At 41.6% G+C, this 288,358-nt stretch overlaps 2 protein-coding genes, 1 non-coding gene and 1 pseudogene across 5 annotated transcripts in view; 3 read left to right on the top strand and 1 right to left on the bottom strand.

The window, feature by feature from the left end:
- OSBPL10 (oxysterol binding protein like 10) overlaps positions 1–82,859 on the top strand; it is a 306,044-nt gene extending 223,185 nt beyond the window's left edge. Inside the window, exons 5-12 of the mRNA XM_042998798.1 lie at positions 3,374–3,584; positions 16,509–16,663; positions 48,311–48,460; positions 62,938–63,415; positions 75,435–75,621; positions 77,358–77,540; positions 80,239–80,392; positions 82,735–82,859. Coding sequence (XP_042854732.1) covers positions 3,374–3,584; positions 16,509–16,663; positions 48,311–48,460; positions 62,938–63,415; positions 75,435–75,621; positions 77,358–77,540; positions 80,239–80,392; positions 82,735–82,779 — 1,563 coding nt within the window. The 3' untranslated portion in view covers positions 82,780–82,859. The remainder of the gene's footprint in view (positions 1–3,373; positions 3,585–16,508; positions 16,664–48,310; positions 48,461–62,937; positions 63,416–75,434; positions 75,622–77,357; positions 77,541–80,238; positions 80,393–82,734) is intronic.
- Positions 82,860–103,804: 20,945 nt separating this feature from the next.
- Positions 103,805–209,655, bottom strand: STT3B (STT3 oligosaccharyltransferase complex catalytic subunit B). 3 transcript variants are annotated; one of them, XM_042956939.1, is made up of 16 exons: positions 208,844–209,655; positions 162,334–162,442; positions 158,215–158,502; positions 139,309–139,374; positions 137,497–137,596; positions 122,444–122,542; positions 120,526–120,672; positions 119,649–119,697; positions 118,123–118,277; positions 115,522–115,733; positions 113,838–114,025; positions 113,253–113,424; positions 112,211–112,384; positions 110,212–110,325; positions 107,749–107,961; positions 103,805–105,434 (listed from the first exon to the last, which is right to left on the bottom strand). In XM_042956939.1, the coding sequence occupies exons 1-16, from the start codon at positions 209,155–209,157 to the stop codon at positions 105,354–105,356; spliced, it is 2,481 nt and encodes an 826-aa protein (XP_042812873.1). In that variant the 5' UTR covers positions 209,158–209,655; the 3' UTR covers positions 103,805–105,353. The 3 variants fall into 3 exon arrangements, with proteins under 3 accessions (XP_042812873.1, XP_042812875.1, XP_042812874.1); XM_042956941.1 differs by lacking the exon at positions 208,844–209,655 and adding an exon at positions 208,630–208,721; XM_042956940.1 differs by lacking the exon at positions 208,844–209,655 and adding an exon at positions 205,130–206,112.
- LOC122230815 lies at positions 114,822–114,926 on the top strand. Its single transcript, XR_006207900.1, has one exon. It is a non-coding gene; the product is annotated as a U6 spliceosomal RNA (small nuclear RNA).
- On the top strand, positions 165,424–166,522 carry LOC102958978 (annotated as a pseudogene).
- Positions 209,656–288,358: the final 78,703 nt, after the last annotated feature.

Raw genomic sequence — 288,358 nt, 5'->3', positions numbered from 1 at the left:
CTCATGTTGGTGTGCTCCAGAAAGAGCGTTAAGGGCTCTGGTTTGAGACTTGCGTGATTAAGGTAAGCGGTTCAAAGGCTGGTGGCAGTAGGTGAGCCTACTCGTAGGTGCTTGTGCCTTGTTCTTCCGTCGATGAGCCTGTAGGAACCTTGAAGGAGAGAGGGAGCGCTTTGAAGAACTTGCTGTTGGTATTGTTGCGTCCAGCTTTTTGGTGCCATGTACATCCATCTTCTCATAGGTGCCCTTAATTAAAAGTAGATGTGGAAAAAGCTGAAACTTGTTCTTCTGAAGTCTGATGAAACCTCTTCGTCAGTGCCTGTTGGTCTTAGAAATGTTGGAGCCACAGTAACTGTGATATACCGTTAAATCACAAGACTTGGAATCCCGCCTTTCTTTGTGGCTCCACTCAATTTCTTTTGGAGCCTGATGAAACTCATGTGAGGGTGACATCAGTTGTGTCATTAAACAGTAGTTCTGTTTTGCATCACATGGAAAGGGGGGCAAAAATGAATCTTGAGGAAATGTCCACAATGTGTGTCAAGCACTGTGCTAGGCTTAGTTTGAATATTTTCAGAGAGCAGATTCCATTTCTGGGCATGTGTCTCTGTTGTAATGGAGTAGAAGATTCTAGAAGTCAGTTCTGTGTTTTTATTACCTGAGATTTACCTCACATTTTATTCAATACTATATACAATTGGGATACATTTCTTTTTATTGATTAAAAACAAATGTATCCCATCTCGTTAATGGCTTGATTTTACTCACCTTTTCTCTTGAACGTTATGGTATCATCCATAATAGTCAAGAACATAATTTATTATGTTTCTTCGTTACATTTTCTTCCCTTTTAACACATCAATTTTCTAAGACAAGATTTTATGGTAGGAATTTGCGGAAATGTTGACTACGACAAATAGCTCAAAATCTACTGCTGTTAGTTCTATATATAGAACTGTCAGAGAATACATAAACACTTTATCTACTGCAAACTTAAATTTAGCCAGTTGGTAATATTTCTTGGTGAACCTAAACTTATAATGAAGGTATTATTCTTTACTAAATCTTCAGCCGTTTGTTGTTAATCGCATAGAATGATTTCTGTAGACTTTGTGTCAAAAGTCAGTTCTTTTGTACCTCTGAGAAGCGCGTGACTAGGGATTCATTTATTCATTCCGCAGATATTTTACTCTACTTGGAATATACCCTTGAACAGCACAGATACGATGGTCCCTACTTTCATACTAGCACAAATGAACACAATAAATAAGTAAATTTTAAGTCAGGTTGGAAGGTGGTAAGTGCTATGGAGAATAATTAGTAATGAGGATAGGGGATGCCAAGGGCTGGGCTGGAGATGCGGATTTTTTTTTTTTAAGATTTTATTTTTAAGTAATCGCTACACCCAATGTGGGGCTCAAACTCACAACCCTGAGATCAAGAATCATATACTCCACCGACCAAGCCAGCCAGCTGCCCCTGGAGATACAGTTTTAAATCATGTAGTTCAAGGGCACCTGGGTGGCTCAGTCATTAAACATCTGACTTCAGCTCAGGTCATGATCTCATGGTTTGTGAGTTCAAGTCCCATATCAGGTGAGCTCAAGCCCCACCCCCCCCCACCCCACTTTGGGTGAGCTCAAGCCCCGCTTTGGGTGAACCCTGCTTCTGTCTCTCTTTCTCTTTCTCTCTGCCCCTCACTCACTTGCACTCTCTCTCTCTCTCTCTCTAATAATAATAATAATAATAATAATAATAATGTGGTTCAAGAAGCCTTGTTGAGGAGGAGGTGGCTTTTAAGCAAAGACCTGAAGGCAGAAATAAATACTTATTGAACCCCTGTTGTGCCCCAGGTACTTTTTTTTATAGGAGCCAGAATGGCCAGATGTGACCTCTGTTATCTGCCAAAAAAAAAAAAAAATAATAATAGTTTGCATGGCCCAAGGATTGGCGTGCACACTGAGGTGACAACTCCAAGCCATGTCTGTGCAATAGCCTTAACAGTGATTTAGAAAAAAACCATCTTTTCAAGTAATGACGCCTATTTTGGTAAGTAGAATTGCAATGGATGAGGTTTTTGTTTTTTGCTTTTTTTAAAATTTTTTTTATTTCAGCAGATCACTACACAGACACAGCAGGTATCTGTTTTCAAAAAGAAATAGAAAAATAAGGCGTAGCACAGAATGAGTTTTGTGTCCAAGTCCAGCGGCCTTTAAGAGAATTATTGCTTCTCCCCACCTGATACCATCATGATGATAAAGCAAGGATCCTCCAGGGAAGACAGTGACAGAGCGAGTTATGGCTTCAAATTAAGGATGGCTGTTGTTGGGTGGGGGTGGGGTGGGGCTGAAAGAACAATGGCCCAGAGTCTAGAAGCCAGCAGTTGGCTGTAGCCTGTGCTGTTGAGCAGCCCCCGGGACCTTGGGCGGGTTGCTCTGCCTCCCCCACTCCTTAGAGTGACTGCTTATTTGCTAGATGCGTGCTCGATGCACGTCATCTTGTTTGGAAAGTTGTGGAACGTGAGGGCCATGAACCTCACAAGCGAACCCATCAAGTTTCTTTTCTAGCTCTTGACTTCCTTTCTCCTTGATGTGTCAGTTCGAAGATGCAGTTAGCCTCTGGCTTATCTGCCGCTTCTGAATTGAATCCAGGGCACAAAATGCGGTTCTTTACGGTTGTCCTAGCTTTGGCTCTGACGGAGGGCTGGCCCTAGAGTTCCTGGGTTTTCTTTCCTCCTGGTGTCTCACACGGTGTTAGGAGAGAAAGTCTCATCCGACTTAGCATTTTTGGGGTGGTGTGGTTCAGTGCTGGCTTGACTGTGATCTCACTCCTACCCATGCCAGCCTGAAATTTCACTTCCGTTTCTTGAACTTCAAAAAGACTGCCAAGGACATGGGTGCTGGAGCTGGGAAGAAAAGCAAAGACTCAGCCTAGCTCTGAGGCAAAGCTGTGCCTCATCCACTGTCTCAGATAACCTTTCACATTTCAAGAGCCTTACCGGTGGCTCCAAGGACTTCTCCCTTTGTTGTATTTATTGTTCACTTGCCTGCAGGGGACGAGTAAAATGATACATGCAGATGGCCCTGATGGGCCCTTTCAGCTGGACAGTTCTAAAATGCTCCTGCGATCAGAGCCGCTGCTGTGTGCCTTTGGCTACATTCACATAGATGTCACCTGGCCCGCCTCGTCCGAGGACTGCTGTGTACTGAACACCCTCCGAGCTGACTCCCATGTCACTTGCGGTCTGGGGGCGCCCGTTCCTCTCCCCGCTCCCCTCTGTTGTGCCGTCCTCTGGTTTAATGAAGAGCTGCTCCCCAGCCTGTCGAAAGGCGGACCGTTCACTCTCCCCTCCGTGCCGTCTCTTCCCGTTTTGTAGATGATGAACCAGGTGGAAGGACAGCAGAAGAACCTCGTGCACGCCATCGAGTCTCTGCCCGGGTCTGGCCCCCTCACCGCCTTGGACCAGGATCTGCTGCTCCTGAAAGCTACCTCCGCCGCTACCCTCAGCTGCCTGGGGGAGTGCCTCCACTTGCTACAGCAGAGTGTGCACCGGGCGGGCCAGCCCGGCCACAAGCCGGGGGCCTCAGGTAAGACCTTCCAGCGGGCCCTGCTGTGTCTGCGACTGAGTCCTGTGTGTGCGCGTGTGTGTGCGTCTGCCCCCGTGGCCTTCCTCCTCTAAGTCCTCCATCTATCCACCTTCCATCTGCCGATCCTTTTTTTTTTTTTAAATGCTTTTATTTATTTATGTTTCGAGAGACAAAGCACAAGAGCGTGAGCGGAGGAGGGGCGGAGAGAGAGGGAGACAGAGGGTCTGAAGCAGGCTCTGTGCTGGCAGCACAGAGCCCGATGCGGGGCTCGAACCCACCAACCTTAAGATCGTGACCTGAGCCGAAGTCAGATGCGTAACCGACTGAGCCACCCAGGCGCCCGCCTCTGTCCGCCCTTTTATTCCTTCTGTTTCCGCATTTGTCCCTCCCTCCTTCTCTACCCAGATTTGGGATGTGTTTCTCTTTGACCAGTTAGAACTCTCACATCCCATGAAACATTTAACCAACACGTTGACACGAATACAGCGGAACTCCTTTTAGACTTGCTGCTGTCATGTTCTGTATCTCATTCCATTTGTGACTTTGCACGCAGCGCTGCATTTTTGAGACACATTGCCATACGGTCCATTTTTCTGACCGCGCCTGCGATGTGCGTCCACCGTGATTCGCGCCACACTCTGCCGAAGGACACCCGCACTGCTTCCTGCGTTCTGCCCGGCTCGCCTCGCTCAGCGCCTACCTACCTGCGTGTCCCCTCGTGGACCTGCACGAGCGTTTCTCTGAAGCACACACTGGAAACACTTCTAATTCTTGATCAAGGACCTGGAGATGATGAGGCATTCCCTTAAGATGCCCAATCCTTTTGGAGGAGTGTTTAATCAATAAGCAGATAGGAAGGTATTAGTGAGGATTAAATTCAGTGATAAAGGTGAACATAGCCGAGGCTGGTCATGTCGTGTGTAATTATAAAGCATTAGAATGAAGAGACCCAACAGACGCCTCTTTGAGCTTTGTTGCCGGGGACTCACTTAATGAGGAAACGAGGCAACTTAGGTGATTAAAGAGAAGCTAGGGTCTGAGCGACAGTCTGTAATTCATGCTGTTCTCAGGTCTTCTTTGCCCTCCGTTTCACTGAGGTTAAGAGGGATGTTGGTTTTCCAGAGAAGTTTCTTGGTGTCGTACCCAGCATCATTTACTGAGCTCCGATCCTGCTAGTATTTGGCCTCTGATACCCGTTTTTTGAAATCGTCACAGACTAGATGCATCATGCCCCTCGTTCGCATGAGATGCTGAGGCTCATAGCAGGAAAATGACTGGCCCATGGCCACTCATCTAAGTAGCAGAGCTGAGGTGAGAGACGGGCACTCCCCATTGGGCCTTTGTTCAGTTCAGAACACACCACCGGTGGCCTCTGGGTACCTGAAACGGGGGCCGGCGACACTGTCTTGCTCACGTCACAATTTTCTCACAGACGGGTATTTTGTTTTCTTTACTTTTCTCTTTATTTGGGGGAGGAGCAGAGAGAGAGAGAGAGAGAGAGAGAGAAAGACCTAGAATCCAAAGCAGACTCCAGGCTCTGAGCTGTCAGCATAGAGCCCACCGTGGGGCTTGAACTCACGAACCGTGAGATCGTGACCTGAACTGAAGTCGGACGCTTAACCGACTGAGCCACCCAGGCGCCCCTCTTTACTTTTCTCTTTAATAATTTCAGACTTTTCAGAACATTACAAGAATAGTATGAAAAAATTCTCTTACATCCACCTCCAAATTGCCCAAACAGTAACATTTTATGACATTTGCTTCATCACCTTCCCTCTCTCTCTCTATAGCATATTATAATTGTCTAACCACTTCAGAGTAAGTTGCAGAAATGATATCTTCATTCTCATGCTTTAATGTATTTCCTTTAAAAAAAAAGACTATATCATGTCCTTGATATAATGTCTCCTATACAATGACAGTACAGTAAATTAGCATGGATGCATCCTATTCCCCAGTCTGTAGACCTTACTAAATTTTGCCAGTTACTCTGTGAATGTCCTTCATAACAAAAGAAAACGTTTCTGGTGCAGGATCCAGCCTAGGAGACGATGTGTGTATATTCAGGCACAGAGTAAAGATGCCGAAACCTGCTTTTCTTTCTTCTTTCTTCTCTACTTGAAAAATGGAACTTTAATGCTGAAGTCCCCATGAGACTCCTTGACATTTTCTGACCTGGATGGAGTCTCAGTGGCCCTGTTGGGGCTTGGGCAGATTCTGAGTTATACTGGAGGCTATTCAAGGTGTCCGTGATCTCTCCTGTAGTATATCATAACTTCTGGCCTTTGGAACCTAATGGGCACATTGAAGGATCTTTCACCGGTAAATGTAAACTCGGACCATATTGTTACTCCTGAAATGAAGCCCTTACATCTTCCTTCAGGGTTAGTTTCTAGCAGATTTCCAAATTTTTTTTTCCTGATTTAGGGGGTTGGAGGGACAAGGCTCAAGGTGGAATTTCAGAGGTAATGAGAGGTTGAAATGGAAATGATCTGGGAGGACCAAGCAGTGTCTCTGAAATTGTGTCTTGTACAGCGTCACCTCCTTGCATCTTCCTTGCCCGTTCCCGTGCCCCTGCCCCTGCCCCATTTGACTTTCCATCTTCTCTTATTTCCAGCCACTTTTTTTTTTGTTGTCGCTATATTTATTATATTCACGCTAAAAGCATATTCATCCAATGATAGTCCGCAGACTTACTGGTCACTAACGTTCTCCCGTTCTTCCTTTCCTCATTTTTATTTTTAATTGAGCATAGTTGACCTACTGCCCTAGAATAAATTAGTTTCAGGTGTACAACATAGTGATTCAGCGATTGTATACACATTACAATTACAATGACAATATATATACATTACAAAATGCTCACCACCGTGAGTGTGTATTACAGTGTGATTGACTCTATTCCCTATGTTGGACTTTTCATCTCTGTGACTTATTTTATGACTGGGAGTTTCTACCTCTTCTTCATCCCCTTCACCCACTTCACCCATCCCCCCTCCCCTCCCCTCCCCTTCCCTCCCCTCCCCTCCCCTCCCCTCCCCTCCTTTTAACCATTTTTTTAAGTTCATTTATTTATTTTGAGAGAGAGAGACAGCATGAGTTGGGGAGAGTTGGAGAGGGAGGGAGGGAGAGAGAGGGAGAGAATTCTAAGCAGGCTCCACACTGCCAGTGCAGAGCCCAGGGTGGGGCTCGAACCCACAGAGCCATGGGGTCATGACCTGAGCCGAAACCAAAAGTCGGATGCTCAATGGACTGAGCCACCCAGGGTCCCCCTGACCATTGTCACCAAGGGATTTGGCTGAAGGTTGAAGAATAGAGGGAGCATGAGGCATCACGGTGGTTATTTTGTTTTCTTGTCATCTTTTCGGCTTTTAAAAATGTTTATTTATTTATTTTGAGAGAGAGAGGGAGACAGGGAGACAGGGAGAGGCAGAGAGAGAGAATCCCAAGCAGGCTCTGAGCTAACAGTGCAGAGCACGATGTGGGTCTCGATCCCATGACCATGAGATCATGACCTGAGCCAAAACGAAGAGTCGGGTGCTCAACCGGCCGAACCACCCAGGCGCCCCTCTTTTTCACTTTTAACCCTTTTAAAAATTACATTTCCTGTAACAGCCCCTACGTTTTGAAACATTCTGCGCGTGTCTTTCCAATCTGTTGACAACATTGGGGGAAGAATTGAATTCCTTCCTTCATCCAAAGCATCATGCTTGCCTGCCGTAAAATGGAGTTCCAGAATCTCAAACTAGCGGAATAAGAGAATGTGGCAACCTGGGGAGCGTCACCACAAAATACCTCTGTTGAGAATCTCAGGGCTCTTGAGGTTGATAGTAGTTACAGCAGCCTGACTCCCCCTGATAAAAACATAATGGTTGTATCTAAGGAAGTGCCAGCCTGGGTTGACACAAATCAAAATTCCATTAAAGCGAAACTCTGTCAGGGTTTCCTTTAAATGTTCGATGGGCAGGGAGGCACAGGTTACCCACAGCATACTAAATGGACACCTTGTTCTTCAAGCCACTTTGCTTTCTGCCCCCCACACTATTTCTTCCGCCCCTTTTCTGAATCAAAAATTAATTTGTGGTCTTCCAGCGTTTCATCTTCCGTACTATTTCCTTGTATCTTTTGGGCAACATGTTGGCTTTGGAGCCTTTGTCTGCAAATGTTCCTCCTTAATACTCCTTTTATCTAAAGCATGCGAGCCACCGACTGAAATCCAGAAAGACTTCAGTATTTGTCTGCCTGCCACCTCTGGGTTGTGGACTCTTAGACTTGTCTCTGATATCGTCTCTAAGATGCAGTGGCCTGAAATGTCTCATTTAACTTCCGTTTATGGGGAAGTTTCTAATTCAGATTAATAAGGGGACTTGCCTTTTCGGCCAAGGCTTCTGCAGTTCTGTTCCTGGTGACCACGAAATCTCCTTGAAGAGCTTGATGGAGACAAATGATTGATGGGGGCGGGGCAGGTGGGCATCTGTTCTCCCGGGTCTAGATGCGTGCCTCCCGGAAAGGTGGACAGGACTCCACCCGCAGCTGGAGAAGGCTGAGCCCCTTGGGGGTCTGGGCTTTAGGTGGGTGGCCAGTGCGGGAGAGAAACGAGACCCTGGAAGTGTTTCGGGGTGTGGAGTACTCTGCTGGCAGTGCTTCTGGTCACTTCCTTGCTTGCAGGTCCTGGTCCAGGGAGCATGGTTCAAAGGCAGAGCAGACTCGTAACCAGACAGGCACATTTGAGTGCCAGGCAAGAGCTGGGTGCTGAGAGAATGAGCGGTGCAAGGCATGTTGGGAGAAAGCTCTGGAATGAGAGCTGCCACAGCAGGTGACCGCAGAGCCTTGGGGAATTGCAGTGGGTGCCCTGCGTGCCCTTGGACATAAATCAGGACGAGAGATCAAGAGACGCGTAACTGAAGAGGAGAACCAGAGCCGAGTTGCATGTGCTTTCCCTAACTTGTCTTTCCAGTAACTTTTTCTTCTCTTTCAAGATCCGTGGGGCTTGTCGGTCAGGAAGCCAGTTGCGTTGGTCTTTCCATTTTGGGGTTTGGCAAAAAGGGTCCAAGAGGTGAGACTGTCATAAAGCCTTCTTGGGCTCTCTGGCCCGTGGCCTTCCTTCCGCTCTGCTTTTTTCTTTTCGTTTCTGGTTCTTTCCTTTTTTTTTCCTTCCAGAGATGCCTTCAGACTCCTGGTGTTCCTCTCTCTCCACCTTGTCTCTGTCTCTTACACCTTCTTTCCTGATAACCTACTGCTTCTGGTGAAAGTGTGCCCCACATAAGTCACCTTCCTTTGTGTTGTGGTTAAAAGCCGAGATGGAAACGTGCTGAGTCCTCCAGCAGATAGCGTATTGGGGGGAAAAGAAGAAAAACTAACTTTGTAGAATATTTCAGGTGGGCGGACTTCTTTCGTGGTTGTTACAACTGTCCAAACAGAGCTTTTGGGTGGCAGATTCTCCCTAACGAAAGCAGTTAGACACGAACATCCTCGCTTTCCGTTTTAAACGTGCCTTATGTTGTCTCCAAGTTTGTAAATATTAAGCTTACTCTATTTTGGGAAACCCTCGTAGGTTTACTGAGTGTAGGAGGCATGGATTCACTGTGTTGCAGGAAGAGGGACAGGTGCTGTCATCTGTCACCGGCCTCTGGATAGAGTGGCCTCCCAGCCCCGGCATGGGGACCGCAGCTCTCAGCACTCCAGGCAAGGCTTAACCCAGGGCCAAGGACGGATTAGAAGAGTTTCACGGTCAGACCTTAAAGCCCACGGTTAAATCCTCTGTTGCTTTCTTTCTGCCTCTCGTTGGTCTAAAACACGTATAGCTGCTTTCTCTCTTTCCCGTGTGCTTCTGTCTACCTCGGTGTGTCGTGTAAGGAGCGGAGGCATGTGTCAGAGCCTGTTTCGAGGACCGGAGATGCCATTTGGTGGACCACCCTCCGCCTTCCTGTTCTCTTCTGTTGTATCACCTTTGAAGATCTCCGGCTACTTGGCTTGACGGTCTGTCAGCAGGTGCCTGATAATATTTGTTCCCAGTTGTCATTTCACTTAGATGTCCTGGTCTGTTCTCGACCATCTATCCTAGAGCTTTCTTGACTCACTTGCTGTAGGTGTGCCCTGTTTCCTCACCCGTCAAACACCATCGATAGCAAAACACACCATTATCCTCCGTGCTGCTGAGAAGGAAGAGCTGCCGATGAAATCTGACACACCACTGAGCGGGGGACAGACCGGTGTCCGAGACGTGGCGGTGCGGAACAGGAGTTGATGAAGTATGGTTTAGACTTGCATCTTGTTTTAGGACACGATCGTGAGAGTCTGTCTTTCAGTAGAGTAACGTGGTCGACTTCTTTCTTTCTTTCAACTGGTGTTTTTCTGTTGGTGTCCTTCATGCTTTTCGTTTTTCTGCTTCCGTGTCGCCTTCTTGTTTTCTCTCTCTTTTGCTACATAGTCTGCTTCCTTGACTCATCGCCTTCGGCATTTTGGGAAAAGTACGTATATAAATCCTAGTAGCGGTTACAGTACATTTTTCAGGAGCATTCTTTAACCTATATTTTTTTTCTCCCTTTTTCCTTTGCTCATTTGTTTCTTCACTTCAACATAGGAGTGGCATCATATGGTATTTGTCTTCCTCTGACTGACTCATTTCGCTTAGCAGAATGCATTCCAGCCCCATCCGTGTCATCGCAAATGACAAGATTCCATTCTTTTTTATGGATGAATAACACACACACACACCACACCTTCTTTATCCATTTATCAGTTGGTGGACACTTAGGCTGTTTCCATAATTTGGCTACTCGAGACAATGCTGCTATAAACATAGGCTTAGCCTATACTTTTCTAATCCTCAGAGTCAAGAATGACACCTCTTTTTGACTCTCGTTTAGTTGTAAGCCACCTACTTCCAATTTCCTGTTTCTCTGCTATACTCTTCCCAATTTTTGATAATATAACGTGGTGAGAGGTGTTGTTAATATTTTAATACTAATTCAGTACTTCATGTGATAACGGTCAAATCTTTTAAAAAAATAATTTTGACTCAACATTCCGTTATGTAACCATGTTTAGAAAAATTACTTCAGTTTACTTCCAGGGCTGGGACTAGGGTGAGCTGAGTGAGGTACTCAGCTTGAGCACACACTGAAAGGGTGCGGATGTAATTAAGATAAATGATGTTGTTTCCTTGAAAAAATTTTTTAACGTTTATTTATTTTTGAGAGACGGAGCGAGAAAGCATGAGCAGCGGGGAGGGGCAGAAAGAGAGAGAGAGAGAGAGAGAGAGACAGAGAATCCGAAGCGGGCTCCAGGCTCCGAGCTGTCAGCGCAGAGCCCGACGCGGGGCTCGAACCCACGAACCGTGAGATCATGACCTGGGCCAAAGTGGACGCTCAACTGACTGAGCCACCCAGGTGCCCTGATAAATGGCGTTTTAATGAAATGTTTTTAAACCAAAATTAATGCAAAAATAATGAAGGATGAGCAAAATATCAAAATTTTAAATTAAAGACAGGATTCAGCACAGTGAGGCAAGGGAGACGGAGTCTTATGAGACTTTTCTTTCTTTTCATTTACTTTGGTTCAAAAATACTGTGTGAAAATGTCATTTATCTTGATTACTGAGTGTCTTGGTGCCACTTTAAAATTTACACCCCGGGGGGGGGGTGTCCTTTTTACCTCCCCTCATGCCAGTTCTGCTCAGCTGTGTGTTTAACTGGGCTCATTGCACACTACCAGTCCAAAAGGACTTTTCTAGTCTCCAGCTCCTAATTGTGCTTCTGTTCATCACATACTGGTACATGTCCGCAGGTCGTTTTGAACCCCCAAAAGGTGGAAACTTTTGAGTCTCTCTAGTGCTATGGGAAAACCTGCACTGTATAGAGTTTAAGAGTCTGGGCTCTAGAGCCAGGCTGTCTGGGTTGTAATCTTGACTTTACCACCCACTGGCTATTTGCACCTCTGTTTCTTAATCTGTCAAATGGGCATAATAGTAAGACTTACTACCTCATGGGTCGTTTTTAGGATTAGATGAGTTAACACATATAAGGTGTATACACTAGTCCTTGGCACTTTGCAAGAGCTCAGTAAATGTTGACTTTTTTTAGCAGAGGGAAGGTAAGTTAGCTCCAGACAGCATGGTCCCCTGGCCCCTGACCCCCCCCCCCCCCAAATCTGTAGACTTTTATTTGCATCTTCTGACAGTTAGTATTGTAGCAAAATTCATAATTCTTTTGTTTTCCTTTAAGGCAAGTCCAACTTTTCTGCCTTAAATGATTGGAAAAATATTCCCTTGATGTTTGTTATTCAAAAATATTGCCGAGTTTCACGAGCTAGGCATTCATTATACTCTACTTTCCTATGAGTTGGACATTTCAGCGACGAAAAGCCTAAAAAAAGATTGCCGGGCTGTGCCTACATGTGTCTTTTCCCGTTGACTTTGATGGAATGTGGTAGACTGTATCGTCAGCACCCACGGCTCTGTCTTCAGCTCAGGCTGTTTCTTTTCCTTTCTTTCTTTTTTTTACATTTATTTATTTTTGAGAGACCGAGTGTGAGCGGGGGAGGGACAGAGAGAGAGGGAGACACAGAATCCGAAGCAGGCTCCAGGCTCTGGGCTGTCAGCACACAGCCCGACGTGGGGGCTCGAACCCGTGAACCGTGAGATCGTGACCTGAGCCGAAGTCGGACGCTCAACCGACTGAGCCACCCAGGCGCCCCAGCTCGGGCTGTTTCTTTTGTGCTGTCGTCACTTGCTGTTTCCGTTCCATTGACCGGCCCTCTGTCCATCAGGATCTCTTGGATCTCTGTTGTGCATCTTTGGGATTCTCTTCTGTCTCACTGTTGCCTTGCTGCTCTTTGCAGCTGTACCTGGGGGAGCTTCCTTGTCTCCACATATTACCTATTTGACTTTCTATGGTGTTGATTCTTCTTCCCAGTTTCAGTGTTAATTTTAACTCTACTAATGCTGATTCACTTTCCTCATAATTCCTTAGTGCATCTATCTCCTTTTTCACCTCAGTCTGTTTTCTCCTCCAGCTTTCTGGTCTTGTTTCATAGAGGCTCCTTTGTTCTGTGTCGTACTGATGAGATGCCTTTCCCGATGTTTTCTCTGATGCCTTACGTTAGGAATTTCAGAGAGGTGCTTCCTTCCTCTAAGCCTTCCGAGGATACCGTTTCTTTTCCCCAGCTCGGTACAATCCTTTTGATTTATTCTGTGTTAGAATTTTCCTCCTTCGTCCTGAAATGAAGCAGGCCTATCCAGACTCCTAAACTAAGTGATCATTTATTGGAGCACCCGGGTTAGTACTGACTCACTGGTTCTTTGTGCTGAATCCATAGAGTATACAAAAAACTACTTTCCCCAGCATGCATTGCTACCTTTGTTCTTCCAGTCCTGGCCTTTGTCTATCCCGGGATGCAGTGTGTCACTGCCTGTGAGACTCTGCTTCCCTCCCCATTATCTCCTGGGTTATCACCTCTGAATGATGGTGATAGGGAGGTGAGGGAGGGACAGAGTTGAGGTGTGGGAAAATGAAGGGAGCATTGTCTTGATTGCCTTTTTAAGATTTCCTAATTATTCTTGATGAAATTTACTACTTGTATAATTTTTTTTAATTTATTATTTATTTATTTATTTTAAAAATTTTAATCTTTATTTTTGAGAGAGAGAGAGAGAGAGAGAGAGAGAAAGAGAGAGAGAGAGAGAGGGAGGGAGGGGTAGAGAAAGAGGGAGACACAGAATCCGAAGCAGGCTCCAGGCTCCGAGCTGTCAGCACAGAGCTCGACGCGGGGCTTGAACTCACAACCTGCAAGATCATGACCTGAGCTGAAGTTGGATGCTCGACCGACTGCGCCACCCAGGAGCCCCTAACTTTTTTTTTTTAAAGCACTCCTGTATTTATGAGCTAGTTGCCCAGTTTTTAAGATCTGAATCCAGCTCTCAGTCCCTGAGAAGTAGTTGGTTGGCAAGACAGGAGTAAGAAGTCTCTTTCCTCCTTTCTCATGGCAGATTCTAGTGTCTTGAACTTTGGGTTGGTTTTCTTAGCCCAGCCCCATGTATCCCCATCCATCTTATTATTTATGGGGGCTCCTCCCAAGTCTGGAGTTTTTTGGGGGTTTTTTTTAGTTTATTTATTTTGAGAGAGAGAGAGACAGTGAGAGAGAAGGCAAGAGAGCGGTAGGGACAGAGAGAGAGAAGGAGAGAGAAATCCAAGCAGTTTCCATACTGTCCGTGCAGAGCCTGACGTGGGGCTTGAACTCCCAAACCATGAGATCATGACCTGAGCTGAAATCAAGAGTTGGATGCTTGACTGAGCCACCCAAGTGCCCCTAAAAATTTATTTTTTAAGTAATCTCTACACCCACCATGGGAATCATAGGTAAAAACCCAAGATCAAGAGTCACATGCTCCACTGACTGAGCCAGCCGGGCGCTCCTCACCTTTTTTCAAATGGCCTCAAGAACTGATATACAGATGCCATTTTGCCATTAAAAAATGTGGAAAACCCACATACTAAAAAATTTACCAATTTTAACTCTTTTTAAGTATCTAGCTCAGTACAGTGTTGAATACTTTCACATTGTTGTGTAACCAACCTCTAGAAAACGCTCCATCTTGTGAAACAAACTCCATACCCATTAAACACTAATTCCCCTTCCCCTTGAGACCACCGTCCATTTTACTTTCCCTCTCTCTTTTTGCCATTTCTCATTTTTTTTTTTTTAACTTTTAGGAGGTTGTGAAACTCACATTCCTTTTGAAATTTACTGTCTCTGAAAGTCTTAATAGTCATTCATTCATTTGGCATGTATTTATTGACCGCATGTTGTGTGTCAGACCATATTCTAGGTTTTGGGGACACAGCCACGAGCAGGGGCAATATTGTCTCTGCTTTCAGGTGCTGACATTTTGGGAAGGAGAGAAACACAGTAGACAAACAAATGAGCAGGGTGAGCTTAGATAGGGAGTTTAGATACGTGCTGTGAGGACAGTAAACTGACGGGACCGGGCGTGCTTTGGGGATGGTGCTTTGGCTGGGGAGGTCCCAGGGGGCTTCTCTGAGCAAGTGATGTTTGAGTCAACCCCTGGATTTACGCAGGAGAGCTCTCCCCCAGGTAGAACTGGGGGGGGGGGGGGCGTGTTCTGAATGGGAGGAACGCCAGGCGCGAAGGCTCTTGACCGTAATGAACTTGGCTCGCTTGAGGAATGGAAAAACTACCAGCCTGACTTGAGCCCAGTAAGCAATGAGGAGAAAATGAAATGAGACTGGGCAGTCTTGCAAACCAAACAGCTAGATTATGTTCCAGTTGCCACGAGGAGCCACTTGAGGCTTTTAAGCCACAGCTATGTGATCGAACACCTGACAGTTAGAAAAAAAAAATTCTGCATAAAACTATGCTTGTGTAGGATAATCCCGTACACAGCGACAGGCACGCTGCACATATCCAGCTCTTTGATCTGCCTCTGTTACTTTGTTTCCATCAGCCAGAGTCTCCCCAGTGTTAAAAGCCTGGGATGCTTGCAGGTTTTTCTTTGACTAACTGTAATGAAAAGGTTGATGGGTATGATTACTTTACAGGTGGAACTCCTGAGACCCTGAGAGGTCGAGTTCTAGTGCCCATAAGGCAGGATCCACTTCAGCCCACCTTTTCTTCATCCCTTATACCTGCTCTTAGACCAAGAACATAGCCTCCAGAGGGAGGGTCAGCTGAGTTTGAGATCTTTTCTTATTCGGATGGTGGAATTGCTATTCTCAAGAGGAAAAGGAATTCCCTGCCATCACTCCTGTCCCCATTAGTAAGCATATATAGATAGTCTGTAATAATACCTGACTCGGAAATAAACATATGAGAGCTAAAAAAAAAAAAAAAAAAAAAAAAAAAAAAAAAAGTTTTTGTTTTTCCCCCAAGGATTGAGGGAAGATTAGAAAAATGCTTTTGTTTTACGAGACTGGTGTTTGTAAAACGTTTCTTGCTCGAGTGGAATGAACATGTGTCCTTAGGGGCTTCCTGACATTGGCAGAGGCGGGGGCACGTGATGCAGGCACCTTTTCAGAGCCGTGGTCATGATGTCAGTTGGCATTTGTTTTTTAATGTTTGCTTATTTTGAGAGAGAGAGAGAGCTCACTCAAGAGAGAGCATGAGTCGGGGAGGGGCAGAGAGTGGGAGGGGAGAGAATCCCAAGCAGGCTCCACACTGTCAGTGTGGAGCCCAATGAGGGGCTCGAACTCCGCGACTGTGTGATCGCGACCTGAACCGAAACGGGGAGTTGGACGCTTAACCAAGTGAGCCACCCAGGTGCCCCATCAGTTGGCATCTACGCCACAATGTGAGCAGCCCATTTCTGATCAAATTTGACTTGTTTTTCACTATAAATATATATTTTTAATTTTTTAAATGAAAAAAAAATTTTTTTTAATTTTTGTTTTGACACAGAGAACATGAGCAGGGGAGAGACAGAAAGAGAGGGAGACGCAGAATCCGAAGCAGGCTCCGGGCTCCGAGCTGTCGGCACAGAGTCCGAGGCGGGGCTCGAACTCACAGACCGTGAGACCATGACCTGAGCGGAAGTCAGACACTTAGCTGACTGAGCCACCCAGGCACCCCTTTTTATAAATATTTTTTGAAGATTAAAAAAATTAAGAAGAACACCTTTAAGAAAATCTGGCTTTGGTGAATGCACTTTTTTTCCCCCCCAAAAGACGGGGAAAGAGCCAGCCTGTGGTGAATCTGGCATTGCCATTGTACAGATTCCAGTTTATAAATAGATCCAGATCTGCACGGCCCTTGGTACCTCATCCAAAACAGGCCCACTGACATTTGCCACAGGCCACTTCCTGGGCCCCTTTCGGGTCAGCCTCCTTATACAGTGGGGCACGGGTCTCTCTTGAGCCGTAAATGCTTGCCTTGGAAAATCCCAGGCATCATCCCGGGTCTTTCTTTCAGAGAACGTCCTGGGATGGCACGGGCCCGAGTCACATTCCACGGAGCAGCTGAGAAACGGGACGCTTGGCTCTTTGCCCGCAGCCAGCGCCAACGTAACCTGGGCGATTTTACCAAACTCCGCCGAAGACGAGCAAAGCCCGCAGCCAGAGCCAGAGGTAAGCGAGCCGTGCGTTCTCTCTCGGCACCTGCGTGGCTTGTGTTCTCGCTTGTCCCGAAACGTAGCAATCGTATTTGTAACTTGCTCGTCTCTTTGTTTCAAGAGGAGCCAAATCATAAAACGGAAGCGTTGCCTGGAGAGGGAAAAGCGGGTCGGCGTGCGCCTGGCACGTCTGTTCTCGTGTCTGGCAGCTGCTGTGGGTGCGATGCGATCCGACCCACGAGGAATCTCCTGTTTGCATTGAAATGGGAGTCGTTTTAACTCCAAGTGGGAGAAACTCAAACGATGCCCGTTGACGCGATGGGAGCAGTTACAATATATCATGTCGCTCCCCTGAATAATGGCTTCTTCACGTGGTCTGTGCTAACCTAAGCGCCTGCCTCACACGCTCGAGCCCTGCATGCTCCAGAACCAGGCCAGGGTCCCCCCGGGGCGGTGGCTGGCACTCCCGGGCATTGCGCTGCAGCCGGGTCCCCGCTGCAGGGGACAGCTGTCCTGCCTGGGCCGGGAGGGGCAGTCCCCGCAGATCCTCGCGACCGGCCGGGCTCTGGCAGGCTTCGTGGACTGTCACCTGCCCGCAGGACTCTCCCGACTGACCGTACCCCTGAGCGGCGGCCGGAAGGAAGCCAGATGCAGCATTTCCTTTTGTTAATTTTACTTTGCGTCGCGAGGGAACTTTGTTGTTTGTGGCTTTGGATGCGCCCGTCCTATTGACGTGACCCTGTGACCTAGGCGGAGCCGTGCTTGAACCGGGTGTGAGGGGTTGTTCTTCCTTCCAGACGAAAACACCGTAGCCTGAAAACTGTAGGGCATTCATAAAATCTGCTTTGGGAGGTTGAAAGCCCCAAGGCAGCTTCTTGGATCAAACGGTCTTGGTGGTCGACGGAGCATGTTTTCTGGGGCACCTGGGTGGCTCAGTCGGTTAGGGTCCGACTTCGGCTCAGGTCATGATCTCACGGTTGGTGAGTTCGAGCCCCGCGTCGGGCTCTGTGCTGTCGGCTCGGAGCCTGGCGCCTGCTTCGGATTCTGTGTCTCCTCTTTTTCTGCCCCTCATCCACTCACTCATGCTCGCGTGCGCTCTCTCTCTCTCTCTCTCAAAAATAAACATTAAAGAAGAAAATACCGTTTAGAAATGTTGTCCAAGCTTCACATGATTATATTCTGTGACAGGGACTTGGTAGCTTAGCTCTCCCAGAGGCAGGATGAGCCTGCCCACAGATATTTCATTAGCATCTATCAGGTGCCTTCACAGGGCGTGAAATGAACAGGGGGCGTGAGATTCTTGAAAGCACTTGCCTCTCCCTGTACGATGAGATTCCGGTGGATCAACTTGCAGCTGATGTGAAGGTGACTCAGAAGGTAAGTTGGTGGCAGCTGAGTAAATGGTAGGAGCCCTGCTGCCCTATTGTTCTTCTGAGAGCCTTGGGTGGGGTCGCATGGGAGGGTTGAAAACTGCAGTATGCTTCATTTCCTTCTCAACAAACCTTGGGGGGGAGTCGCATCATAATAAATATATTTATATTTAAGGTCTTGCTCTAGGGAAAAATGCAAAGAGTAGGCGAGTAAGTTATTGGATATTTAGTAATAATTCTTTAGGTTCTCACTCCCAGCAGCATTCTTGGGCAAAGCCTAACAGAAGCCATCACCTAATAAGCGTACTTACCAGGGCTGGTGACCTTGCCCGTCCTGTGAATCCATCGTTGTGCCTTCTGCTCTTCCCTGACAGTGCTCCCTCTAACCCTGATTCTTGAGAGGCCAGATCTGTCCTTTTTACCTAAAATGGTTGTCCGCTTTGCTGTACCGATCACTAGCCCCGGCAGAAGAGTGTGTTGCTGTCCACGAGAAATAACCAGCTTCCCAATTCAACTTGTTAAAAATACTTTGAGGGAGAAGAAGTAGGGAGAACTTTTTCCCCCTTAAGTTAGGAACGTCTTTAATTTCTGGTTGTCGTATTCCGTTTACTCCAGTCCGAGCAGCGTAAGGTGTTGTTGGGCATGTCCCTACAGCAGCGAGGACTTATGGCGGGGGGAGGGGGGGGTGATGGCAGCATGATGGTGTTTTGATGGTTTTCTGAGATGGGATCGGTTAGAGACTCCTCTCACTCCCCGCCCCCCCTCCCCGAGCGACAGCTCTGGTAGATGAGTCTCACAGCCCCAAAACGGTCGGTTTCTATTTTTATTTTGTCCTCTGTCACTTTTTTTTTTGTCTTAAGAATCGAAGAAGCTAGCAATATCCACCCAATAGTTTTCCTGTCAGAAAAAAGGAAAATGTTTCCGTCGCCTCCCTTTTGTACAATTTGGAGAACTAACCCAAGAAGAAATGAAGTGAAATTCCTTATGAGAAGCTTCCTTAGCCCTTTGATACAGAGAGTAGAGTTACTATGTGAGTCCCTGCCGGGGAACTCAGGATTGTAATTATGGTGGCACTTGAATTAAGTAAACTGTTTTCTTCTGGTGTGTTGCTTTGGTCACGCGTTAAGTGTTTAGAAGGGGTAATTAGGGTGTAAAAGGTATGCCTCCCTCTGCTACGTGGGTGCTTGTTTGCTACCACTAAGCAATTAACTCAGTCCAGTTCCCACTGGGCACAGACTGGGTGTCCTACCATTCAGTTCGACTCTTGACATTATCCACCTGGGCGGAGTGTCAGATCCCACAGGTTAAGGGCTCAGCCCCCCAGGACTCTCCCATCCCCCCTCCCCCCACCGCTCCAGCCGATGACAAGTCCAGGCCACCCGTGCTTCTGCCCAACCGGCTATAGGTCAGAAGTTCCCACAAACCCCAGCGTGAGTTTGGACCATTTGCTAGAACAGCTCACAGAACTCAGAGAACTGTTTACCAGTTTATTATATACAAGTTTGTAATTCGGGACCAGGTGGAAGAGGTGCATGGGGAAGGCTCACGAGTTTCCATGCCCTCCCCAGCCACCTCCGTGTGTTCACCAACCTGGAAGCTTCTGAACCCTATTCTTTTGGGGTTTTATGGAAGCTTTATTACGTAGGGATTGATTAAATCGTTCGTGACTGAACTCAACCTCCGGCCCCTCTCCCTTCCCTGGATGTCAGGGGGTGGGACTGAAAGTTCTGCCCCTCGAATCAATTTTACTTCCCCCAGGAAACTGCGTCCTTCCTTGGGTTACCTAGGGGCTTCTAAATGTCATTCATTAGCATAACAAAAGACACCTTTCTTTCTCACCCCACTCTCCTCACCCCTTCATCCCTTAGGGAATTATCAGAGTTTTAAGAGCTCTGTGCCCAGAATGGGGACAGACACTCTTTCTTACTATGAAAGTGTTATTATACTCCCCTCCCCTATTCTGGCTTTCCTGTAAAACAACTTATAGATACCTGGAAAATTAATGCGTTTTCAAGCTTAGTCTGTTCAATTCCCAGCAGAATAAAACTGAAAGACCAGTGTGTATTTAATATATGAGTTAGAGTAGAACTGTGGTTCTACTCTACTAAAATTTTATTCTGCTGGGGCTAGAACTAACTGCATGTGAAAATGAAATATTCGTCCATAATGAAATGAGTTAGGATCTTGGTTTTACCCATTAGCAGACGACTTTTCAACTCCCTTCGCACCGTTTGAAATTGAAATTTAGAAAAAGGTTTTTGTTGTGCTGTCTTGGGAAAGAATACCTTGTAGTAGGGTAAGGGAGAACAGTGATGGGGAGATATCGGGATTGACCCTCTCGGCCCTCCTGATGGGAAATCTAACAACGGCATGTCCCGGAATTTTGTACGGCTAGGTGTCGGAATGCATGATCGGCTTCATAAATGAACTTGTGTGAGACTTGGAAGCCTGAGAGGAAACCAAGAAACCAAGTACCTTGTGCTGGTGCTGCTGGTGGGCAAGTCATGGGGGTGTGTGTGTCCCAAGGCAGTTGCGGGGGCCAGACGCATTGTCCGAGGGCCTCAGGTCCACCTGCTTGGGCTAGAGAGGCTGTTGGGGTGGCAGCCGCGGCCGCTTCCCACCATCAGGACCTTGGCTACCTACCGCCTACCATGGTGTGTCCTTGAAATAAAAGTTGAAGGGGTCTTTGCTCTTCCACTCCTCTCAGAGATTCTGTAAGCACCTAATTCCCATATCTAATCCCTTTCTGATTGAAATACCTGGTGTGGTTTCTGTTTCCTGCTGCAGATCAAGACTAGTCAGTTGCACCTGGGGATCAGAAAGCAGAGGGTGACATGGAGACAGTCGTGTGTGTGACCCTGTGGACCTACCTTTCTGGAGGGACAGAACCTTCATTTTTAAAAAAAAAATTTTTTTTTAACGTTTATTTATTTTTGAGACAGAGACAGAGCATGAACGGGGGAGGGGCAGAGAGAGAGGGAGACACAGAATCGGAAGCAGGCTCCAGGCTCTGAGCCATCAGCCCAGAGCCCGACGCGGGGCTCGAACTCACGGACTGCGAGATGGTGACCTGAGCTGAAGTCGGATGCTTAACCGACTGAGCCACCCAGGCGCCCCAGAACCTTCATTTTTTTAAAAGTTAGTTTTATTGAGGCGTAATTCATAAATAGTAAAACCCACCCCTTTTTGAAATAGTTTTGAGAGAGCGAGCGTGCGAGCAGCGGAGGGGCAGAGAGAGAGGGAGACAGAGGATCAGAAGTGGGTTCTGTGCCAACAGCAGACAGCCGGACACAGGGCTTGAACCTATGAACCGTGAGATCATGACCTGAGCCGAAGTCGGATGCTTAATGACTGAGCCACCCTGGGGCCCCATAGCCGCCCTTTTAAAATGCGGTTTTGTCACTTTTAAAGAATTAAAACACAGAGTAGCTCTGTCACTTGACAAAATTCCCTTGTGTTCCTTCATAGTTAGCCCCTCCCCCTAGCCCTGGACAGTCCTCATCTGTTTTCTGTCCAGGTAGCTTTGCCTTTTCCGGAAATCCACAGAAATGAAATCATACGGTGTGTGTCCCCTTTTGAGTCTGGCTTCTTTTGTTTCGCATAATGCATTTGAGAGCCGTGCACGTTGGCGTGTTAATCAGGGCTTCCCGCCTTCTTCCTGCTGACTTGTATCCATTGGATTCAGAGTTGGTTTCCCCACTCACCAATCGAAGAACATTTGGTAAACTTAACTTAAATCCCCCACGGATAAACTAGAAACAGGGAAGCATGTGTTAATCATTTAAGGCAGATATTTGGTGTCTGGATACCTACCCTTGGCCAGGAGGGAGGAGGTGGAGAATCGGTACTACTAATCTCTTTCTCGGAGACCCTGAGCAGAGGTATTTAAGCTAGTGCCTCGAGAGCCCGCTGTCCGTTGCTGTGCACCCCTGCGTTGACTGTTCCTTTACAGACATTGCCTGGTTAATTGTCTGAACTTCAGGGCAACAAAGCTGTCAAGAGACCGCACACCGTACATCCCCCCAAATCTAGCAGGTTCAATAAGACTTCTTTTTCTTTCTTTCTCACATTTATTTTTGAGAGAGAGAGAGAGAGAGAGAGAGAGACAGAGAGAGAGAGAGAGAGAAAGAGACAGAGCGTGAGTGGGGGAGGGGGAGAGAGAGAGAGAGAGGGAGACACAGAATCCAAAGCAGGCTCCAGGCTCCGAGCCGTCAGCCCAGAGCCCGACGTGGGGCTCGAACCGGTGAACTGCAGGAACTGCAAGATCGTGACCTGAGCCGAAGTCGGATGCTTAACTGATTGAGCCACCAGGTGCCCCCCGCCTTTTTTTTTTTTTTTTTTAACAGAAAGACTTCTTATAATGTCCCTAAGTACTGAGCATTTAGCCAAATGGGCTTTGGTTAGAAAATTGCAAAATTGAATTTTTAAGTAAGCACATCATAATCTCTCCCCCACTTCCCCAAGGGAGGGGAGGAAATTGTTTTACAAATGAAGGAAGGAGACAGATATAAAAGACTTAGCTGAATTTTGCCTCAAGAAGAATTTCCATGCCCTTGGTGGATTCGTCATTTTAGCACTGAACTTTTGAACCACCTAACAACACAGAATGCTGTCAATTTGAAATCGTCTGACGTTCAAGTTGAAGCCTGGCCAGTATAATCCCCTCAACCCAGTTTTATCATCTGATTCTTCACCTCCACGATACATAAATGTATAGGTATTGATGACTAAGGGTATGTATCAGGCACAGGATGGTGATGGATTTTGGAAGATAAGGTAATAGATTGTTTTGATCCTTTGGATAATTAACACAAGTGTTCAGTCTTACGTGTTTGTTCAAAATATGTGACACCCATTTATTTGGTTCCAACCATTTAATGAAGGAGTGAGACATTTATCACTGACTTCTGGCAATTGAAAATCACTTTATTGAATTCTGAATTTAATTTCAAATGGTCGCTACACGGGAAATATTGTTGATCACATTTGTTAGAATTTGTTACAAGGAAGTTCATGGGGAAAACGATCCCCTCCCCACCCCACTCCCCATCCTGTCACCAGTTTGATCGCATCTCCTTCCCAGATCCTGTAGAACACCTCTTTTTTTTAAATCTTTTCTTTGAATCACTAAATCTTAGAGTAGTCATTAGGGGTCAGATGGCTGCTCTCCAAAATGGAGTGACTAACTGGCCAAAAGTCCACAAAACTGGCCCATGGGAGACGAGATTTGTATCTGGACTTCCTCTCTCCCAAGCCAATACCTTTCCTCCACACCAGACCATCTCCTGTATCTGGTAGGATTCTTTCAGTTACAATAGCAGAGACTCGAACAACTAGTGGCTCAAGCAATAAATAAAATCTTCTCGCAGAATAAGAATTCTGCCAATCAATACTTCCAGGTTTGATGGCCTCAAAGGCACAGGCTTCTGTAAAAACAGTATGGAGGTTCCTGAAAAAATTAAAGCTAGAACTACTGTATGATTCAGTCATCTCACTTTTGTGTATTTATCTAAGAGAATCTCTCAAAGAGATGATTATTGTAATTCAGAACAGCCAACAGGTAGAAATGACCCTAAATGATCATCTGTGGATGAATGAGTACAGAAAACGTGGTTACACAATGGATTTGCATTTAGCCTTTAAAAAGAGTGAAATCTTGTCATTGGCTGCGACATGGGTGAACCTTGAGCGCATGATGTTGAGTGAAGTTAACTGGTCATGATTCCATTTACATGAGGTATCTAAGTATTCAAAGTCAAACAGAAAGTAGACTGTTGGTTGCCAGGGTCAGGGAGGTGGTAGAGAGGGAGAATTGAGGCGATGCTGTTCAAAGAGTTTAAAGCTTCAGTCATGCAAGGTGAAAATGTTCTAGAGATCCGTGCAACAGTGTGCATGTAGCTAATACCATACACCTAAAAATTTATCAAGTGGGTACATTTCAGGTGTTTTTATCATGTAAAAACTGATTATTTCTGTTTAAAAGGGTGTGTGTGTGCGTGTGTGTATGGATGGATTTCTTCTCTTCTTCTTACTATTGGCTTTTTATCCTTAGGCGTGTCACTTCCTGATTGCTGCATGACAACTACAGTCCCCAGCATTACATCCTCACAACAGTATCCTTTAGAATGTAGGAAGAGATGGGGGGGCTCTTCTAAAGACTCTTACTCTTTTCCAAGACTCTTGATGTGGGAAGGGCAGCCCCCCGCCGCTGGTCCCCATACACTCTTTCTGTTATATGGTAGCCAGAACTGGATCACGTGCCCACGCCAAGACCTAGAACACATTGTCGGTAACTGGATTTCTAGAACTACTTCAAAGCAATCATGAGTCTGCCTCTGTGGCTGTGGAAGAGTGTGCCTTCCCTGAGTCAAAGGATCTCGAGTCCTAGAGATCTCAAAATTGGATTCGTTAAGCAAGGTTGGAAGAGGAATATGCCTTTGGGCAGTAACCGATGGCGTCTGCTGGATCCCTAAATGTGCCCCGAGCAGCTTTTCTTCATGCAGAAATCATCTTCAGCTTCCCTAGGACTTTTCTAACCCGGCCATGTCATCTTGGAGACCAGATTCTTTGAAGGTAGACCCCACCTCTGGTGCCTCTTTGAAGATTCCAAAGCAGTTAGGAAAGTACTGTGCACATAGTAGACCTTTTATAAATATTTGCCGAAGGAATGTGAATGATAAGGTCCGTTTGTACTGTTCATAACTAAAGGGCATGCTTCTCCCTTGTTCTCAGTTCTAGGCCTCGCTCTTCTTGGTGGTTCTGGAAGCCCCGGTAGAAGTAAGTTTAACTTATTGAGTGGCATATGAGTTACATAGGCTGCTGTGACAAAAGATTCATTATTGGCCCGTGCCCTGGACCTTTCCAGGCAGAAGGCTCTCCTCGTTGGTCCGTTTCTAGCCATTGGCGTTGACCACCTATGCAAAAGGTACTAGATGGTGGTAGTTATATGTGGGACCCTTGTTATAGCCACTGAAGACAGTTTTAGGTCCTGACATGAGGAGTGCACAGTGGCTTGATCATCTGGGTGTTTTTTCTTCTGCTCTTCTGGCTGCTGGTCTGAAAGGAAAGTAGTCCATCCATCGGGCAAATGTAGAAGATTGCTATCTGACCCTCAGGACATTAAAAAATCAGAAGGATTCAGGTTGTTACTTACCTTTGCAGACACACTTCTCCCAAGTTTGCTCTGTGTCTGAATATACTAAGACAGTAACTATTCATGTACTCAGTTATTTGTTTATTCATCAAACATGGAGTTACTATGTGTTGGACATTGAACAGAGAACTCCTTAGTTCAGAAGATTTTTATAACCTAGTACTATAAACTGAATTGTGCCTACCTCCCCTTGCAAGCTCATATGTTGAAGCCCCAGCCCCCACGTGACATATCAGGGAGATAGTGTCTTTGGGAGGCAGCTAAAGTTAGGTGAGGTCATAAGGGTGGGGCTCTAATCCAGCACCCTAATCCAATAGGACTGTAGTCTTGTAAGAAAAGGAAGAGAAGGAGACCCCTTTCTCTGCCCTGTGAAGACAGAGTGAGAAGGCGGCTTTCTGCAAACCAGGAAGAGCCCTCTCACCAGAACCCAACCATGTTGTATCCTGATCTCAGTCGTCCAGCCTCCAGAACTACGAGGAAAATAAATTCTCAGGCACCTGGGTGGCTCCATTGGTCAAGCGTCTGACTCTTGGTTTCGACTCAGATCATGATCTCACGGTTCGAGAGTTCAAGCCTTGCATCAGGCTCTGTGCTGACAGCACAGAACCTGCTTGGGATTCTCTCTCCCTCTCTGTGCCCCTCCCACTCTCTCTCCCCCGCTTCTCTCAAAATAACTAAATAAACTTCTGGAAAAAAATTCTCTTGTCTAAACCGTCTTGTTCATGGCATTTTGTTATGGCAACCTGAGCTAAGATACTCAGCTTCTTAACAACTTGCATAATTCACAATACTTATGATTTGTTTTATATTTTGAGATTAGAAGCAGAAGAGATGGTGTTTAGGCAAGTGATGTTTCCAGGAAGTGATATTTCCAGGTTAGTATGCCAAGACTATGTAGGTCCTGGGGTATGTGGCCACAAATCTACCTGTGGCTCGTAGCAGTCAAAATGACGATCTCTGAGGGGCGCCTGGGTGGCTCGGTCGGTGGAGCGTCCGGCTTCGGCTCGGGTCAGGATCTCGCAGTTTGTGAGTTCGAACCCCGCGTCAGGCTCTGGAGCCTGTTTCAGATTCTGTGTCTCCCTCTCTCTGCCCCTTCCCCGCTCATGCTCTGTCTCACTCTGTCTCTCAAAAATGAATAAGCGTTAAAAAAAAAAGTTGACGATCTCTGAGATGCCATGAAAGACGAATACGTGTTTCTGTGATATTCTAGTACGTTGTTCCTTCCGTGGCTGAGAGTGCCTTTTTTCTTGCCAAAAAAAAAAACCTCACATTTTTTTTGCCCTTTTTTATTCTTTTAACAAACCAACAACTATAACCATCACGCACTGACCTGAGCCCCGTGTGCATTTTTCAAGGTCTCCTCGAGCTTGGTTTCCGGTGGCATTAATGAGCTCTCCTACTACAAGGCATGATGGTGTAATTTCCTCCGCAGCTTTGGGGGATTCATTTCAGTGTATGCTACTTTTTCAAGGACGTTTTCATCCTTCCATCCTACTTCTTCCTCTTCCTCTCTCCCTTTTTGTGGGTGATACTAAAGTTTTGTTTTCTTGACTGGGTGTTGCTTTTGTAAGGGAGGGGTGGAATATAGTGGAAGGTCTCAAGTCTACCTTCTTGGGGGCCTGTAGGGTATGTCTCAGGACTTTCATTGGGTTTCAACACTGGAATCAACAGGTCTTTGGGGGTAGCCTTAGGAGTGGTCACCATGTTACCTCCCTTCTCTCCCCTCCCCCCCTCCCCAGCCAGTGTGGCTTTGTGACATAAACACAAAGGGAGGTAGCCGCCTTGGATTTGACAATTGTGAGCTGGAGATATGAAGAAAATCAGCGCCAAGTGGTATAATCTGTTCTACCCCGCAGCAGTACTCAAAGGATCCAGGGCTTTGAACCTGGTGAATGAATGGTTTTAAAACACTGCAGTGTTTAGTATGGATTTTCCCGCCTCTTCCTCCTCCTCTCTCTGCCTCCCTCTCATTGCTCTTGCCACGAAGGGAGGAAGTCAGATCTGAACCAGAGGTGAAGAGTTGAAGAGTTTGTAATGATGTGGTAGGATATTTTTTTTAGTATTCTGGTTTGGGGGGTATTTTTTTCTCTGCTTATGAACGTGGCCCCACGTTTCACAACCCCTTGCCAGCCTCCGCCCATGAAATTATACCAGGAGAAACGAGCTTTTCACCATCTGCCTGGCTTACATTTTTATTTGCCCACAATGAATAACTATTCTCGAGGTGATTTATATGCTGCCCTGGGATGACGTTCACTTTCCTGAGATGGAAAGTCGGCGCTCAGAGATTTATGATCTTGGGGAAAGAATGTTATGGAAGAAAAGAGTACAGTCTTTTCTCACATGTGCTCTGGGCTCTGCCCACATTCATCAATGAGGTCTGTATCCCTTTTGCAATTTGAATTGAGTTTTGTGGCTGGCTCGTGGGCCTGTGCGGCGCAGGGGCATACTGGGTGCTAAATCAAGATTGTGGATTCTCAAATTTGGGGTGAGGAAGATAGGCATGAGCAACTTAGGCAGGTGGAACGTCGATCGCGTGTGCACCAGTAAGAGAGCTGAAGCACCAAGTCCCCGTAGCGACTTTCAGACTCTGTGGATACAGGAACACCGCTTCTCTAACACTTGAGTATACTTCACCAGTGGCTAGGTGGCTGCCCGTCTTGTCTCCAGTCACCTCAGGACCGTAGCTGTCCTTGGCCCCTGAAGATACTGAAGCAACAACGGCCACAAGGTGGCTCCTGTGGGGTGACAACTGCGGTCAGGTGTCATGTGACGCCCCGACACCACCATCTTCTTTCTCGTCTTCCAGGGCACCCCCATCCCTGCCCTTTTCTCTGTCGTTCCCCCCACCCGCTCTGCACCCAGCTAAGCGGACGCTGGACTGTCCTCATGCCACATGTGGCTGTCTCCGTTGGCCACGATAATCCCAGCAGGTGACCTCGTTGTGAATAAGTAAAGGAAGCGTGGCGGAAATACGGGCACATGGAAGGAAAGGGAACTGTAACTTTTTTGGAAATGGAATTCACCATACTGGAGAACCGTGTAGCCTTAATAGGCGCTCTTCAGCGGGTCCCACGTCAACTGTTCACGTTTTTTTCCGATCTCCTCAGGGTTTCTTTCCTTTCAAAAGAATTGAGAGTGTATGTAACTTTGTTTCTTAGAGTTATTTTATTTTATTTTTTTTAATGTTTATTTTTTGAAGGAGAGAGAGAGAGACAGACAGAGTGTGAGTAAGGGAGGGGCAGAGAGAGAGTGAGACACAGAATCCGAAGCAGGATCCAGACTCTGAGCTGTCAGCACAGAGCCCGACGCGGGGCTCGAACTCATGGACTGCGAGATCATGACCTGAGCCGAAGTCGGACGCTCAACCGACTGAGCCACTCAGACGCCCCTCTTAGAGTTGTTTCAAAATTTGTAGTGCAAAAGTATTAAATCTCCACTCGTTCTAGTGAATGAATGTAGAGTACTTAAGCCACATTACGAGTTTCAAGGAGCTTTGTGGGTCACTCCAGAATTCCAGGCCCTTACTCCACGAATGACGGTATGTTTTGGAAAATGTGTTTCAGATTCCAAATATTTCTTTTCAATGGCCTGTGTACTAAAATGCAGGGCCAGCTTGTAGTTCTGACTTAAAAAAGAAACGTATTATGCAATTCAGGGAGGAAAGGACTCCTTTGGGGATTTGTGAAGTTTTCTCACAACAGACGGATACCAATTTCATGTTCTGGGTTGAGAAAAGAAATGGAGACAGGGGAAGGGACCACTTTTATGTTTACATGCCTTTTTGTGTTCTACTAGGATGCATTGTTAGAGCTAAAAACATTTAGTTAGTTCGTTCGTTAGTTTATTTGAGAGAGAGGGAGAAGAGAGAATCTCAAGTAGGCTCAGTGCAGTCAGGGCAGAGCCCGATGTGGGGCTCGAATTCATGAACCATGAGATAGACCATGACCTGAACTGGAATCAAGAGTCAGATGCTTAACCGACTGGACCAACCAGACGCCCCTGAAAACTTTATTTAGAATCAGCTTTTATATAGAAATCTAGAGATTCCCATAATGGGAAAATACCCACCCATTTTAGGTGTTGCTCTGTGACATCAGTGGTCCTCACCTAGGTGAGTGGAGACTCCCGTGCCCTGCAGATGTGAGGGACAGGTGTCACAATGGTTGCTTCCCTAGCCCTAGCAGAAAGCCTTTATAAACATCAGAGTGACTGCCCCACAAAAGCAAGTTTTTTGTTTATATCCGTTTAGAACACAGATTCCTTGAAGAGGCAGTCAGTAGAATATAAAGTACAAAAATCATAATAAAGGCCACGAGGGGCGCCTGGCCGGCTCGGTGGAGCATGTGACTTTTGATCTCAGGGTCTTCGGTTCAAGCCCCACTTTGGGCATGGAGATTACTTAAAATTTTTTTTTTTATATAAAATAATAAAGACAGTGAGGGATCCTGTTTTAGATAATTTGGCTGTTGAGAGGAGTAAAAAGTTTGGGAGAGTCCCAAGGGTGTTTGGGGGAAGTAAGGTTAATGATTACATTTCTAGGATAACAGGAGTAAAGCTAAAATTTCCTCCTTCCCTTGAGCATGTTGGCATAGAGTAGATGTCACTTTAAGCTCCTGTCTTTTTTTTTTTAAGTTTTGTTTGTTTGTTTGTTTATATTTGAGAGACAGAGTGCAAGTGGGGGAGGGGCAGGGAGAGAGAGAGAGCACGGGAGACACAGAATCCGAAGCAGGCTCCAGCCTCTGAGCTGTCAGCACAGAGCCTGACGTGGGACTTGAACTCACGAACCGCGAGATCATGACCTGAGCCAAAGTCAGGTGCTTAATGGACTGAGCCACCCAGGTGCCACTAAGCTGCTGTCCTTGATGAGGGGTGGCAGGATGCCTCTCTAGAATGTGGCAGGGCAGTCTGAAATCCATCCCCTTCACCGGCTGCCATGGGGGGATGTGGGCAGTGTTAGTAGTATGATTGGAGTCATTTCCTGCTGAAAATGTCAGAATCAGATGAGATCACATATTTTCAGTGTTCAGCCTAATGCCTAGCACACAGTAGGTGCTCAGTGGTAAGTCAGCCCTTACTCCCATTGTTCTTTGGCAGTCCCTGTCCCTGGGTATAAATGTCTTGAGAAACCCCCAAGAATGTGTTGCTCTGACATCCTGGGTTCCTCAAGAGACACTCATTTCTCCTTTGTTAGTCTTTCGAAAGAGTAGCCTCGGTCTAAATGAGTGTAAATATATCTGTATGGTGAGGCTTGATTTACAAAGGACTTTCATGAACGATTTCTTCAAATACAGCTGCTTCTGATGCAACTAATTTAATAATCATCAAGGCAGTCGTGTTACTGGTATCTTGTCTGGGTTCTCTTGGAATAAGTCCTAAAACCAGCCAGCCAGTTGGCCGTGTGGGCCCAGGTCACTGGGCATCTGTGAGGTGCGGATGCCCAGGTGGGCTGATTTTCACAGCATACCCCAGGCATGCCCACCAGAGGAAGTTTGGGGTGTCGAGAAGTAAAGGAAATCTCAGTGGGTTGTTTTAGTTTCCTGTTGCTGCTGTAACAAATCGCCATAAATTTAGCAGCTGAAATGACACAAATTTGTAATCTTACAGTTCCGTAGGTTGGAAGTCTAAAATTAAGATGTTGGCAGGACTTCATTCCTTTCTGGAGGCTCTAGGCGAGAGTCCATTTCCTTGGCTTTTCCAAAGCTTCTAGAGTCTGCCCTCTTTGGGTCATGGTCCCTATCTCTCTCTTATGGGCCAAGAACATTGCTTCTCCTTGACTTTCCATAGTCATGTCTACCTCTGGCTTCCTCTTCTGTGTCCCTCTTCCACTTTTAAAGACCCTTCTGGTTATATTGGGCCCACCCAGATAACCCAAGATAAATCTCCCTACTTTAAGCTCAGCTGACTAGCAACCTCAATACCCTTACTGCCATATAACCTAAAATCACCATCCTGGGGATCAGGACTTGGCTGTCTTTGGGCCATTCATCATCCTACCGCAGCAAGTAAGTTGGTAGGCACTCACCGAGTACATTAGATATATCATGGACATCAACCTGAGCTCCCATCGCTGGCTTGAAATAGAGCAAATCGTTCAATTGCTCCCTTTGAGGAAACCAGTCAGCTCAGCTGGCTGTGCTATTAGGAGAAGAGTCCTTGGCTCTGCTTTTTGTACACAGTGAAACCTTTTCAGCCTTGCTTCCGGCCGGTCTGCCACTGCCCCTCACCCCTTCACCGACTCCTACTGCCTTCCAGGGGCCTCAGAATTACACCAGACGTGAAACGGTGAAGCCACCTCTGACAGTTTTTATACAGTTCTTAGCCAGGCAGTGGAAGGAGGACGACTTTAAAAAAAATGACTGTGACCCCACTTCATTGTTGCATAAAAAATATAGCCGAGGCCCTGTAGGAAGTCAGCAGTAAAAGTCCCCCACTTCAACTCCTCCTTCCGAGGCCGCCTCCTGCAGGGGGCTGCTGTCTCTCTTCTGTGGAGTTTGTTTGCACAGCAAACCTACGTATATGTTCTTTCTTTTAGAAATTTTTACGACGGCGAAATGGCCCTGTAGATAACGTATACAGGTAAAGTGGCTTTTTAATTGAACAGTACATCTTCAATATGTTCCCATGTCACTGCGTAGATGGTTTGCATTCCTTTCAACAGCTACAGAGGAGTCAACTCTAGGATTGTATCACGATTTGCGGGGACCCTGAGCCTTATTTAACCAGACCTTAGGAGAGACATTTAGTTGTCTGGTTTTTCTTTTACAGGTAGTGTTCTGATCATATTTTGCACACTTATGCAACTATGTCTCATGTAGGGGAAGTGTCTAGCAGTGGAATTTAAGTGGAATTCAGTCAACAAATGTGGGAATTAAACATTTTGCTAAGTATTACCAAATTGCCCCCTAAGACGGAGCCAAATTTATAATCCCACAGCAGCATGTGAGGGCTGCTATTTTCCTGTCTTTTTGCCATTAGAAATGAATACCAAGTGCCTTTTTTCTCGCCAGTTTTTATTTTCATTTAAATTTTATTTTTGATATTTATCTTTAAGTAAGCTGTATGCCCAGCGTGGGGCTCGAACTCACACCCAATGGATCAAGAGTCACATGCTCCGTTGACTGAGCCGGCCAGGTGTTCCTCCAGTTTTTAATTTTGGGAGAAAAATGGTGTCTTGTTTTATTTCTGTTTTTATAATTTTGGATGAAATTGAGGATGTTTCACGGATCAGCCATCGGTGTTTCTCTTGTTTTAAGTGTCTCGTTTATAGCATTTGCGCATTTTTCAATTCATGTGGACTTTTTAATGAATATTTTCCAAGCATTCCTTTTATATAAAGCCAATTCTTCATAATGTGGGGCAAGTATTTTGTCCACATCTTGGGTGCACTTCAGCGATAAGAAGAAATAGCAATTATGATTAGAGTCACCACTATAGAATCTTTTCCCATGAAGGATTCCTTCTCTTGAATCAGCTTGAGAGTCAGACTCTCATCCTTTTGTAAGTTAGCATCAGTGTCAAACGAAGCCCCAGAATTGTATGTGTTGCTGTCCAGGAACACCGCCGGGATGAGCCAGTATGTTGCTCTGGGTTTGTGTTGGCTGATTTATAGGGAGGTACAGCAACTATGGGAATATCCATGAGCCAAGATAGATGCTTGTCCTTCTTGAAAACGTCTTCTGGCAAGAACCAGGCGGTCCTCTCACGGAGAGCATTAGCTACACGGAGCCCTTGTTAGCCCTCCCCTCCCCTTCCCTTCTCCCTGGTCCTACCTCTTGCTCTGAAGCAAATGGCTAAATGTGTAAGGACTCATTTGACAGTGGTTCTGATTGGGACCCTCCGTTTTCACCCAGGGTCTGATGTTGCCGGTTTTTAAGGCAGTTTTATGCGGAATACTTCTCAAGTTGGAAAAGGCATTTCTCAAAAAGAAATGTCAGAAGTTAATTTTTTTTCCTAAAGATCTTAGATTATGGATGACATGATAAAATAAAGTTACCAGTTAAATGTCAATTTCAAGCAAAATCTCACATACCATGGGTTATTTTTATTTTACTGTTTTTTTTTGAAGTTTATTCATTTGAGAGAGGGGGAGCGTGTGTGAGCAGGGAAGGGGCAGAGAGAGAGAGAGAGAGAGAGAGAGAGAGAGAGAGAGAATGAATCTCAAGCAGGGTCCACACTGTCAGTGCTGAGCCCACCATGGGCTCGATCCCATGAACCATGAGATCATGACCTGAGCCAAAGTCAAGAGTAGGATGCTTAACTGACTGAGCCACGCAGGCGCCCCACGGTGGGTTATTTTTTTTTTTTTTTTAATTTTTTTTTTTTAACGTTTATTTATTTTTGAGACAGAGAGAGACAGAGCATGAACAGGGGAGGGGCAGAGAGAGAGGGAGACACAGAATCCGAAACAGGCTCCAGGCTCTGTGCTGTCAGCACAGAGCCCGACGTGGGGCTCGAACTCACGGACAGTGAGATCATGACCTGAGCCGAAGTCGGATGCTCAACCGACCAAGCCACCCAGGCGCCCCCACGGTGGGTTATTTTTAAACTTGCATGAAGGGTGTTTGTTTCGTGATCATGCCGTACGAATGGGGTGAAGACTTAACTGTACAAGGGTAGAATATTTGTCAAAACATTTACCCAAGTGACAAAACCTAGCTTCGAGAACCCTCATAGGGTTATGTTGTGCTGGAGAGATGGAAACTCTGTGCATCAGGGTGATCTTAAAAAAAAGAAAAAAAAAACGAAAACAGGAACTGAGTACTGAGAAGCCTGTAGGTCCTTCCTCCCTGAGTACGTTTACACCTTAAAATTCACTGTCTTCTTTTTGTGCTAATTATGATAACCCACAGTTCTGATCGTTAATGGTGCTCACCACGTGTGTTCATGGTCCCCCTACATGTGTTCATGGTCCCCCAGGAAGACTACAGCTGTCTCACAAATTTCCCCTTGAAGTTTCCACCGAACGAAGCATTTGAAAATGGGGCACAGCAGAGTCTGATAATGTGACAATTTTTAAAGTAGGAGACATAGTAAGCCTCATTTTGATTTTATGGCAGTGGAATAATAGGGGAAAAAAAAAGAACCGTTAACGATTACCCTCTTAGATCCTAAGTATCAATTCACATTTGAATGCAAGCACAGAGAAACCTCCTTTGAATATCCTCTGCCACAGTGGCTAAGAGAAACGGACATACACAGTGCAAATTAAAAAGCAGAGAAAACGCCTGCTATTTGAGCCCAAAGGTATTGAGTGGAATTTTAGAGATCGTAGCTTTAACAGCGCCTTATTGGTGCTTCCTCATCGTAGAATTAAGAGCCGTGGTGGTTTTGCTTTGTTTTGTTTTTTCCTACAAAACATTAGAGCCTGTTTCTCCGAGATGCTTTTCTGTCCGTTACTATTTACAAAAACCGGGATATAGTGGAAATATATCAGAACTCTTCTTAAGCAGGGTAAAAAGTCTCAAGTTGCCCGAGCTTTGTGTTGTTTCTAAAATTCCTGGCTCATCGGCTCCTTTGAGAGCCAGGTAATAATAATCCAGAAATTACCTTTTGAAGTGAAAGGGCATAGATCTGCTGGGTTTTAGATCCTCGAAGCCTGGGATGTAACCGTGTACTCCCGGCACGCAGGAAATCCTCGGCGAGTGTGCGTTCTGTGTGGCCCGGAGAGAGCATTATCTGTGGCGGAGTCCTTAATGCACTTAGCGTCTTTCCATTATTCATGACACGGTCCCTTTTTGCCTGCAAAGAACAGTAGATGCCTCTTGCTTTTAATGACTTGTAAATCAAGACTATTCTGTGGTTGGCTGTGCCGCTGGCTCTTTCCAGTGTTTTTTGTGTTACCGTAGCCTTCCAAAATTGCCGCTGGAAAGAGTCAGTCGGGAATTTCTCAACGAGAGGCATCAATGCTTCAAATGGACAGACGAAGTGGAAAGTCACAACGAAAGGACCGCCCTCTTCCAATCCGAGTTTATGGCTTTCCATTTCCATTTTAGGGCTGTCACGTGAAATGTCCCGAACCTGGTCTCCTGTTGAGAAACACACTTTGTTTCTTCAGCTTGCGCCTACACGAGTGTTTGAGAACAGGTGTCCACTTGTCCGTGTTTGGATCGCCTGGCGTCTAAGCCGGTGCGGTGTCCACACTAGGCGCTCGGGATCCGGTGTGGAGGGTCGAGGGGCCGGGGGGGCGGGCAGGAGTACGTCTTCTACCAGGCTTCGCGTGCCTGCTGCCTTTCTCTGGTGCTCCTCTCGACCCCCGTGGCCTTCAGTGGTTAGAGCCGCGCTTCTCAAATGCTAGAGCGCATCAGAAGCGCCTGGAGGGCTGGGCAGAACACAGGTTCTGTGGCGGGTGTGGGGGAGGAACTGGGAGGTCATTCAGTGGGCATAGGGGTTCGGTTTGGGAGGATGAGAAAGTTCTAGAAAGCTGTTGGACAACAGTGTGAATGCGGTTGACAGCCTTGTACGCTTAAAAAAAAAGTTAAGACGGCGAGGGTAGAAAGTGATATATTTGTCATAACTCGTGGAATTATACACTGAGGTCTCTATGTTGCACCATGTATAAATTCTATTTCAACTAAAAAATGAAAGCAAAAAAGCCCCAACATACACAGATCTGGGCTGCTTGTCCCCGGAGTTTGAGTCCATAAGTCTGGGATGGGTCCCTAGACTTGGTTACCTTTTTTTTTTTTTTTTTTTTTTTTGCATTTCTTTTTTTTTCTTTTTTTTTAAATATGAAATTTATTGTCAATAGTCTTTGCCGTCAAGCTCACAGTGACGCTGAGCCTGCAGGTCTGGGGACACACCTTACGTAGGCCTGACGCAGGGCTCCTCCCGCGGTGGCTCTGCATACCCTCGGTGCTTTGCATCTTTTTTTTTTTTTTTTTCTGTCCCCATCAGGAGTTCCGGCCCATAACCGGGCATAACTTGTGGCATAAGCAAGGCCGTCCTAGCAATTAGCGGCGTCAGGTGGAGACTCTGAAAGCATCACTAACGTGGTGCCATCGACCTGAGTTTCATTGTGTTTACTTTCTGAATAAAGGTATCTACCGTCTGCAGAAGCAGAAGAGATCCATCACCCAGCACAAAGCGTAAATCAATAATAATTTAAACCGTGGATATAGAAAGTCAGAATTCTTGATGTGCATCCATGGTTACGACAGAAACAGATCATAGGTAGTAGAATTCCTTTCTTTGAGTTTTTAGGTACAGAGTAATTTTATTGCTATTGGTTACCCCCAATGCATCATTCCTTCAACATTTTATTTCTCAGGTGACAGCGTTTGTAAGATTGTTCTTTTGTGCTTCCTTAGGAATTTTGGATTTTCTTTTTTTTTTTTTTAATTTTTTTTTTAATGTTTATTTATTTTTGAGACAGAGCATGAACAGGGGAGGGTCAGAGAGAGAGGGAGACACAGAATCGGAAGCAGGCTGCAGGCTCTGAGCCATCAGCCCAGAGCCCGACGCGGGGCTCGAACTCACGGAGTGTGAGATCGTGACCTGGGCTGAAGTCGGACGCTTAACCGACTGAGCCACCCAGGCGCCCCGTGGAATTTTGGATTTTCAAAATGACCTCTTCTCACTGAGCTTTAGATTGCCAGGAAGTTAAGGAAAGATAGGGCTGGCAGCGGCCCGTGGGTGACCTTGGCAAAACTTACCCATGGGGTTTGAGAGGAGGGAGGGATTGTTCCTGACCCAGGGTCATGGGAGCCTGTGTCCTGGCATGGGGCTATTTTTGCAGAGAAGTAACAAATGGTAGAGGAAAACGAACTGGGAGAGTATTAAAGGTGGAGAGCAGTACTGTCTACTACAACATGCAGTGATGTATGCACGTTTGTATGCTGACCAATAAGGTAACCACTAGCCACATGTGGCCAGTGGGAACCTAAAGTGTGGCTAGTGCCTTTAGGGAACTGAATTTAAAATTTTTATTTATCTATCTGTCATCTGTCTATCTATTTTTTAATGCTTATTTGTTTTTGAGAGAGAGACAGAGACCGAGCATGGACAGGGGAGCGGCAGAGAGAGAGGGAGACCCAGAATCGGAAGCAGGCTCCAGGCTTGAGCTGTCGGCACAGAGCCTGACGCGGGGCTCGAACTCACGAACCGTGAGATCATGGACCTGAGCTGACGTCAGACGCTCAACCGACGGAGCCACCCAGGCACCCCTAAATTTTATGTATTTATTTTTAATTGATTTACACAGCTGCGCGTGGCTGGTGGCTCCCACGCTGGGCGTGTAAGTCTAGAGGACGGAGTGAGGGTGCTGTCAGCTATAGGCTGGAGAGAGTTCAGGGTGGGGAGCGGGAGGGGAAGGGAGAAAGGGGGCAGGTTGAGGAGAGCCTTAAACGTTGGGCTGACTGGATAGTTCCTCTGGGCAGTGGGACAGCTCTGAAGACTTGTGAGCAGAGAAGGTATTTGGGGAAGAACGTGCCAGTGGCTCAATACAAGGCGAAGCATAAGAGGAGGAGTCTGGAACAGAAGGAGAATCTGCAGAGTGTCAGGATCCTACGGTTACGTGCCTAGGGCCTCGAGTGTGATGGCAGAGTGAGGACAGGAGGGATGTGTAGCCCAGGGGGCCGTCTGGGTGGTGGGGCGCTGGGAGGTGTCTGTGCACCTGCAGGCCTCCCGTCTGGATGGGCAAGGAGGACGGTGAGCCAAACGGAGTCAGGATGCTGGCGGGGCCCTTGTGAGGTGTCTGTCGGATCTGAGAGGAGGGAAGGTAAGATGATAAAAGCTTTCTCCCCCTCGAATGCTACCTGCCCGAATGAGCCTCCTTAGCTGGTTTATGTTGCCCATGGCTTACTAAAAGAATTCCATCTGCAGGCACTTCTGGCCAGTCACGTTTTGCTTCTGGTTCCACCTGCTCCCTTCGGTGCTCACTTGCTTACCTGCCTGCCACCATCGTTCTGCTTCCCCTGGGATTCCCGGGCCCCTGCGATAGCTCACTGTTGGATCCCACAAATGGGAACCCCAAAGCGAACCACTGTCTGCCCAGCAAGGCCGCAGCTTCCAAGAGGACTAAGCCCGTTTCTGTGTTCCTCTACCGTGCCTCGCGGAGAGCCTGACACGCCTGTTTACGGAACGAAGGACGCGGACGTTTGCGGAACGAAGGAGGGACCCTTCCTGGAGGCTGTAGGAGAGATCCATTTCCTTGCCTTTTCTGGCTTCTAGAGGCTGCCTGCTTTCTTTGGCTTGTGGCCCGTTCCTCTGTCTTCAAAGCTAGCAGCTGCTCTCTCCCTGACCACACTTCCCTAGGCACGCCTCCTTCTGACCACAGCCAGGGAAGAGTCTCCAGCTTTCGGGATTCCTGTCATTTTACTGGATCCATTTGGATAATGCAGGACTCTCTTGTCTCAAGGACCTCAATCACCTCTACATAGGCCCATTTTTTGTCACAGCAGGTGACAAAATTCACAGGTCCCAGGACTAGGATTTGGACCTCTCGGGGACACTGTTTTTCTACCACAGACAGCTCAGGGAGAGACGGTGAGCAGGCAGGAGTTCAGGGCGAAGGCTGAGCTTGAGACAGACATTTAGAGGCCATCAGTGAATAAATGGTTGAAAGGCGTGGCGTCAGGTGGGCTCTTCGAGGGAATGAGTCTAGCGATAAGTCCAAAGCCATCTGCCACCTGGCCTCGGCCAGACTGCCCCGGCCAGCATGCCGCTCCTTCTGGTGGAATGTCCCCTCCTTTCTCGGCTGCCCCAAGCGTTGCTCTTTGGTGACGCTCATCTCAGAGTCTGCCTTTCTGGTCACCCAGGCCACGGCCTTCCTTCTGCCCTCGTCGTGTCTGACTTTACATGATGCGTCCTTTTATTTATATGTTTGTTCTAATTTTTTAGGTAACAGCTTTATGAGATATAATCGACATGCCATGCCATTCACTCATTTAAAATGTTCCATTCCATGGGTTTGGGGTTTTTTTTTTTTCCAGATAAGTCCATGTTAGAACATTTTCATCACCCCGAAAAGAAACCCCATACTCTTTAGCTGTCACCCTTATTCTACCCCTCCTTCTAGTCCCTTCCAACCACTAACCTGCTTTCTGTCTCCATACATCCGCCTGTTCCTATAAGTGGAACCATGTAATATGGGATCTTCTGTGACTGGCTGCCCTTTTCATTTTGTTATTATTTTTCAAGTTCATTTATTTGGAGAGAGAGAGAATCCCAAGCAGGCTCCACTCTGCCAGTGCAGATCCTGACATGAAGCTCGATCCCACGACCTGTGAGATCGTGACCTGAGCTGAAATCAAGGGTCCGACACTTAACCCACGGAGCCACTCGGGCACACCTGTCCTTTTTATTTTAAATCTGGATTTTGTCCTTGCACGCTCAAGTTGTCCCCGTTTTTCTTGTTTTGTTCATTCATTAAAAAAATTTTTTTTTTTTTATTGAGCACCTTTTATAAAAACCAGCCCTTGTTTTGAGACTCTAGAAACGAAAGGCCGAAGGAGACAGGAGTTCTAACGGCAGACTGTCGTGAAGGAGTTTCGATGAGGCTAAGCTGACGAGCACAGGGCCACTCCGTCCCACCCCTCAGTTCCTAGCTGATGTTACTGATTGATCACGGCGTTCTTTCTCCCGGACCCTAGAGGTGGCTTCTAGGTCCACATCAACCTGGAGCTCTAAGTAGCCGGTCCAGATAATCCGTGTTCCTCTACTGAAAGAGATTGGACTTCCCAGTTCCAGCGGGAAAGCAGACGCGCAGTCGCATAAACCCAGTCGGCGCGTGCCAAATCGGGTGCCTCCAGGGTGCCGAGGAGCTCCTCGTTAGGACGGAGGGGGCCACGTCTGCCCCTGTGAAGTGTGGCTGAACTGAGTTTCAGAGGATGAGATGGAACTTAGAGGTTCCACCAGGGCCAGGGGAGAAAAAGATCCATAACCTCCTCCAGCGGGTCACCAGCTGGTCAGATGCAGAGACCAGGTCTTCAGCGTCCTGTATCTTTAGTAGCCGACGCGGGCGTTGGAGGCAGTTCGGGGGATGGTAACTCTTGCAGCCCTCGTGCCTGTTCGCCCTTCAGCCCGCCTAGAGGAGGCCTTCTGTGTCTTAAACCGTTGCTTTTCCTCACGCCAGAGCCTAGAGATGCTAGAGTGGCTCTCGGAGGGGTTTTGTCCCTCCCTTTCCTGGGCCTTCTAGAGAACTTGGGTGGCTCCTGCGTGTGCCGCGCTGTGACCCTTGCCGCTTTGTATTTGTCTCCCGTGGCTCCCGGACCCGCATGTGATTTGTTCCGGAATTTCTATGAATCCCTTACTGGTGCAGCCCTAGATCCCGGAAGTAATGCTCCCTCGCGGCCAGGGCCGTGGACCGTGTGGGGGACCCAGACCTTGACGGCCCCGGAGCCCTCCGTGTCCTCGTTGTTGGGGGGTGCTGACCTACCACGGGAGCCCGTCCAGCATCACACAGCTTCTGAGGGATGGCGAGGGGGACGCGGGTGCCGTGGCAGTGGCTTCTAGATCAGCACTAGGCTCAGTGCTGGGCTCAGCACTCTGGGCTCAGCACTTTCTGTGCTTTGTCTTCTGTAGGCCCCTGGGCAGTCGCCTGAGGTGTGGGGAGTTCCGCCTCCATCTCAGAGATGAGCTGGAGCCTGACAGGCGGAAGGTAGCGGATTCAGGATTCACATCCAGGCCATCGCTCCGGCTTCGCTGCGGCGATTACGTCCTCTGTTTTCGTGCCCTCCCTCTTCTCCTCCTTGAGACTTTGACCCCAGTGCTCACAAGCCTCCTGCGAACTTGAGAGTGTGGCGTGTGCTGCTCGCGGGCCTAGGGCCATGGTGATCGGTGCCCCGCAACCTGGCATAGCTTCGTTTTTAGGGAGTCTTGGCGAGCTCTCGGCTGGGCCGCCGATCCCGTGCCGGGTTGGCTTGCGCAGCGCTCGGCTTTTGCCGATCGACGTAGTGTCATAACGCACGGGACGCAGCGCTTGGCTCTTGGGCCTTCTCGTCACGTATGTGCCCTTCCCTCTGTTCCTGGTGGCCGTGGATGCTGGAGGGGCTGAGGCGTGGATTGTGGCCTCCGGGCGCCTGCTTTGACATTGGCACGCTTGCTTCCCAGGTCCCCGGCTGCAAGATCGTCGCCTCCCCCTTCGCTGCCGCTGCCGCTTCCTTCCCTGCCTTGGACTCAAGGTTTTCTTTGCTCCTTCTCAGTTCCTTTCTTTCTTGCTTTCGTTGAAAAACGGTTTCTGAGCAGCTCTGTGGAATGAGAAAAGGCCTGATGTTATTTGCCGTGAACGCCTCTCGCAGATATTTTTTGAAAGAACACCTGTCGCATCCTCTTGGCGTAACCGTGCCCGACTTTCTTGGCTGATGACGAATGCCCCCTACTCCCTCCCCTCCCCGGAAGTGACTTCCTTCTACCTTCCAGGGTGTCTTTTCTTTAAAATGAACCTTTCTGCAGGTTGGCCCCTTTGCTCAGGAAGAGCGTCTGTCCTTCCAGTCTGTGCGAGCCAAGTGTGGTAAATGTGTGTGTATGTGTGGTTAGAGCAAGAAAGCCAGCGCATCCACTGGGAGGCAGCAGAAGGATTGTGATGTCAGTGGCAACCAACTCAGCGTCTCCAAAATGGCAGCGGGGACAAGCCCGCTGTGTGGACATGCTCGTGCTTGAAGCTGTCAAGGATTAGAGCCAACTCCTCCACTGGGTTGCCCCCCGCATAGTGGCCTCATTGTACCTACCTCCAAATGGCAAGATAAGGTCCCCCAGATACGGTGGCGGCCTGCGAGGCACAGCTTGTCACCCAGCTTTGGACGTGGCTCCACAAAGAAGGCAGTACACGCGAGGAGGCTTCAGTGGCCGCCCTGCGTCAGGGCCACGGGGCGTCAGCTGCACAAGACATCGCCTGAAGACATGTGTCTGACGTCACGCCGTTTGGTATGACTTCTGACAGAGGAGAGCATCTTTCCGTTCACCCGGGAGACCCTCCGCTCAGCGAGGATGGCCTACTTTGGGGGACTCGGAAACAGGCACAAGAGAGACTCTTCTGGGGAAGAAATCCCACCTGTGCTAAGCGCGGGAAGGACAGTAGGTCATCAGGAAGAGCCGTTTTACATTTCTCTGACACAACTTTATGTCTGTGTGTGTCCTCAGGGGAAATAGTTTTTCCAAGCGTGTGATACAGTGAGTGCCTTGCACTTGAGAGTCATGTGATAGAAATGTCTTACTGGGGAATGAGGGAGAAAAACGCCAAGTGAAATTTGCTGGACTGCTGGCCATCTTTGTATGCCCCATGCTATGCTAATGCTATTCTATTGACTTGTGTGGGAAGTTGGACCGGGTCTTCAGAAACAGCTGTGCCGGTGTTCATGACCTTGGCTATTAGATGGGGCTCCTTGGGCTGTAAAATTTTTATGAATGTGAAGGTAAACAACGAGGATCAAGTAATGATTGTGATAATTTGGTTAAATATGCTATAAATATTGGGGTGAAAAAAATGACTAGAGATAAAAGGGACTTAATACTTGGTTTTATGGATTCCATACAGGTCGTCAACAACGGTAACACCGTTATCATCAGAACAAAAAAATTGTTTCAGTAGTTGGTCCTGGGCGCTTGTACCTCTTAGACACTCCGAACTCCTTGCTTGTCTTTTAATATTCGCTGTGTTTGTCGCCTTTCTCTGTCTTCCATTGACCTCTTCTTCCAATCTCTCTGAACCCCCCTCAACCTCTATCCATGTTTCAACTTGACATTTCCTATTTTTTTCTAGAACCTCTCATTTTCTAGCAAACCAATGTCTATTGACTCCTATCTGTAAAGTAAGCAAATGTGTGTTTGTCCTGGTAGCCATTATTGCATGTTACTGCATGTTCTGTGTAGTAGCAGAAGCAAGAAATAAGTCATGTAGGGGGACACCTTGTTGCCCGGTTGCTCCTTTGTGCTGCTGCTGCTGTATATCATAAGGTTTCTCTCGTTTGAGGGTGGATATCTGAGGGTGGTGCTTTGGGTCTTCTCCCCCACCGTCCAGCTTTCTGTGACCCTCAGACTATCAGATGTTCTTTTTGACACGGCTGGGTTTCCCCATTTTCGCCATAAAGACGATATCTGGACAATGTTTGGTTCTTACCATTCAATACCAAGGTTCTTGGGTCTGACTCAGTTTACCCTGTGCCTAGGTAACAGTGTGGGGGGAGAGATGCCAGCCTCTCAAAATGTTGGGCTGCAGCATGCTTGCCGATGGAATAGAATTTGACGTCGTTGTCTAGCTGCCTGTATTTTCTGTCCTTGGTCGGGTAGACTTTTAGGAGAGCTGCAGATCACTTGAACTCAGTGGGTATGTTTTCTGATGAAGATATTCTTTACTTAAGAATACCTGTTCTAGGGCACTCATATGGGCGACAGATGGCAGCAGGTGCCCATCTCAATCTTTGTCACAGTGGAGCCCACCTACCTGCATGTCGGCGATCTAAGGGCTGTAGCGTGGCCTTGATCCACGTTCGAGAGTGAACAGTCATCTTTAAAGGTCGAATAATGTAGCCACCTAGGCTTCTCTCATAATGCCTCAAATCTAAGGATTCAGCCCTTTGCATTAAGACACTAGGTTATTAGACATTTACAAATAAAGAGAATGTTAGTAGATCAAACTACTCAAGTTGGCCTCAGCTCTCTGAGAGCCAGTTAAGCAAGGAGGAGAGATTGCCGTGAAGAAGGAGGGCTGGGTTGCATGCACTTTGTCTGAGGAAGGGGAGCAGGTGCAGGTGTGGGGGTGGAGTGAGACCCGTGGCAGGGAAATGAATGGACCTCGAACATAAATGTCTGTTTCGTGGTTTTTCCTGGCACTGGCTCAAAATGTGGTTCAGTTACATATGTGTATTGAATAAAATAGTTTGGAATTTCCGTCTTGCTTGGAACTTGCATTTGTATTGCAGAATTAAGAGTTTGGGTAAGAAGGAGAGGCGGAAGCAGAGTTCAGTGTTCCCTTCTGCACTGGTGTCCCCCTGGAGGAGGCTTGTTCAACCCACGTCAACCTAACCCAAGTCACGATTTTGCTTCTGGCTTTGGCCCTTGGCCGCCGCCTCACAGATGTGTTGCCCGTTGCCAGATGAGAAGCGGAGGTCTGTGGTGACATGGCTGCAGATCCTGTGACTGTCTCTGACTGGAACGCGTCCCATCCTGAGAGTCCATCTCTCTTACGGGGTCTGAGGCCCCTCGTTCCTTGAGAGGCCTGAGGTCAGCCCAGGGGCAGATCCTCTCCCGAGAATCCAAGGAGAACGTGGGCCGTCTCTCTCGAGAAAATGTCCAGATACACAATTTTTGTATCAAATATCAAAGGTAGCGGTAGATATTTTTAGGAATGTCCAAAATGCCCAGATTAAGAACCTTGGCTCTGGGGCACAAGTCCCTTTGGAGCCACCGAGGAGTGTCCCCGAACCCCAGCCTGCTGCCAGGAAGCTTTTTCCTGTCTGTCACATTTACTCGTCCTTCCCTCTATTTGCTAAGAGATACGAGTCACTTCATTTTTGTAGCATCATATGCCCTGAAGTGCTCATGTGGTAGAAATATTGACTCATTATTTTTGTTTTTATTGAAAGCCTCATTTTTCCAAAGCCTGCTTCTCCTTAAGACATATTCTGATTCCATTTTGTCTTCAGGTTGGCATACGTTTTTATGGCTGGGCTGGCTCATTTGCAAAGATCTCTGGGGGATGGCGAGATGTGACGATTGTTCTTGCTCAGTCTTAGGAACTTTCTCAGCATTTATAAAACCACGGCCCGGGTCAGTTGTCCTTCTGAGATTGAGAAACACTGGATCTCACAGCAGACAGAATTGACAAACTCTTGACCCCAAAGGGGAAGAAGTCTTTTAGCCTTTAAAATGCCAGTGAAGCCTTGTTCTTCAAATTCTGCCTTTCTTGGTGGTGCCCGTTGACAGTGGCTGCTTTGTGGATGCTGGCAGATTTGTATGTACGTTGCCAGCCGACCTCTTTCTAACAGGGTTGACCAGTCGGATACTCCTACCTTCTCTCCTCGTGCCTCCATTTTGGACCCAGCAGAGGGTGGTCTCCCCTTTCTGCAAAACACTGCGTTCCATTGTGGGTAGAATCGGGGCCTTCTTTCCTCTAAGATGTTCATTAACAACATGATAAATGTTGGTGGTAAAAAAAAAACACCTTTTTTTGTTGTTGTTGAAAATTTTTTTTGATGTTTATTTATTTTTAAGAGAGAGACAGAATGTGAGTGGGTTGGGGCAGAGAGAGAGAGGGAGGCACAGAATCTGAAGCAGGCTGCAGGCTCCGAGCTGCCAGCACAGAACCTGACCCGGGGCTTGAACTCACAAGCTGTGAGATCATGACCTGAGCCGAAGTCAGACGCTCAACCGACGGAGCCACCCAGGAGCCTCCTTTTTTTTTTTTTTTTCTTAAACCCTGATTATTCACTTGAGTTTGAGTGGGAGAGGGTTTTGCAAATCCTACCGTAAGAAAACAGGCATATTCCCAGGAGTTCTGGGAGAGAAAACTATGGCTGGATCCTCGGCTAAGCTTAGGCAGTTGGCTGAGGATCCAAGCCAATGATGTGTGTCAGACTCCTCATGGCTTCTCTCCCCTTGGCAGGACTTGAGGGCCCCCACGAGCTCTGGCCTCCATTCCCCCTGGAGTGAGTCCGCTTCTGGGGCGCCTGCACCAGCCTTAATTCTCTCTCCCGTAGCCAGTGTCTCTGTGAGAGGCACCACCAGCCACAGAGGAAATGTCCTGTGGATTGAAGTAGGAGGAGCTGGAGAGGTTTGTGCGCACACTGATGCATGTACCCAGTATCTCCTGGCAGGATCTCGTAGAAAGATTTCCTGGCTGCCGGAAGTCGGGGACAAGCTGGGTCTAATTTCCGAGCATGGCAGGCAGCAGGAGGGCGTGTGGTCCCGGGTCGTCTCTGAACGCGGTGCACCGGGTGCGGCGCATCGCGTGGGGAGGATGGAGCTTTCCCTGTGTGCTGGTGTGTGCACAAATGGGAAATCACACTTTGGGAGGAAGGGATCATCCTTTGCCTCATCAAGCTTCTGGCAGCCTCACCTGAGCAAATGATTTGTGCGGACTGCGTTCAGTACCGCGTTCAATTCCAAGCAGGAGCGATCGCACTCGAGATGCAGCTACCTCTCCTGTTGAGACGTTTAAGGGCTTTGCATGCCGCCGTCCCCGCTTCCCCCAGAGGGTGCATGCTGGTAGCTCGATTTGGTTTTGATTGTCCTTTTTCCTCCCAAATCAAGATGCCCGGGGCGCTGTCCTCTCCTCCTCCAGGCGCCCCTGCATTGAGGGGAAATCTGCTCATAACTTACCACTGCCCACCAGGTCACCACGAAGGAAGTAGCGACCGCAGCACCTTTGCCATGGGGAGGGATGGCGTCTGGGCTTTCTGACTTCAGTGGCGTCTGATTGGAACCGTAGACTCCCAGCGCAATGAGACAGGCCTCCGTTTCAAAACTGAAATCCAGAGGAGGGGGAACGAAGAGTCAGGAGGGGCAGGCTGGTGGGAGGGTGGCCCTGCTTTTCCTGGCCTTTCAGCCATTCTGGCTCAGCGGCCTTGGCAGCGGCCGGCACGGAGGCACAGCAGATGGGTGTCCAGGAGGTGAAGCTAGAGGAGAAGCGGGGTGGCCTCCGGAGCCCCTCCTTCTCCGACTTCCCAGCGTTAGAATCAGGGCAGCCCAGTCCCCGCCGACTGCATCTGGCTAGTCCTTTCTGGAGCAGGATGGGGGGCGGGGCCCCCAGTTATTTCAGCATGTTCCCAGCAAAACAATTTTCCAGGGACGGCAAACAACACGCATTGCGATGAGACTGGAGATCAAGGCGCACGGTGGAGGAAAACGCACCTCTTCTTGGCGGGGGGAGAGCCTACCGCCGTGGGCTTCATTCAGGTCTCCCCAGTGGTCTCTCCAGAATTGGGGGTGTTCAGAGGTGACTGAGAATAACTTGAGAAGTATGTCTGTAGAAAAATGTCTCTTTCAATGGGAAAATGTTCAAATGCCTACCCCAGGGGAGAAGAGCACCGTGTTTTCTCCGTGGAGTGTCGGTAAGGAATGGCCAGCACATGTAGGTCAGGCGGGTCAGTTACAGCCACCTCGATCACTATAAGATAACCTTTGGGTGTTGGAAGTGCCTTTAGATAGAAGGAGAGGGGCCTAATGGAGTTGATAAATCATTACTTTTTGCAGAGACGTATGGGCAAGTCTGTGTCTATTTATATTAAATACCTTGAGCTGCTGCGTTTGTGTCTACTAAGTGTATTGGCCTGACCGGTCATCGGTAATTAGAAACAATTGTGTAATGTGTTTGCAGAGTGCATCGGCTTACGTATGGACAAGCGGCGTAAGAACACAGGTAAATGTGGAAAGGGGAATTAAGCTTGCCTCTTTCAGTAGAATTCCAAGGACAACTATCCATTATAGCCAGAGTTCTTGATGTCTGGGACTTGGAAAACGTGGTGCTCAGCCCTCTTGCACATTCCGCTTGCCACTTGCCTGTTTCCTACGCAATTTGAAAAATCAGAATCCAGCAACGGAATGAATGAACTTGCATTGAGGAAAAGCAGGGTCTGTTGGAGAGCACACATGTGAGCATTGTAAAATTTTGGTGTTTCTCCTTAAATTTTTATTCTTGTCACCCTTCCTGAATTAATGCCAGCTCTGAGACTTTTTTCTTTTTTTTTTTTTTCCACACTTGCCGCAGCGATATTAAGTGATGTGAGTAGAAACAGTCTCAGAGTAAATTTTCTCGTCACTAAGGTAATTTCAGTCAATCCCAGGAGCATCTGCCTTTCGTTTATGAAACAGAAAAGTTTACATTAGGTATAAGGTGTTCTGCGTTGTGCAAGTTAATAGAATATCGTATGGGAATAGTCCAGGTAAGGGAGCTCAGACCCATGTAGCTTCTTGAGCAGAAAACTTTTGTTGTTGTCGTTGGGTAAGGTCCTTAGGTCGGAAAGTTTACGGATAGGGCGCATGGTGGGGAAAATGAACGGGCGTGCGGTGGGTGGCCTCGCCCGAAGGGCCCGCGCCCCCGGAAAGGGTCCCTCTGTCGCCCCATATGGCTAATAGCACTGGTCACAGAGAAACTCTTTCTGGGGCAGGGTTGAGCTCCTGTGGTTGCTGAGCCTGCGGGTCCCTGTGCTGTGCTTCTGACTTCTGCTGGACCAGCTGGTGATTTGTATCGATGATCTTGTTTTAGCCAAACTCGGGCCCTGAACTGGTTTTGTCCGAAGATGAGGACAGTGACACTGAAGACAAAGAAGAGACAGAATTGGGTGCCATGGAGGATCAGCGTAGTATAATTCTTCATCTCATTTCACAGCTCAAACTGGGAATGGATCTGACCAAGGTAGGTTGGCGCGTCCCACTGGGTCTGCGGCCAGTGGCTTGGGTTCTGTCTTCCCTCACCCCGCCCCCCCCCCCCCCCCCCCCCCCCCGCCAAAGCCTTCCCTGCTCTCATTCTCTTCGCCGTGGTGAGATTGGGAAAACAGAGCGGGGAAAAGGCCAGAAAGGCGCAGGTATCCCGGTTATGATGCGAAAGGATGTGTTGTTTTACGTCAGTACTCATCTCAGAGTGTGAGCCTGGCATTTGACTCCCTGGAGACGCTGCTGCTTTAGCAGGGCAGGGAGAGCACGAGAGGAAGCACAGGAGTTGGTAGGGAAAATTCAACGCAGGACTTCTTGGTTTCCTGCTGTGTTCCAGAAAAAATTAAAGGTGTAGAGACAGATGCGGCCTGTTGGCCACAGACAGAACGGCAGGGGGAAGGAAAATGGAGGACCCAGGAGTGAGGCCACTGTGCGCCTGGCCGCAGCCTGCCGCCAGCTGGCGTTAGCTTTGACGGCTAGTCCCCAACGGCAACCTTGTTGGGGATTCAGATCCCACGATCCACCTGCAGAGAAACAGACCTGCTGTTTGGCAGAAGGGCAGCTGACTCTCCCTGGTGCTGTGCTCGGCCAGGATTCTTCCTGAGGGACGGAGTCAGGAGAACCCAGTGTCCTGATTACTGATGGTTGAGTTGATGGGCCCATAGAGATCCTCCCTCGCCCTGAGCGGGAGCTTCCTTCTGGAGGCAAGCAGGGAAAGCGATGTTGTACGTGGCTGAAGGGTTGTGCGGTGGCATAGGGCCGGGGTGCCCAGGTGGTTGCATTTCTAGCCAGATACTGAATCCTGTTGCCTCCCTGGAAGCGTGTGGTGAGATGAGAGGGAGTGAGCAGGGCTGTAGAGGGACAGCTACGGGGAAGAGACCCGTGGTGGGCTGGGGAATGGAGGTTCTAGAACCTGAAGGCCAGCCAGACGAATGTGGACGTACTGGAGAGGGTCAACACCATTGAAGGCATTGCCCAGGGAAGGCGCCTTGAGGGTAGTTGGTTTGTTTGGCTGTCACGAATGGTCTGGATTCCAGAGAACAGCGGGGGGGGGGGGGGGGGGGGGGGGGTGGGGGTGGGAGATTCTTTGAAGAGGAAGATGACAAGATGGTGACTCACCACTTAGGGGAGACAGAGGAGTTGGGAGCTTCAAAGATGACAGAAAAGCCTTTTCTGCACAGTGTTTTTCTGTGTTTGAATGTGAGTGTGTCTGATATTCTGGGGAAAAGTGGCACTTTAAACAAAACAGTGGCTTCACACTGGGGAGGCCTGACCTCAGAAGGTTCCCTGCCTTGGCCGCTCTCCGCCCTCTTCTTCGATCTGCCCGTCAAGCTGTGAAGACCTGTTCTGCATTATCCTGCCCGATTCCCTACATTTCAGCCTTGTAGCTCTAGAATGCTCCTGTCCTTTTTACTAGAGGGATCATTTAAATGCTTGCCTTTTAAAAAGCTACTGCTTTTATTCTTGTGGATTCATAGACACTTGAGTAGAGCTTGAGTTGAGATCTGGTGGAAGGAATGTGGGTAATTACACCGGTATGATCTAAAACCACATTTCCAAACTGTGGGTCGTGGCCCATTTAGTCGGTTATAAAACCAACGTAGAGGGTCAGATGATCACTTCTAAAAAATGAAATCAAATACGACGGAAAATCTCAGAGCGCGCCGCACATGAACTTTTTATCTTGGTTCGGTTGACACGTGTAGTGGGTCACGACGTAAAACATATTCTCCTTGTGGATCATACTAAAAAAAATATTTGTAAAACAGTGATGTAGAATCATGGAGGGTATAGGAAAGAGAACGTCAGAGTCGCTGAAGTTGTCCAGGTCCGATGTGGAATAATACAATAAAAGGCCGAAGGGACTGACTTACAGCAGGTTGAGGGTCTGAGAGATATCACATTACGGCTGTTTTATTTAAAAATAAATCCTAGGAACTGTGCATCTTCTGTTATTATTTTGTTAGGATATAATTGCTGTGCGTTTCTGGAGCCATGGTTCGTTCCTAAAAGAGCAAATGTTATGTTTATCCACTACTCAGCGGGCGCTTTGAGAGAAAAGCTTTTCTGGCCCATAGCTCGTTCACTTTTTTGCTGGGGAGAAGCTATTATTCAAAAAGCAAGGGAGGGTTTGATGAGCTGGAATACTTGTGAGAGGAAGAGGTACGCCTCCCACCCCATCAGAGAAAGGTTGACGAAAGGCCCTCTCTCCTTATTGTCGCCTTTTCTCTTCTTGACGTTTGCCCGTGCCATGAAGTTAAGCTCGTGCTAACTTGGCAATGGAAGCACTTAGCCTGAATGGAGCCTCCGATGAGCAGGCAGATTAAATCTTCTTTGGCTCCAGGGTGGAGCTCTGGTCCCTCTCCATGAAACAACTGTATCGCTCCGTCTTTCAGGAAGCGGGAAGTATCGACACGTCCACAAGTCACCGACACGCGTGGGCATCTGGTGCCGCATTTTGCCTTAGTTAATGAACTGTGGCCACCAGACAGGGCCGGTTTCGTGGACGTGTGACCGGTGGAGTCCCACCGCCCCCCATGCCCAGAGGCATCCCATGCCGGATTGAAGGTTCTGCTGTTGCCCTCTTGAAATTCTTAAGAATTATGAAGAAGGGGGCTTCCATTTTCATTTTTCACTTTGCCCCACAAAACATGCAGCTGGTCCTGCCTCTGGAAGCACTCCTGTGCGCCCCCCTTCCTCGGCCGGCCTCCCATAACCCCGGGTTGCCGGTGAGTACCTCCGCTGTGTCACCTGCCGCATGTCCACAAATCGCGGGTAGCCTGGAAAGGAGACGGAGAAAGGAGGACCCGCAGAAAGATGGTGGGCCACAGGAGGGCTCTTTGAGTTAGGGACATTTAGGTTGAGCCTGAAGGATGAGTGGGCATTTGTGGAAGGAGTGAGAGGAAGGGCGTTCCTGGTGGAGGGAACAGCATGGGCAAAGCTGCAGAGCATCAGGCGGTGTGGCCAGAGTGCAGCATGTGCTGGTGAGTGGCACCGTTGAACCTGGAGTGGGTCAGATCCTGCGGGGACTTGTGGGTCACGTGGAGCTGGGTGAACCCGATCCTGAGGGCAACGGGAAAGCTTTGGAGGGTGTGAGGCTGGTGAGACACGCCACGTCGTGTTCAGGAGCTGCTCTGCTCCAACCCGGGCTCCAGGGAGCGGGGCCCCGGGATACAGTTTGGAGCTTGGCAGTATCCGACCTTTTCAACCTAGTTTTCGGGAACGTGAAAGACAACATTTAGTAGCGCCTGTGCTCGCATATTCGTTGAGCAGCCTACCTGCCAGGTAGTGTTCTAGACGCCGAGAATGCGGCAGTGAACAAAACGTTCCGATTCCACACCCTCCTAGAGCTCGGGTGATAACGGAAGGAGGCAGGCGGCAAACGAGAGAAGAGAAAAGAGTACAGAGGTGGGAAGAGCAGCGCAGAGAAGCAGAGCCCGGCAGTGGAGGCGGGGACAGGCCCCCCTAGAGACGCTGCTCAGGGTGGATTCTCCCAGGTGACACCGGAGTAGAGACGAGATTCGGGTGAGGAGGTCCGCAGGAGATGGCGTATGGCAGTCTGTTCTGGCCAGAGGGGACAGCGGGTGAAGAAGGCCCGTGATGGCCCTTGTCTGGCACGTTGAGGGTAAGCAGGGACGCCAGTGTGATCGAATCAGAATGCCCCAGTTGGCGGGAAAGGAAGTTGGCAAGACAGGAGGGCTGGGGCCGGGGTGGGGGTGGGTGCTTCCTAGGACGCTGTAAGGACTTGGGATGTTTCTCCGAGTGGCGTGGTGGCCGCTGGAGAGTTTTGAGCAAAGGAATGCATGGCCTTTCTTGTACTTTTAAAAGATGATTTTGACTCTTGGGTTGGAAGGTAAACTGGGGCAGGGCGAGGAGTGGGGTGCGGGCAGCAGGGGAAAGAGTAGAAACGGGGAGGAGGTGCGAGATGATGGCGGAGTGGCCGATGTCCCAATAGGGTATGGATGTGCCGATTGGATGTGGATTGGATGTGGAGTGTGAGGGAAAGAGGAATAAGGAATGACTCTTCAGGTTGCGATCTGAGCAGCCGGGATAAGAAAAGCTAGAGCTGCCCTTTGTTTCGGTTACCCACTGCTGAGGGATTAACCACCTCAAATGTAGTGGCTGAAAATCACCATTTTGTTTGTTCACAGTCGCACCATCTGAGTTGGGCTCGGCTGGGCAGTTCTGCTGTCGGTCTTGCCAAAGGCCGCTCGTGTGTCTCTCGTCAGTTGGCCGGTTGGTTGTGGGCTGGACTTGGCTGGGACAGCTGGGCTTCTCTCTCTCCACGAAGTCTTAGGATCTCTCTGTTTTTCTCTCTCTCTCTCTCCTTGTATCCCTCTCACATGGTCTGTCTAGCTGGGAAGCCAGACATCTTACACGGTGGCTCAAAGTTCCCGTGAGGACAAGAGCGAAGCTGATAAGCCTTTTTAAAACTTAGACTCCTGGGGGCGCCTGGGTGGCTCAGTCGGTTGAGCGTCCGACTCTTGATTTCGGCTCAGGTCACGATCTCGTGGTTCGTAAGTTCGAGCCCTACTTCGGGCTCAGCACTGACAATGCAGAGCCTGCTTGGGATTCTCTCTCTCTCTCCCTCTCTGCCTCTGCCCCTCCCTCTCTCTCTCAGAATAAATAAGCAATAAAACCCAAGCCTCCGAAGTGGCACAGTGTCACTTCCCCTGTACCGATCAAAGCAAGTGTGCATTCCAGGAGCTGGAGCTGTGGTTCATTGGGGGCCACCAGGGCCTCTCATGACCACCACCCTTTACGGAGAAGGGGAAGACCATGGGAAGATGTTGGGGGACATCACAAATTTATCGTGGCTCTCTCAGGTCTGAGATGTCCATTCATTAGGCTTCCAAGGAGAGAGGATGTGTAGGCAGTTGGTATAGAAGTCTGGGGCTTATGGGTGAGGTTCAGGTACAAGTTTGAGAACAAATAAGGAACCGAATGCGTTTGAGGCCAGGAGTCGGGAATGGGTTCCTCTAGGAAGTGAGTAGAGATGCAGGGATGAGTCGTGTGACGCCCCAATATATAGAGATTGGAGACACGAGAAGGATCCAGGAGAGGAGGTTGAGAAGGGTGAGCCCGTGAGCTAGGACAGAAACCAGAGGAGCGTGATGTCATGGAAGCTACGGGAAGAGGGTCCTTCCAGGAGAAAGGAGCCATGGGCTGTGTGGATCTGCTGTGGAGGCGTCGAGAAGGGTCAGGCCTGGGGAGGGACCATCGTTTGTTTCTGTCAGGGTCTGATGGGGTGGGTTCGAGGGAGAATAGGAGGAACAGGGCCAGCCGGGAGTAAAGACGCTGTTCCAAGAGCTTTTGTATAGTAAAAGGGGAGCAGAAGGTTGGGTGCAGGCTGGAGGCAGACCTGGAATTGGGAGGCTTGGTTTCTGAAGATGTCTGCGTGCTAGTGGGAGTGGAGAGGAGCGGGAGGGGGAGGGGCGGGGTGGCCGCAGGGACCTGAGGAGCCAGAGGGCGTGGGGCCCAGAGCGTGGGCAGAGGATCACCCTCTGACGGGAGGGTACAGAACCCCGGGGCACAGACACCGGGAAAGGGGCGGGAGAGCCAGGGTTAACCAGGTGGGTTGGCTGCGCCCTAGCCGAGTTCCCTAACCTGGCTGCCTCAGTTTCTCTCCTGCGAGCTAGGGGCAGCTGTGCCTTCCACGGGGCTGCTCCTGTGCACGTGCAGCCGGTGTGCGAGGGCTTCCGAGCAGGGCCTGGTGCACAGTAGGTGCTGCGGCGATCGTGTGCAGCTCTCCGTGGACGGCTTCGCTTCTCCCGGTGACAAAAGCAGCAAGGGAGACGCGAGGAAAAGGGAGGCTTGAGAGGGATTGGAAGTCGGGTGGGGGACAGCAGTAAAAGGGTGTTCATTTCAGGGAGATCTAGAAGGTTAGGAGGGTGGCCACGTGCTACCACGGGGCACTTAAGGTTGCTCGGTCACGGATGGAAAGAGAGACCAGTCAGCGTGTTGTCTCCTTCCCTCCAGGAAGCTGTGGCCGGAAGGGAGGCTGCGAGAGAGTGGTGGACAGAAGAGGGTCAACAGGCTGTCAGTCTTGGAGGGGCCGGGATGAGAGAGTGAGGTGGGACCTCAGGGGTAACGGGTGGAGAGAGGAATGCTTCAAACCGAGATATGGAGGACGGTGGTAGTTACGGATAGCAACGAGGTCTAGGGTGTGCCGATTTGTGACCTACGGGGATTCCTCTGGGAAGGAGGGTGGTTAGTCTAAACTCCAGTTTTACAGGATCAGGCGGGAGGGAGATCATCTCCAACAGCGGATTTTGAAACTTTCCTGATGGCACAGCTGATTCCATAGAGTAGGTGGCAGTTTTGAGGGTACCGACTGTGGTTAAAATAGTGCAAGGTAGGGGTGCCTGGGTGGCTCAGTCGGTTAAGCGTCCGACTCTTGGTTTTGGCTCAGGTCATCATCAGATCTCGCGGTTTGTGGGTTCAAGCCCTACATCGGACTCCACGCTGACAGTGCAGAATCTGCTGGGGATTCTCTCTCTCTCCACCTCTCCCCTGCTCGTGCGTGTGCACGCGCTCCTCTCTACATAAAAATAAATTTAAAAAACCTAAAAAGTGCAAGACAGAGAGGGAGGATTGGGCTCTCCTCAGGCGATGAGGTCCCTGACCCTGAAGATACACGATGCATATCCCATTGTTACCTGAAACTGGGCTCACCTCTCCGTGGGTGTCGAGCCAGAAGACAGCCAAGCCAAAGACAAGGAAGAAGAAGGATTTTACTTGCAACAGATAAAAGAGAACACCAGGGATCTTTCCCAAAGCAGTGTCTCCCTAAACAACAAAATGAGGGAAGTTTAAAGCTAAGGGTGAGACGTATTCACGAAGGGACTTGCACAGTGGGGAATACAGCGTGGAATTGGGGCAGAAGTCATCTTAAGGTGACAGAGTTCAGGTCAAGGTCAGGGGGGCCGGCAAGGGTCAGCATCCCTAGGTCTCGGACTCCACTCGGTCTGGCAGAGGAAAGCTGACTCAAGAATGTGCATCAAGTCCATCTTCTGAACCAGCACTGGGAGACTTACCACTGACTTATTGTCTCTGATAAGACTGTCTCTTCTTCGCCCGATAGCAGCTGTAGGTTCTTACCTCCTTTCACAAGGTGGCGGGTGGGGGCGCCTAAAACGACTGTTTTTATGTCAGGAAAGCTACGTCTCCTTTTTATTTTTCCAGGGACCCCTAACTTCCTGCTCACACCAGCAATTATGGTGGACAGGGTTCCCCCTTTGAGAGACAAGCTTGCCTGCACAGTTCTTAGACTTCGGTGAATTCTCCAAGAATCGCTTGAATTGTTCCAGTAGAACTATTTATAAAACCAGGTGGTGATTAACGCACCGGTGTAGTCCGTTGCCCCTGCGTGTGACAGACCCCCTACAGCAAACAGCCGTGTGCTCACCGGCACGTGGGAGGAAGCGAACGCCGTCATCAGCCGTGTCGTCCACGACGGCTGCCTGACCTTCCGCCAAGTTGCTACATTGTCAGGGCCCAACTCAACTGGTGTGACTGGTCACATGTCTCTCGGCGGCTTCTGGATCCTGTAATGACATGGTAGACATTTTCGAATGTACAGGTTTTCTCCTTTTTGTTTTGTTTGTTTTTTGGGGTTTTTTGAGAGCGCACACATGCGAGTGGGGGAGGGGTGGTGGGCGAGCGGGAGAGGGAGGGAGCGAGGATGAGAATCCCAAGCAGGCTCCACGCCCAGCACAGAGCCCGACGGGGGGGCTCGAGCTCATGAACCACGAGACCGTGATCTGAGCTGAAGTCAAGAGTCGGACGCTCAACCGACTGAGCCACCCAGGCGCCCTCGGGTTTTCTCCCGGCTACGTTGCCAGGTTCAGTCATGTTTGCAAAAAGATGAGTGTTGCTGTGCTTGAGCTCCTCCTTCAGAGGGGGCGACTTTTGTGAGAAGGGTCCGAAGGGCCTGGGTTCACCCTGGAGCTGAACCCAGCACAGCTGTGGGTACTCGGTGTTCTCTTCCCGCCAAGTGTTGCGTCCACTTCCCGATGCCTTTGGCTCTTCTCTCCGAATCTTGTTTTTAATACGCTGTCAAGTAAAGCCCACTTCCTGTCCTGAGATGCTTGCCTTTCCGTAGAAAACCCAGCAGTAACCTGGCTTCCTGTCGGTGTGAATCTGTGTCTGGAGGGAGGCGGCATGTGTCCTGCCCACACTTCCTGCCTATGTTATTGGCAGGAGCTCGTCGGCCCTGCTTTTCTAGGAAGACTTCCAGTGAGTGAGGGCGAGCCTTCTGGCCTCCTGGGGGCAGTGAGGGATCCAGCACAGGCCTTGACCCAGCAGAACTGGTTCTCATTCCGACTCCCTACTTGTTTGGCCTTTCTGGGCTGGAGTTTTCTCATCTGTAAAATGGAATTGTCATACCTGCTCACAGTTATTCAGGAGATCAAACAAGATCACGTGAAGCCCAAAGCACGGTGCCTGGCTTGAGTTCCACATACGGCTTAAGTTGGAAACATTCATACGTTCTTACCACACTTTCCCTGCTTTACACAGTTATTTCTCCTTTTGCTCCGATAATTCAGTGTTTGCAGAAGCATCAGAGGCGGTCCCAAGGGTTGCTCTGGTCATTGAGACTTTGGCTTCAGCTTTGTCACTGAAACGTTTTGTGACAAGTTTTTGTCTGATCCACACTGTTCTTAGCTTCCCCGGGCCTCTAGGTGAAGTAGACGATCGCTGTTTACAACAGCCACCAGCAGAATGAGCCTGTACTGTGTGCTCGGTGGGCACTGGGCTGACTTTGCACTGTCATGTGATCCTCACAAAAACCTGGAAGGTTGGTATTCTTCTGTCTCCCATTTTACAGCAGAGGAATTGAGTCTTGGAGAGATGACCTTGCCCAGGTAGACATGACTGTAGCCGCCCGGAGATGAGCGTCAGCTCACGGCTTCCGATTCCCTAACACAAGCCAACATCTGGGACTCGGAGGGAACACAGGAGTTGATTTTCGCAGATGCTTCTCCCTCTATGTAGTAAATATCTTCTTGGAAAAAGGAAAATTTTATTTCAAACTCTTCCCATCCGGTCGAAGTTTTAACGAATGCCTTTCCCGATGTCCCAAGCACCGTGAGATCATGTGAAGGGAGCCGGCACTTTAAGGAAAGCCAGGGGAGCATCCCGTTGGCTAAGTAAAGAAATCTTTGCCAGTGTGAATTATGTAGGCTTTACTTTGTAAGCTTGGATTTTTGTGTACATCCCCTTAAAGGAGTACATAGATCAATCTCGGTGGGTAGTTTCAGCCTCTCTGTGCCTGCTTGTTTGCACCGGGTGGGTCTGCCAGTCTACGGACAGAGTGTTTTGTAGATGATTCTCAAGGTTATTAAGTTAACTGATGTTTCTTTGGAGAAAATTGCACCTGCCCTTGGCCTTGCTTTGCAGAAACCTTCTGCGTTCCTGTATTAGGGGGAAGGGACGGACTCTCACTCTTTCTGGGGGCCCTCTTTCTCGATGGGCGATCAATTATTTCAAAGTTCTAAGAGCCCAACCTGAAGATTAGTTACTTACTTCTAGATTGATGCAACTTTAAACGTAATTAATTGTTTTCCGAGTCCCGAATGCAGATCTTTGCCTTTTTTTTTTTTTCTTTCCCCAGAGTCGTTCATTGTCTTAATTATGTTAATGGAAGAAAAGGCAGCCCTTATTGATGGCTCGATAAATCTGCAGTAGGGATTTCAGCCATTTGGATGCTGTCGGTCTGAACAGCTGGGCCATCACTCACGTCTCCACTGGAGGCAGACAGCCCAATTAGCACTCACCGCTTCTTGGCTCTGTACCTCCAGTGTCCATTGCCCAAGGAACAGATGATTAAGCGACTTATTTGCAAAGGCACGCACACAAGGCAGGGAGATCGTATGAGAGATAGAAATCGGCTTTAACGAAAAGTATGTTACCCTGCCCAAAACGTTCAGGATGCTGGTTTTGAAAGCCATTGACCTGATATTCTGTGCAAAGCACCAAAAAGACCAGTAGGCGACGGAAGAAGAAATGGTCATTCCACCCCCAGTCCATTCTCTTCCATCTTTCCAGGTATTCTGCTTTTTCCAGATCTGACAAAGCAGCAGCATCATTTCCAAGTGGAGAATATATACCTAGTGGGTTGGATTTGCTGTTGCCTGGGAGACCACATTTCCTGAGTCTGCAGTTCTGGGAGGGTTGTCTCTGAAAATTGATAAGTTCTGGGGCACCTGAGTGGCTCAGCTGGTTGAGCATCCGACTCTTGATTTCTCAGCCGACTCTTGATTTCAGCTCAGGTCAGGATCCCAGGGTCGTGGGATGGAGCCCCGCGTCCGGATCCACTCTGAGCATGGATCCTGCTTAAGCTTCTCTCTCTCCCCCTGCCCCTCTCCCCCATTCATGCTCTCTCTCTTTCAGATTAAAAACAAAATCTTTTTGGATCAGTTGTCAGATCCTGCATCCCCAGTAGAGCCTTTTCTCTTTTCCCTCCGCCTTTTTGCCTCTTTTCTGGTCTATGAGAGCGCTACAAATAGTACAGGTGACTTCAGGTAACCTTTGCCTCTGTTCGCTGGTTGTTAACATTTTGCTGCTTTGCCTTTCTTCTTCCTTCTCTCCTCTCTCCCACTCTCTCGACTTCTGTCTTCCTCTTCTCTCGCTGTGCAGCCCCATATACCCACCTGCGTGTATGAGCGTATGTCTGTTTTCAGAGTATGTTGGCAGATGTGACGGTTCTGTCCCCGAGTATCCCCCGAGGGCGAGGACATTCTCCCACACGTCGCACTTGGCACACCCGGGAAGTGGAACATTGATGCAATACTATTTCGTGTATGCCCACGGGACAAACTTCCCAGATCGTCCCAGGAATGCTCTTCATCCCAAGGAGCATTGGCGACGCCGTGAGGGAGACATGTGGGGGTGCGGTGAGCGTGTGAAGGAGGGGTTGTTGGTTTAGCCTCGGGAGCAGAGGCTGTCAGAAACAGCTCCGCAGAGGAGGTCACCCTTGAGCGGAGTTCCAGTCTGTCACTTAGACAAGGCAGGAGGAGGGCAGAAAAGGGAAAGAGGACTGAGTGTGCGGGGTGGGGAGGGGGGAACGGGTACTTGTAAGGGGAGGGCTGGGGGCAGAAAGTGAGGGATGATGTCCCACTAGAGGGATGCGAGGGCCAGGCTGGACTTCATTTATCTCTTGTAGAGATTCAAGAGATGGGTCTGGTGATGGTGTGGAGAAGAAATCCAGGTGGGCCTGACAGAAAGTTGGAAGGCCAGTTAGGAAGTCGTAGCTGCACTCTTCCAGGCGGGGGCGCTCTGCTTGCGTTTCTTAACTGCCGATGGTCTCCCTCCTGGTGGTAATTAACACTCACGATAGTTTTTGGATGGGTGGATTGCCCAGTCATTCCGGGAAGAGTAGAATGGACTAGGGAGTGGGGCCCATGTGCCACTTCCTGCCCCCCGCTTATGACAGTAGATGAGGTGGCTTGGGGTCTCAGTTTGTCCAGTGAACTCTAACCCCCCTAGTCCACTGAGGGAGAGAAAATGCTCCTGTGGGCCCGAAGCAGATAATCGTGACGTGTCGGGTAATGGGCAGAACTTTGGGTGGCAGTTGGGAGCTCAAGGTTCCTGCGTGGTGCCTTCTCTCCCCACTGCCCGTCTCTGTCCCCTCACCTGTGAGACCATGGCATTAGACTCCATCACCCTGAGGGTCCCTTTCAGTTCTGATGTTAAGTGATCTGGAGTGATGAGTGGAGTTCTTTTTCCTATTGATTTGTTTTAATCCCTTAGCCCCCAGAGTTCAGAAATGCTAAGTTGGGGGAATTGCCTTACATTCTCGCCCTTTTCAGAAGTATATACCGAGAGAGCAACCACTGTGGGCAGTTCTCTCCTTGTAATTGCTTTTTTTTTTTTTTTAATGTTTATTTATTTTTGAGAGAGACAGCATGAGCAGGGGACGGGCAGAGAGAGAGGGAAACACAGAATCCATAGCAGGTTCCAGGCTCCGAGCTGTCAGCACAGGGCCTGACACGGACCTTGAACCCAAGGACTGCGAGATCATGACCTCCGCCGAAGTTGGACGCTCAACCTTCTGAGCCAGCCAGGCGCCCTTCTTTCCTTGTAATTTCAATCTCGGCTACAAACTCGAGAATTCTCCTTGTCGAGAGCTGAAATTGTGGCCAGAGAAGCCCCAGTCCACAGGTGCAGAGAAAGGTGCAAGTCAGGGACGCGGAGTCCCCTTCATGGGAGTTGTGTCTGTCAGGGCTGACCCCCCCTCCTGGTAATTCTGCCCTTTCCCTCCTCGGTTCCCTCATGATCACAGCGTCCTGCCAGGGAAGGGAGCGGGCAGGAAATGGAGCCGTTTGGGGAAGGCCTGGAGGTGCAGACGTTTGTGGCTTCTTTTCCTTTTTAGTTGGTTTGGCCTCATCGGGCGTCTTTCCAGGGCTGCGTAAATCCGTAGTCCCTGCACAGGCTGTCTGGCGGAGCTCCCGGGGGAGACTTTGGGCAGCTCTGGGGGCAGGAGAGGGAGCGACGATGAGTGTTTGGGGCAGCTTCTGCCTCCCCTTTACTCTGCCATTGGTCACCTGCCTGGAGGGAGGCCACGGGGAGAGTGCGGCTGCCTGGTCCCCCGAGAGCCCCACTGGAAGAGCAGACGGAGGACCTGTCCCCACAAAAGACACAGGAAGTAATACCGGTGGCATCTGAGCCAGAATGGACTTTCGTATGGCCCAGCTCAGGTCCTCCAGCAGCCAGATTCTCCATTTCATCAAGTTTTGGCTGAAAGAAAACGAGAACATCGCCATTAATTTGCATAGCTATCTCTTAAATAATGTTTTTTTTCTTCCAGTATATTGTAAGAGCAAAGCAGAAAGATACTGAGGAAAGAATGTAAAAATCACTCCGTTCTGACCCCAAGAAATACATGGTACCATTTGGGGTCTTTTTATGGCACGGAGATTGTGTAACGTGTCGAACTTTCCAGCTGGCTGCTTTTTACCTAACGCGTGTACATAAACTTCCCTCTGGCATAGTGTGGAAGGAAAGAACAGCGTTAATACAGATGCCAGTGTCACTTCCTCAGTGGGCTGGGCTTTCTCCAGTTGCCACTGAAATTTCTGTGCTTTGATCTCCTGTCTGCCCGTCTGTCTCTTCCTCTCGGGACATCTCGCTTCCATTGTATCTCCTTCTTTTGCTGGGAAGCATCTGAGCCAACTGAGGCGGGGGCAGGGTGGCAGATCTGTAAGCCTTCTGCTGTTTGTGGTCAGTGAATGTTTTCTCAGCTGGGTACTATGTGAAGGAAAGACAGACGCAGTCACGCAGTCCCGTAAGGAGGGAGCGTAAGCCCGCCCTGTGGCCTTGAACCGGTGTGGCTCCCCACCCCCGTCTCTCTCGGAGTCAGGGAGGAGCCATGGCCAGCCCTCTGGCTTCAAAATCCTGTGACTCCCTACCAGGAGGAGAACGTGAGATCGTCCGGGCTGTGCCTGGCCGCCTCGTGGGTAGAATATGGATACCCTTCTAACCAAGTCACGTCAAGTTCACCTTAGAGCACGAGAGACAGGCTTGCTCTGTTCCGCATGTCAGCGATAGTAACGAGTGATCTGCTTTCCAGACCGGTTTCAGAATGTCCTTCATTTGCTTTGACCGACTTCCTCCCTGGGGCTGTATGGGCACCTGAGTGACCGCCTGGATCCATTTTGGATCAAGGAGGAGTCTCTTTGTCTCGTCCCATCCAGATCTCTCCTCCTCTTTAGTAGTGGTGCTGAAAACAGACCCAGGAGTGGCCGCCGTGCCGGTCCATTTACCAGAAGATTCCGTAGTAAGTGCCAGCCCACTTCTTTGTAACTTCCACTTATTCTGCTGGCCCAGCCTTGCACGGCAGCCTCCATAAATGGCCCCTCTGCTCCACGACAGCTCTCGGGACATTTGCTTGCTAATCGGCCTTGCCTCCCAGAGACCTGCTCTGCCTTGATCGTGTCGGGATTTATACGCTACTCTTTCAACCAAGGTCTCCAGAAGCCACTCTTAGGGATGCTATGTGCTGGTCTACTTGGACCCCCTTTGATGAGGTGCCAACAAGCGCCCAGTATCCATGTTTGTGGGGAGGCACTGAGCACCCCCCTTAGTTGTGCCCGATGTCGGGAAGCAAAGAAAAAACCCCTTCCGAGCTCTCTTCCTCACGGGTCTAAGTAACGAGGAGTAAAAGAGGGTTGTGTGTGGCCGTGGTGGAGAGGGAGGCAGAGACCGCTGTTCAGGTCCAGAGGAGCAGAGAGGAAAGCCTGTCAGAACCGTCTTGTCCGCGACGGTGGGTGCGCGATGTGCCGTCACCGCGGCCACGTCTCATTTCTCTGACGTCGTTTCCCCTGGCTTGTCGTTTGTACGCGAATCAAAAGAAACCGTTCCCTGGCTTAGGCCGTGATGGCTTTGCGGATGGCGGCTGCAGCCTCTCTCATGCAGTCACAGGGACTCCTGTCTGACTTTGTCCCCTTCCGCATGTAGGTGGTGCTTCCCACGTTCATCCTGGAGAAGCGATCCTTGCTGGAGATGTATGCCGACTTCATGGCGCACCCAGACCTGCTGCTGGCCATCACTGCCGGAGCCACGCCAGAGGAGAGAGTCATTTGCTTTGTGGAGTATTACCTCACAGCCTTCCATGAGGGCCGCAAGGGGGCCTTGGCCAAGAAGCCCTATAACCCCATCATCGGCGAGACGTTTCACTGCTCCTGGGAAGTCCCCAAGGACAGGGTCAAGCCAAAGAGGACTGCCCCCCACTCTCCCGCTAGCCACGAACACCCGATGGCCGAGGACCCTTCCAAAAGCTACAAACTCAGGTTTGTGGCTGAGCAGGTGTCCCATCACCCGCCCATCTCCTGCTTCTACTGTGAGTGCAAGGAGAAGAGACTGTGCGTCAACACTCACATATGGACCAAAAGCAAGTTCATGGGCATGTCCGTGGGGGTCTCCATGATAGGGGAAGGTAAGCCACGTCGTACATTTGATGGAGCTCGGCTCTTCTGTGGGGACGTCTGTATACTTGAGGATGATTCTGTGTGCGGACCTGTTTTTAGTTTGTTTTGCAGTTGAGGGTGAGTGGGAGCTTGGGTGGTAAAGAGGGATAGGTTTTGTTATTTTGGGACCAGGGCCTGGTAATTTCCCAGTGGGGCCAAGGTCACGGGCTAGATGGGACACACCTGGATCTTTACACGTGATGCGTGGGGGGAGGGGGGGCGCCTTACGTATATTTTTATTTTCAGCTTTGAGTGAATATTAGAGTTGGCTCCAAACCTGTGAAAACACATTTTTGTTCGTTCTCCCCTGTGTTTTGGCTCACAGACAGTAGGGATAATAGTGCTGCCTCTTCCAAATACCGCTCCTAAACATTCCCAAGGCAAATCTCTGGATTCTGCTAGGGATTCTGAAGCAAGAAGAGTGTAACCACGCCACTTGTGGATCGCACGTTCCTGTTTTAGCAAATGAGCTGTGCATGAAGTTCTTCATTGTTTGAAGAAACCTGTAATGATGCTTGTTAAATTGAAATGTCTGTGCCCCTGGTCCTTCGACTTCTTTCAGCCCCAAATTCCTTTGAGACTCTGAGGCTAGAGACTCTCTTCTCAGGGAAAGAAAAAATCCAGCACGAAATTTAGTCTTCAGGCGGCACATGGCTCCTAAGAAGCCCTTCCGAACCCCATGAGATAAGAATACGTTTCATTCACTGAGGACATTTTTATTGAGCACCTGCTATGCCAGACATTGCGTTAAGAGCTGGGGATACTTGTCGGAACAAAACAGACACACACAAAACATCTCTGTCTTTGTCAAGCTTCCTTCCACTCTACCTACTTCTATTCTACTTGGAAAATAAAATTACGTAGGCCGTGTTGGGAGGTGTTACCTACTATGGAGAAGTACAAAGCAGGGGAGGGACCCGGGAGCAGTGGTGAGAGGGCAGTGGAGCCTTAGGAGGGGATGGGATGGCGACTGGGATGGTCTCACGGACAAGGTGACATTTGAACAAAGCTCCGGAGCCGGTGGCGAAGGACGAGCCTCGCTGATGATCTGGCCACGGGGGGAGGGGTGTGCGCTGCGGGAAGAACAAGACAGAGGCCCAGAGGCAAGGTGGACCCTGGCATGTGGAAGACAGGCAGCTTATGGGGCTGGAGCAGGCAGGGAACAGGGGTGAGGTCAGAGTGGTGACTGAGGCCAGATCACGCAGGGCCTCAGCGGCCCTCGCGGGGAGTGTTGGCTCCTGCACTAAGTGAACTGCAGAGCCGTTAAGGGTTTCGACAGAAGAATACCAGGATCTGACGCATCATTTAGCAAGGTTGTCCCAGCTGCCTGTTGAAAATAGATCATAAGAGGAGTAAAGGTGGAAGCAAGGAGACCAGTTAGGAGATGATGATAATAACCCAGGCCCGAGACGATGGTGGCCTGGACCAGGGCGGAAATGGTGGAGGAGGTAAGACGTGGTGAAGGTGTGGATGTATTCTTTTTTTTTTTTAAATATGATGTTTATTTTTGAAAGAGAGAAGGCACTAGTGGGGAGGGGCAGAGAGAGAGGGAGACACAGAATCTGAAGCAGGCTCCAGGCTCCGAGCTGTCAGCACAGAGCCCGACGCGGGGCTCAAACCCACAAATCACGAGATCGTGACCTGAGCCAAAGTCAGATGCTCAACTGACTGAGCCACCCAGGTGCCCCAAAAGTCTGGATGTATTCTGAGGGAGAGAGAGCCAGAAGGATTTGCCTCGGGTTGGAAGTGGGGTCTGAGAGGTGACACCAAGGCTTTCAAGGCGAGCACCTGGAAGGACCGACTAGCTGTTTGCTGAGCTGGGGAGGCCGGGAGTGGAGTCGCTGGGAGGAAAACTAATTTGGAGGAAGAGTTCAGGAGCTCAGCGAGGTCACGTTATGGTTCGGACATGCAAGTGACTGCCCGAGTGGACAGGTGTGGACACGGGCTGGAGTTCTGAGGAGAGGGGCCAGCAGACGTCGAAACTTGTGATTGAAGTCCTGGCACCTGACGAGATTATGGAGGGAGCCTGATCCCCACAGTCCTGCGGCACTAAGAGGCCCAAAAGGTGAGGAGCACTGGTCAGGGGGACTGAAGAAGAGGGGCTTGAGAAGGAGGTAGGACGGGGATTTGTTTCCTGCAGGCTGGGTGAAGAAAGGGTTCCCGGGAGGAGACAGAGTGGTCAGCTGAGGCAGACGGTGCCGATTCATTCTGGGAAGGTGAGAACCGAGGACGGGCCACTGGATGGTGGCCTGTGATGGTCATTTGGTGACCTTAACAAGGGCTGTCCGTGGAATGGTTCTCGTGAAAATCTGATCGGAATAGATTCGAGAGAGGGTGGGAGGACCCGAAGCAGAGACACTAAGTACAAACAACACTTCCTTATTTATCGTGTGAGGGCCCAAACCACTCTTGGGTTCCGTCTCTCTGTCCTGTCTCTGGGCTGTAGGCTCACCCTTTGAACTGCTTATCCTCCATGCGTAGATGAGACAGCAACTCCAGGACCCCCACAGAGGAGCCCAGGACCCATGTCGGGCCTTCGTGGGGGTCCTCGCTGCACACGGGCTCAATATTCAGCCACCTGCACTGTGCTGCTGGGACCCTCCTCTCGAGGATCAGTTAGGGTCAAGAAATTCACTAAAGGGAGAATCAATCTGTGAAGGAGGCCAGGGACTCACCTGTCACCAGGATGACCCTAGGCCACCTAGTTCCTCCAAGATTCAGATGGGGTTGGGCTGTATATGTTGAGGGGAAGGACTTTGAATAAGTCACACCAATGATAAATGGTTTTTCTTTTTTAATGGTTATTTTTGAGAAAGGCAGAGCGTGAGCAGGGGCGGGGCAGAGAGAGAGGGAGACACAGAATCTGAAGCAGGCTCCCGGCTCTGCTCTGTTAGCAAAGAGCCCGATGCGGAGCCTGAATCCACGAACCACAGGATCATGACCTGAGCCGAAGTCGGACGCTTAACCCACTGAGGCACCAGGCGACCCGCTGATGATGAATGTTCTTCTCCCCGTGACGTGCTCTTTTGTGGGAGTGCAGCATTGCAGCCATTTTCCAATCAGGACAATCCCTATAGGAGATTAGTTTGTCTAGCTTTGATGGCTGCCATAAGAGAGGGAGTGGTGTCGGAAGTGGTCTTCTTTCTTAAGAAGGAATTGTTCCCGACGATGACAGGACCACAGAAGCTTAGGGCTTAACAGATGATTCGTCCATCTTGCAAACCCCCGCATTCCCAGCGCTATGGCAGGGGACCCCGGGGCGGAGATGGGTGAAGGGAGTGAGCGTGGGGCTTCTGCTTCCTTCCAGCTGTGCCTCACTTTACAGAAGAGGAGCCTAGAGAAGCCACTTGCCCGGGGGCACATGTGTGCCACCCACAGTAGACACCCTCTGTCACCACGAGCTGGTGAGGGGGGTTGCAGGAGGGTGCCGGCATCTCTGTGAGGCAGGGACCTTCTGTCAGTGACTCACCTCTGATCTGTGGACCAGAAGTCAGAATCGGGGGGGGGGGCGGTCTGGGAGTCACAGGAGGCCACCAGCCCAGAAACAGAGGGGGTGGAGTGGGCAGCAGATGGAGCTGTGGCAGAAGGGTGCCTCCAGGGGCATAGCCGGGGCCCTGGAGGCCTGTCTCCCTGAAGCTGAGGAGACAGACTTGACTCAGATGTGCTTCCGGAGGCCGAGGGGTAGGGGAACGAGATCCAGTGTTCCCTCACAGGCCTTTCTTGGGATCGCAGCGATCACTGTCGCTCTCAACTCTCATCTCTCCCCATGGCCTGCGACAGGGAGCTGCCCCCGCGTAGGACTGTTTGGGTTAAGGCCACGTGGCAGGTCCCAGCAGGTGCGTTGGCCCCCCGGGCCGTGGGCTCCCCAAGCGCCGTGAGCAGAGGGCTTGGGGCCCAGCCCACGGGGGAGCCCCTGCTGCTGAGAGCAGGGAGCCCAGTGCAGGCTTGCGGGGGACCCCGCGTGGGAGGCCTGTGTTTGCACGGATTGCACACTTGGGCGTGCAGTGAGAAATGGGAGTGGCGTCGACCTTGGTGACCTTGGTTTTGACTTCTCGGGGGCTCTGTATTTCCACAGGTTGCCAGAGTCCCCCCCAGCGCCCCAAGGTTGGTACTGGCGAAGTCTTCCCTTTTATTTAGAAGCCAAAATCAGTGTTCAGGAGGTTCATTTCGTCCTGTTTAATTTCCTTATCCTGAATTTCCCACGTAACGAATTATTCAAGGATGAAACACGTTTGTTTAGAGAAGGTGGGGTGTGGAGGAGGTTCACGCCTTCAGTGCACACTTCCTGCCCGCGTGTGTAGACCACCTGTCTCAAGCGGGTTTACTTGCTTATCTTTACGGGGACGGTTCAGAGAGGCCGTGGTCTGTTCATTCATTGATCCGTTCATCCATCCATTTGTGAAAAGTGGTGCCGGACACGCGGCCGCGACGGGGACAGGACAGAGGCCCCTGCCCTCAGCCGCCGTCCGTGCACGCGTCACAGAAAACGAGGCACGTGCGGGAAATGTGCAGTGTGACCGCTCACTGGCACCGAGGAGACAGAGCAGGACAGGGTGAGAGGGTGCGGGGTGCCTGGTGGGGGGGGTGCTGCTGTTTTCGACAGGACAGACCCCAACAAGGTGCGGCCTTCGAGGAAGGGCTTGAAGGAGGTGAGCGAGGAGCCACGGGGATGGCTGGAGGAAGGGTGCTCCAGGCAGAGACAGCAGAAGGCTCGGACGCCCGGGGCGGGAGCGGGAGCGTGAAGCCGGGGTCTTCTAGAAATCTCGTGGAGGCTCTGTGGCTGGGGCACAGGGGACAGGTCAGGGAGGAGGGGCCCGATCACGGGGGCGCTGTGCGGGGGGCGTGGGAGGGCTCGGGCTTTTACCTGAGTGAGGTGGGGGTCCTTGGAGGGTGGACGTGGCTTTGGCAGCCTCCCCAGGGCCGCCATGAGGACAGACGGGGCGGGAGTGGCGAGGGCATGGGGCAAAGCTAGGGGGGAGACAGACGGGTTGTCGCTTTTCTCTTCCTCCCTCCTACACACACGTACGTCGAGTCTGTGATTAGCCAGCGTAAGTGCTCAGTGACGATGGTATCTTCGGATGAGCATATTTTCGGGTACAGAAAGTCTGTTCGGGTTCCTTTCTGGGGACTCCCCTGCACTCCGCAGAAATGCCTGCTGCCGTGTGTCGAGGCAACGGAAAACCACAGATGCTTAAATAATAGTACAGGGCAGGGGGCCCCCCAGTCTCTGGGCCCCTAAGCAGGGATTCTTGACATTGGACGAAGATCTGGAAATTTTGCGTAAACGTGGAGGTTTGCAAATCTAGTGATTGAGGAATTCTTTGGTCCGTGAAGCTCCATGTCTTGCCAGCCATCCACCTGAGGGGTGGGCCGTGGTGAGGACGGGGGTGTAGAGCCGTGTGGCCGTCCCACTCCCTCCCGGCACATCCTGCTCCCCTCCCCGCTGCGTTCTCTGTTACCCCCGCTCTGTCCTGTGCTGCTGGGGCTCCTCGCTTCACCCAGCAGAATACGTGGCCTCCGTTCATCTCTTCTCGAACTTCACTTGAGAACGGTGGGTCCTTCTACCCCCGCGATGCCCCCCACCCTCCCCCCTGAGGTGAACAGACATCTTCACTTGCTTCTACTGTTGGTGGCTGTTGAGTGTCAGTGTGTCAAAGGATAGGCCTCTGGTGTCTCAGGGGGTTCACTCCCCTGTTCCCCACAGGTGGCCGATGGGGTCTGGGGCCTCTAATTCACTTGGCACAGCCGTGGGTGCACTGGACAAGGCTCTTCGTGGGCGGGAAATCCTAACGCCCTCGCCATCCCTGAAGCGGAAATAGAATGTGCTGCTCCCACGTCTCCTTGCTTGGAAAGTCTACGTAGAGCTTCTCAGTGGAGTGCTGAAATCAGAAAGATGTAGAGAGAGGCTCTACAAGGGCCCTCCCTGGATATAGTCCTTCCTGGTCACCCAGTGTATTCCTGCTGTGGATGGACCTGGGAAGGGTCCGGGGACCATTGGCTCAGTCTTGTGAGGCCTTAAGTTTCCCTAAATCCTTTCAAGCAGCTACATCCATCCCCCTTTTGTATTAATGAAATGTGCACTCCATAACACCCACGATCCTCGTTTTTCCCAGAAAATACTTCTGAGAATCTCCACATTTCGGAGCAGAAGGTTGTAGTTCCTATACTCAGAGCCCCTTTGTTGGGGGTGGGTGTGGAGAGTCAGAATGTTTTACTTTTCCTCACTTATTCGTTTTTTTAATAGAGAGAGAGCCAGAGCTCACAAGCAGGGGAGGGGCAGAGAGAGAATCCCAAGCAGGCTCCACACCACCAGCACAGATCCCAGTGTGGGGCTCGAGCTCATGAACCATGAGATCGTGATCTAAGCCGAACGCTGGTGCCCCTCCTCACGTGTTCTTTATACTGATCTAGCATGTTCCATAAACTTGTTGATTGGGCTTGAAGTAACAGTTTTTTCATCTCCCTCATTTTATTTTATTTTTAAGTATTTATTTTTGAGAGAACACAAGCAGAGGAAGGTCAGAGAGGCGGGGGGACGGAGGATCCGAAGCCGGATCTGCACTGAGGGCAGCAAGCCCAGTGTGGGGCTTGAACTCACAAACCAAGATCGTGACCTGAGCCAAAGTTAGAAGCTCAACTGACCGAGCCATCTAGGTGCCCTAGTATTTTTTTAATGTTTATTTTGAGAGAGAGAGGGGAGGGGGGGAGAGAGAGAGAGAGAGAGAATGAGAGTGCAATGAGCACTGGGGAAGGGCAGAGAGAGAGGGAGAAAGAGAATCCCAAGCAGCTTCCACACTGTCAACACAGAGCCCAATGTGGGGCTCAGTCCCATGAACTGTGAAATCATGACCTGAACCAAAACCAAGGGTGCAAATGCTTAACTGACTGAGCCACCCAGGTGCCCTTCCATTCCCTTATTTTAAAAATGAGGGGCACCTGGGCGGCTCAGTCAGTCGAGCCTCTGACTTTGGCTCAGGTCATGATCTCACAGTTGGTGAGTTCCAGCCCCACGTCGGGCTCTACTCTCAGCAAGGAGCCCACTTCGGATCCTCTGTCTCCCTCTCTCTGTGCCCCTTCCCCCTGCTCGCTCTCTCTCTCTCTCTCTCTCTCTCTCTCTCTCAAAGATAAATAAACATTAAAAAAATTTTTTTTTCAATAAAAATGAGATCTCAGGTGGGTCCACTGGAAGTGTTATATGTAAGTAAACACACGGGCTTGTCTTTTAAAGTATTGCCTTTAGGCCGTGCCCTATTTGGCTACAATAAAATGCCATCATGCAGTGCTTTATTACTACTTGAATTCACTTAGGCTGCAGCTCAGAGACTGCCTCCCCCCCTCAGGTCCCTCAGCTGTGGCTCTCGGAGCCCCTAGCGGAGACACTGCTCAGTCAGCCCTGCGGCTCTGTCCCTGGGGAAGCATGGCCCCTGTGCCCATCGCCCCCCTGTGCCCATCGCCCCCCTGTGCCCATCGCCCCCCTCTGCCCATCACCCTGCTGGCGCTGTGGGGGAGGGAGCCGAGGTGCATTCAGCTGCTCTCGCGGCCGCTGCCCCCCAAACTCCAGAGCTGGAGCCCAGTAACGTGGCACAGCTTCTTGAATGAGTCTGTAGGGAAAGGCAGTTCTAGCGACAGAGGCGACACGTTGGCTCGGTGCTTGTGAGCGCCGACATGATCGGGCCTGCCGACCAGCTCCCCAGAGTGACTTTCTTTGATTCGGTGCTTCCCAGAAGCGGCATCCTACTGGAATATTTTGGTTCCTCAGATTGAGACCGGGTGTGAAATTAGTTTAAATGTATCAGTTGGAAAATCTTGCCTTATGTTTCTAGGTAAATCAATTTGTGGGATTTAAAATGAACATCTTGCAGCTTGAAGACGAACCACGGCGTGGAAGTATTGGTTATTTGGCATTTTTTGGCTTCTCTCAGCCCTTAGGCTCATCAGTGAAAGTTCTTTAATTAGCCTATCTGTAAGTCTAGTGTTAATATAGTCTTTTCTCTATAATAAGGACAGGCTTTTTGTTTTTGTTTTTGTTTTTTTTAAGTTTATCTATTTTGAGAGAGAAAAAGAGCATGAGCAAGGGAGGGGCAGAGAGAGAGAGAGAGAGGGAGGGAGGGAGAGAATCTCAAGCAGGTTGTACACTGTCAGGCTGGAGCCAGATGCGGGGCTTGATCCCAGGAGCCCTGAGATCGTGACCTGAGCCGTAAACCAAGAGTCAGATGCTAAACCAACTGAGCTACCCGGGTTCCCCAGGACAGGGTTATTTTGTTTGTTTTTTGTTTCTATTCAGCCCTGAAAAAAGAGTTAGCTTAATGAGAAGGCATAATTGCAGGTGATTTAATGGCAACACACACATTTATGGATATTCAGAGAAGAGCTAAGGAGTGCGGTCTCCCCCCGCCCCCCAGTGCTTTCGTACCCGCTCAGCGTGGGGCTCACTGATTTCTGTGAACCTCAGGTTTGCAGGAGCGTTTTCTAAAGAAGAGGAGGAAGAGGATGCCTCCCACCTATCTCTTCGTCCCCCGTGTGCCATAACCCGCTGCCACTTTGTGATTCGCTGTTTATTCCCAAATGGAATAAATGGAACTCCGAGGTCACCAAGCAAGAGAGTGGCTCTGAAGAGTGAGGAGTAACTAGGATATGAAGCTTCTGGGATTCTGGCTGTGTGTCAGGCTGATGCTTTTAGTGGGCTTCTAGAGTCGCCTTCTCCTCACCACAGCTTTGTGAGGTATGCATACCATCATCCCTGTGTCACGGATGAGGAAACTGAGGCACAGAGAGCTTCAGGTTGCCAGGCTGCTGAGTGGGGACTTGGAAGGACCCTCTGAGATCTCACGCAGGTCTTTAAGGAAGAACATGGCATATTCCCCATGTAAGTGTATGGTAAAGAAGATATGAGCTGTATGGTCCTACATCACAAAGTTTATATTTGTGAATGGGGCCAGGAGGAGGCAGCAGGAGGAACTCATGGATGTGTGTGGTCCTTGTCGGAAGAGAGGCTGATGGCAAGATGTGTAACTGGGCGAGAGCCTCCAGGACACTCTCGACTATGGACTGGAAGAGCTCACCACTCGGGGACACTAGAGCCATCGGAGGTACGGTGGTGCTGTTGGGCACACTGGCCACCTTGGAAGGGTTTGACTACCGAGCAGCCCATTAGCACAGAGAGCAGGGATGGGGGCTCGAGGAGCCTTCTTCTCTGGGTCCTGGGAGGCAGGCTGGCTGGGGACTGGCAGCCTCTTCTGCAGGGTCCCAGGGTCCTCTCCAGCTGCCACAGGCTCTGAGGCCATGAGAATGGCTGGCCCTGGAGGAACCAGAAACTTGCGGGTAGAACTGGGCCAGGGAGGGAAATCCGAGGTGACCTGTCTCTTCCCGACTTTCACTCCAGGTCCTTCTTGCGTGTTGGTGTCCTACCTGTGTCTGGTATTAGCTGCGATTTTCTACCTGCCCCAGGCTGTCTTCTCAAGCAACCTAATCTGAGGAAGTCAGGCACAAAGTAGGCTCTGAAACGAAAACTCTTATCAGTTCTGGCCATTTTCCTCCAAGGGTTTGAATCAGAAGAGGACGGACATAGCAAAGTGTACTTCTCTTGCCAGACACAGTGTCCCTCCCTATGTGTGCACAGGGCAGGGCCCTGAGGGACATCTGGAGCAGTCTGCTCTCTGCCAGGTAGGGGGAGGGACAAGGGTCCACATGAGAGCATTAGATGGCCTGCCGCTTTACTTTTAGGGAGATGCATTAATTCAGTTACGAGAGCTAAGGCCAGTTGGAGAAGCGGGGAGAAGGTGGTCCCTTGTGATGTTCAGTGTATCTGGTATAGTGGAGCCATGCTATTTGTGTGTTTATGTTACATACGATCAGTTATACTCCTGGCAAGAGATTTAAATGCTCTGTGACATCTGTCCTTCAGTCCTGTCCACGGGATTATGAGTGACCCACAAATCTGTTTTTCCCTGATGGTCTGAGCTCGTGCAGTTGCCCACGTTCTTGAGCATCCAGACTCTACTCTGGGAGTGATCAAGACCCCTAAACACGTGTGGGCGTGTCACCCCGGATTTACAGACCAGGTCTCTGTTTCTGTGGATTGGCAGAACTGACTTTGCTGGAGTTAATGGAGAGTGAAGCTGCTGGTTCCAGGAATTTTCTTTCTTTTTTAAAATTTTTTTAATGTTTACTTATTTTTGAGAGACACGGAGAGAGAGAGACAGAGACAGAGCATGAACAGGGGAGGGACGCAGGAGAGGGACACACAGAATCTGAAGCAGGCTCCAGGCTCTGAGCTATCAGTGCAGAGACCGATGTGGGGCTCGAACCCACAAACCGTGAGATCATGACCTGAGCCAAAGTCACATGCTCATCTGGCTGAGCCACCCAGGCACCCCCAATTAAAGGAATTTTCAAGGGCAAGTTGAATTATACTTGTATGCATCTCCACATTGACTTTAGAAGCTCCGCATGCATGACTGCTCTCTACGTTCAAGTCCCATCTCTCCTCAGACCCCCTGACAAGCTGGTCAATACTGAGAGAAACACATGTCTCAGTGGACAGATTTTAGCTCTAGTTGATATAGACACTTGTCTAGCCTAAGAGGGAAGTACTGACCAGCCACATCACTTACCCTGAGTTTCCATTTCCTCTTCCTTATTTGAAAATGATAATTATTGCCAAATGGAGTCGTTGGGAGGCCCCCAGGAATGCAGCCAGAAAGTGCCAACACACACGAGCACCACTGACACCACTCCTCACTCTTTCCAGTGGAGGAACAGGGGGCCCAGGGAGGGGACATCACTGACCATGTGTGGCCAAAGGGCAGCACCTTCCTTCCTTAGATGCACAGCGCACCTGATAATTGCCAGACTGGGAATGAGCTGGGACAGAGTGGTGAGGACGTGTACAGGTCGCCGAGCCCCAGGGCTGGAGTGTGGGATGCTGAGAAGGTACCTTACACAGAACAGATCTTGGCCTGGAGCCTGGTTCTTGGGGCCTCTGCCGGCCTGTACAGGCCTCGGAGTAAAGTGAGATGCTGCACCTCCACTGTGGGCACCTGGCCAGCCAGGCCAAAGCAAAGGCTGGATTTCAACCCTTGGTGGCCACTTTGTGCAGCACGTAAACTATGCAACAGCCCTGGGAGTTATGCATTGATAGGATGGTCATGTCAGCCTTTGGGGACTTGATGAACACTGTGGCCCCTTTCCCTAGAAAATAGGGAAACCCACACAGTTTTTCATTGTTCCAGTGGACTGAGACCTTTCTACCCCTAATGCATGGAACCCCCGATTTAGAGGCGGGTTGCTCATGTGGCTAGTGTCTGCCTCAGGTTGAGAGCAGTGTACGGTCTGAGTTCTCTAATTTCATGTGAACCACGAAGGTCTCTTGCTCTCAGGAAAAGGTAAAACTCATTTACATGCTATTTCAAAGTTGAAAAGAAGGTCTGCTGAGTCGGCCAGTCTGCACACCTGCACCTATTCCCTTTCTTTCTGCACATGGGCCCTTCCCTCAGCCCTTTCCTGCTCACCCGGCTCCTTCCCACCACAGCACTTTTGCACAGCCCTCTTCCCTCTGCCTGGAATATTTCCTTCCTCTCTTTACCTTCTCAACTCTTCCCCGGCCCAAACGTCCCTTCCTTAGGGAGAATTCTACTTCCAGGTCAACCCCTGCCGAAGGTCTCCATGGCACCGGGCACTTCTCTCTCCTGCCTTCATTATAGTTAGTTTTGTGCTGGATTGGCAGTTAATGTCCACCTTTTTGTTCTCCTTGAAGGAAGAAAGTGGGTCTATTCACGGTTGTGTTTTCAGCACCTTGGACAGCGTCTGCCCCCCCCCCCCCCCCCCTAGGGTTATGAGATAAATAAGTGGCCAGGGAGTGGCTTACCTTTGCAGAAGTGGGAGACAAGATGTTTGTTGCAGGAAGCTGTTTGGTTTCTCATCTTTATGTCTTTTGATCCCTAACTGCCCTTTTCTTGTGTGTCTGACTGTCCTCCTCTCTCCCTGGAGGTGTGCTGAGGCTCCTGGAACACGGGGAGGAGTACGTGTTCACCCTGCCCAGTGCCTATGCTCGGTCTATTCTCACCATCCCATGGGTGGAGCTTGGAGGCAAAGTCAGCATCAGCTGTGCCAAGACTGGGTACTCAGCGACAGTGATATTCCACACAAAGCCTTTTTACGGAGGGAAAGTCCACAGGTAGGAGGCTCCAGGAAGCCTTTGTCTTTGCCTTATCACAATACCCTTTCTTTCCTCCGTTAGAAGCTTGGGTTCCAGCCATGGGATGAGGTAGAAATCAAGATAAAGCTAAAAGACCTTTTTTAAAAGAGGTACTCTTCTTTTCACCCCTCAACACGGTGGTTTTTTGAGCCCTTCCCACTCTACACTTACAGTGAAAGCCTTCGGCGATATATTCACAACACACACCAGCAGAATAGGAAGTGCTTCCATTTGTAATAATAACCTTTCCCTTCCCGGGCCACAGTCTGTTTCTCTGCTCTGAAGCAGTTCCATCTGTGAGCTTAGACACTGCCTGAGAGCTCATTTCATGTTCAGTTGGATCCATTAAATAATCCTGAATCCTGTATCATCTCAGATCAGGGCTACTTCTTTTAGTAGCTGGGGAAGCCTGATCCAAGGAAATTGAAGGAAAAGTCTGCTGTTTGAGGGAAGCATTAAGATGTTTTTATTGCCACAGTCCTAGAGCATCATATAAGCAAGCTCCAATCTTTGCCCTTTTTCTTGGAAAGTGTTCTGTGTGGTTCATGTGAGGATGCCAGGGTGTCACCTGGGAAAGTGGATGCCTTTGGTGGCTGTTTTGGAGCCACACGCGCTGGCTTGCAAGAGCTGATGGTATGTGCTTCTCCACAGTCCCACAGACCATGTCTGTAGCCTGAGATCAGCTGTGGTGGGCACCACAGAACATGGCAAATGCTACAGATCAGGTCTCTTTCCCTTTAGAGAGCCAGTTGTTAAAACATTGCCAGTGCACCCCTCATACCCTTCTAGAACATACCAGAAGATTTCCAATGCCACCCACAAGCCTTTGCCTCAGCATCTAGCAGCCATGGTGTTACTCAGACTCAGGGAGGAGGCTTCCAAGCCCATGTTGAAAATTCTAAGTTCAACTGAGCTGGGCCATTAGAAGGAAAGAAGCTTAGCTCCTTCTCACACTTGGCTGCTTTGGAGCAGGCTTTCCCATTTCTACTGCATTACTCTATGCAACAAGCTTGAAGGTGGTGAGGGAGGTGGGGGTATTCTTTCTCCCAGAGTTGGAGGCCTAGAGCTCCCTCAGACCAGGCAGGCGAAGCGAGGAGGGCACAGATCCCACAAAGGCCCCTTGTAAAAAGTGGTCCCTCGAAGCCACTGCTGTGAGTAAGATGCTGTTCACTCAATGCCAAGGGTCCAGGTTTTGCTCAGCCTTCGTTCAGGGGAATGTGCAGATGCCAGGGTGAACGTTTCCCCCTTTTTTCAACGTGATCTTAGGCGGATTGTGGTCAGTCCTGTTTGACCCACAGTTCTTAGTACACACTCAGGACCTGTTGGTGGTTCAAATGTAGCACTATTAGATGCTATTTTGGGGAGGAGAAGTATATACTTTATTTTTCTTGAATTGCTTGATTTCCACCCCAATAATAACATGTACCTTTTGTGTGTTTATCAAAATTAAGAAATTAACATTGCTGCATTGCTATTAACTAATGTACAGATTTCATTCAGATCTCACCTGTTTTTCTACCAATGCTTTCTTTTTCTGATCAAGAATATTAGGTCACAGTTTTAAGAGCTAGTCATTAAGCAAAATGGCAAAAAGCAATCCCTCCTCCTTGCCAACTCATAAAAAAAAATCTGTAAATGTGAGTACACCTTTGGAAGCAAGTCTCTGTTTTGTTAATCTTGCAAAACATGTTCCTTTGACTCATTCGTGAATTCAGGGTCACAGCAGAAGTGAAGCACAACCCAACCAACACCATTGTTTGTAAAGCCCATGGAGAATGGAATGGTACCCTAGAGTTCACTTACAACAACGGAGAAACCAGAGTCATTGATACGACCACACTGCCAGTGTACCCCAAGAAGATCAGACCTCTGGAGAAGCAGGGGCCCATGGAGTCCAGGTGGGAGTCAGGTTGGGTTGTTTCTTTCCAGCTTAGCGGTCCTTAGCACTTGACCCGAGAAACAGAGAAGAAGCCTCTGAAAGCCCAGCGAATGGAAATGGGCCAGGAATAGTGTTCTTCTCACTTGTTGGGGTGCTTGAATTTTCCACTGTGTGTGTCTTAGGGGTAGACCCTTTGGAGCTTTCAGTTTAGTTATTATGTTAAGTGTGGGGTGGGTTTTGAGGATAGCCTTTAAAAAAACTTTTTAAGTTTATTTATTTACTTTGAGAGAGAGAGAGCACAGGCTGGGGAGGGACAGAGAGAAGGAGAGACAGAATCCCAAGCAGGCCCTGCGCCATGAGTGTAAACTGTGAGATCATGACCGGATCCGAGATCAGGAATTGGACGCTTACCCAACTGGTCCACCCAGGTGCCCGCTGACAGTAGACTTCTAATGCCTGTCCTAAAAGAGTTTGTCAACTCAACTGGTCTGTTGCTTGATTGCAGAGTTAAGTTGCTAGTCATCAAAGAACTGTGCATAGAAGCTGTGGGATATTTATTTTATTTTTATTGCCAGATTAGCGACATTATTAAAAAAAAGTCAGCAATGGCAAGGACGTGATAAAATGGACACCCTGGGTCATATGCTCATAGTAAGAATGTGTGCAGGGTAGCTGCATGGATCAGTGGCTTCAAATGAATTCACTTTAATTTTGTATTCTGTCTTTGGGAATCTATTCTGAAGGAAAATTCTGAAGTTCAAAAAAGGTTTTAAATATAAAATAGGGCATTTAAAAATTTTACTTGTTTAAAATTTATTTGAGAGAGAGAGAGAGGGAGAGAGAATGCGAGCAGGCGAGGGGCAGAGAGAGAGAATCCCAAGCAGACTCCACACTGTCAGTGCAGAGCCAGACACGGGGTTTGATCACACAGTCTGTGAGATCATGCCCAGAGTCAGATGCTTAACCGACTGAGCCACCCAGGTGCCTCTAAATTGGGTATTAAAACCTGTAAACGTAAAAAAAAAACCCCAAAAAACACCTAACTGTCCAACAAAGGAAAATGGTTAAATTATGGAGTATCCACCCAATTAGTATGTCTCCTCCATGGTATGAATACATATAGTATTCATATAGCCACTTAAAGCGATGTTTCTGCACGGATCTTCAGAAGAAGCAGGATCTTCTTAGAATATACCATTTTTATTTTTTAGTCCAGGAGGTTAGCAAACTGTGGCCCATGGGCCACGTCCAGGCCGTGGCTGATTTTTTGAAAGTTTTATGGGACCACAGCCATGATCATTAATTTACCTACTGTTTATGGCTGCCTTTGTATAGCATTTAAGCAGTTGTGATCAAGACCATATGGTCTGCAAAGCCTACAATGTTTACTGCCTGGCCCTTTATAGAAAATGTTTGCTGACCTCTTTAGAGGTCTCTCCCCTCTAAATTTGGGACCACCAGCTTCTGATGTGACTCTTCATGGGAGGTCCTGCCCTTGAGAGCACCCCCACCTGGGATGTCCTTGTGCCCAGCTTCTCCCAGAAGTTTCTCCTGCTGTAAAATTGGAGTGAGAGCATTATTCTCCTTGGGGCTCTGTACGGTGGGGCTCAGGGCAGGTCCGGTGGGCAGGCTGAGTGTCCAGCAGGAGCTTAACCCTTGTCAGTTGCCTAATTTTGGTCCCCCTCAGAAGGGGCTGCTCATTGTCCCCACTTTGCTGACAGCCCTGTGTGGCCTTTCTCAGCTTAATCATCTGACACTCCAGGCTTCCTGCTATTCGAGGCCCTCTCATGGACAGGTCAGGGCTACCCACTGTGGGAGCATTCTCTGGCCCTGGATCTAATTACAGAGTGTCTGCTTACTCCTGGCTACAGAGGCGTCATTAGCCCCACTCAGGGAGGGAATCCTCGCTGCTGAGAATTCTGATAGTTCCTTTTATGCACAATCCCAAGTGGCCCTGATGCATTTACGTGAGGAAGTGCACGGGTGATGGTGTCTCGCTTTGCCTCAGTCCCTTTCCTCACCCTCTAGAATGGAGTATGAATCAGGGATGGTCCTGGGACATTCCTGAGGGTGCGGAAAGCTGTACATCAGGAGCCAATCTAGGCTGCCTTCTGCAGTGAATGAATGAGTGAGTGAGGCAGAGAAGTAATTTTCTGTGTAGACATGGGGGAGATGATGGATCCTACCACATAAACGCACACTCCCACGTGGCCCCGTCTGTAACTCCTAACGGTCGAATCCCCTGTGAATAAGCAGCCATCGCTCGTATTTGCCAGTTGGCTGACTTATATGGATCTTGTCTTTCTCGTTAAAATGGAGATGGGAATATAGCATCCATACCATTGGGTTGTTATGATTAAATGAGCATTTACATATGTAAAATGTTAGAAATACGGTAAATGCAACGGAAGTGTCTGCTATTATTATTGTTGTTTGTGACAGCAGTAGTATTAACACTGGTTCCTCCTCCTGTTACTAGATTCAGTTCCTAGACACTCAGCCCTGAGAAAGTCATGCTGCTCAGGATACTTGGGGCCTGTTGGCCCTGGGTTCAAATCCTGGCTCTAGAGGTCGTTGAGGCACTGGAATGAACTAGCCCTAACAGATGGCCCGTCCAGATGCCCTCCCCGCCGCAGCTCTGGCCCCCTTGCTGAGAACTGTCATTGCCAAATGAGCTGTCCCTGTCTGACCACCTCCTCTCCTCCATGCGTCTCCAGGAACCTCTGGCAGGAGGTGACCAGATACCTGCGGCTGGGGGACATTGATGCTGCCACTGAGCAGAAGCGGCTCCTGGAGGAGAAGCAGCGGGTAGAGGAGCGGAAGCGGGAGAACCTGCACACACCATGGCGGCCCAAGTATTTTATCCAGGAGGTAACTCGGCCACCTGTCTTTGGGGACTTGTCCCAGGTGAGGGGCGGATGGGTCGGTCTTGCTGATGCAGCAGTTTGTATGAATGAGGATGGTCCTGGGAAGGTTTGGGGCAGCTTGGCTCTGGCTTTGGGCCAGGCTGTCCTGTGACACTTCCCTCTGACATCTTCCATCAGAATAGCCTGTCAGCCCGACAGGGGGGCAAGGAATGAATGGGATTGCAGATCTGGATACTGTCCTATTAAAAAAAACAGAAACAAAACAAAAAACAGCCCCTGCTACTTTATCATCAGTGACAAATTAGCCGTGAAGCATCTCACAGCCTGTCTGCACAGCTGGGGGACTGGAACCTTCATGACTGAGAACAAGCGCCCTCTCGGAGCCCTGCCTCCCGTGGGCCAAGTGGGACGGGTGTGCTCAGAAAGGCTGGTGTGAACTGCCACTGTCACCCGGAGAAGTGACACCGCAAGGCAGTCATCTCCACCAGTCTGCCCACCCACTGGGCAAGAGGGCAAGGCACCATGTGCCCGGTTGAGGCTCTTATGCTTTTAAAGTTGTTTGTGGAGCAGTTGAGGAGCATTCTGAGAACAGAGTTGCAAACGATGGAAATGTAAGGAGCCACAGCTTTTAACGCAGGCCCTCCGGAGCCTGGCAGCATCGTTGAGGGACACCCCCGTGAGGACTGGCGCAGACACAAGAGTCTGTGAAGGGACCGGATACCATTTAACCTCCAGGTGGTCATCGACGGTCTAATTCTTCACAGGAAGCCACAAATCTGAATTTTTATGACAAATCTGATATTCACATGATATCAAGGAATCTTCAGTTTAAACACAGAGCCAGTAGAGATATGTCTAAGCTTTCTTTGGCCCCAGGACTGCTACTGTCCGACTTGTGCTGCAAGGAAGGGTTATCTTATGTAGCAGGAGGGCTGATGGGGGTGTTCATGACTTTGAGGTGCCCTTACGCTCAGGAGCAGAAGCAGCTGCTGCTCTCCCCCAGGCAGCAACTGGGGCTGTGGGTGAACAGAGACTTCGAGGTTGGCTTCCGATTCAGACAGGAAGCCTGCTTGAGCAGACTGCCTTTATGAGACTCTGAGTGGGAACCATGTCTGGAAGCCCTGCCTCGGTGAGGTGACTCTGTTCTCCAGAGAAACAACAGAGCTGAATGAAGACCCTGGGAAAGCCAGTGGGTATAATTCAGTCCCAGCCCAAAGGCCTGGGAACCCAGGAGGGGAGCCAGTGGTGTAAATGCGGGTGCAAAGGCAGAAGAGATGAGCAATCCCAACTAAAGAAGGGAGGCAGAACAGAAAGAGGAGGGTCAGTCCCTCCTGCCTCTACCTTGTTTGTTTTCAGGCCCTCAAAGGCTTGCATAATGCTTATCCACTGTAGGGAGGGAAATCAACTTTACTGAGTGCTTATCTCGTCTGGAAACCTTCATGGATACACTCAGAATGTTTCATCTGGGCACCACGGTGAATCAGGTTAACACATAAAATTAACCATTACAAAATCCTTCAAGGACCCTTCTGTGTGGTGGATCTAGTTTGCCTGGCTTCTGTGAAAAGTTGGCCGTAAAACAAAAACAAAAACACACACAAAAAAACCCTAAAAGGCAACAACAACAAAAGCACAGCTCTTCTTCCTGGGTTTAAGGAAAACCAGTATGTTGGTAACAGAAAACTTGAGGATATGTAAAGAATAAAAATCATCCCAATACCAGAATTGTTACTATTTGGCACATTCCCTTCTAGTCAAGCCCCAGATTGTGTACAACATTTTGACTCTCGCCTTTTTCTGATGGTTGGCGTCATTACTCACGTGTGCGGATTCCTGGCCACCTCCTGCTGCAGGGAGCCGTGGTTGGGCACTTCCCTCCAGGCCGGTGGGCTGTACATCACTGATCAGGAAAAATTCCTCAGAGGCAGGCCTTGCCTTTCCTCTCGTGTCCGTTCATTGGACCACCCTCTTTTTCTTTCCTGTCCCACTGTTTCAAAGGTGTTTTTTTGGCCAACTAATCTTATATGATGTAACCTGACAAAGCCCCCCTTCTTTGGTTAATTTTAGTTATTTTTTGGGTTTTCCTCCTGACATGCCAAAATGTGAAGATCTTGTCTCACAGAGCAGCCGGGCTGAGGAGGGGTGGCGAGACCACCGGCGTGGTGTGGTGGTGAGCTCCCAGAACAAGACGCACACACGTTTTAGTGGCAGTCCCGAACAGATGCTAACGAGCACTGCTCTGTGTGGGACTTGGCTTGTAACATAGCAAAGGCTGCAAGCTACCTCTGATTCTCCCCTTGCCCAGCAGAGAGGTCTTCATAAAATGTCTCCTTCTTTCTCTTACAGGGTGACGGCTGGGTATACTTCAATCCTCTTTGGAAGGCACACTGATGGGGTGGAGGTGCAGCTTTCAGAAATAGCCCTGTTTTTTGTAGGAATTAAAGTGGTTCAGTACCAAGGTTCTGCTGGTATTCACGGAGACCTCTTGTTATCATTCAAGAAATGGTACCTGAGAGAGAACTTATATACTGTGAAAAATGCACCACCAAACTACTAGTGGATTGGATTTATTCGAGAGCCATTTGGGGCATGTGTGTATACACAGTTTGTGTGTGAGCTCCCAGTACACTGTAGGTTCACATACACACATGCACTATATGCACATGTCTGCTGGGTATCGTTACACATGTAAATACTGCACTTAACCAAGATTTAAGTGGGTAATTATGAGCTCCTTTTTATCAACGAGGTTTGAAGTTTTCTATTTTTCACTTTGCCAAAAATGTTTTGCACTCACAAAAATACTCTCGGGTAGTCAACTCCTGTCAAAACAAAGGTGAGTTGGCATGGCCCAGTTGATGTCCATATGGTAGAAAGTGGCTCATTCCTGGTGGAAGTGTAGGTGGCTGTCACTTCACAATTCTTGTTGTGATTCCCACCTCCCTGTCCACTTCAGCATTTCGTTTGTCCTTAAGAAAGAAAAACTGCTATTTCCTGCTGAATGGTGAGTGGGCAAGAAGCTGTTAAAGGTTTACGCCAGAGCCTTCCAAGATGGAGCACCTTTGGGAGGACCGAGCCCACCTTGGAATATTCCTCCTATCTACTTGCCCCAAAATCTGACAATTTCTCATGCTCAAAGTATTAAGTTACACATTTTCCAGAAGCTGCTTCTTTTACAGTAGAAACCAAGTCATACAGAGACTTCACTACTTTTGTGATGAAAAAGGGCTTTAGAAGTTAAATACACGCATCCATATCCAGAACTGCACAACCACAGCCTCAATTTTGTATTTAGTTTGGGGAAAGAGAAAAGAATGTCCTGTGGATTTTTTAAGTGCGCCTCTCTTGTTTGACCCAAACTCTGCAGGAAAACCACTGTGATTAAATAACACACACAGAAAGACTATGTAAGTGTTCCATGGTTTCAGCTGAATTTCAGTCCTCTGCCTTTACAAATGAGGTCAAGACATGACGAGAATATACAGCAAGGAAAATGAAGTATTTGATTATTGCTCAGTGCTTAATTTATTTTTTACTGTGCCACTCAGAATATTTATAAAACCCAGTAGCATGAATGCTTCTCTGTAGTAATACTAATTTTGTGCCTTTTTGTCTGCTTTCTTAAGACCAATTGTTCACTTTGTAGATATTAGACAAATATATTTCGATTAAGTACTGTACCTGCCTGTGTGTGTGCATCTTATTTTTAGGGATCCAAAATGTCAGTTGGAATTGGTGGCTCCAACTGAGCTCAAATTTTATTGGTTGGATATTGCCAATTTGGTGTGAACAGCAATCGTATTTCTATCAAAACAGTGTTTTAAATACATTTTTAAAATCTACCAGATAAACATTATTTATGGAAATGTTCTGAAAGTTCATAAGAACATTTAACTCCTATCTAGTGAATGTTATATTTTGTGAGCAGTTAGTACCAGCCGAAGTCCTAATGACAGGCCTGTTCAGGTTCAGAGTCTTAAATCTGGAACCACTTTACTTGTGAGAAGGAAAGCAGAATAGATGGTATTTTAAGGGGAAAAAAATCCTCAATGAGAAGACTGAAAAATAATCACTGTGGTGTGTTTTAGATTTTTCCAGTCTTCCATTACACCAAAGTATAAACCATCTGGGAAGTAAATACGGACAAAGTTCACTTTTCTGGTTTTGGTGGGAGAGGGTTCAGTTTGCAGGGGTTTTTTTGTTAGTTTTTAATTTTTTTAAAGTTCATTTATTTTGAGAGAGACAGACACAGTGCAAGTTGGGGAGGCACAGAAAGAGCAAGAGAATACCAAGCAGTTCCCATGCTGCAAGCACAGAGCCTGATGCAGGGCTTGAACTCACAAAACTGCAAGATCGTGACCTGATCTGGAACTAAGAATTGGACGCTTAACCAACTGAGCGACCTAGATGCCCCTCGGTTTGCAGTTTTAAAAATTTTGAAATATAGGGGCACCTGGGTCGCTCAGTCGGTTAAGTATCTTTCTTTGACTCAGGTCATGATCTCACAACCTGTGAGTTTGATCCCTGCATTGGTCTCTGTGCTAACAGTGCAGAGCCTAGAGCCTGCTTTGTATTCTGTGGCTCCCTCTTTCTCTTCCCCTTCCCCACTCACACTCTATCTCAAAAATAAATAAACATTAAAAAAATTTTAAATAAAAATATAAAATATTGTGAGATATATACAGAAGATTTATATAAAGTGTGTTAGAGTTCCAAGAATAAACACTCATATACCTACTGCTTACCTTAAATGACACATTTCGTGTCCCTAAAAAATTGTATCCCCCTCCTTGACCATAGAGGCAATAGCACTGTCCTGATTCTTGGAGTAATTGTGGTTTTTATTATTATTATCATCGATATGTTTGTGCATTTTTTAAACCACCACACATTCTATGTGTAGTTATAAAGAGCACGCTTGGTTTTGTCTATTTGAGCTAACATTTCGTTTATGGGCCAATCTATGTTACGAGTTGCTCTATTTGTTCACTTTCCTATTCTTTTTTTGCTGAATTTACACTTTATATTAATTCTTTTATTGTGGTAAATATATATGTAACAAAATTTACCATTTTAGTAGTTTTTAAGTATGCAGTTCGATGGCATTAAATACATTCACATTATTGTGTAACTAGCACGGCCATCTATCTCCAGTTTCCATCTTCCCAAATTGAAACTCTGTATGTATTAAACAATGACTCTGCACTCCTACCCTCCATCTCTGCAACCCCTAGCAACTAACCATTCTATTTTGTTTTTATGAATTTGACTACTCTAAGCACCTCATATGAGTGGAATCATTATATACATGTCCTCGTGTCTAGCTTATTTTACTTGGCATAATGTGTTCCAAGTTCATCAGAATTTCCTTTCTTTTTAAGGCCGAATAATATTCCATTGTATGTATATATACCATACTTTGTTAATCTGTTTACCTATCCATGAACATTTGGGCTGTTTACATCTTTTGGCTGTTGTGAATAATGCTACTATGAACATGGGGGTGCAGGTATCTGAGAACCTGCTTTTCTTTTGGGGATATACACACCCAGAAGTAGAAGTACTGTATCATATGAAAATTCCATGTTTAATTTTTGAGTACCTGCCATACTGCTTGCCACAGTGACTGCACCGTTTTGGAATCCTACCAGCAATGCGTAAGGGTTTGAATTTCCCCACATCCTCCCCAACACTTTTTTTCTGTTTTATAATCATCATCATAATGGGTGTAAAGTGCCATCTCCTTGTGGTTTTGATTTGCAGTTCCCTAATGATTAGTGATGTTTTTGAGCATCTTCCCGTGTATATCGGCCATTTGTATATCTTCTTTGGAGAAATGTCTTTTCAAGTCCTTTGCCCATTTTCTAATTGGGTTTTACGTGTTGAGTTGTAGGAGTTTCTTAATATATTCTGGATATTATCAGATATATGCTCCTCCCATTCTGTAGGTTGCCTTTTCACCCTGTCAGCAGGGTCCATGATGTATAAAAGTACTTAATTTTGATGAAGTCAATTTATCTTTTTCTTTTGTAGCTTATACTTTTATTGTCCTATGCAAGAAATCATTGACAACTCTATTCATAGAGCTTTTCCTCTAAGCTTTTTTTCCCCTAACAATTTTATAGTTTTAGCTGTTCTGTTTAGGGTTTTGATCCATTTTAAGTTAATTTTTGTATACAGTGTTAAGTAAGGGTCCACCTTCATTATTTAGCATATGGATATCCTATTTTTCTAGGACCATTCATTAGACTCTCCTTTTTCCATCGAGTGGTATTAGTACCCTTTTTTTATTTTAAATTTACACCCAAGTTAGCATACAGTGCAATAATGATTTCAGGAATAGAATCCAGTGATTGATTCATCCCCTACATGTAACACCCAGTGCTCATCCCAACAAGTGTCCCCCCCTCCCCCCAGTGTCCCTTGCCTATTTAGCCCATCCCCCTTCCACAACCTCTCCAGCAACCCTCAGTTCTCTATATTTGAGAGTCTCTCATGTTTTATCCTCCTGCCTATTTTTATATTATTTTTGCTTCCCTTCTCTTCTGTTCATTTGTTTTGTATCTTAAATTCCACATGAGTGAAGTCACATACTTGTCTTCCTCTTACTAATTTCACTTAGCATAATACACTCTAGTTCCATCCATGTTATTGCAAATGGCAGGATTTCATTCTTTTTGACCGCCCAGTAATACTCCATTGTATGTATATACCACATCTTCTTTATCCATTCATCTGTCAATGAACATTTGGGCTCTTTCCATACTTTGGATATTGTCAATAGTCCTGCTATAAACATTGGGGTTCATGTGCCCATTTGAAACAGCACACCCGTATCCTTTGGAAAAATACCTCGTAGGGCAATTGCCGAATTGTAGGGTAGTTCTGTTTTTGTTTGAGGAAACTCCACACTGTTTTCCAGAGTGGCTGCACCAGTTTGCATTCCCACCAGCAGTGCAAAAGGGTTCCTCTTTCTCCACATCTTCGCCAGCATCTGTTGCTGCCTGAGTTGTTAATTATAGCCGTCCTGACAGGTGTGAGGTGGTATCTCATTGTGGTTTTGATTTCTATTTCTCTGATGATGAGTGATATTGAGGATTTTTTCATGTGTCTGTTAGTCATCTGGGTGTCTTCGTTAGAAAAGTGTCTATTCATATCTTTTGGCCATTTCTTCATTGGATTGTCTTTTGGGTGTAGAGTTCGGTAACTTCTTTATAGATTTGGGATACTAGCCCTTTATCTGATACATCATTTGCAAATATCTTCTCCCATTCCATCAGTTGCCTTTAGTTTTGCTGAATGTCCCTCTGCTGTGCAGAAGCTTTTTATTTTGATGAGATCCCAACAGTTCATTTTTGCTTTTGTTTCCCTTAACTCTGGAGATATGTTGAGTAAAAAGTTGCTGCAGCCGAGGTCAAAGAGGTTTTTGTCTGCTTTCTCCTCGATGATTTTGATGGCTTACTGTCTTACATTTAGGTCGTTCATCCATTTTGAGTTTATGGCATAAGAAAGTGATCCAGGTTCATTCTTCTGCATATTGGTGTCCAGTTTTCCCAACACCATTTGGTGAAGACACTTTATTCCATTGGACATTCCTTCCTGCTTTGTCAAAGATTAGTTGGCCATATGCTTGTGGGTCCATTTCTGTTCTATTGATCTAAGTGTCTGTTTTTGTGCCAGTACCATACTGTCTTCATAATTACAGGTTTGTAGTACATCTTGAAGTACGGAATTGTGATGCCTCCAGCTTTGGTTTTCTTTTTCAGGATTGCTTTGGCTATTTGGGGTCTTTTCTGGTTTTAGGATTGTTTGTTCTAGCTCTGTGAAGAATGCTGGTGTTATTTTGATAGGAATTGCATTGAATATATAGATTGCTTTGGGTAGTATCAACATTTTAACAATATTCCAATCCATAAGCATGAAATATTTTCCCATTTTTTTGTGTCTTCAGTTTCTTTCATAAGCTTTCTATAGTTTTCAGTGTGAAAGTTTTTTACCTCCTTGGTTAGGTATATTCCTAGGTATTTATGGGTTTTGGTGCAATTGTAAATGGGGTTGATTCCTTGATTTCTCTTCCTGCTGCTTCATTATTGGTATATAGAAATGCAACCAATTTCTGGGCATTGACTTTATATCCTGGGACTTTGCTGAATTCATGAATCAGTTCTAGCAGTTTTTTGATGGAATCTTTTGGATTTTCCATATAGAGTATCCTGTCGTCTGTGAAGAGTGAAAGTTTTACTTTCTCCTGGCCGATTTGGATGCCTTTTCTTTGTGTTGTCTGATTTCTGAGGCTAGGACTTCTAGTACTATGTTGAATAACCGTGGGGAGAGTAGTGTCCTGTTCCTGACCTTAGGGTGAAAGCTCTCAGTTTTCTCCCACTGAGGATGGTACTAGCGGTGGGTCTTCCGTATATATTCGAAACATTAAGAACATTTCCTCCTAAAGCAGAATACGCATTCTTCTCGAGTACACATGCAACATTCTCTAGAACAGATCACATACTGGGTCACAAATTAGCCCTCAACAAGTTCAAAAAGAACTTGTTTTATGATCTTGAGGTATGATCTTTCTATCCCTACTTTCTTGAGGGTTTTATCAAGAAACGATACTGTATTTTGTCAAATGCTTTCTCTGTGTCTGAGAAGATCATATGGTTCTTGTCCTTTATTAATGTGATGTATCACACTAATTTACAAATATTGAACTAGCCCTGCATCCTAGGTATAAATCCCACTTGGTCATGGTAATTCTTTTAATGCACTGTTGGATCCTGTTGGCTAGTGTCTTGTTGAGAATTTTTGCTTCCATGTTTATCAGGGATATTGGTCTATAGTTCTTTTTTAGTGGGGTCTTTGGTTTTGGGATCAAGGTAATGCTGGCCTCACAGAATGAGATTGGAAGTTTTCATTTCTATTTTTTGAACAGCTTCAAAAGAATAGGAGTTAACTCTTTAAATGTTTGGTAGAATTCCCTTGGAAAGCCATCAGCCATGGACTCTTGTTTTTTGGGAGGCTTTAGATTATTGATTCTATTTCTTTACTGGTTACGGGTCTGTCCAAATTCTCTATTTCTTCCTGTTTCAGTTTTGAGCTCTTCATTCTGTTACCTTAGTCTACATCTGCATTTATACCAGTATCACACCGTTTTGAAGTAGTGTATCTTTGTAGTATCTTTGTATTATCTTTGTAGTAAATTTGGAAGGAAGTAAATTTTGCAAACAGGAAGTGAGACTTTCAATATTTTTCTTTTTCTAGATTATTTTGGCTACTTGGGGTCCCTTGAGATTCCATAGGAAGTTTCCTATATACGTTAATTTATAGATTAACAGCTATATATGTTAACTTATAGATGGAATTTCCTATATTTGTTAAAAGCATCACTGGAATTTTGATAGGCATTGCATTGACTCTGTAGATTACTTTGCATAGTATTGACAAATCTTGTTTTTCAATCCATTTAACCCTGTTGATCTATTTACTTATTTCATCTTCCATTTCTTTCAGAGATATTTTGTAGTTTTCAGTTTTTATTTTATTGCATTTAGCTTTATTGTGCTTTACAGGTACAGTATTTTTTATAGCTGAAGGTTTATGGCAGACTTGCTTAAGGTAGGGTTTTCAGCACTAGTTTTCCAATAGCATTTGCTCACTTTGTGTCTCTGTATCACATTTTGGTAATTCTTGGCAATGTTTTAATTTTTCATTATTATACTTATGATCTGTAATCAAAGATCTTTGATCTTACTATTGTAACTGTTTGGGGGCGCCATGAACTGCACCCAGTAAGGTGACAATCTTAATGGATAAATGTTGGGTGTGTTTTGATTGCTACACCAACCATCTGTGTCCCCACCTCCCATCTCCTTCTCTCTCGTTGGACCTCCTTATTCTGAGACAGAACAGTGTTGAAATTAATAACCTCACAATGGCCTCTGAGCGTTCAAGTGGAAGGAAGAGTCACACATCTCTCACTTTAAGTCAGAAGCTAGAAACGATTAAGCTTAGTGAGGAAGGCATATTGAAAACCAAGATAGGCCAAAAAGCTAGGCCTTTGGTGCCAGTTAGCCAAATTACGAATGCAAAGGAAAGTTCTTGAAGGAAATTAACAGTGCTACTCCAGAGAAAAATGATAATAAATCCTTGTTGCTGATGTGGAGAAAGTGTTAGTGGTCTGGGCAGAAGATCAAATCAGCCACAATGTCCCTTAAGCCTAATCCAGAGAAAGACCCTAACTCTCCTCAATTCTAGGAAGGCTGAGAGAGGTGAGGAAGCTATAGAAGAAAAGCTTGAAGCTAGCAAAGAGTGGTTCATGAGGTTGAAAGAAACAAACCAAGGCCACAATGTAAAAGTGCAAGGTGAAGCAGCAAGTGCTGATGTAGAAGCTGCAGCAAATTATCCAGAAGACTAAGACAATGAAGGTGCCTACATTAAACAAAAGATTTCAATGTAGATGAAACAGACTTCTCTATTGGAAGAAGATGCCATCTAGGACTTTGAAAGCTAGAGGAGAGAAGTCAGTGCCTGGCTTCAAAGCTTCAAAGGACAGGATGAAACCCTTGCTAGGGGCTAATGTAGCTGGTGACCTAAGTTGATGCTAATGCTTATTTACCATTCTAAAAATCCTAGGGCCATTAAGAATTATGCTAAATCTACTCTGCCTGTTCTCTAGAAATGGAACAACAAAGCCTAGATGACAACACATCTGTTTACAGTATGGTTTACTGAATATTTCTAACCCATTACTGAGAACTGCTCAAAAAAAAGATTCCTTCCAAAATATTACTGCTCATTGACAATACACCTGTTATCCAAGAGCTCTGATGGAGATGTACAAGATGTTTTCATGCCTACTAACAAAACATCTGTTCTGCAGCCCATAGATCAAGAGTAATGTTAATTTTGAAGTCTTATTATTTGAGAAATACATTTTGTAAGGCTGTAGCTGCTACAGATAGCAATTCCTCTGATGGATCTGGGCAAAGTACATTGAAAACCTTCTTGAAAAGGATTCACCATTCTAGACGTCATTAAGAACATCCATGATTCATAGGAAGAGGTCAAAATATCAACACCAACAGCAGTTTGAAAGTTGATTCCAATCCTAATGGATGATATTGAGGGGTTCAAGACTTCAGTAGAAGTAACTGCAGATGTGGTGAAGTAGCAAGAGAACTAGAATTAGAAGTGAGGCCTGAATATGTGACTGGATTGCTGCAATCTCATGAAAAAAATTTAATGGATGAAAAGCTGCTTCTTACAGATGAGCAAACAATTGTGTGGATGGTTTCATGAGGTAGAATCTACTTCTAGTGCAGACGCTGTGAAAATTGTTGAAATGACAAAGGATTTAGAATATCGCATAAACTTAGATGATAAAGCAATGGAAAGGTTTAAGAAGATTGACTCCCAATTATGAAGTGTTCTATGGGCAAAATCAAACAGCAGTAAATGCTACAGAGAAATTGTTCATGAACGAATCAATGCAGCCAACTTCACTGTCTTAAATTGCCACAGCCACTCCAATCTTCAAGACCTTCTGCCAGCAAAATAAATTAGTACTTTCTGAAAGCTCAGATGGTTAGCATTTCCTTAGCAAGAAGTATTTTCTAGTTAAGGTATGTGGCTTGTTTTTTAGACACAACGCTATTTTACACTTGGTAAAACTACAGCATAGTGTAACTTTCGTCTGTACTGAGAAACCAGGATGTTCATTTGATTTGCTTTATTGAGCTATTTGCTTTGTTGCGGTGGTTTGGAGCTAAAACTGTAGCATCCTAGACAAGACTTTAATGTGTTGATTTTGCATCCTGCAGTTTTGCTGTATTTATTCTAACAATTTTGTGCAGAACCTATTTAGAATTTTCCAGATATAAAATGTTTTTTTGTGAACAATTTTACTACTTCCTTTCCAGTTTGGATGACTTTTATTTTTTCTTGCCTAATAGCTCTGGACAGAACTCCCAATACATAAATGGAAGTGGCAAAGCTGGTATCCTGAAATTTAAGAGGAAAATTTTCCAACCGTTCATTGTAATGTTTGCTGTGGTTTCATATATGGCCTTTACTATGTTGAGATAGCTTCCTTCTATTCCTAGTTGAGTGTTTTTATCATGAAAGGTTTGTTGAATTTTGTCAAATGGTCTTTCTGCGTCTTACTGAGATGTGTTTTCCCCCTTTGTTCTGTTAATGTGTGGTTTACTATATTGATTTCATATTTTGAACCATCCTTGCATTCGAAGGATCCCACCACTTTGTCATGATATGTAGTCTTTTTAATATGTTACTGAATTTGCAATTACTGAGGATTTTTTGCATCAATATTCATAAGGGACATTCTATAACTTTTTTGTTGTAGTACCCTTTTCTAGCTTAGGTATCAGGATGCTAGCCTCCTATAATGAGTTAGAAAGTGTTCCCTCTTCAGTTTTCTGGAAGTTTGAGGATTGGTGCTAATTCTTTAAATGTTTGGTAGAATTCACCAGTGAAGTCATATGGTCCTGGGCTTTTCACAAGAGGTTTTTAATTTCTGATCCAGTCTCTCTGGACATAGGTCGTCTTCATATTTTGTTTCTTTGTGATTCAGTCTTGGGTAGGTAATGTTTCTAGGAATTTGTCCAATTTATTGATGTATAATTCATCTAGGTTAGACAATTTATTGATGTACAGTTGCTCATAGTATTCTCTTATAATCCTTTTACTTCTACAAAATTGGTTGTAATGGCCCCACTTTCGATTTTTTTCTTACTCTTGTTAATGGTTCTTCAATTTTGTTGATCTTCTCAAAGAATCAATTTATTTCATTTTTCTGTTCTTATTTTTGCTCTAATCTTTTAATACTTCCTGCTAGTCGTGGATTTAGTAGTTTTATTATTTTGTTAGTTCCTTAAGTCTCAAAGTTGGGTTGTTGGTATTTGATCTTTACAAATGTGTGTACAGTTTATATATTTCCTTTTAGCACTGTTTTCACAGCATCCCATTTTGGTGTTTTTATTTCCATGTCTTGAGACATGAAATTTCTAATTTCTCTTGTGATTTCTTCTTTGACCCACTATTTAAGAGTTACCCAGTTTTCCTTCTGATTTCTAGTTTCATTGCATTGTGACTGGAAAAGATACTTTGTATGGCTCGTCTTAAAATTTATTGACTTGTTTTAGGAGCTTGCACATGGTCTGTCTTGGAGAATGTTCCATGCACATTTGAGAAGAATGAATTTTCTGCTCTTATTGTGTAGAACGATCTGTATGCTAGGTCCAGTTGGCCTAACAGTGTTGCTCAAGACTTTATTTCTTTACTGATCTGGCATAGTTGTTTTATTATTAATAGTGGGGTACTGAAGTCTCTTATTGTAGGACTATTTCTACCTTCAACACTGTAAATGTTTGCTTCATATATTTTGGAACTCTCATATTTGGTGCTTGCATGTTTTGTAAGTTATATCTTATTAGCAAATTAATTTTATCAATTTTTGATATCCTTGTGTCTCGCAAATTTTTGACTTAGTTTGTCAGATATTATAGCCAATCCTGTTGTTTGCATGAACTGTTTTTCCCATCCTTTCACGCTGAATGCATATGTCCATAGATCTAAAGTGAGTCTCCTGCAGACAGCATATAGTTGGATCCTGTTTTAAAAATTCATTCTGCCAGCATTTGCCTTTGATTGGGAATGTCATCTATTTAAAGTAATCATAGATAAGGACTTACTTTGCCATTTTGTTATGTTTTCTGTATCTTAACAGCTTCACTGTTTCTCATTTATCTTCCTTTGTATTTAATTTTTTGTACTGCTACATTTTTCTTCTCATTTTCTTTTATTTTTGTTCCCTAGTTTTCTTTGTTATAATTTTAAGATGTTCTCTGTAATCTCTCTGGTAACCACAATCTATTTTAAATTAGTACCAACTTAACTTCTGTCACATAAAAAATTCTATTTTACAGTTTTACCCTTCTGTTACTAATTTCACAAATTACATATTATATGTATATCCATTAACATGGATTTATAATTATTTTTATGCATTTTAAATCCTTTAGAAGAGAACCAAAATTGTAATACTGGTTTTCATAGTGTTTACCTGTGTATTTTGGTATATGTTTGAGTTATTAAAGCCTTCTGTCTCTACTTAAAAGACTTCATTTCTTGGAGGGCAAATGTAGTGGTAATGGAGTCCATCAGCTTTTGTTATGTGGAAATCTTGTAATTTCTTCATTTTTGAAGGACAGTGTTGACAGTGTTTCTTGGTTTACTTTCATTCAGCACTGCTGCTTCTGACCTCCTAAGCTTCTGCTAAAAATCCACTGTTAATCCAGTCGCTTTTATGTTACAAATCACTGTTCTCTTGCTACTTTCAAAATGCTCTTTTTGCTTTCAACAGTTTGATTATAATGTGTCTTTTGGTGTGGTCTGTGGGTTCCTTTGGGTTAACATACTTGGGAGTTCACTGAGCTGCTTGAATTTGTACCTTCATCTCTCTCCTCAAATTTGGGACGTTTTCTGCCATTATTTCTTAAATCTTGGTGCAGCTCTCTTTTGCTTCTGGGGTTCCCACGAGGGAAGCTTCATCCTTTTAATGGCGGCCCATACGCGCTTTTCAGATTTCCAAAATATTTTGTTCTCCTGAGACCAAATAACTTGAGTTGACTGGTTTTCCTGATTCTTCTCTTGAAGTATTGTTAAGCCCGAGGCAACGTTTCATTTTTCAGCCACAGAATTTGATTTTTTCTAAAAAGATAATTCCTTAGTTGATACTAATTTTGTTCATGTTTTCAGTTTAGTATTTTAGCATATTGATGACAGTTTGAAGTGTTTAATACGTCTAATGCCCGTTTGTTAAATAAAGGAGGTTTCTTGCCACATTATTTTCTTCCTTTGAATAGGTAGGCCATGTTTTTCTCTTTCTTTATATGCTTTGTGATCTTTTTCTGAAAATGAGGCATCTGGAAAAATAACCATCTCTTCCAGCCTTTCCATGCTGGCCCTGTGCCAGGGAGACCTTCACTAACTTGCAGTGTCCCAGCTCTCAAGTCTTCTCTGGGCACGTCTCCCCCGCGGCTGTGTACGGTTTTTTATCCCCACTTCAGACGCGACTTTTTTATGTCTTAGTTTTCTAGTTTTCTCCCTGCTTCTCAGGACCTTACATGTTCTCATTCCTGTATCCATAATTTCTTGCCCCATCATCATCGGGTCTGTGGCATCCCTGCAGCTTTTATGAGCAGTGCCTTCCTCTTTCTGCAGCTTTCCCCAGCCTTTGATCTACATTATACCACTTTTCCCTGAGCCAAGTTAGAAGAAAAGGAGACCGGTTCTTTAGGCAGCTGTAGACACATTGGAATGTTGCAAATAAGCTCTGCCCTGTTCCCTATTTGAGAAGGATCACTGGGAGCTGGAAGCTTTCTCCTCACCATGCCACACTGTGGAGGGGTTCGAGAAAGGGTGAATAAAAACATCAGGAAACTTTGAAAGTGACCTTGTCTTGACTGGGCATTTGTTCAGTTGCTGTACCAGTGCCTATTTTCTGGAAGCCCTATCAAGTTTTTTGTTTCCATGTAGGAATGAGGGCTTGGAGCTTCCTAGTCTGCAACCTTGTTCTCATTTTCTTTGTACATGGTATGTAACACAATCACCATGCAAAAATCAAATGTATGGTGTAATGAATTATTTTAAAGCAGTCGGGCTTAATCCAATGCAAGAAACAGAACATGATCATCACTCCAGAACCACTCTACTTACCCATCTGTAATCAAAGCACCCATATTGTCCCCCACCACTTCCACAAAGGTGACCATTCCAACTTTGTGGGTAATCACATCCTGCATTGCCTTTGAGCTTTAACACTATACGTTCCTAAATACTATGTATTAGTTTTAACTGTGTATAAATGAAATATTATGTAATCCTTTTAAAGAATAAAGTCTTCTGGGGTGCCTGGGTGGCTAAGTAGGTTGTATCTGACTTCAGCTAAGGTCATGATCTCACGGTTCACCCACATCGAGCTTTGCACTCACAGTGCAGAGTTGCTTCAGGTTCTTTGGTCTCTCAATCTCTGCCCCTCCCCTGCTCACATGCTCTCTTGAACATTAAAAAAATTTCAAGACTAAAGTCTTTTAAAATCATTGTTTTTAAGATACTATTCTTTATAAATGTAGTTCACTCTTTTCCGTTGTATACTATTCCATTACATGAACATACCACTATTGATTTAAACTGTTTTTGACAGAGTTAGGAGAATTACTGGGACTTGGGGAATGTGTATCTTCAGAGTGGTTTTTAACAGTTTTAAATAGGACACTGTTTTTATACATCCTAACAGTGATTTTACACATTTTAGCTAACCTGATAGTACATTCCTTTTCATATATTGCCATTTGGATTTCTTCTAGTCTTGAGAATTAGTCAAATTCTTTTGTTACTTACATATTCTAGCTATGTCCACTGCAGGTTAGGTGATGAAACAGAACTCATTTGCCCCAAATACCCAGTATGTTCTTGTGGTCCCAGGGTAAATAAATAAAGCCCACTGAAGTGTAGGACTCACATTACCTGATTTCAAGACTTACTGAAAAGTTACTCAAGACAGTGTGGTACTGCTGTGAGGCTAAACACAAATCAACAGGACAGAATAAAGAATTCAGAAGTAGACTGACACATTTTTGGTCAGTTTTCTACAAAAGTGCCAAATAACTGGGAGAAATAAGTCTTTTGTAAAACAAATGGTGTAGACTCAAGTGAATAAAAAAAAGAACTCCTACCTCAGGTCATATGCAAAATGTAACAGATGACAGACCTAAAAGTTAATTCTATCTAGCTGAAAGATAAGAAATGGAAGGTAGGCTTGCCTTCTACAATGTTTGCTAGTGTAGTTATTTTGTCAATAGGGCCATAAGAACATCTTAAAAATATGCATTTCCTTCTGTAGGATACAGACCTGAGCTCTGACCCATGCTAATCTAATTCTGTCAAAGAACAGATGATGTTTTATCTGTCCAGCTTGTTTGAATGATTAAGGTAGTGTGCTGAGGTTATAAGAGAATGCACTGTTATCATAGTCACTCTGGTTCCAATTGATCTCCAGCTTTCACTGAAGCCAATTTCAAAGAAGCAGACACTTGATAGTCTAATCAACATTCCTCCAGGTTCTTCTTAAGATTTAAAAATAGTTTTCCAAGAAAATTCCCTAATTTTCTAAGTAAATAAAATATTTCTGCTTGTCACAGTGGTGGATTAGAAGTTTGAGCCAATTCCCCGGGTAAGGCCAAGTAGAAAAACTAGACAAGAAATAACACCTACTTTAAGACTTCATAGAACCAAGATGGTATCATCAGCTCTAGAAGATGGAAATCCTGAGCGAGAATCTTGGTATTTAGGGCATTTTCACCTGGAAATTTGGAGACCAAACAGCAATTTCAGTAAGTTTGTAGAACTAGGAGGATAAATGTGGATATTGAATCTGCATGGGTGGAATCCTTGAAGAGTTTCAGTCTAGGAATAATGAGCTGGCCCTACCCAGGGGTAGCAGGCTAGCTTTGTGTATCATCCCTTAAATTGGATCAAGGTGATTCTGGCTTGCTAGTTTCCTAGGCAGCTAGAAGAAACAAAATCCTCTACAGAAAGGAAAAGTTCCTATGCCTGAACTTCCTCATACGATTTCTTACATATGTCTAGAACACATAACCCCTGCACATTAGGAAATTAAGATCACATGAACAACTGGCAGGGAAAAAATCCCATACACAAGAGAAACAAGACCCACAGAGCTCATAGACAGTGGATTTATTAGTGATAGCTGAAAAGAACTATGGCACTACAGGAGTTTGAAAATGTCAATGGGTCAGCTGTAAACCATAAAAAGAAATATAACAGATGGGATAAATTCTAGAATTGAAAAATTAAGTGAAATGAAATCAATGAACGAGTTTAGCATCAGATTATAGCCATAAGTGAGGAGAGAATGTAAGGAGAAAATACACAGAATGGAGAAGCAAGAGGAGAGTGTGAGCCACATAAAGAGGGTTTGAGTCTCAGAAGGTGAATAAAGAGAATGGAGGAGAAGCAATATTTAAAGAGGTGACTGAGAACTTAAATATTTTTGTGAGAGAGAGACGGCACATAAGTGGGGGAGGGGCAGAGAGAGATGGAGACAGAATCTGAAGCAGGCTCCAGGCTCTGAGCTGCCAGAGGGGCTCGAACTCACAAGCTGTGAGCTCATGACCTGAGGTGAAGTCAGAGGCTCAATTGACTGGGCCAGTCAAGCACCCCACAGAACTTTAAAAGTAGCTGCTGAAAACCAACAAGGTCAGCCAATCCAAACTAGGATACATTAGGATGAAAAAGACACATGATGCAAACATCTTAAGAAAGCTGATACAACACTATTATTAATCAGACAAAATAGGCTTTTAACAAGAAGTGTTACTGGAAATGTGATCTTTGCAAAAAACTGAAGGTTCAATATACCAGTAAAAGTTCCAGTTGTATTTAACATCTAGTAATATGGGTTCAAAACAAAAAATTGACAGTTCGATGACTATTAGGCAAATCTGTTAGTAGCCTACAATTTAAAAAAATGTTTTCACTTATTTAAGGGGGGGGGGGGGAGCGGGGCAGAGAGAGAGGGAGACAGAATCCCAATCAGGATCTGCACTGTTGGGGCAGAGCTCAATGTGGGGCTTGAACCCATGGACTGGGAGATCATGACCTGAGCTGAAACCAAGGAGTCGGACGCTTAGCCAACTGAGCCACCCAGGCACCCCAAAAGCCTACAATTTTAACACGTCATCCTCAGCAAATAAGTTTCAGATATATGTACACACACACACACACACACACACACACACACACACGTTGACCATATGTTGGACTACAGAGCAAATTTCAACCACTTTCAAAGGGTTAAAGTCAGAGTATCTGACTACAATGTAATTAAGGTAGAAACTGATAATAAAAGGATAATAGCAAATTACATTTGAACATCAAGAAATGTATATCTAACCCATTGTTCAAAGAAAGTGCAACGGAAATTATACATTAAACTGAATGACAGTTCAAATCAAAACTTGTGAGAATGGAACTTGAGCTATATTTGGAGTAAATGTATCCCTATATTAGGAATTAAATTTCTATATTAGGAAAAGAAATCAACACATTAAAAGAACACCTCCTGTCCAAGGAAAGAGAAAAAAAAAATGACACAAATTAATGAAATAAACATACTGTAGAAAATGTCAGCAAAGCCATAAATCAGTCTCTTTGAATGGGGGAAAAAAAAAAGTTAACAAAATTGACTGAAAACTGCTGAAGAAAATGAGCAAGGTAATGAGGGAGAGAAGAGACAGACACCCATTAAGGATACAAGACAAAAAAAGAAAATCAATGTTAGGAACATTAAAAAAAAAGTGATATGAGCAACAGTTTTACATTAATCTATTTGAAATTTTTTTTTTTAATTTTTTTAATGTTTATTTATTTCTGAGACAGAGCATGAGTGGGGGAGGGGCAGAGAGAGAGGGGGACACAGAATCCGAAGCAGGCTCCAGGCTCTGAGCTGTCAGCACAGAGCCCGACGCGGGGCTCGAACTCACAGACTGTGAGATCATGACCTGAGCCGAAGCGAGACGCTCAACCGACTGAGCCACCCAAGCGCCCCAATCTATTTGAAAATTTAGATGAAATGGGCAAATTCCTTGTGAACCACAACTGGACAAAACGGACTTAAGGAAGTATAACACCAAATATTGCTAGGTCCGTAAAATAAATCCGTAATTAAAAACCTTTGCACAAAGCAAAGTCTAGGCCCAAACGGTTTTACCAGCAAATTCCATCAAACACTGTTCATTATTTCAAGCATGTAAATCTAGTTTAACACTGAGCAAAAAGTCTCTAATTCACTATATTAAAAGAACAAAGGAGAAAAATCAGAATCATCACAGTAAATGAAGAAAAAAAAATCCACTTGATAAAATTCATTCATGGTAAAAACTCAGCAAGCATGTGGAGAGGAGTATCAATAACTTCCCATGTGAGACTGGGGGAAAGACACCAATGTTACCTTTTCTATGCAGTACTGTACTGGATATCCTAACCAGTGCAGAATAAGAAAATATGTAACCACCAGAAAGGGAGAGAGAAAACTGCCATTATTCCTCAACTATGACAGCACATTTATAATAATACATTTAACAGGTTGTTGAGTATAGTTTCAACATAAAAAACCAAATTTTTTATATGCTGACAACTGAAAAAGTTTTCTGACATCAAAAATATACATTGTAATAAACTTACAAAATATACAAGGCCTTGTATTTAAAACTTATGTAAAACAGAAATTAAAGATGACCCAGACCTAAATAAATAGCCCATGTTCATAGAACAATGCAGTATTTTAAAGGTGTCTATTTTCTCCAAATTATTCTACAGTTTCAATGCCCAATCAAAAGCCTGACAAGGTTTCTTTTTCTTTCCTTTCCTTCCTTCCTTCCCTTCCCCTCCCTCCCTCCCTTCCTTCATTTATTTTTTGTTTTTGATGTTACTTAACAACCTGGTTCCAAAATTTATATAAAAAAGCAAAAGGCCATAAACAGCTAAGAGAAGATTAAAGAACAAGGTTGAGAAGGGAGGGGGACTTGCTTTACTGTGTATCTTAATGATCTTAAGGCTACATTAAGACAACAAACAAAGAAAGGTTAAGAACTCTAATATAACGTAGAGTCCGGAAACAGACTCAAATGGACACCTGACTTACTGCACAGGAGTACTGCAGAGGTGTAGGAAAAGGATGTTTTCCCCCAATAAATGGTAGAAAACTAGGTGTACGTATGCAAAACAAAAAGCATCTCAAAACAATCCACACTGTACGTGACAAATGAATTCCAGACAGACTACAAAGCTAAATATAAAACAAACTTTCTGGAAAAGAACACAAGAGACTATCTCAGAAGATTTTGTAAACAGGGCATAGAAAGCTACAGGCACCCAAAAGACTGAAAAATAAGACTACGTTAAAATAATGAATTCCTAGGTGGTCTGCAACACAAATGAAGGGTCTATATACAAGATATATAAAGAACTACTACTAATACTACATTAGAAGAAAAACCAAGAGAAAAATGGACTAGAACCAAAACGTACATAAAAAGATTTCCAAATGGCCAACCTCCTCCTACAAAGGCAAATTAAAATGAGAAACCGTTATTCATCCACCAGAAAGGGATAATTAAAAAGACTGACGGATTAGGATGTAAGAATTACAAGAATTTTCATATCCTCTTTAGCAATTCTACTTCATTAGGTAAATACTCACCAAATATGTATGTATGGAAGGTCTAAGAAAGATGTAAAAGGATATTCCTATAGCATTTTTTGTAATCTCCTTAAATTGGAAACAACATAAATACCCACCAATAAGATGTGAGGTGGTGTGAAGGTAAAGGAACGGACACACACACACAATACTATTTTGTCAATGAAAGCAATGCAGTTGCATGCATGCAACATTCTGGATAAATTTCATACCAACTGAGGAAAAGACGAATATATAAAAAAAAAAAAAATGATTCCATCTACATTGTTCAAACTGTAGGTGCAGTTTGAGAAATACTTAAGTATTAGAACCAGAAATCAGTAATTACCGTGAAAGCTAGGAGAGTGTTTACCTTTTGGAGGCTAAGTGGGACAGGCCAGTGTCTGGCTAAGGGCATGAGGAAACTTCTGCTCTGGAGTTCTGGCATCGTTCTGTTCTCTTGACCTGGGTTGTAGTTACAGAGTTGCTTGTTCTGTGGTAATTCACTAAAGGATACAGTTTCGTGTTCTTCTCTGTTACATTTCACCATTACAAAAAAATTTACAAGAAACTTTGACGATTTCTTTAGGGACGCTCTGTCTCCGTTTCCTACCATGTCAATTGCAGGCTACTGTTGAGCTCTCCATTTATCCACTACTCCACCTACCTTAATTGAGGATTACACACCGCAAGGTGGATGTCTGACAAAACCCACATCAAGAAGCAGCAGTTCCAGCAAGATGAAGACAATTCTGGAGAGTGGTTGCACAACAACGTACTCAAAGTACTGAACTGTACATTTAAAAATGTACAGATGTAAGATGGTAAATTTAGTTAAGTTTTTTTTTGCCACAAATAAACAAAAAAAGGCATCTTTCATCTTATGGTCCTGTAAGATGAGAAAGCACTAATGCTCTGGAAGATGCTTTTATACTCTCTGGTCCTCTGGCCTCTGGCTCATGGCTTAGGGACTCAAATGAAGTAAAACTACAAATGCACACTTGGGTAGGTAATAATGTTATGTCTGAAAACTGAATTTTTATCTTTGGATTTGCTGCCCCACTGCCTTATTTATAACCAAAAGCACTCAGCTTTGTTCGATTCTAAAATGTGGAACAAACACTGTTTTATGGCCTAAAACTTCAAGGCTATGATCTTTAATACCTCCCTCTGTGATATCTGGTGTTAGTGATCACACATGAATTCAGAGATCTAAAGACTGTTTTGAGCCAATTATCGAATATTCCAATGTATTTAAACTACTATAATTTCACTTAGTGCTGTAATAAAACCACAAATGGGGTTACAATATGGTGTTTTACTGAACCACTGAGCCAAAATGGTGTTCCCTAAAAGTGAGACGGGTAGAAGATCATCATTCTTGCTCTTACTGAGAAAATTCTACAACGAAGACTGTGTAAGTAAGATCTAGACTCCTTTAAATGGAGATGAAGTTCCTACTTGGCTAGGTATGTTCCCCCCTTCACTCGTAAAAAGTCAAAATCTGATTTGAATTCTGAAGCAGAAAGAAGGAAAAATAAAATAGTAGGTCTAGACCCAACTAATCTAGGACTTTTTTTTCTACAACGCCCTCCCCCCGCCATCTGTGGGGGAATACGTTCCAAGACCCCCCAGTGGATGCCTAACCATGCGGACAGTACCCGACCCTCCAGAATTATTTTCTCCTACACATACATACCTATAATGAAGTTTCGTTTACAAATTAGGCACAGCGACTATCAATAAAATTATAAATTACGTAATAAAAATTTATGTGAATGTGGTCTCTCTCTCTCTCTCCCCCTCTCAAAACATCTTATTGTACCGTACTCACCCTTCTTGTGCTGATGTGAGAGAATAAAATACCTACGTGAGATGAAGTGAGGTGAATGACGCAGGTATTGTGAGGCATGTTAGGCTACTAGTGACCTTCTGAAGACGCATCATAAGGAGGATCATCTGCTTCTGGATCACAGTTGGCCTCGGGACACAAACTGAGGAAAGCAAAACCACAAACAAGGAGGGAGGACTACTGTACGCATATTCTCTGAAACCTTTGTAAAAGTGAACAAGGAAGGAATTATATGTTCGGAACTCCGTAACTCCTTTCAAAAAGAAAATTTTTGTAAAAGACAACACTTAACACAAAATTTGAATTAACTTTATTTCCCCTACAGTCAACAACTTCTCTGCATTGAATTTTAAAGCAACAAAGTAAAATAAAATCCCCCAAATGACAAGGTATCAGAAATCCAGATTTAGTTACACTTTGTGAAAATGTTCAGCCATTTTATTGGTCTGTAAAAGAACCATCATCTGGGTCAAAAATGAATTCTATAAATCAAAGTATATTCTACACTTTGGAAAAGAAAATCAGCAGTAACATTCTCACTGAATATTGTAAATTACACTTTTCTTCATAAAAGGTACATACTATTCTGCACTTTTCCACCAAAAGCAGTGGTAAGTTATGCTTGTTTATATAAAAAAAAGTTATATCCTGTGGCAGGAAAAACCCTTTCTCTTTCACTTTTACTAAACAACTGGAGAAAATTTTCAAGTCTATATAAAGTTGCCTATAAGCTGGAAAATGAACATATTCAATCTCCATTTATACTTTAGTGCATTTTTTGACAATTGTCACATTTTTAATAAAAGTAAGAAAATGCATATAGCACTAAAGAGTGTTTCATCAAACGCTTCAGGAATTAAAAAAAAAAAAACATGGAGCAGAAGATAAAATCATTGTGAAAGGTGAAACTATTAGAAAATAAGAGAAATACAGGCAAAGTTTACAAATCCTTTGTCATTTTGAAGAGTCACAGAAAAGGAACTCTGGATACCTGTCCACTTTAAGGGTTTTTTTCCCCCTTAATCTTTTGCATGTAAACATAATGCTCATCTCAGTGATACCAAACCCGATCCAGGTAGGAAACCTCCTGTGCGGTTGCCATGCCTTCCGAAGGATATAAATCTAGCCCTTGAATGAACAATGCATGAGATCTGCTCTGTAAGTACCTGGTGAAAACAACTGCTAACAGCAGCAATAATGTGTCAACATAAAAAACTATTTGCATCAATTAGTTACTCAGAGGTCCATCTTTGAAACAGCAGCTTCTTAGAGCAAATAGTAAGCAACAGAAAATGTACATTTGATGAAACATTCTTTGCACTGGAGAAACATGAAAATAAATATAGCTCAAGGAAGTATAATTACTTTTCTAATACCTCTTTCTCAGACCTGTACTAGTTTACTGGTTCAAGAGAATCACATCACATTTTGTCATTTGTATTTTACATATTGCTATTTGGGTAATTCAGAGAAAATGTAGGTCTCGTAAAAAATAAAAACATTGACAAGTATGCATGTGCCAGGGACCAAATTAGAGGGTTCTTTGGTGCAATTAGTCCAAATTCTCAGATTTGAAGGATAATATGTACCAATAAAAAAAACCTGCTGTTAGACATTTACAGCAGTGCTCTGTCTTGCTTCACATTACAAATAGAAAATAGCTGTTCTCAATAAGCCAATTTTAGTTTTTAAATCAGGCATCGCCAGAAAATTTTGTACATTAATCTGGACCAGTGATGGTTCTGTACCCTCTGTTGTGAAACATGACATGAGCTAAAGGCAAAGACCGGTTCTCACAAGGACAACTGCTTCAAGTTAGGAACCCGAACAGTGCATTTAAACAGTCTTCTTAGATAGTTTCTTGCCTTTCTTAAAAACTAGTTTATTTTTAATGTAGCCACGCTTCCTTTTCGTAGTCTAAAAAAGAAAAGAGAACATGTGGTATTAGTGCAGGTTTCTCCCAGAATAATATATACACACATGGTTGACAGCACTGTGACAAAGACTGTCTTAATAAGCCCTTAAGAGTTCTTCTCTTGGCTGCCTCCTTGAACAATCGATGAACACTAATAACAGTTCTATGCTAAGGATGCAGAGAGATCCAAGATAAGTTGGACTAGGTTCCTAGCTTTCAGATGAAAGCACCACCCAGAACATTCCTCAAATGCACAGCATACATTCCTCACCACCAGGTAAATGAGCCCCTCCCTCTCCTCTCAACACACCAAATGCCTAGCTGTAAGAATTACTCACATTTCCAGGCATGACAGAATATAACACTAGACTAAGGCATCAGGAAATGTTAATGCTACTTCTGGTGTAGCCTGCAAGAATTAGCTGTGTGTCAGAAATCAAATTAACTTAGTTTTGGTATGTGTAAAATGAGAGTGATTGTACCCATCTACAAAGATGAAAGAGAAATAGAATTACTTGGCACATCCTCCCAATTCAGGCGGAAAAATAATTTAAAAAGTGAAAACCAAACACCAAGGGGAAAAAAAAGCTCTAACACTCCTTGAGTTTCACAGATCTTTAAAAAATAACGTTTTTCTAAACACCTCAGGATCCCACTAAAATACTTTCAGCAGATGTTTTCTGGTGTAAGAAACAAATCGTTACACAAATGTGGTGGTAGAACTTATTGCAAAAAATTTAGAAGATAAATCATGAAGACACATGGGTCTCCACTCTGACATATCCACTGATACTGAAAAAAAGTGCTAATTTTTTCAAACAGGTAATTTAAAGCACTGGGTTAGAAGAGGCTGGAGACTTAAGAGAGGAAAGCAAATATTCCTCTAGCGCAGTATAAAACAGAACATAAAGCCATGGCAACCCAAAATTCAAAATCCATGTTGTTGGCTACTAGAATGTATGTTTTGGGCACACAAGGCAGACAATTTTTATTGATCCATTCATTTGCTGATTTGGGGGAAATGATGGGAAGAGAAGGAAGGTCAGATTCAGAAAACCCACTATCATCAGCTAAACAGCAATTTCAGTGGCCTTGTTTCTCAGAAAGGGTAGGCCTTCACTGGGCTTAGAGGTCTCGGGAGTAACTGCCTTGAGACGAGCACCATTTGCTTTGACTTCTGCACTGATGTGACTCACCAGTTTCTCCTGCCACATGACTATAAAAATCCAGATCATTTGTCATGTGATGTACAAAAAGACTGTTGAGTGAATGTGGTATGACTAACACATTGCATGTCAGCTCCACATTTAAATATATCAGTCTAGATATAGTTACCTATATCTGACAGAAAGTACTAATTTAAAAAGCTCTTATTTATATATCATACAGCTAATATTCAGCACTTTCATAGCACACACTGAAATAATCGACTCTGAATACATTTTAAGTAATGCAAAGGGAAAGACAACTGTTTTAATGATTTAAAAAAAATTCTGAACAATGTAAACTGAACCTAAGCATCTTTCAAGACTTACGACTGAAATGGGTCCAATCATTACTATTATAAGCGTAGTCCCTTAAAATGCGACCTTAATATTTTACTTGACCGGCTCATTATTTCCCATCTCCCATAGAGAGCTACCTATGTAAATAGTCATTTTTAGTGCCTTTTAGAGCTAAGATTAGATCTATTTGGCTTAAGTGAGCAATAATGACCTTCAATAAAATACTTCATATCTTACTAAATATTGCTTACAAAGGGACTATAATAGTCTCATCATCATAATTCCGGTCTACAATTTTGCCATGATCATTACATTTAAAAATAATTGTCTTAAGAGAAATGATTTTTTCAAAAATTCAGCACTTGACCAATTCAAACTTAGTTTTTAGTCAATGAACAACAACGTATGAAGAATGGAACATGAAAATGCAATATAAATTAGCTTTGACCAAAAGATAAACCAATTGCAACTGTACTTGGGTATTTGGCATTTTTACTTTCATAAAAGCTTAGAAAGTGATGGCCACAGACCTATCTTACTTTCAAATAAGTCTTACTAACTGGAATCACCCAAACTAAAAGCCAGAATGCCTCTGGAAAACCTCACCTCAGTTTACTAATAACCACTATGCTATCCAAAAGAGGCTGCTGCTTGAGATATCTCAAGTGCTCAGTTTGAAAGGAACGGCCTTAGAAGGCTAGCTTGATACTTACTTTGTAGATAAGCCATAGTCTACAGAGATCTAGCAAATTAAACTTTACCAGGAATTTTTAGTAATTGTTTTTCAGTAATGACTTCCCTCGGCACCCACCTTCTTTGACAAATACTTCTGTTTTGGGAAAATGTTGGTGACTCGAGGTTTGTGGTCTAGTGTCTCCCTGTTATCAGGTGCTTTCACTTTATATATCCTCACAAGCCAGTGTTCTGATGTAAAGGCTTCCTCCAAATGTTTGAATTTAATGTCCTTGTTTCCAATCTCAGCATTACGTGTTCGATCAAAACCTGGGGGTGTACGAAAATCCAGCTGCAAAAGTGACATTAGTATGGGATGTTAACCATATTAGAAAACATTCAGATGTAAATGTTCTAATGAGTGAAACTCTCTCCCTTTAAACTAGGAAACCAGAATCAGAGTAGTATCTTGTAACATTTCTCATATGTTGCTAACTAGATAGGAAGAACTCAGGAAGAGAGAAATTAAGTACAGCAGAATTAGAATTGCACTGCACCCTTAGAGTAGATGAGCAGCCTGCGGGCATTAAAAAACCCAAAACAGCCAAATGAGATCCGTCAAAGCCCTTTTTATAGGTTTACAGAGAAACACACAGAATGAACTTCTTTTGTTTCAGGGCCTTGCACGAGTCGATTCTCTCAGCCTGCAAGTTCTTCATTCAGCTCTTCCGCTAGGCTGATTCCTGTCTATCATTTGGTCTCAGCCCAACACCATCTATTCAGGGAAATATTTTCTTGAAATTGGTGGCTGAGAAGTCTCCTCCATTATTTCCTTATCTTTTACTCTACTAGCATTCACTGCTAAAATGTTTGATTTATTTTTAAAGTTACCTGTATCCTCCACCAGGATGTAAGCTGCATGAGGACTTTATCTTATTCAGAGGGTGGCTTTATCTCCCCAGTGTTATTTGTTAAATAAATGCACAAGTAAGCAGCGATACTACATCCAGAAAGTGGGAACTATAAAGGAAGTTAGAAAAGCCAAACCACGGGAGGATTTATGAGGAATGAAAAGAGGAAAAAATGGGGGGAGGGGAGAAGATTTTAAGAAATTCTCAGACTAAGTTTATGTTCACACAGAGCATGCGCAAATTCAACTTTAAAACAAAACAAACTCTAATAAGGGAATAACTTGTTCTTGCAGATCTACACGATAGAAAAGTTATCCTCCTATCTTAAGCACTTACTCTTCTTGACTATGGAACGCATCAGAACGAGTACATGGTAGAAACATGGCTTAAAACTGCTAATAATTTAAAGGATAGCCCCCAAAAACGAAAGAAAAGTCCTTTAGTGCTATCCTTAATGACCAGAGAAACTAATCTTTGACCCATTTTCTAAAGGAGCCAGTTATCATGACTTAAGTGGTTCGTTCTTATGTGAGTGTAGAGACCAAGCAGTTGCCTTCAATAAAAAAAAATCAAAACATAAACAAAGCCCTAAATCCAGTAGTAAAACTGTCTATTTTCTCAAAGCCACCTACAGAATATAGAGAATATCCTCACTGGTGCTGTGTAATAGCCCTGTATGCAGATGGCAGCTACACTGGTGGGTGTAACAACTAAACTTGTGGAATCACTACGTTGTACCCCTGAAACGAACGTTAACACTGTGTTGCCAACTGTACTTCAAAAACAGAAAAACAACCAGGAGAATGGAAAAACAAAAGCCACCTATAGAATAATTCTAATAATTCTAATAATTATCTTGACTCCTGGTATTTGGATAAAGTTCGACAAGCAATTTTTCCTCTGCCTTCTAGCATCAGCTTATCAGAAAGCAATATGAAATTGGGCAGTATTCACTGAAATCTCAGTATGAAGATGTAACTTGGCATTGCAGTCATGCAATCTAAGAGCTAGAAAAGACCTCAGAAATCAAGTCATCAGTCCAACTCCCATTATACAGACGAGGAAAAAAATGAGTCCAGGGAATGTGACTTGTCCAGCCAGAGCAGAATCTGAAACTGAGGTACTATGGCAGGAGGTCCAGTGTTTTCTTTTTGCCACCATGTTTCTTTGCACATTCACTCATTTTATGGACCCTTAAGCTTTTGTACCCACATCATTCTAATATCCTAGGAAACTCTCACCCAGATAGTCCCAACTAGCTATGATAACAGAACAGGGATAGAACTAGTATCTGAAGTGACTATGTAACTAAACTCTTTAATTTCAGGCTATTCCCCACCCAGCAGCAAAGTAACCTACTCAAGATCACACTGTTTCCTACCTAGAAGACTTCTCTGTAGAACAACATCTTCCAAAGGCACGAGGTCAAAAGGTGAGATGGCAAGCAAAGGTGGGATCTGAGCCTAGTGTTAATATGTTGGAAAGAAATCTTTGTTCTAAAAAATTCTCTCCCTAACTTTTCATAGTTTCAGAAATCTAAATTTAAGGGGTGGGGAGACGGAATCTATAGATAAGCACATTTTTCTTCACAGCACAATTGTAACATTCATTATCCTGTTTTCTAGAGACAAACAAGACTACTTTAAAACTATTCCTTTGAAGAAGATTATGTAAGAACTGATATAACCAACCTGCATTTCTCCAAATCTGTAGTACGACATTTTATACATAAGACAATTCAACAACGTGGGGGATCCTGCTTTGTCTACACGGAATTCTCCTTGTGGGGTAAAATAGTCACTTTCCTAGAAGAAAGAAATTAAATTTCTGTCAGTTCAGTATAACAGATTCAAAGCTACCAGTTTCCCCCTTTATTTCCCCTTATAGAGGCAGCTTTTGAAATATCTTCAAAAAGCTGTATTTAGTTACATCTGAAAAAAACATGGTATTAGAAGATTAATTTATAAATTTAACATAACCTGGAAAAAACCTAAATGTCCACCAGTAGGGAAAAGGTTAAAGGAATCATGGTGCGCACACACAACAAAGCACACTGTGCAAATATGCAATAAAGGAATGGAGAAGGCTCTCCATATTCTAATATGGGAAGATCTCCAAGATACACTATGAAGTGAAAAAAGCAAAAACAAGATATGTATTTTGGTACTGCTTACCTGCTTGAATAAGAATCACAAGAAAATAATAAGTGATCACCATGGACTTTTGCTTTTCTTGGAGGAGGGGTTAAGTTTTTACTGTGTATCTCTTTATATTTTATTTTTTGAACAATGTGAATGTATTAACTATTCTCAAATTTCAAAAACACTAAATTTAAAAAGCATGGAAACTGGAGCTATCATATGTCACAATTTTAACACTGTTAAAAAGCAAATCCACATATGAAAATCATGTACCGGGAAAATTAAGATTAATACAATGAAGTAATGTTTTAAAATCATATTGAAGGGAAAACATCATAGCATTTACATTTGAACAGAAAATCGAACACTTTACTTTGTCCCTGTCATTTGACACACATACATACATTTTCCCAAAAGGTTCTTTTATTCTGGGTCACTGGTGAATCTTACTCTCATCTTTTGTCCCTTCATCATGTAAACCACAATGATGGGTGCCAATCCTCTATGAGCTCACAACTGAGAGGGAGATACAGCTTAAATCTACTAAAAGAACAGGCTGCATGTGATTTGATGATGAATAAATACCCAGATGCACCAGAGAAGGGCTTCTGGAAAGTGGACACAAATGTGGTGGGGAAAGTATTCAAGAAAGAGTATATAAGTACAGGTATAACATAAGTCAAAGAAAGAAACCACAAGGCAAATTTCATGGGCTAGAGTAGATTGAGAGATGGAAAAAAGTCGGCAGAGGGATAAGAGGCCAGCACAGGAAACTGAAGTATTAAGGGGTTTACATTCCCAGCTAAGGAGTTTGGATCTTATACCACTGCTTCATTACAGAGATTATTTCATACCAACCACTAGGCTGAGCTTCATCCACGTTACCACAAAATTTTCTTAAGGGCACCACAAATTAACTATTCCCGGTCTCCCCATCAGTGATAATCTTAGGCTACCTTAATCAGCATTATAACACCAGAACCGAGAATGAGACCTAGCGCTTCAAGCATGTAATGCTGACTGGCCAAAAATAAGCTGTCTATAGCACCAAGCTGACAGTGCAGGGTTTTCGTTGCAACTCATGTCTCTCTGATTTCAAGGCCCTTAATCTACTGAAGGCTTTTAAGCTGGAAAGTGACATGATCAATGTCATGTTAGATAGGGAGACGAAGCAAGATTAAGGCAAAGACAGCAATTTCAAGGTTACCATCCTATTTCAGGTTTACAATCATAAGGGTTAGTATCAGAGTGGAAGCAATGGAAGTGGAAAAAAGGGGCAGAAGTGAGAGGCTGTGACAGAGTAAAAAGCAAGAGTTTTAAGAAAGGACTGTTTTGTAGGGGAGAATAGAAGTACCAGGGGTGAATTTCAAAAGTTTTAAACCTGGAAAAATGCTCATAGTACATTTTTAATAAATAGTAAAGTAAGAGTGAGGGACGAATTTGGGGCATAAGATGACAAAAACAAATATTATACAATTAGCATGATAAGAAAATTACTTGGGACACTGGAAGCTGTCTTTCACACATATGCAATGATCTAGTTTCTTACCCGAATGTCTTTTGGATGTTCCCCTTCAGCTATCCTAACCATCCAGAGAAACTTGTTGATGTCATCACCAGAATAGCCAATAACTCCTCCAAAAATAACCAAAACATAATCTACATCCAGACTCCTCATGATTTTGTAGGCTGCTGTTTCGTTTGAAGACATAGCTTTTCCTACCTATAGAATAAAAAATGAGAATGTATATATTTAGTCCCACAATACACTTAAAAATAAAAATGTACATTGGATGGAATGTACATTGATTTACATGGAATTCTTTTTAAAGAAATGATCTGCTATGAATTCAACAAATTTACCAAGATTTATAAGCACCTCACTTAACCAATTACAGCAGGAATGTCAAAATCTGAATACATGTTCTAATAGTTAAGTTTCATGAAATTAATATTTTAATATAAAAGCAGGCAAGCTTAATAGAAATACAGTTTCTCAGAAGTGCGAGGCCAGGGAGGACCAGAGATCTAGCTGGTACAAATATATCTTTCTCAGTCTACCGGATGTCCAATGATTAGCTACAATGCTAATACAAATAGAACTCATTTGGTTAACATCCATTATCTATTTAAAATCTTTAGAGAACCGAGAGGGGATTACCTTAATTTATGCAAATTACCTATTTGAATGGACATAACTTACATGCCCATAAAATGCAGTACCTTTGGCTTTACATCCTTGCAAATAATTCAGCCTACAATTCTGAATGAAACTTAGATAAATACCATTTCGTTTTCATTTTTTAAAAAATTTTTAAGTAGGCTCCATGCCCAGCATGGGGCTTGACCTCATGACCCTGAGATCAAGAGTCGCTTGCTCTATAGACTGAGGCAGCCAGGCACCCCAAGTAAATACCATTCTTAAAAACAAAATATATAAGCATACCTGGAATTCGCTTTGTTCAATAAATGTGAGAAGAGTTATTTTGAGAATTCAGGAAAGAATACTTTTACCCACATTCTCTACTTAATCACAAGTGAAGCCTGACTGCTAAGGATTTGGAATTTTTGATCTTTTATCAAATTCTTACCAGTGCTATGTGGCTGTTATTCCAGGTGTTGTTATCCACCAAAGTAGTTCTATTAGCCATTCCAGCTATCTGATAGCCATAATCCCACCAAGACATCACTCGGGCATGTTCATCTGTATTTTGCCTTAGCCAAAAATAAGCTTCTCTAAAATCATCTAAGATATTCCTCGTGCTGAAAAGAATCACAATATTCTTGTAAATAAGATCTTAAATGCGAAGAGGGTAATCTAAAATCTTGAGGCGCTGAACCATTAAACAATCTCATATTTTAAAAGCCTCAACAAGAGGACGGGAAATGGCCATGAAGAGCTAGATATGCACACAAATCACCTGGCTATCTTAAAAAAAAAGAGCAGATTCTGGTTTAGTAGGGGCCTGGTACTCTGTAAGTCTAAGTACCCAAGTGAAGCAGAAGCTGGGGTGGAAGGGTGTACGGGGCTGCAGGGGGGGCAGGGGTGGGGTTTGAAAGAAAAACGTGGTAGATTCAAATGCAGAGCCTCACAAACATCATTCTATCTTTTGAGACAGAAAAAAAAAAAAAAAGAGTAGGTGTAAAATCCTTTTGTAGCCAAGTTACTTTCTTACCCATCATGATTATAAGAGGCAAGGACCACACTGGGACTGGAGTAGGCATTGCTTGTGACCCAAGTACAGTGGACTGCAAACATCATCAATAGCATCAGCATCAACATGGTGACAATGCTTTTTATATTAGGACCTAATCCCTCTTCAGTTTTTTCTTGTTCAGTTACATGTTTCCTCACTTTACCTGCCTGAAGATAGAAAATACTGGTTAGATTAGTTCATCATTTGCCTTGCTTCATTAAAACAGGGAAAATGTTGGGAGAATGTTAAACCAATTTAATTCTTTGAGAACGAAAATGTACAATCCTCAGGTATTCTTGTGTGGGTGATGCAAGGTTTTCTAAAAATTATCAAGGTAAATTCTAAAGTTAAATGTGAATGAGAAGGCTACCCATTCCTGGAGCTGATTACAGGGCAAAATATCTCCAGTAAGAAGCTTTCAAATCCAGGTGCCCTTCTGTTTTACTTAAATACAAATGAAACGAAACGAAACGAAACGAAACAAAACAAAACAAAACAAAACAAAACAAAACAAAAGAGATAACCAAAAGGCCTCATTCTGGCAACCTTTTCTTAGAAAATGTGAATTTCTTGCCCTGAAAATGACAATGTCCACTTACAATTCAGATCTACAGGACTTCAGTATAAGACAAGCCTGCATTATCAGAATCCATCTTCTAATTACCAAAACCCCAAAATAACAGACTTATGAAGATTACATTTTTGAAAACAACCAAAAAATCCCACCCAAAACTGAAAGAACAGACTCATACGTTCTCAATTGCAAGGCTAGTTAAAAAAACACAAAACCACCACCACAAAAGAATGTGCTTTATTAACACAAATCTGTATGAGTTATAATTGGACTTATAATAATGAAAAGAAGACTTTTAAAGTTAATATTTACACGAGGAAGTTTCACTGGTTATTGGTATTTAAAAACCTAGTTAATATTCAAACAGTCAAGTTTAATATGTCATCCAAGTGCTTGCTTCGGCAGCACATGTACTAAAACTGGAACAACACGGAGAAGATTAGTATAACTCCTGTGCGAATGACACGCATATTCCTGAAGCATTCCGTATTTTTTCATGAAAGGTTCTTTCCCTCCACCCTCGTGAAAATAAGTAACAACTTGGGATAAAAAACAAAAAAAAACCAAAAACAGTCATCCAAAGCAAGTGCTCTAATTCTTACAAGTCTTTTCTATTTCTGAACCAAATATACTCCTGCTGTTATGTGAGAGGTTAAAAGTGAATTACATCATATTGGCCAACCGCTTGTTGCTAACAAACTAGAGGCTTTCTTCCCTTTATTTTACTTTTCAATCAACCAAATATTTGTAAGTTTACACTGAATAAGGATCTGAAGGAGAAGCACTTGTGCACATAGTTTCAGAAATGCAAAATTTTATGTAACTAAATAGAGCACAAGGTTTTTCCTCTTAAAAGTGGAGGAGTTTTAGAGAAAACCTGACAATAAGAACTGAGAATTCCTTCTGTGATTGCATCATATATTCTTCAAGCTAAAAGACCAAACAGGATTCAAATTCTGAGGCAAACAGTCAAGACCAACTAGAAATGTCACAGGCTGTCTAAATCCTTTTTCTTAATATGTATAGTTTTTACCATGGTAGAAAATATAAAATACTTAAAAATTTTAAAGGCCTTACTTAGATTCCCACCTTATCATACAAATTTCCTGGGTTTCTTTTATCATCCTCATCACTGCTGTCTTCCACAGGTGGGTTTTCCCTTTTCATGTCATCCCCCAAATAGTGCTCAAAAACATTTGAGAAGGCAATTGCAGATAGCATACAGACGACCGGAGTCAAAGTCAACATCAGCCGCACCATCACTCCAGCAAAATAGACAGCACTGATTGCATACAGAGCAACTGCAAAGACAAGTTCTCTTAGGACACTTCAGAAGATGCTCACAGGAAACTCAACTCAATATTTAATGCTACCAAAGCTAAAAATAAGCCAAAGTTAAAAAGAGACAAACATCTCATAAAAGAGCTAATTGTTTTTTAAACTGATTAATACTGACTGTTTCAATAGTCATATTTAGAAATTGTAAATCAAATGGACTAAACATTACATATCAACAGTTTTAGGCAAATGTATCATGATTTAAATTTAATTATGGGAAAGAAGACAATTCATTATTCGTCAATAGCATCACATATTAGGAAATCCACAGCTGACAGATGAAAACATATTGGGTGAATTATATTATTAGGCTCAATAAGTTTACAGAAGCAAATAGTCAATGAAAAGCCAGTACAAGTATCTGGTATACAGCCTGCTTTAAAGTAAGAATAGGATGAGGGGCCTGGGTGGCTCAGTTGGTTAAGCATCTGACTTCAGCCCAGGTCATGATCCTGTTGTGATCTCAAGCCCTGCTTCAGGTGAGCTCTGCTTCTCTCTCTTTCTCTCTCTCTCTCCCCCTCATGGGATCTCTTTGCCCCTCTCATTTTTGGCCTCTCACACACACACACACACACACACACACACACACACACACACACACACACACAAAAAAAAAAAAAAAGAATGGGATGAGAATATAACTTATTAACCAAAGGAGGAACTTGTAAAGTTACCGTCAAGAGATTTAAGAACTCGTATCTCATTTGAAACTAATTTTTTGACTAAAAAATAGATTCATTATACCATATCCTTAAATGTATAGCTCAATGAATTTTTACATACCCACACATCTATGTAATTACCACCAATACCAAAATATAGGACTCCTGTATATATCTCCCTCAGAAGGAACCCTCATGCCTCTTCCCACTTCATAGCTGCTATCGCACCTCCCCCCCACCCCAAAAAGGGTAATCACTATTTGGATTTGGACTTCTAAAACATCAATTCAGATTTTATTCTTAAAAACTTCTTAAAAATGAAATTATATAAAAAAAGTTCTCTTCTGTATTGTTTATTTACCCACGCTATTCTTTTGTTTTTGTTTTGAGAGAAAGAGAGTGCGCACGAAGGTGGGGGGATGGAAGGGGGGAGAGGGAGAGAAAGAGAGGAAAAGAGAGAGAGAGAATGAACTGAATGAATCTTAAGCAGGCTCTACGCCCAGCGCAAAGCCCAATGGGGGACTGGATCCCATGACCTTGGGATCATGACCTGAGCCGAAATCAAGAGTTGGTTGTTCAACTGATTGAACTGCCCATCAGGTGTCTCTACCCATGCTATTCTTTGATTAATTGCGTGTTATACTACATTGTACAAACAAGTAAGAATTTATTAATCTATTCTACTGCTGATAATCTTTGGAATGTTTCTAATTAGGGGCTACTATGGATAAAGTTGCTATGTACATTCTTAAACATGTCCTTTGTTGGCCATAGCACTCACTCCTCTTGGGTATGTATATACCTGGGATTGGGATTGCTGAGTAATGAGGTGGGCAAATGTTTAAGCTAAATCCTTCTTAATGACGGGATATTAATACGGCCTTATCCAGAGTCCACTGATCTATATAAACAGGGCAAGAAGGAATACCATCCTTCGTTATATAACTTGCACAAGTGCTATTTTTCTCTCCTGACTTTACTCTGGAAGAGTAACTTGAGTGTCACTCATGGTTCATGTATCATACTTGTACAGGTTCAAGTCCTGGTACTACAAGTTATTTGCTTGTGTGACCCTGTGCATGTTAAAAACCTTTTTAAAGTTTCACGTTTTAACATGTGCAAAACAGCCACAATATACTTCTTGCGATGACTGAATCCTGTAAAGGTCTCTGGTATCTGCTTATTTTCCCTACTTATATTTCAAATGTCATTAAAATAGTTTGTATTACTGTCTTTTTTAGTTAGAAATATATACAAATCTATCAGTGAAGAGGCTGTTTATTAAAGATGAAATTTTACATCTTTTTACACTGAAATTCGAGCAATGGATGCCCCTGCAAACTTCTTCCTATGTAATCAGATCTAATATAGAAAATAAAGACTATATTGTCAACAAAGTTATAACTTCCAATTCTCAGCCATGGTCTATAAATAACATTACTCTCTCAGAAAACATCATCAACTGAATGAAAAATTTATATACTAGTTCTCAATTAACACAGTTAATGAGTATATACATAATGCAAATTCACAGAATTTTTCTTGGCTAAACACTTACACAAGATAAGAGAAGAAATTTATCTAGAATATGCATAGCCCCAGCAAAGAGAAATAAAACTTTAAAGTGATAATCTCAATAAAGAAAAGAAACAATTGTTCCAAATCAAAGTATTGATTAAAAATCTCTTACCAAATACTCTTTCATCGTTGATATTTTTAATGCAGAACCATAGGCCTGCTGGGAAGGTACACACAAGAATATGTAGATCAAAGAAGAAAGACACCCAAGTCGTAGGTTGATGTTCAGACACTGATGCAATAATTGGAATGTGTATTTTTGCATACCTGGTATTTAAAAAGTTAATATTGTTTAAAATTAAAATAGGAAGGAGTTCCTTTTAGATGAAGAAATTTCCTTTGACTGTAAATATGGTTCCTATTCCCCACCCGTTCTTGCTTAAAAGTATGTTCCAATGTAACCTGCTAACTGGAAATAAATCTAGTCTACATGGGTAAAACTAAAAACCAATATGCCACCCCTAATACTGGAAGAGTTCTCTAAAACCAGTTATAAAAGTGTTGGTTCTGACTTTTAATACAAAAATCTTTGCTCAAATAGGAATTTCCTGCAGTTTCGCCTACCATCTCCTACGTTTGTACCAGCAAGTTTCATTCTTTTGGACTTATTACTAGCAGAAATACCTTATCCATTAAGGTACCATATTGCCATAATATGTTTCCTAACAAAATGATGCAAATGTAGGTGAGGGAAACGAAGAGGACAAATTACTCCTGAAATACCCTGAGATCCCAAAATAGTCAAATAAATTACTTACAAAAATTTGACCTTGTAATTTGACCGATTCAGAGTAACTGTCTACAACCAGGGATTTCCCCCAAACTTTCTGGTGATCCACGATCTCTTGAAATATGTGTCTAAATGTCAGCTTCAGTCATTTATAAGTAATTTGCTTACACTTTTAATTAGACCTGGGCATGAACCCTTTTGGTATCACATCAAAGGGCAGGCCCAGTCAATAAATTTTTTATTAATAGATTTATTAGGCCACATAGGGAATAACAAAGAAGACAGAAAAGTGGAAAGAGGAAACAAAGATAAATTACCATCAGCAGCGTATACTCTTATCCTTAGGAAAACATTTGAGAGACAGGTTTTATTGAACTAGATGTCTAACTTAAAACCAAAATTTTTATTAATTCATTTTATAATAGCACTCTTCAAAAATGCAAAAAGTATCCTCAAGTGTATTCGATAGATTAAAACTATCAAGGAATTTAGGATAACGTGGTATTAGGAAAAACTTAAATTCTTCCTTTGTATCTATGGCATATAGCCTTATAACATAGCACTTTAAGAGTTAAAAATTAAATATTATTAGAAGATGGAAACAATATAATGGTTAAAAACAAAAATCAATCATTAAAAGGGCACAAATGTTACCCTAAATGTTCTGACAAACAAAACTAAAATAAGGAGTTGACTCTGTAGAAAAGAAATGCATGACTTACATGTATCATACTAAAGGTGTATTCTAAACAGGAATTTCAAACAAAGATAAATTACGAGGGAGTCAACATTTACTGAACTAGTATATGTTAGGTACACTTAAGAAACGCTGCCCAAGTACTGACATGTAACAGAGGAAAAAAGGTATTTTAAAGTAGTATGAGGGCAAATAACTTATCTGCACTTACCCAGTGTCCCATAATGAGTAAAACCTGCCACTCCATGGTGCAATGTAACCTTGGAAGGAAAAAATGTAGAGGAAATCAATCTGCCTTTTAATTGTTTATGTTTATTGATTGCTATGGGTTAAATTAATATTAAAAGAATTTCAGTTTTCTTTTATAGGTGACAACATATTTCATACAGCTGGCAGTCAGGCAAAATAAGGTTAGTAATCATATAAAAACAAATATCCATGGCGATCACATTTCCAGAGATATACAAAAAGTCAACAGATAAAACTGTATAATGTTTTCCCATTCTCCTTTAAACTTCTAGTTGACTAGTAAATAAAGCTAAGACATTAAGATAGCATTTGATAACTTAAAAAGGGGGAAGATGTCTAAATTATTTAATGCAGTGTGCCAAATTTAGGTAAAGTTCAAAGAGGATTTTAAACATTCTTGCCTTTACTCTTGTCAATTAATCCTTCTTGGTTTTGAGCTATGCCAGGAACAGATGGAAACTGATTTGGTTGAGTGTTTAAAAGTTGGAAAGAGACAGAAAGAGTGTAATACACACAAGAAAGGGCAAGTTTGCAGTAAGTAACACTGGAAACTTTGAATTTTATACAGTTTGGGCCTGTTCATCTATCAAGATAAGGGTGTTTGGAAGTATATTTATCAGAGCCTGAAGCACCAAAATTAGGTACAGTTAAAAAAAACACAAAATTTATAGTGCTATTCAGATTTTAGAACCTTTGACTATTATTTTCATATTGTTTGTAAATACAACCACAGTATTTGAATTACTAGGATAAATGAAAAGTGCACAAAATTTGTAGAAGAATTACCTTTTCGAATAATCTAGAGACAAGATTTGCAGTCTATAGGTTATGACACCTACCTGTATAAGTCAAATAGATGACACTAAGGAACACAGCACCTGCAGCTAGTGATACACCCAAAAAGAAAAGGGTCTGGAACTCTTGTTTTGTTAATCGGTCTCTCAGATACTGCAAGAAAGCATAAGCTTGCAGCAATGCAAAGACACCTGATTAAAGAAAAGGGTGATATAAATAATCAACAAAGCACTTTCCCAAAGGTATTTTAAGATGTTAATTTGATGAGCTTCTTAGAATACCCTGTACTTTACATATCAAAGACTAGTCATTTCATCTAACCAACATTTCCTTTGTCAAAAGACAGTTAACCAATTAAAAAAAATTATATATATATATTTTTTACATGATCAGACTCCCCATACACAAACCAGGTAAGAAAAATCTCACTTCAATAACTAGAGCCTATTTATCACATTAAACTCCTCTCTTGTCCCATATTTTAGTGACATGTTTTCTAGGGAGAAAAAAATAGAGAATTGCCATTAAAAAATAGCTCTAAGATTTACTGAAGGATACAAACGACTTGGATCAGAAGAATCCTAATAGTCACTGCTTATAGCTGAGTGACAGGACGTGACCTCAATTACACACTTATGTAAGATTCTAAATTACTAAACATAAGGGCGAGTGCTAAGATAAAACTAAAGTAGGAATAGCAAAAAGTATTTCATTGTCAAAATGGACAAAACATAATACAAAAGCACTAGGTGTAAAACTAAAAGACACAAAAACTCTAAAAATCCAACATGGCATATTGACTTTTCTTCTAAAAAATTTAGTAATGAAAGTTATTTCTCACAATTTTAACCATTTTAGAATGGTTAGGTAAGGTATAATCAAAGACTCAGATTTTAGGAAATAATAACCCAAATACATAAAAAGTGAGATAACTGCTATAAATGATATATACTCAAAACTGGATATGCATTTCTCTATCAAACTAGTTGGTAATTTCCTAATATCAAATTAGAAATGTAAGTAGGGTGCCTAGGTGGCTCAGCTGGCTAATCGTCCAACTCTTGATTCTGGCTCAGGTCATGATCTCATGGTTCATAGGTTCAAGCCCAGTGACAGGCTCTGTGCTGACAGAGCGGATCCTGCTTGGGATTCTAACTCTCTGCCCCTTACCCCACTCGCTCCCTCTCAAAAATAAATAAATATATTTTAAAAATTAGAAATGTAAGTAAAAGTATTCATAAAGTGCTATGTAACAGTAAGGTGTGGGTTCTTAACCTATTTGGAGGGGATGGGTTTCAAGATTCTAACTTAGAATCTGATAAAAGCTATGGAACATCCCCTCAGAGAGTTAAACATTCTGATACTTATAAAATGTTGCAAATAAAATAACTACCCACAGACTTCCTATGGGTGTCATGGACCTTGTGTTGAGAATCTGTTGAAGTTTTATTCAAAGACCTCCCATTATCTTGTTAATTGTAACCTAGATTAATAATGGCAAAGTAGTCTGTTTATATGGAGGAATATTGTATTAAAGCCATTAATTTCAGTTAGTGGATAAAATATTTTAGGGAGATGTAAGGGACATAAACATTTATACCATGTTCTTTCTAAATGTGCTAAAATGCAAACCCAGTGGTACAGTAAACTCGGTGTACAGATATGCTACTTAATATCTGTTTAAACAAAACATGTTATTTAGTGTCTGCAAATAACATGGATTATGCAAAAAGGGATAGTCTCCCTTTTCAAAACAACAGTAGTTAGGAAAATAGGCACATTTGGGAACATAGTATCAGAATAGTCTCAAGAACAGACATTCACATTTTATAGTGGCAATGTTTCAGAACCAGTATGATGAAAATTAAAAACAACAAACACCAAAAAAACTTCATTCCCTTGAAGACTGGTCAGTCATGCATTCATGTATTCAGAAAAGGGAAAATAAATATTTTTGCATACCAGCAGCGGCCATGTGTTCACTTGTCCTGATTGGCTGGAATCCCACAAAGGGTATCTGCATGGATAATATTAAACCCACAATGTAGAAAGTGCTATATGCTATAAAGACAAAATAGGAAATAAGGATAATTTACTACTACCATTAAGTACTTCAAACATAACTCATATATTTTTAACAAACTTTAACTTTATTTTAAGAACAGAATCTTGAAATGACTGCTCTATTCGATAGATATTTGATGGTTAATCACATAAATCATGAGAATTCTTTCTGCCAATCTTTAAAAAAATGTTAAGTACTTAATTTTGCAAAATATCATTTAGAACAGTTTAGGAGACTGGTGCTGCTTTCCTTTTCCATTTTAAAATGGAATCAAGTTTTCAATATATCATTAATAACTGACATGACCCAGAAGCTAAGTAATACATAAATAAGTAAACACTATTCCTACTGGCATTACTCTGAAGCATGACCTAAAGATAAAGAATACTTATCCTCGTCATACATGAATAGCTGCTATTGTCTCAAAAGCTCTCAAGTATTCCACATCCTTTTTATAGTCTAACATTCTAACAGTACATCTAAGAAACCAAAAACAAAAAACCCTGTCCACGAAGTTTTCTGTCATAAAAGAAAAGGACTAAGTATACAGAAGTTAAGCCATAAAATAGACTAGTTAATGAATTTTTTAGGGTCTAATAAAGGAAAATTATTTGCTTTTGGCACTGAGTACATTATAGTATTCTTGGCTTACATATCAACATAAATGTATAGGGAAATGGGGGAGGGGTTAGAATTTGTGTAACAGACTTGTTTTGCATTTAGATGTTCACAGGTCATTATTAAATTAAGTTCATTACAGAGAAAGTTAGAATTTAGAATCACTGTAATTGAAAATTATTTAGAAATGAAGATAAACCCATCTGAAGTAAGTTAATACGAAAACTTCCGTTTATAAAGCTTATTCGCAACATTTTATGAAGCATAGTCAACAGTTGTTGGCAAATAAAGTATTCGATTAGGAAAAGACTGGGGTGTATTTAGGAAGGGAACTGTTAGAAGAATATATATCCATATTCTACACTGTATGTAGCATAGCATTCAGCAGCATACATTTCTCTTCCCCCACATTTAGTTGAGTTAATTTGCCTTCAAAGGAAACCCATCCGTAGAAGGTAAATCATGGGCTAATGGTTCAAACATTAAGTTGTCTCTCAAGCTGCATTAGAGATGACTACAGTGTTAGGAAAAGGATAAGAAGCTCAAGTAAATTTAATAGGAAGGACCAGTGTATGTGAATAAAGTTTCCAATATCCTCAAGCTAATGGAGGACTGGTTGTCTAGATGAGACTACAGAAGTAATCCACCTAATAATATACCTTCCAGACATATTAATGTTGGAATGGAATTATCCTCAGTGAGGTACTTGAACACAAATGCAATAAAAGCTAAGGAAATCAGAATTTCTATATTATGGGACTTAAACTGTGGCTCAGTTTATTGGATGAGATTTCTAGTTATCAGTATATTTCTATCAGTCTTGTGTAGATCACCTGGCACAGAGTCATAAAGGCAGAATCAGAAAAAAAATGGGAATGAGTGATCTTGATTTTGAACTACCTAATAAAAAATTCAGTTTCCTCACTACAGAATGAGGGGTTTGGCCAAAAAGATTTGTAGATTAACCGCCCCCCCCCCCGCCCTGAACAATAACCTAAGATTCTTTTATTAGGCACCTAGAGCTGCAAAATCAAACCCTAGACAGTAACTGAACAGAGAGAGGCATATCTAGAAAGGCCAGGCATGGGAAAACCTTGTATTTTAATTATAGTTAAGTCTACTTATGTCCAAACAGCACCATCACCTCTTAGGCTAAGTTTTCTCTTTCTTATAAATACTAATGAACACTGAATGTTATAACACTGTCACAGAATTTGGATTAAGTATGATAAATGGCACATGCTGAACAAAAAAGTAAAGCCTTAAAAAAAAAAAAAAACCTGAAGTGAAATTTATATATAATCATTTAAAAGTGAACAATTTAGAGGCATGTAGTACATTCACAATGTTAAGCAACTACCACCACTCTAGCCCCAAAATAGTTTCATCACCCCAAAAGAAAACTCCATATTCAGTAAGTAGCTGCTCCCTATTCCCCCCATTCCAGAAGGTAAATACAAATCTTCATCTGTCTCTATGGATTACTAGTTTGTTCTAAATGTAAAAGTAACAACAAACAAAAAGTAAAAAGTAAAAGTCTCTAGCCCATTTACTTCCCTAAGTCATTTAATAATTACTTTTCCAGAATTAATCACTAAAAGATATGGTGAGCACACATAAGCACATTCATACGCATATTCTCTCTCTTCAAATGGGACTATACTATGCTTGGCGATATAAAAACTTTAGCAATCACTTGCTTGGGAACTACTGAAGTTTCCTCCCAGGGATTTGCTCAAGTTCATTTCCAGACTTATTCAAAAAGAAGAATAAACCTTCTAATATTCTCAATTCAGTGTTTTTATGCAACTTCATAGAGGCACTACCATTAGTAAAGAAAAAGACTCTATACAGAAGCAGATGCACTAGTAATGAGTGATGGAGAGGAATTCAAGAAAAAGAACCTCAATCTCAGATAACATAAAACACCAGGTGGGATGTTAATTTGTATTATTTTGTAAACAGAGGTTAAGGTCAAATTAAACTGAATTAATAGAAATAAGTTCAACAATATTTTACCTTTGAATACTCCTATACATATTAGATTTGCACCAGTGATACAAAGCTGATAAGTGTGATATACGCAATAATCCAAAGATCACCATTTTCTTTTAAGAGAACTGGATTCATGTTTCCCTATATTTCCTATTTTTTGGATCACTGATCTTGAAATGTTTACATAGGGGAACAGATGTTCCTTCTCATAGCACTTTTTACTACATAGACAGTACTTCCATTAAATTAAAGTCAGGACTGCTTGCCAGCTAATATAAAATATCACAAACTCATCTTACTTAATACTGTCCTCCTCCTTGAATCTGTAAAATTAGATACACATCTCTGTACCTCAGTTTAAATCCCATTTACAAAACCCATGTTTAAAATACAGAAAATAAGAATTAGACATACTTGAGTAGAAAGAAATAGTGAAATAACGCTCAATTCTTAAAAGTAAACACCATCTTCACTACAAAGTGAACTCCATGCTTTGTACAACAGCATCTAACAGTGTGTTTAAAAATTACCTAATTAATTCATTCAAATATTAACTTTATGTAATTATGGTCCAGGCATTCTAAGGATACAAAAACCCTATTAAGATCAATCCTATCCTCTAAGCGTTAGACATCTATTTGGGAAAAGCAGAGATGTACACAAATAACCATAATACAATGAAACAAATACATGTCACAAAGGTTAAAAAACAAAACAAAACCCTAGCTCTATAAAAACTTCAAGGAGTGAGAGATCTCTTCTTGACATGAGCACTGAAGAGACAGTGGACAACATCTGTACCATTCTCTAATGTTCTAAGAAGACCTCAACAACACAAACCCATAGATAGCAACCATTCGCCCACTAATTGTTCCTATGAACTCTCTAGGAAACTTGACCAAATTACTACCTACGACTATCACAACTTTCAATCCATCCATGTTAGCCTACTTTTCTTACCCTTTTAACCAGAAGAACAAAGCTTTCCATCAGAGTAATGAACTCTAAGAAAATGCACGATACCAGTAGTGTTGTAAATCATTTATTACATCATGAAAATGTGACCACACTGCCATCCTGTGGAAGCACAGTTACTGGCATTCACTACTGCATATGATATTCCCAATGTGCTCGAAGAATTCCAGAAAAAATGGCCATTCTCTATTATTGTTTATTTGCCACCAAAGAAAATCCCTTTGACTTGACTCAAATAGTAATCTTCTAAACAGAGCTTAAATATCTTTCACTGTTAAAATATTTATTTTTTTATCCAAGGGTATGGGGTAGGGCCAGATTCATACAGAAAACTACCATCCTTGACTTAACATGCACGAATAAGTTGTTATATACAATTAATTAAAAGGCACTGAAACTTCTGATTCAAGCTCCATCAAAATTTTAAGTTTTCAAGAAGTTCCTGTTGTTCCCCAACTAACCTTTAAGGACCTCCTCCCTGACAAAGCAAAGACTTATGTTGATGGTACTCTTTACACTTATAAAATACTACTGTACTTCCTTTTATTTAAAGTTGGAAAATATTTTGTGAATATTGTATTTCCATTAACTTTGATCCACTATTAAATCACCTTAGCATTTTTTTAATGTTCATTCATCTTTAAGAGAGAGCGAGAGAGAGAGAGAGAGAGAGAGAAACAGAGAGAGAGAGAGAGAGACAGCATGCGTGGGAGTGGGGGTGGGGGCAGAGAGAGAGAGAGACACAGAATCTCAAACAGGCTCCAGGCTCTGAGCTGTCGGCACAGAGCCTGACTCAGGGCCTGAACTCAGGAACCGTGAGATCATGACCTGAGCCAAAGTCGGGACGCCTAACCAACTGAGCCACCCAGGCGCCCCATACCACCTTAGCATTTTTGAGCTGCTTCATCTCCTGGTTGATATTTAATGGGAAGGACTAACAAAATATTCCTTTGCTTTCCCAATTCTCTCTAAACCAAAGCAATATTAACCAAAAGAAACACAGTGGGGAAGTATTTTATAATCCAACCAATCTTGCTTCATTATTAACAAATATGATTAAAGAACCGTAAGACTGTTGAAGCTTTTGATTTATAAAGATACTTTACTACTTGATTACTGTGAATCCTGGGTAAATAAGCAGGATGAAGAATGGTAAGAAACACGAATTAAAGCTTAAAAATGAAACAAAACATAAAAAACATTAATTCTTCTTTACCAGCAGAGAAATATAATTTTTAACAAATACAGTAAAAAAAATAATTTTTCTTTTCCAAAAATGCTGCTCATCATTCATTTTGGAGAGAATGAATCTTTGAAACAGATGTTTTACAAGTTCGATTTGTAAAAAGCAGCAATGACTTGTTCAAAACACTTGAGAGACACTTAATCCTAACTTTTAAAAACAGCATATATATTTCATACTGATACATAAGATGAAATCAAGAATACAGCAGAAAGTAAATAAACATCCGGGTTTTGGTTTTATCTGTATCATGTGAAAGAATTATGCACTTATTTTCTGGCAATGGTTGATGAGTTACAGAAGTGTATTAAAATATAAACTAAGTTGTGTGTGCTTAGACTATATGAAGAACTCAAGAAATATGTATAATTTTTACATAACATAAAAGTATTAATGATCCTAATTAACACCTTTAGAGCTAAGTTTAGTTACTAAACTTAATATGCCAAGAAACAGTAATAGACAAATATCAGCAACCTCAATTCACTCATAAACAAAACAAAGTAAATATTTTAAACCATGCAGAATCACAAGTCATGTCATCACTAAAAACCTAAAAACACTTTTTTAAAATCTTCTTAAGCTATCTTTTTCTTAATGTCAACTATCGTGGTTAAGTGGCTTCTAAATTCATTTAACTAATACCACTAAGACTCTGTTAATTGATACTACACAAAAGCAAACCTTTGGACTTCGGAATATAAAATTCTCAGTAAAACAGACCCTTAAAGGAAATCTCAGATCTGTTCTTCTAGATAAGAATACCAAATGATTTATTGCTTCTGTTTAGTTTGGAGAACATGAATATTCCTTGTTTCTATTCACTGAAAAAGTTTTTCTGATTAAGCTAATGATTACTGCTACATCATAGGTAAGACTGGTTCTAAATATCCTGGGTCTTAAAGTAAGAAGATAGAAGACTAATCCTGTGCAAACTAAATAATGAGTTATATTAACAATACTGATGGCAGCAGAAGCAACAGCATCTTCGAGTGTGCTCCTGAAGTAAATTTTCCCCTAAAGTAACCACTGAGAAAGTTTTATTATAAACCAGTTTAAAGAAAATTTCCCTATCCACTTCCTCCAATAATTAGTTTCAATTACCTATTGTAAGATAGACATCTGGAAAACTCACTTTATGGAACTAATATTGCAAATTCTAGTGAAATTTTTAATGAAAACTTGGTACAAAAACGGGGGGGGGGCAATTATGATAGTCCCTGTTTGTCTGCTCTTGGCTCATGTTCCCTTGAAGATACAAAAAAGAAAGGCAAATCAATTAAGTCAAAATAAGACATCAGTAACAAATTGTAAACATTCTATGCAGCACGGGAAAACCATGTCTTAATGGTATATGGACATATTCAATCCTTATAAAAATCTAATTCATCTATAGGCTATAAACGTAATCTTTTATTGTGGTAAGAATTTATCTGCCACAAATACAAAACTGTATAACCCTTTATTACTTTCAATATCTGAGATCTAAACTATCAAAATGATTTTAGTTTATTTACATTCTGAAGCCCTTCTAAGAGTTATTTTATAATTTAAAAAAGTTGCTAATTAATAGGTTTTAAAGATGTTTTATTACCTATAACTATGTATTAGCAGAAATGGCAGACACCTCTTTGATATTTAGCATTTCTAGCTTGTAAAATGTTACTGGCAATTAAACAAAATACATTTCTGTAGTAAGAAACATAATTCTTATGTTGCTTTTTGAATTCTTAGCTGACTTAAAGAAGTCATTTGAGAAAAAACTAATTCTATTCTATTTAGTTGTAATTTTTTCCTTCCTGAGTTTTTATTTATTGTAAAATGCAGCAAACCTTAATTTCTTGGGAAAATTGCCCTCTAAGGCAGTACAAGTTATGTGCAAGACCAAATATGTTACTTCTATTCTGATTACCCCATGCCTCCACCTAAGTATATGCTATTGCCCTATAGTCTGTTATTTCACAATACTCCTAACTCTTCTTTCCAGGAGGCTTCCCAAGGCCTTAGAATGGGATATATTAAGGTATTAGTATAGACAGTAAAGAGTCAATGTCATAAATATTTTATCTCTTAAACTTCATGTGAACAAATGGGAGCTGTTTCTGATCTCAAGCTCATAAAATTAAATCCCTTCATGGTGTTTTTCAAGGGACACTACCAAAACAAAGAATTCTAGATATTTCAAAAAATAAAATTGGTAGTTTTCCCTATTTAAACAGATATCAGACTTTATTTTTCCAAAGAATGCACTTAGGGGTGCTTGGATGGCTCAGTCAGTTGAGCGTCTGACTCCTGATTTTGGCTCAGGGCACAATCCCAGAGTCATGAGATTGAGCTCTATGTAGGGTTCCACACTCATGGAACCTGCTTACGTGTGTGTGTGTCACACACACACAGAATGCACTTAGGAGCAGAGACAGAAAAGTGTATTTGTGTGTAAGTAGAAATTTGATGGATGGCAGCTAAATCTCAAAAGGGTAGAAATAATAAGATGGTTAACAGCATCTAAAATTGGAAAACAAAAATCAAGAAATAGGAGTTTCAGGGCGCCTGGGTGACTCAGTTGGTTAAGCAACTGACTTCGGGCTCAGGTCATAATCTCATGGTTCGTGAGTTCGAGCCCTCCATCAGGCTCTGTGCTGACAGCTCAGAGCCTGGAGGCTCTTCGGATTCTATGTCTCCCTCTCTCTCTGCCCCTCCCCTGCTCACGTTCTGTGTCTCCCTCTCTCAAAAATACACCTTCATAATTTTTTTTTTTTTTTAAGAAACAGGAATTTCATTTTGTGCTACTATGATTTATAATAAGAAACATACATTTGGTCTTCATCCACTGTTCTGGCAGAGAGCTCCCAAAACCCTTGGAACTTCCTAAGTGAGGAGAATGATGAAGGTTCTTTTATTGTATTACTGAGGTGACTTTTGCACCTCACCTAAGATGAAGGCTGGTTGCCACAGGGAACCAACCACATGATCGGAAGGCTGGAATTTCAGCCCCACGCCCCTGACCTCCAGGGATGGGAGACGGGCTCAAGATTGAATGCAATCACCAACGGCCAATGGTTTGATCAACCATGACTATGTAATGAAGCCTCCATAAAACCTCCAAAGGACAGGGTTCCAAGAGCTTCAGGTTGAGAAAGTGGAGATTTGGGGAAAGTGGAGTGCCTGGCAAGAGAAGGGAAGCTCAATGCTCTTTCCCCATACCTGGCCCAATACATCTCTTCCATCTGCATGTTCCTGAATTACATACACCCTTTTATAATAAACCTGTAATCTTGCACTCTAGCAAATTAATCAAACCTATGGATTTGGAAGAGGTCATGGGAACCTCGGATTTACAGTCATATGGTCAGAAGTACAGGTGACAACCCGGACTTGTGACTGGCATAAAAGCAGAGGCCAGTCTTATGGGACTGAACCCTTAACCTGTGGCATCTGATGGTACCTAAGGGTAGACGATACCACAATTGAGTTGAATGTTAGGACACTTAGCTGGTGTCAGGGAACAGTTTGGTGGTGTGGCAAACCTCCCACACATGTTGGGATTGGTGGTTTAAAAAGTACATTCGTGGTAAAAACCAAAAGAAACAACTGAAATAACTGTAAGTAGTTGTTTCACGATAAGAATTTAAGGACTAAGCCAATTAAGGAAAAGGCGGAGAAAAGAACTGCTGATTTTGCTTTTAAGCTTTGTAGTAATATTTGACTTTCTCAATTATATACATTATCTTAAAATTTTAAACTGTATATAATAATAAGCACACCACTCTATTATTGTGTTTTAGCTGCTCTGTGATGCTCTATGTAACACACCAGTGTCATTTCTCTGCTATATTTTTCATAATCAAAATAGCTGTGGTGAAAGTTTATCTACATTTAAAACAAAAAACAATCTTTAGTCATCCTCAGTCTTTATAATCACCTCTTGGCCTCTGGCATTCTTTCTTCTTTTTTAAAAAAATTATTTATTGGGGTGCCTGGGTGGCTCAGTTGGTTAAGCGTCCGACTTCAGCTCAGGTCATGATCTCACGGTCCATGAGTTCGAGCCCCGCGTGGGGCTCTGTGCTGACAGCTCAGAGCCCGGAGCCTGGTTCAGATTCTGTGTCTCCCTCTCTCTCTGCCCCTTCCCCGTTCATGCTCTGTCTCTCTCTGTCTCAAAAATAAATAAACATTAAAAAAAAAAATTATTTATTTTGAGAAGAGCACAAGCAGGGGAGGGGCAGAGAAAGAGAGAGCGAATCCTAAGCAGGCCCTGCGATGTCAGTGCAGAGCCTGACATGGGTCTCAAGCTCATGCACTGTGAGATCACGACCTGAGCCTAAATCAAGAGTTAGACGCTTAAGTGTCTAAGCCACGCAGGCGCCCCCAGAACTTTTTCTTCTTACCTGGCTATTCCTTCATAATTTTAACATTAACAACAGAGGCCAACACTTAAATAACACTTTGTGTTAGTCCTTTTATAAGCACTTTTCATTATCCTTAAATTCTACAAGGTGGGAATTATTATTATCTCCGTTTGACTCATGCATGAGGACATTAATTAAGGCATAAAGAAATTAAGTAATCTGCCCAAAATTGCTAGTAAGTGACTAGTGGTAAAGTGACCACTAGTAAGGGACTAGACCAGGAAATTGAATCCTGTTAATTTGGTTCTGCAGTACATGCTCTTTTTAAAGAGTTTTTTTTCTTTTTAAAATTTATTTATTTTTAGAGAGAGGGAGAGCAAAAGTGGGGAAGGAGCAGAGAGAATCCCAAGCAGGCTCCCGTTATCAGCACAGAGCCTGATATGGGACTCAATCCCATGAACCGAGAGATCATGACCTGAATGGAGATCAAGAGTGGGACACTCAATCAACTGAACCACCCAGGTGCCCCTGTAGTGCATACTCTTTACCCTGTTACGGCACTTCTCATTTATGGTTACATCATCACAAACCCTCTGTAAGTCTATTTCTATACTATTTTCTCCTCTCAAGATCATGATTTATCTCCAAAACTTTCAGAAGGACAGTCAGTTGGAAAGCCCAACAAGACCTTCCTGAAACTTAAAAGTCAAAACTGATCTTCACAAACTCCTTCTCATTTCCATTTTGTTCATATGCTATGATTACAATGTATTAACGGATACCAATTACATTGATGGCCCTAGAAAAGGGCCATCTTTTGATCATCTATGCATCCTAATGGCTAGCACAAAACTAAGTATTAAACATTTAATCCTCTACTGAACTGATCTACTCCTCAAAAAAAAAAAAAGGAAAGAAAGGAAAGGTAAAATTAGGCAAACTAAATTCTAGTGCTTCCAAGCTTTTTACATGCTTGTAGAATTTTTACATGCAATTTTTACGTCTATTGTTGTGTAGCATTAGATATGTTTTGTTTATGTATGGCAAGTATAAACATGATGCCTAAAATTTATTGGTTTTACTTAAAAAAATATTTTTTTAAATTAAGAAAGTTTTTAAAATAAGCTCTATGCCCAATATGGGGCTTGAACTCATGACCCCAAGATCAAGAGTCACATGTTCTACGGACTGACACAGCCAGGGACCCCTCTGGTTTTCTTTTTAATTCATTCAATAGCAGGATTGTCTTTTCTTCACTCACAAACTCTACAATCCTAGAACAATTTGTACAGAACTAAAGTATGTGGTATATGTCTATAATACTTTGCTCTTTATATGATGGTTCCACCAGCAAATATTACCATAAAAATGTAGTTTAGATATAATATAAAAAGTGATTCTGTTACTCTCTTCTTACTCAAATGACCTCAACGAAAGAACACACACAATAAGCAAATTCTTCAGTGACATTTAAAAATCACTTATCAATACTAGAAACTAGTTTCTTCCTGCTCTTTAAGTTATTCTAATTTAAAATTTTAATTGTAATAAACCATGAGATAAAATTCACATTTCTATAAATTAAAAAGTCTCATTTATTATGAATTTAGTACATGCTCATTGTAGAAAATCTGGAAAGCAGAGAAAAATATGAAGAAAAAGTATCACTAGTAATCCTTGCTGTCTGCTTTTTATTAACTTTTTCCTAACTCACCAAATACCAAAAAAGATTACATTTAATGATGCCATAATATTTCATGATTTGGCAACACTACAATTTAAGTGTAACTTAAAAATTAAAATTTCTCTATTGGACATTTAAACTATTTTCAATTATAAGTAACACCATAATGAACACTGCTAAACATGTCTTCATATCTTTAATAATTTCTTTATTATGTAAAGTGTGATTAAACATTTCTAAAGGTTAAATGATTTTACACCCATTAGTGTTATGCGATACCTGTAAACCACTCTCTCTATAAATGCAAATTACGATATGGGTGTTCTTTCTTCTTATTAAAACATCAGAATCCTATTTGTGACATAACTGTGTATAATTCACTTCCCAACATGGTGAATACACCAAGTACAAAATATATCTTCACAAAATAATTTAACTTTCTTCCCACATAAATTTCAAGGGGCTTTTCTTTTCCCTTGCCCCTCCAACCCCCCACTCCTGTGCCACACATACCCTATACATCCACATTATCTTCCATGTGCCCCTCTTGCCACATGTGAACAAACTTTTGAGTTTTCCCTGGCTTACCAACGGATTCTAAAGACACGTGCAAAAAATCTACTGAAAGGGAAAACCATTTTTCATAATTATTTCAAATGATTCATTTTTACTTCATTTAATTTGATACTAAGAACCCAATCAAATATTTGGTTTAAAGGATTATGAGTTTGCCATTTATCAATCATTATTTTCTTTATCTAAATGTTTCTGCTCATGAGGAGAGAGAACTACAGACAAAGGATGTTACGTGATAAAATCAGAGGGCAAACCTCTATATGTAGCTTTATAATGCCTTCAAATTTTCCAGGACCATTAAGTTAGGTTAAATTGAACTTAAATCTTGATACATTTAGGATAAAGTAGAGAATAGCTGATTTTTCTATACCATCATTTCCCATCCATTTAAAAGTAAACTATGAAAGAGTATACAAATCACCTAAAATACCCTTAATCATATGAATGGAATAAGCTATAAAACAAGGAAGGTGGGGGTAGAGAATCTCAACACTACAAAATTATCTGAGGTGTTTACTAATCTAACTTCACACATATATATAATATCCCTGAACTACTTTAGTTTTCTTCCCTCTTAAAAGAAGAAAAATTTTCAAGAGCCAACCAAAGCAGTATTAATTGCGTACTTTTTGTAAAGTTACTATAGAAATCCTATTCGCCAAATACAAGGTCTTTCCTTAATTCTCACCCTACTAGATCTTAGTACTAACACTCAAGGGAAGTTGGACACTGTTCATGCTTTCAACTTTTATGTAGAAAATCCTTTCATTTGACCTCTTTAACAATGTATGTATCTAGCTCCTTCTATTTTGGCTCTTCTTCCTCTTCCTGATTCAGGGACGTTTCACAAGTCCATTCCTCAATCTGCTCCCCACTCTATTCCCCTGACCATTAAATTTTCAAGACCCAGAAGTTTTTAAATTAAAAAAATTTTTAGTTCCTCCTCTATTACATTTAACTTAAAAAATTTCTCTACTTACATATCTCTAAAACAAAAAGTTGAGACTTGAAGTTTAATCTATCATTCTCCTTTCTGGATCCTAAAGACTGTTTACAGTGTTTTCAGGGTAGAGATATATCACAGGCTAATGTATTTCAACAGTAAGGTATTTATTTACATGGTAGGCATACAGTTTTAATAGAAATAGTAATTTGTAGCATCATGGGCTATGGAGCCAAAACTTCTAAGTTCAGGCCTAAATCACATGGTCTTGAGCAAATTATGTCCTTTTTTGCTTCCTCATCCTGTAAAATAAGGACAGTAACAGTACCTACACTACCCTCTCACAATGTGGTTATGAAAATTAAATGAGTTAAATACATGTAAACAACTTAGTCTGTGGTATCAAATAAGCACTTGATAATATATTATTTCAGTGGTGACTGTTATAAAGTATGCTGAAATGACTATATATGAACTTTTTAAATTGATATGGTATACACCCTATATAATTCACCTTTTTAAATATGCCATAGAGTGCTTTTTCTTATTATAGTCACAAAGTTGTGTATTTATTACCACTATCTAATTCCAGAACACTTCCTCATCCCCAAAGAAACCTCATTCCCATTAGCAGTCACTCTTCCATTCCCCAAACCTCCGGCAACCACTAAACCTATTTACTTTCTGTCTCTAAGGATTAGTCTATTCTGAACATTTCATACAAAAAGAATCCTACAATTATACATGGGCTTAAGTGTCTGGCTTATTTTACTTAGCATAATGTTTTCAAGCCTCACAACGTATCGGTACTTCATTCCTTCTTACGGCTAAATAATATTCTACTATATGAATATACACACTTTATTTATCCATCAGTTGGTGGACATCTGGGGTGTCTTCACTTTTTGGCTATTAGGGATAATAAATATTGCAATGTACATCAGTGTACATGTTTCTGTGTGAATAGTTACTGTCAATTCTCTTGGGGGTATACCTGGGAGTGAATTACTGGGTCATAGGGTAACTCTCCAATTAAGTTTTTGAGGAATTGCCAGACTACTGGGTTTATTTTGTTGTTTTTAAAAATTTTTTTTAATGTTTTTTTTAAATTTATTTTTGAGACAGAGAGAGACAGAGCATGACCAGGGGAGGGGCAGAGAGAGAGGGAGACACAGAATATGAGGCAGGCTCCAGGCTCTGAGCTGTCAGCACAGAGCCTGACGCAGGGCTCGAACTCATGGACTGTGAGATCATGACCTGAGCCGAAGTCGGACGCTTAACCGACTGAGCCACCCAGGCGCCCCTTTGTTGTTTGATTTTGTTTTTTTAGGTAAGTAAATAAGCTTTATCTTTCTGTTACTGCTTTCCAACAACATTATCATACTGGAATTGTATTATTTTACTAAGACATTGGGTTCAAACCACAACTTCTCTCTTATTAATTCAACCTATAAAGGTTCTGTCTCTATCATGGATAATGAGCTCTACGATTTGAGACATCTATCACTAAGCATCTTATTCAAAAGATATGTTTTAAAACCTAGAGAAAAAAAATAAAGATTTCATACAAAACAGGTTCGTCTGAATGTTCACCTTCCCAAAAGTCGCAAGTTTAAAACCTAATGGCCAATGTATCAGTATTATGAGGTGGCATTCGGGAGGTAGTAAGGTGGTAGTAAGGGCTTTGGGGATTAGTAACCTTTTAAAAGAGGTCCAGAGAACTAGTTCCTCCCTTCTGCAATGTAAGGACAAAGCAAAAAGGTACCAGCTATGAACTAGGAAGGGAGCCCTTACAAAAACGTGACCATTCTGTTACCTTAATCTGGGACTTTGCAGCCTCCAGAACTGTGAGAAATTTCTGTTGTTTACATGCTATCTAGCCTGTGGTGTTTTGTTTAAGCAGCCCAAATGGACGAAGGTACTCTGTCGTATACTATACAGAAAAGGTTTTCAAAAGTTTATTAAACTGTTTACTCTTACAGTGACTGTGCTGAATTTGAATATGCATATGTGAATGATTTTCTTTTCCTTTTTTAGTTTTTCTTTTTCTAACGTTTATTTATTATTGAGAGACAGAGACACACAGAGCGTGAGCAGGGTAGGGGTAGAGAGAGGGGGAGACACAGAATCTGAAGTAGGCTCCAGGCTCCGAGCTGCCAGCACAGAGCCCGATGTGGGGCTCGAACTCACAAACTGCGAGATCATGACTTGAGCCGAAGTCGGACGCTTAACCAACTGAGCCACCCAGGTGCCCCATATGTGAATGATTTTCAAGACAGAATACCCATTCCCCCAAATTAAGGAAAAAACTGGGCTGACAAATATTAAATCTAGTATCTGCAGACTAATTTTTACAACAGCAAAAACTCATCAAGAAGTTGGTAACAATGTATATACGTAAAAGTGCCTGACCCACCTTATTGATACAAAAAAACAAAAAAATATATATGAAATTATTTTCACCTTCTTATGAGTAACATGGCCAAACAGAAATGGCTGTTCAATGAAAATGTATGGCTGTTCAATGAAACATCTCTTAGAGGTGAGATTTCAAACGTCAAATCACTCACCTATGTAGACTCTTTTGCTGTATCTCTGCATCAGTAACAGCACAAATACATGCAGTGGAATAAGGTTGATGATAAACACATAACCACCCCAAGCAGAGACCTACGGATTAAGAAATGCAAAGTTAAATAATTTAAATGTCTGCTTTTAAAAATAGATTCAGTTTTATTTGTCATGACAATCTAAACATATAATGAACAAATATAAACAAACACTAGGATTTTTGGCAAGTGTGACAGATGCTTAAAATTGATTTATGAAGCCTACATATAACCTATTTCTATGTATTATTAAAATAATAATCCCATAAATCCAACATGCTTTTCTATATTCACTGGAGAAATGGTCAGATTAAACTTAATAACACTGAGAACATTATAATTTTGAATTGGTAGTAAAAAGTCTGTCATAAAGGTGAGGATTCTTAAGATACAGATCATAAATTTTTAAAAGGGAAAAGAAAGGCTTTTACTTCCCTCACTTTTGATAACTACATTGCAAGAAGCTTCACTGAGAATAAGAACAATGAATGTTTAGCACCAGCCAACAACTGAACTATAAGGAACTCTCGGATAATCTGGATATGCTTCAAGATACTCAAAATAAAAGGTACTATCTTAAGTATAAATTATTTCATACTAATGGATTACAAATCAAGATTCCATTTTAATGCTTAGCATGTATCATAAAGTTAGACTGTTCTATCAGAATAACGGAGTGTGTTCTGGTCTAATTTTTTTTTGTATGGTTCTTTAAATTTTTTTTTTTTTTTTTTTAAGTAAGCTATATGCCCAATGTGGGGCTTGAACTCACAACCCTGAGATCAAGAGTCACATGCTCTACCAGCTGGCTCTGTTTCGGTAAAGATAATGTTTATTTTTGACCAATAGTATTACCTTTTTGAGTATATTCAATAGGCAATAAGCTCTTGTCAAGAACAAAGTTGTGGGTGTACATTAATAATCAAAAGCTTGAAAGAACCATTTGACCAATAGACACATTAAGACACTAGATGTTAATATATACATTCTAACAATGCTGCCCATATCTAAAATATTTCAGAACCACTTGTAATGAACTGCCTTCGGTATACAATAAAGAACATGTTTATTGCTTCACTGACATGCTATTTTACACCAAAAACAATGTTACTCTGATTGAGCAGGGGTTCTAAGTGAAGGACTTTGAATTACCTCCAAAATTTAAATGTAAACTTCAAAGAGAATGAGTTTTCTATTACTTGGGTACAAGCTCACAGAATGTGCCTGGCCTTAACCACTTTAAAAGGGGCATGGATAATTTGGATGCACAAATTCCATGCTATGTGTTCAAAAACAAACAAACAAAACCTTACCTAAAATTATCACTAGTTTTCAGCCCAAGACTACTAGATGATAATCTGTGGTGTGGGAAAAAAGGCAGGAGAATGAAGAGGTAATTCTGAACCCCAATCTAAGTAATCTGTTGAAAAAAGTACGTAGGTAGTTTACCTAGAGGATAGCACCATTATTTAGGTAAAGTTGTACATCTGAAAAGAAAAATTGTTTCACTTGCTGCAAATATTATATTTGAGGGATTGGCATTTATTAGCCCTCCCCACTAAAGCAAAGTCCATACACACTCCAGAGATGGGGGTAGGGAAGAGTATAGCAGTAATGAAAGGGACTATATTAAACAAAATTAAAATCCAAAGATTTCAGGAAAAAAGGAAATAGAGAACTAGTCTGGATGAGAAGAAAATGATGAAGACGAGGAATTGGTCTAACTGTGAAAGACTTGCCAGACCTTGTATAATTTCAATAATGAATTCTTACCATATAGAAATATGATAAGCAGCAGCACATCGTCCAAAAAACTGACCCAGTTTTTACAGATTTTACCTAAAAAACAAGCAAATGTTTATCAATGTTCCTGATGGAAAAAAAAAAAAAGTTAAATATTTAGTAAGCTTGTACTACAAAAAGCCAAAGTTATTAAAAAAGTACAGAGGTTTTATTCAGATATTCAGATCCACTTAAGATATGCATTTAGAACACCAGGCAACAGTCAGACATTTTATAAATAGCCTTGATTTTTCTGTTGTTGTTATGCAGTTTTCAGTAAAAACAATCATCTTAAAAAAAAATTATATTTTCCTATATATGCTTTATTTTCTATTTTAAAATGATTAACATCAACAAATTAAGATTTTAACTAAATAATTTGTTCAGCAGAACTACATTTTTACATAGTTGGTCTTCTTAATCTGTAATTTTTCATTGGAATATATACATCTTGTATAGAATTCTAATTATAAGCATCCATTTTTGAAAACCTATCATCTAGAAATTTTCAGATACCATAACCAATATCAACAATAATTAATAAAAATTGGGGTGTCTGGGTGGCTCAGCTGGCTAAGCATCCGACTCTTGATTTCATTTCAGGTCATGATCTCACTGTTGTGAGATCAAGCCCCATGTAGGGCTCCACCATGAATGTGGAGCCTTCTTGGATCTTCTCCCTCTCTCTGTCCTTCCCCCTCTCACATACACACTCTCTCTCAAAATAAATAAACATTAAAAAAACCCAATAATCAATAAATAATTATCTATATCTTCAAGATATTGATATTCCTAAAGAAATTTCTAGGATATGTCAGTAAAATTCTCAATCACTCTGAACCAGAAAGACAACCTGCAATCAATGAAAGTTTCAAAAAAATAACATCTCTACTGTCTAAAACAAAACAAAACAAAAACAAAAAACTAACCAAAGAAATAATTCCCAGATAAATTTGTATGTTCGTCTGAAAATAACAGTTTGGTTCAGAAAACTAAATTAAAAAAATTTTTTTGAGTTTATTTTGAGAGAGAGAGAGAGCACATGCAACACATACACAAGTGGGGGTGGGACAGAAAAAAGGAAAGACAGAATCCCAAGCAGGCTCTGTGCCATCAGTGCAGAGCCCAATACATGGCTCGAACTCATGAACTGTGAGATATGACTTGAGCTGAGATTAAGAGTTGGACATTTAACTGCACGCCCAGGTGCCCCAGAAAACTGAATTTTAAGTTTCAAAAACACAAGTTCTAAATAGTTATTTATGCCAAGGGTAAAGAGTCATCTTTAAAAAACAAATCGAATATTCTAAAGACATGATAAGCCTAAGTCCCATTACAAGCAATTCTGATTAAAAGAGTTATCTCCATGTTCTGATAGGAAGTTCAAATAGTTAATACTATATTCTACATACCTAATTTCAAGGAATTTACTTTTAAAATGAGCCTCTACTAATATATTAAAACAAACTATAGGTGACATGTAATCTTTGGGGGAATTGTAAAGCACACACACACACACACACACACACACACACACACACAATGAAAGGAGGGAAAGAAGAAGGAAACGTTCCTGGTTTACAGCACTTAAAGATATTATCAGACTAACTTCTGTTACATAGAGAAAGACTGCTTTGAATTCAACATCATAGTGTATGTGTGTGACAAAACACCCCCCCCCACCACTGCCAAAACCAGCTTGACCTATGCTAAAATGTGAATAAGGAAGGCAGCATATTAAAATTTTGACAATTTTAAAAATAAAAAAATTCCCAGGGCAGATTAGAAATGATTCCTGTAATATCCGATCTCCAGAGAGATTGGAGAAGTGAGTTGGAACCAAGTGCTGAGAAAATCACATAGAGACCAAAAGACAAATTAGAGAGACCAAAGATGATTTTTAGAAAGGAAAGCAGCTACCAGGGAAATGGGAAAGAAAAGAATATTCAGAAAGCCTACTTCTAAGTGGGGAGACTAGAAGAAATAGTGTTGTTAGAGGAGATGAGCCAGAAACAAAAAGGAATCCCAAGGAATGGAGCACAGAAAACTATGGTAGGTAGATCAATAAACAAGGAAAAAAAAAAAAAAAAGATTCTACATAGAGACTGAAAATTAAAAGGACAGGTCATCCAGTAAACTGGAGGTAGAGATGACGAATGTTGAGGTTAAACCTGCAAACGACCATTCAGTCTTTTACATTTGTGTGTCAGTTATCATTTTATTGCCTCTTAGCTCCAAATGCACCCTTCAATATATGTTCTAACAACAGAGTATCTTCTAACTATTTCTCCTGTGAAGTGAGTATGATGTTAAGTTTTCTCAGCAGAGGGTGCTGAGGGAACGTTGCACAAGAGGCTCTCCAATGATTTCAGGTGCAGGCTGGAGTTGGTGGGGTGGCTGAGAGAACATCTGGTGGTGCTGACCCCAGCCATGGGCCCAGAACACAGTCCTTCTGTGACTTTGCAACATTAGTCTAGAAATAACTTTCCTGCAGTCCTCTTGATATGGTAACCAAAAGCCTCATACACATTCTAGAAGCTTCCTGCCACCGCACACCATACTACAAGTCACTAGCTCCCCATTCCTGAATTCCTATACTCCAGAGGGTGGTCAATTGCTTGTCAGGCAGCTCCAAGCCAGCTCTAGCTTGGCCTAACCATGAAACTTCTCTGGGGCTGGTAGGCTGAACCAGACCCTCTTCGAATGAAATCTGAATCCTTTCCAAGTTTGTCCTTCCTTGGGTACTTTCCCTCAGCCCTAGCAAATCATATACAGTTTCCTTCTATATTAGTTACTCTTCTATAGCAGTTAATAATTCTCTATATAAAATTCCCCTTATTTAATCTACTGGGATTGATGGGGCCCAGTCCTGTATAATCTACTACCAAAAAACCAAAATATATTTACAACTACTAAATATAGTCCATACCCTGAAATTTCCTCAAACTCTAAAACCAATTGTATAGGTTGAAAGAGAATGAGAAAATGATATATACTATGAATCAAACATATTCCACTGTATTAATAATATACAGAAAAGTCTGCTAAGCTATGTTGGACACATTGTAAAACTGTAAGTCAGTCGTGCCCCAACTGGAGAGGTAAGACGCAAAAGCAAGAACTACAGCCAAAGCCCAGTATGACAGAGACCATGTGATGAGTACAGACACTGAGTGGCAAAAGGTCCTTATAGATCCTGAATGTCATTGGTAACAGAAATGCAAGTCAGGAGGCTAATATATGACTGAGTATTGAGATCCAAATTTACAGTGGTAGGAATGTAGACATAAAGGAGAGGCTATGTTCAAGGGCCAAATCAACATTTTTGGTGAACTAGAATTAGAGTAGTGCAGAAAAAGAAGTTGAGAACTCCTAGTTTCCTACCTTGAGGTACTACCCATCAGTGAGGAGGAGGAAGGCCAACAGATGGTAGATATGAATGGGTGGTTTTTTAAGTCAGTCTTTCACATGTTAATATTAAAACTCCTGAATTAGAATTCTTCAACAATGGAAATATAAATCAAGAGAAAAAATGCCTGGAAAATTCCCCAATATTAGGAAATTAAACAACATGCCTCTAAAGAGTCTAAAGGTCAAAGGAGAAATTGAGAATTAGAAAAAAATTTTAACTACATGACAATAAGAATACAACATATTGAAATATACAGAGTATAGTTAAAGCAATGATTAAAGTATAATTTAAATTTCATATTAGAAAAATAGAAACAGCTAGAATAACTTAAGCATTAACCTCAACTAGCTAGAAAGGAGCAAACCAAATACAAAGTAGAATAATAAAAGTCAAGAATTCAGTGAAATAGAAAACAAATACAGAGAAAAATAAATGAAACCAAAAGTTGGATAAAATTTAACTAGACTGATAAGAAAAGAGAGAAGATACAAATGACCATTACTAAGAATAAGAGAGGTAATACCACTGCAGACTGTACAGAAATTCAAGAATTATAAAAGAATATGATGTAGTATTTGTGCCAGGAAATCAGACCATTTATGTGATATGAAAATTTTCAAAAAAAGAGATCTTTTAAAGAAACAAAATCAGAACAGAACTGTGTCAATAAAGATTGAATTAGTAATTGAACAATCTTCCCAGGTTCAGATGGCTTCACTGGTGAAAAGTATCAACAGTTAAGGAAGGCACAATACCAATCCTATAAAAATTCTTTCAGAGAATAGACAGGGAAACACTCCCCTAACTTATTTTAGAAGCTCAGAATAACCTTGATATCAAAGCCAGACAAAGATATCACAAGAAAAGAAAACATATTAATATCCCTCATGGAAACAGAGAAAAAATTCTTAACAAAATAAAATCAACACAAAACCAACAATATAAAAAAAGATTATACGCCATAAACAAGTCCAATTTCTTCCATGAATTCAAAGTTGTTTTAACATTGGAAAAAAAAATTAATGCAGTGGTTCCCAACTGGGGAATAGGGACTGAATACTCCTGGCATCTAGCGTGTAGAGGGAAGGGATGCTGCTAAACATTCTACAACACACAAGACATGAAATAACTGCCTGGCCCCAAATGTCAATAGTGTTGAAGGAGAGAAACCCTGAATTAATGTAATTAAGTACAAAATCATACAAATCCTCAATAGACACAAAAAAGCTACTGACAAAATCTAATACCCATTTATGGTAAAAATTCTCAAACTGAAAATATATAAAAACTTCCCCAAGCTATGATCAAGGACATCTGTAAAAAAACAACTAACATTATACTTAATGGTGAAAGCCTGAATGCTTTCCTCTTAAAATCAGGAAAGAAAGGATGTGCAGTCTCACTGCTTCTATTGAACACGCTGCTTCTACTATACTGGTTCTAACCAGTACAATCAGGCAAGGTAAAAAAATTTAATTTATGCTCTCAGAAAGACATTGTTAAAAATACAAAAAAGACAAGCTACTGACTGAGAGCAAATGTTTGCAAAACATATATCTGATAGAGAATGTATTTCCAAAATATATAAAGAGCTCTTACAACTCAATAAGAAAACAACCCAACCAAAACATAGGCAAAAGGTTTGAAGAGACATTTCACCAAAGAAGAATCAGAATGGGAAATAAGCACATGAAAAGATGCTCAATTATTAGTCATTGGAGTAAAGCAAATTAAAACCACGAGACACCACAACATACTTACTAGAATGGCTAAAATTTAAAAATCTGAACATACCATGTGCTGGTAAAAAAGTAAAAGCAATGCCTCATATTGTGATGGAGGGAATGAAAAATAACAAAGCCACTCCGGAAAACTTTTTGGGAGCTGTTTATACAATTAAACTTGTACTTATAAACCAGCAACCCCACACCTAGGCACTTATTCAAGAGGAATACAAATATATGCCCATGTGCAACACTGTATGCAACTATTTATAGCCACTTTATTATCACCCAAAATTGGAAAACAAAATAAGCTACGGTACACTCATATTGTACAGCCATACATACTACTCAGCAATAAAAAACAGCAAACTACAAAATCATGCAACAATGGATGACTTATGCTAAGTCAAGCTAAGCAAGACATAAAGGGCCACCCTTTACTGTACTGTTTCTACAACACACCTTATGGAAACCAAACTCCCAAAGATATGTAGACAGAAATCAGACCTGTGGTTTCAAGGAATTTGGGTTAAGGAGAGGAATGATTACAAAGGCACAGGGGAAAAACCTTTAAAAAAAATTCTATAGGAGGCAATGATATATATGTATGCACTGTTCCTTGTACTATTTTATCTGTATCAGCCTTGTTGTTGGTGAATAGTAACAACAGAAGTAAAAATAAGCATGTACTCATCAATTTCTGTGTTCCTATAATGTTCTATACATTTACATGCATTAACTTACTTAAACTATGTAATGTAAGAACGATTATTACTTCTATTTTATAGCTGATGTAACAGACATGCGGGTAGTTTCAACAACTTTCAATGAACATAGAAAAAGAAAAAGAAAAAACAAACAAAAAAACCCAACTCTCAGTGACAATAGCTAATATTCAGAAAAGAAATATCTAGACCATGGTGGTTTGGCTTCAAAGACGGTATTCTTCACAACTTGATCTTGATTTAAAAAAATAAACTAAACAAACAAACAAGGTTAAGGGTGCCTGAGGGGCTCAGTTGGTTAAGGGCCTGACTCTTGATAAGGGCTAAGGTCATGATCTTACAGTCTGGTTCCTGAGTTGGAGCCCTGCATTGGCTAGGGCTTTGCACTGACAGTGCAGAGCCTGTTTGGGATTTGCTCTTCTCTCTCTCTCTCTCTCTCTCTCTCTCTCTCTCTCTCTCTGCCTCTCCTCTGCTCACGTGTGTGTGTGTGTGTGTGTGTGTGTGTGTGTGTGCTCTCTCTCTTTCTCAAGAGAGAGAGAAAAAAAAGGTTAGAATCTATAGAACACGAATCTAAAAGCATATTAAAAATTGTCTGTGGGGGTGCCTGGGTGGCTCAGTCGGTTAAGTGTCAGACTTCTGCTCAGGTCATGATCTCGAGGTTTGTGAGTTCGAGCCCCGCATCGGTCTCTGTGCTGACAGCTTGGAGCCTGGAGTCTGCTTCAGATTCTGTGTCTCCCTCTCTCTCTGTCCTTCCCCCACTTGCACTCACGCTCTCTCTCTCTCTCAAAAATAAACATTAAAAAATTTTTTTCTTAAATGTCTGTCATCAGTGCTTTGAAAACAGAGTACTGTATCTTAAAAATTTTAAAGATGTAACTTGTAAAAAAAAAAGGTTCAGCAGTTGGTTTAAAAGTAAACACACCAGATGAGGAATCAGTAGACAACTTACATTTACATTTTAGCGATTACATATAAAATGTTTTTATCTTCATAATGTCATTTGGCTACAAACAACTTTTCAGAGTAGTCAGAGCTGTTAGTACTTTATTTTCAATTGGTAATGATCAGATATTAAATAAACGTAATTATCTATTGCAACTCTGTAGCCAAAACATTTTTATTTCATTTATAAGGAAAGTGAATGAGATTAAAGTGTCAAATATCTTGCCACAAGTCAGAAAACAGCTTTCTATGCCAGAACTCCAAACCAACTCATTTCAAATACTGAAGCTGTTTCCACTTTAAACCCAATTTATTTTAAGTATGTTAGTTTAAAAAATAGAACAAAAAAACTCACTACATAATCTTTTAGTCCTTAGGATGCTTTTCATCATTTTGTCACTCCATCATTCTTAAAAGCAATATGATAACTCAAAATGCTCAACATCACTCATCATCAGGGAAATACAGTTCAAAATCACAATGAGATACCACCTCACACCTGTCAGAATGGCTAACATGAACAACTCAGGCAACAACAGATGTTGGCGAGGATGCGGAGAAAGAGAATCTCTTTTGCATTGCTGGTGGGAATGCAAACTGGTGCGGCCACTCTGGAAAACAGTATGGAGGTTCCTCAAAAAATTAAAAGTAGAACTATCCTACGACCCAGCAGCTGCACTACTAGGTATTTACCCAAGGGATACAGGTGTGCTGTTTCAGAGGGGCACCCGCACCCCAATGTTTATAGCAGCACTATCAACAATAGCCAAAGTATGGAAAGAGCCCAATGTCCATCGATGGATGAATGCACAAAGAAGATGTGGTATATGTGTATATATACACACACACACACACACACACACACACACACACACATATATATACATACGTACACAATGGAGTATTACTTGGCAATCAAAAAGAATGAAATCTTGCCATTTGCATCTATGTGGATGGAACTGGAAGGTATTATGCTAAGTGAAATTAGTCAGAGAAAGACAAAAATCATATGACTTCACTCACATGAGGACTTGAAGAGACAAAACAGATGAACATAAAGGAAGGGAAACAAAAATAATATAAAAACAGAGGGAGACAAAACAGAAGAGACTCATAAATGTGGAGAACAAACTGAGGGTTACTGGAGAGGTTTTGGGAGGGGGGATGGGCTAAATGGGTAAGAGGCACTAAGGAATCTACTCCTGAAATCACTGTTGCACTATATGCTAACTAATTTGGATGTAAATTTAAAAAAATAAAAAAGTAAAATTAAAAAAAAAAAAAGCAATATGATAACTCACAATTTCCCCTACCAGGTCACCAACTTCATTTAACTCTAAATAATCAACATATATAAAAGCACCAGTTCCACACTGTGTTCTATAAAAGCATCTGTTGAATTAATTAAAAAAAAAATTAAGCCGCTTAAAAAAAGAATGTTGTAATGGAGAACTCGGAAATAAAATTCATACGGAAATACAAAGGACCCTAAATGGCCTAACAAAAATTATTAGTGTATACAAGTATTTTTTTTTTTAATGCTTATTTATTTTGAGAAAGAGCAAACAGGGAAGGGGCAGACAGAGAGGGAGAGAGAATGTCTGAAGCAGGGCTCAGAGACTGACAGAGGGCTCAAACTCATGAACCATGAGATCATGACCCAAGCCAAAATCAAGAGTTGGCCACTTAACTGACTGGGCCACTTAGGCACCCCAAGAGCTAGTATTATTTTAACTTTGATTTATAACTCCAAATTTAGTCTTCTACATACTTTAAGAAACTAATAAAAAGAATTATTAGTTTATGTTTTTGCACACACAATGTATAAAAATCTAATTTTGTGACATTGCCAATCAAAAGGGGGTAGGAACAGAGTTGTGAGAAGATTTTTATATATTATTAAAGATGAGCTAGTATAAACTGAAATAAGAGTAGTATAGTATTAGATTGCTAAATGTAACCCCCACGATAACCACAAAGAAAACAGCAAGAACATATACACAAAAGGAAATGAGAAATGCATTTAAACATTTCACTACAAAAAAACTAAAGACAAAAGATAATAATAAAGGAAATGAGAGACAGAAAAACTACTAGGCATATGAAAATAAGTAGCAAAATGACAGAAATAAGGTCCTTCTTATCAATAATTACTTTAGATTAAATTACACTCTCCAATCAAGACAAAGACTGGTGGAATAGATAACAACACATGGTACAACTATATTCTGCCTCCCAGACACTCACTTTAGATCTAAAGACACAAATATACTGAAACTTAAAAGGATGGAAAAAGATACTCCATGCAAACAGTAATGAACTGTTACTATACAGAGAATGGGTGACTATACTAATGTCAGACACAACAAACTTTAAATCAAAAAAGGTTTCAAGACAAAAAGGACAATATATATTAACAAAACTTGCAATGCTGTAAGTATAACAATTACAACATTTAGACACTTCATGACAGACCATCAAAATATATGAAGCAAAAACTGACAGAAATTAAGTGAGAAACAGTTCTATAATAGTTGGGGATTTCAATACACCACTAGATAACTGGTAGAACCAGAAAGAAGAAACCGAGGACTTCACATAATACACCAAATAGACCCAATAAGAAAAAGGACACACATTCCACTCAAGTACACATGGGACATATTCTAGGATAGACCATATCTTAGGCAACAGATTAATTCTACAGAGATAGATACAGCAGAATACATATTCTCTGACCACAACTGGGTAAAATTAGAAACCAATAACAGAAGTGAAATGAGAAAATTCACAATTTTGTGGAAATTAAACAAAAAGGCCCTTAACAACCAATGGATGAAAGAAGAAATAACAGGGAAATTTAAAAATACTTACAGAGGAAAGAAACTGAAAACACAACACACCAAAACTCATGGGAGGTTGCAAAGTAGTGCTAAGAGAAAAAATACCTATAAACACATCATTAAAAAACAAAACAAACAAAAAAACCAGATTTCAAATTAACAACCTAACTGTAAAACTTAAGGAACTAGACAAAGAACAAACTAAACCCAAAACTACTAAAGAAAGAACATAATAAAAATTAGAAGTAAGCAAAATAAAGAATAAAAAAAATAATAAAATCAATGAAACCAAAAAGGAGTCCTTTGAAAACATCAACAGAATTGACAAATCTTTAGCTAGGTACACTAAGAAAAAAAAAAGAAAGTCAAATCACCACATCAGAAATGAAAATGTAAACATTACTACTAATTCTGTAGAAATTAAAAGGATCATAAGAAAGTGCTATGAATAACTGTACTCTAACAAACTGGATAACTGAGATGAAACAGGACAAATTCCTATACATATAAAATCTACTAATACTAAATCACATAGAAACAGAAAATCTGAATAGACTTATAACTAATAAAGAGATTGGACCAGTAATCAAAAATCTCTCAACAAAGGGGCACTTGGGTGGCTCAGTCAGTTGAGCGTCCAACTTCAGCTCAGGTCACGATCTTGCAGTCTGTGAGTTTGAGCCCCATGCCGGGCTCTGTGCTGACAGCTCAGAGCCTGGAGCCTGCTTCGGATTCTGTGTCTCCCTCTCTCTCTGCCCCAAAAATAAATTTTTTTTAATAAGAAAATAAAATTCTCAACAAAGAAAAGCCCAGGACCTGATGGCTTCATTGGTAAATTTTACAAAACTTTAAAAGAACTAATATTGATACTTCTCAAAATTTTCTAAAACATTGAAGAGGATGAAGCGTTCCCAATTCATTCCATCAAACCAACATTATACCCTGATACCAAAGCCAGACAGAAACACCACAAGAAAACCTACTGACCAATTATCACCCATGAACACTGATGCAAAAACCCTCAACAGAATACTAAAAACCAATTTTAGCAAGTATGAATTCCCAGAGAGATTGAATACCAGCAGTATTCAGCCAAGAGAAAGAAAAAGGGTCATAAAGAAATATAGAAGACAGAAAATCCAAGAAAAACAGTGAAATAAACTGATATTTAAGATTTCAAAGACAACCTCTCAGAAATAGTTATCAATCTACATGTTGAAAGAGAGCACCGTTACCAGAAAGGTCAATTCTGGGACACATCTAGAAAATTTATTATTTTAATGATATTGAAAAAAAAATTACTTCAGGAAAAAAAAAGACCACTTTTCTTATGAAACAATGAAATTAGGTTCTTGACAGTAGGAAGCAAAATAAAATGCAGGTGGTACGATTTTAATAAATTCAAGCAAAGAATGTATGACCTAGAATTTTATATCCAGCTCAACTCTCAAGCTATCGAAAAACAGGTTTAAACCTGCAAGGACTTGAGGAATGAATACTGTTCTTATGAGACTCTCCTAAGGAGTCCTCTAGAGGAATATCTCAATCCAACTGAGAAATATGTATAAAAAATATTTTAAAATATGAATATACAAAGTATCATGTACTAATATATAACATATATTACATATTTAATAACAGTGTATGTTAATATACCATATATAATAAAGGTCATATATGAAAAACCCACAGCAAACATACTAAAGAGTGAAAGACTGAAGCTTTTCCTGTAAGATCAGGAACAAGACAAGGCCCACTTTCACAACCCCCCCTCCCCCCCCACTTTCACAACTTCTTTGCAACATACTACAGTTGACCACTGAACAACGCAGGGATTAGGGGCACTGACATTCACACAATCGCAAATCTGCATATACCTTTTAACTCCTCCAAACTTTACTAATAGCCAACTGTTGACTGGAAGCCTTACCCCTAACATAATCAGTTAATCGACACATATTTTGTATGTTGCATGTATTTTATAATGTACTCTTACAATAAAGTAAGCAAAATATTTTACTTTAATGTTTATTTATTTTAGGAGAGAGAGAGTGTAAGCGGGCATAGAGAGAGGAAGAGAGAGAATCCCAAGCAGGTTCCATGCTCAGAGCAGAGCCTGATGTGGGCCTTGATCCTACAACCATGAGATCATGACCTGACCCAAAATCAAGAGTCAGTCACTTAACCAATTGAGCCACCCAGGTGCCCCATGGAAAATATTTAAAAAATCATAAGAAAAGAAAAACACATTTATATACTGAACTGTATTTATCCAAAAAAACCCCATATAAGTGGATTGGTGTTGTTCAAGGGTCATTTGTACTTGAAGTTCTAACCAGAGCTATTAGGCAAGAAAAAGAAAAGGTATCCAAATTAGAAATAAGTAAAATGATTGTTTGCAAATTGTATGATCTTCTATGCAGAAAATTCCAGATTACACACACACACACACACACACACACACACACACACACACACACACACTGTTAGATCTAATAAATGAATTCAGCTAAATAGTGGGATACACAAAACCAATACATAAACATCAGCTGTATTTCTATATATTGACAATGAACAATCTGAAAAGGAAATTACTGAAAAAAAATTCCAATTTCAATAGTATCAAAATGAATAAAATAATACATATGAATTAACTAATGAGGTAAAAGGCTTATACAACTCTAAAACATCATTATAATAAAGGCATAAATAAATGGAAATGTACCATGCTCTTTCATGAACTGGAAGACAATAATAAGATGATAGTATTCAAAGTAATCTATGAAGGTTAATGTATTCTGATTCAAAATCCCAATGATGTTTTTTTGCAAAAGTAAAAACCCCATTCTAAAATTCATATAGCATCTCAAAACAACTCTAATAACCAAAGTATCTTGAAAAAGAACAAAGCCAGACAAAATACACTTCCTGATTTTAAAACTTACTAAAAAGCTACAGTAATCAAAATAGTCTGGTGCTGGCTTTATAAAGACCTACAGACAGACAAGCAGAGCAGAATAAAGAACCCAGAAATAAATCTCTGCATATATGGTCAAATGATACTCAACAAGAGTCCCAAGATCATTAAATGGGGGAAAGGATAATCTTCAACAAATGGTGCTGAGAAAGGTGGACATCTGTGCAAAAATAATGATGTTGAACCCTTACCTAACACCATATACAAAATTCACTCAGATAAATCTAAGACCAAAAACTCTTAGAAGAAAACACACGGCAAAAGCTTCATGACATTAAATTTGGCAGTCATTTCTCAGATAGGACACCAAAGGCACAGCACCAAAAGAAAAGATAAACAAATTGAACTTCAAGGAAAATTAAAACTTGTGCATCAAAAGACAATGTCAAGAGTAAAAAAGGCAACCCACAGAATGGGAGAAAATATTCAAAAGTCATGCATTTTAGAAAGGATTGATATCAAGAATATATAGAGAACTTCTAAAACTGATCAACAACAACAAAACCTGATTCAAAAAACAGGCAAAGGATATGAATAAACATTTCTCCACATATACAAATGGTGCAATTTTTGAAAAACCTATGGCCTTTTTATGTAAAGTTTACTTATTATTTTGAGAGAGAGGGAGAAAGAACGAATGGGGGAGGGGCAGAGAGTGAAGAGAGAGCAAGAAACCCAAGCAGGCTCTGCATCGCCAGGACAGAGCTCAGAGCCCAATGTGGGGCTCAAACTCAGGAACCATGAGATCATGACCTGAGCTGAAGTCAGATACTTAAATGACTACGCCACCCATGTGCCACTACCAATGGCCTTTTAACCACAAGCAAAGATGCTCAACATCATTAGATACCAGGGAAATGCAAATAAAAACTACAATGAGATACCACAGGTTTTGGCAAGGATGTGGCAAAACTGGAATCCTGTGTACTGTTGATGGGAATGTAAACTGGTACTACAGTGGCTACAGAAAACAGAATGGTTAATTCTTCAACAAACTGAAAACAGAACTGTCACATGACCTGGCAATTTCATTTCTGGGCAAATACCCCAAAGAATTGAGAGCAGGATCTCACAAATACCCATACACCTATGTTCATAGCAACATTATTCACAATAGGTAAAATACAAAAGCAACCTAAGTATCCATCAACAGATGAATGGATAAACAACATGTGGTATATAAACATAATGGAATGTTATCCAGACTTAAAAAAGAAGGAAATTCTGTTTTGTGCTACAACATGTATGGACCTTGAGGACATTATATTATGCTAAGTGAAATAAGCCAGTGACAAAAAGACAAAATTGTATCATTCCACTTGTATGAGATACTCAAGGTAATCAAAAATCACAGAGACTGAGTAGAATGGTGGTTGTCAGGGGATGGGGGGAGCGAAGAATGGGGAATTATTGTTTAATGGATGTAGTTTCAGGTTTTGCAAGGTGAAAAGCTATGGAGATGGATAGCAGTGATGGTGAATGTATTTAACATTACTGAATTCTACACTTATAAATGGTTAAATTTTTTTATTTTATTTTATTTTTTTTTAACGTTTATTTATTTTTGAGACAGAGAGAGACAGAGCATGAACAGGGGAGGGTCACAGAGAGAGGGAGACACAGAATCTGAAACAGGCTCCAGGCTCTGAGCTGTCAGCACAGAGCCCGACGCGGGGCTCGAACCCACCGACCGCGAGATCGTGACCTGAGCCGAAGTCGGACGCTTAACCGACCAAGCCACCCAGGCGCCCCAATGGTTAAATTTTTTTAATGTTTATTTTGAGAGGGGGAGCATGAGCAGGGCAGGGGCAGAGAGAGAGGGAGAGAAAGAATCCCAAGCAGGCTCTGTGCTGTTAGTACAGAACCTGACGTGGGGCTCAATCCCACAAACCGTGAGATCATGACCTGAGCTGAAATCAAGAGTCAGACACTTAACCGACTGAGCCATCTAGGCACCTCTAAATGGTTAAATTTCATGTTATGTGTATTTTACTATAATAAAAAGAAACCATATGAGATACCACTTCATGCCAATAGGTGATATCTTAAAACGCACGCACACACACACACACACATACACACACACACACACCCACCCACACACCCACACACAGAAAACATTAAGTATTGGCAAAGATTTAGAGACATTAAAACTTTCCTATGTTGTTGGTAGGAATGTAAAATGGTGCAACCACTGTGGGAAACAGTCTCGAGGTTTCTCAAAAAGCCAACCAGAGTTACCATGTGAACCAACAATTTTACTCTTAGATATATACTAAAGAGAAATGAAAACATACATCCCCCAAAAAACTTCGTACACAAAAGTTAGCAGCATTATTCATTATAATCAATATGTGAGAAAAACTCAATGTCCCATCAACTGATGATAGTTAAAAAAAAAATTGCAGTATATCCATATAATGAATTATTTATCCATTAAAAGAAATGAAGTCTTGATACGTGTCAGTAACATGAATGATTATGTTAAGTGAATGGGAGCCAAACATAAAAGCGCATACATTTAAAAAAAATGTTTGTTTATTCACTTTGGAAGGTGGGGGCAGAAAGAGAGGGAGAAAGAATCCCAAGCAGGCTCCGTGCTATTAGTGCAGAGCCCGACACAGGGCCCGAACCCAGGAACTGCGGTATCATAACCAAGGCCTAGTTCAAGAATCCAAAGTGCAACCGACTGAGTCACCCAGGCGCCCCCACCCCATCCAGACTTCTAAATGAGAATACCTATTTGCTTGTTGATTTTATTAACATTTTTTTACTCACATAGCAAACTCCTTCAAAGTCCTTCCTCAAAATCACCCCTACTGCATGAAGTTGGTGCATATGATGGATATATGCTACATTTTTATACTTTCATTATAAATAGGTATAAACAACATATGGTATAATTTGTACTGTTTAAAATTTAAATAAGGATATTATACTGTACATATCCTACCTCAACTTATTTTTCCACTCGGCAGTATACTGTCAAGATCTATCAACGTTCGTACATACTTTTATAATTTAAAAAATTGCATGCCATTTGAAAGGCCTTAAACAGATGTTCCAAAACATTTTTTTTCTCAGCTGCACAAAATAAACTAAAAAAGTTTGTTTTTAAACATTTTTGGGTGAATACAGCAGCATTAGCAGCATCCTACTGCTTGTCAGCATCTTCATCTTCACAGGTGTTTTCTTCTGAAACTCAGTATCAAGTAACCATCTGACTGATCTGTTCTTCTCTGGAATTCCTTGCCAAAGTGAAAATATGCAAGAGCTCAGTAATTTTAAAAGATGAAATTTATTCAAGAGAAAAATAATGCTTCCACTCACCTAGCTACCTAAAAATATACTCAACGTATAAAAAATATATTCACATGTAATAATTTTGGCAGTTTTCAACATGAAAGAGTATGAGCATAGGCTACAGGTAAATTAACAGACAAACAAACAATTAAATACATGCAAGCTTTAAGCTGAAGCCAATACTAAGTAACATCCTTTTACATGTTAAAAAGAACATTAAGTTTATAGAACTTGGCAACATACTTCTGGTTTCTAGTTTCAGAAGTACAGAATCATTCCATTCTAACAAAAAGTAAAAAGCTGAACAGACTAAAAAATCAACAACTCTTGGATCTGTAAGTGAGGAAATGACAGAGGACAAACTGGAGTAGCCAACCAGCCCTATCTACTTACGGAAGGCAGGTGGGGGGCGGGGGGGGGACACTGGTCAAGTTTACAGTCCAGCTTACTAAAAGACAGCTAATCCTAGAACTACAAAATGTTTTCTCTCTCCACACACCTTACATCCACTTTACTAAAGGCTTATTTACCATAATTCCTTTTACCTAGCAGATCATGTCTGGCTATGAGAAAAATATTGCAAAGTATACCAAAAGGCAAAAAACACAAGTTGAAGAGACAGAGCAAGCATCAGAACCACATACGACAAACATATTGGAATTATGAGATCAGAAATGTAAAACAATTACATTAATTACATTAATTGATTAATATGCTAGGGGCACTAATGCATAAAGTAGACAGCATGCAGGAATAGATGGGTGATGTAAGTAGAGAGACAAATCTTAGGAAAGAACCAAAAAGCAATGTTAGACATAAAAAATACTGTAACAAAAATGAAGAATGCCCTTGATGGGCTTATTAAGGGACTGAACATAGCTGAGGAAAGAATCTCTGAACTAGAGGGTATCAACAGCAACCTCCAAAACTGAAAAGAAAAGAGAACAAAGACTGGAACAAAACAGAACAGAAAATCCAAGGGCTGTGGAACAACAACAAAATGTGTGATATACATGTGTGGAAATACCAGAAAAAAGAAAGAAAGGAATAAATATTTGAAACAATGACAGAAAATTTCTCCAAATCGATGTCAGACACCAAACCACAGATCAAGCACTAATGAATAAATGCCAAAAAGAATCCAACTACCCTGTATCAGGCACATCTTATCAAACTAGAGAAAATTAAAAGTAAAGAAAAAATGCTGAACGAAGAAACAGTAAAGACACCTTACCCAAAGTAGAACAAAGATAAGAATTACAGGACTTCTGGCCAGAAGAAGCCTGCTTCAGATTGTCTGTTCCCCTATCTCTCTGCCCCTGCTCCTGCACCACTTGTGCGTGTATGCTCTCTCTCTCAAAAAACAAATAAAACATTAAAAAACACCCCCAAAACAGTAAGTCTCTAGCCAGACTAAGAAAAAAAAAGAACACATAAATTACTACTTTTAGAAATGAATGAAGTGATGTCACTACAGTTCCCATGGGCATTTATTAAAAAAAAAATAAAGGAATACTATGAACAACCTTATGCCCACAATTTTGAGAACCTAAATTAAACGGACCAATTCCCTGAAAGACAAAAGTCTGCCAAAACTCACACAAGAAGGAGACAGTCTAAAGAAATCTGTATCCTTTAAAGAAATTGAACCCATAATTAATGACCTTCTAAAACAGAAAGCAAAAGGCCAAGGTGGGTACACTGATGAATTCTACCAAACATTTAAGGAAGAAATTATACCAATTCTCTACAATCTTTCAGAAAATAGAAGTAAGGGGAATACCTCCTCATTCCATGAGACTAGTATGATCCTAATATCAAAACCAGGCAAAGACATTAAAAGAACACTACAGAGCCATATGTATTATGAACACAGATGTAAAAATCCTCAACAAAGTATTAGCAAATCAAATCCAGCAATGTACTGTAAGAATTATATACTATCATCAAGTGAGATTTATCCCTGCTATGAAAAGCTGGTTCAACGTTTGAAAATTAATTAAAGGGTGCCTGGGTGGCTCAATCTTTAGGTGTCTGATTTCAGCTCAGGTCATAATCTCACGGGTTCATGAGTTTAAGCCCCACATCGGGCTCTCTGCTATTAGCTCATGCTTCAGATCCTCTGTCCCCATCTCTCTGCCCCTCTCCACTTCACTCGTTCTCTCTTTTGCTCTCTTAAAATAAATGAACTTAAAAAAATTAATGTTTATCACATCAAAAAACTCAAGGAAAAAAGATCATGTAACTTTTATCAATACAGAAAAAACATTTGAAAAAATCTATCCATTCATGATAAAATCTCTCAGCAAATTAATAATAGAGTGGAACCTCCTCAACTTGATAATATCTACCAAAAATCTATAGCTAACATCACACTTAATGTTGAGAAGTTCAAAGCTTTCCCACTAAGATCAGGAAGAAGTTAACAATGTCCCCTCTCACCACTCCTTTTGAACATCGTATTGGAAGTACTAGCTAATGCAATAAGACAAGAAAGGGAAATATAGGGTATATAAATTGGTAAGAAATAACTTGGTAAAAGCAAAGTAATGCTAGTTTTGCAACAGAATTCAAAATCCCAAGTCACTAAATCATATTTCAACTTATCTTAAGTATTTTTGACCCCTCTCTCCACCCAAAAAGAAACAAAATCAATAGATGCTTTCTGTCATCCTCTTTTTTGGAGCTATGACATATAAAGGATATTATCATCATCTGTTAAAACAGGCATAACAAGATTCTTGTAAAAAATCTTATATGCACACAGGGGTGGGAGGGGAAGAGGAAGGGAGAATGCACACATGAGCAGTACCTGACATTTTAAAATGTTATGGCATTATTAAGTTGATTATGAATAGAAATAGATCCCTATATGGAACTATAATTGATAAAGGACAAATGTATACAACCTACAGCATTTCCACAGAGTTCATGAGTATTAAATGGTAGCAAAACATTAAGTGTTACTTACCCATAAGTAGTATGTGAACTGAAGTGCAAAAATAGCAATGCCTTCATTATCAAAGGAGCCAGCTACTGAGCGAGAAATGTAACCTGGCACAATAGCAATAAAACAAGCAGCTAAAAGTCCTGCTCCTTGGTTCCAAAGTTCTCTGGTAAGCAGGAAAGTAGATATAGATGTAAGGCCGCTAAAAGTCGGTGCAAGGAACACACATACGTCTCTTATATGAACTGTTATGTTCAATGTATTTAAAATCCAATGGATGAGGCCAGCTGTTATCATCAACCCTGGGTAAACCTAGGAAGACAAAAATGGAAAATTTAACTGCATATAAAATAAGGGAATTAAAAAGACTAACATAAGTTCTTTTCTTTATTATTACATATTGTTTATAGTAAGTTTGAGAATAAGATCTCAAAACAGTTTGCCTTCTTCACTGAACTTCTACACTACAAAACTAAATGTTCTTTTGTATTGGATACAAAGGAAAAGCTTATAAATGGAGCAATACATATTTAAATAAACGATCAGATAGACTGATTAAAACTGAAAATGTTTAGAAATAGAAAACTGTCGGCAACTTTCTTATAGATTCCACTATTTTTTCACTATAAAACAGGGTCTTCGTCTAACTTACTCTTTTAAAAAAATTTTTTTTTTTTTTACATTTACTTTTGAGAAACAGAGTGAGACAAAGTGTGAACGGGGGAGGGGTAGAGAGAAAAGGAGACACAGAATCTGAAGCAGGCTCCAGGCTCTGAGCAAGGGGTCAGCACAGAGCCTGATGCGGGGCTCGAAGCCACAAACTGTGAGATCATGACCTGAGCCGAAGTCGGACGCTCAATCGACTGAGCCACCCAGGTGCCCCCTAACTTACTCTTAAGTTTAGGGTTTTAACAGGCTCCAACGTTGCCCACACTTTTGTGTATGTAAGGGGAGTGAGAAAAAAAGAGAAGAAAAGTTATGCGCCATATTATTTAAGTGTCTTCCTGCCTTCCAAAGCCAAGATTTGGAATGTAAACAGCTCTAAATAGGGAAACAAAACAAAACAAAAAATACAACTAGTCAATTGGTGAATTCAAAGATAATTATTTTGGGATCCTGAAAGGTTGAGCATTTTTACACCACTTAGTATTTAAGGCTGGAAGAGAATAACAAGAAACTACAAGAGGCCAATTAAACCTTACCCTAAAAGAGGAACATGATAACATTAGGAGAATTCAGAGAAAAATAAGTAGGATATTATTTTTGAGCTATTCATAGGTGATTAAATGTGTATTTACATTTCCATCCTTATCTAACACCTGAAAGATTCTTTCCTTTCTTTTATCACAGAAACCACAAAAAAAAAAAGTTACGTTTCTTTTCCTAGCTATACTGATTGAAAGTGCAAACCCTCTATGGTCTTTAACTCCTTCCCTTGCTTCTTCTCCTTAGCACTTACCACCATTTAACATACTTTTCGTTACTTTATTTATTATCAATTAAACTCAACACCCTTAAAAGAATATAAACTCTGGAAGAGCAGGAAAAGTTTCCCCAGCACCCAGAACAACAATTAGCATAAAATAGATGCACAATACCTATTCAGTGCACGGAAGGAGAATGTGATTAAAGAAGGGGGTAAAGTGTGGCAATCATCACAATTCTTAAAAACTAAAATTCTGTGCTTTTTCACATAGAATACCAGGTCCCAACGCACAATTTTGACAGCCATATTAAAAAACAAAATGAAAATGAATCTGAAAGTACCTCTTAAGGTAGTCAATACATCCAAGATAATAAGGCAGACTAAGCTGATACACAAAATATAGCCAAAATACATACAAGTAGAGGAGCAAAGGACCTTAAAAACCAACCAAACAAAAACACCCACCCAACAACAACAAAAACATATTTAAGCTCACAAGAAAGGGAAGCTTCTAGATGCCAAAAACATAGAAGGAATTTAAAGTAGGTTCTGATGCCAAGGGAGCCCCAATGAGAAAAGAAAAACACTCCAGGCTGGACACACATCTTTGAGACTGGAGGCTAGCAGGGCGGCTCCAGACAGGGATCAGAGAAAATACCTAATTCCCAGCACAAACCCAGGGTCTGTTTATGGAACTAGACTGGACAAATTATACCCACCCATCAAGGGAAGCAGTAAGGAATTTTTTTGCCTTACTTCCAAAGCTTTGAATAGAAACAAAATGAGAAACTCATTCAATACATGTGTAAATGTGAGTTCCACATTTACAACAACTTCAGATGTAAGAAGCCTCAAGCTGAGAAATAACCTCTAAAAACTGTCCTAAAACCAGTAAAACCCCTATTAGCTAGGGTGAAAGCAAATGAGAAAAAAGTATTACAAAAATGGTCCCAAATACCAGGACACTTGGAGAAGAAAACAAGCCCTCCAGTGACGACAAATTCAAAATAAAAAGTTATACACATGCCAGGAAACAAACTGTACTCATCAAATACTGCACTAAGGTATGTAACAGGATATATCTTCCTTATCTGCCCTGGAGACCATCATGACTCCTCTCCTTGTTTCTGTATCTCTGTTTACATCAAGGATAAGAAGAGGGGCGCCTGGGTGGCGCAGTCGGTTAAGCGCCCGACTTCAGCCAGGTCACGATCTTGCGGTCTGTGAGTTCGAGCCCCGCGTCAGGCTCTGGGCTGATGGACGGCTCGGAGCCTGGAGCCTGTTTCCGATTCTGTGTCTCCCTCTCTCTCTGCCCCTCCCCCGTTCATGCTCTGTCTCTCTCTGTCCCAAAAATAAATAAAAAACGTTGAAAAAAAAATTAAAAAAAAAAAAAGGATAAGAAGATGCCCCAGATTAGAAAAAACATCTCACTATCATGGAGAACGTATTCTTCTGACACAGAGGGAACATTTATAAAATGTGGCTATATGCCAGGCCACAAATCAAGTCTCAAAAATTTCAAAGGACTGAAATTTCTGTTTGTTCTCTAACCATAATAGAAGCATAAAGTAAAAAAAGATAACTAGGAAATCCTCTTATGTTTAAAACTCAAATTCTAAATAATCCGTGTACCAGTGGGAATTATAATGGAAATTAAATTTCAACTTGAATGAAAATAAAAATACTATGTATCAAACCTTATACATTATAAATGTAGCTAAAACAGTGATTATTGGGAAATTTATAGTTTTAAAATAAATACATCAGGAGTGCCTAGGTGGTCAGTTGAGCATTGGACTGTTGGTTTCAGCTTGGGTCATGATCCCAGAGTTGTGGGATCAAGACCTGCGTACAGCTCTGCACTCAGAGTGGAGCCTGCAGAAGATTCTTTCTCTTTCCCTCTGCACCTCTCCCCCATTTGTGTGCGCTCTCTCTCTAAAATAATAAATGAAATGAAATGAAATGAGATGAAAACAAAGAAAGGTTATTGAGTAAAGTATCAAGAAGTCAGAAAAACATTAAAATAATCTCAAGAAAATGTGGGGAAGGAAATAAATTGAAATTAACATAACAAAAGACAAATATATAATGCAGATAATCAACAACGTCAAAGTTTCTTTGGGTTAAGAAATCTAACAAAAGTGATAAACTTCTAACAACAAGTAAGGCTAAATATATGTTCCCCATACATGTCTACCTATCATTTTCTTTTTAACATTCTTCCTACATTCCAGATCCCATACATATTTTCCCTTATGTCACATTCTGAATATAACAGCTTCCCATGAGCTATGATCAATACTCAATTACCTGAAGTAATTTAGGGCAGCTTTAGGACCTAAAAATTGAAACTGATTCTTCTAAATTTCGATTTCCTTCCAAAAAATATGATTTCAACAAAGTTGTTACAGAATAAAATAAAACCGCAAATAACCTGAACTTAAGATGTACTATGACAAGAAATCTCCCCTCCCAGTCTCCCCTTGTTAGAAATAGTGGCTAGTATGAGATAACACAAACATGTGCAGGGAAGGGGTGGGGAGGGAGTGTCAAGAAGAGATTTAGTAAATAAAAAAATACTGGATAATCAGCTACAGAAAACTGTATTAGTTAACTATACAAAGGTTTCAAGAATCTCCATCACCTTAGTAACTAATGATTTACTGAAATAACTATAAAACTTTGTGATTAACATAAATAACTGCAGAGATACTTACAGTACCACCTACTATTCTTCCTAGTGGATACCATGCTCTTTCATCAAACCAGTTTAAAAATTCATAGAACCCATGAGATGCAAGATGATGTGTTGATCTATAGTTAAACCTAGAAAAAACAGGAAAAAAGGAAATGTTATAAAAGTTTGCTTACTAGAAACAAGTAGCTCTATCTTTTTAATATTATAAGAATAAATATCTTTATATTTAACTCTATAGCTACATAAAAATTTCTTTCATAGAAACTGAGTAACATTATTCTCCAAGGAATAGGCTTATAATACTACTAATATAACTAAAAACAAAGGCCCATTCCCCCCCCCCCCCCAACCCCCAACCCATGCCTACAAAACGAGTAATGCTCAAAATAACATTTGGTCATTGCTTAGGATGCAGGCAGTACATGGCTATGGATTTAAACAAAATAAGGTGAGGGTACATGGAATTCACCACACAGTCCAAGTCAATGACTCTCAAAAGATTAATAACTACTGACAGAAGACAGCATCAGAATAACTTGACATGGTCGCCTTCAGTCCTACAACCCTAAAAATTACAGGAATAAGCAATAAATTATAATAGCACTAAAACCATAAGAAAATAAAGTGTAAGAGCACTCACTGTAAAACAAGAACGACCTTAAGGAATGAGAAATTTAATCAATGAAAGACAAAAGATAAATGAGAAGAAATGCACTGGACCATTTTTAGACAAATTTCATCAAATACAAAAACGAACACACCCAAATATCAAATATTTGAGAAAAGTAAGCAACATGAAAGCATCAAAAACGAATGGAAGAATACCATAGGAAGCAGAAATAAGATTACCTACAGAGACTACCTAAGACAGGCCTTGGCAGCCTGATAGGATGTAACAATTATAAATATATACACACTCAACATCAGAGCACCTAAATATAGTAAGCAAATAGTAACAGATCCAAATGCAGAAATAGAGAACAATGCAATAATATTAGAGGAATTTCAATGCCCTACTTTCAATACTGGACAGAACATACAGAGAGAATATCAGTAAGTTGATACCGGATTTGAACTACACTTCAAACCAAATGGATCTAACAGATTAATACAGAACATTCCATATAATGGTGGCAGAACACATATTATTCTCAGGCACACACAGAATATTCTCCAGGATATAAATGTTAGGTCACAAAACAAGTCTTAACAAATTTAAGAAGACTAAAACTATATTAAGTATCTTTTCCAACCACAATGGTATGACTCTAGAAATCAAGAAGAAAACTGGAAAATTCATAAACATGTGGAAGTTAAAAACAGTTGTGAAAAACCAATAGGTCAAAGGAGAAGTAAAAAGGACAATAAAAAATATCTCGAGACAAACACAAATGGAAACATAGTAAAACATACAGAATGCAGCAAAAGCAGATTTAAGAGGGAAGTTTACAGCAACAAATATCTACATTAAATAAATAAATAAATAAATAAATAAATAAAAGATCTCCAACAACCTGACTTCACACCTCAAGGAACTAGAAAAAGAATAAACTGTACCCAAAGTTAGCAGAAGAAAGGAAATAACAAAGATTAGAGCAGACATCAATGAAATAGAGACTAGAAAAACAAAAGATCAACTAAACTAAGAACTGGTGTTTTTGAAAAGATAAACAAAATTGACAACCTTTTAGCTAGACTAAGAAAAGAGAGAAGACTCAGATAAATAAAATCAGAAATGAAAGGGGAAATATTATAACCTAAACCACAAAGATACAAAGGATTGTAAGAGACAACTATGAACAAACACACACCAACAAACTGGACAACCTAGAAGAAATGAACTAATAATAAAAACATATAACCTACATCAACACTGAACCAGGAAGAAATAAAGTCAAAACAGAACAATAATAAGGAAATTGAATCAGTAACCAAAAACCTCCCAAGAAGGAAAAGATGGCCTCAATGGCAAATTCCTCCAAACACTTAAAGAATAATTAATGCCAATCCTTAAACTCTTCCAAAAAACTGAAGAAGTGAGAACATGTCTAAACTCAATTTATGAGACAAGACTTACCCTGATAACTGAAGCCAGATGAAGGTACTACAAGGTGGGAAAAAAAAAAAAAAAAAAAAAAAAAAAAAAAACAAGCTATAGGTCAACATCCCTGATGAACATATATGCAAAAATCAAGAAAATACTAGCAAACCAACAGCACATTCTTTAACACACCATGATCATAGAGCACAACCAACAGGTTATCCCTGGAAGTCAAGGATGGTTCAACATATGGAAATCAATAAATGTGATACACCAGATTAATAAAAATGAAGAATAAAAATCATGATCATGTCAACAGATGTAGAAAAGGCATTGGACAAAATTCAACATCCTTTCACGACAAAAACTTTCAACAGATTGGGTATAGAAGGAAGGTAATCTGAACATAATAAAGGTCATATATGACAAGCCCACAGATAACATCAAACTCGATGGTAAAAGGTTGAAAGATTTTCCTCTAAGATCAAGAATAAGACAAAGGTGCCCACTCTCACCACTTCTATTCAACACAAAACTAAAGTCCTATCCAGAGCAATTAGGCAAGAAAAAGAAAAGGAATCCAAGTTGGGAAAGAAGTAAAATTGTTTGCAGAAGACACAATCTTATCTACAGAAAAACCTAAAGACTCCACTAAATAACTGTAGAATAAAAAGGATTCAGTAAAGGTGCAGGTTACAAAATCATCATTCAAAACTCCGTTGCATTTCTACACACTGTGAAATATCTGAAAGAGAAATTAAGAAAACAAACCCACCATTTACAATAGTGTTAAAGTCAATAAAGTACTTAGGAATACATTTAACAAAGGTGTAAGACCTGACCAGCACACTGAAAATGGTGACAATGCAAGAGGCAAGCAAATGGAAAGATATCTCATATTCTTGAATTGAACCATTAACATTAAAGTGTCCACGTTACCCAATGCATTCTACAGATTCTATGCAATCCCTATAAAAATTCAATGGCATTTTTCACAGAAAAAGAAAATCTAAAAATGTGTATGGAACCACAAAAGGCTTTGAATAGAGAAAGCAATCTTGACAAAGGATGTGGTATCACAAAGGTGGAGGGATCATACTTCCTGACTTCAAACTCTATTTAAAGCTACAGTATTCAAAACAGTATGGTACTGACACAAACAAAGAAATAGACCACTGGAACAGAATACAGAGCCAAGAAATAAACCCACACATACATAATCTTTGACAAGTGTGCCAAGAACAAACAATGGGGAAAGGATAGTCTTTTTATTTAATGGTGTTGGGAAAGGTGGATATTACATGCAAAAGCATAAAATTGGACCTTTCTCTTACACCATACACACAAATTAACCTAAAATGTATTCTAGAGCGGGGCTCCTAGGTGGCTCAATCAGTTAAGCATCCAACTTTGGCTCAGGTCATGATCTCATGGTTCATGGGTTTGAGCCCCACATCGAGTTCTGTGCCGACAGCTTGGAGCCTGGAGCCTGCTTCGGATTCTGTGTCTCCCTCTCCCTCTGCTCTCCCCTCCCCCCAGCCAGAATTCTGTCTCTCTCTCTCAAAGATAAATAAATGTTAAATGTATTTTTAATGTATTTTAATGTATTCTAGAGCTCTTTTGCTCAGGTCTGTGGCGCAGGCAGGATGGGCGAGTTCAAGATCTTCATACTTCCAGGATGCTCCATGGCCACCGACAAGATCAGAAGTGGCATGATAAACAGTACAAGAAAGCCCATTTAATGGTCACAGCCCTGAATGCCAACCCTTTAGGTGGTGTTTCTCATGCAAAAAGAACTGTGCTGGAAAAAGCTGGGGTTGAAGCCAAACAGCCAAATTCTCCCATCAGGAAGTGTGTCAGGGTCCAGCTGATCAAGAATGGCAAGAAATAAAAATAAAAATAAAAAAATCACAGCCTTTGTACCCAATGACGGTTGTTTGGATTTTGTTAAGGAAAATGATGAGGTTCTGACTGCTGGATTTGATCACAAAGGTCATGATGTCAGTGACATTCCTGAAATTCACTTTAACGTTGCCAAACAGCCAATGTCTCTCTTTTGCCTTTATACCAAGCCAAGAAGGAAAGCCCAAGATCATAAATTTTGATGGTGAAAACATGACAATAATAAAATAAATCAAGTATTATAGACTGAAACGTGAGACCTGAAACCACAAAATTCTAGGAAAAAAGACACAGAAAATGTTCCTTGGCATTGCCCTTGGCAATTATTATTATTATTATTATTTTTTTTTTCCAGGGGGGGACACCAAAACCAAAAGCAAAAGTAAAGAGACTATATCAAACCAAAAAGTTAGAAAAGGAAACGACGATATGAAAAGGCAACCTATGGAATGAGAGAAAATATGTGCAAAACGTATTGAATAAGCAGTCAGTATCTAAAATAAATAAGGAACCATAGCACTCAGTAAGAACAACAAAAACCTCCTCCAAACAAACAAATCCGATTTTTAAAATGTTTTAATTTTGTGAAAGAAAGAGCGTACGCGTGGGGGAAGGGCAGAGAGCGAGGGAGACAGAGGATCTGAAGCAGTCTCTGTGTTGTCAGTACAGAGTCCCAGATGGGGCTTTAACTCACGAACCTGTGAGATCATGACCTGAGTCGAAGTCGACGCTTAACCAATCAGGCGCTGCCAAATCTGATTTTTCTTTTAATTTTTTACTATTTATTTATTTTTGAGAGACAGAGAGAGAGAGACAAACAGAGCATGAGTGGGGGAGGGGTGGGGACAGAGGGAAACACAGAATCCGAAGCAGGCTCCAGGCTCTGAGCTGTCAGCACAGAGCCCGATGTGGGACTCGAACCGACAAACCGTGAGATCACGACCCGTGCCGGAGTCAGATGCTTTATCAACGGAGCCACCCAGGAGCCCTGCCAAATCGGATTTTTAAATGGAGCTGAATTATCCCTAAGATAACATATGGTCAACAGATACATGAAAACATGCTCAACATCACTAGCCATCAGGGAAATGCAAATCAAAAATACAATGAGATATACCTCACACCTATCAGGATGGCTATCTATCATCAATAAGAGGTAACAAATGTTGTCAAGGGTGTTGAAAAAAAAATCTCAAACAGAGACGGTGGGAATATAAACTGTTATAGCTATTATGGAAAATGGTATGGAGGCTTTAAAATGGAACCACAATACAATCCAGCAATCCTATTTCTGGGTATATATCCTAAGGAATGAAATCAGTATCTGGAAGAGGTATCTGCACTCCCATGTTCATTGTAGCACTTTCATAACAGCAAAGATATGGAAATAATTTACGTGTCTTTCAATGGATGAATGGAAAAAGAAAACGTAAATATATATAATGGAATATTACTCAGCCACAACACAAAAGGAAATCTTTCTATTTGATTTGTAACAACATGGATGAAACTGGAGGGTATTCTGCTATGAGGAAACAAGCTACAGAAGGAAAAATACTGTGTACCACTTATAAGTGGACTCTTAAAGAAAAGTTTAACTCAGAGTAGGATCGTGGTTGCCAGGGGATGTGGAAATGGGGAGAGGATGGTCAAAGGGTATAAACTGTCAGTCATAACATGAATAAATTATAAGGATTTAATGTACATCATGGTGACTATAGTTAATAATACTATATTGCATACTTGAAATTTGTTGAGTAGATCTTAAGAGCCCTCATCAAAACAAAAGTAACTACCTGAGGCAATGCATGTGTTAAATTGTGTGCTAATCATTTCCCAATTTATGTCTATCAAATCATCAAGCAATATACTTTAAATATATACAACTTTGTCAATTATATGTCAATAGAACTGGAAAGAAGTATTATGAAAAAAATTAAGAAATCTAAAGATAAATCCAGAAGTTTTCATGTTTATCTTAACTGGAGGAAAAAAAAAGCCTCATACACAATCTCGATAAATTTCAAAACGTTAAGGATAACTACAAGTCTCCTAATTTTACCTCCTATCTCTAGTCCTCTTCCTGCTTTCTGTACAGGCAGCCTTGCCTACCCAAGATCCTTTCGTTAATTCATTCTAACTCTCCCCAAAAGATGCTGGTCACAACTGGGTCTCTTCAACAAGTATTACCAGCATGCTCAACAACTTACCAATATTATCTCCCTGCCTACGTAGGTTTTTTAAAATTTGGGTTTAGTTTTACCTTGAATGTCCCAAAGGCATTTCAAACTCAACATCCAATTAAACTCATGATCAGACTCTTCCTACCTACCTCCAAACGAATATATACACTATGTCTGCTTTTAGGGTGTTCTGCCATCTAAATTAAAGCAAAAAATTTAGATGTAATCATTGATGATTCCTTCTCTTTCACATCTTATACACAAATCACAAGTTGTCATACTACTTCTTATTAAAGATCTCTAAAATTTGTCTACTGTAACTGATATCACAAAAACACAAAGGATCATAAAAGACTGCTATGAAGAATTATACATCAACAAATTGGACAATTTGTCTACTCTTTTCCTACTGCAGTACTAGCACTCTAATCCAAGCTATCGCCTTAGGCTACAGCAGTAGTCTCCCAATTCATCTCCCTAGATCCATTTTTGCTCATCTCCTAATTCCCCAATCTATAGGTCTTAAGAACATCTTTTCAAAATGCAAATGTGATATTGCAACCCGCTGCTAAACTATTCAAAGGCTTCCTCTTCCAAAAAATTTTTAATAAATTTTAAGAAATTAAAGGGAAAGAAGCTCCACTTCTTAACATGATCAAAGCCACACACAGTAGCCCCCTTATCCGTGGGGAAAACGTTCTAAGACCCCCCCCAGTGGATGTCTGAAACTGCAGATAGCAACGAACCCTAAATACATTTTTTCATATACATACCTATGATGATAATGTTTAATTTATAAATTAGGCACAGAGATTAACAATAACTAATGATAAAATAGAATTATAATATACTGTAATAAAAGTTATGTGAACATGGTCTCTCTTTCAAAATATCTTATTGTACCATATTCATCCTCCCATGCTGATGTGAGATGATAAACTGCCTACGTGATGAGATGAAGTGAGATGAATGATGTAGGCACTGTGATGTAGTCACTGTTGACCTTCTGATGAGAGAATCATCTGCTTCAAGACTGCAGTTGGCCACAGTTAACGGAAACCACGGAAAGCAAAACCACAGATTTGGGAGGAGGGGGTTTCACTACTGAATCTATCCTTCAGTTCTCCAGACTCATTTTGCTCCTTCCCAGGATCTTCAGACTACTACTAATTCCCTTTCCTTGGATGACTAATATCTCCCCTCTCTTGGCGTAAATAACTTATCCTCAAACCTTAGCACATTTCTAGGATACTGTTCTGAAAATGTTCCATGTACTTTTCTTCCTAATACTTGCCACAGATGTAATTTCACATTAGCTCACCTGATTAATATTTACCTCACTAGATAAATACTCCCAATTAGGATGCTACTGTTGTCTCCAACATCTAGAACAGCATGTAGTAGACAGTAGCCCTCATGTATTTGTTGAATGAACAACTGATTTCATAAATATGTTTTCCAGTGGGTGTGAGATCACGACAGCTTCCCAGATAGCTACCTAATGCCAATTTTAAATGGCATCCCCAAATTAAAGACTAAGACTGATTTAATTGTATTTCCTGAGATGGAAACCTGAAGGCATCATCAAAAAGTTAAACAAGAGAGCTCACTAAAATTCTACTGAAAATCTAGTCAAGGTACCTAAAAACTAAACATAAACAGAAGTAGAATGTTTAGTCCCATTTTATCCCCAGGATCAAGTTACTCCTGGTATGTAAGACTCCCAGAACTCCCTTATGGATTCTCACATACCCATTCTCTTTGATTTTTCAGTTTACTTTCCTCCTGCCTGAATGGTCATTTATTTTTTACCCATTTTCTGGCTTAGTTTCCAACCCACCGGCATGAAGGTTCTTCTGAATGTCCTATGGCTTTCATCTCTTACCCCCTGGAAGTGAAACAACAGGACTACAAAAGGCAGTACATTTTTTTTACAGTTTATTTATTTTGAGAGAGAGAGAGAAAGAGAAAGAGAGACAGAGAGAGAGGGCGCACACAAGGAGGGGCAGAGAGAAAAGGAGAGAGAGAGAATCCCAAGCAGGCTCCTTGCTGACGGCACGGAGTGTGATGTACGGCTGGAACTTACAAACCGTGAGATCACGACCTGAGCCGAAACCAAGAGCTGGATGCTTAACCAACTGAACCACCCAGGAGCCCCAAGGCAATACACTCTCATTTTACAGGGCACTTTCAGTGTTAGCGCAGTCACTATTTTTTTTCTTTTCAGACCCGTAACACAGTACCACATTCTCACTCCTCCCCCAGATGACACAGCACTCAACTAAACAACCCTGTGTGGCAGCAAAATTAACTATGACTATAGAAATAATAAGTAAATAAAAAGTGGACATTCTCTCCAAGAGTTCTTCTTGTTGCTTGGTAATATTACCAACACAGGATTATCAAACATGATTTCTGCCAACAATGATAACTATGTGTTGACATTTCCATGATGACTCCGGAGGTTGAATACTTTTCATATATTTATTAGCCATTAAAAATTTCCTCTTGGGTAATATGTGTATTGAAGTGCTTTAGACATTTTTTTTCTAGGTGATTTAAATAAGTTCCTTAAACATTTTTTAATGTTTATTTTTGAGAGAGACAGAGCCTAAGCAGGGGAGGAGCAGACAGAGAGAGGGAGACACAGAATCTGAAGCAGGCTCCAGGCTCTGAGCTGTCAGCACAGAGCCCGACATGAGGCTCCAACTCACAAGCCATAAGATCATGACATGAGCCGAAGTCGGCCGCTCAACTGACTGAGCCACCCCGGTGCCCCTAAGTAAGTTCTTTATAAGCTATAAACTTCTTTTATTACGTGGCTTCTCTTTTCACTCACAATGGTATTTAAAAGAATGGAAATTCTTGACATAAACCTAATTTGCCAACCTTCTGCTATAGGGTTAGTGCTTTTCTCCTGGTTAAACAAGTCCTTCCCTACCCCAAAGTCATAAGGATATTGTTTTATTTTCTTCTTCATGACCATTTACAATTTCAACTTACTCATTTAAGTCCTTAATACACTTGGAATGGATTATTACACATGGTAAGAAATAGGGATCCAATTTTATTTTTACTTCGTCCTTACAAATGATCATTCTCCCATCATTTATTAAAACAATGATCTTTTCTCCATTGTTCTACAGTTCCACTTCCATTATATTTTAAGCGTTTGTTAATGTGCAGATCTGTTTTTGGATTCTATTTTGTTCAAGTGGCCTTTATGTCTTGCATCACTAATATGCAACCTTGGGGCGCCTGGGCGGCTCAGTCAGTTAAGCATTCATCTTTGGCTCAGGTCATGATCTCACGGTTGGTGAGTTTGAGCCCCATGTCAGGCCCTGTGCAGACAGCTCAGAGCCGAGAGCATGCCTTGGATTCTGTCTTCCTCTCTCTCTGCAACCCCCCCTCAAAAATAAACATTAAAAACTGTTTTTAAAAAATAACATGCAACCTTTATTACTGGAGCTTCAAGTATTATATCTTGATATCTGGTACAACTTTTTTACACTGTGTTTTTTATTTTGTCCTTTTACATTTCTACATAAATTTTAAAATAAGCTTGTCAATTCCATCAAAAAAAAAAAAAAAAAAAACAACCCCAAACAAACAAAAAAAACCCAAACACATGTGGTGTTTTAATTGGAAGTCCATAACTCCATATATCAATTTGGGAAGAATTAACATCTTTACAATACTGACTCATCAAATCCATAAATGTAGTTTATCTCCTTCATTTAAATCTTCTTTAATGTCTCTCCAGAAAATGTATAATTTCACCTTAGAGGTCTTGGAACATCTTTGCTTAGATTTATTCCCATCTTTAATGGTATCTTCAATTATTTTTTAAAACTTGTTTGACACTGACAGGAAATCTGATATTTTTACATCAACTTTATAACCAGAAACCTTGCAAATGCTTATTCTAAATTGACAATCTTTTCAGTCCGCAGAAAAATAGAATCATATTAATTACAAAGTAAACAAACTTAATTGAAATAGTTAAGATACACAATATGAAATTCCAAAATGGAATAATCTACTACATTTCAAACTATAAGGGCATGGAAACTTTATTCAAATTAAATCTTCACGAAAAATAAAAGACGAAAGTGTATTTTTCAATAGAAATGAAAACAAAGTTCTTGAGGCTACATATAGTTGCAGTGATGTTAACCAGTGAGGTTAACTATTTCATCTAATTTATTTCAGTATTTTGTTTTGGCTCACAAGATTGATACCTATGTATATTAGTCAAAATTTTTATAAACAGTAATCATCTTTTAAAAGTTTTCCTTGTTGTGGGGCACCTGGGTGGCTCAGTTGGTTAAGCATCTGACTTCAGCTCAGGTCATGATCTCACGGTGCATGAGTTTGAGCCCTGCATTGGGCTCTATGCTGACAGCTCAGAGCCTGAAGCCTGCTTCGAATTCTGTGTCTCCGTCTCTCTCTGCCCCTCCCCCACTTGTGCTCTGTCTCTGTCTCTTGCAAAAATAAACAAAAATTAAAAAAAAAAAGTTTTCCTTGTTGTTAAAAATATTGTTTAATTAAATGATGCAGAAGTTTGTTTGGAGCCTAACAGGAAATTCTGATTCAAAACTGAACAACCACATAATTGTACTCCTCACTGTGTGTGTCTGTACTTACACACATACATATAAATTGTATTTATAAAAATTAAACCAGAAGCATGCAAATCTAACTTTATAAAATATCATGACCCTATGTTGCAGATTCAGTTGTTAATACGAGTATAGTCTGATTATTTTCTTTTATGTGAATTCCCAGAATCCCTCCGTTGGGAATATTAAAAACTCAATCCAAACTAAATAGACATTTTTCCAAAGACATACGAATGACAACGGGTACATGAAAAGGTGCTCATCACCGCACATCAAAACCACAATGAGATATCACCTCACCTGTCAGAATGGCTATTTTTAAAAAGACAAGAAATAAAACAAGTATTGGCGAGGATGTGGAGAAAAGGGCACCCTGGTGCACGCTGTTAGTAGCAATGGTGCAGCCATTATGGCAAACTGTATGGAGGATACTCAAAACACCAAAAGTAGAACTGCCACATAGGATCTGCCAATTCCACTTTTGGGTATTTATCTGAAGGAAACAAAATCACCATCTCAAAAAGATATCTGCACCCCATGTTCACTGCAGCACAGCCAAGACATGGAGACAAACTAAGATTCCATCAATTAATGGATAAAGAAAATGCGGTGTGTACACACACACACAGAAATATTATTGTTCAGTCACTACAAAGAAGGAAATCCTGCCATTTGTGACAACAAGGATAGACCCTGAGGGGATCTGCTAGGTAAAATAAGATAAAGACAATACTGCATGATTTCACTTACGTACATAAGAAATCTAAAATAAACCCCTCATAATTGCAGAACAAACTGATGGTTGCCAGAACTGGGGGACAAGAGGTGGGTGAAATGGGTGAAGGTGGTCAAAAGATACAAGCTTCCAGTTATATGTTACGTCCTAGGATGTAATGCACAGCATGATAACTATAGTTAACAATACTGTACTGTGAATCTGAAAGTTGCTATTAGAATAGATCTTAAAACTCATCACAAGGAAAAAAAATCTATAGGTGTGGTGATGGATGTTAAAACTAAATTTACTGTAGTAATCATTTTGCGGTATATACATATATCAAATCATTATGTTGTACACCTAAAACTAATCTACTGTTCTATGTTAATTAATCTCAATTTCTTACAAAAAGAACCTAGGGGGAAAAAGTTAATAAATTAGGAGAACAAACCAACAACCCAATCCAAACAAATATAAAAAGCACCTGGACCAACAACACAACTACTCTGGATTCTATTATAGTAAATAGCTGAAAAATGAATTTATCAGCTTTCAGTTTCACCTTCTTGAGTAATTTTAGCATGGTCCTTCCGAGGTATTTGTTCCATCTACATAGAAACCCACCGCAAGCATACATTTTACTCTCTCTTCCTCATGCAATCCTCTCAAACCTGAAATTCACTCCTGAAGAAGCTTCTGTAATATTCTATCCTCCCTTTTCCAGTCCATTTTCACTTGTGCTTTGAAAACGTCACGTTGGAACCTCTACTCTAGTTCACCTAAGATATTTTTCCTTAGTGATTTTTGTATACTTGGAGGTATCCCAGTCCATGGCACTTCACACACGAGACTCAACTGATGTTTTAGTTAATTCTTTTTGCACACCAGTCATTGGAACACAGACTTAAATTTTTGTCTTCTATTCCCTTCTTCATTAAACCCAAGCAACTGTGTGCACAAAAGCAGTCTTCAATCTCAGCATGTCCAATTTACATATTTAAAAAATGTTTAAGTAACTGGAGTGGGGTGATAGAGACAAAACAAGAGGACCATAAAGCAGTAACTGTTGAAGCTGGGCTGTATGTACTCAAGATTCATTATAGTATTAGCTCTACCTTTTTCTTTTTATTAGAGAGAGACAGAGAGACGGCGGGGGGTGGGGGGGGGGGGAGTTGGGGAAGGAGGGAGAATCCTAAGCAGGCTCCACACTCAGAAAGGAGCCTGAGGCAGAGCTTGATCCAAGAACCCGGGGATCAGGACCTGAGCCGAAATCAAGAGTTGAACGCTCAACTGACTAAGCCACCCAGGTTCCCCAGCTCTAACTTCTGTGTATGTTTCAAATTTCCCATGAATGTGTATGTGTATATGTATGTACGTGTATAGTTTACATATACGCTGTCTTTGAATAGCCACACAATACATATATATGTAAACTTTATTATGGAAAATATCACACACAAACTTACTCTCATATACAAATTATAGCTTCCCCCAAGTAAAACTAGGTAAACTGACTGAGAAATGAACGTATTAAAGGTCAGGAGTCACCAAAATAAAATGGAAATAAAAGAAACACAAGTGGTAAAATAACCTCTATCTTAAAATAGTCTGAGAACACTAATCAGATTTTAAATATATCCCATCTTTTACTAATATTGTCAAACAACTTTCAGTATTTTAACTTCAATAATTTATTTTGAAACAAGTGTGACAAAAGACGGCAATTATTAAATACAGATGATAGCTACATGAAGATCATTATGGGTCTACTTTTGGTTTATGTAACATTTTCATGAACGTTTTTTAAAAATAATGAATGCTTCCCCCAAATACTCTCAACCCAATCTCTAGAGCCACTCTGCAATTCCAGTGTGTGGAAAAATGACTTTATTAAGACAGACAAAATAATTCTCACATGGACATGTTTAACTTCTGAAAGAAGCATATCAGTAATTCCACTACTTGCCAGTAACAAGCAAACTGATAGTTTAAACATGTAAGAAAAAAATGGGGATGAAAGAGTACATGTGATTTTTAAATTTGATAAAGAAACAGCAATAGCCATACTACAAATTAAAAGAGGTCTTAAGAGGGGTGCCTGGGTGGCTCAGTCAGTTAAGTGTCTGACTCTCGATTCTGGTTCAGGTCTTGCTCTCATAGTGAGATCAAGCCCTATGTTGGGCCCTGTCCTGACAGCATGGAGCCTACTTGAGATTCTCTCTCTGCCCCTCCCCTACACACACACTCTTTCTGTCTCTAAATAAAAACATTAAACAACAATAACAAAAAAATAAAAGAGGGCTTACAAGACCCACCTTTACATAGAAGCTAAGATATGTTAATTTTGTTTTCTTCTGCAATGTTTATTAGGTAAGACCTAAAGTGTCTTTTGGCTTTCTAAGACACTGCATTCTATAACTGCTTTTCCCTGTATCTACAGGAAACAATGGAAAGTAAGAAAATAGGAATAAAGAACTTGATTCTGAAAGCCACACACCTGTTTTGGGTTTTTTTTTTTAAATCCTTGCAAATCCTATAGTTTATAATTGCTTCATCACAACATACCTTTCAAAAATTAAGCAAAGCTTATGTCCTTGATTTAGGGAGAAGAGACTACCCCTTAAAGTAGCAGCATGAGATTAAATGATGGAATCCTATTTATGGAAAAAAGGTTCTATCTCTTGGGTTCTAGTAGAGATAGTACAATTCTGTATTCAAAATATTACAGCTTAAGTAGAAATTTACAAGCTGGATGAAGGCTTATCCAGCATATACGGTATTGTTTCTTTATGGAAACAAACACTAAATTCCACCCCATTTGCAACCTAGGACTACCTTTATGAACAAGGAGAAAAGGACATTAGCAGCTGCCTCTATGAATTCCTTCTATGAATTTGGTTGGAGATGTAACCACTTGTACATTTGGTTTTGCATTTACTTCATCTAATATAAAATACCTAATGTACACTCAAAACAATAACAACAACAAAATCTCGTGATTATGTGCTGAAGCAAAATATCACAATATACCCTCAATCTTAAAGGTTAAATAAAAAATTATGCCTCAACCTTAAAATTAACCTATGGCTTTTCTACCTTCAAAAAGAAACCTCTGAGGTGGGAAAGGCTTTTATATGTCTAATTAACTTTCCAGTTCTCTGCAAAAATATGGCAGTGTGTCAGGTAAAAAAAAAATAACATAATTGGAAAATGCCTAAGAATGAATTAAGTAGAAGAATAGTATATAGTTATCCTTAATGCTATAACTAACCTAAAGGCACCTAATACTTCTGGGACTAGCTTTTGAAACATAATATATGGCCCATGTAGAATTTGAACTGGAAAAGGTAAGAAATAAAAGTTTCACTTAATTCATAGCAGGAAGTAAAGGACAGACAAACTTCTCGCCCAAAGACAAGAGCTAAAGTAAAGGTGACACTGAAAGTAAAACGCAAGTTTCCCAAGGGCCAGTTCTGTCATTCTTTTCCCTAAACTAGGTTACATCTCTAAAACTATCTACCAAATGCATACAAATAATTAAATCTTTCATTGAAGTTTGCTATTTGACATTTCTGAAGAAGAGAGGAAGGGAGGTGAGGGCAGGTGATGTTAATCCTTCATAACGCTGACATTAAGCTGATGGTCTCAAATAAGTGCCCGCTATATCCTTTTCTTACACAGATACAAGATTAATACAGTGTTAGATAAACACAGTAAAAATGCTAGCAATTTAGAAATCAGGATTTATAGAATAGATTCAAACTAGAAGCAACCAGTGGTGCCTGGGTGTCTCAGTCGGCAAAGCGTCCAACTTTGACGTCACGATCTCGTAGTTCGTGGGTTTGAGCCCTGCGTCAGGCTCTATGCTGACAGCTCAGGGCCTGGAGCCTGCTTCAGATTCTGTGTCTCCCTCTTTCTCTGCCCCTCCCCCACTCACCCTCTATCTCTCTCAAAAATAAATAAACATTAAAAAAAATTTTACAAACCAGAAGTAACCAGTATAAATACAGAGGCAAAGAGTGACAAACATGTTCCACATTCCAAAATCATTCAGTCCACAAATACAATTTTCTTAAGACAATGCAAGCCTAGTTTAGCTTAGCCTTTGCAAATAAAATCTAAGAAACAAAAGAATCAGAAAGGAGGGAAGAAACAAAGGAGAGGCAAGCAGCTTTGATCAATGATGGTGCTGAAGAACAAATACAAGTAGCAATGAGGGGAGGAGAGGAGGGAGGCAGAGCAAAAAGAAAGGGAAGTCGTGGAGCACTATGCCAAGTGATCGACCACATCTCAACACAGCCCCCTTAAGACCTGAGGCACCCTAGTGTTTTAACATGCCTTGAGATGAGAAACCAGATTAAACTTACGTTTCTATCAAAAATAAGGATACATGGACTCTAAGTGAGCGCTCAGAGTTGTCCTCTATGGATACATAGCATGTCTTTCAAAAAACTTCCCCCAAACTCTCACCTGTCAAAACATTAGAATAGTATGCGCCTCTAAGGGTGAATAGTACGGTTTTCATTTTTGAAAGATACAAATCTTATTATTATTATTTTTTTAATTCTTGAGCAACAAGTATGCACCAGGTTTCTGTCAGGCGCTAGGAACAGAGCATTGAAAAGGACAGGCAAAGTCACTGCTCTCCTGAAGTTTAAGTGCAATAAACACAAACCAAGTAATTATAGACTGAAACAAGAGCTTTGGAAGAAATTAACGGAATGAAATAAAAGAGTGAAATGGGAAGAAGGGAAGGAGGGGGGAAGGGGAAAGACTGCTTTAAGAAAGGTGTAAATGGAGTCTTACAATATTTCTGAGACCTTTAAGAATGGGAGTAACCAATCATTCTAAAAGGGGAAAGAGCTGTCCCTACATAGAGGAAGTAGCAAGGGTAAAGACCTCAAGGTGGGAGCTTTTAGCATGTTTAAAAAGAAAGGTGTTCAAGAAGGGGAGTGGCCCTATTTATCGATCATCATTTTTAAAAACTGTTAACAACTGCTAGGTACTATAGAAGAATCGCTTTCATTTAATCCCCACACACAAAAATAAACCCTCTGAGGTAGAATACAACACTATGTCCAATTTAAAGCTGATGAGAGACTAAGGTACAAAGATGTCAAATAACTTATCCAAAGTCATACAGCCATTAGTGGTCAAACTGGGATTTGAACTAGGCAGCTTTGACTCTGGTGGGCATAGTGAATCTTATTAGCGAATTTCAAACAGTTCCCTGTGCTTCAGGGATTCCAAAGAGCCCCCTCTGGAACTACATTTCTGATATGAGTCAGGTATAAACGTTGAAGGGAGTAGGATACACGCTTATGAAGAGAAAAGATCACTATCCTATTTAATATACATTTACCTGTTTATATATTAGATTCTTGTGTAAACCTGCATTTGAAGAAAGGGTTCAAGAGCTAAAACACGTGTTTGAAAACCACTGGTGTATGTTCAAAACCATTGAAGCAAAAAAACCCATCAGCACAGTTCTTTTTTTCTTTTAAAGAAAAATTTTTTTTAACATTTATTCATTTTTGAGAGACAGAGCACAAGAAGGGGAGGGGAAGAGAGGGAGACAGAATTTGAAGCAGGCTCCAGGCTCTAAGCTGTCAGCACACAGCCTGACGTGGGGCTCGAACTCATGAGCTACGAGATCATGACCTGAGCCGAAGTCAGACACTTAACTGACTAAGCCACCCAGGTGCTCCAGCACAGTTCTCTTAAGATGTGTTAAGATGTAACTTTGAACCCTGAAGTTTATGGCCTTTCCTGAGTTACTCTGGAAACAGAAGGACAGAGAAGTCCAATATTATCACTGATTATATCATTTTAGACTAAAACTCTTTGGTACATATTACCTTTTAAACAATCACAGCCAGAATACCCACTACCTTGAATGTTACAATCATTCTGCCAGAGAGAGAACTTTGGAAGACGGAACACAACAAGTTCTCAGCTGGGAAGAAATACATTATCACTTACACTCTTTTTTCATTGACCAGTTCTTCTCACTTCCAGTTCATGGCCTCACACCTGTGCTCAGAAGAGAGGGGGAAACTGGCTATTGCTGAATTGCACTGATGACTACCATATATGTTGTGCTGTTTTGTAAATGAAGCAAAATTAATTACTGATGTATGATAGATATTATCTTCTTTATGCCACACATAACTTAAAGGTTATGTGTGCAGGTATATGTACACAAACATTTCAAAGACTGTATATTCTTCAAAGAAATCCTAGGAGACTACATAACAAGTTGTCAATAGATTGTGCCTCATTCTTTGACTATTTTTTTTAGTGCTTACTTTTGAAAGAGAGCACGTGTACAAGCAGGGAAGGGACAGAGGGAGACAGAGAATCTAATGCAGGCTCCATGCTGTCAGTGCAAAGCCCGACGTGGGGCTTGAACCCACAAACCATGACATCATGACCTGAGCTGAAGTCAGATGCTCAACCAACTAAGCCACCCAGCAGCCCCCCCCCCGACTTTGACTTTTTTTTTAAACAATGAGCAATTATTAAAAAAGGAAAAAAAAAAAAAAGCCTAGACAAAAAAAAAAAAATCGTAGCCAGGAAACTTTATTAAGTACTGCTTGACCAATAAATAACCATCACCACCACCTTATTAGCATCACACACAATGCTTTTACCAAGGCTTTCAACAAATATTACTTTCACAAAGGAGATACAATGCAAGAGGTCCCCATCTTTGCCTCAAGGTTCTCCCCTTCTTGGCACCTTTCTTATGCTTCATATATTAAACCAGTTCAACCACTGTGTGTCTCCAGATAACCACACTTTTCTCGGTAAATTATAATTTCTAATCTTTACTCCCTCAAGGTTTATTTCCCATCTTATAAAGGCATATGTAAGCATGGGTAACACATAATTTTCCAAAAGACTTGCAATCCCTTCCTTCCACTATCAACACAGGCTTTATTTTCCCCAATCTTTCCTCCCTTATACACCAGCTTGCCACACAAATGTAAAACAACTACTCTGAGACAATATCTAATGATAACATGAAAATAATGTCTGCTAAAATCTGCATATTCAATGTATCAAAAAAATGAGAAAAGATGGGAAAATATTTCTTCTCACAGCTTTTTCCTTCATGGTTTTTAAAAAAAAAAAATTTTTAACGTTTATTCATTTTTGAGAGACAGAGAGAGCATGAGCGGGGAAAGGGCAGAGGGAGGGAGACACAGAATCTGAAGCAGGCTCCAGGCTCTGAGCTGTCAGCACAGAGCCCGACATGGGGCTCGAACTCACCAACTGTGAGATCATGACCTGAGCCGAAGTCGGACGCTCAACCGACAGAGCCACCCAGGCGCCCCTTCCTTCATGGTTTTTAAAATGTTTACAAGGTATAAAACAGAAACTTTGGAATTTCTATTTGATCTAAAACAGCTAATTTACTTTTATAATATACACACTGTATAATAAATTAAAAACTTATAAGATACCTCATAAGCTCTCATTAGAAAGAAAGAATGCAAGACAAACATGCTAATAAGTTAATTCTATTGTTTCTATTGCCCATTACTGCAACATCTCTCATGACATATACAACTTCATTATAACCATAATCATCTATCAGTATTTTGACTTGAACTACTAATGAGATTTAAAGTTTAGCAATTTGTTTTGAATTTCTTCCTCTTTCCCCTGTTATCAAGTATTTTCTAATTTCACAGGAATTTCAAGTACAGTTGTTTCTCATCCTTTATTGAATTAAAAAAAATCACACTTTACTCTTGTTACTAACAAGTGAGAAAATTATTCATTTACTCATTTCAGAAATGAAGTCTATATAAGACTTATTTTGGCCATCTTAAGAAGCCATTCTCCCTAGGGGCGCCTGGGTGGCTCAGTCGGTTAAGCGTCCGACTTCAGCTCAGGTCACGATCTCGCGGTATGTGGGTTCGAGCCCCGCGTCGGGCTCTGTGCTGACTGCTCAGAGCCTGGAGCCTGTTTCAGATTCTGTGTCTCCCTCTCTCTCTGACCCTCCCCCGTTCATGCTCCGTCTCTCTCTGTCTCGAAAATAAATAAATGTTAAAAAAAAATAAAAATAAAAATAAAAAAAAGAAGCCATTCTCCCTCTTTCTGAAGGAAAAAAAAGTGACAAAAATCTGTAAAAGTGGCTAATTTGTAGCTCCTTTTGGCTTTCACTCTTAGTGTAATACAGTATTTGAATAATTTTCTACCCTAAGTGAAGCAATGGAAACTCACCTTCTCCATTATGTATTTTTAAGACTTAACTATTTCAATGTGTCTCTTTTCTTCCTAGCATTAGCCTGGGTGTTCCATAAGAGAAACACTTTTCCTATTTCTTCAACCACTATAGCAAAAACTGCAATATGAAAACAAGAAGAAAAAGCACTCTTTTAAAGAAGGTTACTGTTTTTATGGAAAAGACCAATTTTTCTAACTTTAGAATGCTACACTGCTTCCTAAAGAATGCTGTTTAACCACTATCAGCTCTATTAAAATAATAAAATCTGTGCTAACTATGTAAAGGGTTGGCTCTGTCCTAAGGGTGACCATCTGAATATGAAAATTCCAAATGAGACATAATTCACCAAAGCATCACAAGGTTTTTATTGTAATTTCTATCCCTGAAACTGACCTCTGTTCATTTTTCTGATTTAATAGTAACTTTTCTACTCTACGTCACGCTTTAGAATTAGTAAGATAGTCTTTATAATTTTTTCAATTTGCCCTCACAAATAACTCAGGATATATATTAGTTATTAAAGATAAATTAGCTATGTTTGATTTCTATAGATTATGATCCAGCCAATAAACTTCTAAGAACTAAAACTGTCCGAAAGAATCATGGAGTTGTCTCAGTAACACGTATCTTACTTGTTCTCTTAGAGAAAGCACAGTATTCCCACACCAACATTGTGAACTGTACCTTCATTTTGGAACCCTAGATTTTCACACCTCAGGGCAACATACAGGACAAGTGAGTGATATATCTTTCTTTTGTAAATGGGAAATGGATGACTGTACAATAAGATATGGGGGTGGGGAAATCAGTGTGATGCTTAAACCTCAGTTTTAAGTAAAGAAGCTGAGAATCTGAAAATTCCCTTGCAAGTATCACATGCCTCTAAATCCCTTGGATGAAAAAAAAATCAAGTACCATACAAAGACATTTTCTTAGTTACAACGCTCCAAATATTGATGTCAAAGCTTGGTCTACACTGTTCTCTTTTCAACACTACCTCTTCTCTTTTTCTTGTCTATTTCCTGAACTTTGACTACGATGTAGGATTCCCAAGTACACAATTCCTTTTTCTAAATTCTAAATCCATACATTGAACAGCCTACTTGAGTATCTACTTAGAAATCTGTCTCCACAGATACGATACTCAACATACGTACAACTGAACTCATTATTTACTCTACCCTCTACTCTTAAAGTAGCTCTCTATCTTAATTAAAATGTTACCATTATCACTGGTATCTGGGAATCATAAAATCCTCATTCCCTATCCTTAGCTCTTAAATTCCCCTAATTAAAGCCCTCTTCATATTTTATCTGGATCATTTCACCTGCCTCCTGACTACCTAGCTTCCTGTATTTCCTTCCAATGGGAAATCCATTCTCCACACAACAGAAAAGTTTCTCTCTAAAATGATTATACCAATCCTTCAACTGTTTCCCCAAGTCTACAGGATGAAGTCCTAATGTTTTTAAGACTCCCTTCCCTATCCTTACCCTGAAATGGCTCTTCCTACTTCTTTCTCACCTTACATACCTCAACTTCTGGTTCTATGCTAAACCATACTGTTTGTGATTTTTCATACTTCCATACCTTTGCACAAGATGTTCTTGTCACCTGAAGAGCAAATCCTCCTTTAGTATCCTCCCACACCTATCTTTCAAGACCTAACTCAAAAGACATCTCCTCCTAAGCCTTAACTATCCTTTTCAGATAAGGGTTGGCACTTCCTCCCTTTATACGTTTATATTGCACTTTTTATTTTACCTTTTTCAACACAACATGCTAAACAGCATTAATTTACTTAGTAGGTTCCATTGTAAATAATAATATCAAAACACAAACAGTGAACATTTTAATGAGTGATTATGAATTATATACTGTCCTATATACCTTTATGTGTATTAGTTTATTTAACCTTCATGACAACTTATTGATATGGGTATTATTGTCATACCTAATTCACAGATGAGAAGACAAATGCAGAGGTTAGGTAATTTGTTCAAGATCATTCAACTAATAAATAGCAAAGTCCACAGTCTTTCTCACTTGATTTGGTGTCTGGCCAAAGATAAATGAATTGATCTTCCTACCTCAGCACCAAGCACAGTGCCTGGCATACAGTAAGTTCAATAAATGTCTGTTAAAGTGTCTGAGCATTTTATATATGATCCAATTTAAAAAATTTTTCCACAAATGTCCCAAGTAAAGTGATTTAGTGCCAGTATGAGGTTGAGCTGTATAAAATGTTTTAACTCTCACTCTAAGGTAAACTATTCTTTCCATAAAAATACAATATTCAGGTAGGAGGTAATAAAAATGGTGTCACTGACTTAATTAAATTTTCATGTGTTAACAGTTCCGTATAGCTCAGTCAATGCATTTGGGTCCGTTTTTCTGTTCTGGTCTCTATATCAATCCTCTAGATCACTCACAAAACTATCCAGTACTGTATACAGAAATGAAAAACATCTGCTGCAGCCAGCCAAAAGAATTTGTTCCACTTACTCTTTTTTAACTTCCATAATTACCAATCTCAGTCCTATTCTAACAACTCTCCGCATCATGTTTTTCATTATACCCTAGCCATGGGGGCCTTATTTTTGCCCCTTCAACATGCCAAATTGTTCCTGCTTGGAGGAATGCTCTTAATTTAGATCTTCACAGAGCTACGTAACTCCTCGTCATTTTGATCTTAGCATAAATATCACCTCAAAAAGGCCCCTTCACTTTCAGATGTATAGTGGTAGATCTATAGATACATCCCAGAACTAGCTACCATATTATTTTTTTCATAGCCTTTATCAGGACTGAAATTATCTAGATCTTTGTTTATACATTCACCTGCCAGAAAATAGGTTCCATTACAACAGAGACCCCTGTATACATTCCTAACCCTTGACACTTTGACCGGCACAGTTCTCACACAATAAATATTTGTTAAAATGACTTGAATACTGAATATACCATTAGTACTAAAAGCCTATGCAATCAAAGCCTATTAAAAAACTTAGTTTTAAAATCCTATGATCTGTAAGATGCCTTAATTTAACTTCTTATTCCACAAAAACAATAAAGATAATATAGAATGATAAAGGACAAAAGAAGTATAGACATAAAAATTCAAGAGCAGATAAAAACACACCAAAATGTACATCATAAGGGCCTATACATTTAAAAACTAAATCTAACTTCATTTCCCAACAATGAAAGCCAAATAGAAGCACCTGGCTGGCTCGGTTGGTGACACACACAACTCTTGATCTTGGGGTTATAAATATGAGCCCCACGCTGGGTGTAGAAATTCCTTAAAAATAAAATCTTAAAAAAAAAAAAAGCCAAATCAGAGAGATATGAGTGACACAGGTCTCAACAGAAAGGATAAAAATGTCATTTCCTCAATCAGATTATATTTTGACTGAAAGTATAATATGACAGTATTTTTAAACTAAAATAAGGGTGGCTGGCTGGCTTGTATGGTTGGTAGAGCACACAGTTCTTGATCTCATAGTTGTGAGTTCAGCTCACATTGATCACAGAGCAGAGCTTACTTAAAAAAAAAAAAAAAAAAAAAAAAACCCATGGTCTTTAGCTATGATACTAAATTCTATTTGTTAAGAACTAAAATAGAATACAGATATCAAAACACAGTGACTCTAACATGAAGTTTAATTTAAAAAAAATTTTTTTAAACATTTATTTATTTTTGAGAGAAAGAGAGCACGAGGGGGATAAGGACAGAGAGAGAGGGAGACAAAGAATCCGAAGCAGGCTCCAGGCTCCGAGCTGTCAGCACAGAGCCCAACGCGGGGCTCAAACTCACAAACCGTGAGATCATGACCTGAGCAAAGTCAGACACTCAACCAACTGAGCCATCCAGGTGCCCCTAAAGTTTAATTTTGCAATCAAGCTATTTTTAACTCTTTACAGGTTTTTAAGGCTAGGTACCACCTCAAGAATAAGAGCAACAAGATTAGAAATAGGAGAGGCAGGACACAGTAAGTTAACAGGTGACAAATAAAGAGATATTTGCAGCCACAGAGTTTCAGATTTTGACATTCCTAAACATCTTGCCAAGTTTACATTTCCCCAACAAAACTGGTATTATAAGTGAGAACAAGCATTTCTGATGCTTGTTCCACTAAAAAAAAAAAAAAAAAAAAATCAGATTTACTGAAGCAAGTATTTCTTCTTCATCATTCTTATAACCACGTCTGGGATGGTTTGGAACACAGAAGCAAAGAGGGCAGTTATTATGATTTAGTTCTGCAACCAAAAATGTCAAAAACAGCAATGAAGAAATGAAGAGAACCAACAGACATATCAAACACAGTTTCCGAGTGTTCATTACAGGTAAGCACTCAATATGAAGTAATTAGCTGCTGACTTTACAGTTGGTCATTTCTGAAAAGCTAGCAAAACCACAGACTGGCCTTGGAAAAAAACCTCATAGAAAACAGAGGGGAGGCAGGTATTTAAATCTTTCTGGGTGAGGGACTCTGAGAATCTGATGAAAATATGGAATCTCTCACCAGAAGAACGTGCATAAAAATTTTGCAGAATTTTTAATTAATTTTTAGAGGACCCCCAACATATAAATCTTTTAGAAAGGCATTTCTTTCCAGCACTGAAAAATCTGCTGAGTTACCTTCTTGAATAGTTCAGAAAAAAACTATACCTGTGATCTACCAAGGCAGTTGTGGGAAATCAAGACCATACTTATTTTTCAGCCATTAAATCATTTAAAATTTAATATTTCATCAGGAAAAAAAAAATCACCATAAGGCACAGCACTAGTTAGACAAAGTGCGATCTAACCACACAGTTCTCTTTCAAATTACTGTGGTGCTTAAGGGCTTTTTGTATCAAAAATGTAAAATAATAGGTTATCCTTTTTTTTGTCCAATCTCAAAAAACTAAAAGGAAAGATGACAAAAAGATTCAGGAGAAAATAGGCATATTTAATTTTCATTTGTTTTAGAGCAACAAAATAAACTTCACATTTATAAAAAAGATTAGATTTTTTAAATTTTGGTATATAAATATAGCACTGAGCTATCTCAAACTGTGGTTGGCAAAGCCATAATTGGAGCAAGATTACTCTACCAACACTTAAACAGATGTCTTTTGTGCATCCTACAGCAGAAAAAGCTAGAAGCTACATAAAGAAAAACACTGAATATAAGATTCTGTAATAATACAAATATTTTTCCTGAAATGCAACCATAATGTATAGATACCAATTATGAAGAAATTCTAGTTCACAAATAACTTTTCCCTAAGAGCCAGTAAGCCTGGGCATTATGCACACAAGTTCACAATTCTAAGAACCAAAGGCAAACTTGGTTTGTGACCTCATAAAGCTGACAATCTTTGCCAATCTTGCAGAAGGGACAGGCAAGGACCAAGTATAATCAAGCAATTAAGCAGAGAAGGGAACATATGGGCTACTAAAGGACACCTAACATTTCTCTGAAGAATAATTTATATTAACCATTAAAATATACCGATCTTACACGTTTGATTCAATGACTTTTGACAATTTTATACATACCATCAACAGTAACTATCACCTGAAACCATCACCCACAAAGTTCCCACGTGCACTTTTCCAGTCTCTTCCCTCTCCTCAAAAGTTTGAATTCTTTCACCAGAGATTCATTTTGTTCTTGGATTTCACATAAAGAGATCATAAATTCCACTTTCTGTAAGTGTCTGGTTTTTTTCATTCAGCATGTTTTCGAGATTTATTCATGTGGCAGCAGTTTGTTTCCTTTTTATTGCTGAGTAGTATTCCACTTTCTGAATACAATTAATTCCCTCTCTCTTTCTCTCTCTTTTTTTTTTTTTTTTGGGAGTGCGTACAGGCAGAGGAGAGGGGTGCAGGGACTCCCAAGGAGAGTCCGTGCTGAGAGTGTAGCCCAATGTAGGGCTTGATTCCATGACCCTGGGATCATGACCTGACCCAAAACCAAGAGCTGGATACTCAACCAACTGAGCCACCCAGGTGCCCCTCCTCTGTCTTTTTTTAAGGACGTGTGTTTTAATTTCTTTGGATAAATATTTAGCAATTCCACTCCTAGGTTACAGAGTATTCATATATTTAAAAATACTAAACAGTTCTCCAAAGTAGTTGTACCATAATACTCCACCCATAATGCATACTCCATATTAAGCTCATTTTTCTTTTTTTAAATGGGCTCACCTGCACTGTGCTAGATACTGGAGAAACAGAATAGACCTGTCCTCACAAAGCTCTCTCGTGGAAGGCTTCTACAAGTGACATCTAATTTAAACCTGGATGGATTATTGAGCAAAAAAGGGAGGAAAGAATAGAAGCATTCTAGAAAGAAGAAAGAGCATATAAGCAAGGGCTAAAAAAAAAAAAAAAAAACACAGAAGTTATTTTCATAATACTAATAGGAAATAAAGCTAGATCAAGTTTTATGATGTGAAGATTATGCTAAAAAATGAGAAAACAACCTAGGATGAGTAAGTTTTAAAAAGATCAATTAAGTCTTAAACAGATATTTGTATTTATTAGATGCACTCATGGCATCATGTACCTTCACAGTATTTGTCATTCTTAATTGTTTCCAGTCTCTCTCTCCCCCAGACTAGATTCATGTCTTTTTGGACTCACAACCATTGTATCCACAGCACCTGGCAAATAGGCAATATTCAGAGATGTGAAAGGTTTATCAAGGATATTTGATTTAATTTTTCTTTTTTTAAATTTTCTATTGCTGCATAACAAATTACAACAAAATCACTGGCTTAGAACAACACACATTATCTCATGGTTTCATAGTCAGGGGTCCAAGCTTAACCAGATCCCCTGCTTAGGGTCTCAAGGTGAAATCAAGGCATTAAAAGGGTTGCGCTTTCATCTGGAGACTCATTTAGGGAAAGAATGAACTTCCAAGCTCACTTAGGTTGCTGGCAGAATGCATTTCCTTGAGGCTGTAGGACTGAGGGTCTCTTAAGATGCTACCCGCAGTTCCTTGTGCATGGACTTCTCCAACAAGGCTGCTGACTTCATAAACCAGCAAGAAGTCTCAGGTACAAGTCCACTAGTAATACAGTCTTACATAACGTAACATAATCATGAAGCTGCATTCCCACCACCCTATACTCTGTCCACTCTTCAAAGGCTATCAACAGACTGTGTTGAAATAATACATTCTGTGAAAAGATTTATATGAAGTCAATCATAGCTCTGAGTTTGTTTGCAAAGTGTAGCATAAGATTTTACAAAATAGTTCACACGTATTTACCTAGTAAACGAGAAAGCACCCAGTTCTACCAACAGAAATGACCAATCATGGATGCCAATAGAAGTGTAAGAGAATCAAGAAATAAAGGAAAGGAATAGACCTCCACCAAGAAAAAATAACAACAAGTGAAAAGCAAAGTATTAGAACACCAATGATTACATCCAGGATTAAAGGTTTTCTATTCCTTCTCCTTTATCCTGTCACTGGGCACTCTCAGGCTACAAAGTACCAGATCTACCTAAATCCCACTAGTTGAGAGACTTCATATATACTCCAAATTTAGCACTAATGGGAATAGAGAACTAAGATAAGTACAAAGCAGCTGAGGCCACCAGCTCAAGTTGACATTTCAACCTACCATTTATTATTCCTGCCATCTAGTGGTAGGATCAAAAACAAAAACAAAAACATGCCAGGCAGACATGTTAAACAGGTACACATGGGAGAAAAAAACACCAGTTTGTGAGGACTACTAAGTAAGCAACAGTCTAGGGGCACTCGGGTGGCTCAGTCAGTTAAGCGCCTGACTCTGACTCAGGTCATGATCTCATGGTTCATGAGCTCGAGCCCCGCGTCAGGCTCTGTGCTGACAGCTCAGGGCCTGGAGCCTGCTTCAGATTCTCTGTCTCCCTCTTTCTCTGCCCCTCCCCCACTCACACTCTGTGTCTCTCTCTAAAAATTAAAAAAAATTTTTTTTAAAACAGTCTAAACCCAATCCTACCACATCTACACACAAGCACCATCCAGAGAATGTACTAAGCATATAGCCAATTTTATGAATTAACCTACGGAAATTTATATGTGAGGATATATTCAAGCCTAGTAGGAGAACAGATTCATCAGTGTTTAACAGCAAAAAATGAAAATTTCAAAGAATTACTAATGATACAAAATAGTCTTTTTTTTTTTTTTTTTACTCTTTTACTTTTGGTAGGTCAATTCTGAAGTTTGTAAAGACCCATAAACACACAGACTGACCACTATCCCAGCACCAATCACCACCACTCATATAAAAGCAGTTGCAACTGGGTCTTAAGACTACTCTCAGTAAACTCTGTGCTCTTAAAACTGACAGATGGGTCATAATGATTCAAAATTTTCCCTAAGCAGAGATCATGCTGTATCTATAGAGCTGCATTACAAACCAAAAAGGTATCAGAACTCATAAGAACAGAGCAAAACTTCTTCCAAATACATTAACTGAAAGCAAGATCCATGTTACAATCCTATCTTTTAAGTTATCTCTTAACTTCTGCCTTTACTGACAACTACCAATCGTCCTAAGTACTCATTTGAAAAAGGAGACTGTTCTGCTTTATAAAGGGCACTTAATAAACTAATTGGAAAAAGGAAAGGACAATGAAAAGCTGGGACTAAAAACTTACATCAACATAACAGGCTGGTGGGAGTAGGGGGAGGTTAGGTGGCTCAGTCAGTTAGATCCTGATTTCGGCTCAGGTCATGCTCTCAGGGTTCCTAAATTCAAGCCCTGCATTGGGCCCTGTGCTGACAATGCAGAGCCTGCTTGGGATTCTCTCTCTCCCCCTCAAAAAAAAAAAAAAAAAAAAAAAAAAAAAGTCTAAAAATGTATTTTAATGCCATTCAAAAAAAAAATCTGAAATAATTCTAGGATCACATATAAAACTGTGTATTTGATAAATTAAAACTAACCAATGATATTTTTTTGCTCAGTTATTAAATCCAATATAGACTGAAATCTAAAAATCCCGGGCTAGGGGCGCCTGGGTGGCTCAAGTCGGTTAAGTGTCTGATTGGCTCAGGTCATGATCTCACAGCTCATGAGTTCAAGCCCCACATTGGGCTCTGTGCTGACAGCTCAGAGACTGGAGCCTGTTTCAGATTCGTCTCCTCTCTCTCTGCCCCTCCCCTGTTCGCACTCTGCTTCTCTCTCTCTGAAAAATAAAATTAAAAAAATTAAAAATATAATAATAAAATAAAAATAAAAATAAAAAACCTGGGCAAAAGCCAAAGAGATGCACACGCCTGTATGTATTCTCTTCCTCTCCACACAGCACACATACACATGTGTAATACATATTTAAGTCAGACATCCATTCATATATTATAGAAAAAAGATCAAATATATATGATATAAACATATCATATTTACATTTACTTATTAGATACCTGACTTACTGATATTCTAGAATTATTATATATCATACTATATAAACAAGATTTCCAAATAAACAATAATTATATAAATATCTATTATATTACATATATTTAAGTTAGAATATATATTCACAGTCTGTAGAAATAGGATTTTGAACTAACAAGCATTAAGTATGCATTGCATGGAACATTTTTTTAAAAAAAATCCTACAGTAATTCCTAAATTAAATATGGTAAACACTAGGTTAAATTAAACTAATAATGTATTCAAGAACATCTCAGTCTTTAACATGCTAATGTGTAGTATAAATAAGTGGATGGGATATGCAGTTTTTCCAAATTTAAATTATCAGAGGTTATTTTGTTTTGAACTACAATTCTTGGGATATGTATTCTGCAGAACACGTTTTGGCAAACACACTAACAATTTCTGTTCTCTTCTAGGTATGAAGTTCATTCCATATTACAGAGAAACCAAAAGTGATTTACCCACTTTTAATCAGGAACTTTTCAAACAGACAGTATCAGCAAACATAACTCAAGAAGGAGCTAAGAAAGAATAAACAAAACGTGAATCAGTTCTCTCCTCCCATCTGAAAGGGGCTGAAGTAGACAGACAGGAAATACTGAACTATATGAAAACTTTAGTATCCTTTACATATCTAAAGTAATTTTAGCAATTTCCATGAAATAACAACATGTATTAAATCCTCAGAGACCAGCATGTTTGGGGTATACTCTATTTTAAAATGTGTTTATTCTGAGAATTACAAATGTTGCAAATGCATTTACTGAATTTTAAATAGACTTAAACACTCCTTCCCCCCCTCCCCCGTTTTTTTGTTTTGTTTTGTTTTTACAAATAGTGTTTACACTATGGTCAACCTGGTGAAATCTGGACTTTGCACTTTTTGCCAAATTACTGCACTTGACACCTTTACTTCACATGGTAGCATCAGATCAATATTACGGTAAATACATTATACTTTACTTCTTGAGGAAGGTAACTAATTCTAATGCATGACAAAGTGACAGAATCTGGGGCAGGAAAGAACAAAAATGACTAAGAGCCTTGGTCATACAACAGCTGGTATTGCTGGTGGAAAATGTTCCTGAGTCCAAGTCCAGAGATGCTCTGTATTCCACTACATGTCAAAGAATCCGTCCAATAAGCAGAAGTATTATTAGGACTTTCATTTCTGCCATTGAATCTTAGATCCAAGAAATATGAAGGAACATGAAAATAAGTCATGCTCCCTGAAGCATTGCTTTTATACTGGAGAGCTATACTGAAGCGTCTGTATGCAACATACAGAATTGTTATGATGGGAAACTATACTTTTACACAGAACATTCTTCCTAATCTGAGAGCTGGGAAGTGCCTACAAGTTTATTTCTGTGTATTTTATATTTGTTCAGACATGACAGAAAGTTGTCTCATTTTATTTAAAGTCTTGTGTTGTGAAATTCAGAATTGCTCTGTAGTATTTTCAGTTTTAAAGCAATCCAGCTGCATTCAATGCCTAAAATGTGCTTTTTAAAGTACAGAAGGCAAATATTTGAATATTGGTTGTGAATCTCTGAGTTCCATTATTTTGAAAAAAGTATTTTCACCATAACACTTAAGAAACTTAATTTCCATGATAAATTAAGGTGAGGTGAGATCAGTCAAGAAAAATCTCAAATATATGCCAATTCCTTACCACTGTCTTCTGAGAACTCCAGCATATGCTCAAAGTGGGAGAACTAATAGCGGAACTAGTCTGGCTTTCAAAAACAAGTTTTGAAATGTGTTGGCAGATAGTGACCGACTGATCCAACTGAATAATTTAGAGGGGAAAAAACTGAAGTATGGGTATGGGCAAGGCAGGTAAGACTAGAAAGAACTTGTCGATGAATGGCCAGGTCACGTAGCACTTTACCTAGAATATTATAATAGACCGTAAGTGAATAAAAAATGCTTGTAAATTTTTCCAAGCCTCAGTCTTTTGGAAGGGGAGGAGTATAATAAGTAGACTGATGGAAACATCATGTTCCCATACATGAAATGTGTACAATTATGAAAGAGAATACAATTGTACGCATTTGCACATGCTGTTTTTACCAAAATATCACCCGAGGCTTCTGACTTCACTGGTATTCTCTTAACATGCTAAGCAGTACTTCCTTTTCTCCATGAAATGGGGGTAATATCTATCTTATAGGATTTAAGGAGTAATAAGCCACAAAATGCATTAAAATTTGCAACAAATTTAACAGACTTAGAATCCCTCCCCTCACCAATACAAAATTAAAAAAAAAAAGTTTAAAAAAAAGTTTAAAAACTTTAAGTTTAAAAAAGTTTAAAAAAGTTTAAAAAAAAATACGCTGACCAAAGACACAAACAGGTAATTTACAGAATAAGAAACAAAAATAATACACTGTGATAACAAGTCTCCAAAGATGGAACTAAATCATTCTGTCCCTACCAGTATGACTAATAGGCCTGTGTCTATTCTCAACAGTAAAATATAGTGGAAGTGACAATGATCAGTAGATGCCTAACCCTTAATTGGACAAGCAGCTTTCTCATTCTTGAAATGCTCTTAGAATCCAGCTGCCATGCTGTGAGGCAGCCTAAGCAGCCACACGAAGAAGCTAAAAGCCACAGGTGAGCTCCCAATCAAGACTCCAGATGCTTCTAAGCTATACAGCATCCCAGTCCTTCTAGCCCCAGCTGACTGCAGCCTGTTGAGCCTCCAGATGACTGTAATCATCCAAGAACCACAGTTGACATCACAAAGCAGAAAACTCCCATTCCACTCACAGAATTGTGAAATAATGAAATGCTTTTTTGTCACCAAGTTTTGGAGTGGTGTATTATATTTTTATGTATAACTGAAATAAAAATTACCACAGAATACTCAGGTATATACCCTAGCAACCATCCACACATATAAACCAGAAAGTATAGTTTTTACTGTTCATAGTAGCATTATTCATAAAAGCAAAAAGTTGTAAACCCAAATATTCATCAACTAGCAAATGTATAAATACAAGTCAAAGATCATATAAAGAATAATACCATTTTTAAAGCTCCAAACAAAGCAAAACTTAGCAATATATTATCTAGAGATGCAAACATATATATATATATATATTTTTTTTTTTTTTAATATGGCAAAGGAAATGTTAAAACTGAGATAATGGCTTCTAATTGCTAAAAGGAAAACCAGGACAGCTTAGAGAAGAAATATGGCTAGATGTGAAATTGGTGATGTTCTAGTTCTCTAGTTGGGTAGGGGTTTCACACAGATACTTATTTTGTTCGTAATTACATACATGGTATATACATTATATATTATTTGCATTTTAAATATAGTTTGACTTTTAAAAATGTTATTTTTTATAATAAGTTATAATAAGTTATATAGTTTATAATAAGTTATAAAGTTATAATAACTTTATATTATGCTGCAATTCATATCCAACAATTGTAACAAGTACTAATGACAAACTTTTCAAAAGTCTAGAAATATTTTTACTTCAAAAGGAAAACGTTTTGCTTTAACTGCTGTTTATATTACTATAAGCCCGGTAAATTATTTTAACAACAAAAATAAAGTATGCTAAAAAAAAAAGATCTCCCTTCTAATGAAGTGACTGACTCATTGTAACAACCATCAAAAATTATTTTAAAGTATTTTAGTTGTTTCTCAAGCTCATTTTTCTTTAGTGCATTTATTTTGAGAGAGAGAGAGAGAGAGAGAGGTCAGGGGAGAGAAAGAACCCAAAGCAGGCTCTGTGCTGTGAGCTGGGCCCAGGACAGGTTTCAATCCCATGAACCATGAGACCATGACCTAGGTGTCAGAGGCTCAACTGACTGAGCCACCCAGGCTCCCCCTTTACGGTTTTTAGATTTATTTCACCTACCACATGTTTTTTCATTATCCTGTTCCTTCTAATGCCAGAAAGCTTGGCCTATTAAAGTTTTCTTTAGATATGGCATACAGTAAAAATGATTTTAGGATTAAAATTAAAATTCTATGAAGTTTATTAAATTTTAAAAAATTAAGAACATATGCAATGTTTTAATTGTCAATATAACAGATTAAAGGCACACTGATGGATAAAGGTGTAAAAAAAAAAGTACACAAAAACATCTGGTAAGATCATCACAACATCAGTTTAAGGACTCACAGGAATGTTGCTATTATATAGTATAAGGAGCTGACCAGTCATTTTGTTAGTTCAATCCAGAGTTTAAAAAAAAAAAAAAAGTAAAGACTTTATATTTTGGCCTCTCAAGATCTACAATATTCAATGATCCTCCTAGTAATTAGATGCAGACAAAGCTATTTCTATTATTGCAGAGACACTTTAATGGAGACAAGCAATTTATTCCATCCCTAATGAGTAATTTTATTTAGTATCCTTTAACCTCTTGTGGCAAAGTTCACATGAAATCAGTGGGAGCTGTGATGGCTCTTAAAGTGTCGTGGAATTTCCATATTAATTGCCAATACAGGTATCCCCTGCTTTTCGAAAAGCTCACCCTAGGCCACTTCGCCACCTTCTTTAAGACAGGCCTACGTTAATATAACCAAAAGAATAAAAGAGAAAGGGAAAAGGGAAAACAGCGTTCAGTGTTTGTTTTGCAGCACGCCACTATGGAGGCAGCATGAACCTGAGCAGCGGAAGTGACACCATCAAGCTACGTCCCCAAGGTACAACACTCATCATCATCAAGCCACCATACTCATCATCAAGCCACCATGGCTTAGAACTGCATCTTGTGATCATCTGTTCCTTATCTCTATTTATTTTGTGCGTCCCTTTAGCCTAAGCCTCTTGCGCATCAGAAAAGCGTAGGGTTATTTTTTGGGTCTGGGAACACTAAAAAAAATTCCATATAAATTAATGGTTCTTTGCTGTATGCATTTTCGACTTATACAAGTTTTCATAGGAATGCTCTACTTTTGCATGGGGAGATGCTGGAACCACAAAGTCAAGAGCCGAGAAACAAAATGGATCATTAATCCAAACCCACCCAAACTCATCATTTGCCTGAATTCAAGGCATATATACCCAATGATCATTTCTATTCTTACTATTCCTCCACATCAAGATACACTTCTCAAATTCGCATAAAATGCCACCGTGTAAACTTTACTTCTTATTGCTGCCATGTCTTTTTTCATGTATCATCTCATGTGTTAACAGCATTAACTGGTCTGTCTTTTCTTATTCAATATTCCTTAACTAGTGAGTTAAAACTCGAGATAGAACTAAGAGTTACCTGTACTTGGAAGAAATACTCAAACTAAAATTTCCTTCCCTTAAAGTTCTTCCTAAGGTATCCAGCCAAGTCAGTCATTTCCCAACTGCTGATGGCAATCACTGATGCTCACATACTTTTTCGATAAGGATTATCAACCTTTTTTCTTTTCTTTTTTATCACCAGGAAAGAGTTTTCCTTCTTCTATAACATTAAAATGACACCTTTATTAAGGGTGAGATTATGATGTTCACTACTAAGAGGTTCACTAACAATACCAAAAGGGGGGGGCGGGGAAGTGAATTTCCACACCAGCAAGCAATTCTACACCACCAGCTGGGTATCCTACAGTCCACCTTAATTCTAACACTAAAACAGTGTCAGATCCCACAAGGGCATCAGACTGACCCCCCTGGACCCTCAATCCCCAACTTTACACACCAATCAAAAGTCCAAGTTGTCCCCAGTGCTTCTAACCAACTGGCTACAGATCAGAAGTTCCAGTGACCCCCTCCTTAGGTTCAATTAATTTGGTACAGTTGCTCGCAGAACTGACAAAACAATTTAACTTACTAGATCACTATTTCTTATAAAGGGACAAAACTCAGGAACAACTAGAGATTCACAGGGCAAGATGTGTGGGAAGGAGTGCGGGGCTTCTATGCCCTCTCCAAGTACACCACCCTCCCCAAATCTCCACATAGTCACAAACCTGGAAACGCTCCAAACTCCGTCCTTTGGGGTTTGGATGAAGACTCCATTTCGTGGGCATGATTGATTAAATTATTGGCAGCTGGTGATTCAACCTCCAGTCCTTCTCCTTTTCCCAGAGGTCAGGAGGTGGGACTGATAGTTCAACCCTCTAATCACAGGGCAGGTTCTAGTGGCAACAGCCCCCATACTTAGATTACCTAAGGGCTTTCCAAAGTCACTGTATTAACAGAACAAAAGATACTTAGAAAATTACAAGGGTTTTTAGGAGCTCTGTGCCAGAAGCAAGGACGAAGACCAATTATCCCTCTTCTGAATCACAATATCACCACACATGATTCTACTGATATCACAATCAAATCCAAGGTTTATCAAGGTATTATACAAGCGACTTCCTGTACTATCACCACCAGAACATAAAATGTGGTTACCATTAAGGATAAAGGATCCATATTAATATAAACTGAACACCCACTATGTTCCTAATATAGTGTAGGATATTCTAGGATGATTGGAAATGATGTTTGTACCCTAAACAATCTTGTCTCTCTACAGGAACAGTAAGTTATTAACATTATTCATTAAAGAGGGAAATAAGCATATCACCATAACTGTATTTTACCAATTTAGGCAAAGAACAAATAGCTTAAATCTCCTTGAGTGTTTTTACATTACAGGTGTTAAAATTTTCAAAATGGCCCTAGCCTATTTAGTTAAATGAATAGTCCTGAACAAAATTTAGCCAAAGTAAGTTTGCTCTATACTGGGATCAATAAAACATGTACCTATACCTCTCACACAAGGCAGATAAACAATATTAGATTGTTATTTCTGAAAGAAGTATGCCTGGCATGTTTCCTAACAGTTAATACATTTCAAAAAATTAGCCCTACTTCCCTGGGGATTTCAAACAAGAGGAATACTAGGGGTGTTAAAGAAGCTTAAATCATAAGGTTGGACCATTATCCAAATACAGCCTAATTCAAAGTCATTTGTACTTCTCTCTGGCATATATTACAAGGGATTTAAGGGAGAAGAAATAATAAGTATGTACATACCTTCCTCATAATACTTGATTTAAATTTTAAGTTTGAATTCTGGAGAAATACTAGCTGGCTAAACTGGGAGTTTCAAGAAAGGAAGTCCTAGATTTAAATTCTTCAACTAACAATGCCTTAACTATGATAACAATCCTTTATTTGTTTACAAAAGAAATCAACTATTATCCATTCAAGTAGCATGGGTTATATACGAATGGGGAGTGGAAAAATACCACTGGATTTAATCAAAATCATTCGGACCAATAAAGAGACATGCATTAGAGAGCATTCATGTTTATGGTTTCACTTAAGAACAGCTCTCTAATTAAAAGAAAAGCTTACAAGCTAGAATCCCATTTCCAATATCCTTAATCATTTACTAACACACAATGCCAAATTTCCACACCCCAGTAGATTTCAAGTTCCTACACAAAGAATCATGATCTTCCTTTATTATATTCTTTTTTTTTATTGAAGTATAATTGACACACAATGCTGTATTAGTTTCAGGTATGCAACACAGGATTGACAATTGTATACATTACTCAATGCCTGACCTTTACTTCTCTTGGAATAAAACCTTTTATCCCCTGAAGACAGTTTCTGAAAGGATCCTACTACTATGAAACCTCTCCTATTCTTCCTGAAGACCAAGGCAGCTACTAAATCAATAAAGGAAATAAAGATATGGGAAAGAAAAATAGTGGTAGCCATGGAAGACTGGAAGAATAGAGAGAAATGTAAGCTATTCAAGATCCCAGGACATTTACACAAACAAAATCACACACAACCCAGCATCAACAATCCGCTACAAAGATACCACTATATTAAATAGTCCATTCTTAGGGTTCTCCTAAACTCCTTCAGCTCAGATCCCTTTTCAACATTCTCTTCTTTCAAGAATTAACTGCTACTCCAATCCTTACATAAATTTTAATATATATGCTTTAAAGTGAAAAATAGTTGGCAGAAGCCATAGTTTAAAAACTAGTAATTTTGCATTTCTCTCTCCCTTGAAAGACAGTGATGTCTCCTCCCTCACTCTCTCTACCTTGTAGTCTCAGTGTCTGCTGAAAGATCAAATTTCTCTGGCCAGTTAGTACTTTGTGAAAAATTGTCAAGGTTATCTGGAGACAAGGTTGATTCCAGCTCAAGAGTTCCATCTTGAGATAATTTTTTATCTCAAGGGAAGAGAAGGATGCTTTCCCTTTCCTACAGGTACTTCCTGCTGCAAAAGAGGAAGAAACCTCCTCAGGTCAGTAAGAAGACTGGTTAATCAAATTATTGCTAAACCTTATTACCACATATTCTCAACAATCCTTTGATCAATGAAGATGGATCTTAAATGCAGTGAACAAAAAAAAAAAAAAAAAATGAGACACACAGTTACAAGTGCATTTATCTCAAGTTTTAAATTAGACAAAACTAAATTATGTTATTTAAGAATGCACACAGAATTATACCACCTATGATGAAAACCATGGATGTAATTATTATACAAGTGAGGAGAAGGGGAGGCAAACACACACCAAGGCTTCTGAGGTGGTGGCACTGTTCTATTTCTTGATCTGGGTGATGATCATATGGCTGTTTACCTTACAATTAGTAGTCATTACACTGTCCATTAGGTTTATACACTTTTCAGAATGTGTTATATTTCACCATTAAAGAAAAAATTTTTAAAGACTAATACCACTTTCTCACCAATAAAAGCCCTTGCAGAATATTTTTCTCATGCTTATGTAAACATTTAAGACATTTATTTGCAAAGAATATCTCAAAAACTTCAAGAGTGCTGCCTTCCCAGTAATTCCGTATTCCATTATTTTTCCTGTGGATTATACAAGACTGTTTAACAATGTACCTCGATAATGAAACCTACTTAGAGTTTATTCTACATTATAGGAGTTACTGGTGTTTGAAGAATAGGCTTGAACTGCGAAGAGAGTAGATCTTAAAAGTTCCTGTCACAAGAAAAAAAAATTTTTTTTATAAGGTGACAAATGTTAAAATTTTATTATCATTTTGAAATGTGAACAAATATCAAATCATTATTCCGTACAGATGAAACTAACATAAACAGGCATGAAAATAAACATATTGGTTGTGAGTTTCCCAGTCATTCTTTTCACCAACTCCACCCCAACCATTTGGCCAGCAACAAACAATAATTTAAGCTGTGCAGACACTAGAACTTTATAAATTAATTATGAATTACTATATTTTAATTTTAAATTAGCACAGAAAACAGTATATGCTGGAGTATTATCTATCCATCTATGTATGGAGAGAGAGAGACCCAATAATTTAAGCTTAAAAACCAAATTCATTTGGTTGGAGAGACTGCTAGATATCACTAAAGAAAAGAACACTGTACTGTGAAGAAAAACCTTTACTGGAGAATAGCTGATAAACCTGTAAGGCATGAAAAAAGAAATTAAAAGAAAACCTCAAAAGAAACATTATCAATTTAGCTATCACCTCAGCATGTATACTTTACTAATAGACACATAAATTTTCTTTATGTCTTTATGAGTAGTCTTTCCCTTTATACAGGAATGAAGAAAAAAGTCAAAAAATTTTGAAATTTAAAGCATGAACACTATTAACTTATGGAAATTACAGGTAACTGAAGCACACAATTTTTTAGAACACCAAACTTCACATAAAAGCTGTTTCACAGTTGAACTTGCCAACATTTCTAATATTGTCAACTTAAAAGTGAGTGGTAGGGGCGCCTGGGTAACTCAGTTTAAGCGTCAGTCTGACTCAATTTCAGCTCAGGTTCATGATCTCATGTGTGGCCCTGTGCTCACTCCCACTCCTCTGCTCTCTCTCTCTCCCTCTCTCCCTCTGTCTCTCCCCAGTTCCCTCTCCCTCTCAAAAAAAATAAATAACTTAAAAATAATAATAATTGAGGGGGCTCCTGGATGGCTTTTTCGGTTGAACGTCCAACTCTTGATTTTGGCTCAGGTCATGATCTCCTTTGTGTGTTCAAGCCCCGCATCCAGCTCTGCACAGAGCCTTCTTGGGATATATTCTCTCATTCTCTCTCTCTCCCCCCGCCCCCCGCCTTTTCTCTCTGCCCCTCCCCCCCCCCACTCTCCCTAAAAATAAACTTTAAAAAAATAAATAGACAAGTAAAGTGATAGAAATTTACTTCCCCTCATCTTCTAAAGTAACAATTTTCAAGTAACTTCTCAAAAAACGCCCTCTACTACAAACACAGGTGCAAAGAAAACAGAAAGGAATCTAGCCAAGCTACAACTATACCACCTTCACCCTTTGGTGTTCAGCTTCTTTGCCCTGAAAACAAGCCAAGCCAACGTATACTTTGGAAATCCTGTAGCTAAAGAATTCTGGGATTAGTCTAATCTTCCACCCCATAGCTCCCTTAACTGGAATGGGTTAATATCTCCAACCTTACTACAATGACCTTTTTACAGACAAAATAAAACTAAATGAAAACAACATTCACTTGGATTCAATCATCTTTTCTTTTTATTTAGCTATTCCCTTAAAAGCTGCATCTCTGTAAACTCCCTAGTCATTCAGGATTAAAAACCTCAAGTCATCATCAACTCTTCTCTCTTCCCTACATCAAAACAAAGTAATTAGGGGTGCCTGGGGGCTCAGTCAGTTAAGCATTCGACTTTTGACTTCAGCTCAGGTCATGATCTCACAGTTCACGGAGTTGAGCCCCAAGTCGAGCTCTGTGCTGACAATGCGGAGACTGCTTGGGATTCTCTCTCCTTCTCTCTCTGTCCCTCCCCTGCTTGTATGTGCACGCTCTCTTTCTCTCTCTCTCAAAATAAATTAAATAAATAAAATAAACTTAAAAACAAGTATAAAAACAAAGTAATTCGCTATCACCCAACTAGTGAGTTTAGTTAGCTAGGCATGGATTGTGCCCAGGCGTTTTGATAGGCCAATATGTTAAGACTTAAATCAGGGCAGCTGATTAAAAGACATAAATTAAACGGAGGACACTTTCATTTAAGACTGCCTTGAAGGCAGAGGATGCAGTAAAAAGGACATAGTTTTTGGAGACAAGTAGACCTGTATTATTCAATTCTTAGGGGAATGCTGAACTGAAATATCTTTTATCTACAGAAATAAAAGATGTTACCTTATCTCCTCAGTTCTAAGACATAAAATCAAGTTGTAAGACACTATAAAAACTAAGCACTTACCACTTAGAACATATATTAAAGTTATCCTGCAACACTAAGTTCCACCAGAAGAAAAAAATTGGTTACAGATGATATGGTCAATTTGTTTAGTATAGCAGTCACAATTCTTTAGAAATGCGTATTTCTGAAAGTAGCATAAACTTGACCAACATAAAGGCATTCACCAACTTATTATGTACAGGATATATTCCAAGGTATGTTTAGATGCCTTACATTTGAAACCCTGAAGGTATTTTTACAAAAAAATATAATTCCAAGTAGTGGTTAGGTTTCCTGGCAGGTCTACAAATGCCAGTTTACCCACATTTACCTAAAATATGAGAGGCTCTGGCAGTCGCTCCTACCTCTTCCAACCCTTACCTACACCTAACACATTAAAAAAAAAAAATCCTATGGTATTGACCCCTTCTATCAATTTCTAAATCCCTGGAAATTATTTGTGTCAGAAGTAGGTCAAGCAAAGAAACAGAAACCTTCCCAGAAAAGAGTGATTTAAAAACAAAAATATCCACCAGAATGAGGTAAAGCAAATAAAGGAGTGAAGACGGGGGTAGGATGTTAACCATTTACATTTTTTTCCCCTTTCAACAGCATTAATTTGGCCCATACATTATATTTGTAGATCCTATGTTATTTGAAAATACGTTTCCATTTTTTCCTACTTATTGTAGGGACTGACAGAAGTCACTTTTGCAATTATACATAAATTAAGCATTATATCCAGACAAAACATGGCAAAAAAAAAAAAAAAAAAAAAAAAAAGCGTAGATTCAGAGTAAGCAACAGGCTGACCAATAAGAGGCTTCTAATAACACAAAAAGAATTTAGGTGTTCTACGTAAATTAAGTCTAATAAAACCAACATCAATACCCTTCTAACAACTTTAGTTTCTTCTGCGATATAAGCTTTGGCAAAGTCAAATCATTTAACAGACATGCGTTGACTTACGATGTACTCTCATTAAGTTAATAACCAAACCTGAAAAGATTAAATCTGATGCTAACCTGCAGTCCAACTGAGCACAATACAGAAACAGTATTTATACTCATTATGTTCAAGTATTATAGAAAACAAATGTCCAGAAATAAGATTCTCTTCATCATGCAGATGGGGAACAAAAATAACATTCTTCATATTATAACGAAGGATGTACTATCAGCGTCTACAAGCAGGATCTAAAAGCAGCATCAGAAAAATATGTCAGCACAGCGCCTGACATGGGCTTGATCTCAGGAATTGTGAGATCATGACCTGAACTGAAATCAAGAGTCAAGATGCCTAACCATCTGAGCCACCCACGTGCCCCACCAGTGTTGTCTGTTGAGCTGGTTGAGCATCCGAGTTAGAATCCCACATCAGGCTCACTGCTGTCAGCTCAGAACCTGCTTTAGATCCTGTCCCCCTCACTCTGCCCCTCCTCAGCTCACACGCTCTCTCTCAAAAATAAATAAATTAAAAAAAAAAAAGATATGATAAAGCAAATAAAGTAAAACACTAACTGTAGAATCTAGGTATTGAGCTTGAGTGTTCACTATAAAACTCTTTTAGCTTTTCTGTATGCTTAGAAATTTTTGTAAAGTAACAATTTAGCAATATACAAATCTGTTGAATAGTAGGATGCTTTACAATTTGGGTTAACAGCAATATTGTCTCTAACAGCATTAAGTTTTCAAAGTAAACAAGTAAAAAATATGATTCATCACTCCAGAATATTAATCATTTTTTCATTATTTCTGAGAGCATGTATGTACTGATAAATACGAACATATTACAATGAAAAGAACTTTTAACATTTTCTCATATCCCAAAATACTCATAACTTACAGGGAGCATAAAAATCAGAAGTAGATTAAGAACAGGCTAGTAAATTTCCTCATGTTGTTAACAGCTGGGTCAGAACCTATAATGAGTTTCTAATATTTAGTCTACAACCAGTGTCTTTTAAGTTTACTTATTTTGAGAGAAGAGTGTGTGTGTGTGCGCACATATCATACGTGAGGGAGGGGCAGCGACAGAGGGAGAGGGAGAATCCCAAGCAGGCTCCGCACTGTCAGCACAGAGCCTGACACCGGCTTGACCTCAGGAACTGTGAGATCATGACCTGAGCTGAAATCAAGCGTCAAGAGGCCTAACCACCTGAGCCGCCCAGGCGCCCCACCAGTTTGCCTGTATGCAAACTACTCACGGCAGTGAGAGTGGTCTTACTCAAGTGAGCCCTCAAGATAGGAAAATCCCTAACAGAAAGTTCTAAAGACTTTGCTGGCAGATCGTAACCACTTCAGGACCTATTACATGCCTCAAGAAACCCATGGTTCCTACTAACTGTAGGAACCACCACAATTTACCCCAAATGGGAGCAGGTCCAATCCCACTCTCCCTTGCAGCGGTTCATGACGCTCCCTGAACTCCTCCCTCCGTGTTCCTGTAACTCAGAACGATCTTCGGCTCAAGACCAGAAAAACTGTCATGGTTTGACAATGACTCCAGTGACCGTATACCTGTTCTGAAGTGCAGCTGGACCGCGGTTGCTAATGATTCCACAAAGTAACTTTTTAAGATTTGGGGATGTTTGTGTTCTAAAACTGGTTTTGTCACCCATTTTGTCTTCTTCAGAACTGAGGTCAATACCCTCTTTCTTCATCTGCAAAGTGAAGAAAAACATGGAGACCTCAAAGTATAGGAACTAGTCCCCAACTTACAAACAGCTTATGTTCGAAAGGTTTATCAATCCTTTGAAAACATGTTTGCGCTAATTAATCTACTTACGCCATAGTTTCTCTGAAAAACTGAATTCCGGGTTTCAATTCTAAACTGCAGCCTTCTGCCCAGCAAGACGTCTGCTGCCCTTTTACAGCTAACTGGAGCCAAAGCTCAGAGAGGCTCAGAGAATTCTCCCTCTAGAGCTCCAAGGAGAACCTACTGCAACTTGGGCAGGCAGGGAAAAGGGCAAGTCTCCTGACGCAGGGAGGTTTTACACCAACTCTGTGGCAAAAGCTACCACAATTTAACAAGATAACGGTTATGGAAAAGGTACTTGGTTAATATCACGTCAAAGTATTAGTAGCTGTCACAAAAGTAAGTAGAAACTACATTTTGCTCCAGATAAAAAAGAAGATAAAATTAGCCGCTGTTAAACTAGTTGCTCAACCAAATGTTTGGCAAGTACAGACAACATATTCTCAAACTGCTTCCTCATGTCTGATCAACTCAACTGATAAGGGGAGGAAATTACTAAAGCGAAGTGGTGAGGAGATCGTACCAAAAATGTTGCTAAGTTCTAGAAAAGTGCAGTGTACTTTAAAATTCAGTAAATATATAATATTCAACATTATATACCACCCCTCATAACTGTAAGATTTATAAAATTAACTGAGTGACAAATTTAAAAAACAAGTATAACTTTGTGACAATGAGTCACCTCTGGCAGCTAACTGGAGTCTTACGCAATTTAAGAACTACTGTAAATTAGAAATAACTCACAATCAAACAGAAAAAGTAAACTTTTCACTGAAAACACTTCAGAAATGAAGCGAGTAACAGAGACATGAAAAAAAAAGGAATAGAGAAGACCAGAAAAAATTGGTTTGTTGATAGAGAACCTGAAAGAAACATTTAAATATAAAGGTTCATGTCATTGCTGTATGTTAAAATAGTAACCTGAGAGACTCCCAGGCTAGTATAACACCACAGTGTTAGATTAAAGATCAAAGTGTTGGCACTATTAGCTGCTTTGAAGGAAAACTGCTTTAAAAAATCCAATGTAATAATGACAGGCAATCTACACCCAACCCCTTTTCAAAAATTTTCAATAAGAATGGATTATAAGAATGAAATACCTAACTACTTGAGATCTTCAAAAGAAAAGAAAAACAAAAGCGAACGAAATTTTTTTGGCCTGAAACCTAATTTTCCCATTAAGTCAACCCAAATTATCTCTGACATTAAATTTATATTGGCAAATCTCTGTTCACAAGAAGGGATAGGGGCAATTCCTTTATTGTAAAAACTGTTTACCACTAATGACAATTATCTAATATTATGAACAGAAGCACAGGAATACAATAAAATGTAAGTATTAAGACTATCAGTAAACAGAACACCTAAATTAAGTAGATCTTTAGGAATGAAGAAGTGTAGATACCTTTAGTGAATATGAATTAAAGTTCAAATTTCATACATTTAGTGTTTCAGAAATGTTTCTATGCACAGAAAAATAGAAATAAAACAAATTTTCATGTGGATAAAAAAGGGTTATGTTTCCCCAAGCATATTCTTGAAACAAGAGAAAAGACCAACTTTTAATTTTTTGCCATACTTTAAAAAAAGAAAAAAAGAGTATTATCTGTGAAGCAACCTGACTTAAGACTTTTCATGATTACATACTCAATTTCAGTAGTACTCTTTGGCTGACTTGATGAAGATTTCTAATCTTCCTTCAAAATAAAGAAAAACAACAAAATCATCTCATCACTCAGTCGTGAATTTTTCTGCCATCCTTAATTTCAGCCTCAAAGTTACTACTGAACAGTACTCAGCCTTTGTCAAAAGGATACTCTGTGGAAATACTATTCACGATTTCTGTTGCCCGTAATGTTTTGTCGCCATGCACTTCTGCTGTGTAATCTAAAAAGACATAACTTTCTCTTTTCACACTGTTCAGTAAAATATTAGCAGTTTTCGCCTTCCGGTTCCAATTTCATTTTTATCTAATTTGCTTAAGTGTTTCAAAGCTAAGCCTAAGAATACTGTACCTAGTTTCTAAGGTTTCACAACATTTTCTTCTGATTTGAAATAAAAGTTATTTTTTAGAAAGTGTCAGAAAAAAATCAAAACCTCCAAAATGGGATTAAAACGTTTCACGAAGACTGTCACAGTAATTAACTGTTTACCGAAACTGAGTTCTCCATGAGTGGGCTCCCGTCCTGTTCAATAGATGATGCACTACCAACCTTCCTATCCACAACAGAACTTCAATCCGGTATTTTAATACACGGGTAATTCACTTCCCAAAATACTTATGACCCATATATTTAGTAACTCTCAACGAGATTCTCTCACTGTATTTCAGAGGACAAAACAAATATCCTAAAAGTTTAGTTAGGTCTGATTATAAAGAGGTAAGATTAACTCAAGGTTGCCAAGTCGGTCAACATGTTTTAAGTTCGTTTAAAAGGCATAGATAGGCTCGGGTAAAAAACAAAAACAAAAACAAAAGCCAACTCAGGCTGGGAAAGCTGGAAAAAAAGAAAAATTCAAGCAATCTCCCTACCTACTTAATTCACAGACAAGTGTGGTGCCTAAATTAGCTAGTGCTCTTCACAGGGTAACTTCCTAAGACATTCAGGTCAGTCCGGATACCACGGGCAACTTTTGATTGTAACCCAAGGCTCCCCATCACCGCGGGAGTCTCTGGTCTTGTTCGCAAACCCTCCGGAAGGGACCAAGAAAGGAACCAATGCCCTGCCTTCGGACGACTGGGCTCGGAGAGTAATCATGTCCTCGCCACCCAAGATAACTGTGGCACAGCCAGGTGCGGAGTGCCCTCGGGGGCCCTGAAAACGGCCACTCCTAAAAATATCTAATGGTAAAGAAATAAGAGTCCCTAGCTTCCAGGATCACTTTCCGGGGTATTATTTCCTTTCCTCCAACACCCCACTCACTCTCTTTTCCCCTCCTTGTAAAAGGAGAGCAAAAAGGAGGAACAGTAAAAGCGTCAAACGGCGAGGCTGAGTAGACAGGGCTCCTGCCCATCTGGACTCCCCCCCCCCCCCCATCAACGGCAACGAGGCAACCCCGGGGCGATCCCATCCCAACGAGCAAAACCGCGCCGGCGAAAACGAGAGAACGCGACACGCCACGGGCAGGGAGGCGGGGAGTCCGCCACGAGTCGGCCGGAGGGAGACCTGCCGGCTCGCGGCGTGGCCGCTCCGGGCTGGACACCCCGAGACGGCTGCCAGGGGGGGGCTTCGTCCGCCCTCGCACCAGGCGTCACACTTACCCGGCCCGGGGCCAAGGTCCCACTCGGGGACCCCGACGCCCCGCCTCGGGCTGCGCGGGGGAAACTTCGCCCACGGGCAGGGGGCGCGCCCGCGGTTCCGGGACCCGCGCTCGCCTCGGCCCGGGCTCGGCGGCGGCGCGGGGCCAAGTCCGGGACGAGCCGCGGCGGGGTCCCCGCGGGCCGCGGGCGGGGGGAGGGGCGGCGGGGCACTCACCACGGGTCGAACTCGTGAATGATGCTTTCGAAGCGAATGACCGCGAAGAGGCGCGAGCTGAAGCCGGCAAGCCAGGCCAGGAAGAGGATGGTGAAGGAGAGCAGCGACTGCCAGCCGGCCGGCTGCGACAGCCCCCCGGACAGCCCCGCGGGGGCCGGCTTCGGCGGCGCCACGCCGCCCGCCGCCTTGTGCGCGCACTGGGCCCCGGGCCCGTGGTGGCCGTGCCGGCTGTTCCCCAGGGCCATGAGGCCGCTCCACGGGGACGAGTTGAGGGACGACTTGTGCTTGCTCTCCGGGGCCGAGGGCTCCGCCATGTTGTGCCCCGGCGGCGGGTCTCGCTCCTCGCCGCCGCCGCCGCCGCCGCCGCCTGGTGCGAGGGGTGCTGGGCGGGGACCTGGAGGAGGAGGAGGAGGAGGAGGACGAGGAGGAGGAGGAGGAAGAAAAAGGAGGAGGAGGGAAGAGCGCCGCGCGCTCCCGCCCTCAGCGCCGCGAGGCCGGGGGACAGGGGGTGGAGGCGGCGGCAGGGAGTCTCCGCCTCAGCAGCGGCTGCGACCGCCGCGCTCTCAACTCGGATGGCCCTTGCGCCCCACTAGCCATCCGTATCCCCCTTGCAGCTGCGGCAGCGGCGAAAGCCGACGGGACGAGGGCGCCAGAGAAGAAGCAGCAGACGGAGGCGGCACCACAGCTCGGAGCAGCAATGACATTCCCCTCACACCCGCCGCCCGCCCCGCGATGAAGAGCAGGAGGAGGAGCCCCCTGGAGTCCGGGCGGAGCTCAGGCTACCTCTGACTCCGCCCCCGACCCAACAGGAACTAGCCCTTCCACCTGTCACAATGCGACAGGTCCGTTAGGGGGTGGGCCCAGAACTGCGGTGCCCACCAATAGCAGCGCGAGCTGGGGCGGGGCTTAGCCCAACCGCTCTCCCCCACCCCCCCTCCCTCCCCCTCCCGCCTCGCGCCCGTTCGCCCGGAGCGGCCGTGCAGCCGCGCTACGGCTTCATTGTCAGTTGAAAGACGCGGTTTCGCGCGTCGGTGTTGTCGGCAAGGAAGGGTGCTAGGCGGCTCCGCTCGTTGCATGGAGCTGAGCCGGGCCAGGGGTCCGGAGGTGACCGAGAACAGCGGAGCGGCCTCCGTCAGAATCGGCTTAAGGGAGGCGGACAGCGCCGCGCTGACCGACCGGGCACTCACGGGCTCGCGGCGGTCGTGACTTTTAACCCGCTTTGCGCCGAGCGCCCACCACGTGACGGAGCGCGCAGGCGCGTTCCACAAGTCCTGCGCGCGTGAAGCTGGCTGGCGGGGCTCGGCCGCCCGGGGCGCCCCGCGCAGCTTGCGCGGCCTGTGAGCTTGGGCGGCTGCGGCTGCACAGCCTCGATGCGCCCCCTCAGGCTGTGCCGGGTGTTCTGCTCCCAAGGTTGGGAGCGAGGACAACTTTGCCGGCGCTGAAAACTCTTCGGCGCCAGAAAGAGACCTAGGGGGCAGGCGAAGTGCGACTTGCTCTCGCTTTCCTCACTTGTATTTTCCTAGTTGCAAAAATCGTGTTTGTTCACTGGAAATAAGAGCAAATGCAGGACTGTGTTGTTAACGGGCTGCATACGTACCACCAAACGAGTGAAACTTTTCTGTCCGCTGCTGCTGAATTCTCTTTAGTAAGTAACGGACTGGAGATCCCTGTCCACGAAGTTTTGCACGTCTAGGTTGTATTTTTAGACCTTCCCCTTCTCCATGCTCCTCCCCGCCGAAAGGAAGTGCCACCAGGGAGACCTAGTTTAAGGCAAAATGCGTTGAAACATCGGTGGAGTAGTGGCGGGACTAGAATTACTTTGATACACGCCCCGTGAAGGGCATGGAGCTCTGCTTCCGGAAATACTTGATTCGCTCTTCGTGTAAATTAATTGTCCATTTTATTTAAGTAAATAACGTGAACTCAAAAGCGTGTGTTCTCGTAATATAAAGGAACTCCATTATTAAGCCATTTAAAAGTTTAACACATTTAACAAATTTAAACATATTTAGAGATTGTGTTTAAACAGTGGATCTTTTCGAAATAGGAGACAAATGAAAGAGTGGGCTTAGTTTGAGGTTGATCTTTGCAACTAATGGATCCAACTACTCATTTAACGTGCTGATTCGCTTTTCTCTGGTTTCCTTACAAAAATAAATAGTCTCATTAAGGAAAGGATGAAAAGGTTTCCGGAAATAGACTTTCCCACCAACAATTTAATAGCTGACAGTTATTAAACTTCTAAATTTTAATGAGAATTATGATAGAATATTAACTGAGCCCTGTTGTAGGAGAAGGGATGGCATGCTCTTTCTCAGAGCCCAAACTGTGTATGTTAAAATGCCAGCATTTTGAGTATTGGTGCCCTTTTCCAGAAACAAAGTTCAATCAGCCTGAAATAAAATTTAATTTCTTTAGATAGTTCTATTTTGCTGTCTTTTGTATAAATGCTCTCTATTAAATTCTATATTGTCTTGCTTCCTTTTGGATCACTTAATTACCAAAGTCCTGGTCTGGAAAGTGACAGGACTCAGTTCTAAGTGCCACATGGTTACTTACTGGCCATGTAGCATTGGCCAAGTCACTTGCGGTGGGTTACCCCTTCTCATAAAGTCAATTGTTAATATCACATGAGATAGCTTATCTGAAAATAGTTTGAAATACCATTAAGGATCATAAGCAAATGCAGCTTAGTGGTGAGGGTAAAAGCAACGGGGGAAAAAAACCCCTATCATTCTTGGTCTTTGTTCACTCGGTCATGCATTGAAGTATTTGTGGAGCTCCGCCTTTATGCCAAGCACAATGCAGGCACTGGGATGCAGTATGGAACATGAGAAACATGGTTCCTACCCTCACAGAACTCACCCGACGACCCCAGAGAGATGGGCATTGAGTAAACCATCACATCGTTAAGTACCAAAATGCAACACAACAAACGCTATCAAAGACATATGGGGGATTCGATGGACACAAGAGGAGAATGTTACCCAGGGAAGCAGCACAAGGGATGAGGATGAATTCACCTGGGGAACAAGATAAAGAATTATCCAGACAAAGAAGCATATGCAAAGGCCTTGCTTTGGGGCCAGGGAGACAGGTACAAGGAACCCAGAAAAGGGCCAGACTTTGGCTGCAACACTGGAACCATGTGACATAGGAGTTGAATAAATGGCCAGAGAGTGTAGGTCATGTTTAGCAGTTTGGTTTTTTTTTACGTTTCTTTATTTATTTGTTGTGAGAGAGACAGAGACCTCACGAGTTGGGGAGGGGCAGAGAAAGAGGGAGGGAGAGAATTCCAAACAGGCTCCATACAGTCAGCATAGAGCCTGACAGGGGGCTCAAACTCATGAGATTGTGAGATCATGCCCTGAGCCAAAATCAAGAGTCGGACGCTTAACTGACATCCACCCAGGCACCCCAAGAAATGTTTTTGTTTTGTTTTAACCTGAGACTAATGGGAAGCCATAAAGGGTTTTAAGCAGAATTTGCTGTGTATGAAAGTGAGAGAGGTCATTAGATGTGTGTTTTGAAAAGATACCAAGAGTGCAATGTGGAAAGCACATTGCAGAGGGGCCAGTATGAGATCTCAGTCTACCTGTGCCAACATCTGACATTACAAAGGCTACTTTTGTGAGGAATGCATTACAGAGGAACCACTAAAGAATCCATAAAAATAAATTGCAACATGATGAATTCTCAATTTCCAGGCCATCAGCATAGAAAAGTGCTTTTCAGTTTCTGCATGCGATTTGAATGTATTGTTTCTCCTCTCCTAGCTTGAGCTTCTTGATCCTGCTAGGTGTTCTGGATGCTGAAACTGGGACAGTAGGGCCCAGAGAGGAAAGGGCAAATAGGGGAGGTATCAAAAGGGTGGAATCCGGAAAGGAACATAAAGTGAGGCCAGCAGTGACACAGAGTGCAGAGAAGTGATAATTCGACACCACCGAAAAGTGTGCCTTGTACTGACAATCAGGGGTTTGCCAGTTACTTTAGCCAGGTCAATTTTAGTGAAGTCCTACCGAGCAGAAACCAGATGGCAGCAGGTGAGGAGGGATTGGAAGCAAAGGATGTGGAGGCAGGGAGTGTGAACCACCCTTTTGAGAAGTCTGGCTTTGAAAGCACACAGAGAACCAAGTCAGACAAAGAAAACACAAAATGATCCTCAGTTCCTGGCTTTTCCCAAGATGGTCAAGAAAAGATTTCAGTGCAGATAATGTGTCTCAGGAATGGCACAGTTCTGAGAGAAGGTTCCGTTCTTAGAGGAACACAAACAATATAAGACATACTCTTGCACTGGGCACTGGGCAGAGTAGGGAGATGCCAGAGTCTGGCATATAATTGGCATTCATAAATATTTGGTGATTGAAGGACTTCCCTACTGTGAAGTCCAGAGAAAGGTAGTTGCTGGTATTGATTCCATTGCTCAAAAATCTCTTTGGGGTTTTCTGCCTTTCCACTCTGTGCTGGATTGTCAGTTGTCAACTCATCTTCACCCCCTTCTATGGTCTCCTCTGCATTGCTTAGAAGTTGGGAACTACGTTTCCCAGACCCTCTTCCCTGTATGGTTCCATGTTAGAGTTTGAGAGGAATTCAGTCAAGATTTGGAAGATAGAGAAGAAGGAAAGGTGGCTTCAGACAGAAGGAGAAGAATGAACAAATGCAAGATTCACAACATCTTTATGGCTGCTGTGACAACCACTTATGTCATTGTCATAGACTAAAACAGTAAGATAGAGTAAGGGAGCTTTTTCTTGGAAATGATTGAGAACTAGAGACCCTGAGGTTTAGGCAGCAACTTCACTGGTCTTAGTACCTCCTGGTCTTCCAACATTCATACAAGTAATCATTCCCGTATTAAACTCTTTATTCCTGAAATACCTAGAGTAGCTCTGTTTCACCAACCAAACCTAACAGCATTCAGTTCTCTTCGTGAGTTGGTTTTCCTTCTCTTGACTGTCGCCTGAAATTTTTCATTCCTTTTTACGACTTGATGATACTCCAAAGGATGGATGTACCATACTCCTTTCAATAACTGACTGGTGGATGTTTGGGCTGTTTCGAATCTTGTGCAACTACAAACACGGATACAAGGGAAAGACTTATGAAGAAGTAACTGTTCCCAAGGGTAAAGGTGTGGGTTGGAGAAATTTCTGTAAGTGAAATTTGGTGTCAGCATATCTGGAATTTCAATAAATAAAGTGTCCTCCCTATAGGCTTGTATCAATCGCATTCCCACAATGTATGGGAGAGGCCCATTTCCCAGAGACTCACCAGCAGAGTGTGTTAAAGAAACTGTTGGCTTTTTGCCAACAAGCAAGGCGTGAATTGTTAGTTTTAATCTGCATTTCCCTTGCAAGTAAGGCCGAGGGTAGTTGATTTTACATTTAAGGCAATCTTTTCACATCCTCAATGAGGCAGAATTGGCACCACTGATCGTATATCTTTAAGTGTAATTATTGGAGTAGTATGCTCCAAGTTATGGAAACCATTAACATGTATAGTTTTATTTGCCTGTTGCTCATAAAATGAAGTCATCTATATTGAATTCATGCAAATCTGTTCTTAAAAAAAAAAAAAAACAACCAAGCTCTTCTGCTGTTTAATTTAGCATATCCCCTGGATTATCTATTCTAGATCATGCACTTCATAAAAGTACTTTTGAAGTAATGAAGGGATTTTTTATGCTGTATTAAGAAATTCAGGTAGAAATTTTCTAAAGCTAAAGCCACTGTTAGTAAACGCCTCCCCTGATAGAAAGGTGGTTTTTCACCTATCCCTCTACATTTGGGTATATTTTTAATGTCAATCCAAGTAGTCACAATGACCACATTATTGGGGCGCCTGGGTGGCTCAGTCGGTTGAGCGTCCGACTTGGGCTCAGGTCATGATCTCTCGGTCTGTGAGTTCGAGCCCCGCATCGGGCCCTGTGCTGACAGCTCAGAGCCTGGAGCCTGCTTCTGCTTCTGTGTCTCCCTCTCTCTCTGCCCCTAACCCACTCACATTCCATCTCTGTCTCTGTCAAAAATAAATAAACATTAAAAAAAATTTTTAAAAATACAAAAAAATAACCGCATTATTATTTATAACAGAATTTATTAGATTACACTCTTATGAAATGAGTCATAGTAAAGTTCAAAGAAGAAGTTTATAAAATATGAAGATACTATTATTTCACCCTCCAGGTGTCAGAAAAACGGGAAACTTGAACTAGGGGCTCTCTCTTGCTTAACAAGAGAATTTAACATATAATAAGCTTCAGAATTTGTGTATACATTTTTAAAAAAAATCTTCTCACTTCTTTCTATTGGGGGTTATTGATTTCTCAAATGTTTATTTTAAACTTAGGTACAATGGGGCGCCTGGGTGGCTCAGTCGGTTAAGCGTCCGACTTCAGCTCAGGTCACGATCTCGCGGTCCGTGAGTTCGAGCCCCGCGTCGGGCTCTGGGCTGACGGCTCAGAGCCTGGAGCCTGCTTCCGATTCTGTGTCTCCCTCTCTCTCTGCCCCTCCCCCGTTCATGCTCTGTCTCTCTCTGTCTCAAAAATAAATAAACGTTAAAAAAAAAAAAATTTTAAACTTAGGTACAATAAATATTATGCTGAAGAAGTGTATTCCACTTAATAATTACAGAAAACAAACTCATTTACTAAGGAATTAGAAGACATTTTGTTGGTTATTAAATTAGTGACACAATGGAGAATGGAGGGCGCATTAGCTAGAAGTTATAAAATTGAAAACTACATTATAATTTTGATAATAAAAACACAATTAAAAGGAGCTAAAGGGACATATTAATTAAAAATATTCTAAACATCTAAAGCGTGTATAAATGCATTTATGATTGGGATGTTAATTTTATTTCTGATAGTGTGGGGTTTCTTAGGCTCTTTCATTTTTCAATGAACCGAGATATACCGGGGTTACCGGCTAATGGAATTTATTGAAAGGATGCACAGAGGAGTAAGAGACACAGGAAGATGTCTCTGCAGCTGCACAGCCAGGCCTCACGGAAAACAAGAAGTTATTTTGGGACACAGCAATCCTGGTGGCTCAACAAACTCTGCTAGGCCAAAAGGATGACCTGTCTTCTTCCTTTGCACTCAGCATCTCCCTACACCGTGCCCTGTCCTATATGCTGACTCCACTGTTCTGTGTTGGTTCCCGTTGTGACTACCTTTCTTGTCTTTGCCTCTCACTCACTCACTATTCTTTCTTCTCAGAAAGTCTTTACTCACGCTTCCTTAGGACTCCTACAGCTTTGGGGCTTCTCTTTGGTTGTTCTCTGTCAAACAACTCTGCTTCTCATGAAGTCTGGGTACATCTGTCTTAGATCGATTTTCCCAGAAGCAGACCCTGAGATGAACTACTGTATACTTTATTAAGGTAGTGCCCTCAGGAGAAATTGGTAAGGGAGTGAGAAGGTCAAGGAAAGGGAAGAAGCCCATTAAGGATGCAGTCTCAGCAAAGTCCAAGGAGGGTCCCCCAGCATAATCCCAGTGGGGGAGCTTGGGAATTATAAGTTACGCCTCTGACCTCAAAACAAGAGACAAAGACCTGAGGTATTGCCACTCCCACACCTGTTGGTCAATGGTTAATAAGGGCAAGGAAATGCGTGAGCTTCTAGGCACTTCTGGCTCTCCGGTTATTTGAAGGGAAAGCCTGGGGCAGAAGCACGGGCACATGTTAGGGATCTGAAGGTCCTGGGCATGGGTGGAGCACTGCTCCAGCAACCCTCTCACATTCAAATATATCTCAAATTGGAGCTCCCTGAGACAGACAATCTGCTAGGTGTAGAAATTAGCCTCCCATGCACAGGGCTCCTATTGGGTTGTTGTACTGGCTGACTCACTCCATAAGCTGTTGGAACCATCTAGACCAGTCACATTTCTCTGGGCTTGTCAGTTGCAGCCAAGTTAGTAGGGTCACACTCTACAGTGCACGGTCACCTAGGTACATGGTCATCTCCAATAGTTGGCTGTGACTCTGACAGTTATGCTGATGCTCTTAAAAGAGAGCAGAGTAACTGGCCTGCATCTTGTTTGTACCTTGCATGGTCTGTTCCAATACAGACGAGTTCATTTTGTTTTAGTTTATTTGCACCTAGATGCAGACTTGTTACTTTAATTTTTCTGTTTTGGGTTTTGTTTTGTTTTGGGTTTTGGTTTTTTTTTTTTTTTTTTTTTTTTTTTGATCAAGCGTATCTTGAAAATAAGCCACTATCTCTTAATTCCAGATTTGATTTTTTGGATGAGTAGGAGTTCTAAATAGTAATTACTCTTCATGTACAGAAAAAGGAACAGGTGCTTGGTAGTTTCTCATTTGTTTCTGACAATAATATTTCTCAAAACAAGACCCCACAATACATATATCAGAACCACCTGGGGTGTTTGCTATAAATACAGATTCTTGTACCCCGATACCCAGTATGCCTGGGACATGGCCTATGAGTCTGCATTTTCTTTTTTTTTTTTTTTAATTTTTTTTTTTTAATGTTTATTCATTTTTGAGACAGAGAGAAACAGAGCATGAGCAGGGGAGGGTCAGAGAGAGAGGGAGACACAGAATCTGAAATGGGCTCCAGGCTCTGAGCGGTCAGCACAGAGCCCGACGCGGGGCTCGAACTCACAGACCGTGAGATCATGACCTGAGCGGAAGTCGGCTGCTCAACCGACTGAGCCACCCAGGCGCCCCTGAGTCTGCATTTTCAATAAGCCTCCCAGGTAACTTGATTCACATTGAAGTCTGAGAACCACTGCTTTTCAGTATAGATATTATCCACATCATTTTACTTTTGAGGAAATTGAGGTTTTACAAGGCTAGGGATGCCTAGGTGGCTTAGTGATCCCAGGGTCCATGCCAAGTAGGAGGCTGCTTAAGATTCTCTGGCTCTCTCCCTCTGCTCCTCTCCCCCACTTGCTCTCCCTCTCTCTAAAACAAAACAAAACAAAACAAAACAAAGCAAAACAAAACAAAACAGGGGTGCCTGGGTGGCTCAGTCGGTTAAGCATCCAACTTCGACTCAGGTCATTATCTCATGGTTTGTGAGTTCGAGCCCTGCATTGGGCTCTGTGCTGACAGCTCAGAGCCTGGAGCCTGTTTCGGATTCTGTGTCTCCCTCTCTCTCTCCCCCTCCCCCCACTTGTGCTCTGTCTCTCAAAAATAAATAAATGTAAAAAAAATTTTTTTAATAAAAAACAAAACACAACAAAAAGGCTAAGAAATTCACCTGAGGTTATATATAATTAACACAGAAAATGTCTCAAAAGTTCTTTTCCATAAAATGAAGTTTTCACTGATGCTATTTTTGCAATGTGAAAGTTTACTTGTTTGTAAAATGTTTACTATTAAAGCAAATCTCAAGGAGTATGTGACCGCATAGTGTCTATGTATATCATTTCACTTAAGCTAACTGTCCCCTTCGAATTGTGGTGAGTATAAAATTATAATTTGAATACTTTTATATTTCTGCCAGGAAAAACAAACAAACACCTGAATGCAAAGGCAGTAGTCAAGCGAACCTGCACAGCAAAAGTGAAAGAGTTGATCAAAGAACATCATCAAGAGATTGAAGAAGCAGTTTAGCAATTTTATTCCAAACACAGTGACAGCGTGTGTTTGGTGAAACGCTGGGAAGATTCAGCACTTCACACCTGAGTTGTCCTTTATGTGGGATAACCTGAGCAGGTACATGGAATTTTGCAAAGTCCCTTTTGACCCAGGTAAGAATGCAGGAACTGGGCGGGGCCGAAGTTCTCTCCTATCTAAAACATAATGTAGACCTCGCAGGCTATGTACAGAAATGGCCACATTTCTTCATGAAGTGTGGTTTGAAACATTTGTTAAGGGGTACCTGGGTGGCTCAGTCAGTTGAGCATCTGCCTTCGGCTCAGGTCATGATGTCACGGTTTGTGAATTCAAGCGACGTAGTTGGGCTCTGCGCTGACAGCTCAGAGCCTGGAGCCCGCTTCGGATTCTGCGTGTCTCTGTCCCTCCTCTGCTCATAATCTCTGTCTCTCTCTCAAAATAAATAAAAAAATATAAAAAAGTAAATTTTTAAGAAACATTTGGCAAAGTAATACCAGTTTTTCACCTTCAAATCCAAAGAGTGGCTTGCATATAGAAAGATAGAGCATAGTCAGTAAAAATCTGATTTCCTTAGGTTTTATTGCCTATAAGACATTCTTCTAAGGAAACCAACTTGGAGATACCCTAGGGGTAGCAGGGTCTGATCCTACACTTTGAGTATTTGAAGCCAGAATCTGTGCTCTTTTTACTAAATTCTTCTTCCACTGGATGTGTTGTCATGGGCTGAAAGTGTCACCCACGCATTCACATGTTGAAGTCCTATCCCCAGTGTGACTGTATTTGGAGAGAGGGCCTTTAAGGAGGTCATTAAGATGAACTGAGGTCAAAAGGGTAGGTCTGGTGTCCTTATAACAAGAGGAGATGTTAGAGATCTCTCTCTCACTTGCAGAGCAGAGGCCATGTGAGGACATAGTGAGAAAGCAGTCTTCTGCAATCCAAGGCAAGACATCTCACCAGAAACCAAGCCTCTGGCACCATGATTTTAGACCTCCAGTCTCCGGAACTGTGGTGCAAATGAGCTGCTGTTGTGTTAGCAACCTAGTTTTTGGTATTCTGTTATGGTAGCCCGAGCTGACTGAGATGTATACCGAGCATGACCTAGGTGATCAATATATTTTTCTTTAGATGACTTTCTCTAGCATAGTCACAAACATTCTGGAAATTATAGAATTTTAAACTTAGAAGATTCTTGCTTATAAGAAACTTACTAACACACACCCAGTAGTTTCTCATTACCAGCAGGGGATACGTCCCAAGACTCCCAGTGGATGCCTAAGACGGAAGGTAGTACTGAACCCTATATATGCTCTGTGTTTTCCTCCACATAACATCCAAACCTATGATAAAGTTCAATTTCTAAATCAGGCAGAGTATAATTAGTTATAAAGTCGAACAATTATAAGAATATATTGTAATAAAATCTATGTGAATGTGGTCCTTTTCTCTCTGTCGAAATATCCTATTGTATGATTCTCACCTTCCTTCTTAGGAGGATGATCTGAGATGACACATGGCCTCCGTGATGAAAAGAAGTGACATGAACGACGTAGGTATGTAACATAGCGTTGGGGTACTACTGACCTTCTGACCTTACATCAGAAGAAGTATCATCTGCTTTGGACCCCAGATGACTGTGAGCAACTGAAATGAACAGAAAGCAAAACCACAGATAAGAGAGGACTGTTGTATCTCATTTATGTGGGCAACTCGGGAACATTAAAAATATACAGAATTCCTATGATCTGAGTTCTCATTTTACGTACATTCTAAAAGCTACTAGCGTATAAAATAAACATTACATATTATATATTTTATATGTTTATATGGATTATGAAATATTTTATCATATATGTATTCTATATTATAGATATTTTTAGGTAAATACTTTATATGAATTTAAAAACCACAACTGTAATATTTTTGGCTATAGGGAATCTACATAATCCTCATTTTATAGATAACTGAGAGATCCAGAAAAGCTAAGTGACTCGTTAAAGACACACAACTCATGAGTGGCCAAGCCAGGATTACAACCCAGGTGTAGTGGCTGCTAGTATATCATGAATGCCTTCCAATTCAATACAGTAAGTGCTATATTACACAGGTAATACATTTTGATTACAATATATTTTAGGTATGTTTTAGATTTATAAAATAACACGGATTATCAGATACAGAATACTTATCACCTTAACATTTGAAAGGGAAGTGCTATTTTGAACATTACATTTTAATAATATTTTCAGGTTGTATTAGTCTGCTAGTGATACAATAATACTGCATAACAAACAATTCCAAAATGTAGTGGCTTATGTCAAGTACTTATTTTCACTCATGGGCCTGTGATGCATCTGTGATTCTGTTGGGCTTAGCTGATGTCAGTTGAGCTTAGCATCAGGTGTGAGGAAGGAGGAGGCCTCCTCCATGTGTCTCTTCAGTTTCCTTGGACCCAGTTGCTCTTCAGATCTGTTCTCAGGGCAGATGCCAAAAGCTCAAGAACAAAGCCAAATTATGCAAACACATTGAAATCCACTGCATAATGTCTGCTGATATTTCTTTAACGAAAATAAGTCCTACAGCCAAGTCCAACATCAGCGAGGTGGGCCTGTATGTATGAACAGCTCTCCTGAGATCACTGCAAAGCCTCGACAGCAAAAAGCATGGGTGTATAATTATATTATGGGAGAAAGTTGAATTGAAAATAATAATCTCGTCTTTGAAAAATATCACTTGTGGTTTCTGGTATTAGAATATAGCCCACAAAATGTACTTTATATAATTCTATGCAGCAAATTTGTGAGCCAAAAGTGAAAATAAATCTCAATGTGCTGTACATATTCTCTTCTTTAAGATAAGGAAACATAGTATTAATTATAAGTTCTATATTTCTTGAACAAAATATATGTCTCCTCCAAAGAATGTCTGCTTTACTTACATGAAAGAGTTTCTTTAAATGAGAAAAAAATAAATATATTCTGGCTGTAAACTTGTCATTTTGGAAAAATTTTAATTATATGAGTTTTAATGTTTAGGGTATGTAAACCTAAACTTTATTTACCTAATCACAGACATAACCATTAGATAAAGAAGAGTTCTGAATCCAAGAGTATGGCATGTAGAGGCAATAAAATAAAGAGGCCAATACAGAATTCAGAAAGAATGACAGAGAAGAAACTCTGTAGAATGGGAAGGGACACCATACAAAGTCATGTTATCCAAATTTTAACCCCATTTAATCAGAATTGGGCAGTTTCCATTTGGCCTACCCAAATGTCACTTCTGAAAAAAATCTATTTGTTTCTTAATTTAAAAAGTATATATATATATATATATATATATATATATATATATATATATTTATTTATTTATTTATTTTGGGGAGAGTGCACGACAGGAAGGGGTGGAGAGAGGGGGACAGAGGATCTGAAGTGGGATCTGCACTGACAGGAGAGAGCCCAACGCGGAGCTTGAACTCATGAACCACGGGATCATGACCTGAGCCAAAGTTGGAAGCTCAACCAACTGAGCCACTCGGATACTTCTGAAAAAAATCTATTTTCAAACTGGATTAAGAATAAAGATAATCGGGGCGCCTGGGTGGATCAGTCGGTTGAGCGGCCGACTTCGGCTCAGGTCATGATCTCGCGGTCTGTGGGTTCAAGCCCCGCGTCGGGCTCTGTGCTGACAGCTCAGAGCCTGGAGCCTGTTTCAGATTCTGTGTCTCCCTCTCTCTCTGGCCCTCCCCTGTTCATGCTCTCTTTCTCTCTGTCTCAAAAATAAATAAATGTTAAAAAAAAATTAAAAAAAAAAAGAATAAAGATAATCTATGAACTCACTAAAGTGAAAATCCCAGAGTTTGTTTGGTTTCAGGTACAGCTTGATCAGGAACTTTGAACAGTGTCGCTAGAGCTCCATTTTTCCATCACAACCATCACACCTGCCATTCACCTTCATGTTGGTTCCATGCCCGGAAAGGCTCTTTCTTCCCTTGTAGTACAAAATAGTTGCCACCTCTCCACGTATTTCCGCATCTCACATTCAGATGAGAAAAGAATCATATAATCTTTTTTCCACCCCGCCCCTGCCCCGCCCAGGATTCCCAGCATTCTCATTGCATCTTAGTGGCTCTGAGCAGACAGTGTTCCCCTCTTTGAACCAATCATTGCGGCTAGGGAACTGTGATAATTGTCTTAGCCTCAAGTCACATGCTCCATTCTTGATCCTAGAACTTGATTCTGGAGCCCCACCTGAAGTATGTTGGTTGAAAATGGGAAGAAAAGGTTTCCCATGGGAAACTGGGTTATAGTTAATAAAAGACAGGAGTGTGGATGGTGGGTACCAAACCAAGAGGTGTTTACAAAAATGGGTGCACATTACAACCCTGTTACGTGTTGTACTGGAAATAGTCTCCGGTTGTTTTATGGTTATAAGCAATTTTTAGGAATCCAGTAATAAGCTCTGCTACGAAAATGTTCTTCACGTTCTTTATACACTATGTCACTTGAACTTTTCCGTTACTTTTATGTAGTATAATACTAATGACCAGAGCAGCCATTTATTGAGCAAGTCTTACTTGCCAAGCACACCAAAAGCCCTCATTTATTCCTTATGTCAACTCTGCCCCAAAAGCTTAGTGTTTATATTTGAAAGATAAAGAAGTGAAGTCAGCCAGCTTTCCTGGTAAAACTTGTAAACTGTATTAGTTAGATAATATCAGAAACAAATTAATCTGAACTCTCAGTGGCTTAATACAATAAAGGTTAACTTGTCACTCCCGACTCACATCTCAGTGGGTTTATGAGGGGCTCTGTCCAATGAGATTATTCATAGGCCTAGGCTGACTGAGGCTTTACTCTCATATAGCTACAGCCTCTGAGCTAACTGGCTTTCTCCATGATCATGGCAGGTGAACAGAGACAGACCTGGAGAGTCCCACACTGGACGGAAGAATTAAAATTTTCAGTCCAAGAGTGGCCTGAATAACTCTCACTCACAACCAATGGCCAGAATCAGTCACATGGCCTTAACTATTACCAGGGTCATAGAAACTGTAAGGGAGCAACATGTAGCTATTCAGTGAGCAGCAATTGCCACGCCTACAGAGCCAATCTCAGATCTTTCTGACTATAAAATGGGCATTCTGTCCACTAGACCCTAATTTCTTTTGGGTCTAGCTATAGACTTTTTGTCTAGTTACCTCGTACTTCTTTCTACTTTTAAAGTACCAATTATTAAAGGTTTTCCCCATAGAAAAGGTAGAAAACAACCCAAGGGTGGCATGGGACGGTGATTAAGAGCATGGGCCTTACAACCAGACTTCCTGAGATTGTATTCTTGTTCTCTTTCCTTGCTGTGTGACATTGGGTGACCTATTCAACCTGTCTGTGCCCCAGTTTTATCCATCTGTTAAAGGGAATAATAATGTCGTTAACAATAGGGCCTACATAACAGGGTTATAACGATTAAATGGGTTCATTGAAATAAAGCATGAGGACAGCACTTAATACCATGAGTGCTCAATAAATTGCTATTCACTGAGAAAAACTGTTTCTTAGCTGCAAGATGTTAACTTCAGCCAGAAAATTTGGAAACATGGGCCCTGGGTCACAAAGGCAACCACATGAGAGGGAATAACAATGCAAACCTCAAAGCGCTATTGAAAAAACAACTCAAAGGTCAAGTTCAGTTGAAACAGGGTAAGCAGTGTGGTCTTTATTGGCAAAAGCAAGCGCGCGTGTGTGCATTTGTGTGCAAGGTACAAACTGTAAAGCAGCAAGTTTGACAATCCACATAAGAAATTCTATCTATCTTGATAGTCCCTCCTCATGTATCCTGTACATAATGCAATATATTTGGACGCAATATATCTTGTACATTCATGAATCAAGAAATAAAACCAAGATTAAAAATACAGATTTTATTTAACCTACTCTCTTTACACACACACACACACACACACGCACGCACGCACGCGCGCGCGCGCATGCGCGCAATTCATTCAATCTCTCTTTGGCTACTGAGCCCTAAAACCAATCCAGAGAAGCCTGATACTTCCTGAACTCATTCCTTCTTTTCCAGACAATCTCTCTGGGGAATGTGATTTCTCAGTGGCTCTGCACAGGATTCATGAGCACCATTAACTCTTCACTCTTTCCCCTAAAGGTGTGGGACTGAAAACCAACTCCCAGCTGTTTGCCCAACTTGCTAGAGCAGCCTTCTCCCCACCGCCAGCCTCTACGGGACACACAGGACTTGCTTTCATTTCAACACTGAGAACACAACCAAACATTTGGGAGAATAAAAGCTATTCCAGGCATGCTAACAAATCTGAGGCATTAACTTTAAATTAAATGTATTTCTGCTTGAATTCCATTTTTGTTTCTCTAAATCTAGAGAACTCAGTTAAGTCCACGTGTCCCCAAGCTTACGATGTCACATAGATAAGAAAATCTTAAGACTCTGCGTGCACTTTAAGATTTACTTTAAAAAAAAGTTAAGTACTTTCGAAACCAGAAATTCCAATCTCTTTCTATATACATTATTTAACAAAATAATGAACAGTTAATAGTAACTTCTCTGAGTATAATAAGGACCTTAATTTAGTTCTCCTTTATTTTTCCCTATTCATCTTTGTGCCCTTTAAATAAAAGAGATTTATTTTATACTCTATGAATAATTATGGTTTTGTGCCTCTGCTTTAGCATAGGGAATGCCTTCTTCCATCTCTACTTGAAAAGAAGGTTCATAATTTCAGAGGAATAGTTAAGCATCTTGAAGGCAGAGCATGTAAGTACAAATTATATAGCAGACACTGACCAAATATTGTTGACATTAAGATCTATACAGAAATTCATAATGTTCAGAGTAAGTAGGAAGAAATAGCCCTGAAAACGCCCCATAAGTTTAAGAGGTTTTTAATTAACTCTACAGACCAGGATAAAAGTAAGGAATTTATTCAATTAATATTTATGCCCTTCTCAACCAGATGCAGGACATTTTCACCAAGTCAACAGCACATTTATTATTCTAGTTTTGTTTGGGATCCAGGTTGAGCTATTTATTTTCCAAACAATAGCCTGTAAAAATGAACTCGGTTTTTTAATAACTGTTTCTGGCTTCCCACATTCATTTCCTTTGCCAAGTTGTGTACCTGACCTACATTTTAAAAAGTGGTTACAAACTTAATCTGGAGTTATAAAACCCACTTGAGGTCAAGAAGGTATAGCTCAGGTGCATTTTACCCTGGGCTGAGATGCTGTTGTAAAGATTTAAGTAAACAAAAGTGATGAATTCTATATGGAGTCTAAGCACGGTACAATTAAAACTTTGAAGGTGTGGGAGTGGCTTCTGTGTGTTGCTGTCCTGATTATAAAAGCACAGTAATACACCAGACCCCTTTGTTTCTCTTCTATGGGTGGTTCCCATTACTTTCTTTCGAAATTCCAAGCCACGTGAGGAAGAGAGTGTGAAGGGAAGGAAAAGAGAAGGGAAGGGGAAGAAAGAAAGTGATATAATTATGGAAGAAGCTATTGGACAGATGGAAGAATTCTAGGGAGTAGGAAGAGTTGAGGGAAAGAGCTTTTATATAAATATTGTTTCCAAATCATCATACTAAGAATAAAACTACAACTAACTACAGCTGTGAGATATCAACTGATCAAAAAATAAGACATTTGTGTGCCAAGGGAAGAAATGCTGCCCAGGTGTTGACATTAGCAGACAAGCTTGGGCAGGAGCAAAATCTGGGCATCGGAAGGTAGCCATAGGATCAAATTTATTTTTACTCTATTGGCAACCAAGAGAATCCAGGCTTATTTTTCACAACTTTTGTCTTTATCTTATTTTATTATTTTTTTTTAAATTTACATCCAAATCAGTTAGCATATAGTGCAATAATGATTTCAGGAGTAGATTTCTTAATGACCGTTACCTATTTAGCCCATCCCCCGCCACAAACCCTCTAGTAACCCTCTGTTTGTTCTCCATATTTAAGAGTCTCTTATGTTTTGTGCCCCTCCCTATTTTTATATTATTTTTGCTTCCCTTTCCTTATGTTCATCTGTTCTGTGTCTTAAAGTCCTCATATGAGTGAAGTTATATGATATTTGTCTTTCCCTGACTAATCTCGCTTAGCATAATACCCCCTAGTTCCATCCACGCAGTTGCAAATGGCAAGATTTCATTCTTTTTGATTGCCGAGTAATACTCCATTGTATATATATATATATATATATATATATATATATATATATATATATACCACACCTTCTTTGTCCATTTCATCCATTGATGGACATTTGGGCTCTTTCCATACTTTGGCTATTGTTGATAGTGCTGCTATAAACATGGGGGTGCATGTGCCGCTTCAAAACAGCACACCTGTATCCCTTGGATAAATACCTAGTAGTGCAACTGCTGGGTTGTAGGATAGTTCTCTTTTTAATTTTTTGAGGAACCTCCATACTGTTTTCCAGAGTGGCCGCACCAGTTTGCATTCCCACCAGCAATGCAAAAGAGATCCTCTTTCTCCGCATCCTCACCAACATCTGTTGTTGCCTGAGTTGTTCATGTTAGCCATTCTGACAGGTGTGAGGTGGTATCTCATTGTGGTTTTGATTTGTATTTCCCTGATGATGAGTGATGTTGAGCATTTTTTCATGTGTCAGTTGGCCATCTGGATGTCTTCTTTGAAGAAGTGTCTATTCATGTCTTTTTCCCATTTCTTCACTGGATTATTTGTGTTTTGGGTGTTGAGTTTGATAAGTTCTTTATAGATTTTGGATATTAACCCTTTATCTGATCTGTTGTTTACAAATATCTTCTCCCATTCTGTTGGCTGTCTTTTAGTTTTGCTGATTGTTTCCTTCACTGTGCAGACACTTTTTATTTTGATGAGGTCTCAATAGTTCATTTTTGCTTTGATTTCCCTTGCCTCCAGAGACGTGTTGAGTAAGAAGTTGCCGCGGCCAAGATCAAAGAGGTTTTTGCCTGCTTTATCCTTGAGGATTTTGATGGCTTCCTGTCTTACATTGAGGTCTTTCATCCATTTTGAGTTTATTTTTGTGTATGGTGTACGAAAGTGGTCCAGGTTCATTCTTCTGCATGTCGCTGTCCAGTTTTCCCAGCACTACTTGCTGAAGAGACTGTCTTTATTCCATTGGCTATTCTTTCTTGCTTTGTCAAAGATTAGTTGGCCATATGTTTGTGGGTCCATTTCTTGGTTCTCTATTCTGTTCCATTGATTTGAGTGTCTGTTTTTGTGCCAGTACCATACTGTCTTGCTGATAACAGCTTTGTAGTGTAGCTTGGAGTCTGGGATTGTGATGCGTCCTGCTTTGGTTTTCTTTTTCAAGATTGCTTTGGCTATTTGGGGTCTTTTCTGGTTCTATACAAATTTTAGGATTATTTGTTCTAGCTCTGTGAAGAATGCTGGTGTTGTTTTGATAGGGATTGCATTGAATATGTAGAATGCTTTGGGTAGTATTGACATTTTAACAATATTTGTTCTTCCTATCCAAGAGCATGGAATCTTTTTCCATTTTTTTGTGTCTTCTTCAATTTCTTTCATAAGCTTTCTATAATTTTCAGTGTGTAGATTTTTCACCTCTTTGGTTAGATTTATCCCTAGGTATTTTACGGCTTTTGGTGCAATTGTAAATGGGATCGATTCCTTGATTTCTCTTTCTGTTGTTTCATTGTTGATGTATAAGAATGCAACTGAGTTCTGTGCATTGATTTTATATCCTGCAACTTTGTTGAATTCATGAATCAGTTCTAGCAGTGTTTTGGTGGAATCTTTTGAGTTTTCCATATAGAGTATCATGTCATCTGCGAAGAGTGAAAGTTTGACCTCCTCCTGGCTGATTTGGATGCCTCTTATTTCTTTGTGTTGTGTGATTGCAGAGGCTAAGTCTCTCAATACTATGTTGAATAACAGTGGCAAGAGTGGACATCCCTGTATTGTTCCTGACCTTAGGGGGAAAGCTCTCAGCTTTTCCCCATTGAGGATGAGATTAGCGTTGGGTCTTTCATATATGGCTTTTATGATCTCGAGGTATGATCCTTCTATCCCTACTTTCTTGATGGTTTTTATCAAGAAAGGATGCTGTATTTTGTCAAATGCTTTCTCAGCATTTTTGAGAGGATCATATGGTTCTTGTCCTTTCTTTTATTGATGTGATGTGTCACATTGATTGTTTTGCAGATATTGAACCAGCCCTTCATCCCAGGTATAAATCCCACTTGGTTGTGGTGAATAATTTTTTTCATGTATTGTTGGAGCCGGTTGGCTAATATCTTATTGATGATTTTTGCATCCATGTTCAACAGGGAAAATAGTATATAATTCTTCTTTTTAGTGGGGTCTCTGTCTGGTTTTGGAAACAAGGTAATGCTGGCTTCATAGAAAGAGTTTGGAGGTTTTTCTTCCATTTCTATTCTTTGGAACAGCTTCAAGAGAATAGGTGTTAACTCTTCCTTAAATTTTTGGTAGAATTCCCCTGGAAAGCCATCTGGCCCTGGACTTTTTGGGAGATTTTTGATTACTAATTCGATTTCTTTACTGATTATGGGTCTGTTCAAATTTTCTATTTCTTCCTGTTTCAGTTTTGGTAGTGTATATGTGTTTAGGAATTTGTCCATTTCTTCCAGATTGCCCATTTTATTGGGATATAATTGCTTATAATATTCTCTTCTTATTGTTTTTATTTCTGCTGTGTTGGTTGTGAACTCTTCTCTTTCATTCTCGATTTTATTTATTTGGGTCCTTTCCTTTTTCTTTTTGATCAAACTGGCCAGTGGTATATCAATTTTGTTAATTCTTTCAAAGAACAAGCTTCTGGTTTCATTGATATGTTCTTTTTTTTGGTTTCGATAGCATTAATTTCTGCTCTAATCTTTATTATTTCCTGTCTTCTTCTGGTTTCAGGTTTTATTTGCTCTTCTTTTTCCAGCTCTTTAAGGTGTAAGGTTAGGTTGTGTATCTTAGACCTTTCTTCCTTTTTTAGGAAGGCCTGTATTGCTATACACTTTCCTCTTATAACCGCCTTTCCTGCGTCCCACAGGTTTTGGGTTGTGGTGTTATCATTTTCATAGGCTTCCATGAACTTTTTAATTTCCTCTTTGACTTCTTGGTTGGCCCATTCATTCTTTAGTAGGATGGTCTTTAGTCTCCAAGTATTTGTTACCTTTCCAAATTTTTTCTTGTGGTTGATTTCAAGTTTCATAGCATTGTGGTCTGAAAATATGCACGGTATGATCTCGATCTTTTTGTACTTGTTGAGGGCTGATTTGTGTGCCAGTATGTGGTCTATTCTGGAGAACATTCCATGTGCACTGGAGAAGAATGTATATTCCACTGCTTTAGGATGAAATGTTCTGAATATATCTGTTGAGTCCATCTAGTCCAGTTTGTCATTCAAAGCCATTGTTTCCTTGCTGATTTTTTTATTAGATTATCTGTCCATTGCTGTCAGTGGGGTGCTGAAGTCCCCTACTATTATGGTATTACTATCAATGAATTTCTTTATGTTTGCGATTAATTGATTTATATAATTGGGTCCTTCCTCATTTGGCACATAAATGTTTGTAACTGTTAGGTCTTCTTGGTGGATAGACCCCTTGAGTATGATATAATGCCCTTCTGCATCTCTTGATACAGTCTTTATTTTACAGTCTAGATATTCTGATATAAGTATGGCTACTTGGCTTTCTTCTGTTGACCATTAGCATGATAGATGCTCCATCCCCTTACTTTCAATCTGAAGGTGTCTTTAGGTCTAAAGTGGGTCTCTTGTAAACATCATATGGATGGATCTTGTTTTCTTATCCATTCTGTTACCCTATGTCTTTTGATTGGAGCATTGAGTCCATTCACATTTAAAATGAGTACTGAAAGATATGAATTTATTGCCATTATGTTGCTTGTAGAGTTGGAGTTTCTGGTGGTGTTCTCTGGTCCTTTCTAGTCTTTGTTGGTTTTGGTATGTATGTATGTATGTATGTATGTATTTATGTATGTATGTATATATGTATGTATTTTTCATCCTTCCTCCCCTCAGAGTCCCCCTTAAAATTTCTTGCAGGGCTGGTTTAGTGGTCACAAATTCCTTTAATTTTTGTTTCTCTGGGAAATTTTTAATCTCTCCTATTTTGAATGACAGCCTTGCTGGATAAAGAATTCTTGGTTGCATATTTTTCTGATTCAGCACATTAAATATATCCTGCCACTCCTTTCTGGTCTGTCGATTTCTGTGGATACGTCTGCTGTACACCTGATCTGTCTTCCCTTGTAGGTGAAGGACTTTTTTCCCTTGCTGCTTTCATGATTCTCTCCTTCCCTGAGTATTTTGTGAATTTGACTGTGATATGCTTTGCTGATGGTCGTTTTTTGTTGAATCTAATGGGAGTCTTCTGTGCTTCCTGGATTTTGATGTCTGTGTCTTTCCCCAGGGTAGGAAAAATTTCCACTATGATTTGCTCACATAACCCTTCTACCCCTATTTCTCTCTCTTCCTCTTCTGGGACCCCATTGATTCTGATGTTGTTCCTTTTTAATGAGTCACTGGTTTCTCTAATTCTTAAATCATGCTCTTTTGTCTTAGTCTCCCCCTTTTCTTTCCCTGCTTCATTATTCTCCATAAATTTGTCCTCTATATCGCTGATTGTCTGTTCTGCCTCATCTGTCCTTCCTGCCATGGCATCCATTCTAGATTGCAGCTCAGTTATAGCATATATTTCATCCTGACTAGCTTTTACTTCTTTTATCTCCTCAGAAAGGGATTCTAATCTATTTTCGACTCCAGCTAGTATTGTTATTATTGTGATTCTAAATTCTGGTTCAGACACCTTGCTTGTATCTGTGTTGGTTAAGTCCCTGGCTGTCGTTTCTTCCTGCTCTTTCTTTTGGGGTGAATTCCTTCGTTTTGTCATTTTGAAGGGAGAAAAGGAATTAATGAGGTCAAATAAGATTAAAACAAAGAAATTAAAATAAAAAATATTAAAATTAAAAAATTAAAAACAGACACACACGCAAAAGAAATTGCATAAATGATGCTAGATCCTTGGTGTGTTTTGGTCTGGGTGTTGAAAGGGGCTTGATAGATTAGAGAAAAAAGGGGAAAGGAAAAAAAAGGAAATCGTTCGAAAATTTGAAAAAATGGATACACTGAAGTAGACTAAAATGAAATGATGGAAGTAAAATAGAATTTGAAATAAGTTACACAAAAAAAATATAGTAGAAAAAATTTAAAGACAAATATTTTTAATAAAAATTGAAAATAAAAATGAATTTTTTCTCTTTCTGTATTCAAGAAAAAGAAAATAAGCGAAAAAGAGGGGGAAAAAAAAAAGAAAATTGAATAGATGGACGGGCGAACAAACTGAAATACGACTGAAATTACTTCGTGTTCCCCTAGAAGTCAAACTATGAAGCACTTTATAGTCCATAAACTAAGCTGGCGGTGAGACGTGTTCTTGAAGAGCGAGGTGGGCCCAGTTGGGCGGGGCTTAGTGTAACGGCTACGTCCCCCACTAGGTGGCGCTGCTTAGCTTACCAGGGTGGATTGTTGTGGTGCTTGTAGGTGCGTACGCGCATGCGCGGAAATGGTGAAAATGGCGTCACCCAGCCACCCAGTCTGTTCTCTCAGATCGGCAATCGCGCATCTGTCCTCTGTCTTCAGCTTTCATCCACTCCCCGCTTTTACACTGTCCGTGACCAAGACCCAGGCAGCACCTCCCTCCTGACTTTTTTTCTCGGATGCGGCTGTTTTTCCCGACCCCTTACTTCTGCGGGACTGCGGCTTTGGCCCGTTCTGCCCTTTTGCAGGAGGGTCTCACTGAGCAACGGGCCAGGTGCTGGCAGCACCCAGAAACGTTTGCAGGAGCCTGCTGCCACCGCCCAGAGACTGCGGCTGGGTGCCAGCCAGCCCCAGGACAAGTTCGCGAGATAGCGTAGCAGCAGCGTTTCAGGGATTATGGAAAATCACAACACACGTCCGGCACCAGGCTTCATCCCCAGCGACCTTGTTCCAGCACCAGCTAATGTTCTCCTGGGTCCACTGGGGCCTTGCCTTTGGGGACCCACACAGCCTCCCCCTGGTGGCCTCCCAGCCGGGGAACCGTGTCTCCCTGTGTGGCCTGAAGAACCCCGGACTCCACTCTGCTCCTAGGGATTCGCCCTTCTCACCAGAGCACCGCCAGGTATCGAGCTGCGGAGTTTTCGATTCTGCACTCCCCCTGTTTATAGAGTCTTAATGGAATTTAAACCCTCTCCTTTCTCCTTTCTCCCTTTTTAGTTCAGTCCCTGCGGCTATTTCCACTTTTCCACTTTCTCTCTAGCTGCTTTTGTGGGGGGTGCTTTTCCCGTACCCACCCCCCCATCTCTGTCCTCTCTCCATAAGCAAAAACAGCTCCCTGCCCTCCGCGGCTTCTTTCTCCCCCAGTTCACTTCTCCGCGCCACGTACCTGCTGAGTTCCGTGGTTCAGGTTGTGCAGATTGTTGTGTTATACCGCAGATCAGTTTTCTAGGTGTGCGGGAGGGTTTAGCGTTGGTCTGGCTGTATTTCATGGACGCGAGACACACCAAAAAGTTCCATGCTGTTCTGCCATCTTGGCTCCCTCTCCTTTTTTCCACAAGTTTTATAGCTGATTTGTGTACTTCTACATTTATTTGTCTTATTTTTTAACGTTCTATTTGGAGATTCTAACTGTATAACAGAGAGTTCCCATATACTCATTACTCAGCTTCCCTTGATGATAGCATCTTATATAATCATAATACAATGTGTGAAACTAAGGAATTGACGTTGGTACTTGGCTGTTAACTGAACTACAGACTTTATTTGGATTTCACTAGTTTTTCAATTAATGGTTTTGTTTTTGTTTTTGTTTTTTTTTTCTGGTTCCACGATCTCACATTGCATTTAGTTGCTGTATCCGTTATTGTTATGGACTGAATGTTTGTGCCCTGCCCCTTCCCCCTCCCCCCAAATTCTTCTGCTGAAATCTAATCCCCAGTGCGATATTTGGAGGTGAGGTTTGGGGGGAAGTAATTAGATCATGAGGGTGGAACCCTCATGAATGGGATTATAAAAAGAGGCCAGAGAGCTAGCTTGCTCTTTCCCCTGTGAGGATGCAGGGAGGAGTTAGCGGTCTACAACCCACAAGAGGGCTCTCACCAGAACCTGACCGTGCTGGCCTCATGACCTGGGACTTCCAGCTCCCAAAACCATGAAAACTAAATTTCTGTGGTTGATAAGCTTCCCAGTTTATGGTACTTTGTTATAGTAGCTGGAGCTAAGACAGTTATCTATTGCTACACAACAAATTACTACAAATTTAGTGGCTTAAAACAGCATATTAATGATCTTATAGTTTCTGTAGGTTAGGGGTTTAGGCACAACTTCATTAGATCCTCTGCTTAGGGTCTCACAAGACTGGAATTAGGTGTCAGCTGGGCTGCGGTCCCATTTGGCGGCTAGACTGGGGTGAATCTGCTTTCAAGCTCGCTCAAGTGTTGGCAGAATTCATTCCCTTGAGACTGTAGGACTGAAGACCTTGGCTTCTTGCTAGATGTTGGTGGATGCTGCCTTCAGCTCTTGGAGGTGGGCCTTCCAGAAGTGTCACTTACTTCTTCAAAAGCAGCTAGGAAGAGAGGTCTCTTGAGTGAGCAATATGGAGTCATAAAGTAACATAATCACAGAAAAGACATCCCATCACCTTTGTCATATTCTACTGGTTAGAAATAAGTCAGGGGGAGGGGATTGTACAAGGGCATGACCACCAGGGGGTTGGGATCATCACTAGCCCCCATAGACTATTCCCCACAATGGTCACACCTCTTTAATCGCCTCTAGTCTGTGACAATAACTTAGTCTTTTTGTCCTTCATAACCTTGACACTTAAGAAGAATACTGACCAGTTATTTTATTAATTTTGTATACCATTGTATTTATAGTAGCTATTAAAATATTTTTCTCAGTGGGGTGCCTGGCTAGCTCAGTCAGTATAGCTCACAACTCTCGCCATCAGCATTATGAATTCAAGCCCCACACTGGGCATAGAGCTTACTAAAAAAATAGAAAAAAACCCTACTTTCTCAGAAAATCATGAGTACATACTTCTCATTTACTCTTCCCCCACAATGATTACACCATCAAATAGTAATGTGTCTCTTTGTTTTTGTTTCCTGGGTGATGCTGGAGAAAAGCTTATACCAAGAATTGATGGATTATGTATAAAATGTTGTGAGGCTAGAAGAATGATCATACCTTTGATAGAAATCAGAAAATTAGGGGGAAAAATATAGCTTGGGAAGCAGAGTGAACATTTGTCGTTTCTCCTCTGGGAAAGCTCCCTGGCTGTCTGTGCAGTTCAGGTGGAGAGAACTCCACGCAGCTCCAGCAGTGGACGCATCTGTTACACCTGTCAGAGCCCCGGGCCACAGTGATTGGCTCAGGGATTGGCCCGTGACCCAATCAGAGCTGCAGAAATGTTCAAACGAAACTCTTTCTAGGGCTGTTGAGAAAGAGGCAGGCGTAGTATGTTATAGGGCTTCACGCCATAGGAAGCTTCTGCTTCTTTTCTTTGAAGCGGAAGATACCACACCTGGAACTGTGGTAAGCATTCTGCCTTGTGAATGAATTAATATTAGGTTTTGCTGTGAGACAGAAAACCCAAATTTAAAATAATTTAAATAAGATAGAAATGTATTTTCTCTCACATAAAATGAGGTCCAGAGGTAAGCAATTCAGGGCTTTATGTGGTAGCTCCAAGGTCATCAGAGAGTTGTTTCTTTCTCTCTCGTTCTAATTCCTGATAACATGGCTTTACCTAATGGTCCCAGATGGCTGTTTGAGCTTCCAGGCTGTGAGGAGGAGGAAAGGGTGAAGAGGGATCCTTCAAGGACACCTTCTAAAAATTGCTCATGACACTTCTACTTATATTCCATTGGCCAGAACTTAGTCACACTGCTATGTTTAACTGCAATAGAGGCATGGAAATGCCTTTATCTCAGGAGGCTGTGTGCTCTGCCACAAATAAGAGGTTTTATTACAGAAGAGTAGGGGGAAACAGCTATGGGAGGACAGTGAGCTCTCTCTGTCCTATCTCCACAAAAGGAGAGTCTGACTGAGAATAGAGCCTGTCCTGAAGGAGCAGAGTTGAAAGAGGAAAACAAGTCAGTGTTGCCCTAATGATATTTTTCAACCTCTGGATCAAGCTGTACCTGAAGCCAAACTACCCCTGCTACTTAAGCTCATAACTTTCCTTCCTCCCTCCCTCCCTTTTCCTTCTTTCCTTCCTTTTTGTTTTTTTTTTTGAAACTGAAAACAATCTTGATTGGTACAGAAAGGAGGATTCTCCCAAAGAACTATAAGGTCACCTTTATTTCTTTGTCCTCTCAAGTTCTCCATTCCCTCAAAGCTGCTCAGAATGGCAACCGAGTGTTCTCTTAGATCTCCCATGAGCCAAATTAGGCACCTCTATGCTCCATTTCCTTTCAGGCTAAAGGAGAGAGGGGACTGCTTGCGTTTCATAGAACTTGCTTTCTTGGATTTGATTACAATTTTTAAAAAATTTTTATTTATTTTGAGAGGGAGAGAGAGTGGGGGAGGGGCAGAGAGAGAGGGAGAGAGAGAATCTCAAGCAGGCTCTGTGCTGACAGCACAGTGCCTGCCATGGGGCTCGATCTCACACACTGTGAGATCATGACCTGAGCCAAAATCAAGAGTCAAACACTTAATCCACTGAGCCTCCCAGGCACCTTGGATTTGATTACAGTTTTTAAAATCTGTGAACTTATAAACCTCTACTAAGACTTATAAGCTAGAATTCTCAGCCCTACCTATTCTAGCTTATTTATTTATCTTTAGCAAATGCTTCCTGGAATTCTTTTGCTATTTAGTAAAAACTCCTCTGTCAAATAGCTTGCTGCGTGTATACCCACCTCCTCCTTCTCAATTATGACTTTTATTCACATTAACAAAGCCGGTGGGAATTGGAGCTTAATGGATTTTTTCTGTTGATCTGAGAATCCTGCCATAATAGGTCACATTTTAAGGGGTTTAAATAGTTGGTCAGTGATACAGCCTTTTTTTTTTTTTTTTAAGTGACTTTACTAATAGTACCACTTTGCCTATTCTGTTCCCTTGGCATCTTTTTTTTTTTTTTTCCTGGATCTTTTCGTTGGAGCAGAAGATACAAAACATTAGGTTTGGAGGTTTTCCTATCAGATTCTAAAAGCATGGTTTTCACTTAAATTATCATGCTTCTCTGTACCTACTTATATCAGTAAAGTGATTAGAAGTGTCTACCAACTGCAATTCGCAGGCTATGAAATTCAGCTTTTTGAATTTAAATTATATGGCAGCACCATATGGCAGAGGGGAAAGGAGTGCTCAATTTCTTATCTAACAGAGAGTGCCTCTCAAGCAAGGGAAATTGCCGTCACGGTCCAAGTTTCAAAAACGGGCTCTCTGAGGCTTAGCATTACCTGCTGCCTCCCAAAGTACATACATACAGGATTTTCCCCAGCCACTGTGAGAAAAGTTGCTACAACTCAGTGGAGATGAGGAGAACCCGAGTCAGCCACTGCCCATCTTCCCACAACTGGATGCTGAGGTGGCCATGAGTACAAAGTTCTGGGAATGGGAGAATTCTGGGTGTCTTTCACCTACATGTATTTTTTTTTTTTTTTACATTTATATAACTTGAGGCAGAGCCATATTACAGAATAGCATTCATTTCCCCCAGGGCATTATATGCAGTTGCCATCAGCCTAATGCAATTATGCTTGGGAGCACCGTGGAGGCTCCTAAAGCTTCTAAAGCACAAGGTCAAGTTCTATGAATGTCCAGGTATGCGGTGGGGGGGGGGGGGGGAGGGATGCTGCTAATTTATGATTATGGGGACTCTTCTCTTTGAGCCTGTCATAAATTAATGGAACTCAGGGAGCCACACGTCCTCTTTAGGATTGTAAATGGGACCCTGACATTTTAGACTCTCTGTCATTGTAGTGACTGAGTATCCTTTCTCTCACGTGACATTAGGGGACACCTTACAGCCTGATGAAATGGTGAATTCCTACTTGCCTTCTCTTAAGTCGGTATCAGGACAATTCAGAAAGAGCAGGGATACTTCGGGGTGGTGGTCTCTCTCATCTAGCTTGCGTATGAATTAAGCAAGTTCTTCTCCTCTAATGGTGGTACTGGATATTTCCCTTTGCTCTCCAGATCCACTCCCCACCATGTCCTCTGCTTCTGGTGGGTGACCTGGATGGGCGACGGCCACGTGGTCCCTGGCCGCTGGCTCCCGGTTGGGGCTGTCCCATAGCTAGTACTGGCAGGCGAGGTTGGGCTATTTATCCCCTGGCTTCCTCTCTGTGGGGGCACCAGTGCTGACCACGGACACGGCTCCTGCTAGGTGGCTCACACCTCGCAGTTCTCTCGCTCTGATTTCAGACCATTTCTCTCCCCCTGCCCCTTCAGGCTCTGACCTCCCCCCTGTTGTCATTAGCCCTAAATATCGCACTAGCCATTGTGGCTTCTCTGGTCTTGCCCACACCTTTATAAATAATTCATTCTTTAAACTCTCCTCAAATTACTCCTTTTCAGTGTATCTTGTATTTCTTGTTGGAGGAACCCTAAGTGATAAAACAGCATCGTCCTGACTTGCTCATTTTCCCTTCTGCCTCTTTCACAGGACTGGATTCTAATGGTCTTCGTTTTAAGTGCCTACAAAAGGCCACCATGTTTGTTCGCTTGTATTTCCTTACGTCATACGCTGTTGCCCTGCCTCATTTCCAGAAGGGTGTGATGATGCTGTGTATTTGCTAGTTTTGCCCTAGTTTGGACTCGCCTCTGCCCATTTAAAATGTACTGTACCTTCAGGTCACCCACACAGGAAATTGGGGAAAACCTTCAAACTGGCTATTTTCTGTCATGAAGACATCTCTAAAAATAGATTTTATTGAATTTAGTCTTTTTAAATTGAATTTGACTGAACCTGTTTGGCATGGACATAACTTCAAAAATGTAATATGCATTTGCTTGATGGCACTGAAGTATCTACTGTTTTGGTTAGCACAGGTTAAGCTTTGATTCTTTTGAGATAATTGTCTTCTTATATATAATATGGATAATTTCTTTTCTTAGGTACCCGTTGTCCTATAAGAAAAAAAAATGACAACAAGAAAAAAATACCAATGTGCCACACTTATGATAAAAAAGGATCCAGATGTGGGTGTTAATGCCTAGGTTATTCAAAATCATGATAGGTTATTCAAGACTGAATTAGACACTAAATAATTTTCAGTACAAGTGAAGTATATGGTTCTTTAAAATAGTGGTAAAAATGTTTTGAATCCTAGGTACTCTTTTGTTGTTGTTTTGAATGTTATGTATTTATTTTGAGAGAGAGTGTGTGCTCATGAGAGCAGGAGAGGGGCAGAGGGAGAGGGCTAGGGAGAATCCCAAACAGGCTCTGAGCTGTCAACACAGAGTCCGACGTGGGGCTCAATCCCACAAACCGTGAGATCATGACCTGAGCCGAAATCAACGGTCAGATGCTTAACCAACCGAGCCACTCAGGTGCCCCTGAATCCTAGGTATTCTAATGATGGCTTTGGGCCAGGACTAACTTTTACCCAAATGGAAAAAAAGAGATGTAGGAGGCTCTGTCCATGCCCCACTCACCTCCCCGTGGCTGCCAGTGGAGGTCACCTGCATTTTCAGTGGACAATTCCTATACTTGCAGAACAGATTCTTCCCTTCTACGTCTCTCTGCCAATAAGATTGTGCTGGACCCATGTGTAGGGGCTGGGATTTAATGCCCCAATGACAACCCTTGCCCATGTAGGGACAAATACCCACATTTCCGTACCCCTTCGGGTGGAGGGACGACTTTAAGACGTATTCAGTGTAGGTGTTTGGCGGGTCTCCGGCAGGATTGAGCCCCCGTTGCCCACAGAAGTAATTTGTTCATTAACACACCTTTTACCGGCTTCCTCCCTTCCTGTCTCACTTCTACACTCCCTGTGCTTCCTGTGATCACCTCCCAGATAAACTACTTCCACCCAAATCCTGAGGAGCATTTGGGAGAACCATTTAGGATAGGAGGACATGGGAGAGGAGAAACACCAAGTGATAGATCATGCCATTCTAAGCGTCAAGGGAATAGGGTGTTTTATGTTCTTCAGAATCATCTCAGCCTTTAGACTGTAAACTATTGAGAACGCTGGCTGTTTCTAATCAACTCTATAAATCTCTATAGTCTGTGCATACAATGAAGGAGGACTCGATAAATATTTGATACTAATGACAATTCTAAGATTATGCTATTTATGGTAGTCATTACCATAGCGAAGGGGTATAATTATTGCAAAACAGCGAATAAAGTTCTGCCTTTTTTTTAAGGTAAGCGCCCTTTTAGTCATCTCTAAAGGCTCAAAAAGAATATAATATCTTACTTAGATGAGCACTCTTAGGGAAAGATAAGTTTATACAATTGTGTTCAATACAAACTGAATGTCTTCTCAGGTATCTTGTCAATTTTTCACATTCCTCTACTCATGCCAAGGGTCTAAGTGAAGAAAACGCAGCACGTTTGCACGGTTCCATTAGACCACTGTTTTCGCCAAATGCACATCGGGTGTGTATATTTGCATGCACAGCTCAGCTTTCCCACTTAGAACTGACTGGGGACTTTTTATAAATCTCACTGAAAGGAGCCCAATCCAAAAATAAATGGCAGAGAATTCAGTGGAGGAAACAATAATGAAATAGAAATTATATGCATTATTTAACTCTAAGCAACTCCGCAAATGTTGGCCTTTTTTCTTTGACTTATCATCCATCCAGGATTCAGTGAGATGAATAATGTTTTCAGCACATTGTTTTAGGAAATTTTTCCCCCCAAATAACTCCCTAGCATTTATCATATAGTAGAATAGTGAAAAGTCACACCCAGGATAATACCAGACAATTTCTTCATCTAGCTAATGTTGATGAAATCGAATAGGCTTTTGCTCCAAAATTCATTGGGAGTCATTATTCACTGTCCTAGAATGCATTTAATCATATTCGGTTGTCCAAAGGTTGCATTACACATCTCTGCGAAGGGACAGTTATGGTGTAAAAAGAACCTTTGAGGTTGTACACAGTAGGACGAAGTATGTGATGATCCCTCCTGGAAACCAAAGCAAGTCAGCTTTAATTTAAAAACTTCAAGCTTCATTTAAACACATCAAGCTAAAATGTAGCATATCTTAGCAAAACAAGGTAAAGTGCTCTTTCAAATGATCACCCATTTCATCCTTCAAAATGTATTCTTTATTCATTTTCGAAATCGTCATCCTCACCACATTTAGACATCGCTTGCAAATGAGCTAATGGTGTAGCAGCGCAAAATGCCGAGACAACTACAATTACCTCTTAATTACACACAGCAGGCCTCCGATGTGTGTCCCCCTTCTGAGGATGCTTAACAAGAAACAAAGAAAGTCAAGCAAACCAGTTAGAGATCCCACGCAGGCTTCTTGATGGCAGGTTTGCTTTGAAGCTCTGTGGAGTGAGATACCATAGCAGCGACTGTCACCAGGAAGAGCTTGCCCGGCTCAAGAAAATAATGGGACTGGGGCGCCTGGGTGGCGCAGTCGGTTAAGCGTCCGACTTCAGCCAGGTCATGATCTCGCGGACCGTGAGTTCGAGCCCCGCGTCAGGCTCTGGGCTGATGGCTCGGAGCCTGGAGCCTGTTTCCGATTCTGTGTCTCCCTCTCTCTCTGCCCCTCCCCCGTTCATGCTCTGTCTCTCTCTGTCCCAAAAATAAATAAAAAACGTTGAAAAAAAAATTTAAAAAAAAAAAAAAAAAAAAAAAAAAAAGAAAATAATGGGACTGAATCTGATGATCCTGTCCACACTGAGGGACCTGGAGAACTAGGAATCAGAACAACGGAGATAATCGGATCTGCAAATCAATGGTTTACAAGGGGTTCTAGCCCTCTACATATGAAATAAGGAAATTTCAGGCAATCCACCCCAGGGCGGTTTTATATCTTCTTTGAGAAAGAAATCGATATCTCCTTGTTACTGTGAGATCATATATTTAGTAGGGGAAATGGTCTAAGACCAGAAATATGTCAAACAACTCCCAACAACTCATCTCCAGGGGAGATTAATGTGATTGGGAAAAGCTGATCAATTAATTAGTCAATACAAGTTTATTGCACGACTGTTGGTTGCCGGCTATGTCCACAGTGAGGTTAATAAACACTGTGCGTGTATTCTGTGCTTTTTCACGCGTTCTGTGGGACAGCTACTGGGAGAAGTAAGCACTCAGACATACGTGGATGGTGTGAATGCAAAAATGGATCCACTGGCTTAGGGTGATAATAATTATTCTGTGTGTATAAATCACTTGCCAGACGACAAAGGATGTTTGTAAGCTTTCTCTTCTTTGATTCACACCACCAATCTGTGAAACTAATAGGGAAACACATTAACCTCTTTCTACAAATGAAAAAGGCTCTTGATCAATGATCTAGAAATTTCCAAGAGCTATGAGAATTTGAGTTTATAATACACACCATTATCACACTTACCAGAAGAGGGTACCAGAATGGATATGGAGGTTTCTAGAACCCGATCTGAGGACAGCTGTCACACTCTCACATCCAGTTCCACTTGAGAAATTTCAATTAGTCCCACCTGAGGTTTCCTCTGTTTTCACAGAACATTTCCATAGCTTGAATTTGGCATGATGCATTGTTCCTCTTTCTTTGTTTTCTCTTTATTCTGCTGGACCAGTGGCCTCAAACCCGGCTTTATTATAAAGTCACCTGCTGAATTTATTATCAGTTCAGTTTTCTGGGCTCTCCCACAGACCAGCTGGATCAGAGATCCCTGATACAGTCTGATACCAGACCTGCTTTGGTTACCTGGAGCCCCTGGGACAGAACTTGACCTTCTCTGGACATTTGCTTGGCCTTTTCACTTTTTTTTATTTTTTATTTTTGATACAGAGAGAGACACAGCATGAACGGGGGAGGGGCAGAGAGAGAGGGAGACACAGAATCGGAAGCAGGCTCCAGGCTCTGAGCCATCAGCCCAGAGCCCGACGCGGGGCTCGAACTCACAGACCACGAGATGGTGACCTGAGCTGAAGTCGGACGCCCAACCGACTGAGCCACCCAGGTGCCCCACGCCTTTTCACTTTTATGACCCCAGTCTGATATAGTTTAAGCAGTGTTGCAATCAATAAAAGTTAATTGGTGAGCCTAAGTGAAGGAGATATGGGTGCTCATTTTGTATTCTTGCAACCTCTCTGAGTTTGGCATTTTTCAATATAAAAAGTTGGAGAAAAAAAGATGTGCTTGGTTAGATAACTATTAATACATTTAGAAATAGTTTAAAAACCAAAGTAATTGTGCTTCAATACTAACTTACTTACTTAAGGTTTGCTGAGTAAATGAATGAATGAATGAATGATCTCATCTCTGGCCTTTGGTCTGGGAGAAGATATTAGAAGCTAGAACTATCAGCCTGAGTATTCAGTTAAGTCAGAGAGAGGTAAATGGTACGAGGAAGATCTTGGAAAGCGGGAGAGTTGAAGGCTAAAAATAAGTTTCCCAGTTGCATTGTTGGAACTCACAACCAGTTATTTTCCAAAAAACTTCCCCACATCATATTATCCTCTAAGTAGATACCTGTTTCTGTTTTCATTTCTGGTTAACCCTCCGCTGCCTGCATAATAGATAGGGAGCAACGTGGGTCAACAAGCAGTAAGAAGACAAGTCAAGTGAGACATGGCTGGTTATATGATTCCTTTCTGAGAAGCCTCATTGTGCCTGCCATGCCCACAATCCCTTTCCGCAGAGGCCTTTACATATGAGATGCCATGCCTTGTACCATGCACGCCCCCCTCCACCATCCAGATCACGCTTGACTGGAGTAGTGGTGGGGTCCAGGTTCAAAGACAGTCGAAGATCAGCAGTCTTAGAGGTACGCTGGATCTATCCTGATTCATGGCTGGCTTCTCTGAGGCTGTTGGAATATGAGACATATGTAGACATACAGCAATGGTGGGCAACATGGAAACAGAGAGGTAAACAAAGAGAGGGCTCTAGGTGTGAAAGCTGTGTTGGAAAGATGAAGAGTCCCTTGACCATGGCCACGGCAGTAGAAGCGAAAGCAGGAAAATGTTTGTCGAGATTCTTGGTTTCAAAGGACAAAAACCCAACTTGAACTTGCTTAGGCACAAGGGGGAATTTATTGGCTAATACTGCTAGGATGATTGGGTATGCAGTGAGGTAGGATGAGAAGCAAGACTTGAATCCATTCAGAAATTACTGTCTTTATCTCGTACTTTTGCTCCCCTCAGAGTGTTTGCCTCATTGTCTCATATTGTCAATTCAGAGAGAGGGGCCAAGGCCACCTGAACCTCTGACACTAAAAATCCCTGGGGAAAGGCTCTGATTGTTCCTGCTTAGGTCACATAACCATCACTGGACTAATCAGTGTGGCCAGGAGGTCTGGGTCCTGTGGTTGTCAGTTTCAGTAGAACTTCACAATGTACACAGAGAGAAAGAACAAACCTCCAAGAGAAAGAGGATAAATTTCCCCAAAGAAGGGGGAGAAACTCTGGGTAGAGTAAACCATTGATATTTACTCTAGATGCCATAACATCAGAATGTTAGAGATGGAATCAGTAGACACCTACTTCTGAGCACACACACACTTCAGATTTGGTTGCAACATCAGAGCAACTGCTCATCTCCTAGGGCTACAGTTTTTCACATGTATCAGCCAGCTCTTACTATAATGAGCTGCATAACAAACAATCCAAAGATCTCAGTGGCTTACAACAACACATATTTATTTCTCATTCATGGGTCAGGAGTCAGTTGGGATACTCTTTGGGATATGAGTTGGATTCTGGTCTGCTCCGTGCATCTCCTCATTCTGGGACAAGTGCTATCCGAGACAGGTTCTTCATGATAAAGGTCAGAAGCACAAGGATCAAGCCAAACTGTGAAAGGATATTTTTAAGTGCCTGTGCTTCTAGTTGCACCATGACTACGAACATTCCATTATTCACGTCAACCATTAATAGACCAGAGGAGTTCTGCAGAGGTGAGGAAGAGAAAGTGAATACCTGCTGGAAAATAAGAAAATCCACCACAGTCCTCTATGGCAATAAGGGACCTTCTAAGAGGTCTGCTGAAATTACTTCTTGTAGTTTCTTGTTTTCCTATATATTTATTTAACGGATGTATATCTCAGTTCAGAAATCCTAGTGTGCATAACATATAACTTTATTTCCTATAATGCAACTTAGTTCTATTTTGAGCCCGCATTCAGCTGAGTGGCTGAAACTTAACCTCATTTAATTCAGAATTATCTCTCTCCAAGTTTTTCAAGACGGCATCTAAATCCTGGGGGCTTATGTATTATCAAAACACATCTGGAGAACATCTGGTCTTTGAGTCCTCTGTCTGCACAGACATCCACTGAAATGTTCGTCATTTTGTCTCAGAAGTCAGACCATGCAAATGACCACCGAGATGTCACTTCTATGGCTGCTTTACTCCCTTGGCCCTATGTTTTGGAACATGAGACTCATTCATGCTTCTGTGCCATGGTGGGCTCTCCAAGGTCAGGTATGATCAAAGTGGTGCCTGCCTAGGTGCATATAACTCCCCTGAGGTCTCTGCCTGAGGCAGGGTCACCACAGATTATTGCGTAGGCCATTCCACATCTCCAGTGGTTTCATTCACACGGGTGGCAGACAGCAGGCACCCATCTCCTGGTCCTACAAATCTATCTTGGGTTTTGCTGCCTACTGGATAAAGGGTACAAGGCCACAATCCTAAGGACTTGCTGTTTTCCAAATATTTAATCGTCCCCAAGTTTTCTCCCGTTGACATACCCAAAAGAATTTTCCAACTCTGAGGGAAACCCTAGTCTACTCAACAACCTCCCCCTGTGTCTTGCCTGTTCCCAACCGTGGCATTTTTCTGCCTAAGCTAAAGCTGGTCTCCACCTGCCCTGTCATCCTGCAAAACAAGGCCTAGGATTTTGGAAACCCAAACCGAGAAGGCTTCATTGTTTCAGTTTTCATCAGAGCTCGTCCCTTCCTTGAGGCAGTGAGCTTAAACCGGCCTAACTGCTTGGAAAGAAAAGGACTTGGGGGGAAACATCTCAAAAATGTTAGCTTTATTACATTTACAGAGACACACTGATCATGTTGCAGTTCTTTGAAATTCGAAGGAAATAAAAACCCAAAACACACTGTCCTAAGTCATATTTGTTAGGCCTTCCATGGATTGTGAGACTCCTATTAAAATATGTTTTGTCTGGGGCGCCTGGGTGGCTCAGTCGGTTAAGCGTCCGACTTTGGCTCAGGTCATGATCTCACGGTCCGTGAGTTCGAGCCCCGCGTCGGGCTCTGTGCTGACAGCTCAGGGCCCGGAGCCTGTTTCAGATTCTGTGTCTCCCTCTCTCTGACCCTCCCCTGTTCATGCTCTCTCTCTGTCTCAAAAATAAATGTTAAAAAAATTAAAAAGAAAATGTTTTGTCTGACACTGTGGAAAATCAGACTATTTTAAACTAAACGGCAAATCCGTTTACATTATGAAAATAAGGTTCAAGAGGAACTAGAAAGCCCACTATTTTCCTATGACAAGCTGGAAAAAGTTCCTTTCAGAACGGGGTGAAACACTGGCCTAAAAGCATTCCTCATTTTTCACTCCAGTTGCCAAACTTACCACGGCCCATCTTCTATGGGATCACACAGTGTCGAGATAATTAGGTGTTTGTCTGTTTGTTTGTTTTAAACAGGATGCTATTCTTTGCCGGACCCTTTGGAGATGTCTGATCAGCCAATGAGACTGTGACTCACGGTTTTCCCATGAACGACTCCCATGCTAAAACCTCGTCCTCCAGCCACCGCGGTTCTGTGTAAGCCCATCTCTGGCCGTGGCCAGCCAGGCCAGGCTGGATACCTGCTCCCAACTAGCCAGTCTCCTGGGAACTCGGGATTGAGACTGAAGAGTCTGTCTCTTGGCTGAACCTGCAGCTCCTGGGACGCAGAGAAAACTCGTTTGTGGAGAGAGAATGTGGAAGACGCCCTTGCTGAATCTGTCCTCCTAGTTTTGTAATTCCCAGATTCTTCTCTCCTAAGGCCATGTGTCTGGCCACTGCGATGTCTTCCAGGATTCTGAGATGGCACAAGCTTACAATAAAGCCCCCTCCCTGGTGAGCTTGAGCTCATCTGATTGTTTTTCTCTTGTTTGCAACTATAGAACTTTAGCAAACACACTTTTCCTTTTGCTGAGCTCAGTTAAACCCAAACCTTATTTATATCAACAAAGGACTTAATTAAGCTGAGTGGGTAACAAACAGAATCAAGAAGAACGTGGATAACCACGAGCAGCTGATAGTTACTTTAAAGGAAAAGGGAACACGGTGGTGGCTACACATTGAGTCACAAAGCCCCCGTCTGTAATCTGTGCACATCAAACTGCCAGTGCAAAGTGTTGGCTTTTTTATATGAGAGCAGAATTGGAAACAGTTATGCCCTCAGCTAATGAACAGCGTGAACAAAGGAAGGGGAACGTTTACAGCCTGCGTGAAGCAGCTGAGCGTTTAGAGGTGGAAAGAATGCACAAGAGCAAAGTTTCTACTTCAAACCTAGGAGGGTTTTGTAGTGCTTATTATTTTAGGCTACCAGACTGCCTGCTTTCATGTATTGATATATTGACTCTGTAAAAAGAGAAATCATTAAAAATATAAGTTTGATCACATGTTCATAGCCATCTGCTTCTGGTGACTAAGTTGGGGGTGCAGAGTGCCAAGAAAGGATGTACCATCTTTTGTCAACCGAGGCAAAAATAAAAATCACAGATCAAAAATCGGAACTTGGGGGAAGCATCCGGATTTCTCAAATAAGTCAAAAAATATGCAAACTGCAGACCTCCTTTAAACCCTGGCATAATCCAACTTTTGGGGGGAGTTGTGTCTGCTCGGTAGATGACTTCAGATTGATGGATGAGGGTGCTATGGGAAGTGAGGTTTGAGGGCCCAGATCCAAGCTCTTGTACATCACTTGAAGAGAATTTCCCTTTCCCCTGCGCTCTCTCTGCTAGGGGATAAAACATTTTTAAAAACAGTCTATTCGAGTAGCCTTGAAATTTTGCCGGATTTGATTTGTAAAGCATTCCATTTAAAGTCCCCAGTTTCCTGGTAGAAGCCCCAAGAAAACACCTCCTCTAAAAAGAACCTTATACCACGATCGCACCTCACATTACTGGTCAGTAAGAATGTCTGGCAATTAGCTTTTTATAGAGTGGGGAGAGAACCTCTCTTTTGAACCATATTTCTGGTTCTTTAAATTAACAGAACTTATTTTTCTTGAGGACGTTCTTAGAATGCAGCAGTAGAGCATTTTTTCATTCTTCAGCTTCAGAAGAAGCTTATTTAATTTCTTTTTTAAAAAGTTTTTTTTAACGTTTATTTATTTTTGAGAGAGAGAGACAGAGCATGAAGAGGAGAGGGAGACACAGAATCCGAAGCAGGCTCCAGGCTCCGAGCCGTCAGCACAGAGCCCGATGCGGGACTCGAACTCACATACTGCAAGATCATGACCTGAGCCAAGTTAACCGACTGAGCCACCCAGGTGCCCCAGAATTTATCTAATTTCTAATTCAACTAAGTCTGTCCTTGGCCCTTGATCTCACTTTCAGCTGTCAAATTTAGCTCTCTGTGATTGCTGTGGACAAGATGAGCTCTAGACAAAATTGGATGAAGGTAACATTTGTCATTGGCTCTTTTTCATCTCCCCCATTGGCTCAATATTCCCTTTCGTCCCCCATTCCCGCCAAGGCTCTCATGTTGCCTGGGTGATCCAGCTTCGATAGACCCAACTTTCTCTCTACTGTCCAGAAATCCCACTTCTGTACTTACCTATGAACAAAACCATATTCATTTTTGTTAACTGAAAATATATGATTATCGAACATAAATTATGTGCCGGCCTGTGGGGAAATAGGTTCTACTTACATAAATGGGTGAGAAAAAAGCTTAGGGTGGAAAGCTGCCACCACAAGGCGAAAGTACCTGAGGTTAGCTAGTGAGATACTGTAATGGGATCATGAGTAACTTATTATATCACCTGCAGGAAATAACTTTCCATCTGATGCCTATATACTATTGCACTTTGATCACAAATGCCACTTGCCCCACCCCCCAAACCCTTTGCTTCTTTCACATATGAGTTAATGATTACTGTCTGATTGTTTTCTCCATCTTCATGTGTGTAAGATCTTGTTTTCTTCATGTTCACCATGTGGGTTATATCTTGTGAGCTCAATAAATATGGAGATGAAACCCCTGTGTGGGGCTCTTGTCTCCTCCTGGACATTAGCCTCTCTCATATTCAATTCTGCATCTTCTCTGTTGCTGGACAAGAGAGAACTCCAGACTCAGTCTGCAAAATCAGCTATGTGTTAGACGTATGGATACAAAAGCAAATGCCATGGGCCCCTGTTTTCAAAGACTTCACAGTCTAAGCAATGCATACCAATGTACACATGGACAAAAGCAAAAGCGAGCACCTATCATAATGCGTACATAAGTGATAGAAATGTGACATAATCGAAGTTGATTAAAGCCCTTGGGAACTAGTGAGAAAGGCAGAATTGGAAATGAGGGGGAGATTCAGGAAGGGTTCAGGTCATCTGAATCAAATCCATTCCAAAAAAAGTGTGAGACAACACATTTTCAGATTGGGGGCATCTATATTTCATTATTTTAAATGAGAAAGTAAGAATGCATTTTCAGGCACAGAGGTGAACCACAGACCAGGCGGCCCCAAGGATGACAATTGAGAAACATTCGAAATCCGGTTGGCCCTGGAAGATCTGGGCGATACGGTCATTGTATCCATATTTCTTACAAGTTTAGGGGGTTGGATCACAGCCTAAAATGTAAAATGTTGATCCTTTCTTCCTATAAAAACAGCGTGCAATGAGATGGATATCTATTTTGAAGTGAGAACCGGAGAAAACTGGAAATGAGATGAACCACACTGGCATATTTATTGATCTGCTTTGGCTTAGTAGTTCATCCTTTGCAATATAGGTTTTCATAAAGAAGGATAGTAATATGATAGGTTTCTTCAAAAGTCTATTATGGAAATAGAAAACGACATTTTCTTCCTGGGAAGATTTAGCTTCCTGGGAAGATTTAGCTGCCAAATCTGTCAGAACATTGCTTTGTATACTGTACTTATTGAAGAACTTGATACATGCCATTACTGGTGTTAGCCGGTAATGCGGGAGTGAGGATGAGCCTGGAGAAGCACCAAAGGTCAAAGCAGTGAACATCCACCTTTTAAATTCACGTGCACAAAGGCCATCAAGGAAAAACACTCAGAAAGATGACATGACATCTTCTAAATTATGGTATTTAAATGCTATATATATCCTAGTGATTTGGGGTGTAGAATCCAGTTCTATTAGTTTATACATTTCAGCTACTGTCACAGAAAGACCCCAAGTAACAGTGGCTCAGACAAGAAAGAAGTTTCTGTGCATGCAGCACAGGGCTGATAGGGTAGCTCTCTTGGGTCAGGAATGTAAGTTCCTTTTCTTTCACATTCAAATTCTTTGAACTTCACGTCTTCGTTAGTAAAATGGGAATAATGGCACCTCGTCTTCCTTGTGATGGTGATAAGAGATAATGTATGTAGGATGCCTGGCACATAGTAGGATCTCACTATGCGTTCCTAACATTCACTCCCAGGCCTGCTGACTTCTGTGAATCCTGGGGGCCCCCTTTAAATAAGTGTATCATAAAACTGCACTACTCCCACTCTCTTAAACTCTACAGCCTTTCTGTTCCTCTCTCTTTTGCTGGAACTATTCTGTGTTTCCCTTGATGTCACCTGCCCGTTTTGATGGGAAAGTGTCACCCTGTGGGGAAAAGGGTGCTGAGAGGCAATTCTGTTGGTGAACATCAGAGAAGGAGGCCTCTGTGGATCTTAACCTAGAGTGGTGCTTCCAAACTTTCTTCCTTGCCATATATGCTCAAAAGATATATTTGACCTTGAAAGTCTAAGACACTGGAAGAAGTTCTAGGCAGCAGACATCTCTGACCTTCTGTGTCAGATGAAATTGCTCATGGAAAAGGCCCCAGGGACAGGCAGAGCTGTGGCTCGATACCCGAAAGGCCCAGGATTTTTCAACTCTACATTTCTAGATGGCTGGAAAAGCACGGTCCTTCTATGTGGGTTGGTAATGGTGCCTTTTATTTAAGAGGCTCTCCTCGGGAGGAGATCCAAACTTTATTTCTTTCCAGTCTGCTGGGGACCCAGCAGCCATTTAATCTAGGTTAGCTGCTGGGGGCTTGGACCTATTTGGGTATATCTGATGACCCGTGGGTGCCACGGGACAGCTACTTGCATGAGGTGATTTGCCTGTAGGGAGAGCGCTTCCAACCGGGAAGAGGACATTCATGTGGAGCTAGCTTCATAGCTCCATGGATTGGCTCGAGCCCCTGGGAACGTGTTTCTCAATCTTCTAAGATAAGGGCTACAGCAGTGAGGTGTTTCTCCAACAATGGACTCTGATCTACCTACGGGAAGTTGTTGAAAACACAGATGCCTGGGTTCCACTTAGACCTTCTGGATCAGAATCCCTGGTGGAAGGGTGTAGGAATCTGTACCCCAGATGATTCTCACACCTACTGAAACCTTGCTGCTTAGAGTGCAGTACAGGGACATTCCACCTGGGAGCTTGTAAGAAATGCAGCATCTCGGGCCCCACCCCAGAAACCCATCACAGTATGCCTTGCTAACAAGTTCTCTCAGGTGATTCTTAATGCACATTAGCTTTGAAAAGCACTGGCCTAATGGTTTGAGAAAGATTGAGCCCAAAGGATTCTTTTCCTAGCGGATTCTGTGATGGGAGGAGGAAGGCGAGGCACAAACAGTATTCTTTTGATGCCCAGGTGATGCAGCATGGAGCGTAGAGTCTCTCTTCCAGGGAGCCCAGAATGATCCTGGTGCAGTGAGGACTCCAGGGAAGGTGGTATCAGTCTGCCATCTGCAGGGCTGGTGTCTTTGAATGCTCCCAGAGGCAGCACAGATATCCTGATAGGCATTGGCAGCGCTTACATGGGGAGGTGTCCTCAAATGGCTTCCCAGGGGGCAGATGCCTGGGGCCAGGGTTGGCGGGTAGGGAGGCTGGGACAGAGGAGGAAAGAGTGGCAAGTACCTCGTGTTGATGGTAGCTGAAGGCTTCTTCAAGAATGCCTGTGGAGCACCCGCTGCTGATTCTGAGAAGGAGCAGGCTGGGACTCTGGGGCTTTGAGGAGGGCTGACTGTGTGACACCAGTGTGGGCAAAGCCTGCTGAGTACTGCGAGGCTGGTAAGGCTGAAAGGAAGATCACATTTTAGTTTGTTCCACCAAATAAATGTAATTAGAGCAAGTACCTGAGAGGTTCTCAGTCAGGGGCAATTTTTAGATTCCCAGGGGCATTTGGCAACATGTGGAGACATTGACATCTGGCAGGTAGAGGCCAGGCATACCGCTAAACGTCTATAATGCATAGGGCAGACCCTATAACAAAGGGTAATCCTGGCCAAGTGTCAATAGTGCCCAGGTAGAGATATACTAAATTCTATTCCAAAGATAGATTTATATATACATATACATTTTTATATATACATATATACATATATATGTGTGTGTATATATATATATATATATATATATATATATATATATATGAGACAGTATTTTCTATCAACTTTACAACCACTGTGGGTGATAAAGACTGACCGTTGAGGGTGGAACTAGCAAAGGGAATATCCTACTGGCTGGCAACTCAGTTGACTAGAGCATCATTTGAGATGAACTGTTTTTTTTCTAGTACCTTTTCAGATATTGAAGGTAAACTGATCAACCTCAAAGAGCCAGGGGAGTCTTCTGGCCTCTTAAAAATAATGGACGCCGTGTTTGTCCCGTGTCCTCATTTGTCAGGTATTTCAGCACTATCCGTTCCGAAAAATAATGACGTGTGACTCAGCAGTAAGGCCACCAGTTCTTGCGAGTGAGGACTACGTTATCAGAACCCGCCTCGCTGACTACTCCCACTTTATCACACACTGTGCCTCTGGCCTAGGAGGGGTGAGGAAATGATTACCCATCACTTATCCACTTGCACCCAGCACTTGATCTTGATATCTGATCAATTCTGAGCTTAAAAACAAAGGACATGTATATAAAAATTACATTTTTGGAATAACCAGTGAATAGGTGTTTATTCCTATTATCAGAAGGCTACACTGAGAACTCATAGAATAAAGGAGAAATCTGATTCTAGGAAATCAGATGTCTGGACGGGGGAATGAAGACACTTTCTAGGGGCGGGGCTATCGATCTCAGTAAAAATCACTCAGTAGACACTGGAAAGTAAAAATCAAATTTATTTTGGAATATAAAATTTAAATGAGAAGCATGCTGTAGGTAAAGGAGTGCTGGATTCTAGATAAGACAGACTTTGGTGTGAATCCTGGCTCTGTAGCATAATAGCTGTATGACTATGGGCTTGTTTCTTACTCTGTTTGGGTTAAAAAGGGATAATGCTATTTACCTTATAGAATTGTGTATTGGTTAGCTATTGCTGTGTAACAAAAGCCACAAAAATCTCAGTGGCATAATACAATAAATCTTTATTAGGTCCTGCATCTGTGGAGCACTGGGGTCAGCTGGGCGTCAGCTAATCTAGGTTGGAGTTCTCTGAGAGCCTCATCCTCCTCCTGGGACCAGAGGTCTGCATGAGAATATTTTTCCTTTTATTTCAAGTCTCTGCTTGTATCACATCTAACACCCAACTGGCCAAAGCTTGTCACATGACTGAGTCCTAAGCCAAGGATAGAGGAAGTATATCAGCCCAATACAAAGCTGAAGTAAGTCATATAGGCAAACCCACCATTACTGGAGCAGGAAATATATACTTCCCACGAGAGTGAGGGGAAAGGAGTGAGTATCTCTGAACAATAATCTAATGTACCACAGGCTGTTAAAATGATTAAATGAATTTATGTCTTCAAACCACCTTGTATAATGTCTGGCACTGAAGTATTTCATAAATGTTGGCTCATTTCTCCTCCTCCAAACTCTGATCTTACAATGAAGAATGGGGAACATAAATTTAATTTCAGAGATACAGTCACTATTTTAAAAGAAACTTGAACTCTGTAGTATGATCAGTTGTGAGAGAAGGAATAAAAGGAAAAAGCAGAGCTACTGAAGATAATAAAACAGAAAAGGAAGAAGGGGAGAAAGAAATAATCAATATCTCTTAAAATTTTGAGATGGTAAAGTAGGGGATAAAGAAGTAATACACCCATAAATTAAAAAAATATATATAAACACAAATGTAGCTACAGAACAGAGGAACAATAAAAAGGAGGAAAAAATGATGTAAGAGACTCACCATGATACGAGGAGAGCTTTTTCAAAATCCGCGCACTATTGCTTTTTCCTCCCCAATTCTGAGCTACACGTTTTTCACATGGAATGGGCTAGGAAAAGGAGAGGTGTGTTTATAGTTTTATCACCTCCTGTCAAGGTTTTATGAAAGACTAATTAGTGTTTTAACCACTATTTACAAGGTCACTGAGTACGCTTTATCCTTGATATCTCAGAAGCTCTATTATTTCAGACTACCAAATAAGCAATCATTTTCTCAGAATGTGGTGTGAGAAAGAGAGAAATAATATCATGGTGATCAAATGAAATTGACTTGGGTTTTTCCAATGTTATGGCTTGGTCCATACAAAGAAAAGAATATTCTCAGCATAACCCATCTGATGGTTAAGTGTTTTGCATCATCAGACTGCTCAGTATTTTATGGTAGAGAAAAATCGTGTAGAAATTCTTTTCTAGAGTATAATAGAGACTTCAATATAATACTCTGCCTACCTTCTAGAATAAGAGAAGAAATGCCTTGGCCAAATTTGACTTGGTTAATAAGGAACAAAAGGAATCCCCCTGTTAAGATGAAAAGTGTTACTATGCAACCAGGCTCTCCTTGTAAAGAGCAATAGTAAATTGTCTTTTTATATTATATGCTTAGAGAAGCAAAGACCTAGAAATTCATCCCTCTTTATTTTTTGTATTGAAACTTGTTCGCTTCGTGCCTGCGCCATCTTGCTTTTGGTCACACTGCCAGTAGTCAACACACAGGAGGTGCTCAGAAATTGGGGCAAGGTCAGGAAAAGGCCATTTTGAAACGATAATTAGCAAAAGTCTGATTTATCGAGGATAGGAGTGCACACATGGAGAAGCAATCCCCTCCACATGCACATTCCTTAAAAAAAAAAAAAGTTTGTACTATTTGGAGAAATGAGAGTCTTCCTCCTTTCCTCCTTCCCTCCCCGCCTTCTTCCTTCCTTCCTTCCTTTCCTCTTAAAAAACCATCTAGGGTTTTATATAAAAAAGATAGGTTTGGGATGTAAAGATTTTTTTTTAAAGAATCTCTTGAATAGGTTGATATAAACTGGTAGCCTGAGGCTAAGAGTGACTTTTTATTTTTATTTATTTATTAAAAAAAGTTTTTTAACGTTTATTTACTTTTGAGAGGAAGAGACAGAGCGTGAGGGGGAGAAGGAGGGAGACACGGAATCAGAAGCAGGCTCCAGGCTCTGAGCTGTCAGCACAGAGCCCGATGTGGGGCTTGAACCCACAAACCGTGAGATCGTGACCTGAGCTGAAGTCTGACGCTCAACCGACTGTGCCACCCAGGCGCCCCTGGGAGTGACTTTTTAAAACAACAACTAATTTTTAACTGAAGGGCTTCCTGGTCTCCACGGAATCTAGTGAGAGGAGGGCAGAATGCGAGAATTTCCTGGAATTTCTCTTCTCCCACCCTCTGCTCACTCCTGCTGACCTCTTTGCTCTTGCTCAAGCACTCGGAGCTTACTCATTCTCACGCGGAGGTCTTTCTACTTGCTCTGCCCTCAGCCTGGTAAGCATTTCTCCACCTGGACGTCTGCATGCCTTCCTTTCTCACGTGGCTTATTTTAGGGATGCTTAAATATCCTCCGCCACAGAGATCTGCCCTACCCATCTTTGGTAAAATCGTTCCCAGTTTCCCCCATCCCGTAACTCGTCATTAATTTTCTTCGTGTCAGTTCCTACTAGCTGACGTCATACAGTGCACTTATTTTGCCAATTTGTTTCTTGTCTATTCTTCACCAGAATGTAACTCTATGAGGGCAGGGCCTCTGTTTTGCTCACTGCTGCATCCTCAGTGTCCAGGACAGTACTTGTGCGCATAGCAGAAATTTTAACCAATTCTGTTAAATGAGTGAATTCCTGTAGGGAGGAAAAGACATTCTTTTTGACAATTCGCCATAGTTGTACAAATGAAAATATCCCTAACATAGAGAAGGGTGTTTCTTTGACTACCACAGCTTTACGAAAAATTCATTTGAGGGGCACCTGGGTGGCTCAGCCAGTTAAGCGTCCTTTTGATTTCGGCTCAGGTCATGATCTCAACGGTTCATGAGATGGAGCCTCGCATTAGGCTCTGTGCTGACAGCGTGGAGCCTGCTCGGGATTCTCTCTCTCTGCCCCTCCTCCATGCTCTCTCTCTCTCTCTCTCTCCTTCAAAATAAATAAATAAACATGAAAGAACTCGTTTGAATATATGCATTCCTTCTTCTAAAAGCCAGTTGAATCTACTGGACGTGGAACACTGTGCTAGGTGTTGTATGCAGAATTGAACAGGCAGGGTCTCTGCCTTGAGCAATGATAATTTAGAGGTGGAGCAGAGTCTCCCCACGTGGTTCCTAGGGGTGCCCTTCACATAGACATGACATCAATCATGTCTTCCTAAAGCTTTCAAGTGCACAACCTGTCCAACTGTACATAAGAACCCTCGGAGACAGCATTTCTCTTCTTTTCAGCTAAGTGGTGCTTCCTCCACAACCCAGATATATGGGACTTGCATTCATTCATTCAACAAACATTTGTTGAGCATCTACAGCATATAAGAAAAGTGCCAGAAGCTGGGATACCAAAGTGATCCCAACATAGTGGGGAGCTAGACAAGTAAACAGGCAAATACAGCACACATAGCAAGTATACAGGTGGGCTTCCAATCCCATCCTGGGAGACTGGAGAGATTCCTGCAAGTTTTCCTGAAGGGGATGCTCTCTAAGTAGGTTCTCTGCGGGTAGCCCGTAAACGGTTGCTACCTCTGGAATTGTAGCCGATTATATATTGGATTGATTAGCTTTATTTCCCGATGACAATGGCGGCCTCTCCAGGGAATGGAGCACGCCTAGGAGGTTACAGTGGGTGATACGGTCACAGCACTGGGGAAGCAGCAGGCTTTGGGCTCTGTCAGGGGCAGGAGAGGGTGTGCTTGCGGAGAGCGTGCGGGGTCAGGAAAGGGCTGCCCTAGCAGGCTGGCAGGAGGAGAGTAAACCAAAGCTGTGGTTGTGAGGAAACACGTTTGGAGAGACCAGGAGAGAACCACAGGGGGGGTAACAGGGGCGTGGAATAGGGGTGAGCGTGAGGAAGTCTGTCCAATGCTTTGTGCCTTAGAGTGAAATGGGAACAAAGGGAAGTCAATACATGCTGCGCATAAATAACCCCCCTCATCGTTTCTACAGTCATGCAAACGCCCTCATGGCAGCATTAATAGAATTCAAATTTCAAACACAGGAAAATAGGTCACCGGCATTTTTACCACCCCAACAAATGAGTACTTGCATTCTTGTGTCTCTCCAGGCCTGGCAGGAAAGAAAGCCTCTGGAATGTTTCTATCTCTGTAATCAGCGTGTTGGTGTGATTTTTACAGTCAGCCGATCTTGGAGTCAAGGCTTAGTTTGTCACCTCCAAGCTTGGTCGATGTCATGCGATGAACACCTGTACTCTGCCACGCCTTCGGCAAAGGCATGCTGGCTTTTACAAGGGGACCCAGAGAGGCAGCGGAAGGCGAAATGTGGAAGTGAGTGTAGCCAGCTGTGTTAGAGCAGGCGGAGTTGTGTGTAAGCGCCTTGTCGGCTCTAAAGCCCTGGACCAAAAATAGGCATGTGGCAGAAATAAAGGACAAGGACCCAGATTACATTAAAGTGGTTGCAGTCTTCCTCCTCCACGAAATAGGAAGGATTCTTGCTTATTTGGTCAGTCCGGAATCTTCCTTTCTTATGTTCTGAAATGAGGAAAATGAACAAACAAACTAAAAAAGAAAAACAAAGATAACACCCCCCCCCCCAATCTACAGAATAAAGAAAACTACATCATAAAGCTACACAGTAAAAGAACTAAGGTGAACACAGAGCAGAGGACACCAGAAAATGGAATAGTTATGTTGCAAACCCCGTAATGACGTTAAAATGACATGGTGCTAGTAAATGTCTAAACAGGTTTTCCGGGAAAGAAAAAACAAAACAAAACAAAACACCATGTACGTATGTGCACACGCACATAGATACATAAGTTTATCATAGATTTTACTGTGTAGCACCCAGTTTACAAATAGGACATATATACCCTTTATTACAAATTCTGGATAAACAATTGATTCTCACGGAATGCTTTTATTGATTTCTGCTGAACCCTCGCAGCCATTGCAATTGACAAATGAATATAGTTGTAACATAAATGTTGGCTAATATTTTCATTGATGTTAACAAGTTAGACATAAGAAAGTGAAACAAAGAAGAATATGTTTCCCTTTACACATTCATGAACGATGTGAGGGAGAGACTGCTGCCTCAGATAATAGTTTTTGAATACTGAAAGAATATTTTCTTAATTTGATGCACTAGGCACAAGACACTTTAAAGTTTAATGTGTATCATTAGCATTTTTCCCATGACTTTCTGAAGTCTAGACATCCAATGAAACAAACAAACAAACAAAATCAAGCCCTGATTTGCAATGCTTGCTGATTTCCATGGTGCAAACACTCCCTTCGTGGCCGATTTTCAAGCTACCAATGTGACGTTGCTGAGCACAGAATTAGGAAGAAATGTCAAGAAGCACTGTTAGATAGTATTTCCACAATCCAGGTACAAATATGAAAGAAACCTCAAGAGTATAGATAGAGTAAAATGTTGTCAAATAATTAGGTGATAGATTTTTGAGTGTTTATTTCACAGCTTTGTTGAGGCGTACCTGACAATGAATTGCACATGCTTGAAGTATACAGTTCGATAGGTTTTGACACACGTATACACCTGTGAAACCATCATCAGCATCGAGATGATGAACATGTCCATCACTCCCCCAAATTTTCTTACGCCCCTGTGCAATCTCTCTGTCTCCATGGCCTCTTACCTCCACCCTCAGACAACCACTGATCTGCATTTTATCACTACAGATTAGTTTTCGATAAAAGGAGTCACGGACTGTGTACTCTTCTTCGATCTGGCTTCAGCGTCATTATTTTGAGATTCACTCGTGTTGTTGCATGTGTATTCCCCTTTTCCTCTGAGTATTGCGTATTTGCCACCTTTGTTTATAATCTATTTTGTTGTAAGCTTATATAATTTAATTTTTAATAATCAATGTGTTTAACAGCCAGCTGGCAAAATTCCTGAAAACTTAACAATTGTTTCTTTCAAGCTGGTGCGAGCTGGCTCTCACGTACTTCTAGTGGGCTGCGTGCATGAGTGCATGTGTCTGTGCCTGTGTGTGTGTGTGTGTGTGTGTGTGTGTGTGTGTGTGTGAATGTGCCTAGTTTTAGAGAAGGCTGAGAGACTTTGGGACAGCTGCAGGGTTTGGGAATAATTGGAAATGAATGAAGGGGAAGAGAGAATATCTAACAAGTTCTTCTGTGGTCCCTCTTTGGTGTTCTTTGAGAGAAACTGCTGTAAAATGCTACTTAAAAATTACTTTTTGATTGCTGGCTTGTTGTTTTAATTAATGCATGACTAGACAACAATACAGCTGGGCTTTGGGTATTTTACACAAGGGACTTTTATCATTGAGGGCTCCAAGAGAGACCTCCAAAAGCCAGAGTTCATAGGGGCAAACTGGTAGTAGAAAGGGATTTGGATTTAAAAAAAATTTTTTTTAATGTTTATTTTTGAGAGGAGGGAACAAGAGAGAGAGGGAGACACAATCCAAAGCAGGCTCCAGGCTCCAAGCTGTCAGCACAGAGTCTGACACGGGGCTCGGACTCATGAAGTGCAAGGTCATGACCTGAGCTGAAGTCAGACTCTTAACCAACTGAGCCATCCAGGTGCCCTGAAAGGGATTTGGCTTTGATGATTGGGCACAAGGATGCTGAGACCTGGCAGCTCATATACCAGGAAGTCTTGGGCATCTCTTAACTTCTCCTGGAATGCGTTGGATAGACAGGCGCGAGGGAGACGGCCTGGGTTTCATTGGTGATCACTGGCAGATTGTCCTCAGGGAGATACAATGTGGGATGTAATGCTCGCTGTGTAGCGCCCCTAACATACCCTCTGGGAGAGGTTGGGGGCTGAGGTGGGGGGTGTTTCATGCTTCTTCTATACTGTCACAAACAAAAAAGCTAATAAGGGGAGCTGCACTAATGAAAATAGCTACTTATTGGGTGTTTGCTACATACCAGGCTCTCAGCTGAGGGCTTTAGATACTTTATCTAATTTAACATTCAGAACGACCCAGGGTGACCAATAGTATTATACCCATTTTACGGAGAAGTTAAGTCCTTTGACAGAGGTCACATCAGGAAGTGGTAGAGATAGGATTTGAATCTAGGTCTGTCTGGTTCTTCTGGTCTTAACCCCTACAGTGTACTGCCTTCTGGTTTGCTGAGCTGTTGGAAACTCAGAGTGCAAGGCTTTAAAACAAGAATTACAGGCCCGGCTGGCATAGGGCCTTTTCGGTGGTCAGCATCCCTGGCCGCTTGGAGAGTGTGCCTGGAGATGACACTGGAGTCCAATCATCTGGGGCCTTTTGCACTTGCTTTGGAAATTTAGATCCTCTCCTAAGGGCAATGGGAGTACCATCGACAGATTTTAGTGTGCAGTAATGAGCTTAAGTATGCATTAGAGACAAATTGGTTGGAGAGTGGTTTGGCTAAAATATATGCTAAAGACACCGCAAAGTACAAGGTAGAGGTACCTGTCCTCTCTCCTTTTTACAAATGTTTCCGACTATTATTTTGCAGATCAGGTACAGAGAAGAGAGGTAACTTGCTAAGGTCACACTCTTCCCAGGAAACTGTGTCAGGATCTAAGGCTATACTTTATGCAGTGAGGGAAGGATACACTGTCCTCTCAAATCTGAGGAAGAACAAAGGATTACTGAAAATGGGAATGACGGGAGTGGATAAGGAGAGAAAGGCCGCCGTAACAATGACATATCCAACGAGAGTGGCTTAAGTAAGTAAAAGTTTATTTATCTCCCAATAAACAGTTTAGAATGAGCTCTCTTGGGCTGGTAGGCTGGCTCTGCTGTACGGGAACATTCAGGGACCGTGCTACCTTCTGTCTTATCTTCCTGAATGTCCACAGGGCTGATACTGACTCATTTCCACTTTGGGGGTCTATCCTGGGGCAAGGGGGAAAAAAGTGTCCAACTCAATCTTTTAGAAGACCCAGAAGTTGCATGCTTCATGTTTGTCACGTGACTTAACTGCAAGGGAAGCTGGAGAATGCAGCTTCTTCTTGGATGGTTATAGGCCTAGCTAACACATAGGGATTCCACTACTAAAAGGGAAGGAAAAATTAATACTGTATGATCTAAGTCTCTCATTACAATCGCTCCTGGGAAAGCCAAGTGGCAAAAACAACAAATTATGCCCACATAATAGACACTTACACAAAACAATTAATGAATACAATATTCTATAACAATTTTGAAACGTATCCTGTAGCAGATAGTGTTTCTGATAGACTGAGTGTATACATTTGGGGTCCTTGTATCTGTGCCAGTCCTCTGTAGCTCTCCTGGCATTTCAGCATCTTTGGAAGATGGCACAGTAGGAGTGGATGTTTCCCACAGCTGGGGCCTTTTCTAGAGTGGTCAACAATTGGTCATAATATTCTGCGTGTTCTCATGAGAGGTGGGAACCAACAGAGACTCATGCTAAAACTAAATGATTGATGCTGGCTGATGGGGCCAGCGATGGCTGGAGAGAATGTAGCATGGGCAACCACTCCTCAGCTTTAACTATTGATTACCATGGGGGAATTTTGGTGGGGTCTCCAGGAATCCAAAATTCTCAATAGGATGCAGAAATGTGAGGTTTTTTGCATGCAAGCTAATTTTTAAATGTTGGCTTAAATATTTTAATCCCGCTCTGTGGGCCAAAAAGAACATTCCTGTGACCTCAGATTGGGTTGTGGTCTCTGCTTTAATCTCTCAGGATCTATTTTCTCATTTGTAAAATGAAAGTGTACCCACCTCAAAGGGTTATAGGGAGAATGGAAAGAAATAGTGTATGTCCAAGGCAGGTAATCATTATTGCATCTAATTTTTTTTTTCCATAGTGAATCCACCCTAAAATTTGGGAAATTCTCAGATCCCATCCTAGTGGATAAGAAGTTCAGGGTGGACATTCCAAGGAAGACTAAGAGGGTAGAGTCTGCAAGATTTACTACAATTGGGTGTTCTGATTCAGGCCTTCAAAGCTGTCCTAATTTACACTTCTCAACTTTTCCTTTTAGAGGTGTTGTGGTCAAGAATTTGGGTCTAGCCAATCTGAGCAACCCGTTTAGATTAGGGAGGAGAATAGTTAGATTTATCCTGTACTTATCCCTTGTTAGTTGTGTGACTTTGGCTGGGTTACTTAATATCCCTACGCCTTACTTTTCTTATTTTCATAATGAGAATAATAATAACTTACCTCATAAAATAATTGTCAGGACTCAGATAATATGTACAAAACCATTAGTGCATATCGCCAGACGTATAGTTAGTATTCAATAAACATTAATCATAATTAACTACTTCATCTTATCCAAGGAGAAGAGATATAAAATAGATTTCTTACTGTTCCAACATTTGGTAAAACTTATATTTTCAGGCAAACCACCTTTCTTAGTCAACAACCTGAGTTAGTTTTTTTCTCTGGGAGAACTGTGATAATGTAGTAGATAAAATCTTAGGAATATTGGTTGAATTGTCCTTTGTGCAACTCCCTACAGTAAAAGGATAGAGTCAGGTGTAAAGTGTTCTAAAACAACAAAGTGACCTTTAAAGAAAAGCAATTTATTCATAAAGTAAATCACCAAAGCAAAAGGGGGAAAGGTCTTCCTGTACATTGCCAGCACGAGATCTCCGGGCTGTTGCCGTGTTTTGCATCGTTTGTGTTGGTTACACGCTATGTATGAAGACTTTCTTATTTCAGAGCCAATGGGACTGTGAAAAGGGAATATTGCAATTTACGACAGTAAATGATACATGATCTGTTCTACAGAAAGCCCCATCGGCAATCGGGCGGATGCAAAGTGCAAATGCATAGTTCCAAAAAGGTGTCCACTGGCAGTTAAACTCCTTTTCAAAAATAGACAAATTCTTACAGGATTCGTTAAACCTATTGACCATCCTTATCTTTATTGCTATTGGTAGTAGTAACAATAGTAGTTACTGGTGTTTATTGGACCTTTCCTGCGGACCCTCCATGGGTAAACTGGGTAACAGGCTTTGTCTCACTAAATTCTCTCAACAACTCTCTGAGTTAGGGGCTATTATTATTCCCACTTTTCAGATGAGGGAATTGATGCCTAGGAATGTTAACTAAGTTGCCCTGTTGTATTAGTTTGTAAGTGACGTGACTTGGCTTTTAACCTAGCATTTCACGGCTCCAACGTTCACGAGTCTGTGAGGGAACCAAAATTTTGATGAGTACAATGGAAAGAACAAAGACTTATTTTTGCAGCTTTCAGTCCTTTCCCAGAGAGTTTGTCCGAACCGAGTGCCTCGTCGTGGGGCTTTCTACAGACAAAGGAATCTGGTTGCTGGGGGCTGAGGGGAGAGGAGAAGGGAAGCCAGAGGTCCCAGATAGGCTAACAAGCGGTGGGAGATTTTGAAGCCCAACTCCGAATGCTCTGCAATTTTGGCAGCAGTGTTGACATCCCAGCTCCTTCTTTGGTATCCTGACCTATTTGTTCTGACCGAGGATGGCTTTTTTTGTCGATGTTGATGATCACTATTCTGGGATTCCTGGGAAGTTCCGCTTTCAAATACCCTGTTCCGTTGTTCTCATAAGCACATTCACACTTGTCAGACTAGGTTTGGGAACCGTGGTCGTGCAATTATGGGCACGGTTTTCAGAGCCCCTCAGCTCTGGTTCGTGGACTCCAGCTGGCAAGGTGGATCCTCTCGCCGAGTACAGTCAGCCTCTTGTCAGGAGACAAGAACATCTTGGCGACAGCTCTGACAATCTCCCACTCTCCTGTGTGGAGAGGGAATGTTGTTTACGACTCTGTCTTGTTGGTTAATTTTACCTACAGGGTGATCGTACTTTGTGTTATTTAATAAGTAGTCTAAATCCCTTTCGTGATAATAATTTAACATATGCCCTTACTTCGATCACTTTTAAACACAATTGGTGGTTTGGGTGAATTTATATGTGATTACAGAATGTTGTCCTTGACTATGATAAGGGGAATTTTTGACAAAGCACCTGCTTCAGTTATGAAGCTGTTGATCTTGAATTGGACAAAAACAAATGAGGTATACACTCAAAAAAATAAGAGCAGAAATATTTTTCTCTATAATAGGCCGAGGGAAAAAAGAATCCAACAACTTTTGTTATAGTAAAAACAAAATGCTGTTTGTCTTTTTTATGTTGGGTTTGGAACCCACCAGCCACACCGTGTTAGGTAGTGCTCTGGGAAGAACAGTAGACACTGGGACTCCTGGAATCTAGTTCTGCCTTTGTCATTGTATCATCCAGAATTCTTTGGGTTGTAAGTGGCAGAAAGGGCAACTCAAGATCACTTCAACAGAAAGGGACCTCCCTTTCTTTTGTTTATGTAACCAAGATGTTCAGGGGTAGATCTGACCTTGGGTACCTCCAAGCTGTAAATTATGTCATGAAGCCTTAATTTCTTTCCATCTCCCAATTCAACTTTTTGGTTGTCTGCTTCATTCTCAGACCACAGAGGGCTCACCTCAGTTCTGTGATCTCCTCCCAGTCCGCAGATCAGAATGAAAAGGCAAGAAGGTACCATTCTTCAAATGAATCCCAAGTTTCATTCTGATTAGACAGGACTAGATCCCATGTTATTCCTAAACCAATCACTGTGGTGCTTTGATCAACCATGTCTGGATGGAGCCGCATCCAGACTCCATAAGACAGGGAAAGGTAGATGCCCAGATAAGAGTTGGGGCTGTTATCAGGAGAAGGGGGAATTTACGCTGGGGAGTGTCAGTACCACTTACCAACTGTGTGACCTTAGGAAGATAGCTAAACCTCTGTGAAAAGGGGAGTTAATAATGCCTGCTAAAAATGGATTAAGAAAAATTGAAAAAATGGATTAAAAATAATTTGTAGACTACATATACCAATTCTTGTGCTTTGTAAACTATACATTATTGTACAATTTTGTGTTATTAGTTTAAAAATTTTTTTTAATGTTTATTTATTTTTGAGAGAGACAGAGACAGAATGTGAGTGGGTTAGGGGCAAAGAGAGAGGGAGACACAGAATCCGAAGCAGGCTCCAGGCTCCAAGCTGTCAGCACAGAGCCCGATGCAGGGCTCGAACTCACAAGCTATGAGATCATGACCTGAGCCGAAGTCGGACGCTTAACCGTCTGAGCCACCCAGGTGCCCCTATGTTATTAGTTTTAGAAGTTTGTCTAGGATTTATACCTAGGAGTGAAATTGATGACTTATGCATAGACTATGCACATCTTCAACCTTACTAGGTAATACCAAGTTTCCTTCTACCATTAGCAGTGAATAAGAGTTCATGTTGTTCCACATTAAACACCCAGCAGGACATTTTTTTGGCTACTTTCCAACCCAGTAGGTATGAAGTGGTATCTCATTGTTATCACTTGCCGTTTCCTATTAACTAACAAACAGCATCGTTTCTCATATTTATTAACCATGTCATATTTGTTGGCTACATTCAGAGATGTACTTGTTCGTATATTTTGCCTGTTTTAAGTACTATGCTGTTTGTTTCCTTTCTCAACCATTCATAAGGCTTCTTGTAGTTTCAGGGTACTGATACTTTGCTGGTTATCTTATTGCAGAAATTTATTCTCAGTTTGTGGCTTGCCTTTTCACTTTTTTATGGTGTCATCTGATGAACATGAACTCATAATTTTAACAGCCCAATTTACCAATCAATCTCATCCTATGAGGCTTGTAATTTTTGTGCTCTGAATAAGAAATCTTTCTGCTCCCAGCCCTTAAAGTCATAAAGATATTCTCTTCTAAAAGTTTCAGTGTTCTACCTCTTTTTGTTTTTTAAGTTTATTTATTTATTTTGAGACAGAGAGAGCATGAGCAGGGAAGGGGCATAGAGAAAGAGAGAAAGAGAATCCCAAGCAGGCCCCACACCACCAGCACGGAGCCTGATGTGGGGCTTTATCTCACAAACCATGAGATCATGACCTGTGCCCAGATCGAGAGTTGGGTGCTTAACTGACCGAGCCACCCAGACGCCCCTCATATTTGAATTCTTAATCTACTGGGACTGTATTGTATGTTGTAAGGTAGGTATTCAGTTTCAAATTTCCCACACGGACAACTGTCCCAACACCATTCATTCAATGACTGCCTTTCCCCATGGCTGTGAAATGTCACCTCTATGATACATCAGGTGTCCTTGTAGGTATGCATCTGTTTTAGGTTACCTGTCTTATTCCTCTGGCCTGTTTGTCCATCCCTGCATCAATAAAGGTCTTTTTTTTTTTAACATAGGACTTTTAAAAGAAACGTCACATTACTCGTGATGGGATGTGGGTAGAGGGTGGCGTAGAGAATCAGTACTTTACTGCACCCAGTCGACTCTTCCCATGCTTCACCTCCTATCTCCACAGTGCTTTGCTGGTCTGGTTTCAGGAAGTTTTATTAAGTTCCGTCTAATAGATATCATTGCTAATCCCTGTTCTTGTTCACTCGTGTGTAACGATGGCATTTTTGTGTGTGTGGTTTTTATCCCTTGTGGTATTCAAATTAAATGAAATTGAGTTCAAAAATCTGAGAGATTTGGGAGAGTTTATGTATGTTTTTTTATCTGTAGAAAACTTGGAGAGTCTGTTGGAGAGAGGACCAACACTTTTGGCAAGAGTGAGTGTTCGGTAATCAGTAAAGCTGGGTAAGAAAGGGGCTGCTCATAAGCTGGGGTTTCATTTAAACAGACCTTCCAAGGAAAAGGATCCCTGTGGCTCTTTTAGCCTATTCATACGATTACTACTTGATGAAATATAATGGGAATGAAATAAAGGCAGATAGCAGTCAGTCAGACTGGATGTAGATTAAAAATATATATATATATATTTGAATATGTTTTTTTGAATATAGCTTTTTAGCCTACAAATACATTTTTTTCTCTGTGAATAGGCTTAACTATCACAGGATGTACTACCTCAGTGTGATTTTATATTGACAATACAAAATAACATGATTCTTATCTTCGTGCTTTAATTTTCTGGCCCTTCTCCAGTGGCTTTGACCACCTTTGTTGTTCCCCAAAGAAATTTCTTTGCCTGCAGCACTCCCAGAGAACAGGCTTGAGCAAAATTTCATGGAGAGGCAAATTCAAAAGGCTACCTGCTTGAAATGAGCTAACGCTGTTAGAAAAAATAGGGGAGTCAGATCCTAGGACTGCATGATTAAAATAGAAACTAAGCTGTTTAGCTCAGAGATCACGTCTTTTTAGGCTGTAGTATCTGGCAGACTGTGTATGTATGTGGTAGTTATTGATAATAATTAGAAGTATGAATTGAAGAATGTGTAAGAAAGCAGCTGTCCTAAGATGAACTGGGCCACAGCCCCAGTGAACAAATAATGTCTGATTAATTAAAAACCCTCGTCCTTGTTAATATCACCATTCTCTTCAACAGAAGCCAGCCAAGGAAATATACAGCAAGGTTAAAGCCTGCACGTGCGATTCAGATATCAGCTGTGCTCTTGGCCTTTGACTTCTGCATCTGAACACATTGACTCCCAGCCAGCTTCGATGCAGAAGTCAGTCCTCGTCCGTTTCCGCCGTCGGAATCCCCCCACCCAGGTGACTCTTGGCATCAGCAAGCAAAGAAGAATTGGTGCAAATGTTTTGCAGAGAAGGTGGAGGATTGGCATTTACGTTGTGTATCTCACAGCAAACTAGTTTGAAAGTTTTCCTTAATATTTCTAATTTCCCCAACCTTTTGGGCCCACCCCAAGGGCAGAACTTTCTCTCTGCCTCTTCCCAGGTACTTCCAACCATGCTGGGCTCTTTTCTCTATCCCTGACTTTATTTTTCTTTCCCTCACTCTTTCGAGTATCCCAGGTTCTCATGATCTCATGCATAGCAGGTTAGTCACCATATTTCATCATTTGGTCACACACTGGAGGCTCTTCTATCTACTCTAATGGGATTACTCATGCCTTCAGCAAGTGTTTATTGTGGCTTATCATGTGCCAAGAACTGTCCTAAGATCTGGAGATAGAGCAGTGAGCAAAACAGACAAAAATTCTTACTATCAAAGAGCTTACAGTGGAAGGAGCTGGACAGAAATAAATAAACAACAGAAATAAATAATAGTTACAAGGTATAACATGACAGAAGAATCAGAGAGAAGGTGGTTCGAGATGATGGTACAAGAAGATCCTGATCTCACCTCCTTGCATGGACACAACTCTGAAGTTCATGTGGAATAATTCCTTCTGAAAAGAACCTGAGAACTAGCAGAACACTTGCTCTATGATAAAGCATAAAAAGGACCACACCTAGATGGGTGGACAAGACAGAGACAGGCTCTCACCAAAAAACTTACCCATGCACAGGGACCCCACAATTAGGAGGGATCTCAAAAAAATAAACAAACAAAAATATTTATAAGCAGAACTTCTCCCTAAAGGGCAAGGAGTTTGTACTTCATACCAAGTACATCAGGCCTCAGATTCTGCACCAGAAAGACAAGCCCCCAAAAGGTCTAGCTTTGAAAACCAATAGGAATTACATCCGGGGCGGGGGGGGGGGCGGCATGTAGAGCTATAATGAATGATGATTCTGCTCTTTCAAAACTTGTGCACATGGGCACCTGGGTGGCTCAGTTGGTTAAGCATCTGACTCTTGATTTTGGCTCAGGGGATGATATCATGGTTTGTAGGATTGAGCCCTGTGTGGGGCTCTGTGCTGACAGGGCATAACCTCTTTGGGATTCTCTCTCTCCCTCTCTCTGTCTGCCTTCAGAGACACTCACGCAGCCCCGACAGAGCCAATGGGTGTGTGCGGCCCACATAAGGGATGCCCCTTGAACACCAAGCTCAGGCGGCCGGCAAGGACAGCATTTCTGGACCCCTTGGGTTTGAGAAAATTTTGGAGAGATATCTCAAGAGACAACCAAGAACTGGGGTAAGGTTTAAGAATAAGGCTCAGGGGTGTCTGGGGGACTCAGTCATTTAAGCATCTGACTCTTGGTTTCAGCTCGGGTCATGGTCTCATGGTTTTGTATTCAGGCCCTGTGTTGGGCTCTTTGCAGGCATTGTGGAGCCTGCTTGGGATTCTCTCTCTCTCTCCCTCTCTCTCTGCCCCTCCCCCACTTGTGTTGTCTCTGTCTGTCTCAAAATAAATAAATAAACTTAAAAAAAAATAAGCTTCCTCTACACAGAGCCACTCCTTTAAAACAGGCAGCAACAGGTATTTCACATAATATACAGACACAAACACAGAGAGTCAAGCAAAATGAGGAAACAGAAATATGTTCCAAATGAAGGGATAAGGTAATATTTGAGGGGGGAAAAAACCCTTAATGAATTGGAGATAAGTGATTTACCTGATAAGGAGTCAAAGTAATTGTCATAAACATACTCACTGAACTTGGGAAAAGAGTAGATGAATACACAGAGAACCTGAACAAAGAGACAGAAAATATAAGAAAGTACCAAACAACTCAAAGAGCTTAAGAACACAATAACTGAACTGAAAAATACACTAGAGGAAATTGATAGCATACTAGATGATATGGAAGAATGACTCAGTGACATGGAAGACAGGGTCGTGGAAATCACCCAAACAGAATAGCAAAAAGATAAAAGAATTTTAGAAATGAGGAGAGTTTAAGGGATGTGCAGGACAATTTCAAGTGTACTAAATTTGCACTATAGGGTCCCAGAAGAAGAAGATACAGAAAGGGGCAGAAAACTTGTTTGCAGAAATAATGGCTGAAAAGTTCCCTTAACCTGAGGAAGGAAACAGAAATCCAAGTCCAGGAAACAAAGAAAGTCCCGAACAAAATGAACCCAAAGTGGTCCACACCAAGACACATCAAACCGAAATGTCAAAAGTTAAAGATAAAGGGAAAATCTTCAAACAAACAAACAAACAAACAAAACCACAGCAAGAGAAAAACAACTAGTTACATACAAGGGAAGCTCCACATGACGATCAGCTGATTTTTTTCCACAGAAATTTGGCAGGCCAGAAAGTGCTGCCAGAAATATGTTCAAAGTGCTGAAAAGAAAAAAAAAAGAACTTCCAACCAGGAATACTCTGTCAAGATTATCATTCAGAATAGAAGGTGAGAGAAAGAATTTCGCAGACAAGCAAAAGCTAACAGAGTTCATCCCCATTAAACTGGCCTCACAAAAAACATTAAAGGGAATTCTGTAAGCTAAAAAAGAAAAAGTCACATTTAAATATAAGAAAATACATGAAAGAAAAAGAGATCACTGATAAAGGCAAATATACAGTGCAGAGAGTAGATCAACAACTTATAGAGGGAGGATTAAGGTTAAAGGATAAAAGTAGCAAAATTGACTATAGCTACAATAATCAGATAAAGGAATAAAATAAACAAAATAAAAAGACATAAAATATGATGTCAAAAACTTAAAATGTGAAGGGAGAATAAAGATGTAGTGCTTTCAGAATGTGGTCAAACTTAAGTGACTACCAACTGAAAATAGACTGCTATATATATACATTATTGCTCATGAACCTCATGGTAACCACAAACCAAAAACCTATAATAGATACATAAAAAATAAGAAAGGAATCTAAACACAACACTAAAGAGTGTCATCAAATCACAAGGGAAGAGAGCAAGAGAAGAAAGGAGCAGAGAAGAACTACAAAAACAACTAGAAAACAACAACAAAATGGCAATGCCTATCAATATTTACTGTAAATGTAAAAGGAGTAAATTTTCTAATCAAAAGACATAGGGTGCCTGAATGGATAAAAGACAAGACCCATCCATATGTAGCCTATAAGAGACTCACTTCAGCTCTAAAGACACTACAGACTGGTAGTGAAAAGATGGAAAAAAGATATTCCATGCAAATAGAAATGAAAAGAAAACTGAGGTAGCAATACTTATCTCAGACAAAATAAACTTAAAAAAATTTTTTTCTAACATTTATTCACTTTTTTGAGAGACAGAGAGAGTGTGATGGGGAAGGGGCAGAGAGAAAGTGAGGAAGACACAGAATCTGAAGCAGGCTCCAGGCTCCGAGCTGTCAGCACAGAGCCTGACATGGGACTTGAAATCACAGACTGTGAGATCATGACCTGAGCCAAAGTTGATGCTTAACTGACTGAGCCACCCAGGCACCCCTCTGACAAAATAAACTTTAAAACAAAGACACAAAGAAAGGTATTACATAATGATAGGGGGGTCAATACAACAAAAGGATGTAACATTTCTAAGTATTTATGCGCTCCTCTGAGGCGCTCCTAAACATATGAAACAAATGTTAACACACATAAAGGGAGATACTGATTGTAATACAATAATAATAATAGGGACTTTAATACTCCACTTACATCAATAGATAGGCCATCCAGAAAGAACATCAATAAGGAAACATTAGCCTTAAATGACACATTAGACCAGATAGACTTAGTAAATATAAACAGAACATTCTACCAAAAGCACCAGAATAAACAATTTTTGTATGTGTACACAGAGCATTCTCTAATACAGATCACATGTTAGGCCATAAAACAAGACTCAGTAAATTTAAGAGGATTGAAATCTTACCAAGCATCTTTTCTGACCACAATGGTATGAAACTAGAAATCAATTACAAGATAAAAATTGAAAGAAAATGAAAACATATGGAGATTAAACAACATGCTACTAAACAACCAATGGGTCAACAAAAAAATCAAAGGGGAATTAAAAAAATACCTTCAGACAAGTGAAAGTAGAAATGACATTCCAAGATCTATGAGATGCAGTTAAGATCGTTCTAAGAGGGAGGTTCATAGTGATACAGGCCTACCTCAAGAAACAAGACAAATCTCAAACAATCTCACTTTACACCTAAAGGAACTAGAAAAAGAACAAATGAAGTCCAAAGTTAGTAGAAGGAAGGAAAAGAAAGATCAGAGCAGAAAAAATTAAATAAAGACTAAAAAAAAAAAAAAAAAACAATAGAAAAGATCAATGAAACTGAGAGCTGATTCTTTGAAAAGATAAATAAAACTGGCAAACTTTTAGCCAGATGCATCAAAAAGAGTGGGCCAGAATAAATAAAATCAGAAATGAAAATGGAAAAGTTACAAATGAAATGGTAGAAACACATAGGCTTATAAGAGATGAGTATGAACAATTATGCACCAACAAATTGGACAACCTACAAAGAATGGACAAATTCCCAGAAACACACAGTCTTCCAACATGAACCATGAAGAAACAGAAAATCTGAGTGCACTGATTACTAGTAATTAGATTGAATCAGCAATTTAAAAAATTTCAAAAAAAAAAAAAAAAAAAGGCCAACAAGATGGCTTCACTGGTGAATTCTACAAAACAGTCAAATTTTAATACCTATCCTTCTCAAACCACTCCAAAAAACTGAAGAGGAAAGAGTGCTTCCAAACTATTTTACAAGGCCAGCATTACTTTGATACTAAAACCAGATGAAGACACCACAAAACAAGAAATTATGGGCCGATATCCCTGATAAACATCAGTGTAAAAATTCCCAGTAAGATATAGCAAACAAGATTCAACAATATATTAAAAGGGCCATACATCATGGTCAACTGGAATTTATTCCAAGGATGTAAGAATGGTTCAACATCTTGCAAATCAATCAATACGATACACCACATTAATAAAGGATTAAAATCATATGATCCTCTCAATAGATGCAGAAAAAGTATTTGACAAAATTCAACACCCATATATGATAACAACTCTCAATATAGTACGTACAGAGGGAATGTACCCAGACATAATAGAGACCATATGTGACCAACCCACAGCTAACATCATACTCAGTGGTGAACACTAAAAAAGCTTTTCCTCTAAGATTAAGACAAGGATGCCCAATCTTGTCACTTTTATTTGACATAGTATTGGAACTTCTAGCCATGGCAATTCGGTAAGAAAAAGAAAGAAAGGGCATCCAAGTCAGAAAGGAAAAAGTAAAACTGTCACTATTTGCAGATGACATAATATTGTATATAGATAACCCTAAAGACTCCATGAAAAAACTGTTAGAACTAATAAATTAATTCAGCAAACTTACAGGATACAAAAATAGTATACAGAAGTCTCTTGCATTTCTATTCGCTAATAAGGAACTATCAGAAAAAAACAACCCCATCACAACTGCATCAAAAAGAATACTTAGGAATAATTTTAGTTTTTATTCCACCAAGGAGGTGGAAGACCTGTACTTTCAAAAGTATAAGACGTTGCTGAAAGAAACTGAAGATGACACAAATGGAAAGCTACTTCATGCTCATGGATTGAAACAATTAATATTGTTAAAATGTCCATCTACCCAAAGCAATCTATAGATTCATTGCAATCTCTATCAAAATACCAATGACATTTTCACAGAACTAGAACAAATAATCCTAAAATTTGTACGGAATCACAAAAGACCCTCAATAAAAGCAGTCTTGAGAAAGAAGAACAAAGCTGGAGGTATCACACTTCCTAGTTCCAAATTATACTCCAAAACTGTAATAATCAAAATAGTGTGCTATTGACACCAAAACAGACATGTAGATTGATGGGACAGAATAGAGAGCCCAGAAATAAACCCACACACATGTGATTAATTAATCTATGAAAAAGGAAGCGAGAATATATTATGGGGAAAGGATACTGTCTTCAAGAAATAGTGTCGGGAAAACAGGACAGCTACATGCAAAATAATTAAACTGGACTACTTTCTTATACCACACACACAAATAATCTCAAAATGGACTAAAGATTTTATTGTAAGATCTGAAACCATAAAACTTCTAGAAGAAAACCTAGGTGGTAAGCTCCTTGACATAAGTCTCCATGATATTTTTTTGGACCTGACTCCATAGGCAAGAGCAACAGAAGCAAAAATAAATGGGACTAAATCAAACTAAAAAGCTTTTAGACAGTGAAGGAAACAATCAACAAATGAAAAGGCAACCTACTGAATGGGAGAAAATATTTGGAAATCATATATCTGATAAGGGACTAATATCCAAACTATGTAAAGACCTCCTACAACAAACAATATGGTTACAAAATGGGCAGAAGATCTGAATAGAAAATTTTTCTGTTCATCTAAAGAAGACGTACAGATGGCCAACAGACTCATAAAAAGATGCTTAACATCTAATCGTCAGGGAAATGTAAATCAATACCAAAGAGATACCACCTCATACTTGTCAGGATGGCTATTAACAACAAAAACAAAAATGTTGGTGAGGATGTGGAGAAAAGGGAGACCTTGCACACTGTTGGTGGGAATGTAAATTGGTATGGAGGGTCCTCAAAAAATTAAAAATAGAACTACCATACAATCCAGCAATTCCACTTCTGGGTATTTATCTGAAGAAAATGAAAATGCTAACTTGAAAATTTTTATGTGCTCCCATGTTCATTGCAGCATTATTGATACTAGCCAAGATATGGAAGAAAAAAAATCTAAGTTTCCATTGGTAGACGAATGGATAAAAAAGATGGGGTATATATAATGAAATATTACTCAGTTGTAAGAAAGAATGAAATCTTACAGTTTGTGACAACACGGATGGAACTTGAGGATGTTACGCTAAGCAAAATAAGTCAGAGAAAGACAAATACTGTATGATTTCACTCATATGTGGAATCTGGAAAACCAACCAAAACAAAACCAGACTTATGGATACAGAGAGCAAATTGATGGTTGCCGGGGGTGGGCAAAATGGGTGAAGGGGATTAAGAGGTACAAACTTCTTGTGATCAAATAAATAAGTCATGGGAATGTAGTGTACCGCACCAAGAATATAGACAATAGTATTGTAATAACTTTTCATGGTGACAGATGGTAACTAGACTTATTATGACAATCATTCTGTAATATACACAAATGTTGACTCACTATGTTGCACATCTGAAACTAACATAATACTGTATGTCTATTATGCTTCAATAATAAAAAAAAGTATAACATGTCAGGTAGTGGTAAGAGCTATGTACAAAAATAAGGCAAAGAAGAGCTAAGGGATTCTGGAGAGGGGATTACAATTTTTAGTAGGGTGGTCAGGAAAGATTTTGCTGACAAGGTAAAAATCTCATTGAGCACATTTGAGCACATTTCTGAAGGAGGTAAGGGAATGAATCTTGGATGTATTTGAGGAAAGAGCATTCTAGCTAAAAGGAACAGTGAGAGCATGAGCTCTGAGGCAGAAGTGTGCCCGGTTTGTTTCTGAGACAGAGGTGTTACTGGCACCCCCCCCCCCCCCGGACCAGGTTCTCGAGTGTCAATGTCAAAGAAATGAACGCTGAACTCTAGAGAAAGAAAGCAGGCAGAGTTTTTTGGAGATAGCTTGTACACCAGGGAGCCAACCAGAAAGAGGAATGTCATTCTCTGAAGGGGTAGCATGCAAGGCTTATAAAGACACTTTTCCAAAGAGTGAGAGGCTAGGAGTGGGTAAGCATCCTTCAGACCCATGGTCATTATCTTACTTTCCCTTTTACCTTACTTTTAGTGGACACCAGACAATCACAGGATGCCTTTCTCCATGGTTGACGTTCTTTTAGGGTTCCTGGAAAATAGAAATACTTGGGAAAGCAGGCTTTAAATTGCTACTTCTAATTTGCCCAGACAACCATTACTCCCTAATGGCTGTTATCTCTCATTTGTTCATTTTTCCAGAAGGGCTATTTGTCTCTAAGTGTATGGAAACTTTTAACCCTTGCCTCAGACCAGTGACTTTACAGGAGTTAAGTCCCTATACTGTCGCACTGGAAAACCATTGTGGCTACAGCTGGGTGAGCAAGGACAAGAGTTAATGGAGATGAGGTTGGAAAGATAATTGAGCAAGATCCTGAAAGGCCTTATCCTGTGAAGATTTTGGATTTTACATTGAGTGAGATAGGGAGACAGCCAGGGATTCAGGGCAAAGAAATGTCACGATCTGCATTATCTCCCTATGGTTACCGAGCTGAGAACAGATTATAGAAGGTAACTGGTTAGAAGGTTTATACTGTAATGCAGACCAGAAATATTTTATTTTATTTTATTTTATTTTATTTTATTTTATTTTATTTTATTTTATTTTATTTTATTTTATTTTATTTTATTATTTTTCTTTATTTTGAGAGAGAGAGAGAGAGAGAGAGCATGTGTGGGAGTAGGGAAGGGGCAGAGAATGAGGGAGAAAGAATCCCAAGCAGGCTCTGTGCTGTCAGCGCAGGGCCTGACACAGGGCTTGATCTCACAAATTGTAAGATCATGACTTGAGCTGAAATCAAGAGCCAAAGGCTCAACCAACTAAGCCACCCAGGTGCCCCTCTGGATACATTTTAAAAGGAGTGTTAATACACTTTGTTGATAATTTGGATAGGTATATGGTGGTGGGGAGGAGGATTCTAAGGTTTTTGGCTTGAGTACCTAAAAGAATAGGTTTGTACTTTCAGAGATGGGGGAGACTCCGGGGGTGAGGTGGGGGAAACCAGGGATCTTATTTTGGACATAGTAATTTGAGATACCTATTAGAAATTCCAAAGGAGATGCTGACTAGGCCCTTGGGTATAAGATGCTGAAAGGAGAAAAGGGAGAGATCAAGACTGGCAATATAAATTTGAGAACTGTAAACATGTAAATAACAGTTAAAAGCGTGAGAGTTACTGAGATCCCCAAGGTGGCTGATAGAATCTGACGGCATGAGATTGAAAACGTGACAGAACATTTCATCTAAACAAATGAGATGTTCCTCCCAAGCGGATGTCTCTCTACGTGTTATTCCGGCAAGGCTGAGGAAACGTACAACCCTGTATGATCTGACCCTAGATTGTCCCTGCTTGAACATTCCAGACACGCTGTCATTTTATGGCTTTGGCGCTTGCCTCTCCATCTACCTGAAAGGCTTTGTCTTGCTTGCTTCCTTCCTTCCTTCAGAGTTCTTGATGTCACCTTATATATTACTTCTCTCTCGCTGTGTAACAAGTTACTCCAAAACTTCGTGGCTGAAAACAACAAGAAACATTTATTATCTCACCTTTTCTGGAGGCCAGAAATTGGGAACAAACTTAGCTGTGTGGTTCTGGCTAACAGTTTCACATGAGGTTGGAGTCTGGTCTTCACCTGGGAATTTGGCCATCTGCACGCCTTCCTGGGGCTGGAGGTCCGACTTCTAGGGTGGTTCATCCACATGTTGACAGATTAATCCTGTCGGTGGGCGGTCTCAGTTCCTCTCTACGGGGTCCTGTCTTAAGGCTGCTTGAATGTCATGACATGGTGGATGGCTTTGTCCCAGAGTGAGTGATCCAAAAAAGCAAAGTAGAAGCTCCCATGCCTTTTATGACCCACCTCAGAAGTCAAATACCTTAACTGCTGCTGTGCTTGACTGCACACATCCATCCCTGACTCCCTGTGGGAGGCGACTAGACAAGGGGATGAATACCAGGAGCTGAGGCTCGCCGAGGGCTGTCTTAAAAGCTAGCTACCGCCATCTTGTCAGAGATGCCTTCTCGGACTGTCCTGGATATTATAAACTGGATGTGTGTCCTCCCCACGACCCCTCCAAATTCAATGGATCCCACACAAATACAGTGTGGCTGTATTTGGAGTAAGGAAGTAATTAAGTTTAAGTGGGGCCCTAATCAGGTAGCACTAGTGTCCCTATAAGAAGAGACACCAGAGAGTTCACATCAAGGAAGATCATGTGAGGACATAGAGAGAAAGTGGCTGGATGCAGGCCAGAAAGAGAGCCCTTACCAGTAACTGAATCGGCTGGAACCTTAATCTTGGACTTTTAACCTGCACGACTGTGAGAAAATAAGCTTCTGTTGATAAAGCCACCTGGTCTGTGGTATTTTATTATGACAGCCCAAGCAGACTGATATACTGTATTAAAGAGCAACCTCCTTCCTTAACACTTTCCATATCCCTTATTCTGCTTTATTTTTTCCCGTAGTACTTAGTGCAACTGGACAGTTTCTCAATTTATATGTGTGTTGTGTGTGTCCCCTTACTAGAGTATAAGCTTCCCGAGAGCAGGGAATTTGTCTGTTGGATGTACTGTTGTACCCTCAATTCTGGAAACAATGCCTGGCACCTAAGATGTACTCAAAATCATGTTGTTGAGTGATAAATGAATATATTGATGTTTGACCTTAACTTACCTCTCTTCGTCATTTCCCGGATGGCCAGGATTATTTTTTACTTTAGTTAAATTTGGTATTCGTTACGTACCATCGCCGATTGTGAAATCAGGCATGAAAGAGAAATCTTCTAACAATCTTAATCTATTGCTTGTATTATTCATTGTAATAGGTTATTTGATGGTTAATACAATGAAACATAAGCCCATCTGAGGTAATTTTGAGGTTGTTCCTGCCTAAGCGATAAACTGTTAGAAACCTGGAATTCTTGGGGTGGTTTTTCCTGCCCAAGTGTGAGAATTCTGTGCCTTTGTAAAGAAGGTGGAAAGAACATGTAATGAGAAATCCTGATAAAATTGTGTGTGTGTGTGTGTGTGTGTGTGTGTGTGTGTGTGTGTATGTGTGTGTGTGTGTTCGCACGTAATAATGAAAGAGACCGGAAAGATATACAAAACACACTTCTGTGTGTTCCATTTTTTTCCCATGCTCATGTATTTACTTCTGTAGTTAGAAATGAAAAAGTTATAAGAGATAAAATAAAACAAATAATGTTGAAGTAGGATAAACTCATTCATATCTGTTTTCTGCTTCTTAACTGTTTGGGTCACTTATTTAATCTTCTCTGAGTCTCAGCTTCCTGCTCTGCAGGTAGGAGACAATAACGTGTAACTTCAACCTTGACTTAGGTAGAAATATGTCATAGTGTTGGTTGTGTTGGCTTATTCTTGCAGCCTGCAGTAAGGTCCTGAAAGAATGGGACAAAGTTTAGTCCAAGCTGGCTCTTATAAAAGGAACCTTGCTATGCAAAGTCCTTTCTGTTTGCAAAACTGAGGGCAGCCACATTGACCAAGGACGTTATTTCATTGCCAAGGACGGCAGTTGCTGCCAGTCTTTTCTGTCTGGATATAGAATATGCCAAGGACTGGGTTATTCTATTTGTTTGTATCCAAAAAGGAGTCTACTGTGGCTACCTTATTTTCCTTCTATTATTGTTCTGTCGATGATGGCGTATTGGAGATATCCAAACCTATCATCACTGGACTTTGAGAAGTTACGCACGGACCTGATTTGGAGGAAGGCACGTTCCCCAGGGACATGAGACTTGGAGCTGGATGTAGTAATAGGGTGAGAATTCTGGCTATTTCTCTGGTAAAGCCCCTTGGCCCATAATAAATGCTGCTACCATCATCATCATTAATGTCAGTGCCACTGTTTTCTCTCCGTCTGCAGTAACACAGGTATCACCATTAATTTTTTTTCCCATCTGGGCTTGGTTAACACTTGTGGGCCTGAGGTTCCATAGAAGCATGGTCATATGTACAGCTGAGATTTTTTTTAAAAACCTAGAGAGTCCGGAAATCAGCACACTTTCAGCCAACAGGGGGCTGGGAGAATCTAAGTCAGTAGGGATAGATTAGTCATAATGTGGTTATTGACGGGCTTAGACAATTCTAGTCAAATTTCAGTGGGAACACAGAGGAATCAGAATGGCAGATCAATACACAAGAAAACACTGCAAAGAGCTACCTTATAATGATTGGACGTCCTCTCTCTGGGCCTCTTTCCCACCTTCCTCAAGTGGGGCAGTACTGTAGTTCCCTCTTGGCACTTCCCCTGCCGGGCCCCCCTCTCTGGTGCCCAACCCCGTGTCTGTCTGGTTACCACTTTGCATCCCTTTTTCTGGCTTTCGGTTTTGGCCCACACGTTCCCACCCCCCACTTTCATATGGGCTTGATGAACTCCTCATAGCTTTTAAAATCTGTTAACACATGCTGCCAAGAGAAATAGGTTGCAGGCTTAAGGGACTGCTATGGTCTGGACATTTGTGTTTCCCTCAAATTTGTAATTTGAAATCCTAACCCCTAGAGATGGTAGCAGTAGGAGGTGGGGTCTTTGGGAGGTGGGGTCAGGTCTCAGGGGTAGAGCCCTCGTGAGTGGGATGAATGCCTTTATAACAGAGGTCCCAGAGAGCTCCCCAGCCACTGTCACCATGTGAGGACACAGGGAGAGGGTGTTGCCTATGAACCAGGAAAGAGCCCTCACCAGGGAATGTGGCCGTGCTTGTGCCTTGATCTGGGAGTTGCCAGTCTCCAGAACTGTAAGAGATACATTTCTGTCATTGATAAGCTACGCAGGCTGCGGTGTTTTGTTATAGCAGCCCTTCCGGACTAAGACACTGACTGTGTAAGTGCCATCCCTTCATCTCATTGTCTTGGACCTGTGGTGCGGGGAGGATAGAATCCCTTTCCTTAGAAGGCCAAAACCAAGCATTTGTTACTCACTTAAACTCAGCCTAAAGTAACTTCCTCTATTTTGCTAGGTGAGACATAGCCATCCTCCTTGACTATTTAAAGTTAGAGTGGTTTTCTTGGGCCCACTTTCTGTCGTGGGAAGACTTATATTAGTTATTTAAGCTTGTGAAGACATTTCACACCCTATTTTGGATTTCTGAATTTTCTTTAAAAAAAAAAATCAAATGATCTGGGGTGCCTGGGTGGCTCAGTTGGTTGAATGCCCAAGTCTTTTTTTATTTTAATTTAATTTTTATATCTTATCTTAGAGAGAGAGTGCAAGCAGAGGAGGGGTAGAAGGAGAGAGGGATAGAGAGAATCCCAAGCAGGCTCCACATGGTCAGCACACAGCCCTATGTGGGGCTGGATCCCACGAACTGGGACATCATGACATGAACCGATATCAAGAGTTGGAGGCTTAATAGACTGAGCCACCCAGGCGCCCCAAGCATCCAACTCTCGATTTCGGCTCAGGTTTTTATCTCACAGTTTGTGAGTTTGAGCCCTGAGTTGGGCTGTGTGCTGACAGTGTGGAGCATGCTTGGAATTCTCTCTCTCTCTCTCTCTCTCTCTTTCTCTCTCTCTCTCTCTGCCTCTCCCATGCTCGTGCTCATTCCCCCTGTCTCTCAAAATAAATAAATAAACATTAAAAAAAATCAAAAGGTCTGGTAACACCGAACTTGCATTTCTGCGGGCCAGTGGCTGCCGTGGGAGAAGTCGTGGCTTCCGTCTATTTGTGGCAGGAGCCCTTCTGTTTAACCTAATCTCCACCTGGACAACTTCATACATTTGTGGTGTCTACCTGGCAGCTAAAGGCATTTCAGTGGTTACCTCACTGTGAGAGGAAGTGCCCTGGAGATTCTCTTTGAACTCTGTCACCTTCTCACTGAAGTGGACTTTAGAACAAGGCTGGGCACAGAGATTGGTGAGAAGTGCATTAACTATGATGAAAGAGCTAAGGTCATTTTATTTAGAGGGCTCATTCGTTCATCTGTTCATTCATTCATTCTTATTGCCCTACTTTATCATTACCTATGGCTTTAATTCTTTAGATACCGTAAAAAACGCAAAGTACAAAAAAGGTAGATGTAAAAAGTACTGCCTCTTTCACTCAGATGTCCTACCAAAAGCTACCTCTTTTACTGTGTGTGTGTGTGTGTGTGTGTGTGTGTGTGTGTGTGTGTGAGAGAGAGAGAGATCCCTTTCAAGAAAGCCAAAGCCTATACATGTATACAGGCAATATATAATCTCCCTTCGTGTTATACCAAATAGTAGCAAACGGCAGACTGTACTGTGACTTTCCTTTTTTGCTTAATGATATATCTTGCAGATTATGCCATATAAGTATAGATTTGCTTCATCATTTCTAAAGCCCACATAGCATTTCATTTTATTCGTGTGCTATGATTTGTTTAAACTTATTGGTGGGCCTGTAGCTTGTTTTTAATCTTTTATGAGTACAAACAATGCTGCAATGAACATCCTTGTACATATTTGGTTAAGGAAAATGTGCCAGCATTTCTGCTGATTTTAAGATGTGGAATGGCTTGGTCAAAAGGTATAAATAATAGTGTGCTTGAGTTGCACAGACTCAAGAGGAACAGACTGGGCACATCTCTTTCAAAAATCATGATCAAGGACAGCATGTTGGTAACTTGAAATTGGCCATAGTGAGAGCACTTATATCATGGAAATCTGCAAACACTACAAACTAGGACTTTTCCTTTCCCTTCTGGAGAGCTGGTTGTTAAACGCTGCAATACTGTATTAATTCTGACACTACCTAGAGTTAGTGCAGACTCCATTTTAAAGGGCACAGTCCCAACAAGACTGCCCTCACTTCAGATACCAGCTGTAAGTCTGGGGGTCCCCAGGCCACCCATACTTCTGAGCAACTGGCTATAAATCTGGGGGTCCCCACAACTCTCTTAGGTTTAATAATTTGCTAGACTGACTCCTAAAACTTAGGAAAGCACTTATCATTACAGTTTTATTGTGAAGGATGCAAATCAGGACCTGTCAAATAAAGAAACCTATTGATGAGTCTGGCAGGGGCTTGAATGCGGAGTTTTTGTGTCTTCTCTCTGTGGCTTCAGGACACATCACTCTTCTAGTACATTTGCGTGTTCACCAGGAAGCTCATGGAGCTTCACGTGTCCAGAGTTGCCACTGGGCTTTCATTATGTAGGCACATTTGATTGAATCATTGGCCGTGTGGTTGAACTCTGTCTCCAGGCCTGTACCTTCCTTCACCAGAGGTCAGGAAGTTGGGCTGGTGTCAGGTACCCCAAAGCCCCAGAAGGGGGCTCTTCCCAGGAACCTGGGACAAAGACCATTCAAATTTGTCCAGCACTTAATAGCACATCCCTGGGCATGAGCATTGAAAGTGTTGACAGAGTTTCTAAATTTTCCTCCAAAGAGATTGTACCAAATATGCAATCCCACCAGCAATGTATAAAAGTGTTTTTGGAGGGAAAGTTCTGACTGCGGTTTATCATACCAGACAACTAGAGTTTGCCCGTATTTCTTTGAGACTGAGCATAGGAAACTCTAGGGAAGATACATTTATATTCTTGCGGAGATCTCAAATGAAACCCAATACTTGTGAACGTTTCTTACGGTTCTATGTTCCCACTATTTAGGCAAACAGTTGTTGGTGAAATTTGCCAACTATTGATGGAAATAAAAAGACTTCAAATATCTCATCATTGGTCTTTAACTTTTCTATAATCCCTATCCTTTATCAGAAAATTTTTCTCCAAAGACTATCTTGTAAGTAGATTTCATGCATGATAAAACCTCACAAATTTGGGGGAAGGTCATTCTGAAATAGTGATTGAGTTGGAAAAGTCAATGTTTTGTAAATATTGTGCACTTTTACTGTTTTCTTACACATGACAATGCTAATTTGTTCCAAAGCATTGTCACATCCTTTTGGGTCATGCGTTAGTAGAAGAGATATGATACAAAATATATTGTCACTTAGTAAAGGTGACTATGAGCATTGAAGCTTGAAGAGTATGTTATTCATTTAAATTCTACGTGACTGACACAGGTAAACTCCTTTAATCCTCTCAAAAGCTATATAAAATAAGTGGTAACACTATTTCTATTTTACCATGAGGAAACTGAGTCAGAGAAGTAACTTGGTCAAGGTCACACAGCTGGTAAGTGATGGCCTAATACTCGAGTCCAGAAAATCTGACTTCTCAAAAGTCTGATGTGCTCTCAGCGGCAACACCACACAGACTAAATTTGTATACAGAGAGAATAAAAATCACCCGTGAGGAGGAATTTTGATTTCCCAAATAAGCACTCGAGAATTGCTATCAAAGCCTCAAGGAAGCTAAGCATGGAGGCACTGTTGTGAGAGGGTGAGAATGGGGTGGCCACGTGGAGAGGTATAGTGTTGGCCTCGTGCTTTCCAGGGCCGGGCTCTGCGTAGAACTTTGTCCTTCACCTGCAGAACGTCCCCTCCATCAACTGAACACCTCATGGGGACCACACAGGAGCTGTGTCGACAGTTCTTTCTGGTACTGCTGGGCCTTCCAGCGACAGCTGCCTGTGGATCTTCTGGCAAAAGGAGGCCCACCTCTATTCCGGGGTTTTGTGACACTTTATTGAAACAGCTAGGCCTAATGTTTGGATGGTTTTACCATCAACTCGGTTAAGCTGGGAACTGCACTTCCCAGAATCCCCTTCCCTCTGTGGTTCTTGGTTAGTCGGCCAAAGGAGGAACTTGCATGAAATGTGGGAGGCAGAAGTGAAGCCTTGGCCATCCCTTTCTGAAGGTCTTCTCAGAGTCAGATACAGTAAGAGCCCTAATCAGAGGAACTCTATCTGCACTCTGGCCAGATGCCCAGGGCCCCTTTTTACCTTTTCTCTGTACCTTCCCTTAGCTTCGGTTGATTTTTGTTTCCAAAGGCTCACACCTGCTACTCTTCTTCAGGGACCTGTTGTCAGGCTTCTAAAGCCAGTCGGAATTTCTGGGAGCTTTATGGACCCTAGGGAAGCCCTTAGAGAATGACTGATGGGTGCGTGGATCACAAAAGCTGAGGCCGAGCTTACACCCCAGAGCTCCCCTGGGGATTAGGTTTGAGTGATTGTCTGTGGCTTTACCTGTAATCTCACCTCTGCTTAGCTTTCTGCTCCATATATTAACTCTTTTAGAGGCCTCTCATAGTAGCACCCCCATAAGTCACTAATGCATCAATCCTCAGAGACTGTGTCCAGAGAAACTAAGACCATGAGAATCTAAGAAAGAACACTGCTTCCAACCTGGTTTGACACGTGTTGCCAAATTCAAGCTACCTCCCTTTTCTGGGCAGGATCCTACTTTGAGTCTTTTGATCCCAATGAAATGGGGTCCATAAAGCCCAGGATACTGAAAGTAGATGAAGTCCCTCGCTCTGAAAGCAAGGGTAGATAAAGTCTCTGTCCCTTGCTAAAAAAAGTGAAAGATTGAGGTGTTATCAGTTTGTATCTAATCAGGAAAACAGAAACGACTCTAGGTTTTCGAGTAGAGAGTTGGTCGTAAAGGTGTGAGTAGAACCAGAGGAGAAAAAGTGGCAAGGCAAGATTTCCCAAAGATCAGTGATTGCAAGTGGCTACCCCTCCAGACCTGGAAGAGCAAAGGCAAAAGTCCCCACTGCTTAGAGTACACGATGTGTTTGTCAGAGTTGGCAGAAACCCAGGAGCTCGCACTTGCCCAAGGCTACCGCTGCCTCCTCAAAAACACAACCGGGCAAACTGGTGCAGCCGCTCTGGGAAACAGTGTCAAGGTTCCTCAAAAAATTAAAACTAGAGCTGCCCTATGACCCAGCAGTAGCACTGCTATGAATTTACCCAAGGGATACAGGAGTGCTGATGCATAGGGGCACTTGTACCCCAATGTTTATAGCAGCACTTTCAACAATAGCCGAATTGTGGAAAGAGCCCAAATGTCCATCAAGTGATGAGTGGATAAAGAAGTTGTGGTTTATATATACAATGGACTACTACTTGGCAATGAGAAAGAATGAAATCCTGCCATTTGTAGCAACATGGATGGAACTGGAAGGTATTATGCTGAGTGATATAAGTCAGTCAGAGAAGGACAGATATTGTATGTTTTCACTCATATGGATCTTGAGAAACTGGACAGAAGCCCATGGGGGAAAAGAAGGGGGAAAAATAGATACAAACAGAGAGGGAGGAAAGCAAATCACAAGAGACTCTTAAATACAGAGAGCAAAGGGTGGATGGGAGGTGGGGGAGAGGGAAAATGGGTGATGGGCATTGAGGAGGGCACCTGTTGGGGTGAGCCCTGGGTGTTGCGTGTAAGCCAATTTCACAGTAAATTATATTCGTAAAAAAAATCCACAACCAGGTCAGGACGCCTGGGGTGGCTCAGTGGGTTGAGCGTCTGACTTCGGCTCAAGTCATGATCTTGAGATTTGTGAGTTCAAGCACCACGTCGTCGGGCTCTGTGCTGACAGCTCAGAGCCTAGAGCCTGCTTCCCATTCTGTGCATGTCTCTCTCTGCCCCTTCCCTGCTCATGCACGCGCGCGCTCTCTCTCAAGAATAAACAAACATTAAAAAAAGAAAAACGTAACCAGGTCTACAGCAAAAAGGCTTTTTCCTTCCCCTCACCTTCCAGACTCTTGCCAGTGCTTCCCATCGGTGACATTCAACAAGGTAGAAAGCAAGTCTGGGAAGTGTAGTTTGTAGACTTTCAGCTCTGGCAGCAGAAAAGAGGCTATGGAAGGGGAGTGTAGGGCTGAGGCACAATAGACACCATGTAGCACCTCACCCCAAAATTTTCTAGCCTCTTCCTGATGGTGAAAAGCATCTGAAAAGTCCCAGAGCTTCAGAACGGGTGTAGGATGACCTTCTTGGGATGAAGAGGTCAGGGATCAGAGAAAGGGCAAGAGAGAGAACAATGAATGGGACAGCGAGAGGCACTGCCTGCAGATGAAAAGTATCCCTTTATAAACACCTAGGAGATGTGGGGCACGTGGGTGGCTCAGTCGGTTGAGCATCCAACTTGGGCTCAGGTCATGATCTCACAGTTCGTGAATTCAAGCCCTACATGGGGCTTGCTGCTGTCAGTACAGAGCCCGCTTTGGATCTCCTGTTCCCCTCTCTCTGCCCCTGCCCGGCTGGCGCTCTCCCCAAAACAGATAAATATTTAAAAAAAAAAAAAAAGGAACACCTGGAAGATGTTTAGGCAGGAGACCATTTGGCCCTTTTCACAATCTTATGGAGGGCAGAAGTTAAGGGGCATAATTTTATCTTCTCTGGGACACTGGTGGCTAAGCTTTCCTCTAGACCCTGATAGAAACGTATGTACATCCCAGGAGCTAGCAAGCACGATTTCAAACACAAGTGAGCTTCACCGGGGGACTTGCAGACTTGGTGAGTTCTCTGGTTTGGTGGCAGAACGCAGTTCATCTCCTGGAATGGGCCCGAAGACCTTGGCATTTGCTGCTTCAGAATCAGAGTTACAGTCGGTTAATCCCACCTGCCTTTGAAAAACAGGAAAAAATCAGTGCCATAGCTCTTGGGCTCCATGCAAGGCATTCTTCCTTGGGTCTACCGTAGGTCAGAGAATTTTACGCTCAGTAGTAAGAAGGATAATTAAAACCCCCATTATATTAGTGTTCTATTGCTGCAATCACAAATTATCACAACCTTAGAGGCTTAAAACAACACAATTGTATTGTCTTACATACAGTTCTGGATGGGTGCACTGGTCTAAAATTAAGGTGTCAGCAGGCTTGAGCTGCTGCTTCTGGGGACCCCCTGTGATCCTTGACTCCAGCCCCTTTTTCCAGCTTCAAAGCCAATGGCATAGCTCTTCCCTCTTCCCGCCCCCCTAAGCTCTGCTTCTATCCTCTCTCTCCCTCTCTCTGACCTTGAGCCACCTACATCCCTGTGATAATGACCCTGTGATTACATTGGACTCACCTAGATAATCCAGGCTACTCTCCCCATTTCAAGAACCGTAACTTAATCACACCTGCAAAGTTCCTTTTACCATCTAAGGTAGCATACTCACAGTTCCAGGGATTAGGCCATTATTTAGCCACCCATTTCCACTGTCTGTAACTTACAGACAAATGGAGGGGAGGTGAAGAGCAAGCACTGAGTGTTGAGCTGGGTTATGATTCCACATTTAGTGAAAAAGGCAGCTTCCGTGTGGCTGTTGAAAATAAAAACTATTTGCAAATAAGTCAACCCAACTTTCCTTAACCCTTCACTATTTCAAGTAAACCATTTTTGGCCTGAGTTCCTTTTCCTTGAAAAGCACATTCAGAGCAGTTGCTACAGATGCCCCAAGTCCTGGGACGCAAGAAGTTCACGGGCAGAACACCAGCAGATCACGGGAAGGACAGAGCCGGTGTGAATTGAGAACCGGGCTTGAGATACACCCAGGGGTCAGTGTGAACACAGCCCGGGGACTCTGGACAGTTGGGGCTCAGGCTCGCACAGATGCCGGGCTTCGGAAATCTCCCACCAATGTGCTGGGGTGTGTGCCGTGCCTCACCAGAGTCCTAAAACCACCAATGCGGAGTTGTTCAATGGTGGTATCCATCCGAAACACCCTAGAGCTTGCTAATCACACAGGCGTCCTCCCCGACCTGCCACCCTCCAAGTTTCCGAATCAAAGCTCTGAGATGAAGCCCTGGGATTAACACGTTTAACACATGTTGAAGATTATTCTCACTAAAGTTTAAGAACGATTGCACTTCTGTCTTAGAAAACCCAAGGGCAGTTTTTGTGAAACAGAGAAGTGTGCCATACGAACCCAACCAAATGCCAACTGGGTAATTGCGATATTTATTACCATGACGCTAGGCTTTCAATATAGTCTCTTTCAGGGCTCATTCTAAATGTGTTCAATATACCTGAAATTGCAATAGGTGAGAGGTGACATATCTATATC

The sequence above is a fragment of the Panthera tigris genome, chromosome C2 (assembly GCF_018350195.1).
Source record: "Panthera tigris isolate Pti1 chromosome C2, P.tigris_Pti1_mat1.1, whole genome shotgun sequence".
Lineage (NCBI taxonomy): Eukaryota > Metazoa > Chordata > Mammalia > Carnivora > Felidae > Panthera > Panthera tigris.
Note: the sequence above shows the minus strand (reverse complement) of the source record. Positions and strands in the feature narration are given on the sequence as shown.

Bases quoted from the DNA above. Each gene is read 5' to 3' on its own strand.
- STT3B (XM_042956939.1), bottom strand. From the start codon at position 209,157: ATGGCGGAGCCCTCGGCCCCGGAGAGCAAGCACAAGTCGTCCCTCAAC. The intron at 137,597-139,308 runs GTAAGAATTCAT...CTTAATCCGTAG, and splicing joins GCTTATCATATTTCTATATG to GTCTCTGCTTGGGGTGGTTA. The intron at 112,385-113,252 runs GTAAGAATTTGA...TTTATTCTATAG, and splicing joins ATAACAGCCACATAGCACTG to GTAGGAAAAGCTATGTCTTC.